Below are 267,812 nucleotides of genomic sequence, written 5' to 3'. Positions count from 1 at the left end.
GCAAGTAAAAGCAATAAATCGTTCCGATCCTTGTTCTACGCCCGCTAGTGGCTAGTTTGTAGAATATTTATACTAAGATCTGGATCAGTTATATCCGCAGGGGGGTTGGACACTGCTCCTTTCTTGTTACCTCGACTGTTAGAAAACTAATAAAGCACAGCATACCTGATCATGATCTCCGGTTGACGTGGCATGGCAGAAATAAAGGAAGGTTACCAAGGTTGATGATATGTGTCAATTTAAGTAAATATGGACGGATAATTCACATAGGAATATAGAAAAATGAAGCATGAACTATAGATATATATATAGATCAACATCGTCGAAATCGGGCTAATGGAAATAGGGGTGAGAGCCCAGCCGACGTACTAGTATTGGTGACAAAAAAATAATGTTTGGAAAGGAGACAGACTTTCTTAAACCCACGGGGAGGAAAATACAAATTGAGACCAAGCCAAAAACGAGATATTAGAGTCCAGAAAGAAAGAAAAAAAAAGACAAAACGCCGACGCTGAAATGCTATATGCGTGATTAGATGAGTAGGGAAGATTTATATATATTAATCCGTAGGAGGGGGATGATAGTCGTAAATTCGTAAACAGGGTCAACAAAATGGAGTGGTTTTAAGGGGCTAAAAGTATGCGAGGAGTGAAAAATCACAAAAGGAAAAAAGGAAACAAGGAAACACAAAACGAAAATCCGAGAACTCCACCGGTCCCCTTTAGTTACCACCTCTCCCCTGTTTCTTTCGCAAAACGGTGAGATAGAAAAGTTTGGAGAAAAGAGTAAAACCAAAAAAGAAAAGGCAAATGCTAGAGCTATGAAAAACAAGAGGACCAAAAGGATTCATTTCACATCATCCGATACACCAAATCCGATGCCAATTCTCCCAACGCATCCAGTAGATCCCTGAAACCCATTTGCATCATATCCATCGATTCCATACTAGCTGCCTCGGGCGTCGGGGGTTGGTAGCTTGCCAGCTCCCTCACCTTACACGCAGCATAGTGCGTGACCAACTTCCGCAGCTCGTTCTGCCTGTGCGCGTTCGGATCCGGGCTCGTCAGCGAGAAGACCGGGTCATCGCGCTTGGTTCTCGTGAATGTAAAGTGCAGCAACTGGATAACGGCGGCGGCACTGGTTGGGGAGAGATGGTCTGCTGTTTTCGTGGAGAGCGGGAAGGAGACGAGGTCTCGATGGAGTTTTTTTAGGGTGAGTTGGGCGAGGGTTGGGATTAGGAAGCGCGTGGCGAAGACGTATAGTTTGGCGTGGAAGAGGAGGTAGGGGGCTGGTTCGTTGCCGGAGACTGCGATGCCGTAGCCGGGGGTGTTTCGAGAGAGGGGCGAGGGAAGGGCCATACCGCCCGACGTGCGCTGGTGGTGGATGTATTGTAAGGAAGCGAATTCGCCCCACAAGCCTAGGCCACGGGATTTAGGGGAGATGAAGGAGCCCTGAAAGGCTGGACCAAGTTTGGGCATTTCAGGTTTCGGGGTTGCTTCGAAGTCGAACCAGTCGGGGGCGGCGGAGACAGCTTCTGATGGAGGGATGTGAGGTGTTGCTGCTGCTATTTCTTCGGGGTTCGTGGGCTCTGCTTCTTCTGCTCCTGCTTCTCCTGCCTCTTGTTGCGCCAGCTCGTTTTCATCCTTTTGATCCCCCGTCATTTGGGGTGGTGTTCTTGGAGGCGTCATGTTAGCTGCTGCACCCTCTTCAAGGTCCTGAGCTGCTTTTCCTCCTTTTTGCTTTTTCTTCCCCTTCTTCCCCTTCTTCCCCTTGCCAGAGTCCCCTGCTTGATTCCCGTCTTCATCTTGTTCTTCTACCTTATCTCCTCCTGCTGCTGCAACGCCTTCTCCTTCCCCTCCTCCTGCCGCAATATCCTGCGGTTCTTCTCCTGGCTGGGGTGTGACGGGCGGAGATGGTGCCGGAGGTCGAATAGCAGAAGCTAATGGCGGTGCCATTCCCGCATTCCCTTGGCTATCCCTGCGTCCAATGGGGGTGACTCTCGGATTGGGCACTGTGTAGTCTCCCGTATAGGCATACTCGCAGAAACCGACGAAGGTCTCGACATCTTCTTCCTCTAGGACTGCGATCCGGTGCCGCGATTCGCGCGTGTGGCCATTGTTCATTAACTCATCGAGGCGTTGGGAGACATGTTTGGCAAGGCCAGACTGGATGGTGAGTTTTGTATGATCTGGCCCAACGAGGAATGTGAAGGAAGGCGAATGAACAATGCTGTTGTGTCCAATGATGGAGAAGAGTGATGCGTCAGCGGGAAGTCTGTCATTGCAGAGTGGATTTATATGTTAAAGCCCGCTTGAGCGCGTGTAGTTGAGCTAATGCCACAAAAAGTGCAGAATTGATCGGAAGGGGTGCTAGAGAGAGCCTTATCACGGTATAGGTGTGTGTGTATATGACCCTTTTTTCAACATACCTATGAAAGTCTGGTAAGGGAGCTGTCATCTTGACATCAAAAAGTAGTAAAATATGTCCTGGCAAAAAATCGCACGCAATATTGTCGTTCGTAAAATACAAACTCCCCTTTCCTTTTGCGCTGTCAGGAAAAGGTGGGAAAAAATAAAAATAAAAATAAAAACGAAGAGAATTTATGTGAAAAGAAATCACGATGAGCAAGCAAAGGCTTGAGAGCCTTTATCCTGCACTCGCTATCAATAAATATATACAGCGAAGCAACGTCGCCTCTCCTCTGGTCGGCCCAACAACAACCACGCCTGCTTCCATAAATAAGGGGACAGCAGGCGTGATGTTAATTATGCCCGGTTCCCCTCGACAGTCTCATCGCTAGTTCATCGAAACACCTGCAGTCATCGCATCAGAGACAACGTCACAGGCATCCACCACAGTGCGTACGGGGAAGGCGTTGATAGACAGAGCGGAACCCGCTTGTGAAGCAGGGCAACCAGTTAACTCGCTGTCGTGGCAGGCTATCAAGTAGCCCCATCTGCGATAACTTAACTAACTTACCACTAAAATGAATGGTGCTCGGGTTCCCTCTTTGAAACTCCCAGGGAAAAAGAGGATAAGGGCGCCTGAGACCCCATTTTTAAGCGGTCAAAAGCCGCTCCGTTAGGTACATAGTTCTGCGGAAATGCAGGGCTCGCATTTTTGTGTGTGTGCCCGGCTTGAGATATGTGTTCACGCCTTCTTTTTCAGATCATTCGGGGCACTCATGTTGGTGGTGATGGTGATGCTTGGTCCGCCTTTGCGCTCAGGGCTGCTCGGGTCGCCATTCTCTCTCGCAGGCCTGACCCTTCCCAGCGGTGCAATTTGCTGCTCCACGACGTCATGAATAAGCGGCCAGCCAGTCGCTTGATGGGAGCCAGTTCTACCGCTGTTGTTTGGATCTAGCTACGTGGCGCGTTCGGCAGGAAGAACGAACGAATCCTCAAACAGCAGCCGCACCAGCTAGCTTAGCCATATGTGGGCTAAATACTGCAGTTGTTCCTAGTTGTTAGTGTAGTTCGTTGCTAGTGGGAAATGAATGGATGTTTATTTGGCTGACCTTGTGTAGGGTGATTGGGCTGCGGCGCTACATTCTGGGGAGTGAAGTTGCATCCTGGTGCTGTTAGTTGTTGATTGATGCCCGATTGCTGTCCTGTGGATGGGAACAAAGTGGATGCCCCACTTGGTTATTTAGGCCGGGCTCATGTCCGCTAAGGACGGTGTGCTTTTAACCTGCTGGTAGGGTAGGGTAGATATGCCGGCTCTATTTGAGATTCATCTTACAAATAGAAGCCAACCCCCTCGTAGATATTTTAAATGCAGAGTGTTCCGTCTCATAATAGTTGGCTCTGATGTTTGTGTTCCTACATATAAGGAGCCACGCTGAGAAAAATGGATACTTCGAGATTAGCAGAAAAAGCAAAACCGACCCCGTCAAGCAGCTCGAGGACCAGTTTACGGATGGAGCGGTGAAGGGTTCCAGATCCAGCACTAGCCGGTGATATATCATATCATTCTCTTGCAAATATGTGAGGACTAGACATAGCTTGGTGGTTTGTTCTAACAAGTCTTCATGTCAAAAAGGGGATAACCGCCACCGATGAACAGAGCTGAAATCATCCCTCAGGTTCTATTCAAATGGTATATGCATTAACATGGTAGATAGTTATCAGAACAACAAAAAGAAATAGAAACAGGTTTCCCGTAATCTGACTAATGTATCAATCTCAGGTTCTTTCCAGGCTCCCAGTCCCGCAACCCGTCTCGAATGTTATACCAAAATCTCAATCTCACACACTGCTTTCTTGCCTCCTCAATATCACCTTGATTAAACGCATTCCCCAGGCTTGTAACACATCCCTTAATCCTCTCCTCATTCTCGTCCTTCAATCGCGCAACGATAATCTCATCCTGTGCCTCCTCAATGATCTCCTGGACTTCAAGCGTCTGCATCAACGTCTCCATATCTTGAGGGTGATCCTTGGCACCATCTTCCGCTGTCACGTCGATGCCGTGCTGAGAGGCGAGAAGATACTGGGCACGGCTCAATGGATCAGAAAGAGCACGGTATGCTTCATTGATGCGAGCGGAGAGTGCTTCTGCACTCTGTTTCTTTGGGCCTGGCGGATACTTATCAGGATGTGCGCGGCCTTGAAGGCGCAGAAATTCCTGTCGGAGGTCGGGAACGGAGATGTCGAAGGGGCCCTTGGGTGGTGGGTTGGGAATGGTGTTGGGGAAGATGGAGTAGTGGGTAGAGATATCTGGGGGTTTGTTGATCAGAGAGTCAGCTTCACCTGTCGAGTTTTTCTCGGCATTCTGGGACGTAGGTGGCTCGGATATAGCGGAGGTGTTCGGGGGCGGATTGGACGCTGGGTTCGCATTGGCACCGGCTAATAGTCTGCGAGAGTCATGGAAATTCCGAATCGCGAGGGACGGTCGCCATGTCTTATGCTGACAGAATATGCATATATTGTTTCTGGCAGCTGGAAAAGAAGTATTGCGCGTTACAGAACGTGCTGGAGATGCCCCTATTCGCCGAAGGGCGGCGGCGGAGGAGAGGAGCGTCCTCGGCATATTCGCCCGACCCAGCAAGTGGCTGGTGGATAAACAGAGGGAGCTGACTGCCAATCTCTCGATCTCCTGTAGCAGCTCACTAAATTCCAGTGTGTCCTGTTCAAGTTTCTAACAGAGCAAACGGTTTGCGAAATCAACCCAGGAGATATGGGTTGGCGGAGTTGTGAGAATAGAGTCGCGGAGTTCCGTCACTTCTCCGCAAAATTTATTTATTTTATAACTAGAGGCCGCTTTAGTTACATAATCAGCGCCAAGACCCCCGCCCATCTCTCCGGCTAACAATGCCGACGACAACCAGTTATATACAATTATTCTTGTGTCCTTGCATCCTCTAACTTGATTCGCATTACGCTGCGTAGGTTTGACACCGGAGAGAAAGAAAATGGCTGAGAATGTGCCTTGCTTTCTGAAATAAAGCATCCGCCGACTCCGTTCCGACTTCCGTGAGGCTGTCAGAGAGTTCAATGACCCTGCATTTATCATACCGTTAGGGGCAGGTTCTCTCGGACGAACATCGACGAGGGTGTCTGATCATATATCGAGCCCACCTCACTACTTGCTGATCCTAGCATTATATTGAGTAGTGGTTCTCGGCTCTCAAACTCGTCTCACCGTTAGTTGCCCATCGCGCAAAGCGCGCGTCATGGCCTCTGTGTGACGACTCCAAACCCAAGATATACCACCCATTCCATCGGAGCCTCACTTTGTTGTTGGCGTCTTAGCTCAGTAACTTCACGAGCTGATATGTCTGGAGAAGAAAAGGAGAACGATAGCTCTAAGCCCGCTGGTCTAATAACTTATCATGCCGAAGATCTATCAACAAGATCTGTATGCTACGCTCCCGCTGATTGGTATTTAGCAGACTGGCAGAACGATGGACCCAAGAAGGGGTGGTACTTCGTCTACGGCGTTGTTGCCGACGAATATAAACTTGCAGCGGTCATAGGCGATGAAGAAACCCCCGTTCTTCACAGAGCCAAAGTTCTAGGATACAAGCTCATGTTGTGGGAGGCGCATCTTGCACTGACGGACGGATGCTCAACCGCAGAGGTACAAGGAAAGGCGTTCTATGTTGAATCGCCGTTACATGCTCGGAGACTACGGGGATACATGGTGGAAGTTTTGAAGGTGGAGCCATGTCGAATACACCTGGAGGATGCCGATGAAGGGGTAGTTGATGGCTACGCTTTTATATGGGACGGGCCGATGAATGGGCTCAGGAGTATCCCGGCGAACTAAGATGGTTCTGGGGTATGAATTTACAGGGATATACGGGAATAACTACTGAATCCTCTGGTGTTGCGTAAATGAGCTGTCCCGTTCAGCATGTTTCAGGCATGACAGTGGGAGTGTTTCATTTTGGGGTCGGTCCATTCTGCTGTGTTTGGCTTCGAGGACCATTTAGTGAATAAATAGGGTATAAATAAATCCGTAGAATTGTGGTCTTTGACTCGTTGTCTCTTTCTTTCTATCTCCTTGCCCTGTGTGGGAATGTAACAAGAGAAACACCCCTCTAAATACAAATACTAGTAATACCTAAGGAAACGCAAAATTACCTTGGTCTGATACGTCCCATTACAAGCAAAAGGGGCGAGACCTTGAAATATACGCATAGTAGACCAATAACGAACGATCGATACCATAAATACCCAGCGCCCGCCGCCAGAACTGCCCGCATCATCCTGGCCCGCAGACTCCCCCCTCGCCCACCACTGCCGCTTCGTCGTCCAGCTTCGAGATGCGGGCAGGGAAATTCAGAGCAGCAATCGACAGGGCAAAGGCTGTATATCTCAAGAAAAACCATTGGTATGTAACACTCCGACAAAGGACTCTAAGAAATTGCATATATCAAAAATCCTCCGTTCCAATGAGATAGAACTAGCTTGAGAAACGAATCTTACGTTCACATATTTATTATTCGTGTAGGTAGGTATTGAGCTCACTGACCAAAAAGTTTGCTTGTCGTAGTGACGATGATATTCCGCCCGTCGTCACCTCGTCGTGCTGGGACCGGCTCCCAGTTGAGATCCTGATCAGCATCTTCGGCCGTTGTCGATTGCAGGATGTGGTTAATTTGAGACTGGCCTCCCGAGCCTTCAACACCCTCATAGATGCCCACGAACAGGCCATATCGCGGGAATACCTACGATTGCGGAGGCATGGGAGTTTGCCATCGCCGATCAACGAATTAAAAGAATATACAAGAGAGCCGGAGGATGATGTGATTCTTCTTTCGGATCTGTTCCCGCCACCGAAGATTGAAAATCGCACCCAATATGCGTATTCGTTTAGGTACCTGTGGAGCTTGCGGAGGAGGCAGGAGGTGTGTTCGAAACTAGCACACTATCTCGCAGAGAGTGTGTTGGATAGATACTTGCGGGATCCTACTCATAAAGCAGCATTTACCTCCAAGAAAGACCTTCAGGTTTGCCATGAAGGCGGCACAGCGCAGTTGCAATTCAAGCTTACGCCCCTCATGTGAGTTATATAAAACACTCGATGATTTGCTCCCCCTCGTCATTACCCACCTGCCTCATTTTTTCACTATACTATTGTTGTAACTACATAACTAATAACAACTCCCCAAGGTTTTACACTCTCTTCTTCCTCGAAACTTACGCGCAGGCCCGCTACGAACTCCAATCCAAGCTCTATGCCACATATAAGGCCGGCCGACTCCCCGTCGCTATCCAGCCCATTGACCGCACTCTAATGTTCCGCAAACTTCAAGCCAAAATCGTCAGTAGCCCTCCATTCACCAACACCCCGACCCTCGTGTCCACCCACCATTGCATCCGCCTCCTTGTCACCTACCTCCGATTCGCCCTTTCCCCCGAGCCGCCCTTTCACATGCCCTGCGATCCGTGGATCAGCATGCTGCTCACCACTTCCGGCCTGGGCCGCATTGCCGAATTCTTCGCCGCTGAGAAGGGACGGGGCAATAACCAGCGCAGCATGCGGAAGGAGTTCATGCGGAATATGCAGGCGGATTGGGATGCCAGTAGGAACGATGAGCAGGCGTCTAAGGTATATGGGAGTGGGGAGGAAAGTAGGAGTCCGCCCAGTGTGCAGGAGATTTGGTTTGAGGCGGCGACGAATGAAATGAAGAACCGCGGGGTTCTGCCGCATAAGACAGAGGATTGGGTGTTGGTCAGGGAAGGGATGAAGATTAGTATTGGGTGTCAAAACTGTATAGGGGAGGAAGGGTGGCCAGCATGATTATTGCACTGTTTCCTTGCCTTGGTTCTTCTTATTTCTTTCACATTTTGAATCGGTCGCTTGGGAGTATGAGTAGATGGTTCCTTTTTTCTTTGCTATACAATGCGCCTATCGCCCGGGGCAAAACGTGTTCATGATCATGATATATGAATAATATTTAGGTTTAACTAGGCGTTAGCTAACTAGTTGGGTTTTGTTCCTTTTCATATGATCTGATATGTCATTCATTGATGGTGGTGTCAACGTTGAGACCGGTCGTTCAATGCTCTGAGCCTTAAATACCCCTGGTTTCCATCCTGATTTTGACAACTTCTCAATATTCTTTGAACCTGTTCCTGCTGCTACTCAGAAATTCTATCCCACTAGTGATCAACCGGTAGAGCTACCGTTACCACATTCTTCTTGCTACACGTCGAACCATTGCTTACATCCTTCACCGGTCTAAATTCTGTTTTTCTGTTTTTCTCCCCTTACGCTGTAAATGATTAAATATTAACAAAAAGGTAGACAATCCATGATCATCGCAGGCATTCAATAAAATAGTGATTGGCCGCACACACCAGACCCGAGCAACCGTTATCACCCATCCATGGATCCAACATGAGCCCTATACTGTCCTAGTCAATCCTTCCGGCCAAGCGAACATCCACCAAGCTTGTCCCCCCCCAACGGCGGCACAGCCCCCCATGAGGCTATTATACCGCAGTAGTTATATACCAGCAGCTGTTTTCCGAGTCACGGGGTTTGCGTCTGCTTAAATATTTACTGCCCAGTCGAGTTACAGGGTAAGATAGCTAGCATCATCGGATTGCGGCTTTATCAACCTGGCATTCGGGAGATATCACCTATGACGTCACCGACATTGCTGAGGCAGACTCAGGCAGACTCCGTGAGATTCTTGATACATCAAATAACTTTCAGGAGTTTCGAACCGAGCGCCAAGTGCTAATTATTGGGTTTGGTTGGTTATACGAAGACGCGAGGAGCACGATATATATATATCACTCCTTTATTTACGGGACTTGAATGCTCTCTCTTGCATCCAACATCCTTCTTCTCAGCTGCAGCGATATAAAACCCCAGCGGAGCCTATATGGGCAGTTTTAGTTATTGTCAGGCTGTCTTGATATACCTCTCAAACCGTCCTCGATAGATACGGCCAGCTCCACGATTGGAACTTGGGGATACTCGCAAAGCCTTGTCATTCGAGGCTTCTTAAACTACTAATTAATAAAGCTCCCCTGGAAATCATTATAAACATACATTGGGGAAACCGCAAGTTGAACACCCAGGCTTGCTCATTTCCTTGGTCGAGCGTGATTAGCAAAATATATTAGCTCCCGCGGGAATTTCGACTTAAATATCGAACAATTCTCACCAAGGAACGCTGCCAAAGTCAGTCAAAAACTATGCCCGCACTCCGTATTGTGCTTGACAGCGCCCCAGCTGTGTGGTCCCCCGGCTGCATTATTCAGGGAAAAGTCGTTCTAGATTCGTCGGAGGATGAAGCGGTATCAAAAATCACCATTCGGTTCTCTGGAAAGGAAAAGACCCTGAAGAAATCAGGGCAGAATTCCCAATACTTTAGCCAGGTCCAGTTCTTTTCCTACGCTCAGCAATTGTTCCGTAGCAATTACACCCTTTCCACCTCCAAAAAGTTTGAATGGCCGTTCCAGTTTGTCTTCCCACACAAGATGGAAATGACGAAGGATAATTTCTTCCGGGGTCCCAATGATCACTCTCTTCCTCCAACGTTTTACTACGAAACCCCGTTTTTCGCCTCATACACAGTAGATTGCCGAATACAATACAAGCTGTCTGCAGAGCTCGAGCGCCCTTCGTCATTCAGTTTGGTATCGGGATACCTTTCCGCAGAAAGGCGGTTACCCTTCATACCCCATCGATCAGAACAGTCACCAGCGGTAACGGTCCTATCCATCCCATTTCCCTGGAAAGTCTACAGCAAAAAGATCCTCCCAGAATTCGAAAACTACGAACCAACCATGAAAGAAAAAGTAGCCACCGCCTTCACCTCTCGAACCAAACTCCCCAGCTCAGCCTTCAAAATCTACACCCGCTTACCCAGCAAGGCAATCCTGGGCCAAACAATCCCCATCCTGCTCAGCGCAACCCACCTCCCAGACGAATCCACCACCAAAATCGTCCCCATCATCCGCCTCCGCAGTCTCAGACTAACCATCGAAATCCGCACAGCAATCTGTGCCTACTCGACCTTCAGCCGAACCGACGACGAGAGAGTGGACCAGACAACCGTCGTCGACCGCTCGAATCTTGACATCCCCCTGGAACCCCAGCCGTGCAACGTGTCCCAGCTTCTAAACATCATCTGCACACCGTCACTCCCGCCCAGCTTTGTGAGCAATATCGTTAGGCGTAGGTATGGTTTGGATTTGAAGATCATAGTGGAATGCGCTGGTTGCACGAAGACGATCCGGGCAAGCAGGCCGTCGTTTGAGGTTTTGTCATCGTCCTATTTGCAGTTACCCCTTGGCCCACCACCGTCGCTACCGTTGTTGTTTTCAGAGGTGGAGGCGGCAGCGGAGAGGGATGGGGTGGAGTTGCCGGCTTATAGACCTTGAGATCATTGAGTGAACATTGAACATTGAGGGTTTTGCTTACTTTGCCATTTTACTTTATTTTATATATACTTTTTTTTTTTTTTTTTTTTTTTTTTTTTTTTTTTTTTTTTTTTTTTTGAAGTCGACATTTTTGCTTTTGGTTTATTTTCTTGCACATATTCCAATTCCAACTAACGATGACGAACGATGTTAAGCTTAATGATTGCATTTGGCTAGGCGTATGGTTTGACTGCTATTGTTTGATTTTACATGTTATGATCTTTTTTTTATCTGGATACCCTCACTACGCTGTATACTCCGTATCGCGTTGCCTTTGTGGACACGAGTTACTCAACCCAAAAATTGCACTAAATGGCTTTGTTTCAAGGCCAATTTTTGTACATATGCTGTACATACGAACGCAAGAAACCAGGGTACTTTCCAAATAATTTCATATTGTCATGAACTAGCTAGCTCATTATGTGCAGTTTCTACGCAATCATAAACTATAACTATAGGGGGCTCGTTTTTCCTCGTTTGTTTCAGCACTCATCGATTTCGACCGTAGTATATCCCAGGTGATGTTTTCCTAGCCTAGAAATCTCAAGTATACAGAGCTATGGACTGTGTAATTGTTGAGATGGGTCAAAGGGTTCAGAGTCGCCGCCTATCGTCTTCGCTTTGCTTTTCCCGTGCGCAACCACCCCGTCCGTGACCTTTGATACCTCTCTGGTAGGTACGCGTGACGGTCACATGTGTCGACGAACCGCCTGCATTATGCGTCCAATAATAGTAAACAATGACCAAACATTGAACAGATCCATCGACGATTAAGGACCGGATGACTGGGTCCCTTGTAGTTGCGCGGGTTGAAATGGCTGTCGTGCAGGATGCGGAGTATTATCCCCCCCAACTCACTGGTACGGGATTGTATGAGTAGGATTCAAGGATGACTTGACTTAAGGTCAGTTCATTTCTGAGATCATCGTAAACTGGTAATCATCCATCAATGCCCCAGAGTTTCACCGTGCGATCGTGGCCGCAGCTTGCAATCCATTTCACATCATCGCTGATATCGACGCTAAGAACATTTCCAGAATGCCCGCTCAGGGACTTGACGAGTGACCAGTCATCCGCGCTGAACACGTTGACGTTCTTATCAAAGCCACTGGATACGAAGAACGTGCCAGATTTCTTTGGCTGTACTGGCTGCGAGGGTGGCGGCGGTGGTGATTGGCCATCTACTGGCGTGGAAGGGGTAGCCGGACTGTCGATTGCAACGGCATTCTTGTCTTGTAGTGGAACGGATGGGAGATGTGAAGCTGCTGATTCAGTTCCTTTATACCACCTGAGGTCCGAGACGACGCCGCGATGGGCCCCTACCCCGCCCGTGCAACGCACCTGTCTGATGTCCCAGCATTTGACCCAACCGTCACCTGAGCCAGAGAGCATACGATATCCGTCCGCACCCCAATCTAGACCGAATATTTCTCGGATATGCCCTTCCAGAATCATCACTGTTCGACCGGTACGTAAGTCCCAGATACGTCCATAACTATCCAGACCACCGCTGGCAAGCAGGGAGCCATCGGGATTAAATGCTAACGAGTAAACTTCTCGAGAGTGCCCTTCTTGCAGGAGAAGTTCTGTACTGGTTGCAACGTCCCAAAGTCGCCAAGTTGTATCGTAGGAAGCAGACGCAAGGTAGTCTCCCGAAGGATGAAATTCTACACGACAGACGCGTCCTGAGTGACCTGATAATGTCGTTAATGGGGTATCTTGAGTGAGAGACCAAAGATTGACGTTCCCTTCGCCTCCTCCAGATGCCATGTTAACAGAGGACTCCGATACATTAGATTCTGCTCTCGTGGCGCCTGGAAACCATGAAATTCCTCCAACTCGATCTGTATGGCCCCGCAATGTGGTCCTTTCTTCCAAATTTGGCACATTGAGAAGTTTGATTCCTCCTCCCCAGTTTCCTGCAGCTAGGATTTGGCCGTTTGGCGCAAAACGAGTAATGCTGACTGGACGCTCGCCCGCGATTTGAGACCCGTAAAGATCGAAGCTCTGTAACTTCTCTTTAATCGCTTTGCGATGCTTGATATGTGTCCGTAGTGGGATAGTGGATTCTTCCTTTTGCCGCTCAACTCTAGCTTTTGCCCGTGGTAGCGAATATCTAGCAATGTTCTGCCGCGCCTGGAGTAATTCTGGCACGCCCTCAGTATAAAATTCCTCCTCGCCTTCCTCCTCTTCCTCTTCGTCCTCCCCTCCCTCTTTCATAGATACATCCTCCCCTTCTTCGCCAGCAGTAGCTCCGGCAGCCTCCTTCTGCTCCTCAAGATCCGTTAATAGCTCACGTAAGCGGTCTCGTCTATCTGCTGCATCTTCGCCGAAGAGGGTGATGGGATGTCCAAGTTCGCGTAATCTGGCACGAACTCGGCTATCTTCGGTGGGAACTGCAATTGCAGCAGCTCTCCTGCGGCGGGAAAATTGCGAAAGGATAGCAGACGCTCTCTCGGGGGGAATGCCCGCAGCGGTAGCGGGCATATCATAGTCTCGATCCACAGCTAAGTTTCCGGAAAACAGTATATTAGTTCAATGTTGGTCACGAATCGGGAAGATAAAAGGAGGTACGGTATAATTGCTTTTCATTACTTACGGATATTATTTAGGTCAATCCCCATCTTCGTATCCTATGATTCAACAGACATGGCGCTGATAAGCTAGGGTAAGGAATGGGAAGAGCTGGACGGGCAGATCTTTTGTTCACAGGGATTCTTCTGGGAATATTTCCCTGCAGAATAGGAGGGGATATAAAAATAACAAAGTGTGGAACAATGGACCGGGTTCAGTATACCTCTGGGGCATCCTCGACGTATGCTCGCCGAGCGGGATGCATCTTGGAGTAACGGTTCCCGCAGAGGGGAGGGGTTAAAATTAAGGCTAGCTGGATTAAAAGCGTAGGTCGAAGGTGTGAGGCCGTCAGTATACGTAGCGAGTGTGTCTTCCCTACAAGAATGCTATCATGGCGGGATGGAGTTGGACGTTGAGCAGTTGCATGTCAGTAGGCACATATTCTTAAGAGGGAAGCTTCAACGGAGCCTCAAACACGTGACATCACCGCCAACTACCTAGATTTTGTAGGTTGTATTGATAGATCTATCTACAGGAACATAATATAGTGGTGGGTCACGTGATCTAGTGGAATCGCTAACCGCAACAGCTGTAAGGGCCAACACCCCCCCTCGAGATAACAAGAATCACATACAAAAACACTCAAACCACCAAGATAGTCTGTCAAAACCAAATACAAATGTAAAATTAAACATTCTCAACTTTTGTACCTGTAAGATCTAGCAAAATCATGAATTATATAAATATCACAGTGTCTAGAAGTTTAGTGAGTTCATTTATTATCATCTAAGTAGTGAGAATGTATTCTAAATCAATAACTCTCTGATTCAACTGTCAATATAAAAAATGAAAACATGTATCAATATGCTTGCTTCAGACTGTAATGACTGTCATCTTTATGAGATCTATGACACTTTTATTATCAGTGAGAATCTGTATCAGAGATATAGTAATAAAGTCAAGCTTAATTATAAGATTCTGAATTTATATTACTTCACAGACTGCCTCACTAAGAGTCATATATTCAGTCTTATTAAAACTTAGAGATATATAAGATTATTTCACTGAATATTATAAAATCAGATCATCTGTAAGCTTAAAAACATAGCTGAATGTTAATTTTCTATTATTATTCAAGAGACTGACTCAATCAGAATTCGAGTAGTTGAAGAGTAGGTAGAAATCATCAGAGAAATTGAGAATAATAAAAAGATCAGTAGAAATGAATCTCTCATACAGACTGTATCTGTAGAAAATACTCAGATTCATAATCTCTTTCAAATAATGTATAATATGTAATAGAGTTTTTCAATATTAAGATGTAGAATTAACATTTCATTGAGTGAGTAGTAAGATAGTATAAGTAATATCAGAATGTGTTTTAACTGCAAGATATTACAAGTAACTTATATTATATTAATATCACTGAATTATGAAATCAGTCTCTTTCTCAGATATAGAGAAATTATTAATACAGAATTCATTCTTTATTAATATTCTGATAACAGCTATATCATTAAAATAGAAATCTTTAACAAGATATTTAATATATTGATAATGTATTAAATCAATTCTCTTATTTAAATAATTGATTTTTATACTCAAATACTTGATTAACTGATATAGATTCTTGACTTTCAATTTCTCACTGAGTATACTCACTAGTCAATCAGCATTCTCAGAAGCTTCAGATATAATATTGAGATTATCAATATAGATTATTATATAGAGATAATATCTGAATATATAATATCAGAGTGTTGAATTATAAGTACTGACTATAAATTCAAGATCACTTAACAGAGCTGTTAAGTAATTATATCAGATCTTCATCACAGAGTTCAGACTGTATAGACTACTCTCAATTACATAGATAAGTGTTTTCAGTGAATCTGTCTTAAATTCAGTAAGTTATCTTATATAGATCTTCTTAATAAGATACTTATAAAAATATATCATTACTATATTCACTTAACAGAGTATTCAATCATGTAGTACTGCTATTGTAAAAAGAATATAATTAACAGTATCAGTGATGACAGAAGTGTAGATCTCTTCTCTAGAATTCTTCTTAAGTCAGTTATTATAAATCACTTAATATAATTTTCTAAGAATATCATCAGAATCAGTATTCAGATCTGTGAGTCTATCTTTCTTAAGAAACACTTAACAGTCTGAAGTAATTGATTCACTTCTCAGAATATCAGATCTAGAGATTAAACTTTATATATTATATCTCTTCAGATCAGTAATCTCATGTTATATAAACTTCTTTTAATAATCTTCTATTTTCTCTGACTGAGATATGGCATTCTTGTAGAACTTCAGAAGATTACTCATAATAAGACTCAGAGTATATATAGTCAGTGATTTCACAGGCTGTAATCATGTAAAATTCAGATCATCAATGTTAGAAGCATCTTCATTATCAATCAGATAAATATCAGATTTCAGTTCATCAGTGTCACGCTCCCGGCCGCGTCAAGACTCTGTTGTGATTTCACACGGCTCATTGCTTTCATGCAGATGATTTCATCCTGTCTGAACCAGTTTTCAATCACTCTATGATATTATTCAGATGTATCATAGAAAGATCTGATTGATGAATATGAGAACTTCACTTTTATACAAGGTCAGCAGATTACTCTTTCTTGATAATAAGACACTGCTGAGGTATCACTTCAGCTATTCTTGCTTATGAAATGAGAGAAGAGTATCTGTTCATTATCTATATAGAATAGCTAGATGCTGACTTCTTATTAAAGAAGTCAGTGATTTGTTTTTCTTCTACTGAAATATATATAAGAGTTACTGCATGTCTCATACAATCTTCTTAGTATACTAAGTATCATATCTGTGATATTCTCATAATAATCTTGTAGTCTACAAGCTCACTATTTAAGCAAGATAGTCAAGCTCACTTATACAGCTTCTTAAATAACTACTTCTATATAATACTACTGACTAGTCACTGCTTTGATTTCATTATATTACAATTCAAATCACTCAATCTGATTATACATTTGAATCAGTCAAGCTCTAACAGACTGATATGACCTCATGTATCTGTGCTGAGATCAACTCAATCTCACTCTCTGAAGAAAATACTACATTATTCTCTAGAGTGTATACATCTTTACTCTGACAGAAATCTGAGATTTCTGAACTCACTGCATATTTTAATATAAGCTCTTCAACTGCTCTATTATCACTGCAGCCTCTACACATCTACATCTATTATAAAGATAGAGAGATTAAGATCAGAGATTTTCTGAGATATAAGAGAAACATCTTATCTGAATTTCACAGCTTTATCTGTACTCTTGAATGAAAATTCTGCCTTAATCTGAGCCAGTATAATACTCATGAGATATAAGTAATATACACTGTTAACCTTCTTGAAGACATCTCTGCAACTACTTGAGTTATTAAGAAGAGAGAGCTTGAGTGTATTAATACTGTTATGACTTGAGAAGAATTCAAGAACTTTCTACTGAATTAAATCAAAGATCATTATAATTACAGCTTCACAGTAGTGCAGTGATTCAACTTATTATATCAATAAGATAATGAGAATTCTTTCAATTTCAATACAAGATTTGAAGAATATTGAGAGGAACTGACTGATAATTTGAATCAATTAAAAATGCAGCTTTATCTCATGAAGCTGACTTACAAGATGTGAACAATGATATTATAATATCAGAGTTTATCAATTAATTGCACTGAGCTTGTCAATCTGGCTTCTCAGATCTATTTAAATAATCAATTCTCTGAGAAAAAGATTAATAAGATCTCTTCTAAGTAATCAATGATAGAATTTAAATAGCATCATGACAGCTTCAGTGTGAAGAAAGTAAAGAAGAATTTCAAGTGTTCTGATTCTTCACTCACTGTAAAGAAATATTAAAAAAGATTTGATAAAGATCTCTGTTTCAACTGCAGAGCTGGTGATTACTATATCAGTGATTGTAAGAAGCTGAAGAAGAGAAGAAACTGAGAAGATATCTTCTTAAAGTTAACTTCTCTTCTGACAAATGTATCTGTAGAAGATAAAGAAGAGAAAGATAAGAATTGACAATTCTCATATCTTTGAGTTCATGTTATAATCACAATGCATACTCTGAATGAGAAGATATCAGTAAGATGTCTACTTGACTCTGAGATAGATATTAACTTTATATTCTATTTCTTTTCTTTGATGAAGAGTTGAAAGAAGATAGGTTCATCAGATCATATAAAATTTACAGATGAAATAAAATATCACTATTTTAACATAATTCAAGCAAAGTATGTGATCACAGACTCAGAAGAAATCTTCAAGAAGAGCAGTCTGCTTCTTCACACAGTTAATATCATAGATGAGAATGTCATTCTAGGTCTCTTATAATTGAGAGAAAACAATTCTCTCATTGACTGAGTTACTCAGGTGTGGCAGTATCACCTCACTGATGAAGAGACAGTAATAGAGAAATCTGAAGAGTTTCATTAGAAGAATCTTGAGAAAAAGATTGAGTTGATATACTGCATAGCAGATAATTGAGACTTGAAAACAGATGAAGAAGTTATCACTCTCACTGCAAGATTAGCAGCAGTATCTGTCATTGAAGATGAATATACATGATATCTCTTTACAGATTTTAAGAATGTCTTTTCAGAAAGAGAAGTAGTGAAGTTTTCTGATATCAAGATATAATATAAGATTCATCTTGAAGATGATGTAATGACATTGTACAGGCCTCTTTATAACTTATCTATAAAGAAGTTGAATGTTCTGTGCAAATATCTTGAAGAAGTACAATCAAAGAACTGAATATGTTCATCAAAGAGTTCAGCAGAGACATCTATACTCTTTGTGCTCAAGAAGAATGATAGACTATATCTATGTATAGACTACAGAGGCCTCAATAAGATGACAGTTAAAAATTGCTATTTATTATCATTAATTAATGAGATGATTAATCAATTATCTGAAGCAAAGATGTTCTTGAAGATTGATATATAAGATGTCTATCATAGAATCAGAGTTAATGAAGACAATGTTTGAAAAACAGCTTTTCATACTAAGTACAGCAATTTTGAATATCTTGTTTTATCTTTTGATCTTTGTAACACTTCAGTCATCTTTCAGATCTATATAAATGAGACACTGCAGAGTCTTGTTAATATCTTCTGTATAGTATACTTGAATGACATTCTAATCTTCTCAAAAATGAAGAAAGAACACAATATCCATGTTCAAGAAGTATTGAGTCACTTGAGACAGTATTAACTCTATATAAACACTGAAAAATGCTCATTCTACATACAGGAGATTGATTTCTTAGATTATATTATTGAGATGAATAGCATTTCAATGAACAGAAGCCAGGTCTCTGTCATTGAGAACTGACCGGTGTCATGAACATACTGCGAGATGCAGGTGTTTCTAGAATTTGTGAATTTCTACAGATGATTCATCTATACATATTCACAGATTACTGCTTCTCTTACAGATCTGTTAAAGAGAAGTGTGAAAGACAGAAAAACAGAACTGTTTACTCTCACTCAAGATACTGTGCAGGTGTTTGCAGAATTGAAACAAGCTTTTATAGATATTACAATACTGAATCACTTTAACTCTGACTTACTCAGTCAGTGTGAGACTGATATATCTGAGAATGAGATCTGTGAAATCTTTTCACAGTTGACACTGAAGACCTTTCAATGTTGAAAGAATCAGAGAATAATTATCTCTGAGAAAATAGACAATGAATTGTCTGTGAAAGAAGACTTTTTCACAGAGTTTATAAGACACTGTAAATGAAGACTAGTAATCTTCTTCTTCAAGAAGTTATCACTCATGCAGAGAAGATATGATACTCATAATCAGAAGATGTTAGTAATTATCAAATTCTTTAAGATCTGATGATATTATCTTCACAGTAGTAAGTACTCAGTGTAAGTTCTCACTGATTATGCAAATCTGTGTTACTTCTTAACAACAAAGAGCTTGACAGAATGTCAAGCCAGGTGAGCAGAGCTGCTTTCAGAGTATGATTTCTATATCTGATACTGTTCAGATCAGCTTAATCTCACTGACACACTGTCTAGACAGTTTGATTATAATATTATTGATATGAAGAAGAATTTTACAAAAGAATCTCTGTCATCACTGCAGAAGAAGCTGGCTACAGAGAATTGAAATTCTCTAAAGCTTGAGAATGGCGCTGAAGAGGCAGCTGTATAACTCAGTATAGAAGATAAAAGAGAATCTGAGTCTCTGTAAAGAACTGACACTGAAGATCATGAGCTTCTCATGTCACATCTTACAATTATTAAATTGATAAAGAATGAAACAGTCTACAATCTTTTAATCTGACTACTTTTGAAATTCATTGATAAATTACAGAAGAGAAATATCTCTACTACAGCTTAAATTCAGAAGTTAAAGAAGAAAGAGTCTGATTTGAACTTGAAAGAGACAGGTTCTGAGTGAGATGATGCTGCTAAGAAATCAAGTCACTGATAACTAGAAGAATGTGAACTTCTACTACTGAATGATTCAGTCATTGTCCCTTGTAATAGAGCAGTGTGTCAGAAGTTATTAAGAATTCATCATAATAATTCTCATACAGAGCACTTTGAGTTAGAGAAGACTGAGAAGCTTTTAAAACATAAATACACTTAAGATAAGCTTTAGACAGATGTTAAAGAGTATATTGAGACTTGTAATATCTGTTAAAGAATAAAGATTTCATGATATAAGTAATACAGTGAGTTAATATCACTGCCTGTTTCAAAGAGCTTATGACAGAATCTATTGATAAATTTCATAGTTGATCTGCTGAAGTTAACAAGAGTTAAAGAATATGACTCAATTTTAATTATTGTTAACTGCTTCATGAAGATGATCAGATATATTTCTACTTATAAAAAGATTAAAGTCTCTGAATTAACTGATCTGTTTTTAGATATTATCATTCATGATTACAGTGCTTCAAAATTATTGATAACAGATTAAGAATCTCTCTTTATTAGCAAGTACTAATTGACTTTTTGCTATTATCTTATAATAAGGCATCTTCTCAGTATCACATTTCATCTGCAGATTGATAATCAGATTAAACATCAGAATCAGACACTAGAACAGCATCTTTAAGTGTTCTGTTTATATTATCAGAATAATTGACTTAAACATCTTCTAACTGCTGAATTCATATATAACAATACAAAGAATATAATCTTAAAGATATCTTCTTTCTATGCTTATTATAAATATAATTCTTTGTTACTCAGTGACATTGCAGATAACATTTCAAAGAAAGAAATAGATAGTCAGAATGTCAGATAGATACAGAGAACAGAGTATCTCTCAGTATCAGAAGTAAAAGTGAGATTGAAACTTTTGAATAAAATCTATAAAAAGACAGTGAAAAGCATTCACTGCACTCAGAAGTAGTAGATAAAATACTATAATTGAAAATATCTTCTGATGAAGTTCTTGATAGAGAATTAAGTGCTACTTTCAGCAAAGAATATCAAGATAATGAGACTATGTAAGAAGCTCAGTGAGTAGTAGCTAGAATCTTTCTCAGTAACAAGAGTAATGAGTAAGCAGATATATGAGTTGAAATTACTCACAGAATTGAAATTAATTCATTCTATTTTTCACATTTTCTATTTAAAGCTCTATAAGTAACACTCTGAGATGAAGTCATCTCAGCTGAATAGTATTGAGATTGAGAGTAATACTGAATATCTTGTAAAGAAAATATTGAATAAGTGAACACATTACAGCAAGCTTCAATACTTTGAGAAATGAGAAGAATATTTATTATCAGAGAATTCATGAAAATTACTTAAGTATTTGAAAAATACTGAGAAAGAGATTGCAAACTATGAGATAATTAGTAGAGACTGTCTTATTATATATCAGAGATGTTAGATAAGAAATACTGCTTAAGACTTCTCATTTTTCTCAAAGAGTTTTTTAGAGATAATCTTACAGTGATGAGTTAGTATCTTGTAGACTCTGTAGCACTCTTCTTCTATTTTCTCTTAAAGGATTTTTTAGAAGTTAAATGAGACTATACAAGTGTAAAAATTCTGAAGCAGTTAGAGAAAAGAGATATTTGAAATCAATAAAAAGATTAATATTAATTAACTTATGAGCTGCTGCTAATCTAATGAGATTACAGCCTGCTGAAAAAGTAAAAAGAGAGAATCTCAGAATCTACTTATTAATAATTATATTCTCATTAAACTCATTCTTCACTATTAAAGTCTTCAGCATCAGTATCTTTGTCTGCTGAGAAGTTAGTACTACAGTGTTATAGAGAAGCATGCTGCAGAAGAGTATGAGAGATACTAAAAGTATCAACTTATTAACTTATAAAGTATCTCAGTTATCTGCTTCAACTGAAGTAAGATTCTCTTTAATCAGTGATTAATCTTCACAGTACTTTCAACAGCAGTGCTGACTGATCTCTTCTTAAGATCAGTTATTCTAAGATGTTTTTTCATCTTGAAGATTCATGCTTTTGTCTCTTTTTACAGATAAGTAAGAAGAATCTTCTCAGTTTTAATAAAATCTGTCAATACTTGAAGCTCTGAGACTCTCACTCTGTACTACTTAAGTATCTAGACTTCTTATCAGAACTGACATGACATCTTTCTGTAGAATAATACTTATAGAGAGATAGAAGTCATTGTTACAGATATAATAGAAATAATAAGAGTAAGAGAAGAGATAGATATATAAAATCCCTCTCTTCTTCAGATACTTAATACAGTGCAGACAAGTAGCAGTGCTGATCAGAGATTACACTGAAGCCTTCTTACAGAGAGAAGATGAAGAAATCACAGAACTCTGCAGACTTAACTCAGCAGTATTCTGAGTAGAGCTTGAGTGTGCTGTGAGAGAGAAACTACAGATTAAGCTTCTCAGAGTCACTATTTCTGAAATCAAGCTCTTTCTAAGTTCCTCTCTGAATGATCACACAGAGTCATATATCACTGTATTGACTGAGAGAAGAAGCAGTGTTACAACAGTAACAGAGAAGATGAGAAATGAACTGAATACAGACAAACTGATCAGCAGAAGAGATAACATCTCACTGCAAGGCACAGTGACTATCATCACAGTTATAAAAGAAGTAGAAGAAGAAGAAGATGTGATAATGAGAGTAATACTTCTACAGCTCATTAACACTGTCATCTCTGTCTTTAATCTGACTTTCTTGACAGTCACAGAGACCGTCATCACATCATGAAGACATTTACTCACTAAAAAATGTCAGAATAAGCTCTCTACTGTTCTTCAAGAATGATACTCTCATGCACTCACTATTACAGATGAGAGAGAAAAGAGAAAAATATGTTACAGAGAGAGAAGATCTTTTTGAAAAAAATTCTATTACTACTGTTAGCTTTGTCTCTAAAACACATCACTTTTGTAGAGAATTTCATATATAGAACAGAATATGTTGAAAGATCTACAAGTTACTTATTAACTATATTTTTCACATTCTAAATTAATATATAAGAAACTCACTTATCATGTGTTTAATTTAAATGAAGATGGAAAAAGAAAGATCTATACAGTCAGCAGAAGAACTCATCTATTTCTTTATATCACATACAACACACACACTGTTAAACAGTTGATAACTATTACTATATAACAAAGATAATTTCTAATCTAATAATCTTAAGAGTATAGAGACTATGCTCTTAAAGAGAAGAGTATTGTTATACTTCTAACTGTATCAAGACTCTGTTACAGTTTCACACAGCTCATTGCTTTCATGCAGATAATTTCATCTCATTTGAACCAGTTTTCAATCACTTTATAATATCATTCAAATATATCATAGAAAGATCTGATTGATGAATATAAGAACTCTACTTTTATACAAGATCAGCAGATTACTCTTTCTTGATAATGAGATGCTGCTGAGATATCACTCTGACTATTCTCACTTATGAAATGAGAGAAGAGTATTCACTCATTGTCTATATAGAATAGCTAGATGCTGACTTCTCATCAAAAAAGTCAGTGATTTATTTTTCTTCTACTGAAATATATACAAGAGTTACTGTGTGTCTCATATAATTTTCTTAGTATACTAAGTATCATATCTGTGATATTCTTGTAATAACCTTGTAGTCTATGAGCTCACTATTCAAGCAAGATAGTCAAGCTCACTCATACAGCTTCTTAAACAACTACTTCTATGTGACACTGCTGACTAGCCATTACTTCGGTTCCGCCACGTTACAATCAGTATTATTAATAGGTTTCACAGATGTAATAATCAGTTTTTCAGTAATCAGAAATCTTATATCACTACTGATAATAATCTTATCAGATTCAGAATGTTATAGATGATATATTAATATGTCACTGAATTCAATGATATGATAGAAATTGATACATGAAGAAAGCTTATCCGTGGGCTGCTGAGATTCATGCAAGTGAATAAAAACCTCTGTACTTAATCAGTGAAAATGCCTCACATTCAGCAGAGTATTTGTAAGTGCACATTAAGAAATCTTATATAAACTTAAAATCACAGAAGTCTCTGTAGTAGAGAGTCAAAATTTCAAGTTATAAAGAACTATAGATATGAGAGTATTATTAATTATTACAATCACTGTCTCTAGAACATCTGCTCAGAACTTCTTAGAGAGATTACTCTTCAAAAAAGCAGCTCTAACTTATTTCATAATAGTGTGAATCTCATATTCAGAAATGCTATTCTGATGTGATGAATATGATACTATTAATTCTTATTTAATATCATATAAATTCATAATTGTGTGCATATATGTGAATTGAAAAACACTATCAATATCAGTTCATAGAAAAGCAGGAACTGTATATCTGAGATTACTCATGAATCTGAGTCATAACTCAAAGTATTGAATAGTCTTATTCTTGAATTTTAAAAAATATACTCAATAGTAGCAGATCATATCACAGATGATAAGTATTCAGTATTTAATTCTCTGACAGAACTCTAAGAGGTGATCAGAGAGGTCTTTCAATATACATTTATTATCTACAAAGTCAATATAAACCTTCTCAATAAGTTGAATAAATCTAGATATCAGTGTTTTTAAATAATCTCATATCATATCTATCTTGACACATTTCTTGCAAAAGAATTTAGTCTTAGAATCTTTAATTGTGACTTCAGTATGAGAATTCTTGATCATAGTAATTATAGCATCAGTGTGAATGTGTCTGAGATTATAATATCAATTCAAAAGAGTCTTTAATATCTTTGATATCTGTATTCTTGCATCTGCAGAATCAATGTTATTAACAGTAGTAGTAGCAGTCACAGAAAGATCAACTTTTCAGTTAAAATTATACTCATATAACATTGTAATATACTTGACTGCCTTGTTCAGATAATTGAAATCCTTATTAAACTTCTACTTATCAATCTTATATATATTATTCTGAGTAATTTAAACTGTATGAAAAATAACACTGTTCAGAGCTCTGCAAATGAAAAATGAGAAAATAGTGAAAGATAATGTAAATCAGAATTCCTGATCTTCAAGCTTTATAAATGAGAGTAGATTAACTGTAATATTAGAAATATAGTGAACATTCTGCAAGTTAACATCATCACTCTCAATCTTCAAGATAATAGTTTCAATCTTCTTGATAAACTCAGTTCTCTCAGTGACAGAATCAACAGAGATGTTATCATTAAAAGATTTGATATTTGAAAAAGAATGAAGCTCACTCATCATATTCAGACTTACATATGTGTTCAAATATCAAGATCTAGAGAATGATTTTTCAGTGACTGTGAAAGAGAAATAGAACTCAATCTTTGTAATTACTGCATTTACTGCTGATTAAGAACTTATCAAGTCATTCTTCTTCTCTTTCTTCTTATTATTCTTCTTATCATTCTTCTTTTTCTTTTTATCAGAGTGTAAGATAAAACACCTGTCAACAGTATATTCATATCTTCTACAGTGAGTGCACTTTCATACAGATATGCTTTTATTCTCATCTTTGTTCTTATGTTTGTTCTTATCTTTATTCTTTTTCACAGTCACAGAATCAGCCTGAGGCTGCTTTTTTCACTTGATAATAATCTTCTTAAATGTACAATTGATCAGTTACTTCATTAAATTATTAATATCAATATTGACAATGAGTCTCTGATCAGTGAAGAAAAACTCATTCAAATATATCTTAATAAACAGTCTTTGATAATCTTGTAGATTATTGAGAAAAAGATTATGATATACATTCTCAGTGCTCTGACAGAGCTTCTTATAACAGATAATAAGATAGTGAAAACATCTCTGAAAAGTAAGATAATCATTCTCTCTGACTTGTAATTTTATCAATTTCTTAAAGATATTAACTCATTCTTCTGTCAGTAATATTGTATATTTAATATTAATCTTATCTCATAGAACTGCAGCATTGTCAGCTTTCAAGATTTTAATAGTGATTCAAACATTTTCAACAAGACTCAATAGCATACATCTATATAGAGACTTAGAACAGATTCTTCACTTCTCAGAGTTAATATAATGTGTAAAAGAGAATTCTTGTTAAGTTCTCAATAGAATGTCAGTTTCATCAATAACTTCTGTATCAGTTAATATATTAATACATCAGACTTTATAATTAGAGTTATTAAATATAATTACTGATTTGATATCTAGTGTATATTTGACTTTCTTCTAATATTTCTGCAACTCATCTCTCATAGTGTCTCTTTATACAGAGATAGATGTGATAAGATGTTAAGTGATTTCAGCTGCAGTTATTTGATTTCATAGCATTATCTGTATAAAATTCATAAGATTGTCTGTGATATAATAGATAGATTGATTCAGATCATCATTAAAAGTCAGTATTTCAGAGATAAAAGACAGTGAAGAATTCAAAGAATTGAAATAAACAGATTCTGTAGATAAATATTAACTCTGCTTTTCTTTATTCTAAAGCTTCTTCATCATCTCATTATCAAATTTCATACTCTGATAAAAACTGATCTCAGTCTTATCTTGCAAGTCAGAAGCCTTCTCATAATGAGTGATTATTCTATTAATGAGTTATCTAGTGAAGCATGTGATTCTGAGTCTTGAGCTGAACTCTGAAGTAACAGATATATCACTTATATCAAGATAACTCTGCTTCTTCTAGATATGTAAAAAAAAATAAAAAAAGTGATATTCTTCACAATGAAGAACATGCTTTCTTAAAAAAAATATAAAGTATATAAATCTGCTGATTAGCAGATTCAGAGAAAATGAAATATCTCTAATAAAGAGTGAGAGTCTTTTCAAAAAAGATGAACTATTCATATTAAAAAAATATTGATATAATATTCTAAAAAGAAAAACATATCATTCAGACTATAATCTGTAGAATAGTTAAAGATTGTATTGATAGATCTATCTATAGAAACATAATATAGTCATGAGTTATATAATCTAGTGAAATTGCTAACCGCAACAGCCGTAAGAGTCAATAGATTTCAAGATGTAACTACTCCGTACATTTATCTCAGCAAGCTCAGACACTTCTTCAGATATTTATTACTGTTTTAACACTGAATTAATGATTATATTATGAGCTAACCTCAAATAAGTAATAAGCTAACTCAAATAGTAAAATCAGGTTATATAAGTGATAATATCTTACAAAGTGTCTGAGAAGAAATAATTTCTGATTATTAATAACATAGAAACAATTTACTCAGTACTCTGAGTATGAAAGAGAATTTCAACTTAACTTCATAGATTCATTATTTCTGTATCATCTTAGAATCTTAGAATAATAATATTCTTATAATGTATCTGATTTTTATATTCATATCTCAAGTTCTTAGAATAGAAGTATCATCTTAAAGTTGATCAGTGTGTTTTTGAACACAGGAATTTTGATTCAATTTCTCATATAAAAAAAAGCTCTTAGAAATTCTGAGATTAAAAAATATGATCATTTTCAAGAGTATACATCTATCTTAAATATAGATTTTTTTGAAATATTAAAGAAATATTTCTATTCTTCATCTCTTTAGCTATAAGCTAAGATGATTTTCAAATCTCAAAAATATGTGAGTATATAGTAATAGAAAGTCAAAGTTGAAGAATCTGAAAAATCCTTGTAAATCTCAGGAATCTCCATTGAAGATGGAACCATTTCTTCTCAGATCCTCTGGTGAGGATTGCTCTGAGCACATGACTTGTATCAAAAGTAGGTTAGTGTCATGCCGGATTAGTTAATAATAATGCTGCAACCCGTTCAAACCGAGCCAGAGGGTCTGAGCCCGCTGAGATAACCGTACATAATACAATAATATAGAGGGAACCTTGAGTTCTTACTAAATCACGTCACATTATTATACTTGCTGGAGCTTGTGGCCTGAAGTTAAAAGGACTGGCATGGATTTATGCTGTATGATCCGATTCGTTATAGGCGTAACTAAACATATACAAAATATCCAACACCTCTGTACGCTTTTGAGCGAATATTGATTTGTTTACACAACAATATCACTTCTGAATACTAAAGGACCTAAATTCGAATAAAATGGGCAGATAATTACAATGCGATGATTCTAGAAAAATCGCGGGCTTAGCGCGCGAATTCGATTTTCCTTACACAAGATCGATGGCTAGAATGAAATAGCATATGGAGTTGATTATCGGTGTGATCCTCTTCTATGCCAACTCATCTGTGGGAGAGATTCTTTATTGCAAATACGACAACGGCTAGGATGACGTGGATATTGATCCCGCCAGAGACAGTTAAGAAACACTTCGAACGACTGAAGGCTTGGACCATTTACTTTATCCAATATCGTAACGCTGCGGAGGAGGCAAGTATGGATGGCTCATCCGTCAAGGATGCCCCAAAAATCCATCGGCCACCTGTCGTCAAACACTTCACCTTTCTATCCATTCCCAGCAGGAGTCATTGTACCGCATTTAAAGTATACTCCATCAAAATTTCGCTTGCCTTCGAGGGATGCCCATGCATGGGTGCCTTACTTTTGACGGTGGTGGTGCGGGCCTGTTCCGCTCACCACAATACCTACCATAACTCATTTATTGCTTGTCAAGAGCCTTACACCTTCGTAGAAAAGGGAAGCAATGACCTCGAAATAATAGGTAGTTATTAGATAGTATTTGTCAGGCCACATTTCTTGAATTTCAAAAACTTGCGAGTCCTTTAGCTTTAAATCACCACAGTAAGTGAGAATCCTCTGTTTCTCAGTGGAATCCCCATACTAACAATTCATAAGCAGTGGAGATTCGGTCATGAGTACTACTACCTCAGGTCTATCAGGTTTCTGCAAGAATCCACCCTGCCGACACGCAAATCATGAGCACGCTCAAAGGACTTGTTTAGCACAGGGATGTCGAAAAAAATGGAAACGTTGTCAGATCGAAAATCCGTATAGAATATGCAAGAAGTGCCCTGATCATCCCGCGGTTAAGGAAATGTTGGGCTGGAGTGAAGATTTAGATGAGTTGGGATGAAGGTGTGGTCTAATTAGCTGAAGGTATTGAATTATCTGTTTCCTCTACACTCATATCCTCCGTTTTATACCCCGAGGAGCCAGCTACATCAGAGTCTTCTTCGAACACCTGGAGTAATTCGTCGGTATTAACGTCACACTGATCAGCTTCTGGGCCTCGCATCTCTTTTAGCCACTGAAATATCGCTCGGGTTGGATGGATCCAGGAGTGGAGGTCATTGTTAGCGTTGTTTGATCGTGATTCTGAACGGGAAATCGGTATGTGAATAGAGGAATCAGGATATAGTCCATATGATATCGTATTTTCAGATAAATCCATATCCGTAAATCCTCTATCCTCTATCATCTCTTGAAGCCCTTCCCAAAACCAACTTTTATAGCGAAGATGATGTCCACAGGTTGCGTGACGCTGGACCGCAAAAGTACTTAGATCTAGTTTAGACTCACCCGGTGGCCTCCATGGTGACATTGGGGTTGGTATAAGATGACGTTCTGGTCCTCGTGCTGAAGTGATGAAAAGCAAAAACGCTTCTTCCGCCCGGGGAATCAGTGGTACTACTGATGCCACTTGAGCATTGGGTTCCTCTGAAAATCGGCAAAAGAATGATTGCGCTGTCTGAGTCCACCAGGATAATGATAGATTGGCCCTCCACATTCCAGAACCAGCCAGAATATGAATGAACTTTCTCGACAGAAGGGATGATATTGAAGCCCCCATCCATATGCCTCCAACCGTAGGCGAGCGAGTATACCCAGAAATTGCGGCTCTTTCATTCTCCGCGGGCCACTCGGCTAGGAGTTGGCTCAACCAAGCTCCGGACACATGGCAGTACGTTCCTGGATCATATAAGGCACTCCGTAGAATTGGAGCGATGCCAATGGCGCTGATGGTCATGAAGGAGGGGATATGAGGAAGGAAGCCGGCAAAAAGGGTATCGCCCGATATTCCGTGTCTCTGTTGTGCGATGTGGCGGGGCCTAGGAAGGGCTGCAGGTCTGGCGAATAGGCTGTGCGTCGGCAAGGCTAATGCCGCAAATAATGCCGCGATGCCCTGCAGGCGAAGGCCATAGGCTGCACAATAACGGGAGAGGAAGTTCAGCGCTTCGGCCGCGCTAGGAGGTGATTTGGTTTTCCTTGTTGTAACATACGGTGTCAGAATCGTAAACAGATCTTCGCTGCAAAGCTGGACATTCCATGGCGACAAGTACTCTTTGTCGTCATGTTGGACCGTGGCTCTCCAACCGTTACCATTTGCTAAAACAGCGGCCCACCATTCGGCTTCGATGGCACTACTCTGCATATCCATGAGGCCAGATTCCCTAGGATTCTCGTGGCGATTGATAATGCGAGCTGTGACACCGGTATATGTGAGGCTTCCGTATTGTGATTCTGCCCAAAATGCGGATAATATGAAAGCCCATGCGCATGTGAATGCGGCCAAATGGTTGTCACAAGATTGACAAGTTTGTACTATGTCAGAACTAGAAGAGCTCTGCAACCAAGAAAAACATCCATCCACTGTACATCTTGTTGGAGTTGAAACGCCAAGAAGAAGTTGTTCGGTCGACGTTGCGTCGCCCAAATCACAAGTATTTGATGCAGACTCAATATGCCATATCGCTCTGCCCTTGGCGTACAAGCGATTATGCTCTCCTTTGAATCCTTTTAATGCGGTCTTTGTATAACTTGGAACCTCGCGAAGAAATAGTTGGAATGCTGCTGGGTCAAAACCGCTCCGAGAAGTTGCAAACTGAAAGATAGTACTCCATAGTCTATGACTCCTCTTGAGGGTGAGCTCGGGCTCATCACCACATGGGTAAAACGCAAATAGATCGCATTCCATCGAGGGCCAAAGGAGACAGATGAGGGTTCGTATGTTGTACCAGAGTTACTCTGAGAAGAAAAGTGCATTTGGGCCTCTTTTCCCCAAACCCTCAGACTCAAGTGCTGAACCTGTTAGAGGATAACGTTGTCAATTATAATCTATCTAGGGTGAAACTATATATAACCTTGGAAGTTGGCCGGGGGTAAGTTGGGTGGCACGTGATTAGGGTAGGTGTAATCACCAACACCCCCCCGCGCTGACCTTTCTCAACATAGAGGATTGGAACGAAGAGGCTAGATGATTGTGAGTAAATATGGCATCGTCGCTATCTTCAGGAAAAGTATCAAACTCTTTTCCACCTTCCCTCAGTCCACACTCTACTTATCGTGCTGTCAAATTTCTACCAGAACCCTGCGTTATTCCTATTGAGAGTTCTTGGAATACAAGCGAACTAAATAATACAAACATGGAAAAGCATGTGTACGAGAGCTCTCCCGGCGACCGAGTAACAGATGCCATGCTAGATGAAGCTGCGGAACTCTTTAATAAGAACTACGGTATCTGGGGAAATAATTCACATAATCCAGGTAAGCATGATGCTATGTCCTTGTCGTTCTGTCTGACGTATTCTCAGGAAAACCTGTCAAGCTCAGTGCAAGTCGTCTGCGGAAACAATACCTACCCGATACCGCTACCACGACCTACGTCAAAGTGACCGTGAATGAGAATCTTGCTGGAAACGCATTCGCGTGTCGTTGGAAACATAGTGGAAAGAACATTTGTTGGATTACTCAGTTGGTTGTTGACCGTAACTACCGCGAACGTGGACTCGCGAGCGCCCTGTTGAGATTGATTCGTTTGGATACGGATGATATGTACGGCATCATGAGCTCTCATCCAGCTGCATGCATGGCAGCCGCATCATCTTATGGGAGTAAGCATTATCTTCCCGATGACAAGCAATACTTGATTCTAATTCTAAATAGTGGGTATTGAAAAGGTTTCTTTGAGCTTGATTAAAGGTAACGCCAAAGCAATCATGGAAACTTCACCTATACCTTATATTAAAGATGCAAGGTTGTGTGGCACCCTTTTTGATCCCGAAGATTCAACAGGACTCATCTGCGGGGTCAATACCGGATTCTTCGTTGATCACGAGGAACCGCTGGAGATATTGGAAATGGTTCGTCAAAGCTGGCAGTGGCCACTTGGGGATTTGCCGGATGGCCATGAATATCTCCTTATTTTGTCAGGCAGACATCGCCGATCGAGATCATCATCATCATCCAAATTCAAAGGTAGAGTGACCGAGAATATGTGATTGAACTTAAATTGGAGATAGTTTCGATTTATTCTTGAAATCATGACACTGTTCGAGGGTTGACTTAGTAAAACGGTTGTAGCCCCTTGCTCATCGTCGGATCTTCCGACCACCGCATTGAAGATTGTATCTGATCACATGCATCACGGAATAGATAAGTGCCAACGCCCGGAATCAGAAATTGAACCCGTTTTCTCCTAAGTACCTGCATTGCATTCTGAAAGCTTTCCACGCTCTTGGCAGTGTCTCCAAGCTTGTACCATGCGGCACAGAGGAAAAGATACACCACACCGCAGGTAAAAACTTCTTCCTCTGAGGGATTATAGTATCTATTCCACGTCAAGACATCTTCCCATCGTTTCCGTGCTTCTTCTGGTCCTCGGGAGAGACGCGCAAGCGCGATGAGCACCCTGACGTGCCCAAGCCGATCCACTATGTTCAGTTGCCGTAGGTTGCCATATACGGCTAGCAGCTCTCGGACCAGAAGCGCGGCATCCTCGCTACAGCCCTGTCTGATCCTGATTTCAACAAGGGAAAGGAGCAAGCGCCGGAACCCTCTCGATTTTTGACCGGATAGTGGTTTTGGCCGTTTTAAGTTGCGGTTCCACCATCTCCTCTGCCTCGAAAAGATAGGCGGTCCGGTCGGTTAAGTAGGCAAGCTCGCAGTAAAGATCGGCGAGAGACGATTGAACGAGGTAACGTTTGTATTTGGGCAGCCAAGGAGGCCTAGAGCAAGTTTGGAAGCAGATCTTCGATTCTTCAAATCGTCCCTTCCCGCGCATGATGCGGCCAACACAAAGGATATGGTCCCTGAGAAGGTGCTCCTGCTTCCCCGGAAGGCCCGCAATCTCTGCGTGCGCTTTATCGAATCGGAAACGACATACGTGATTAGTCGCCTATGATAGATACAGAGTTGCGAGGTCCTCTCGTGGTAACAGACCGCTAGGCCCAATATTCAAACCTATCGTGAATAACTTTATTACACGCTCGGAGCCCTCGACATCACCATTGAGTCTCATGATAACGCTCTGTTGGTAGGCGCTTTCCACCTGAAGCCGCAGAAACTGCTTAGCAGAATCAAGGATCCATCGTTGACTGGGTACAATTTTGAATGCTGTCAATAATGACTTAATGAAGTGGATTCGACTGACCATCGGGACATCATCCTGCGCAAAGTAGTTTGCCATGCTCTGTAATAACCCATTCGGATCCGTGTGAACTTCTTGGCCGCGGGAATAAATGTCTTGTGTGGCTGTGAGCCCAAGCGTACCCTGAGCATGCTCGGAAAATTTCCACTGGACACTTCACCCTGTTCTAAAAAGAGGTTTCTCCGGTGCCTAACTCTCCTGTTTTTGATAATATGATTAATCTGCGCCGTCTATGCGATTTCCCGTAACAGGTATGTTTTTGCCGATATGGTCTAAGACAGGATCTACACTGATGCACTTTGGAAGTCACTAGGAACGACATCTCGATTGAACTCGATTGAAGCAAAAGAGAATGAATGATACAGACAGTCAATTAACGGGATTGGAAACCAGGTGGAGAAGTTTCGGACGTATCTTCGCTTATACGATCGGTTAATATTTATGATGGCCCTTGCAACCCAAAAGTTAAATAAATTTCTCCACACCGGTTGACCAAACAACTAGCAAAAGTGTTTTGCCCAGTCAAAGTAGAAATGTGGGTCACCCCCAAATCCAGCGCTTTGCCTCAAAATAGCAGAGTTGAGAGTTGAAATCGCTAGAACTTATTATTGGAAACAGTCCCCAATTTCTTCCGACCATATCGTTACCGTTAGATACGGTCCAATACGCCTCTTATCAAACCTTCTATACGCTATCCTTGGTCCTTAAACCAAATTGGTGATAAAAACGTTCCTCCATGTTTTCTACGTTTCCTTGTCTTTCTCTCGGCTCTAGCGCTTGGATGGTGTTTTGAAGCAACACGTTTCTGAAAGGGAAAGTGGTAGGTACGAGTTCCATTGGGACAAAAGCAAGGATATCATGTAATCAACGTACATTACAATAGAATACAAGAGGCTGCAGAGATAAACTGAGAATAATTGAAAGTTGTTTCTTGATACCAAATGTACTTGGATCATTCTGTCACCATGTCGCCCCTCGCTCATTCTTCATGAACAGCATACCTCCTCCTCACACTAATGGTTTGGACAAGGGACAGTCTAACTCTGGATTCGTTAACACGAGTAAGACCTAATCCCTTTCTCTTTGCTCGTTCAATGCTTTGCTCACTCCAGCTCGATCGTTGACGTTTTTTATTGGCAGCTCATGGTGGAACTTGGTATTCAGAAAGCCTGAATGCGGTTTAGTATGATCAAAGCAACGAAAGTGAGTGACAATAAAGATGCTCTTAAACCAATTTTCAGCTTCAGAATCCGGCTGACTCTCTTGAGCATAGTAGGTAGTTGCGGTACAATTCTTATTTCTTTTGTTCGCGATTTTCCCATTCAATAAGCCGGGACCATGCCTCTCGACATACGGCTTTCAGTTTGTCTCCAGAGGAAGCACCTCGGATAACAAAGAGATCTTTCGACTGGATAAAATTCATACTCTTCGAGCTTATAGAAACCACATGTGTACTGATGCTCGTTCCCCGGGAGTCCTTTGTCACAGAAAGTTCATGTGTGTCGGTCACACGAATATGGTCGGGGGGAACAACAGTTGAATTTTCCATGGATGCGAGCTGTGATAGGTATTTTCGTTTAGCGTCAAGAGCCGCAGCAAAATATCCTCCTAGCAAATGCTAGTAGTCGTGAGATCTGAGTGTCTGGGCTCGTTAACCAAAAGTCTGACCAAGGTGAGTAGCGCTTCTTAGCCGGTTCAGAGTCGTTGGACGTTAGTGTAAGCTGAGAGGGCGGCTCTACAGACTGATATTGGCCGGACCTTGATAGATTAAAGGATGTTTGTGGACTTAAATCAGAGACCTGGTTAGGCACATTTCGGGGAATATCGAAGCTGTGCGGTGTTCATGAAGTGGTCGAATAAACTACCTCTTATGGCTCATATATAGTCGTTTCGCTATCGACTATCTGCGACTTGGGACCTGTTCACACCCCGTATATTTGTCGCTTCGCCATGGTCTTATCGATCCGCACCATTTTAGAGTGGATATCCTTGTTTTAATCTAGGAAGTTTGAACGAAGTTCTTGACCTTTAAAATATTAGCAGTTATTCAAGTGACAATAATGGTGACTAGGTGTGCGAAGAAGTACAGTCGTGCATGATCAACCCTGTAGGCTAACTTACATAGTTGAGCAGATAACTATGTGGGTGAGACTTGGTATTGATGTTTTGAAACATTAAAAACAGGCAGGGTTTTCGCAGAGATTGCTCTTCAAATATCTCCACAATTACAGGTCGGGGACCTTCCACAATCAAGAAGATTGGCGCATAGGGCCAGGTCTCTTCCTATTTCAGTGAGACTTACTGTCTACTCTTATCACATTTTTCAAATGAGATCATGATTTTTACTTCTCAATTTAAATTATTTTTATTGCTTTAAATGACTTTAAATCTCATTTGAGTATTATCAAAAAGTGTTACTTTTTAAAAAATTAAAAATAGTAACTTTATGTCAAGAATGAGACTAAATGAAATCAAATAAGATTGTTTTCTCATTTTTTTCAAGTCATGATTTCATTTTAAGATCTTATATATAGTTACTTTACATGTTTTTTTAATGACTAGTTTCAGTGAGATTTACATCAAGAAATGTATGAGATCAGATTAAATGAAATTAAATATGAAATTTATAATCTTAGCAGTCAGTCTAATTCAGTGAATCTGATAGTTAAAATCTATAAATTATTGAAGTTAAAATAAATTCTGTTGAGATAGATGTATTATTAATAACAATAAAAACAGTACTAGAAAATAAATTTTAAGACTTGTAAAAGTTTAAGTATGAATAAGAGAATATCTTCTTAATCATTTGAAATAAATTGTTTTTAGCATTTATAACTATTACAAGATAAGTAGCTCTGTAATTTCAGATTCTATAATTTTCAATAATATGTACTTCATCAAAGTTAGCACTTATATTATAAGCTCTAGATGTAATATTCTGTGTACAATTTTCTATTACAGCTGAATAAGTATTAATATCAATAGTAATATTTTATATACAATTCACTATTACAGCTGAATAAGAATTAATATTAATATTAGAATCTACTGACTCTGATGTAAATTCAGATGTTAAATTTAATATACGAAATTTAACATAAGAATATCTAGATATTTAATTTTTTATATTAGATAGTTAGCAGAGATTGCAAAGCTCAGTGATAAGTAGACTGATTAATAAGACTATGAATTTCATATTTAATCTCATTTAATCTGATCTTATATATTTCTTAGTATGAATCTCACTGAGACTAATTATTAAAAAAACAGCAAAGTGACTATTTATCAGATCTCAAAATGAGACTATAACTTAGAAAAAATAAGAAAGTAATTTTATTTGATTTTATTTAGTCTCATTCTTAATATAAAGTTACTATTTTTGAACATTTTAAGGTTTTTTTAGACTGTCTTTAATTTTTTAAAAAGTAATGATTTTTGATAATGCTTAAATGAGATTTAAAGTCATTTAAAGCAATAAAATAAATTTAAATTAAGAAGTAAAAATCATGATCTTATTTGAAAAATGTGATAAGAGTAGATAGTAAGTTTCACTGAAATAGTATAAGACTACTATCTAATCTTAAAACTGTGTAATGAAATTAATTAAATTAGTAATAAGATTATTAAATATTCTGATTCTGATCTTGAACACAGTTATATAGTCTGTCTAGTGATAAGCTTATCTGCGGTATTTTCTAAATAAAAGATGTTTTCTAGATAAGTAATTTAAACGCCAGTTGCATTATTTACAAGCTTTTAAATAGCGATTTTTAAAGAATGTCTTAATCTCTTATATTATATAGACTGAGAAGTAATAGAGATCTTAAGTTTTTAAGAAGATTTTATACATATTAACAGATTAGAAGAAGAATTTGTAGAAGTTAAAGAATTTAAAGATATTAATTTTTCAGATATAATAATATTAGTAGTATGAGTTATAATAGCTGCAGCAGCTTCAGTAGTAGTTTTTTCTGATATAGTTGAATAAACAGCTATTTTACTATTATATTCTGTAACTAGCAATCTCTCAAATACTTTAATACATGTAAAGATAATATTATCTATGCATTTTTATAATCTGAAGTCTTTTTTATTATAATAGATGTCTTCTATATAAAAATACAGTTTTCATGCAATGATATTTGTATAAAAATTCAGAATGTAAGCTATGTTAATAAGATTGATATTAAACTGCTTTTCTACTTCATTTATTATGATAGTTCTAACAGTTTCATAATCATTAACTTTAGTGCTGAAATCGTCTGTATAGACTTCTATGTTCACAGGTGTAAAGAATAGAAAATGTATTCAATTATTATATATATACTGTTTTATATCAGTATCAAAGATTCAGAAGTTTCAGAGATAGAAGTGAGAATTTAAAGAGTTTATTAATATTTTTCAGATCTGCTAATCAATAGATTAATAATTAACAGATTAAGAATTAATAGATTGAGAATCTGATTACTTCAGAATTATTTCTTTTAGAATTACTTCATCTATTATATCTATATTCATGAATAAATCTCTGAATATTATATAATTAATATATTTCTTCAATTCTTGATTCTTAAGAGTCTAATTAATATAAGTTCTTTTCTTTTCATTTTTCTTTCATTCAGATAACTTTCTTAATGAATTAAAATAGTAGTACTATCAGTGACAGGCTCTGCAGATACAGTTTTCAAATATCACTAGTAATGAGAATTACTGAGATCTTTTATAAAGAGTAGTAAAGTTCATAGATTTATCTTCTTTAAGAATACTCATTTCTCTATACTATTTCTTAAAGTTTTTAACTAACTCTATCAAAGATATGATATCTTTATTATATCAGATATTCTTAGCTTATACTTGTATATAATCTGTATTAATAGCTAGATTTACATTTAAGAAATCTTTCTTTAATTTAAACTATTTAGTTATATCTGTCTCTTTGATATTATCTTTAATAAGAGATCAGTCATTTAATCACTTCTCTATATCTCTGTTTTTCAGTGCTTTACAGAAATTATAATATCAGATTCTTATATTATTCTGATAGTTTATAGTTATGAAGAAGAGTTAATCTCTTAATAAATAGATAATTGCAGCATATATCACCTGTAGTGTATGCCAATCACGTATCGTACATGTAAAAAGGTAAATCTTGTCTTATTCTTCAAGATAGAGATGGGCGGACGCCTCTATATATATATATATACATGCTTGTTTGTTTATTGTGATTGACTTTTACAGAAGGAAGAAGCGGAAGTCTCAGAAAGAAAGAGATAGAAGTCTCAGAAAGAAAGAGACAGAAGCTTCAGAAAGAGACAGAAGCTTTAAGAAGTATAAGATAAAGAAATAAGAATAGAGCAGAAGAAGAAAGAAGCAGAAGTCTCAGAAAGAAAGAAGCAGAAGCTCTGAGAAGTAGTAAGAATGAATGTCACAGTTTCTTTGTCTGAAAAGAGACGGACGCCTGAAAATGAGATAATAGAAAAAAAAAGCTAAATCTAACTCATTTTTCAGATGCAGGTTAATATTCTCCTTGTGTGAGAAGTGAGTAAAGAAAGGAATTGAAACAATGAGACAATAATGACACAATGATAAAGAGTCTGAGATAACAAGGTAATAGATATCATAGAGAATCTTTGTCTTTCACAGATATTATACAGATACAATAAGATAATAATGAAACAATGACTATAAATGAGATAAAGAGTCTGAGACAACAAGGTGATAGAAATCATAAGAATGAATAAATAGATGAAAGATGAAGAACTGTAAAATTCAGAGTGAATGCAGATAAAAGAGAATAAGAGAATTAAAAATGATAAAGAAACAGATCTTCTGTCAGAAGACTGAGAGTGATGTGAGTGAATAATTCACAAGTATATAATATAATCAGTTATCTCTCTCTTCTTATTTTTCTTTTCTCTTTCTTATTATCTTTTCATCATCATTCTCATTATTATAAAAAATTTTCATTGAAATCTAGAGAACTTGTGACAATGAGTTCAAGAAAGATATTCAGAACATCAGATGTAAGAGAAGCAATTAATCAGATTGATTATCTCAACAGAGATAGCATAAGAAGAATATTAAAAAGGTTATTTCAGTCATTGAGTTAGAAAGAGTGTAATACTCTTCTTGAGACTGCAGAGAAGATAAATGAAATTGAAGAGTTAGAATCTCATTCTTCAATATCTAAGATAGTTTCAAGAAGTAATGAGAAAAAGACAGTTGCATTTTATTATCAGTCAGCTAGATTACATGATCAGAAAGCTGTGAATAAGTCAGTGAAGAAATCTGAGAGTGAAAGATCAAAAGATTCAGATATGACTACAGAGAAGTTTAAATGAAAGTTTATTACATTATTCATTAAGCTGAAGAAGTCATGATCTTCAAATATATATAAGTTCTCTGATGAAGATACAGATGCAGAGACAGTGACTGAAGATAAGATAAAGTCAGTAGCTTAGATAGAAGTGAAAGTGAAGTCAGCAGCAGAAGATATTTATAAGAAGAAAGATAAAGAGAAACTGAAGCTGACTGAAGCAGATAAACAGTAATGAAGAGATAGTCAGAAGCAATGTAGTATATTAGAGAATAATATATCAGAGAGAATGAGATAGAAGAGAGTTATTGAAAATGATCAGATATCTTAACTGTGAGATATAACTTATATACACTGTCTGCATTATGATGATAAAACCAATCTATGCTTTTAAAAGAATGAAAAGCCAGTCTGACTGAGTGTATTAATAATGTAAAATTCAACTGTAGAAGAACTTGTGAATACTATGTCAATTATTAAAAGACTCACAGAACATAGTGAGAAAATGTTATTTATAAACTGTAAATTTTTTATTCTGCTCAGTCAGTGATTAATTAAGCAGCTGAGACAAATACTCACACAATAAAAGTTACAGTGATGAATGATAAATGATGACTTAATTACTCTGAGAACAGTCAATTTCAAAGATTCAGTCAATCAGAATGTTATTATTCTTCAAACTCATAGAAAAGTAGCTTTCACATCTTGTCAGTCTTGTACAGTAAGTCACAGATGATTCAAAGAGTATAAAATTACTTCTTCAGATAATAACTGAACTTAGCAGAAGTATGATACTTACATTAACTATCAGTGAGATAATAAAAGTGCTCACTATTCTTTAAATTGTTGTAGCTGATACAGATTTGAAAAAAACACTGATAATCTGCTGTTTAAGAGAAGTGTACTGAGATTTGAGAAGACTGTGAGTGCAGACAGAGATGACACTATTGAAGATAGTAATATGAATAAAAATGATTTAATCTTTATCTCTGCTGAGAAGACACTCACTTTCTTGAAATAGAAGATCTTGAGTTCAGTCACTCTGAAACCTATCAAGCATGTCTGAATTAGTGAGAGAAATGCTAGTTCAACTTCTATTAGAGTGATTAAGAATATTAAGATAAATAGTAAACAGCAGTCATTAATTTTATCTTTCAGAGATCAGACTATTAACTGTATAATACAGAATCTAAAGATGTTGAGATAGTTATCTAATCTTAATAAATATAATCTGAATATCATGCAGATCACTTGAAAGAAGTTAGATAAGATCAGAGAATTTACTAATATAGTTTCAGTCACAGATAATATTATCAATGATAATTATTTCTTCAAGCTGTCTAGTAAGACACACTTCAGTAATTTTATAAATAACAGCCTGTCAGCAGATATTGTATTCTGAGACATATATCTTACTAAACAGAAGATAAAGCTGTAACATAAGCTTGAGAATAATTAATAAGAGACTTAAGATAAATATAATAGACAGAAGATCTCTGATTTTACTTTTCTATATTCTATTTTCTTCTTTTTTCTTTTTCTTCTGCAGTCAGTAATTAAAAATAGTGATAATAAATTTTCTTTTCTTCTTCTTCTCTTTTTTCTTATTACTTTTACTCATGACATTCTCTTTCTTACTTATCTCTCTTAGACTTAGACTGACCGTGTGACTGTGTCTGAGATCAGAATCAAACTTTACAGTTATTACATTATCTAAAAGTATTACTTCTGATTATAATTTGTATTTATTACATTAATTTCAAATTCTGTTATTTCAAATATTAAAGATCACAGATTCACTTTTCAAATAAAAATCTAGTCTTAGATAAAGAATATATTTGAATTCTTAGTCACATTTTCATTCTGATTTCATTATTGAAAATGACATTAAATGAAATCATGAAATCGCCAGCGTGACTCAGTTGGTAAGACTGGTAATCAAGGCTGCATATATTAGAGATGTGTGAGTTCGAATCTCACCGCTGGCATCTGCCACTTCTTACCCATGAAAGCTCTCATGTAATAGAGGCTGAGCCTAATTAGTAAGACTTGGTGCAGGGTAGAACTCTCTACTGCAAGTCAAGTCACTAGTTAAGCAAGATTCTGCAAACACTCATCAGAGCTAATATAAGATGTCAATGTCTCACTATTCTACTGTGCACCTATCAAGGTTCTAATGATATAGAGTCAAGCCTAATGTAGTGATTATACACTACTTAAGTGAGTCTCTAACTAGGGCTGTCATTGAAGCCTAGCTTCTCTCAAATACAGAGAATGATTTTGAAAACCACCTGACTAGCAGGCCTAGATGTGCATCTAGGCCCTAGGCAGAGCACTCTGATAGGCTAGAGCCTGCAAGCTCCCTGTCAAGCCCTAATACTGGCAGGGAGGACTGCAGTCATTGAGTCTATGATTAGTCTCTAACACAGGGTGAGGCTACAACGGCTGATTGATAGGCCTATGGGCATCTAATGAGGCCGAGATCAGCAACCGGAAGCTTGATGTGTACCAAGTGAGCGGTGACAGCCACTAACTAACATCCCTGGAAATTAGTGGCTGGCCCGAGAGGACGGACGCGGTGGTCGGTTAATTATAGAGGGTTAAATGTAATTAGCTTAAGGTGCATCCTGCGGGTGGCTAGCACCCGTAGAAATCTTGTTTAAACAAGTAGAATGAAAGCTGGCAGAAACAAAAGAAGAGTATACATTATTCAAGATTTGAGACAAAATCAAAGTGAAAATCTTATTCAATTAAATGTAAAAAGAAAATATTCTCATTTATAATTCAGCTGAAACTAGAACATGGTTATTTCAAATCTTATATACAAAGATTTAATGATAGATTTGATTCAACAGAGTGCTCATTCTGCAATGTGAATGAAAATTCTGAGTATATTGTAATGCATTATGCATTATATAATAGTCTCAGAGTCAGATTAAAGAAGAAGTATGATTTAAATTAATTAAATATAAGGTTCTTATTCTCAACTGAGACAGAAACTAAATACTTAATAGACTTTCTATCAGAAACTAGAGCAGCTATAAGAAAATGACTGAATTCAGAAGTATCTGAATATGAAGAGGTGAAAATTGACTAGATATAGTCTGTTAAAACAGCTATACATTATCTTTTAATAATTTTATTTTATTATAGTCTCTCTTTACTGTACTTGTTTTCTTCTGTTCTTTTCTCTATCTATTTAATATGTCTATCTTTAAGACTATGTTCTCTTTTCTTTTGTCATAATATTTTCAAATAATTTCAAACTATCAGAAGGTGTTGAAATACTGCAATTTATAAACAGTTTTTATATTCTGAGCTGGAATTTTCTGATTTTGTATATTTGAAATTAATAAATGTATAATAGTTGACTCTATAGATATAGAAAAAACTCTGAGAACTAAAGATTCTCAGATAGATGTCATAGTCTCTGACTGTATACATCTATAATTGAAGAATAATAATAATAATAATAAATCATGAAATTATTTCTCACTTACATAATATCATAACATAGTACTCATTTGTTGAAAATTCAATAGAGAGTGTTATTAAATATTATTACTTTTCTGAACACAGATTATAATCAATATCATTTTAATTAAAAAAATATATAAAATATAAAAAATAATAAAAAAACAAAAAACAAAACAACAAGAAAAAATCACAACAAAAAAAAAAGAGAAAGAAAAAAAGAAGAGAAAGAAAAAAAGAGAAAGAAAGAGAAAGAAAAAAAAATAAAAGAAAAAAAAAAATAAAAAATAAAAAAAAAAAAATTAAGATTACAAAGCTGCAGCATTTTTAAAATACTTACTTCTCAGAGTCTTTATAATATTCATTATCAACTGTGTATTTCTCACAGTGAGAGTAATACAGCTGTGATTAGACTGACTGACAGAATTATGAATTTCATATTTAATCTTATTTAATCTGATCTTATACATTTCTTAGCGTGAGTTTCACCAGAATCAAGTCTTAAAAAAATCTGAAAATGAATCATTTCTGAGAGAAATGATGTGAAAAATGATCAGATTTAATTCAAGAACAGTGAAATAAGAGTAATTTCTCAGAATAAACTATGAAAGATAATCATTCTTTTAAAATCAGAATGAGACTGAGACTGAAGATTAAAATCAGTCTCATTCAGTTCATTCAGTGATTGCTTATATAATCAGAATTTAGTAATAATTATTAATAATGCTTATGAAACAATTAAATACATTTTTATATAAGTTTATTCTTCACTTTCTTATGAAAACTACACTTCTCTGATATACTGTGATCAGAGATATTAAACTATCTGATAATTTCATATTTTACAATCATGAGTTTCTTAATTATTTCTTCTTATAATTGTTTCTGATGATAGTGATAAATATCTTGACTTGAGTTGAACTTTTACTTCATTTTCACCTCTATTAATGAAATTGTCAGAATATCACATATCATCAGTACAACAGTTAAATATGTACTCTTAACAATTTTTCATAACTCTAGAATTGATTTAATATATAAATTTGTTAAATTATCTTGAAGATAACAGTTAAATTCAGTTTTATAAGTATATAGTTTTGTCTGATTTTCAGTTGTAATCAATGTATGCAAGTTCTGTTTCAAAGTTAGTATTATAGTTCTATAAGATATGAAGTATTATCAAAGATTATTACTTACTAGAGAATTATATTTCACTGTCTTCATATCTTGAATATCTGCTCATTCAAATCTCTGATAGTTGATATTATAGTAGTCTTAAGTTAATTTAACATATGAGTCTCATTCCTTCTCTATTCAATCTTGAGAAGTGTAGATATTAACTTGATAAGAGAGATCTAGTAGAGCTACTACAGTATAGTACTCTGCAAAAGATTGTTCAGTTTTACTGTAGTAATATATCAGTTTATTTCTTACAGTAATAATAGCCTGTGTTATAGTATTATCTCAGACTGAATTTCTTTTTAAGTGATTCAACTGCTTCTTAAGATAAGTAAATAAACTGTTATACACTCATCAGACTGACTGCAGCATTAGTGTATAAGTGATTGAGACTGTCTTTATTATCTTATAAAACTGAAACAGTAAATCAATCACATATTTCAACTGAGTTCACTTCATATCAGAAAGTTTCAATATCTGAATCTTTTCTCAATCAGAGTATTACACTCAATGATTAATTATCTGATATAATTGAAGAGTTTAAACAGTTATTTTATATATTGAACTTCACTGTGTTCTAACATTCTGTATCATATTCAGTGATGTGACTGATTTGTTTATTTATTAAATATCATGAAATCATTATTATTATTTAGAGAAGAAACAAATTGTATTAGCAATGTTTTGAATCTGTGATATTTAAATTATTAGTCAATCTATTCAAAATTAATAGTAGTGTTATTAAAAAGTATTATTAAAAAGCAATATTAAAAAGTATTATTAAAAAACATTATCTTTTACAAAGTGAATATAAAAGTTACTTGAGTAATTACTTTCATCTCATTCTTATCTCAAGAATCAGTCATCTCATTATTCTTTATCTTAATATTAAGATTCTTTATCAGTGTTTATATCACAAGTTAAATCACATGAGTAATACAGAGAATATGATCTTATTTATCATTTCAGAAATACAAAGTCAATTTTTGCTTCAAGCTCTTCATCATAGTGTAGTTATTCACAGCATTATCAGTTATAATTGTAAGAAGACTGAGATTAATATTTTAATAGTCATTTTTAATCACAGTTATTAATATCTCTGCTATATAATCTCTAGTATGACTACTGATCAATGATTCAAATTCAATTAATATCTCTTTATAAGTTCAGTTCTCATCAATATAATAACATATAACTCTTATAAATGTAAGATTATTTGTACTAGTTCATGCATTCACTATGAGAGACACTCTTTGATGATTCTTCAACTCTGATTCTAGATATTGTATATTAACTTTATAGTATATCTTGAGATTGAACTGAAGACAGAATTGATATAAAATATAAAGATTTAAATTAAGCATTTGAAGAAGTGTTCAGAATTCAGAATTTTCAATTAATTGAAGAGAAAGATTCAGAGATATATATATATAAAGTAATTATTCATAGAAGTTATCAGATGAGAGTTGTAAAATCAGAGTACTGATATATAATTATTTTCACATAATTTTCTTCAAATTAGAAAGTTAGCATTATCAAAAATCATTATCTAGTAGAGTAATTTATCAGCTTAGTAGTAATTTTCTAATTATTTTTCTTTTATTATCTGCATTCTGATAACTTCAGATGTTAAGAAATTTCTTCAGAGCTATGATCAGTTCATGATAAATATTTCTGAATAAAGTTACAGTGATTACAGTAGAGAGATAACTCTTCAGTAATCTATAATACAATCTGTTAATAATTATTTCATAGTTCATCTCAGTATTTGTGTTGAGTTTTTCATAAATTTCATGATCTAGAATCAGATGTGAAGAATGAAGTAATTATTCATTATAATTAAAAGAGAGTATTCTATGTTGAATTGTAAATAATATAGACTTTGTAATTTACAGTAATTTCTTGAAGAGTTTGTGAATCTTCAATAGAAGTAAAAGAAGTGAAAGAAGTAAATTCAGAAGATATAATAATAATTTGAGAAAGATAATAATTTATTTTCAATAACTGATCACTGATGTGTGTAAGAAGAATTAATATAAGAGAAAATAATCTTGTTTCTTAACTTAGTTATAATTTTAGTACTAACTCAGTGTAAGAAATCCCGCTCCTCGCGGATTCTTTACCCCTATTCCTATCTCTCGTGTAATCAATAGGGCTAGCGGCCCTTGGCTACACACAACTATATAGACTGGAGTTCACGAATACTATTCACAACTCAGCTTGAATGCTATTATACATTTGATCTCTACATTTATCTTTCTATCATAAACACTTCTAGTAGTTAACAGTACATATCACATCAAGCTGCAAACACCTGAATAATCACCTGCAAGCACTTATTCTTACATTTCAAGCTCAGTCAGTCAGCAACTGCTCATTATGACTGAAAGAACTAGAAACTCGCATGCTTCAACCCCTGCGAACCCGACTGCAGGCACCCAGGAGCAGCCACCTGAATCATGGATAATCTCTGTGAAAGAAGTCTCAGAGGACTTATCAATCACTTATGAGACATCATTCTCTGCATCTGTGACAGAGAAACTCTTCAAACTCATGAATGAACCAATCTCAGTGAAGAACATCCTTGAGCATCTCCTGCAGAATCAAGCTATTTTTCTACAAGAAATGCTTACTGTCTGTAAACACTCTCAAACTGAGTCTCTAGACATGATCTCCAGAGACACCTGTGAATCAAAAAGAAACTTCCTCAAGTCACAATCACTTAAGATCATCTATCAAATCACAATCTATAAAAGCTTTTGCAAGTTTGCATTTGAAATTGACTCACAAGCCTGACTGTGTGACATGAAAGATGAAGAAGCTATCATCTACACAATGACAGGCCTCTATTACACTGAAGTCAAGGACTGGCTGAATCATCTAGAGAATGATCATGAGAGATTTCAATGATCTGTTCTCAAGATCTATCTAGAGAACAAGTTGAGAGACTCTGCAAGCTGGACAGAGAACATCTGAGCTGTGATCATCAATATTAGAAAAAGAGGCAAGAAATCTGATGAAGACTACTCACAGTGCTTCATGAAATTGTGACATGAATTGAGACCTGTGAAAACAGAGCCCTGAAACAAGACCTGAATGATAATATTCATGAAGAGACTGGATAAAGACATGCAGAACAAGCTCATTGAGCAAGACTCTAAGTTCTTGACTCTGAAGAAACTGATGACTCTCATTCATTACTTATGAATCACTGTGAGAGTCACAGACCTGCAGAGAGCAGATCATTGACTGATTCTGTGAGGGCCAGGACAACAGAGAACAGATTTGTCAGGAAAAGATAACAAGACACAGAGAGATTCATATCTGACTGCTGAGCAGAGAGAGAGAGCTTCACAAGCTCTTATAAACAGAGTGTACAACAGAGAGATTAAGAAAAAGAAACTCTGCTTCATCTGTTCTAAATCAGAACATCTCTGCACAAACTGTTCAGACAAACTAAAATAGGAATTTGAGAAGTTACAGACAGAGTCAGCAACAGCCTTCTTAAGGGCCTTAAAGCTGACATCTGAATCTGTTGCTTCTTCAATGAAAATGCTTGCTCATGAGAAGAGACTGCACTGTGATGCTGCTGCCCTGCAAGCATGGAAAGCATTGATGAACTCAGAATCTCAGATCACTGTGATGTTTCTAAAGCTTGTGAAGTGAATGAGCTGAAAGATGAAGACTGGGAACCTGCTCTTGCAACAAGCAGAATGTGAGAACTCAGACCTGAGAACTGAGAGACTTGCAAGGGTCATCTTTGAATTACAAGATCTCTCTGAAATCTGAAGAAGATTTGTGAAAACTGTGATTATCACAGACATCACAGATGACATGTATTTGAGACTTGCATGACTTCAAAGACACAATCTGCACATAGCTGTCTGTGAGTCAGGTTTATACTTCTGATCAGTGTTGACAGACTCACTCACAGAGGTAGAAGCAGTTGATGCTGCAGAGTTGATTAGAGAAGACAAGCTCATCTATATAATGACTTTGCAAGTGTCTGAGAATCTCACAGTCATGAAAACTGAGCTTCAGATATCAGAGAAATACTGAGATCTCACAGAGATGTTCAGCCCAGCTAAGGCAGCTGAGCTTTCTTCTCACTGCAAGAAGAATCTGGTAATAGATTTGATAGAAGGACAGAAACCCTTCTGAGAATCAATCTATAAGCTCTCTCATTATAAGACAGAGGTCTTGCAGACCTATATGAAGAAGAATCTGAAGAATGACTTCATCTGATCTTCACAGGCCTCTGTGGAAGCCTCTGTGATATTCATGAAGAAGAAGAATGAAGATCTCAGATTGTATGTAGACTATCACAATCTGAACTCTAAGATAATAAAGAGCTACTACTCTCTATCTCTGATTAAGAATGTGATCAACTGTCTCACAGAAGCTGTTATATTCACACAACTGAATGTGATTAATATATATACACAGCTGTGAATACAGTCTGAGAATAAATGAAAGACTGTCTTTAGAACTGCACTGAAATTATTTGAATATCTAGTGATGTCTTTTGATCTGACTAATACTCTCACAGTATTTCAGTCTTTTATCAATAAAATACTTCATGTATATCTGAATGTCTTCATGATAATATATCTGAATGATGTGGTAATGTACTTCATGAAGAAGAAAGAACACACTGAGCATGTGTGAAGCATGTTGAAGGCCTTAGATGAGGCAGAACTGTATGTTAAGCTTGTGAAGTGTAACTTCAGTGCTCATCAGATTAATTTCCTAGAATATGTAATCACTGCAGATGATATTCAGATGAAATCTTCACAGATTAAGACTATTCTATCATGACTGAAGTCAACTAGTATTCATGAGATTCAGATCTTTCTGAGCTTTGTGAATTTCTATAGATAGTTTATCTTTGCATTCACAAGAATCTCCTTGGCCCTTACAGACATGCTGAAGGATGAAAATAAGAAGAAGTCATCTCATAAACAGAGAATGAAAAGATTGTTGAGAAGAGAGAACTGTAAGAACTTTCTTATCTCAGAAGCTCACAGAGTCTTTACAAGATTGAAACAGATATTCACAGACACAGTGATGCTGTTCCACTTTGATCTCTTACTCTTAATCAGATTGAAGACAGATGTCTTCTTCTTTGTGATTTCAGAAATAGTCTTACAACTACAGTCAAATGAGAACTGAGTTTCAGTGATCTTTTTCTCATGAAAGATACAACCTGCAGAGATCAACTATAGTATTCATAATCAGAAGCTTCTTGTAATAGTGAAATTCTTCTGTCACTGACATCACTACTTTGAGAGCCTCATGACAGTGATTACTGTTAGAACTGATTATAATAGCTTGTGACAGTTTACTTCAATCAAGAAACTCTTGCAGTAGCAGGTTCACTGGGCTCAGAGACTGAGTGAGTTCTGATTCAAGATAGAGCATATCAAGAGAACTAAGAACTCAGTGAACAGACTCTCTCACAGGCCAGACTATGTTAAGAAGGCCAGGGTGACAGACACAGAGAGACTAGAGAAGGCAGAAAAGCTTCATGAGATGCTCAGACTGAGTGTTGCAAAGAGATTGACTGAAGAGTCTCTCAATCCTCTGTGAGAGAAGAAGGGAAAGAGAGAGAAGAAGCCTGTGTAACTACTTTCTGTAACACTGAGAGTCAACACTCTGAGAATCTCTGTGAGAATTCTTGAAGAGAGTATCTATAACCTGAAGAATTTGCAGGCTTTGAGAAGCACCACGGAAGACCTGGTGTAAGAGAAAACAGAGCACAAGTCTTCACAAGGTCTTCTATTCAGATTGTCTGAACTGTAACTGAAGAATGAATATACTCAGCATATTCAGAAACTGCTCACAGCAGGGATCAACTCTGCAGAAATAAAGAATTGAAGAGACTTAAATAACCTCTTGCAAAGAGAGAACTGAATTTATATGCCTGTGAATAAGTTTCTACACATAGAACTCATTAAAAGACATCATGACTCTTCTCTAGCAGGTCATTTTACAGACACTAGAACTCATGAGTTGCTTATAAGGAAATACTTCTGGCTGAAGATGTGAGAACTTATGAAGAAGATAGTGAATTCTTGTGCTATTTGTCAGGGTTCACAGGTAGTGCAGTTCAGGTTATATAAAGAACTCACTTCTCTACTCATCTCACAGGAACCTTGGGAACAGCTAGGAATGAATGCTCTTGTAAGCCTCTCTGAAAGCAAGAACATATATGATGCCTGCTTTGACAGTGTGCTGATGATAGTGAATCACTTTACTAAGATAACACACTTTATACTCACCTGTAAGAACTTGAAGTCAAAGAATTTGACTCATATCTTCATCTGCAATGTGATTCAGTTGCATGAATTACCTGCAAACATTGTCTCAGATAGAGAATCAATCTTCATAGAAGAGTTCTGATCTGATCTGATAACTATACTGAAGATCTTATGAGATCTAAGCACAGCTTTTCATCAACAGACAGATGATCAGACAGAACATCTGATGAGTATATTGAAACAGTATCTGTAATGCTTTGTCAATTATAATCAGAATGACTGAGTGCATTGATTATCACTTATGAAGTTCATATACAACAACTTAAAGCATGTCAGCACAGATAAAATCCTCTTTGAGATGCTCACTGAGACTCATCTGTGAATGATCTTGATGAACCCGTGAGAGTACACTATAGAGTGTGGTGATGCCTGTGAACAGGCTGAGAGAATTCAGAAGATTCAGGAGAAAGCCTGTGAATTCTTGAGAAAGACTTAAGAGTATCAGAAGAGATACTATAACTCTAAGCATATTGCAAAGAGTTTTAAGAAAGATGATAGAGTCTGACTGAGTCTAGAAAACATTATCATGTGAAGATCTAGTAAGAAGCTGAATCTCTTGTAGACAGAGTCTTGCAAGATTGTGAAGAAAGTTAGCTCATAGTTCTACAGATTGAAACTGTCACCTGAGTTGCAGATGTATAATGTTTTTCATATCTCTTTGCTCTGTGAATATAAGAAATTCTCAGAAGAGAACTCTATGACTCATCACTCTGTCTATAAAGCACTAGAGAGTGAAAGAGAATATCAGATTAAAGAAATTATTGACTCAGAGAAGTGAGATTGTGAGCTCTGATTCAAGGTTCAGTGATAAGAGTATTCTGATAAGATGAATGAGTTCACTTGAGAATCATCTGAGCAGATAAGACATCTGCAGAAGCTGAGACATGACTTTTATACTATGAATTCTGATAAGCCAGAATGATATGATCTTCACTAAGAATCTGATTATAATAAAGATATTAACACTGTTATTTATGAATCCTAGTCTACAAGATGATAAGTTTCTACTGAGATGAACAGTCTGCAGTGTACACAAGGAAAGAAGAAAACATGTTCTTATTAAAGCTAAAAAACAAGAAAATAAACAGGGCTGTGAATGCAATTTAGAGATCAATAAAGAAAAAATAAAGAAAACTCACACTCATATTATCAACATCTGTGACACTTAATCCTTTCACAACTACCAATTTCTCTCTTCAAAGAAGCAGAGAGCATTATATCTGCAGTACAGACAATTATTGTATTTGACACAAAGGCTGCCAGAAATGCACAGACTTCAGAGAAGCTGGATATCAGAGTGTGCACAGTTGTGACAGAGCCTTGAAGACTGGCCACCTGTACATGTGATCAGATATCTCTTATGAAGCTGTGTCTGCTCTCTCAGTTGTGCTGAAGTATTCAGCCTGGAAACAATGAGGATGCAGAGAGAGGGCTCATCTGTTCAGGTCAACTCCTGTCATGAATTCATGACATTTGCATTACCTTGATTACCTGGATTTTGCAGGTACCTGGGAACTTATCTCCCATTGACAATGAGATTGCAGAAATGCGCCGCGGTGCGAGGATCATTGGCAGGGAACCTAGGCATATTCATATATGCCTGGTCAGAGATTGTGTGGGCAGGGGGGGGGTGATCATAGGCCTGCGGGGCCGCAGGAGACACTGGCAACACTGAGAGCTTTGCAAGAACTCTCAGCTAGGGTCTGCAAGGAATTACTTGTGAGAAGACTTACAGCAAAGGGAGGGACTGCGCTGCTTGGAGCCAGGGGCTGGTCTGGGAGAGGGATGGGGTGGGCTGCTGGCCTGAAGATCAGGTGCAGTGACAGGGCTGGGGAGGATGGAGGCACAGTCATGGGCGGCAGTGTCCCTGCTTCACCAGCCGGCAAAAAGTGATCAGAGGAGTCATGGGGACGCTCATGAGAAGCTCAGCGACAGTCAGACATTGTTTGTGAAGATGTTGGAATTGAAAAATTTTTATTCTTGAGAAGTTCTTGAATCAATATGTGAATATTGTCAGAAACACTCTCTCTCTGTCATCTGAGTGAAAACACTTTGCAGATGAATGAGAATACTTATAGTTTGTGAAGATGAGAGCTGTTACAGAAAAAGAAAAAAGAAGATGAGATTCTGCAAACAGATCTGAGATATTTATACTACTCTAGAGAGGTTTACTTACACTGTGAATAATCTCACAGAACAGTCAGATCACTCTAGTAAACAAGAGTGATTATGAATCACAGGCCTGAATTCTTCTATGTGACTATAAAGAGTGATTGCAGACTGCAGATATCTTGATTCTACAATTCTATAGAGTTAGTAAAAGAATGGAAAATTTCTCACAATTCTACAGTATCAAAGAGCAATGATTTGTAAGAATGAATGAAAGATTAACTCACAAATATTTCTCTTTGATAAGAGTGATCTCACAGAGAGTGATTCACCTGCAAGATGAATCTGTGTGATGATCACACAAGAATCTTATGAAAATGATTGAGAGTCAACTGAAACCCTTCTGTATGAAAGATGCAAGATGAATCTGTGTGATAGTCAGAGAAGAATCTATAGATCACAAAGAATCTCACAGAACAAGGAACTGAGTGACAGACTCTTTTCTCTTCATAGTAACAAGGGATTTTTCCTCACTGAGATTTTTTATAGATATGAAGAGTTTTTAGTGAGTATCACTGCAGTGCTGAGCTGACTATGAAGTCACTTAGTGAAAGGCTTCACAGACAAAGTCTTAGAGAGGAGGGGATATGTAAGAAATCCTGCTTCTTACAGATTCTTTACCTCTATTTCTATCTCTCACATAATTAATAGGGCTAGCAGCTCTTGACTACACACAACTATATAGACTGAAGTTTGCAAATACTATTCACAACTCAGCTTGAATACTATTATACATTTAATCTCTACATTTATCTTTCTACTGTGAACACTTCTAGTAGTTAACAGTACATATCATATCAAGCTGCAAACACCCGAATAATCGCCTGCGAGCACTTATTCTTACACTCAGATTGAATATCATTAATGTATAAAAGTAAATAAACAATCTTGATTAATCTCTGTCATATTTCTTGAAATATATTAATATTATAAAAGAGAGTGTTATCAAATTGTATTATTAGATAATATCATTAAAAATATATTAATATTGTAAATATCAATATTGAAAAAATGTTAATACTTATATATTATAGTGATTTGTGAATCATGATAGTTAAATATATATATATATATATATCATTCCTGACTTTATTACAACTTGTACAATAATTTTTGAAAACTCAAAATCAATTTTAATTATTAATAATTAAAAACTTAAACTTATAACTAACTAATATAAAAAGAAAAAAATCTACTTCTTCTCTTTCTCATTCTTCTTATTATTCTTTATAATTCACTTCTCATTCTTCTTCTTCTTCTTCTTCTTCTTATCTGAAATAATAATCATCTTAAAATCTCTCTTTACTGTCTTCTCAGAGAAGGGTTTCTGCTGCTCTCTCTCAGTCAGGTCAATCTGTATCTCAAAATCCCGTATTTTCTGATCTGCTGCCTCAGGTTTCATCTCAGTGATAAGCAGATTGACATGCTCAGAGAGTAGAACTGTCTTCTCAATATTCTGAATCATGAAGTGCATTTAAGATATGAACAAGGCTTTAATTCTCTTCTTCTCTATCAGCTTCTGCTAATTAATTAGAGAATAGAAGTATTATCAAAAATTATTATCTCTTAATAAATAAAAAACTTATCAGTTTTAACTTCTTTATCTTCTACTTTAATACTCTCTCAATCTTCTTCTATTATTACTTATTTATAGTAATACTCTTCTTCTCTCTCTCTCTCTTTATCTTGAACTCAAATTATTCTCAGAACTTCTTCTGATCTCACTACTACTATATAAGACTCTTCACTATCTTCTTCTTCAATCTCTCATAGACAGTGTCATCTGCATTATTTCTATACTTAGTTCAGTCTAAATCTATCAGAAGTATTACTTAAAATTGTTATTATTCTACTCTTTTATAGAGTCTCTTCAAGGCATTATAATATGTCTTACAATCTGTCTCTTCTCACTTAAACATCTTCTTCTTCTCTCTCTTCAATCTGTGATGATGCTCACACGCTCTGATAGTCCGCAGAACCGCAGAATATTTGAAGAGAGATAATATAATTAATTTCAGTGAGTATTAAAGAGAGATGAAGATAGAAGAGACAGCTAGAAATAATATAATAATAATAGTGATAATGTTAATGATAATGATAATAATAATAATAATGATAATAATAATGATGATGATGATAATAATAATGAAAGAGAGAGTGTATTGAAATATATTACTGACTTATCAAATATAAAGAGATAAAGAAAATATTAACAGCTTTCAGAGATATACAGAAACAGCTACAGTGTTGTATAGTAATATTATCTTCATTTAATACATACAGTATTGATATTCTTTGTATACAGTTATTATATAATCTATATCAGAAATATATGTAGAAAACAGATCTTTATTACTAGAGAGAATAATTACAGTGATTCTCTATTTTCATATTATAAAGATAAGTTATTCTTATTTCTTTCTTCTTTCTTTTCTCTTCTTCTTCAACTCATCACTAAGTTCAAGCTGGTATGAAAACTATTAAAACACTCTTAGAAACTCTCAAATTGAAGAGTATAGACTAATCAAATTTTAAATACAGAAGAATTAAATTATATTCAATATTACTAATTATTCATTCTCTCTTAATAAAATTACAGTTAGACTGGCCGCCGGGATCATGAATTTCACATTTGATCTCATTTGATCTGGTCTCATACATTTCTTGGTGTGAATCCCGCTGGGACTGACTATCAAAAAAACAGATAAAGTGACTATATATCAGATCTTAAAATGAAACCATGACTTGAAAAAAATAAGAAAGTGATTTCATTTGGTCCCATTTAGTCCCATTCTTGGCATAAAGTTACTATTTTTAGACATTTTAAGGTTTTTTTTAGACTATTTTTAATTTTTTAAAAAGTAACACTTTTTGATAATGCTTAAATGAGATTTAAAGTCATTTAAAGCAATAAAAATAATTTAAAATGAGAAGTGGAAATCATGGTCTCATTTGGAAAATGTGACAAGAGTAGACAGTAAGTCTCACTGGGACAGTATGGAACTACTATCTAATGTTAAAAGTGTGTAATGGGATCAGTCGAATTGGTAATGAAACTATTAAAAAATCTAGTTCTGGTCTCAGACACGGTCACACAGTCAGTCTAATTACAGTTACATCTTCTCTTCTCTCTCTCTCAAATAAAACATAATCTGTGAAAAGTGAGTATTATATCAGATTATAATGATTAATACAGTCTCAGCATACAGAGCTGTATACACACAGTGTGTACTGAACTGAGAGACTGTGTGAGTTACAAACTGATGCCAGCATTTCAGAGAGAGTCATACAGTATGAGAAAGCTGCAAATCTTATTATTATTATTATTATTATTATTCTTTCATTATACTCATATGCAAGCGGAGCTTATGATGAGTCCTTGCGTGATGTTATATACAGGTCAAGTGTTGGTTATACAGGAGGAAATACAGGTGTTGAGACCATGTCAAGATAACAAGAACATAGGAAATACAAAGGAGTGACAATTAGATACATGTGATAATAACTTCCCAGCCCAGGAACATAGAGCGATTTTATTGAAGTGATTTATACACCTCTGTATTTATTAGAAACCTGAGATGCTTGAGTTCCGGATTTAATGTATTCTCTGCGGGTTTCGAACCCACACGCCTTGGTTTCCCACGCCAAGGCGCTACCAGGTGGCCGTATTAACCATTCGGCCACCGGAGCAGCTGCAAATCTTGATTACATATGCAGAGAGTGAATTATCACAGTAAGTGTATATATATTGTATAGAAGTAATACTTTTTAATAATACTCAGTCTCTGATATTATGAAAATAGAGTCTCTTCATGAGATTCATTTTTATCAGAAGTCAGAGAATCTTATATTTCTTAAGATTATCTTTACCTGTCTTATCTGTGAAATCAATGAGAGAAATCATTGATTTCAGTATTCTACTCTTGATATTATTCAAGTAACAGCAGAGTTCATTCTGACCACACTTTTTAAGTGTATGTTTTCTAAATATTCACATTTATACAGATATATACTGATTATTTATTAGATAATATTAAGATAATAACTCATTACAGCTATGTTACTCTCACTGTGAGAAATACATAGTTAATAATAGACATTGTAAAGACTCTGAGAAGTGAGTATTTTAAAGATACTGTGACTCTGTAATCTTAATTTTTTTTATTTTTATTTTTTATTTTTTTATTTTTCTTTTATTTTTTTTTCTTTTTATTTTTTTTATTCATTCTGATTTTTTCTTGTTTTTGTTTTATTTTTTGTTTTTTGTTTTTTTTTTATATTTTATATTTTTTTTATAATTAAAATTATATGAATTATAATCTGTATTTAGAAAAGTAATAATATTTAATAATACTCTCTATTGAATTTTCAACAAATGAGCACTATATTATGATATTATATAAGTGAGAAGTGATTTCATAGTCTTATTTAATATCATTCTCAATAATGAGATCAGAATGAAAATGTAACTAAGAATTTAAATATATTCTTTATTCAGAACTAGATTTTTATTTGAAAAGTGAATCTGAGATCTTTAATATTTAAAATAATGTGATTTGAAATTAATGTAATGAACACAAATCATGATCAGAAGTAATACTTTTAGATAATATAATAACTATAAAGTTTTATTCTGATCTCAGACACAGTTACACGATCAGTCTAGCTGTGATAAGTCATTGTCTTAACATTATCTAATAAATAATCAGTATATATCTATATAAATGTGAATAATTAGAAAATATACACTTAAAAAGTGTGATCAGAGTGAACTCTGCTGTTACTTGAATAACATTAAGAACAGAACACTGAAATTGATGATTTCTCTCATCAATTTCATGAATAAGACATGTGAAGATGATCTTGAGAAATATAAAATTCTCTGATTTCTGATAGAAACAGATCTCACAGAGAGACTCTATTTTCATCATATCAGAGACTGAGTGTTATCAAAAAGCATTACTTCAATATATATATACTTACTATGATAATTCACTCTCTGTATATATAACTGAGAATTACAGCTTTCTCACACTGCACAGCTCTTTCTGAGATGCTGCTGCTGATTCATAATTCATACAGTCTCTCAGTTCAGTACATACTGTGTATATACAGCTCTGTGTACTGAGACTGTGGTGATTATTATAGTCTGATGTGATACTCACTTTTCACAGGCCATGTTTCATTTAATTGAGAGAGAGAGAGAACATAACTGCTGTTTTATTTAAGAAGAAATAAGTAATTGAATCTGTAGAAGATAATTTGATTTCTTCTGTATTTAAAATTTAATTAGTCTATACTCTTCAATTTGAGGATTTCTGAGAGTGTTTTAATAGTTTTCATATTAGCTTGAAATTAGTGATTGATTAAAGAAGAGAAAAGAGAGAAGAAAGAAATAAGAATAACTTATCTTTATAATATAAAAACAGAGAATTACTGCAATCATTTATTCTAGTAACAAAGATTTGTTTTCTGCATGTATCTCTGATACAGATTATATAATAACTGTATATAAAGAATATCAACAGTGTATATATTGAATGAAGATAATATTACTATGCAACACTGTAGCTGTTTCTGTACATCACTGAAAACTGTTAATATTTTCTTTAAGTCTCTTTATATTTGATAAGTCAGTAATATATTTCAATACACTCTCTCTTTCATCATTATTATCATTATTATTATCATTATTATTATCACTATTATTATTATCATTATTATCATTATCATTATTATTATTACTATTATTATATCATTTCTGATTATCTCTTCTATCTTTATCTCTCTTCAATACTTATTAAAATCAATCATGTCATCTCTCTTCAAATATTCTGCGGTCCTGCGGATCATCAAGGCACGTGAGTGTCATCACAGATTGAAGAGAGAGAAGAAGAAAGTGTTTAAGCAAGAGAAGACAGATTATAAGACATATTATAATGCCTTGAAGAGGCTCTGTAAGAGAGTAGAATAATAACAATTTTAAGTAACACTTCTGACAGATTTAGACTGAACTAAGTATAGAAATAATGCAGATGACACTGCTTATAAGAGATTGAAGAAGAAGATAGTAAAGAGTCTTATACAGCAGCAGTAAGATCAGAAGAAGTTCTGAGAATAATTTAAGATTAAGATAAAGAGAGAGAGAGAGAAGAAGAGTGTTACTATAAATAAGTAATAGCAGAAGAAGATTAAGAGAATGTTAAAGTAGAAGATAAAGAAGTTAAAACTGATCAGTTTTTTATTTATTAAGAGATAATAATTTTTGATAATACTTCTATTCTCTAATTGATTAGTAGAAGCTGATAGAGAAGAAGAAAATTGAGATCTTGTTCAGATCTTCAATACACTTTATAATTCAGAATATTAAGAAGACAGTTCTACTCTCTGAGTATGTTAATCTACTTACTGCTGAGGTGAAACCTGAGACAGTAGATCAGAAAATGCAGGATTTTGAGATACAGGTTAATCTGACTAAGAGAGAGCAGTAGAAACCCTTCTCTGAGAAGGCAGTAAAGAGAGATTTTAAAATGATTATCATCTCAGATGAGAAGAAGAAGAAGAAGAAGAAGAATGAGAAATGAATTATAAAGAATGATAAGAAGAATAAAAAAGAGTAGAAAGATAATAAGTAGAAAAAGTTTTTTTCTTTTTATATTAATTAGTTATAAGTTCATAATTATTAATAATTGAAATTAATTTTGAGTTTTTAAAAATTATTGTACAAGTTGTAATCAAGTCAGGAATAATATATATATATATATATATATTTATAATGTATAAGTATCAACATTTTTTCAACATTGATATTTACAATTATTAATATATTTTTAATAATATTATCTGATAATATAATTTAGTAACACTCTCTTTCACAATATTAATATATTTCAAGAAATATAACAGAGATTAATCAAGATTATTTATTTACTTTTATATATTGATGATATTCAATCTGAGTTAGTACTAAAATTATAACTAAGCTAAGAAATAAGATTATTTTCTCTTATATTAATTCTTCTTACACACATCAGTGATCAGTTATTGAAAATAAATTATTATCTTTCTTAAATTATTATTATATCTTCTGAATTCACTTCTTTCATTTCTTTTACTTCTATTGAAGATTCATAAACTCTTCAAGAAATCACTGTAAATTACAAAGTCTATATTATTTACAATTTAACACAAAATACTCTCTTTTAATTATAATGAATAATCACTTCATTCTTCACATCTGATTTCAGGTCATCAAATTTATGAAAAACTCAACACAAATACTGAGATGAACTATGAAATAATTATTAATAGATTATATTATAGATTACTGAAGAGTCATCTCTTTACTACAATCACTGCAACTTTATTCAGAAATATTTATTATAAACTGATTATAACTCTGAAGAAATTTCTCAATATCTGAAGTTATCAGAATGCAGATAATAAAAGAAAAATAATCAGAAGATTACTACTGAGTTGATAAGTTACTCTATCAGATAATAATTTTTAATAACACTAACTTTCTAATTTAAAGAAAATTATATGAAAATGATTATATATCAGTACTCTGATTTCATAACTCTTATCTGATAACTTCTGTGAATAATTATTTTACATGTGTATATCTCTGAATTATTCTCTTTAATTAATTGAAAACTCTGAATTCTGAACACTTCTTCAAGTGTTTAATTTAAATCTTCATATTCTATATCAATTCTGTCTTCAGTTCAATCTCAAGATATACTATAAAGTTAATATTAGACTGGCCGCCGGGACCATAAATTTCACATTTGATCTCATTTGATCTGGTCCTATACATTTCTTGGCGTGAATCCCGCTGGGACTGACTATTAAAAAAACAGGTAAAGTGACTATATATCAGATCTTAAAATGAAACCATGACTTGAAAAAAATGAGAAAGTGGTTTCATTTGATCCCATTTAGTCCCATTCTTGACATAAAGTTACTATTTTTAGACATTTTAAGGTTTCTTTTAGACTATTTTTAATTTTTTAAAAAGTAACACTTTTTGATAACGCTCAAATGAGATTTAAAGTCATTTAAAGTAATAAAAATAATTTAAATTGAGAAGTGGAAATCATGATCTCATTTGAAAAATGTGACAAGAGTAGACAGTAAGTCTCACTGAGACAGTATGGAACTACTATCTAATGTTAAAACCGTGTAATGGGATCAGTCGAATTGGTAATGAGACTATCAAAAAATCTGATCCTGGTCCCAGACACGGTCACACGGTCAGTCTAGTTAATATATAACATCTAGAATCAGAGTTGAAGAATTATCAAAGAGTATCTCTCACAGTGAATGCATGAACTAGTATAAATAATCTTGTATTTATAAGAGTTATATGTTATTACATTGATGAGAACTGAACTTATTAATAGATATTAATTGAATTTGAATCATTAATCAGTAGTCATACTGAGAATTATATAACAGAGATATTAATGACTGTGATTAAAAATAACTATTAAAATATTAATCTCAGTCTTCTTATAATTATAACTGATAATACTTTAAATAACTACACTATGATGAAGAGCTTGAAGTAAAAATTGACTTTGCATTTTTAAAATGATAAACAAGGTCACATTCTCTGCATTGCTTATGTGATTCAACTTGTAGTGTAAACACTGATAAAGAATCTTAATATCAAGATAAAGAATAATGAGATGACTGATTCTTGAGATGAGAATGAGATGAAAGTGATTACTCAAGTAACTTTTGTATTCACTTTATAAAAGATAATGTTTTTTAATAATACTTTTTAATATTGTTTTTTAATAATGCTTTTTAATAATACTACTGTTAATTTTGAATAGATTGACTAATAATTTAAATATCACAGATTTGAAACATTGCTAATGCAATTTGTATCTTCTCTAAATAATAACAATAATTTCATAATATTCAATAAATAAACAAATCAGTCACATCACTGAATATGATATAGAATATTAGAACACAGTGAAGTTCAATATATAAGATAACTGTTCAGACTCTTTAATTATATCAGATAATTAATCATTGAGTGCAATACTCTGATTAAGAAAAGATTCAGATATTGAAACTTTCTGATATAAAGTGAACTCAGTTGAAATATGTGATTGATTTACTGTTTCAGTTTTATAAGATAATAAACACAGTCTTAATCACTTATACATCAATGCTGCAGTCAGTCTGATAAGTGTATAACAGTTTATTTACTCATCTTAAGAAGCAGTTAAATCACTCAAAAAGAAATTCAGTCTGAGATAATGCTATAGCACAGACTATTATTACTGTAAGAGATAAACTAGCATATTACTACAGCAAAACTGAACAATCTTTTGCAGAGTACTATGCTATAGCAGCTCTACTAGATCTCTTCTATCAAGTTAATATCTACACTTCTCAAGATTGAACAGAGAAGGAATGAGACTTATATATTAAATTAGTCTGAGACTACTACAATATCAACTATCAGAGATTTGAATGAGCAGATGTTTAAGATATGAAGACAGTGAAATACAATTTTCTAGTAAGTAATGATCTTTGATAACACTTCATATTTCATAGAACTATAATACTAACTTTGAAACAGAACTTGTATACATTGATTACAACTGAAAATCAGGCAAAACTACATGCTTGTAAAACTAAATTTGATCACTATCTTCAAGATAATCTGATGAATTTACATGTCAAATCAATTTTAGAGTTATGAAAAATTGTTAAGAGTACATATTCAACTGTTGCACTGATAATACATGATATTCTGACAATTTCATTAGCAGAGATGAGAATGAAGTGAAAGTTCAACTCAAGTCAAGATATTTATTACTATTATCAGAGACAATTATAAGAAGAAATAATTAAGAAACTCATGATTATAAAACATAGAATTATCAGACAGTTTAATACCTCTAATCACAGTATATCAGAGAAGTGTAGTTTTTATAAGAAAGTAGAGAATAAACTTACACAAGAATGTATTTAATTGTTTCATGAGTGTTATTAATAATTGTTATCAAATTCTGATTATATAAGCAATCACTGAATGAACTGAATGAGACTGATTTTAATCTTTAGTCTCAGTCTCATTCTGATTTTGAAAGAATGATTATCTTTCACAGTTTATTCTGAGAAATTACTTTCATTTCACTGTTCTTGAATTAAATCTGGTCATTTTTCACGCCATTTCTCTCAGAAATAGTCCATTTTCAGATTTTTTTTGAGGCTTGATCCTGGTGAGACTCACGTCAAGAAATGTATGAGACCAGACCAAATGAAATCAAATGTGAAATTCATGATCTCACCGGCCAGTCTAGATGCAGATGTATGAGTGACTGAGTTATTTATCAGTGCAGATGTATAAGTGACTGAGTTATTTATTAACGCAGATGTGTAAGTGATTGAGTTATTTATTGACACAGATGTGTGAATGTAATGTCTTCTGTCACTGTTCTGTATACTCTTGAGCTTGATAAGACAGTTATTTAATATCTGAAGCTGTGTGCAGAAACCTTCATAAGTTGAGTCTTTATTTATACTTATAAGAGTCTGTAAGAGTTTGAAAGTTAATGTCTTCTTAAGCATGCTAATCTTCATTCAATTCTCTCAAGATTGATTATCTGCTTCTAGAATCTTGATGTTGAAGTTAGAAATGAATGTTGTAAGAGAAGTGTTTCTCTATCAGATACTCTGTAATTAATCTAATGCTTTCTATTGTATGATAGTGTCTTGAAACAGAATATCAAGATGTCTTATAATATTATCAGATGTTTATAACACTGGTTCACATGCTTTCATTCATGAATAAAACTTCTGTTTCACATGATTCTTCAATTGTTCATTGATATATCAATCTTGATTGATTAATGATCTGATGAAATCTTCATCTATATTCAGTTTCATGAGCATTTCCATTCTTCATGATGAGTAGAGAGTGAGATTGAAAGTATTGAAATATATGAGAGTATCTAAGTGTTCTTTCAGCACTTTTATATTTAATTCTGTAGATGTTGAAATTGCATGAGTTTCTTGTTATAATAATTATTAAATCTCTTCATATTGATGTTGTTGAGTTGCATGCATATCAGCTATTTATTATTGTTGTAGTTTCAACATTGCTCAGAGTCACTGTGATACTGTATCTATACTCATGTTCAGAGGTTCTCTTATCTGTTCAGAAGATCTTTTCATACTTTTTCAGAAGCTTCTTTATATGCTTATTCTTCTGTATATTCTTTATCTTGATTTTCTTCACTTTCAGATCTTATATAACATACAGAATACTTTTAGATGAGGTCTTATAAATCATTCTCTTTACTTATTAATGTGTAAGCAGATTTAACTCTTCTATATCAGAGATATAAAATGTCCTTCTTATATCAGTTAATAGAATTATATGAACTGTTTTCTTTCTATCAGTTAACTGTATATAATATATATATCATTGAATCTGTGAATTGAACCTTTGAAATCAATTAAGTTTGAGAATAAGATTGTATTTCACATTCTGCAGCTCTCACACTTAAATATAACAAGATTATTCTTTAAAGTACAAGAAAACTCTTACTCTTACAGATAATATCAAATATCAGTTATCAGATAATCTTATACATCAGAAATTCTTCACTCAGCAGATTTCTTTCAGTCTTCAGATTATATAATTATTAATATATTATATAGAAGCTTCTGTATCTGCTAATACTTTTACAGTTATCTCTCAATTCTTATTCAAGTGTCTCTTATACATTAATATTTCAGATTTTAAGATATTGAAATAAGCATTCACTTCATTCTCATCTGTATCTCAGTCAGAAGTCTGCTTCTTCTTAATATTCACAGAATTCAGAGAGTCATCTAATACAGACATCTCTTTCACTTTGAAGACTTTTTATAGAATATCAGTGAGTGTCTCTGAACTCACTGATTCTGCTAGCTTTTTAACTCTCTTACTTCTCTTAACTGCACACACTGAGTGCAATCTTTTATATTATGATTTTAGCATTTACAGTTGAAGCAAGCTTGATACTCACAATATCAAGATTTTCACTCAGAGAATTTCTTTTTCAGAGAATTCAGTGCTTTAGCAATAGTATTCAGATCTAGATTTATCATATTCAGATATATAACTTATGTTGTAGAAGTCTGATTATCTGTTCTTCACTGAGATATACTTGATTGCAGTATTTTCTATTACAATTGACTCACTTATTCTCATATAATGAGAATATTGTATGCTTTCTTCATTATATCTAATTACAAGATTAAGCATTTTTATTTCACTCTCAACTTAAGTATAAGATCATAAATGAAGATCTATAAACAGAAAGATATTGAAAGCACTTCATTCAATATAAGATAGTGTAAACTGAAGTGTATGAAGTACAATATAAGATTACTCACTTATTTACACTCAGTGAAGTATTTATAACACTTATCTTATATATTTACTTTCTCAAAGTTGTGTAAGATTCATTTGAAAAACTTATTTCATATTTATAAGAATGAATATTGCTTCAGATCTGTGAGATTCATCTTTTCATCAGTTATTTATAATGACTTCACTTTTCTATATAGAAATACAGCAGATCTTAAGACTTGTTAAAATTCTGTCAGCTGTCTATCTGTGAGTTCATGTTTAATCTAATAATATAATTATATCTGACTTAGTCAGCTGATTACATTATTGTTTTTTCAGTTATTATTAAAGTTTAATAGCTTCAGCAGATCTTCTGACTTAATATATCTTATACTCAGATTCTCATCCTGCATAGCAGTCTCTAATAATGTGTATACTTCTGAAGAGATTATGAATAATTATAATAAGATCTTCAGATTCAGTATAGTTATCTATCTGTGTAAATATTTAATCTCTTACTGCAGGTCTAAGATCTGATTTTCTCTATTCTTATTAATAATAGTGATTGTGTCAATAAAGCTCTTCATAGTATGATTCAAAGATTGCTTAAGCCAGCGTACGTTTACAGGCGTACGCCGGCTTCTTATATATTGTAATATTATATGCTAAATTAATTAGCGGCCACTATGGCCTCTTTACACTCGTACGCTAGTAGTTTGGAAGCGGCTGTGTTATTATCTGACAGTTGTACATTCTTTCAAATCACATTCTCTCTCACCAGATTCAGTCACGCTCATGTGATCATATTATATGCTCTAGCTTCATGCAGATTAGCTTGTCACTAGCATTTCACAATTATGTAATCTATTTCTGATTCAGCTAGCATTCTGTGTACACTCTCACAAAGAAACTTTCACTATATTACATCACTTATTCACTAACTTTTTTCATTCTTTAATCATTTTCTTCATCATCATTGAATGTCATTATCATTCAAGATTTCTACTTCTTCTTCTATTCAACTCTTTCTATCTGTTTATCTATTACATTGTATGCATTTCTGGCAATGATCTCTCATTCTTATAACAAGTGTTATCATAGTGCTCATACTAAGCAGTTTGTTAGCAGTAAGTGTAACACATTGTAGAATATAATCAGAACTTGTTTATCTTCTAACAATTATCAGAATATATTATCATGAATAACACATCTTCTTTATCTTCTTATACACTCTCTTCATCTTCTTATACACTCTTAATCATTTCTCTTCTTAGCGGGTTTCTGATCATGTTTTCTGGCATGATTTTACATGAATACAGATGCTGATATGTTGTTTTTATTTATGTAAAATCTTTACACATTGACAGATTCACATTCACTGATGATAGTGAACTCAATATTGAATTATTAATTGAGAACTTGAAGAATATCATAATGAAGAAATTGCTTATATCATGTATAATCAGATCTTCTATGTCTCTCTCTGCTCTCTCTGTCACTGTCTTACAATCTTCTACATCTGCTTCTGTGTCTGATTCTCCTGCTTCTGCTACCTCTGTTTCTGTGACTCTCACTTCTGCTACTTCTGGTTTTATCATCTCTGCTTTCATTATCAGCTCTCTCTGTTTTAAGAAGATGTTGTATAGACTTAATGAATCACATCTCTCAGTATGTACACTCTCACTCTTCTTATCAATTCTCAGAACAATTTATTGCATGAAGACTGTATATAACATAACTATTTAAAGCTCAGTTATAAATACTGATTATTACATTCATTTTAAATATTTATAATGAGATAATTATTCATTCATATCAGAGAATCACTTCTCTCTTCAATAGTATTGAGATTGTAAGTCTTTTTCTTTTTCATCTTTTCTTTCTGATACTGATTTTTCTATTCTTAGAGAAAATCATTATAAGTTTTACTGTGTATAAAGTCATAGCATTCACAGATATCAAGAAGCTTTTCATAACTATTAAATTCAATATTACAGATACATTCACTCTGATAAATATCTTTAAAATAATTAACTTATATCAGTCTATTCTCTGATATTTGTCATTCAACTTCATGATGCAGATAAAGAATATCTGTGTTTTCAGAAATGAGAATATAAATATTGTACTCTTTTACACTTATAGATGTAAGACTCATACACCTTGTCTGAGATATTATTATAAGAATGAGTTATTCATACACTGTATTTTACTTTCTGTATTTCTCTGTATCTCTCTCTCTCTTTCTGAGAAGTATCATATGTGTTGTAATTATGTATACAACTCTAAGATCAGTAGATGTTCATTCAGTAACTGTTTTCATCTCTGATTTTGCAATTTTCATATACTAATAATAATTCTTAATTATTTCAGTGTCAGAGGTCATTCTGATCAAAGATGATAATACTGCTGAGATTATCTTCTCTTACTTTTAAGCTTCTTCTATCACTTTCTCTTTCTTCTCTGCAGTGAAGACTGTGTATACACTGAGTTATAAGTATTCAGCTCTGAGTGACTTCTGTTATTTATTCAGTTCTGCATCTTCTTCTTTTATTTCTTCTGTCTTTATTTCTTCTTTCTTGACTTCTGATTCTGTGAGTCTCACACTCTTCTTCAATTTCTCTATGTGTACATGTATGTATTTCTATATTAGCATTTCAGTCAATCTTGTGATAAATGACATTAATGTCATACACATAGTGATAGAGAAATTGAAGACATACACAGTATTATTACAAGAGCAGCTTGCAGCTCTTAAATCTCTTACAAATCTTGAGTTTTAAGATTTTCTTTATTTTTGATGTTTTTTGAGTGATGTGATGTTGAAAATAGATTAAACATATAGCATATGAAAATGAATAAAATGTGTATGATAATATTTATCTTTTACAGCTAACTCTTACAGTTAATAATCAATTCATTATTTCTTTTCTTACACTTTTTCTTTATCTGCTAGTCACTACTCTTACACAATCTCTATATAATACAGTGTTCAGTGACTAGATTCAGCAGCTTTTATCTTTTGTAATTCTGTCTTATATATTATACTATCTCTCTTTATCTGCTCAGATTACTACAGTGAATAGCTTATTAAAACTAATCTCATCTAATCTCTGAGTATCTTCAGAGATTGAGATAACTTGATCTCATGTATTCATGAATGTTTCAGATAGTTTATTCTCTGTAGTCTCTATAATTAAACTGATATAAATAGTTAAATTTAACTCTGAATCTCTTTTTCTTCTGCAATCTGATTCATATATAAGTCTATTACTCTGAGACTGCTCTTTACTGCATTACACTCACTATTTACAGTATATTATTATATGATCAGCTACAGTTTCATCACTTATTAAAGTATAATATTCATCTGATTTCTTCATTTCTTCTCATTCTTTTCTTATAATTGTGAAAAGATCAGAATAAGTGAGATCATCTGATTTATAAGTGTCTATAATTTCTCTTACTTTATAAGACTTTTCAATTATAAGTCTCTTCTTTTTCAATACTGATAATAGTGCTGCAGATGATTATAATCTGCTCAGATCTTATATCTTTACTTTCACAAGTTATGAATTATTGATTAAGTTATATAAGATCTGTCTCTCTGATTCTTTTAATATGTATATTCTCAGAGAATGTGATTTGAGTATTTTATATAACTCAAATCATCTAGGTTGAAACTTCTCAGAACTCTCATTATGTATAAGAACTTATGTTCTTATCTTGAGACTTGATTTCTTAACTAGTGAGTCTCATATTCTTTTTGATTGAATTGCTCAGTTCAGGAGTAACTTATTAGCTTTTGTATGTGTGTGACTGATCTCTTTCAATCTTGATTCTGTGTTCACAACTGTTGCATCCGCAACTGCTATTTCTACTGCATGTGCAACTGCTGTTTCTGCTGCATCCGCAACTGCTGTTTTCTCCTCCATCTTTTCCGAAGCATTCTCCGGGATGCGCGGATGCAATTCATACAACAGGTAGAATGGTGAACACTTGAAGACTGCATGCTGTCAAATCTGCATGATCAATAGTGTCTGTCTGAGATATTCATTTCATAGTCTTATAAGCTTGCTCACTAGATATTTCATCAGCATATTGCTCAAGATTTCATTCAAGTGTTTTATCTTCTCATTTATTCACAGATGATATGATGTTGTTCTACAATGTCTTGTCTGTAACTGACTTATAAAATGCCTCATCACTTCTTCTATAAGATTCACATCATTATCAGTTAGAATCTCACACAGCATCTCATAGTTAACATAGATCTCATTATATAGAAACTTCATCATCATCTTCTCTATCATCTCTGAAACTGCTTTTATAACTGATCAGTCAGTAGCATAATCAATAGCAGTAATTATTCATTAATTTTTATTTAGCATTTGCAGTAATATGTCTATAAGATTCATCTCTCATTATTTAAATAGTTATATTATACACTTTATCTGATGTTATACTTTCTCATATTCTAACTCTTTCTTAGATTTTTTCACAACCTGATAATTCAGGCACTTATGAGTATATATCTGAATATTCTCAGTCATGCTTGATCAGTATACTCTTGATTCAAGTACACTCATGAGTTCAGAGCTTTCTAAGTGACTGAATTCCTTGTATATGTGAGTTACTAAGTTATATTGAAATGAAGATTCTAGATAGAGAGCTTCTATGTATTCTAAATTATAATAAAGTATAATATCATTTTTCAATTTTCTCAGCTTGAAGTTCAGAAGTATCTCTTCTACTACTTTCATAAGATACTTGTTATTTAACATCTTATTATTCTTCAAGTGAGAGATTATAATATTCACTCATTCTGATTCCTTACATTCTCTCAGTGTGTTTAATGCAAATATTTCTTATATCTGATTCACAGAATTCTCACTCATGAAATCAGATCTATAACTAATTGTATTAGATATTACAGTATCTGATGTGGCGGGCTGCGCCCGATCAATCATATAGACTATTCCATTACACTCCATAGATTCTTTCATTCCCGATCGCCGATCCGCGGCCGCTACGAACGCGCGTAGCATACACTCCGATTCTCAGCCACTTTCAATCACTGATCCGCAGCCGCTACAAACACGCGTAGCGTACACTCTGATTCTCAGTCATTTCTGATCATCAATTCTCAGCTGCTATGAATGCATGTATATTCTTCCATCTCAAAGCTCCATCACATACATCATCACATACACATATAAATATTCACCTTAATTACTGATTCTCACACTTTCTCTTTCTTTTCTTCTCTAACATTTTTATCTTTGTTATATAAGATTTATAATATTATACTGATCTATTCAGCACAGGCCTCTTACACTATAAAAACATTCATTATCTTCTTATTAGAAAACAATTATTCACACATTATCTTCTCATCAGAAATGATTACTTATTGAGAGATATTCAAATATGTAACAACATGTAAGAAACAGTCACACAGTTAAGCAGACACTGAGTTCTCAGATAGAAGCTTGCTCATCAGTTACTCTGACTTCATAATAAGATCTTATAAGAGAATATCAGTGAAAGATCTGAGTGTTCTGACACTCAGATGTATAAGAATACAATTACACTTCTTCAGATTTCACAGATATCATACATCTGATAATTAATATAATCATGTCTAACAATAATATGAAACTCTCAAATATAAGCATAGATATAGTGTCACAGTGGCTCTGAGTAATGTTGAAACTACAATAATAATAAATAGCTGATATACATGCAACTCAATAACATCAATATGAAGAGATTTAACAATTATCACAACAAGAAACTCATGCAATTTCAACATCTACAGAATTGAATATAAAAGTACTGAAAGAATGCTTAGATACTTCTGTATATTTCAATACTTCTGATCTCACTCTCTACTTATTATGAAGAATGAAAATGCTTATGAAACTGAGTGTAGATGAAGATTTCATCAGTTCATTAATCAATCAAGATTGATATATCAATGAATAATTGAAGAATCACATGAAACAGAAGTTTCATTCATGAATGAAAGCATGTGAATCAGTGTTACAAATGCCTGATAATATTATGAAATATCTTAATATTCTGTTCTGAGACACTGTTATACAACAGAAAGTATTAGATTGATTACAGAGTATCTGACAGAGAAACACTTCTCTTACAACATTTATTTCTGACTTCAATATCAAGATTCTAGAAGCAGATAATCAGTCTTAAGAGAATCAAATGAAGATCAGCATACTCAAGAAGACATTAACTTTTAAACTCTTACAGACTCTTGTAAGTGCAGATAAAGACTCAACTTATAAAGACTTCTGCACACAGCTCTGAACAATGAATGATCATCTTATCAAGCTCAAGAATATACAGAATCATGGCAGAAGATGTTACACTTCAGTAACTTATAAACTTGTGCTGAGGAATAACAATGATACAGATGCTATGAATTGAGTAGACTTGAATGTTTATATATAAGCAAGAGTCTTCACTATCTGAACAGGCTTTTGAGTCTCTGAGATCACTTCTGAAGAAGCTGCTGATTGACATCAACATAGAGTATATATTAACTGTAACTAATCAGAACACATTGCTTTTAACTGCTGATTAATCTATGTGTCTTCATATTCAAGAGAAGAATCAGTGCCTTCTTGTTCAAAGAATGAATCAGTATCTGTCTGTGTCAATCACATTGCATTAGAGAAAGATTCAGAGAATAACTATGAGAATGTCTCAGTGAAACAGAGAAAAGATTAGCTTCTGTTCAAATTCACAAACAGAAGCTTGAAGAGATTAAATGACAATGATTTGAAGAGAAGATGACAATAAATACAATTCTTGTATTCACTGTAATTAATAACATGTATAATATGAAGGTCATGATAGACAGTGATCTATACTACTATACAATGATAAAATCTTTAGTTATAAGACATTATAACCTTCAGTGTATTCCTCTATCAAAACCCTGACTTCTTGCAGAATTTGATGATTCAAAAGACATTTGTATCTGTTACATAGTGAAGCTGACTATAGATGTAGAAGAACATTAATATGAAGATGCCTACACATATGAAGTTAATAATCTTGATTATAATCTTATGTTAGAACTTGCCTGACTATCTGAACAAGACATCTTATTATTATTATTATTATTATTCTTCCATTATACTCATATGCAAGCGGAGCTTATGATGAGTCCTTGCATGATGTTAAATACAGGTCAAGTGTTGGTTATACAGGAGGAAATACAGGTGTTGAGACCACGCCAAGATAACAAGAACATAGGAAAATACAGAGAAGTGACAATTAGATACATGCAATAATAACTTCCCAGCCCAGGAACATAGAGTGATTCATTGAAGCGATTTGTACACCTCTGTATTTATTAGAAACCTGAGGTGCTTGAGTTCCGGATTTAATGTATTCTCTGCGGGTTTCGAACCCACGCGCCTTGGTTTCCCACGCCAAGGCGCTACCAGGTGGCCGCATTAATCATTCGGCCACCGGGGCAAGGCATCTTATTGAATGCTTGAAACAGAAGCTTGATATTCTCTAATAATGATAGGGTTCATGAAGATGACATTCACAAGATCATGAACCTGACACAGATCTCTGTCAATGCATATGAAATACTCTGAAAAAGAAGTCATTACTAAAACCACTGACAGAGTCACTGATAGTAAGATCATGTGTCAATCTATTCTGCCAGTCTGGCTGATATTAAAAAGGCTCTAGAAAAGTTATCCTGTATTATAATAACAGATTCTTGTACAAAACTCTCTTAATAATATTATGAATATCTAGATGTCTTCTGACAAGACAATATTATAAACATATCTCTCTTATGAGATTCTGAAGTGAATTACAGTATCAAGTTAGAGAAAAAGAATGATAAGAATTCTAAACTGTCATAGAGCTCTCTTTATAACATGTTCTGAGATGAACTTCTTCTTCTTTGAAAGACACTCAATGATCTGTTAAATAAAGAATTCATATGTGTTAGCAACTCTTTCATCACAGCCTCTATTCTCTTTGCAAAGAAATCAGATGAAGAACTCTGATTCTGTGTGAACTACTGAGGTCTGAACAGATTGATAAAGAAAGATCAATATCTCTTATCTCTTATCAATGAAACTCTAGCATGGATTAAGTGAGCTTAATAATTTATAAAACTAGATGTCATTGCTGCATTTCATAAGATTTGTATTACTGAAGAAGATGAATGACTTATAGCATTTTAAACACATTATAACCTCTTTGAATGAATAGTCACATTCTTTGAACTGACTAATGCTCTCAGTACATTTCAGAAGTATATCAACTGAGTACTCTGAGATTTTCTTGATAAGTTTGTATCTGCTTATCTAGATGATATTCTCATCTTCACTGATGAATTCAGAAAAGAATATCAAGAATATATACAAAAGATATTACAATGACTATGAGAAGCAGAACTACTGATAGATATTGATAAGTGTGATTTTAAAGTCAAGAGTATCAAGTATCTGAGTTTTATTATAAAAGCTGATAAGAGGATTTGAATGAATTCTGAGAAAGTCTCTGTCATTCTTGAATGAGAAGCTTCATGTACTGTGAAAGATGTATGAAGCTTCATCAGATTTGCTAACTTCTATCAGTGATTTATATGAAACTTCTCAGATATTATGAGATCACTTACAGATCTCACTAAGAAAGACTCAGTATTTCAATGATCAGTGAACACTGAAGCTGTATTTACACAGATGAAGAAGATGTTCATTAATACTTCTCTACTGATAACATTTGATTCTAATCACAAGACAGTTGTTGAAGCTGATTTCTCTAACTATGTAATAGAAGAAGTGATATTGTAATATAATGATGAAGATATTCTACAATCATATGTCTTCATGTCTAAGAAACTGAGTCTCACTGAATGCAATTATAAGATCTATGACAAGAAACTTCTTACAATTATACACTGTTTAGAAGAATGAGACTCTGAACTCTGAAGTATCTTCAAATTTGAGATAGTCATAGATTATAAGAATCTCAAATACTTTATAACTATCTGTAAACTTACTGAATGACAGATATAATAATCTGAGTTTCTAAGTCACTTTCATTTTATAATACACTATCATTCTGACAGTCAGAACTCAATGACAGATGCTCTCTCACAATGAGAGTAAGATATGTTATCTAATATAACAGATACTCACTGAATGAACTGAGAGCACTGACTCTTGAATCTGAAGATATTAATTGATCAAGATAGAATGACTCACAGCATTATATATGCTTCTTTAATTAGAACTGATATTAATATCTTCACTTTCTCTACACTGAATGAACTATGATATACAGCAGCTCAGACTGATGAACTTCTTCAGATTCTTACTGAAGCAGTATGTTAAGAAGTACTCTGATTTCTCTCAGAACTATGTATCAGAACTGATATCTCAGAATGCTTAATTAATGACAATAATACTCTATGATTCTGTGAATGACACTGAGTCTCTCACTCTGAACTCTTATACACTCAGATAATGCAAGAGATACATGATTCATGTATAATCAGTTATTCAGGCTGTGAACAACTGTATAGAATAATCTTCTGAGAATTCTACTGATCTGAGATATTAAACAGTATCAGATGCTTTATTCAAAACTGCAATTACTATTCTTCTATTATCTTATAAAAGAACTGTAGAAAAGATCTACTGAAATCACTTAATATCTCTGATAGAATCTGATGAGATGTAGTAATTGACTTTATTATTAATTTATCTGAGAGTAAGAGCTGCAGAAACATCCTGGTTATTATTAACTGACTAAGTAAGAATGTAATATTGAAATCTTGTAACAAGATAAACACTGAACAAGTCACTGAAGCCTTCTTACAGAGTTCATTCTATCAGATGCATGAATTACTGAGATTGATAGTATTAAATCAGAGCTGTCAATTTATAAGTACTCTCTGAACAAGAATCTATCAAGTTCTCAAGATTATACACTGTCTGTTAACTGTCTATCATTCTGAGACTAATAATGCATTGAAACAGATAATTCAGACTGTAAAGAATTATCTTTATAAGTTCTGTAATTACTTATAAGATGATTGACATAATCTTCTTCTATATACAGAGATCACTATCAACAGTTGAGATGCTGTTTTAACAGATGTAAGTCTGTTCTTTCTTACACACAGATACTACATGAAAGTGTTGAATCTTCTAGAGATCACACAGTGCACACTGAACCTCTACAGTCTGATTCAGATTGCTGATAATATAGTAATAAAGCTTTGAAACATCTATGACTGAGCAGAGGCCTTCATGATAATTATGAAACAAGATTAAGAAGATCAAATTAATATCTGACAAGATCTCACAGAGCAGTATAAGATAGAAGACCTTGTATAATTGAATCTCAAGAATATATGAATCACATATTCATCTCATATACTAGACTATCATCACATCAGATATAAAGTGATAGAAGTTCTAGATAGTCATAACTATTATCTTGATATATTATCAGAGATTTATAATATATTCTATATAAGCTTGCTTCACTGTGCTGTCACTGATCTGTTCTCTTCTCAGCTGACTTCTGACTGACAGCTGCCAGGCATCATAGAAGAAGATAATAAGCTTGAGTGAGAGATTGAAGATATTCTTGATAAGAGATTTCACAGCTGTGACTGACAATATCTGATGAAATGAGTCAGCTACAATCAACTGATCTGAACTCTGAGTTCTGTATTATCTGAAACAGCAGCTCTTGATCAATGAAAACTGCTTCTGAAAAGAAGGGACTAATGTGACAGACTGCACCTGATCAATTATATAGACTATTTCATTACACTTCATAGATTCTTTCATTCTCAATCACTGATTCATGGCTGCTATGAACATGCATAGTATACACTTCAATTCTCAGTCACTTCTGATCACTGATTCACAGCTGCTACAAATGCGCATAGCATACACTCTGATTCTCAGTCATTCCTGATCACTGATCCTTGGCTGCTATGAACACGCGTATATTCTTTCACCCCGAAGCTCCATCACATACATCATCACATACACATATAAATATTCATCTCAATCACTAATTCTCGCACTTTCTCTTTCTTTTCTTCTCTAATGTTTTTATCTTTGTTATATAAGACCTATAATATTATACCGATCTATTCGGCGCAGGCCTCTTACATCTGATTTCTTTCAGTATTTAATATAAAGATTATATACTTAAAACTCTGAGATTCAACATGCTAAGTATTTGAAAGATTTTATCATTAATTATAGATAGATAAGACTTTCATGATTCATAATCACTGTTATTATATACTTATTATCAATATATCTATCTTATAACATCAGTGTGTGCTTAATCACTAGTAATTTCTTTTCATACACTGAGTAATTGAGCTCAGTGCTCAATAGTTTTCTATTATTATATATTATCAAGTGTAGCTTGTCATTCTTACTCATCTGTAGAAGAGCATCTTTAATAGCTCATTCAGATGCATTCATCTCAATGTAGAAAGATTTATTACAATCTAATTAAATAAGTACTAGAGATATTATTACACATTCTCTCAGTATGAGAAAAGCCTCTTCATACATAGTATTTCAGATAATTGAATGAAACTTCTTCTTTCACAGATTTGTATTTATTTCTCTTAAGAGATCTGAGAGTGTGTGGTTCGGAAGAACGTACGACCGTCGGATAATACCGCGGCCGCTTCTGAACTACTAGCGTACGCGTACAAGTGTAAAGGGGTCATAGCATACACTAATTAATTTAGCATACAAGATTACAATATAAGAAGCCGGCATACACCTGTAATTGTATACTGACTTAAGCAATCTTTGAATCACATCTGATAGCATGTCTAAAAACTGGTGAGAAGCACAGGCTTCTTCAGAGTGTGATAATTCTGTCTACAAAGTAATTCATAGTTATCATATCAGTGTGGTTCTAGAACATCTCAAAAGATAGCATATGAAGAGTGATGAGTGAAAAAGCATTCAATTGATGCTGCTTCACTTGTTAGGGGAAAACTCCACACTCAGGTGAATGCCATGTATGAGACGCGAACAGATGAGATGTGAGAAAAAAGGAATGAAAGCAGTGAATCAGATTCAAAGGAGACTGCTCTTCACTTAAAGAGATAAAAGAGAGAGGTGGCCATCACCAGAGTTGTACAATGATAACAGAAATCATATAATAATATAGTGATAGAACAATATAATAATAGACATTGTATAATTAATCAGAAATCACTGAAATGAATATCTTCTCTAGCTGATATGAATAACACTCTTCTCTGCTACCTGAATCAGAAGGTATGCAGAACCTCTCAGAGGGTTTACTCAAAGCAGTAAGAAAAGCAGTCAAGATCACTGAACTGGAATTGAAGCTCTGTATGCATACAAGAATTCTAAACAAGATTGAGGCCTTGTGTACACAGTGGCAGGCTGAGGTGAAAGTCAAACAACAATTGATATTCACTGCAGATCAAGTATTCACTATAAAGAGCTTCACTGATGCAATCATCATCATTAATAAGAATAGAGAAAACCAGATCTTAGACCTGCAGCAGAAGATTGAATGTTTACACAGACAGATAACTACACTGAATCTGAAGATTTCATCATAATTGTTCACAATCTCTTCAGAAGTGTACACATCATCAGAGACTGCTGCATAGAATGAGAATTTGAGCATGAAATACATCAAGTTAGAAGATCTGTCAGAGCTATCAAGCTTCAATAATGACTGAAAAAATGATACTGTAATCAGCTGGCTAAGTTAGATGCAATCATATTATCAGATTGAATATGAACTCACAGACAGACAGTTAATGAAATTTTAACAAGTCTTAAGATCTGCTGTGTTTCTACACAGAAAAGCAAAGTCATTATGAATAACTGATAAAAAGATGAATCTCATAGATCTGAAGTGATATTCATTCTTATAAACATGAAATGAGTTTTTCAAATGAATCTTACACAACTTTGAGAAAGTGAATATATAAGACAAGTATTACAAATACTTCACTGAGTGTAGACAAGTGAGCAATCTTATATTATACTTCACACACTTCAGTTTATACTATCTCACATTGAATGAAGAGCTTTCAACATCTTTCTATTTACAGATCTTCATTCATGATCTTACACTCAAGTTGAGAGTGAAATGAAAATGCTTAACCTCATAGCCAGGCACAGTGAAGAAAGCATACAATATCCTCATTGTATGAGAACAAGTGAGTCAATTGTGACAGAAAATACTGCAATTGAGTATGTCTCAGCAGAGAATGAATAATCAGACTTCTATGATACAAGTCACACACTCAGATACAATGAATCTAGATCTGAATGTCATTGCTAAAGCACTGAATTCTCTGAAAAAGAGATTCTCTGAGTGAAAATCTTGATATTATAAGCATCAAGCTTGTTTTAACTGCAGATGTCAAAATCATGATGTAAAAGATTGCACTCAATATACACAGTCAAAAAACTAGCAGAATCAGTGAGCTTAGAGACACTCACTGATATTCTATGAAAAGTCTTCAAAGTGAAAGAGATGTCTGTGTTAGATGATTCTCTGAATTCTGTGAATGTAAAGAAGAAGCAGGCTTCTGAATAAGATATGAATGAGAATGATGAAGTGAATACTCATCTCAATATCTTGAGGCCTGAAATGTTAATGTATAGAGGGCACTTGAGTAAGAATCAAGAGATGGCTGTAAAAGTGTTAGCAGACACAGAAGCTTCTATGCAATATATTAATAATCATATAATCTGAAGATTGAAAGAGGTCTGCTGAGTGAAGAATTCTCAATACATAAGATTACTGAATAACTAATATTTGATATCATCTGCAAGAGTAAGAGTTCTCTTGCACTTCAAAGAATGATCTTGCTATATTTAAGTGTGAGAGCTGCAGAATGTGAAATATAATCTTATTCTCAGACTCAATTGATTTCAAAGGTTCAATCTGCAGATTCAATGATATACATATCATATGCAGTTAACTGATAGAAAGAAAATGATTCATATAATTCTATCAACTGATATGAGAAGAACATTCCATGTCCCTGATATAGAAGGATTAAATCTGCTTATACATTAACAAGCAAAGAGAATGATTCACAAGACCTCATTCAAAAGCATTCTGTATGTCATACAGGACCCGGAAGTGAAGAAAACCAAGATAAAGAATATACAGAAGAAAAGTGTATGAAAAAGCTTCTGAAGAAGCATAAGAAGGTCTTCTGAACAGATCTTTCACTGGAATTGTCACTGGAATGAGGATTCATACATGAGATTAACATGAGAGATGCAAAATCAGTCAATCAGAACATATACTCTCTGTCACAAACACATCTTGAAGAACAGAAGTGTCAGATCATCAACCTTCTAGAACATGATCTCATATGACTCTCATCAAGTGTGTGAGGCTTTCCAGTTCTATTTGTGAAAAAGGTGAGTGAAGAGTGATGAATATGTATCAATTATCAAGCACTTAACAAGCTTATGATCAAGAATGAATATTCACTGTCACAGATTCAACAACAGTTGAATACAGTTAGAAATACTTGATATCTATTGAAGATTGATCTTCTCTCAGAATACTGACAGATTTATATAGACAAACTGTCAGTTCTGTGAACTATGTTTAATACACAATGAAGAAAGTTCAAATTTCTAGCAATGTCATTTAATCTGATAAATATGCCTGTCATCTTTCAAATGATGATGAATATGATTCTTTATAAACAGAATGAAACCTTATGCCTTGTATATCTTGATGACATTCTAGTCTTTTCAAACTTATACAATGAATATCTGAAGCATCTCAATGAAGTGCTTACAACTCTGACAGAGTATAAGCTCTATATTAAATCAATTAAGTATGTGTTTGAAATGAAAGAGTTGAAGTTCATGAGACATGTAGTGAGTGATGACTGTATACATCTCATTCTGGAGAAATTGAATGTTATAGTGAATTGGCCGCGGCTGAGAAATGTACATCATGTATGACAGTTTCTTGAGTTGATCTCATATTACTGCAGATTTATCAAGGATTTCACATGAATATCTGCACCACTCTTGAATCTCTTAAGAGAAATGAATGCAAATCTGTGAAAGAAGAAGTTTCATTCAATCATCTGAAATACTGCATGTGAAGAGGCTTTTCTCACACTGAGAGAATATGTAACAACATTCTCAGTACTTATTCAATCAGATTGTAATAAACCTTTCTATATCAAGACAGATACATCTGAATAAGCTATCAGAGATACTCTTCTACAGATGAGCAAGAATGGCAAGCTGCACTCAGTGATGTATGATGGTAGAAAACTATCAGATACTGAGCTCAATTACTCAGTGCATGAAAAGAAATTGCTAGTAATTAAGCACATACTGGTGTTATGAAATAGATATATTGACAATGAGCATATAATAACAGTGATCACAGATTATGAAAGCCTTGTCTATCTATAATCAATGATAAAATCTTTCAAACACTTAGTATATTGAATCTCAGAGTTTCAAGTGTACAATCTTCATATTAAATACTGAAAAGAATTGAACACAGTGATATCTGATGCAATCAGTTGCAGATCTGATTTCATGAGTGAGAGTTCTGTGAATCAGGTACAAGAAACATTCATGTTAAATACACTGAGAAGATGCAAGGAATCAGAATGAGTGAACATCATAATCTCTCACTTAAAGAATGATAAGATGTTGAATGACAAGTGTCTTGTGAAAGTAGTAGAAGAGATGCTTCTGAACTTTAAGCTGAGAAAATTGAAAAACAATGTTATGCTTTACTACAATCTAGAATATATAGAAGCTCTCTATCTAGAATCTTCATTTTAATATGACTTGATAGCTCACATGCACAAGGAATTCAGTCACTTAGAAAGTTCTGAACTCATGAGTGTACTTGAATCAAGAGTGTACTGGTCAAGCATGACTGAGAATATTCAGGTGTACACTCATGAGTGCCTGAATTACCAGGTCATGAAAGAATCTAAGAAAGGGTTAGAATGTGAGAAAGTGCAACATCAGGTGAAGTGTATGATATAACTGTTTAAATGATGAGAGATGAACCTCATAGACATATTACTGCAAATGTCAAATGAAAATTAATGAATAATCACTGCTATTGATTATGCTACTGACTGGCCAGTTGTGAAAGCAGTTTCAGAGGCAATAGAGAAGATGATGACAAAGTTTCTACATGATGAGATCTATGTCAACTATGAAATGCCACGCGAGATTTTAACTGATAACAGTGTGAATCTCATAGAAGGAGCAGTGAGGCATTTTATGAGCCAGTTACAGACAAGACATTGTAGAACAATGTTATATCATCCGCGGATGAATGGAAAGATGAAACACTTGAATGAAATCTTGAGCAACATGCTGACAAAATATCTAGTGAGCAAGCCTATGAGACTATGAAATGAATATCTCAGACAGGCGCTATTGATCACACAGATTCAACAGCATGCAGTCTTCAAGCATTCATCATTCTATCTGTTGTATGAATTGCATCTGCGCATTTCAGAGAATGCTTCAGAAAAGGTAAGAGAGGAAGCAGTTGCAGACACAGCAGAAACAGCAGTTGCAGACACAACAGTCACAGATGTGAAACTAAGATTGAAAGAGATCAGTCATGCATGTGCAAAAGCTAATGAGTTACTTCTGAACTGAGCAATTCAATTGAAAAGAATATGAGACTCACTTGTTAAGAAATTGAGTCTCAAGATAGAAATATGAGTTCTCATATGTAATAAGAGTTCTGAGAAGTTTCAATCTAGATGATTTGAGTCATATAAAATACTCAAATCACATTCTCTGAGAATGTACACATTGAAAGAATCAGAGAGACAGATCTTATACAACTTAATCAATGATTCATGACTTGTGAAAGCAAAGATGCAAGACCTGAGTGAATTATAATTATTCACAGCACTATTATCAGTGTTGAAAAAGAAGAGACTTACAATTGAAAAGTCTCACAAAGTAAGAGAAATCATAGACACTTACAAATCAGATAATCTCACTTATTTCAATCTTTTCATAATTATAAGAAAAGAATGAGAAGCAATGAAGAAATCAGATGAATGTCATACTTCAATAAGTAATGAGACTGTAGCTGATTGTATAATAACACACTGCAGACAGCAGGTGCAACACAGTAAAGAGCAGTCTCAGAGTGACAGACTTGTATATGAGTCAGATTGCAGAAGAAAAAGAAATTCAGAGTTGAATTCAACTGTTTACACTAGTTCAATTATGAAGATCACAGAGAATGAACTATCTGAAACACTCACAGATATGTGAGATCAAGTCATCTCAATCTCTGAGAACACTCAGAGGTCAGATGAGGTTAGTTTTGATAAGCTATTTACTATAGTGATCTGAGCAGGTGAAGAGAGACAGTATAATACATGAGACAGAATCATAAAAAGTTGAAAGCTGCCAAACCTAGTCACTGAATGCTGTATTATATAGAGGTTATGTAAGAGTAGTGACTAGCAGATAAAGAAAAAGTGTAAGAAAAGAAAAGAGATAATGAATTGATTATCAACTGTAAGAGTCAGCTGTAAAAGACAAATGTTATCATACACACTTCATTCATTTTCATATGTCACACATTTAATCTATTTCCAATGCCACATCATCTGAAAAACATCAAAAACAAAGGAAATCTCAAAACTTGAGATCTGCAAGAGATTCAAGAGTTACAAGCTGCTCTTGTAACAATGCTGTGCATGTCTCTGATTCCTCTACCACTCTGTGTACAATATTAATGTCATTGATCACAAGATTGACTGAAATGCTAATATAGAAATACACATGTGTACATGTAGAGAAATTGAAGAAGAGCGTGAGACCTGCAGAATCAGAAGTCAGGGCAGAGAAGATAAAGATGAAAGAAACAGAAGAAGAAGGAGATGCAGAACTAGATGAATGACAGAAGTCACTCAGAGCTGAACACTTATAATCTGATATGCACATAATCTTCCCCGCAGAGAAGGGAGAGAAAGTGACAGAAGAAGCTTGAGAGTGAGAGAGAGTAGTCTCAGTGATGTTATCATCTTTGATCAGAATGACCTCTGACACTGAAGTAACTAAAAACTATTATTAGTGTATGAAAATTGTAAAATTAGAGATGAGAACAGTTACTGAATGAACACCTGCTGACCTTAGAGTTGTACATGTAATTACAACACACATAAGGCTCCTCAGAAAGAGAGAGAGAGATATGAAGAAATGCAGAAAGCAGAACACAGTGTGTGAACAGCTCATTCTCATAATAACATCTCAGATAAGGTGTACAAGTCTCACACCTGTGAGTGTAAAAGAGTACAATATCTGTGTTCCTGTTTCTGAAAACATGAATATCTTTTACCTGCATCATAAAGTCAGATGACAGATATCAGAGAATAGACTGATACAGATCTATCATTCTGAAGAAATTCATCAGAGTGAATATTTCTACAATATTAAACTTTACAGTTGTAAAAAGCTTCTTGATATCTGTGAACATCACAACTTCATGCATAGCAAAACTCATAATAATTTCCTCTAAGAATAGAAAAATCAGTATCAGATTAAAAAGATGAAAAGAAAAAGACTTATAATCTTGATACTGTTGAGAAGAGAGATGATTCTCTGATATGAATGAATAATTATCTTATCACAAATATTTAAAATGAATGTAATAATCAGTGTCTGTGACTGAGCTTCAGATAGTTATGTTATATACAGTCTTTATACAATAAATTGTTCTGAGAGTTAGTAAGAAGAGTGAGAGTGTACATGCTGAGAGACATGATTTATTAAGTCTACACAATATCTTCTTGAATTGAGAAGAGCTGGTAATAAAAGCAGAGACAGTAAAACCAGAAGTGGCAGAAGTGAGAGTCACAGGAACAGAGGTAGTGAGAGCAGGAGAATCAGACACAGAGACAGATGTAGAAGATTGAGAGAAAGTGGCAGAAAAAGAAACAGAGAAGAAAGAAAGAAACATGAAAGACTCAGTCACACATGACATGAACAATTTCTTCATTATCACATTCTTCAAGTTCTTGATCAATGATTTAACATTGAGTTCACTATTATCAGTGAATGCAGATCTGTCAATGTGTGATGATTCTATGTGAATAAAAACAAACATATCAGCATCTGTGTTCATATAAAATTGTGTCAGAAAATATGATCAGAAACTCACTGAGAAGAGAAATGATTGAGAGTGTATGAGAAGATGTATCATCATTCATAATAATATGTTGTTCTGACAATTGTTAGAAGATAAACAAGTTTTAATCATATTTCATAATGTGTTACACTTACTGCTAACAAACTGCTCAGTATGAGCACTATAATGATACTTGTTATGAGAATGAGAGGTCATTGTCAGAAACACATACAATGTAATAGATGAACAGATGAAAAGAGTTGAATAGAAGAAGAGATAGAAATCTTGAATAAGATAGTAATATTCAATGATGATAATGATGAAGAAGATGATTGAAGAATGAGAAAAGTTAGTGAATGAGTGATGTAATATAGTGGAAGTTTCTTTGTAAGAGTGTACACAGAATGCTAGCTGAATCAGGAATAGGTCATACAATTGTAAAATGCTAGTAATGAGCTAATCCGCATGAAGCTAGGGTGTACAACATGGTCATGTGAGTGTGACTGAATCTGGTGGAGAAGGATGTGGTTCAGAAGAACATATGACTGTCGGATAATACTGCGGCCGCTTCCGAACTACTAGTGTATGTGTATGAGTGTAAAGAGGCCATAGTGTACGCTAATTAATTTAGTGTACAAGATTACAATATAAGAAGCCGGCGTACGCCTGTAATCGTACGCTGGCTTAAGCAACCTTTGAATCACAAGTGATGCAGATATTCATGTAAAATTCTTGATAAATCTACAGTAGTATGAGATTAACTCAAGAAACTGTTATATATAATATACATTTCTCAGCCGCAGTTAATTTACTATAATATTCAATTTCTTCAGAATGAGATGTATACAGTTATTACTTACTACATATTCTATGAACTTCAACTCTTTCATTTCAAACACACACTTGATTAATTTAATATAGAGCTTATACTCTGTCAGAGTTATAAGTACTTTATCAAGATACTTCAGATATTCATTATATGAGTTTGAAAAGACTAGAATGTCATTAAGATATACAAAACATGAGGTTTTATTCTGTTTATAAAGAATTATATTCATCATCATTTAAAAGATGACAGGCACATTTGTCAGACTGAATGATATTGTCAGGAATTTGAACTTCTCTCATTATATATTAAATGCAGTTCACAGAACTGACAGTTCATCTACACAGATCTATCAGTATTCTGAGAGATGATTGATCTTCAATAGATATCAGGCATTTTCAATCATATTCAACTATTGTTGAATCTGTGATAGTGAATATTCATTCTTGATTATAAGCTTGTTAAGTGCTTAATAATCAATATATATTCACTACTCTTCACTCATCTTTTTCATGAATAGAATTGAAAAGCCTCACATACTTGATAAGAGTTATATAAGATCATATTCTAGAAGGTCTGTGATCTGACACTTCTGTTCTTCAAGATATATTTGTGACAGAGAATACACATTCTGATTGACTGATTTTGCATTCTCTGTGTCAATCTCATGTACAAATCCTCATTTCAGTGACAATTCTGATGAAAGATCTGTTCAGAAGATCTTTTCATACTTCTTTAAAAGCTTTTTCATACACTTATTCTTCTGCATATCTTTTATCTTAGTTTTCTTCACTTCTAGATTTCATATAACATACTGAATGCTTTCAGATGAGATCTTATAAATTATTCTCTTTACTTATTAATGTGTAAGCAGATTTAATTCTTCTATATCAGAGATGTGAAATGTTCTTCTCATATCAGTTAATAGAATTGTATGAATCATTTTCTTTCTATTAGTTAACTGTATATGATATGTATATCATTGAATCTGTAGATTGAACCTTTGAAATCAATTAAGTTTAAGAATAAGATTATATTTCACATTCTGCAGCTCTTACACTCAAATATAGCAAGATCATTCTCTGAAGTACAAGAGAACTCTTACTCTTACAGATAATATCAAATATCAGTTATTAAATAATCTTATATATCAAGAATTCTTCACTCAGTGAATCTCTTTCAGTCTTCAAATTATATAATTATTAATATATTGTATAGAAGCTTCTGTGTCTGTTAACACTTTTGCAGTCATCTCTCAATTCTTACTCAAGTGCCTCTTATACATTAACATTTCAGATCTTAAGGTATTGAGATGAGTGTTCACTTCATCATTCTCACTTATATCTTATTCAGAAGTCTGCTTCTTCTTTACATTCACAGAATTTAGAGAGTCATCTAATACAGATATCTCTTTCACTTTGAAGACTTTTCATAGAATATCAGCAAGTGTCTCTGAGCTCACTGATTCTGCTAGTTTTTTAACTCTCTTACTTCTTTTAACTGTGTATACTGAGTGCAATCTTTTACATCATGATTTTAATATCTGCAGTTGAAGCAAGCTCAATGCTTATAATATCAAGGTTTTCACTCAGAGAATCTCTTTTTCAGAGAATTCAGTGCTTTAGTAATAGTATTCAGATCTAGATTTATCATATTCAGATGTATAACTTATGTTATAGAAGTCTGATTACTCATTCTCTGCTGATAATTACAGTATTTTCTATTGTAATTGACTCACTTGTTTCTGTATAATGAGAATATTGTATACTTTCTTCACTATATCTGACTGTGAGATTAAGCATTTTTATTTCACTCTTAACTCAGATGTAAGATCATGAATAAAGATCTGTAAACAGAAAGATGTTGAAAGCTCTTCATTTAATATGAGATAGTATAAGCTGAAGTATATAAAGTATGATATAAGATCACTCACTTATCTACACTTAGTAAAGTATTTATAACACTTATCTTATATATTCACTTTCTCAAAGTTATATAAGATTTATTTGAAAAACTCATTTCATATTTATAAGAATGAATATTACTTCAGATCTGTGAGATTCATCTTTTCATCAGTTATTTATAATAACTTTACTTTTTCATGTAGAAATGCAGCAGATCTTAAGACTTATTAAAATTTTATTAACTATCTGTCTGTGAGTTCATATTCAATCTGATAATATAATCATATCTGACTTAGTTAGCTGATTGCAGCATTATTTTTTCAGTCATTATTAAAGCTTAATAACTTCAGCAGATCTTCTGACTTGATATATTTCATACTTAGATTCTCATTCTGTGCAGCAGTCTTCAATAATATGTATACTTCTGAAGAGGTTGTAAATAATCATGATAAGATCTTCAAATTCAGTATAGTTATCTATCTGTATAAACATTTAATCTCTCACTACAGATCTAAGATCTGATTTTCTCTATTCTTATTAATAATGATGATTGTATCAGTGAAGCTCTTCATAGTGAATGCTTGATTCACAGTGAATATTAATTGTTATTTAACTTCTGTCTCAGTCTGTCACTGTATATACAAGGTCTTGATCTTATTTAGAATCCTCATACATATACAGAGCTTCAATTTCAGTTCAGTGATTTCAGCTGCTTTTCTTACTACTTTAAGTAAACTCTCTGAGAGATTCTGTATATCTTTCAGTTCAGGTAGCAGAGAAGAGTATTGTTTATATCAGTTAGAGAAGATATTCATTTCAGTGATTTCTTATTAATTATACAATGTCTATCATTATATAATTTCTATTATCATTATATGACTTCAGTGATAGTCACTCTCTCTTTTATCTCTTTAAGTGAAGAGTGATCTTCTTTGAATCTAGTTCATTACTCTCATTTCTTTTCTCACATCTCATTCATTTACATATGTGACATTTGTCTGAGTATGAAGTTTTCTCTCAATAAGTAAAGCAGTATTAATCAGATGCTCTTTCACTTATCACTCTTTATACACTATCTTTTTAAGACATTCTAGAATCATACTGACATGATAACTATAAATCACTTCATAGACAGAATTATCACACTCTGAAGAAGTCTGCACTTCTCACCAGTTTTTAGACATGCTATCAGATGTGATTCAAAGATTGCTTAAGTCAGTGTATATTTACAGGTGTACGCCGGCTTCTTATATATTGTAATATTATATGCTAAATTAATTAGCAGCTGCTATGACCTCTTTACACTCGTACGCTAGTAGTTCGGAAGCGGCCGCGTTATTATTCAACAGTTGTACATTCTTCCGAATCATAATAGTGAATACTTGATCTGCAGTGAATGTCAATTGTTGTTTAACTTTCATCTCAGTCTGTCACTGTGTATACAAGGTCTTGATCTTGTTTAGAATTCTTATACATATACAGAGCTTTGATTTCAGTTCAGCAGTTTCAGCTGCTTTTCTTACTACTTTGAGTAAACTCTCTGAGAGATTCTGCATATCTTTCAGTTCAGATAGCAGAGAAGAGTATTATTTATATTAATTAAAGAAGATATTCATTTCAGTGATTTCTCATTAATTGTATAATATCTATTATTATATCACTGTATTATTATATTACTATATCATTATATAATTTCTATTATTATTATATAACTCTGATGATAATCACTCTTCTCTTTTATTCTTCTTTTAAGTAGAGAGTGAACTTCTTTAAATCTTATTTATTACTTTTATTCTCTCTCTTATATCTTATCTGTTCATGTATCATACATAGCATTTATCTGAGTGTGAAGTTTTTCCTCTATAAGCAAAGTAGTATCAATCAGATGCTCTTCTACTCATTACTTTTTATATACTATCTTTTGAGATATTCTAGAATCACACTAGTATGATAACTATAAATTACTTTGTAAATGAAATTATCATACTCTGAAGAAGTCTGCACTTCTTATTAATTTTTAGACATGCTATCAGATGTGATTCAAAGATTGCTTAAGTCAGTATATAATTACAGATATACACTGACTTCTTATATATTATACATTAAATTAATTAGTGGCCGCTATGGCCCCTTTACATTTGTAAGTAAGTTCGGAAGCGGCCGCGTTATTATCCGATGATTGTACGTTCTTCCGAACCACATAAGTATACTAATCTTTATTTGATTTTTTCAAGATTGATCACCTGCTTCTAAAATCTTGATGTTGAAGTCAGAAATAAATGTTGTAAGAGAAGTGTTTCTCTATTAAGTACTCTATAATTAATCTAACACTTTCTGTTGCATGACAGTGTCTCAGAACAGAATATCAAGATATTTGATAATATTATCAGATATTTGCAATGCTGATTTACATACTTTTATTTATAAATGAAACTTCTGTTTTATATAATTCTTCAATCATTTATTGATATATCAATCTTGATTGATTAATAAACTGATGACATCTCTATCTATACTCAGTTTTATAAGCATTTTCATTCTTTATAATGAGTAGAGAGTAAGATCAGAAGTATTAAAATATACAGAAGTATTTAAGCATTCTTTCAACACTTTTATATTTAATTCTGTAGATATTGAAATTGCATGAGTTTCTTATTATAATAATTGTTTAATCTCTTCATATTAGCATTGTTGAGTTGCATGCATATCAGCTATTTATTATTATTGTAATTTCAACATTGCTCAGAGCTACTGTGATATCACATCTATACTCACATTCAAGAGTTTCATATTATTGTTAGACATGATTATATTAATTATCAGATGTGTAATTATATGAATATCTCATATATCTAAGATTAGAACTCTCAGGTCTTTTACTGATATTCTCTTTATAAGATCTTATTACAGAGTTAGAATAACTGATAAGCAAGCTTCTATCTGAGAACTCAGTGTTTACTTAACTGTTTAACTGTTTCTCTATTTCTTACACATTGTTACATGTTCAGATATCTCAGTGAATAATCATTTCTAATAAGAAGATAATGAATATTTTTCTAGTGTAAGAGACCTACACTGAATAGATTGATATTATATTAATAGGTCTTATATAACAAAGAGAAAAACATTAAAGAAGAAAAAGAAAGAGAAAGTGCAAGAATCAGTGATCAAAGTGAATATTTATACATATATGTGATAATGTATACAGTGAAGCTTCAGAGCGGAAGAATCTATATGCATTTATAGCAGCTGAGAATCAGCAATTGAGAATGACTGAGAATCGGAGTGTACGTGTTTGAGAATGAAGCAGTTGAAATCTGTGAAGTGTAACGGAATATAATTGATCAGGCGCAGCCTGCCACACCTGTATCTAATCTGTTCAAACTCTCATTTTTTAAGTTATCTGAGTAAACCAGAATACAGTCTTTTATATTGATTATAGAGATCTTCTTCAAATACTGTTTATATTCTCTCTCTTTAGAGAGTTCACTTCTTTATAAGTTTATAAGAGATTTTAGCTTTTCTCTTCAGAGAGATATCTTCTCATAATCAATTTTCTCAATATTTAATGAAGAAAATTGATTTTTAATCAGTGAATATAGTCTGTACAGTTAAGAGAGCATTTTCTTTGAAGAATTATTCTTATTTCAATTAAGAAATCTATTTCAATTCAGTTCATTTTCTAAAGTTCTTAAATTAATATATAGATATTGTTAGAAACACACTCTCTCTATTATCTGAATGAAAACACTTCATGAATAAATAAGAATATTCACAGTTTATAAGAATGAAAGCTATTATAGAAAAAGAGAAAAAAAGATAAGATTCTGCAGACAGATCAGAGATATTTATACTACTTTAAAGAGATTTATTTACACTATATATAATTCTGTGAAACATTCAGATCACTATAGTAAATAAAGAATGATTATAAATTACAGATCTGAATCTTTCTATATAACTATAAAAAGTGATTATAGACTATAAATATCTTAATTCTATAATTTTACAGAGTTAATAAAAGAATGAAAAATTTCTTACAACTCTACAGTATTAAAGAATGATGATTTATAAGAATAAGTAAAAGATTAACTTATAAATACTTCTCTTCAATAAGAATAATTTTATAGAAAGTAATTTATCTGTGAGATAAATCTATATAACAGTCACATATGAATTTTATAAAAAAATAATTGAAGATTAACTAAAACTTCTTAAATTAAAAGATATGAAATAAATCTGTGTAATAATTATATAAGAATTTTATGAAAATAAGTAAGAGTTAACTGAAACTCTTCTATATAAAAGATATAAGATGAATATATATAATAGTTAGAGAAAGATTTATAAACTATAAAAAAATCTTATAAAATAAGAAACTAAGTAACAGACTCTTTTCTCTTAATAATAATAAGAAATTTTTCCTCACTGAGATTTTTTATAAATATAAAGAGTTTTTAATAAGTATTACTACAGTACTGAATCTGATTCTATGAAATCACTTAGTGAAAGACTTTATAAATGAAGTCTTAGAGAGAAAGAAGTATATAAGAAATCTCACTTCTTATAGATTTTTTATCTCTATTTCTATCTTTTATATAATTAATAGAGTTAGTAGCTCTTGACTATATATAACTATATAGACTGAAGTTTATAACTACTATTTATAACTCAGCTTAAATACTATTATATATTTAATCTCTATATTTTATCTTTCTACTATGAATACTTTTAGTAGTTAATAGTACATATCATGTCAAGCTGCAAATATCTGAATAATCACCTGCAAGTACTTATTCTTACGTCAACTTATACAGATACTGAATTTTATTATTTTTATATATTAAAAAGTTAGTAGTTAATAGTTATAATATTATTAATCTTTTTAAATATCTGATTAAAATTAGAGTTATAGAGTGTTTTCAGAATCTATAGTTTCTCTTTATTAAAAAATATTAACAGTGCTTATAATATTAACACAGATAATAACTGAGATTTAAAAAGCAGAGATTTCTGAAGAAATTTTTGAAAATGTAACTATATTAATAAGAGTTTTATAAAAAAAGAATAAGTAAATACAAGTCTTGATACAGATAATAACAACATTATAAAAATAGAAAAAAGTATAAGTTATAAAGAAGTTAAACAGTGATAAAATTTATTAAGAATATTTACATTCTGCAGAAAATAAAAAATTATAGTAGTAAGATTTACTGTTATCTTCAATAATTTTTCTTAAAGCTTTATTATCTGTTTAATTTACAGTTAGAGCACGCTGACTTTTCATTTATGAAAAAGAGAAACATTCAGCTGTTTATATAGACAATTTAAAAATGCAAGATAAAACTATAAAATTTTCAGTCTATCTTACTCAAACAATCTTCACAAATCTAGCTGGGAAAAAGAATGCCTTGCCTGATAATCAGCTAAAATCAGCTGTAACTGCAAGCAGGACTTGCACAGCTGCATAATGCAGTTCAGCATCATGAGACACATAGGCAATGTAACTCTCTATTTATCATCACTCTGCTCTTGACCTCTTCTCTTTCCCTTCTTCATCTGCCACCAGTAGAAGTTTACCACTAGCAAGGCTGCACTGTTTGACCAATGTTGCATGAAGACTAAGAATATAGTGGAGACACTTGAAACCCAGAGTCTGGCATCCTTTTTCCAGTGGGAGTCCAACTGACACCCGCCAGGGTCTCAGATTGCACAGAATCTGCCTAAAAAAACGCATTCACTCGTGGTTGCCCGGTTTAGCCAGCGCCATCGCCCAGCTCGGAGACCACCGGGGATGACCGCAAGACTACCGAGATTGCCCCGTGGGAGAAATGTCAGCTGGACCATGCCCCCTTTCGAATTTTCCCAGAATGGATCCAGTCTTGTGAGACATCCAATACGATCAACAGTTCCCAAGTCAAATGCATTGGGGGCCCTGCGCCGCCGCGATTGAAAGTCCCGCAGATAACGAGATGAGGCAATTTTGCTATTGGTCCAAGGGAACAACCAAAAAATTGTTGGCCCCAGCACGGCTCTCAACGAGAATGGTCCAGCCGCCCAGCTGGAATATCGGACTCCAGGTGTTGGAATATCCCACCGCAAAAGGCGACGCAAGAGACCTGAATCAAGCGCGTATCGAGCTAAGAGGTAGGAAAAAGAAACAAAGGAAGGAAAAATTAAGATAGAGGAAGTGACCGTGGCCCCGTCCCTAGAGTTGAATAAGAAAGAGGGACGCAATATACCATGCCAGGATAGAGGGAGAGGAGTTGCGCAGTGCAGGCTGCAGGAAGGAAATAGAGATGTAACACTATGCTTGTCCTTTGTTGGGGCGCAGGTAAAGATACAAGAGACACGGATAGAACGTCAAAAGTTGAGAAGTACGGGAGAGGAGAAAGTGGAAAGGAAAAAGGAATTGCGTGCGAGATGGGAGGTCGAGGTGGTGTTTATATAGATCAACGGCGATGGTGTCGACATTTTGATGGGGTCGCCGAGCAGGTCACGCCAAACCTAAAGTAGACACGCTACGCCTAAAGGAGCAGCGCTAGACCGAACACGGCGAGAGGCCACGCCCGAAGAGGCATGGCAGCGCGGCGACGCGGACCCACTCGCTAGCTGGGAGTTTATTGTATTTTATTTTATAATTGAATCTATATTTTAATCAATTTTAACTATATTATAATAATTTTGAATTATATTATAATATAAGTCTTGATATTTTATAGATTACAAATTAAAAAGTAAAAATAATGAATATTCATTGAGATATTAACATTTAAAGTTGATTGTAATTGATTTACAATGGTGAGCGTTGGGTGGAAACGACGTTATTGTACCTTGGGATCAGGACTAACTTTTCCACAAGTTTCCAATCATGCGGTCACACGGACACCGGCTGGTCTACTAGGTACCTAGGTAACTTCCGAGTGAATTTAACTATCACATGATTCTATAATGTATCCAAACTATGAAGATCTAAACTACTTTCAGACTAGCGTATTCAGATCACATGACAATGGATGCGAACCTTGGAATTTATGGTTCAGCAACTGGAACCAAGGGCGGAGCTGCGGGATAGAATGCAAGGTGGAAGGAAGCTTTCCTGGCCCGTTGGTGGCCCGCAGGTAGATTTGGGGGCGAGCTGTCCTCCGTAATAGATAAATATGGAAAACATTCGCATCACGAAACTCGCCTGTTGTGCTCCAGCCACGACTCCACAAGACCGCTCTAATTGTGCCACCAGAATCTATGCTTGTGTTGGTCGCATTGAGCTATTTTACCTCTTTAATTCACTTTCCTCAAAAATATAAAAAGACTTGCGCGGCTTCATCTCTCCTGTTGGATGTGATCGTTCCTCCAGTCCATTTCTAATCCAGTCGCGTTCCCAACACCTTTCTCTCAGGTCCAGAGCTCATTGATTTTTTTGCCGTTGAATACTACTTCTGTGCCCGATCCTAGATTGAGAAAATGAAGGAGATCATCTCGAGTTCCCCTCCTTGCCTTTCTGACCAGAAAGGGTACAATCTTCAGCGCATTTCGAAGGACGTTATCCCGTCGTGGGGCCGGCGCAGCGATGTCCCTCCACTTCGAAGTGCATTGTCTCTTGCGATAATGCTGGCATGTCCTGCTGCCATTGTCTTCTGGTACGTGACACTACAGCATTTCGACGGCTCCCTATTGTCGGCCACGGTGGCCCTCCGAAACGAAGGGTTCATTTATTTTTACCGCGAATACTGTCCGATCCCCAATTTGCCAACTACTCTTGTCTACGGAGCTTGGGTCCTCTTTCAAGCGCTGCTCTACAGCTTTCTCCCGGGATCTACGCATGAAGGACAGCCTACTCCTGCTGGAAACATTCTCAAGTACAAAATCAACGGGTTGTTGGCTGCCGTTGTAACTACGTTGCTATTTGGCGCGATTAGCCTGTGGGGTGGTACTTCTGCTTCATCATTTGTCGCCGCCAATTGGGGCGCGTTTCTCGCCATATTTAATATCTACGGATTGTTTCTCACCCTGGCTTTCTACATTAAAGCCCACATCTCGCCGTCCCATCCGGAGGACAGGAAGTTCAGCGGTTAGAACATTCATCTTTTTTGACTACGTTAGGGATTGCCTGGCTTACATTTCCATAGGATCTCCGTTGTATGATATATATATGGGGATTGAGCTGAATCCGCGACTGGGCCAATCATGGGATATGAAGCTTTTTCACAACGGCCGTCCTGGTATCATTGGCTGGATATTGATGTGAGATATGCAAAATATTTTCTGGCTATATATTCAATGAGCTAACAACATTATTAGTGACATGTCCTTCACTGCTCTCCAATTTTGTCGACACGGATACATTACGAACTCAATTCTTATTGCGGATATCCTTCACCTGACTTATATTATGGACTTCTTTTTCAATGAGGACTGGTATGTTTTCCATGAGGGAGAGAGTTTCCCTATACCCGCTAAAAACAGAAACGCATCTAGGTATCTGAAAACCATAGATATGGCCCATGACCATGTCGGATTTTATCTGGCTTGGGGCTCTGCAGCATGGCTTCCTACGATCTACACCTTACAACCCCAATTCTTAGCAATTAACCCAGTTTCTCTCTCCCCGATTGCTGCAGCCACGATTTTGACAGCTGGGTTTGGTGGATATGTCCTATTTCGGTCCGCAAATCACCAAAAACACCTCGTGCGTGATACCCAAGGCAAATGTTTGATATGGGGGAAAGCGCCAGAGTATATCCAAGGCGAGTATAAAACCGCAGATGGATCGAGGCACAAATCTATTATTCTATGCTCTGGTACGTTCAAGCATCCTCCCAGTGCTTCCACTTGTAATAATTGTGAATTTTATCACTGACACGGGCCATTTGCGCACTGCTTTTTCGTGACAGGATGGTGGGGAGTTGTCCGTCATGCGAACTACCTGGGAGATCTAATCTTGTCCTACGCAATGTGTGCTACCTGCGGGTTCACTCACCTGCTCCCTTGGACTTACGCCATATTCATGACAACGATTCTCGTCCACCGATGCTATCGAGATGAGGAGCGATGCGCCAAGAAGTACGGGAAGACCTGGGGTGAATACTGCGGGAAAGTCAGATGGAGAATCATCCCTGGCGTCTTTTAAGAGCTATCCAGTCGCCGAATATTTTCTTTCGTTTGCTTCCTTTTCAACTCAAGCCGGAATAATAGCGCGATTCGAACTTATTTTATTAGTAGACTCAGATCTACCCTGTCGTTCCTAAGCGACTTTGAAGGGATATCGGCTGTTGGAAAGAGTAAGGGCCGCCTGAAAGACTATGCATGAGCGAGACAAGGTGTGGAAAACGAAATTAATAACTAATGTATCAGAAACCTCGATGATCAAACCTGGTCATGAGATCCATAGATACTTGAAACTATGTAAGAAACTAGACAGAAATCAGAAACAGATGAAACAGCTAATTGTGCCATGACAACTGACAACAGAGTAAAATACATACCTGAAATGGAACACTTCTCTACTTCATATCTCTATCTCTATGGTGTTTTCGTGTAACTGCAGCAAAGGTCATCGGTCAGCCAACATGTAGCCGACTACAAGTCCGAGGCCTATGAGGAGAGCACTTGCCAGCGGAAGCACGCCTGCAGAGTAATCGAATCGCAATGTCTCTCCCGACTGTGTTTATCGGCGAGAGGCAGTCATGAGATCACGTAATTGCGAAATTGCATTTCCGCAGAGGGTGAAGTTGCTGATCACTATTGATTGTAGTGATAGGATATATATATGGCAATGTTTGAAGTGACAGCAGACTTTAAAGCCCAGTCAAACTTCGCGCACAAGGTTATTATTATCGCTCATAGTCACAGCCACAAACATCGACAATATCATGCCGCACCTTGCGAAGCACATAACTTGAATGTCAGGTTCCCGGATCTCCTCTGTTGTAGATTTCAAGGGGGGGGTGAGGTGTCGGATCCTAGGTCGTCTGGCCGATGTATTGTTCAACAGACAGACTGGGATCCTGAAGCTCTCATGTTAGCGAAGTGGTGTCTTCCATCCATTGCATTGTGGTCAGCGCTATACTCCGCTCGATAATGATATTGGGACTCGCTGTTCCATTTTAAAATGCCATATTCTCAGAGGTTCCAACTTGAAGGATGAACTGGGTTGTTGTAATTGGCGCCAAACTAGCGCGTCTACAACCAACAAGCAAGCGCGCTTATTTAACCAGGTTCAGCCAGGATTCTACTTTACGGTGGCTGAATTTAGAGGTACTGTTGTAATTCAAATCGTTTAAATATATCATATGCAGTTTTTATGAAGACTCTTTGAAATTTATGTATCTGAAATGCTAATTGGTCAAGCAAGGAATTGAGATTTCATGGTTTTCGGCGGCTGGGTCGGATAACTTTAATCTCGGCTTCAATTTTTTCAATAATAAAGCGCTTCTCAACCAACAATATTCCGTATCTCATACCAACATTTGTTATGCCTGCACTTTTTTTTATAATTTCCCCTTAAAGCCACACAAGCACATGTGTTTCACCTGTGTTGAACTCCAGAGCTTGTCCCCAATGCCCTCGCGGGTCTTACCTGCGCAGGAGGGCAGAGAGCTCAGTACATCGGATGGGCACGGCGATAGCCGCCGGAACCTGCAGGCTACGGAGCCTGGGGCCAATGCAGCTGTGGAGGAACGTGGTGGGATCCGGTCGGTCCGTGTTGTCTGGGCTGGCTTCCTCTCGAGCGAGGCTTCGACCCCCGTGCGCATATCCAGTTACACGCGTGAGGAGCACAACGTCGAAAAGGTCGTTCCACTCGAGCCCTCCCTCTCTATCCGAACGTCGCATATCGTATCGCATTGCCGCGTCCGCCTCCGGGAAAGGTCAAAAACTCTCTCCTGCGAAAAATGTCATTAGCTTTAACCCGGAGGAGCAAGCCGCTCTTGGCTTGCAGACCGGGACAACTGCTTTGGCTCGGAAAATGTCCCGGTTTGATAGTGGAGAGGATGCCTTCTTTGTGAGCAAGGTGAATGATGAACCCAGCGCTGTCGCTTTTGGCGTGGCAGATGGTGTAGGAGGTTGGTCCGAATCTGGAGTGGACCCGGCAGATTTCTCTCATGCTCTTTGCAGCAACATGGCCCAAGCCGCGTTGGAGTGGAATTCAAAATTAGAAAAAGTGAGGCCTAGGGCTCTAATGCAGGCCGGTTATGAGAGATGCAAAGCAGATCAGTCTATTTTTGCGGGTGGAAGTACCGCTAGCATCGGCATTGCCCATAATGATGGCAGGGTGGAACTTGCGAAGTATGTATACATCCTCCTGTTCTTTACATGACGAAAACTTAAGGGCTTGCAATACTAACAACGACAATTTCGTTCAGTCTCGGAGATTCAGGGTCAATTCTTTGCCGACTTGCAGCCATTCATCATTACTCCGTTCCTCAAACGCACGATTTCAATACTCCGTACCAGCTCACCTTGGTCCCACCAATCATGCGAATCCAATCGTCAATATTCGGGGGTCGAGTCTTCGAGGACCTCCCCCACCACGCGAGCGTAACCAATTTGAAAATGCAACATGGTGACGTGCTCATTCTTGCCACCGACGGGGTCCTAGACAACCTTTTCAACCAAGACATTTTAAATAGCATAACAGACCAAATGATAACCGCTGGCGCTTGGAATGTTACTTCGGAGTCGGGGATTCGCGTTGCCGCTGATCTCGATAAATTCACTCATGAAGGCGGCCTTATCCCAGAGCCCAGGGTCTCGTCCACCTTGGCGAACGATCCCCAATCTCAGCAACCAAGATCTAACGCTCAAACACGGCACCTTCCCTTACAAAGCCTCCTCGCTCTTACAGTCGTTCGGCAGGCCAAAGTTGCCAGCATGGATCGTCACAGGGACGGACCCTTTGCGAAACAGGCCCAGAGATATTATCCATGGGATAGATGGAGAGGTGGTAAAATCGATGATATCTGCGTAATTGTCGTTGTTGCGGTGGAGGAAGGGAGAGCAGAATCATGACAAAAATTCCAACTCGACCTCCATGCCGGCGCGGAGAGTAAAATTTGAAAAGAGGACGGTTCATGAAGTGTAGATTTGAGACGCCCCGTTGGTCGCCATATCCATACAGCAACGGAGCCAGATTGAAGAGAAAAAGCAAAAGGACACCAATCAATCTTCAGGACGATTTCCGTTTTCATTCCCCGAATACTTTCAAAAGTCTTTGTCAACAGAACTGTTTTGGCACGTACAATAAATAACGGCGAAAAAAAGGAGGTGCCAACTCATATGCTCCGGATTTCCAGCCTAACAACCCCATATCTATGCATGCTTCGGCATCCTCGCACTTGTTGAATCAATTTTGGATGCCACTCACAAACCAATATTTTCTACTGCTACATGCGGCTATGCCTGATTATATATCCCCTATAGACGTGTACATAAGCGACATATTCTGTACATATTCACATGTTTTGAATGTCAAATGACCATAGCAGACTGCTATGAGAGGTTATTAACTAGATTTCTTTAATTACGTATTCTGTTAGATTATTAACGGTCTATCTTGTTATAGTTAGCAGTTATATAGCGATACTATAAATTTTCTGTGAGAGCTTCAGATCTCAGGTTTGAATATAGTAGTAGCCCCCCATTAATTTTCAGTTGTAGTAGTTGTAGTTGTAGAGATATCTTGAATATCTATAAATCTCGTAATATAATGATAAAGTAAAAAACGATCTAGATTGGCTTGATTGATTGATTTGATTTGATTATATCATATACCGATCCAGCCCCCCCGGGGCAAGGATTTGAACTAACGGTTTTTCTCTCAAATACTGGTGAATTATTTAAGCGCACCAGAGCGCTGTGTACTGCACAAGCCGTAATTCTGCCTGCCTACAAATTTTTTTCTGGCTTCCCCTGAACGAACGTATTATAACACGAATGTAACACTGTTATTATGGGAATCTCGTCATTTATATATCTAATCTACTGAGGGCTGAGCTGGCAACCTGCTAGAGCAATGTGGGAAGCCAATTCCAGGAGCCATGTATTCATGTGGTTTTGCATACCCAGTAACCTTGGAATAGGAGGGAGGTGTCATAGGTTTATAATCGCGATCAGAATCTCGCAATCTTCCATTGTTCCTGCTTAATATTCGTCTCGTCTGATCCTTGATTTTAGGGAAAATACGATTGCAAAAGAGCCTTGTACTGTCCCTTTTACAGCATGGCCAATGGCATCTGAAGTTATGGCGCCCTAGATATAGCCATACTTCAGAAGGTCAAGTGCACTAGGCCGTAGTTCTAGAACAGGATTGAGTGCGACGTGCGCTGTCTCGATATCCTTTTCCGGAATATTCTTGTCAAAGAGTTTTACTACCCAGTGATCATGCTCGGTCCTTGTTTCATCCTTTGGCGGCAGCAATTGCCGCGTAACAGGATTCGAGTTATAATACTCAATCGCGTGAAGGCTGAACTCTTGTGCCATGGCCGCCTAGATAACATTCTCCTTGTCTGTCAATGTTCCCTCGACCTCCAAAGAGTCAAACATCCCGGGTTTCTTGAAATTGATGTGGGCTTGAAGCAGGTGCAGGTACTGTGTAAGATGTGTTAAGCATCATCTACTGCAAGAGGTGTCTTGAGTATGAAAGAAGTTACTATGCCCCAGGGCCATATATCTGTTGCAGTTGTTCAGGGTTTGTTGAAGTACATCTCAGGACTATGGTAAGTGATTGCGGATATGGATGGGCCTTGAGAGGGCGGCCAAGCTGGTCCTTAGTTGGCCATTCGCAGCAGCGAGCTGGACAGCCATGTAGCGACAACATACCCGTCCCAAGATTAGCAATCTTTGTTACCAAACGTTCACCGGAGCCTGGGGACTTGTTATCGAACCCATTGACTAGGACGTTCTCCATCTTCAAGTCTGGCACAGAGTGTCTATTCAATGTTAAGTCCCGTTCTCGGCAACAAACCTGTATAAACGATATTCTTGTGGTGTATAGTCCCAGTCCAATTGCGATAGATCTTGCGCTCCACAACGATTTCTCGAACGCCTCGAGAACCATGGTCTGAGGCTCCACATCAGAAGGAGGCGGGACAACATCGACCATCCGACGGATGTAGCCAGATTTATACAACAGCTCCTACATTTCCATCTCCCTACGGGGGCGTCTTCATCGTCCGGCTGCTTGAGGACAAACTGGCGCATTGGGTCGTTCTCCTTTGAGCGCGCTCCAGACATTGCACCGTTTACCTTCGCGCTGAATGAGCGGATCAAGCAAAACATAGGTATGGCAGCGTTTACCAACCAGCTTCGAGCCTCGGGTTAACACACAGAGAGGGGACGACATGATATCGTAAACGTCTTGTAGATGAGTTTAAGCGATTGAGCTATCACGCACTGTTTCTCCTTTCGTGACAGGAGAACGAATTCGCAGAGCCGAGCATTACAGAGGGAGCTCCATCTTGCGCAGTAATTACTCGGAAGGGCCTTGACCAATTTGGTTGCGATGAGGTCGCTCGCTCAAGACCAGATTAGACATAGCCTAGGTGCCTAGGTAGGTGAGGTGGTGTGTGCATATTTAAGGCTCGTCCCGCAGGTCAGCTCACGCCCCATTATTCTCACAGGTTGCAAGCATCCCGACTGGCTTCATTTTTTTCTCCTCTCACTGTCACTCTGTGCCCTAATTCGATAAAAAATAGGAGCCGGCGGCTATGCGGGTCTATTTTTTTGTTTGAGGCAAAGTAGTCGACACCCCAGCAAGCAGATCATGGCACGGATGTCAATTGTTAGCCGCCTGTCCCCTTGATACTACTCTACTGCAGGACGGGATCCTTAACGCAAATCCGACACAAAAACCCTTGACGGAGATGCCTACCACCAGTCGCTTTCTACTCGCATTGTATCAATCACAAATTGTCTCGAGTAGCCGCCTGAATTTTAGTTTTTGAGGCGTTCTGACTCTTTGGTTGCCAGGGGCATCAAACAGTCATGCGCCTGGCTCACAGCCTGGCGGGCATCATGGGGGGGGAGAGCTCAGCTATATATACTCGATCAAATACCCAGTCTTGTTCAGTTTCTCATTCTCCCCTTCAATAAAATCGGTGCACTGTGTACTGACGCTGCCAATTCCCCCTTAATTTGCTTTCCATTCAATCTTCTATTCTCGAGCCTTGCTCTTTCAACCTTCATTGAAACTATCCGTATTTCCTGACGGTCACTACGGCCAATAAGGACACTGGACTTCGCGTTTTGCGGAAACTGAAATCGTGGGATCCCCTGTACCTTCATATGGAGCAAGGAGGCGGAGCCTGGCATCGTCCCGGCGTTTTCGATGAGTCGTACTTCAGCGAAGGTGTTGGAAAACGTATTGATGACGAGTTCCAGAAGCACAGTACTCAAGTCGAAGAGAAATACGGGAGCTCTATTGGGATGGCTATCATTGAGTAAGGATTCCGAGACAGGACGCAACAGCTTCATGGTCACTTTCGTCAGGGACGACTTCCACGAGAGCGGAAATGATAAGGAGAGCCCTCTGGGGTCACCTACCAAGTCAAGGATGGCAAACATTTAACCCGGCGCCATGTCGCTGGGAGGCCGGAGGAGCAGAAAGAGGTAAGAAAAGAGGTGAGAGATTATTTGCTTGGTCTCATGATTCCGTACTGATGATATTGCAGAGTGATAAGAAGTAGCGAAGCTTGTACCGCCGAGGATATCAAGGCGTGCCTCTCTCAGTAAGCCAGCTCGACCGTCAAGATGGGACATAAGTGGGATTGCCTTGTTTTTTGTCTCTCTGCTATCTCCCTGCCACAAGGGGTCCAATTGAAAATCAAAAAAAAGGTACGTTATAGCATACCGCGGAACGCCCATTGAAATAAATGAGCCCAAGGAATTAATATCAAATGGACTATGGACGCATAATAGCAGGAAAGTATATAAGTAGGCTGGGTAGGTTTGGTAGCCAACTTGACAGGGGGAAAGACTGTCCGACTGTGCGAGAACGAATCCACAGACACAATATATAAATTTATACTAAAGGTTTAAAAGGACCAAAAGGACCAAAAGAAAAAGAAAAAGAAAAAGAAAAAAGTCAAGAAGGAAAATTATTCAAATAGGCTGCTTTCGGCCAAAGCCGACATGGCTTCTGAAAATATTACAATGAATCTCACCGACAACGACTTCAGTTGAGAATTTTAGACCTGCTCAGTTCGGAATTCAGAGTGGAGTTCCTCCCTTCTTTGCACCGGGGAACGTATCCAGCAACACATCCCAAATAGGCTTGCCGCCCTTGGTTAGATCAGCCAGCGCAGGGCAGTCGAGATCAAGGAGGGGAACATTGAGGGTCTCGGTTAGGAGCTTTAGAGGGGCTTCGAGTGTGGTGATGGTGCTAGATAGAGAGTTTGGAGCGAAGGCTTTGACGATCTGAAGCAGGAAGCAGATGAGATTGTTGCCCTCGAAAACGTGGCCGATGTTGGCGATGCCTGTTGTGAGATTTCCCAGGTCAAGGCCGGCAAAAGAGTCGATTTTACCCAGGTTACCGCCAATGCTGCAACGGGAAGATATTTGTTAGTATATGAGCTCCCTGTAAACCCTTACTTAGGTATGTTCATACGCCCCTGGAATGGAAGCCAAGGGTGGTTCAAAAAACTCACCTTGCCAATTCGGGATATTTAAGTACCCAGTCAATGATATCAAGATTGAACTGGATTAAACCGAAGTCAACTGGCGTGCGATACCAGTTTTCTGGAATCTTTTCCCAGCCTTCCTTGTACTCGAGACAGTCCTCTTCGCCATAAATACCGTAAAAGCTCTTGATAATGTTTTTTGCTGTGATCAACCTCTTTAGCATTGCCGCTGTCCACCGAATACTGGGAGACCTTCACTCACTCAAAGTACCCTGAGGGTTTTCGCGGGAATGGTTCCTGAATAGTCGACCAGGGAAAATATACCCAGCGTTGCGGTTGATCAAACCGGTAACAGGGCCATAGTAGAAATAGGGGTTCTCAAATTTGCTTTCTTGGAATCTGTCCGCTGCACGTCGTGCCATGATATCCATGTTATAATCTCCGACTGGGTGCTCTCGAGACATGTTGTACCAAGCCATAAACTTATCCATTCGGAGGGTATGGGCGTTTCCTGTGGAATATAGATCATCCCGCGTATTGGAAGAGTCTGATTCGATCATGTTGTGAGACCCGATAAGCCCTTGCGGGGTGCCTGGGACGAATTGTCAACAACACTGATAATAAGATGCCGGGAGCTACTTCCACTCATACCAATCAATCCAAGAATATCGTGCAGAATATTTTCAGACTGGTTAGTCGGCCCTCCAATGCTGAATCCCGGAGTCAGGGAGATTGGGTTCCCAACCCACACTGTTCCCAAGACTCCAAGAATAGTCGCAAGGTCGATGCCCATTCCATATACTACATGTAGAGGTCATATTAATCAAAACTCAAGACGCCGTAAGGTGCGGTAGTTGGTGGCTAGCTCTCACCGTCGTTGATAGCAAAGATAACTTGCGCTGTCTGTTGGCCCCCGTTAGATTCCACAGTGAGCTAGATAGGGTAGCTTTAAAGTACAGTTGTGACTCCGTTATGTGGGATATATCCATGGTTTGCCAAGGCGTTCAAACCCGGGCAAGGACCTCGCTGGGCACCAGCTTCGAAGTTTGGTGGAACGAAAGCATGTTTTCCAGTAACTATGTTCAACGTTAGCTTAATATCACAGCTAGATAAGCCAATTGTCCATCTTACCCTCGATGGGCTTCTTCATCGTATCGACAAAGAGTCGCTTTTCCCGCTTGTGCTTAAGCTCAGCTTGGAGCAGCGAGTACGGACATCCTTTTTGGGACTGCTCTGCATTGAATCTAGCAATGTTTTCTGCAGACGGGAAGGCATTGACGAGCACATCCAACCCCAGGAGGGGAAGGGCAAAGGAGAGAATTGAAAGCTTCATGAGAAATAAAAGGGCGACGGTTCCAAGAAAAAGAGAAAATAAATATGAAAACGAATGATTGGAATTTAATATCTGCCTAGGTAAACCACCATTCGGGGTCTGGAAAAGGAGTGGACAAGCTCCAACAACCAAAGATCTAGAAAATGAGTGACAGAACGAAGCACCTCTGCGGTTATACAAAAGCTCACTTCATGGAGAGAAAATGCGAACGGATGGATATCTACTAGGTAGGATCGATATCCGGATGACATAAGTTGAAAGAAGAAGCGGGAGTAAAAGTCTCCGAAGAATATTATTCCTGCATAGTGCTAATCCGGCATATGTGAGTGGCTTCATCCCATGTCGCGAAGCCTGCTGGGACCTCTCATGCCACGACAGAGGGCTGGGGTGGAAAACTCGACAGCATCAAAATCGAGATCGACGCAGTACAAATTTCTTTTGTCGCGCCCAGACAAGGGATCCCAGACAAGGGATGGTTGGAGAACTACGCTGCGTAAGGTAAAGTCAGAATAGCCTGTTTCAAGCCTTGTAGGCATTTTCTGGGATAGAACCATGAAGTGGAACGAACCCACATGGTTCAAAAATAACCTTAACAAAGGGAGAGAGAGTACGATGTGCAGAATTCCATTCCATCTTGGACTAGCTGTGGGCTAAGTGCCCTAAAAGTGCCAAGGAGCGGCTCATGAGGTCGAAAACTGGAGAAGCATTGCCAGCTCCTCGCTATCTCCCAGCACGCTGGGCCGTCCTGGTTTTGTCGCTGTTGCAATTGATTGCGGTGTTGAGACCACGGAATGTTGGAATAGTTAGGGGTTCGATGTAGCGACGCTGGTGGTTGGTTGGCGAGTTGAGTAATTAATCACGTGGTGCTTCTTGCCCTACCTAGGTAGTTATCTAGCTAACTAACTAAACTACTGTATCTAACCTCCTTATTTTCTGTTAGCGCTCGAACAATGGACAGGACACAGCCAAACGTGCCTCCAAGAATTATCTCCGACAAGCCCAGCAAGCTTCCTGTTAGAATTTAACTTTCATACGAACCTACGGGATAACTCATCTTCTTCCCAGTACATAATCTTATAGTGAGTGTTGCTATCTGACAAGCCTTGCGAGCAGCAAGCGACTCTCTTCTACCGAATTCTCTTGGCTTGTTTGCCCTAGGGCAACACAGCTTCTCATCATGTCTCCGCCGGCCCTCAATCTGGGATTTCATGTTTGACCTGTGAGAGGAGTTACTGGAGCCTTTTGGCTTTCAGCCTTTCTTTGGTCAATGATCAGCATCAGTGGCTTACGCTGCGTACACAAAAGTTTGTTTGTCATAGCTGCGTTCCTTCTTGGGGGTTGTTCTCTGGACCTATGAGCATGGCCTCGATGAGAGGATTCCTTGACAACAGCCGAGGACGACTTCCCGTAGTTAGCCCTGGCTGATTCTTCGGGAGGTGGAGTGCGGAATCCCCGTCAGGAGCTGACGCCCGCGTCGGGCCTGAGGGAGGTCCATCAATATTTTTTTTGAAGTCACAATTCCTCCTTCTTGATCCTTGCGCGCCGTGAGGAACAATTCGCTATCAAGCCTCAAAATCGCCGGCGTGCGTAGATATTCTTTAGAACAGGATTTCCCATTTTCATTCATTATTGCTGGCCTCGTTCTTATTTTATTTCCTGACTTTGGCACCTCTGACTGTTGAAGTCATCTGGCTCGCGCTTCGCCTACTCTTCACTTTCCGTTGAATTTGTCCTTGGCTTTCTCTCAGTTTCTCCCACATGCGCGGTGATTGGGTATCACGGCGCCTCTATGGTACTTAGACCGTGGATAAGTGGATATGAAGGGTTTGAACATCTTCTTGACGGGGTTTGCAGCCCTTGTTTCAGCAGCGCAAGCAGAGAGGATATATGTACCTGAATGCACGGTAGGGTGTATAACCTGAGGAATAAGTATAAAACATTGCTAATTGTATTCAGATCGAGTGTACGAAACTGGCAATATCTGAACTATGCGCGCCAACTGACGTGAAGTGTTTGGATACCTGCACAAACCACCAGCTGGATGCTAAGATCGCACCATGCGTGGAACGGACATGTACAGTTAGAGAATCGTTGAGTAGGTGGTGGCTTCTATTCCATGATCGCTATCCACGGCTACTGATGTGATGCAGCAACGAAGAGGATCTCTGATTTAAAATGCGGACGCCCAATCCGGGACCGTACTAAGTTGATATCGGTTACGGGTGTGGTTGGGGGAGGCCTCGCGCTGTTGGCCTTCAGTTTGCGGATGATGGCAAGGTTGCCTTTTTTCAACGGTGGGCCATTTGGCATGGACGATGCGATGATAATAATAGCGATGGTTAGATCCCTATGATGACTATGGCCTTCGGTTTGAGTGGTGATTGCTAACTAAATATTAGATGTTCACAGTCCCCTTCACCGTGTTCTCAGTATTTAGTGAGTATCACTATTCTTGACCCTGACCACACAGGAAAATATAGCTAACAATCAATTTAAAATAGTCGCAAATGCTGGCCTTGGGAAAGACATATGGCATGTTGATTTCGACGACATCACAAAAGTTCTTTACGTGAGTAACCCCGCGTGCCTTTCTCGGGGGTCTTCGTCCGACTGACCAAGGCTTAGATATACTTTTGGGATGAGTGGATTTATTTTTCAGCTCTCACCGCGACAAAGATATCCCTCCACTTCTTCTATCTTCGAATATTCCCAAAAAAAAGTTTCAGGATAGCCATCTATGTCGTCATGGGCCTGACACTGGCATACGGGTTCGTCTTCATCATCGTGTCGGTGTTCCAATGCTCACCGATAAAACTTGCCTGGCTCCGGTGGGATGGCACTACCCCGGGCCACTGCAATAATATCAACCTGCAGGGCTGGACAAGCGCGGCGTTTAATATTGTCTTGGACCTACTTACTCTAGTTCTTCCCTTAAGGGAGTTATCGAAAATGGACCTTTGGCGCAGGAAGAAGATCCACATATGCATCATGTTCAGCGTCGGTTCTTTGTATGTTGATGTTTCCTTTTCCAGCTCTATCTTCTTGCAACAGAGAAGGCTAACAGTAAAACTTGATAGCGTCACTATCGTCAGCATTCTCCGCCTCCATACTCTTCTTGAATTTGCCAAATCGCACAATTTCACTTGTGAGTTTACCCTTTTAATTTCATGTCCACGATTTAAGACTAAACCAGTTTTCAGGGGACTACGTCGAAATGGGATATTGGAGTACAATTGAAATCCATGTGGGCATAATCTGCGCATGCATGCCAGCAATGCGATCCCTCCTCCGAAGACTATTTCCCAGCTTCTTCTCCTACACTCAGCATCAGAAATCTGGCACGTTCGGTAATAGCTCATCGCATGAAGAGTCCGCAATACGCAACTCGCAACGAACGCCTCAAAAGCCCGGGTTTCACGATTCGGACTCATTGCCTCTGGTCGATGTCTATAATGCTCGACTCCAGTACAGCTACTTCAATCCTAAGTAGGATCCGGCTGCCAGTCTATCTGGTTGCTCCGCCTGTTTGCCGAAATATAATTCTGCCTATCTTTTTAAGCCATGCCGTGTTCCATTCTATTTCTGTCGCTACCGTTTTAGACTTGTGATAATCGCCCTTTCGTTTTCTCATCTACTTATTGATCTTGAAGATCCCTGATACTAAATTTACGCTCGCTAGAGTCATACAGTGGGCAAGACCCATTGTTCTTTCGTTTCTCTCTCAATCTTCCCATTTTCCCTATTTGTATGATTTGCTAGGCTTTTCAGTTGAGAGTAATATTATTGGAGGCACAGAAAAGGGGGCTTTCATTCCTGCAGAATATCCTGGTTCAACCACTTCAAAAAAAATACACATAAGCATCCTGCGTAATCACATTTAAACGCTACCAACAAAGGGGAACATGGCTCTAAGTGGAGCCTCCGTTTCCACTATTCCCTCCCACACGGCACACGGCTTGGGGTTGCTCGTTCGGAGCCTCCGAGGCAGGTTGGACGAGACGAAGTTAAGCATTTGTCCCATTTTGGAATCATGGTCAACGGACCATTGTGTACTCTCACCACAGCTAAAATACGGTCTCGCGACAATAATCAATTATCGCCTCCTCTCATACTCCCTATGACATATAGTTATATACTCTAACTAGTAAAATTGAAGTTTGCGCAGTATACGGGAAAATTCAAAGCATTTTCCAGCCGCAATCTTAGCATATTCAGCCTTTACCCGAGCCGAAGCTCCCCCAACTCCGGAGGCAAGTATGAACATGAGAGTTTGAACTAACTTATGATCATGCAAAGTGACTGGCTGGGGCCGTGGTACCTTGTTATTGTGCTAATCCCACCCACCGTGCTGGAGCATTTAGCGCTTACTCCATGGATATTGTGCAGCTTAGTTTTGATACCTGGCAGATGATCGGCATGCAAGCTCTTTTTTAAGGTTCCGACCAGACCTCAACGCCCAAGCGGGAAATCCCTAGCAGCCCTGGCAGGCATTTTACCAAAATAACAGTTCGTCAGATAGGCATAGTGGAGCCAAAAGTTTCGCGTGGCAGAACAGAACGAATAATTGCGATTCGAGTATTGTTTCAAAGGCAGAAAAGGCTCCCTCTTGGTTTTTTTTCTTGGGTATTGCCTTGCTGTTATTGGGCCCAACTCGATCCTCAGCATTCTAGAAGACTTCCTGAACATCGCTGCGAAACCTACAGACTGACAACCATACCTCCAACACTCCGCAAAACGCACTTGGCGGGGACATTTTCTCCGTCGAGTCCGAAGTTAGGATCGACAACTGCCATGCGACGGATTTCCTTAGTCGTGACTAGCTACCAATGGCGCATTAGAGAGCCTCTGAAGGGGTGTTGTGAAGGGCGCCGAAGATGAGCTCCATTTCCATGATGCCCATTCAGGATTGAGAAACGGCTGAGTTTGAACGGTCGACGACGGTTCGTAACAGTCATACAAATATAACCGGTTCGTCTGAGCGAAATCGCAAAATCGCAAAATCGCAATTTGTGTGGAGACTACCGGCAGCGAAACCTGGTCAAGCGCCTGGCCCTCCTGCTTCCAACCCTATGATTATTCTAGGCATCATCGCACTCAACGCGAGAGGTTGGTATTGGGTTGGAGTTAAGGGTACGCAAAGGTAGATACAGCCTTGAGAAATATTGGACAATCATCATCATCATCATCATCATCAGTATCAGTATCAGTATGAGATCTTTTATACGCTGCGTAACTCCGTGTCCCCTTCATCGGATTGTTTCTCTCACCGATGCTAGAGCTGACGCCGAATGTTTTTCCGGCCGAAGTAACTAACATGAGGCCTATCCTGTAGAACTCCGGGTGGTGTCGTCCTGCTGTTTACTCCGCCCATCCCACCACCTGAACGAGCGAACGGGACCAGGGTCAAAAATGCGATCGTCAGGGGATGTTGCATTCATGTTGAACTCAATTCCACCCGCTCCGTCATCTGTTAAGAATAGGTTAGCACCAGGATATCGAGCAGGGGATTCATGAGTGTCCCAGGGCCAGCTACCTCTGAGCCGTGCCGAGGGGTGAAGATCTATATCATGCAGAACACTTTCATACCACATCTGAGTGTAGCCTATCCCAACTCTGGAAGGCTGCTGGGAAACCAAACTGAGCCGCCAGCAGCTGGGTTCACCCCGGCGCCTGATGAGAAAGTCCCCTGCGAGCGGGACGCGGACGCCGGGAGCGCCATCCACTGCGGGAAAAAAATAAATAAATAAATAAATAAATAAAAAAGCACCCCACCCCATTAGCATGTGTAAGTTGGCCGATGGAGGGTGAGATCATTACTAACATAGTCTGTTGCAATGGATAATACTCATAGCATCCACCTATCTCCACCAATATCCGTAGCTCCAGCTCTAACTCCAGACTCCACGGAGCCTTTTATGCTCAACGTTAAGTCCTGCTCTTCACGGGAGCTCAAGAGAAAGGGGGATTGGAAAGAGTTTGAGTTCTCCGTGTCGGGCAGCCCAGTCAGTCTGTTGCTACCTTGATCACTTGTTCCTCCGCGTATCGTCTCTCGTTTCTATTTCTCTTTTCTCTTTGTTCCTTTGCTTCGTCTTCGGGCATTTGCAACTTGAACATTTCGCCTTCTGTGAGGCTGCGTTTCTTGTAGCCGGCGGCGATTTGCAAAGATATTTCACTTACATTCGGCCAAGCCTCTTGACGATATGCTCCCTGGACAGGGCCTTATCTTGCTCGCTCTCGTCGCTTCTGACGTGCTGGCTGCGACGTAAGTGTCAGGAGTTGGTTCAGACGAAGTTATTAAAAAATGTGACATCTACTGACACTTCTAGCAGCGTTCACGGAAAGCATCACAACCACCTTAATGGTGTCTATGACAAACATCAATCGTCCAATACCACAGACGAATATGAATATGTCATTGTCGGATCTGGCCCAGGAGGGGGCCCTCTCGCATCTAGACTTGCCATTGCAGGGCACAAAGTGCTTCTGATAGAAGCTGGCGATGACCAGGGCGATTCTATCGTGTATCAGACCCCAGCTCTTCATTTGCAATCAACAGAATATGAGCCAATGCGCTGGGACTACTGGGTTAACCATTACCCCGACCTCGAACGCCAAAAGAAGGACTCCAAATTTACCTACAGGAAATCTGATGGCCAATTTCATGTCGGAGCGACTCCACCCGCAGATGCCGAACCTTTGGGGATTCTATATCCAAGAGCCGGAACTTTGGGAGGTTGCGCCTCCCACAACGCATTGATTAGTGTTTATCCCCACAAGAGTGACTGGCTTAACATCCAGACCATCACTGATGACGATTCCTGGGCCCCGGAGAAGATGCGAAAACTCTTTCAGCGTCTGGAACGCTCGCGATATATGCCTAATGGTCTTCTCGGCCACGGCTTCGAAGGCTGGTTCGAAACCAGCCTAACAGACTTGGGCCTCGTTTTGCAGGATCTCAAACTTATCTCCCTGGTCGTTGCGATTGGCACTGCCATGGGCAAAAGTGTCGGCAAAGTGATCTCAACCGTCGCTGGCTTGGCGGAGGTTTTGCTTTCTGATATCAACGTCGACACCCCGCTCCGTGACTCCACTGAGGCCGTATACCAGGTCCCCATCGCGGTCAATATTCCGGAGTATAAACGGAATGGTCCTCGCGAATTCATCCTCCAAACCGCCAATGCAGTCAACGAAGATGGGTCGAGGAAATACCATCTGGACATTGCCCTCAATACCCTTGTAACCAATGTTCGATTCGATAACTCTGGCCCTGCACCGAGAGCCGTTGGTGTAGATTTCCTCAAGGGACAAAGTCTCTACTCAGCTGACCCTCGTGCTTCTGGCGCTAAGGAAGGAATCCCAGGCATCGCCACCGCTACCAGAGAAGTGATTCTCTCTGCCGGAGCATTTAATACGCCTCAATTACTGAAACTCAGTGGCATCGGGCCCAAGGATGAGCTGAAGAAATTCGACATCCCAGTCCTCGTCGACCTCCCCGGAGTTGGCCAGAATCTCCAGGACCGCTACGAGATGGGTCTTGTTGCAGAGACCGAAACCGATTTCCTCCTTACCTCCAAATGTACTTTCTTGACCACCGATCCAGACCCATGCCTTGAGCAGTACTTGACCGGCCACTTGGCTCTTGGAAAAGGAACTTACACCACCAACGGCCTTGCTGTCGCAGTGGTCAAACGTTCCTCTGCTGCAAGCGGTGATCCCGATCTCCTTATATCTGGCGCCCCAGCCTTCTTCCCCGGCTACTATCCCGGCTACTCCGTTAAAGGCCTTTCCGACGCTCGTCACTGGACCTGGATCCCGCTCAAAGCACACACGCGCAACAATGCTGGCACTGTCAAGCTGCGCTCCAAGGATCCCCGCGACATGCCCGAGATCAACTTCAACTACTTCGACGCTGGCGTCACGACAGACGATGCTGACGAGAAGGATCTACAGGCCGTTGTTGAGGGGATGGAGCTGTCGCGAGAGATCTTCAAGAACGTCGTGCCCATCCAGGGCAGCTTCAAGGAAGTCTGGCCTGGTACTGAGCGAGCCAATGACACCGAGAGCCTCAAGGAGTTCATCAAGAACGAAGCGTGGGGCCACCATGCCTCGTGCACGTGTCCTATTGGTGCCGACGATGATCCGATGGCTGTGTTGGATTCCAAGTTCCGCGTCCGTGGCGTTGAGGGTCTGCGTGTTGTTGATGCCTCTGTCTTCCCCAAGATACCTGGCTTCTACATTGCCGTGCCAATCTATCTGATCAGCGAGAAGGCTGCAGATGTCATTCTTGAGGCTACAACGGACTAAAGATAAACATAAAAATTCATATAAAAAAATAAGGGTAGTCAACCAGGTTGTCATTTTATGCCTTCCCGCCATAATAACGGAGTCACCGTACATTAGGAACCTGTCTGCACTGTACATTGATTTTTGTATTCTCTATATATATTTCCTTCTAATTTAGCCACTACTATTTTCTTCCTTTCTCCTTTGCTGAGCGATGTGTGCCCTTCAATTTGAGCATAATAATCTGCATATAAGAGCCACGACTTATATTATTCAACCTGTTCAACCACACAGATTCATTGAGTGAGATACGAGTAAGTTTACGATGATGGCTCAATCCTTTCAAACGTTATTCTCGTAGAAGTGTTGGGTTTCTTAGATGAAGGCGTCAACACCTGAAGGTTCCTAGCTGTATATGCCATTAGATAAATTAACGGACTATGCTTCACCGACGTATAAGAGATTTCGTTGTTAGAGATGATTAAGGAGTTGCTGTAGGCTACTGGGGCAAAAGAGCTCAATCACCACCAGCGCCTGCTGGTAGAAGGGCCGACCAACCGCGGGACCCCCAACACCCCCCCTCGGACCAGCTACCACAGAGTACAGTACTTCCCCTCAGTGGCTCCCTTCAGTGGCCTCCCCACAATGGCTCCTTTTAATAATGGACTGGACCACTCAGTCCTAGGGCTCAAAGGGACTTCTAGGGCACACTCCTGGGATGTCTCTTGGCACTGTTAAAATGTCCAGGGTATTTGTTAGGAATTTTTAAGTCCATTCTGGGATTGAACCCATGCATGTTGACCACAGCGGGGCTCACGCTTAACGGTCTCATAACCTGTAGGCTACTGGGGCAAAAGAGCTCAATCACCACCAGCGCCTGCTGGTAGAAGGGCCGACCAACCGCGGGACCCCCAACAGTTGCCACTGATCCCCGCCAAGATTTATATCTTAGTCATCCATTACCAACCCAGCTCCTCACTTAACTAACCTACCTACATAGTCTCATTCAGCTATGTATCAACTATCTCTCACGTACTCACTCTAGCATATTGGCTGAAGGCCCTAGGAACCCCTTTGCGTTTAATGAAACTAAATATGGAGCCTCACTCTCTGCTTCTGACGACGGGATGCCTTCAAATCTGCTCACAAGCCTTCTGCTCTGGCTTTTCCCACATCGCCTTTGCTGCCTGCCCCCCTCCATGGCAAAGACGATCTCAGATCTACGACAATGCCTCCCTATACACCGCACCTATCTCAGGTTCCACATGTACTATTATGCCTCTAATAGTTGGGTGATATCGATCTTTTGTTGTACAGCCAAGAGTAGAATTGGATTTGTATCCAATGTGGTTTCCTTTTGATTGCCATTGGTGGCGCCCCAGAGGTCAGCGAGGTGTGCAACTTCCTTCGCAATGAATGGCTGGGCTCAACAATGGTATTTTTCCATTATATTTGCCCTTCTCAGGCATCAGATGGCATGTACCTTTTCTTTTCTTTATTATGCTATACATGATACCATGAGAAGTTATCTGCATCCTCTTTTATCTGGTTTTTATTGTCATATTTTAGGCAAGTGACTCGGAGCCCAGAGACCAATCCTAACATCGGATATCCCTTCATGAATAATGGCTTCCGCGATGCTTTGAATGATATCTCTTGAAACATCTCATATCGTCTCATCGTGGTGAGGTTTTGCGGATTCCTCGTCGGTTTCTTTTCTTCTTTTTAACGGCGTATGGACTCCACCTCAGATCGCTACCCTTTTGACTACTTATTACCTCCTGTTTTGGTTTCTGGATCTCGCGATCCAACATCTGTGCACGTTTTATTCTATTCTGTTTGCGCCTCTTTGACCATATCTACAATCCAGGGCATGGGGATCGGGACTTTTTTGGAACCATTGGTGGTTATTACACTGCTTGTGGGGGGAACATGGATCAACCGATCATCTGAGATATCCCGTCCATTTACCCACGATACAACAAGGCCTAGTTCGGTTACAAGTGATGAATTCACGGATAAAACAGTTGGCAGCGTTGAGGATGGGTTATCAACGACTACCAGTACACACGATGGATCGATGTCAACCCACTTGTACTGTTCCTTATCTCCATCTTTGCTTCTAGATCAAGAACCGCCATGGAGAACTCGCCAGATTTGGTTGTGGTCATGGAAGAGAGAGGTTATGACGCCAAATACAGCTAAATATCGGAATCGATGTTTCAGCAGATTTCTTCGGAGATTCCCGTTTTTAGTGGAATGTTGGTACTGGACATTGGTGTATTGGGTACGTCACCTTTTGTGCTAGAGTTTACAGAACACATGAAACTATGCCTAAATTCATATGCTGACATTATATATAGACATATCAACTTGCGCGAGCCTTCACCGCGGTCACTCTTCAAGATGCAACAGTGGACATCGCACGAAAGCATGCATTACAACTCATAAAGCTAGAGGAAAGTCTCCACATATTCTGGGAGCTACATATACAACATTATTTCCTCCACCACCCGATACTACTGACTTGTACTAATTGGCTCTACTCTTTTATTCATATACCTGGAACGATTGCTTTCCTTGTTTGGCTTTACTACTGCAGCATCACGAGAAATCGACCTGCAGACCGTTATTCCATGAAGCTCGAGGGTTATCAAAGCAATGTCCTTACAGGTTCAGAGCTCTATCAAGCTCGCAGGCGGACTCTAGCATTTTGTAACCTGCTTGCATTTGTGGTATTCACGCTGTGGCCGTGCATGCCACCTCGGCTTCTTAGCGATCGATCAGTCACTGGGTTGGTTGGTGAGTTTTCAAGGAGCTATGGATTTGTTGATACAGTTCACGGGGTTGGTGGTGCAAGCAGTGTTTGGACGCAGAACAAATTTTGTAATCAATTTGGTCAGTGTCAAGATCTACAGCCTTCCATATGTGTGGAGTCTCTTGCTCACCCTTTGTTCCTCTACTTACTTTTAGCCGCCATGCCATCTCTACATTTTGGATATTCGCTGATGATCGGAATCACTATAACAACCATTCCGCTTCCTTCTGAGCACACTCGATCCCGAGCCTTACTACCACATTTTCTCAACTTTTCTCTCCCTGGCCTCGCCTCCAAAATCCGCCCCCTAGCTTGGGAGCGCATCGTAGCTATTGTTGTCGGGATTACGTACCCGTTTACCATTCTCGTTGCGATAGTGGCAACCGCTAACCATTTCATTCTCGATGCGTTTGCCGGCGCGATTATCTGCGGGTTAGCATGGTGGGGAAATTCTGTCCTTTTAAACCTCCTTCCGTTGGAGGATTATCTTTTTTGGATATTGAAGATTCACAAGCCAGAGCAAGGGTCTCACTGTCTACGCCCTTCGCTAGTTTTTGATGATTGTGATGGAGACCACGTCAAAGATGCTATGAATTACCAAATTACGCACAAGTCCCTTTTTTGACTTTTTCATTACGCTTTTTTGTTTTTATTGGTTATTCGCTCATTGGTTATTATATCCATGCGACTAGATATACCATTCGCCGCCTGTGGATGTTTCACTCTTGTTATTTTTGTCAGGTTCAGCAGATTTCCTGGTGGGTGAGAATTTGTTGGTCAGGACCTGATACTGTATCATTATCAGAAGCCCCAACAGCAACTTCTCCCCATGTTAATGTTGTCATCTGAAAATCCGACCATGCTGCCCTGTTTCTGTGATTCTTTTTCTGTATGCCTGGCTGATGTATAGTATTTCTTGTTAGTCCTAGGATATGATGCCACCCTTTTCATTGTTCTTCTCTCAATTGACGTGTTTGCTCCACTGTCTGGAAACGAAATGACTGCCACAGAGCACCGCTTGTTCTATACAGGTTTGGTTATCTTTTAATCATGTCAGCTAGGTGCGTGATGCGCACAGTTCGGGGATTTCTTGTGTGTCTTGGAAAAAGAAGGGGGAAAAAAAACATCAAAACCTAAAAAGTTCAACGGCTCGTTTTCTCCTGTGAGAGTTTTTTTCCTACGGCAGAAATTCCTCCCCCACCACCTCCTGGCGCCTGCTGCTTGCTGCCCGGTGCTCAAATTCGTACCCGGATACGACCTGATTGATTTCCCTTGAGGTACCCCACACTGGCAGGGGTCGGGATCTGGTATGGCAAGCCTCTCTCGAGCACCAAGCAAGGCAAGAGGATGGATGGATGGATGGACAGTTCGCGGGAAGGAGGTGGATGTAACTTGGTGATCCTTTTCGCTTCTGCTTGGTTTGGCTATGTAGGTTTTATTTTTATTTTTATTTTTTTCAAAGTCTTGATACCCTCCACGTTGCTAGGATGAAGAATGAGCGGGAAAGGAGAAATGAGGATGGGAAGAGAAATGGAGGAAGAAGGGAAGGGAAGGGAAGATGTGGAATAAATTCCAAATGTCTTGTCATCTTTGAGTTAAGGCTACCTTGGTAAGGTCGGTCGGTGGTAGAAGACGTTCATGGGTGAGGGAGTTTCTTTCCCAGCTGGCTGCTAGTAGTCTTTGTCTGCACCATTTTTCATTCAGCGAACAAAAATCGGGCGGCGTGCTCCATGCGCGTATTCGCACGTCCTGTTCTGGAAAATGCCACGGCCAAATCGTAGTAACCAAACTACAAGCAGCTTGTATTTTTTCGATTCAGACGAACGAAGAGCTCAGACGGTTGTTAGATATGTTTTTGATAACTCTGGTTTGAGTCTGTTATTTTGTTTTATTTATTTCTTATTTATTTATTAAATGAAACACTTATTGTATCTGAAGCGGATTTTAAAAGAGCTACTCTTGCAACTCCAGAAATGACGTTTTAAGAACTGGCTAAATAAAATGAATAGACAAGTACATAATAGATAGAGTAAATAAATCAAACAAGTTCTCTCTCTCTCTCTATATCTATATATATATGAGCGGTAAAACGGGAACGAACACAGCATTCAGAGCTCTCAGATCATGGATGGGAGGGAAGGGAAGGGAGGGTAAGCGATGGCTTGACCATTAAATAAAGCGGGCTGATGCTGCTCTATTTCCTCCTCGCATCATCATCATCATCATCATCATCCCTTCATTCCCTCTCCTATCTCACTCAACTCCGTGATCTGTTACTACGTACTCTACTACGGGTTCTTCCAGCTGGTGGCCTGCTTGGATAAAAAGAAGACCAGGTCTTTTTTTCTACGATAATTCCAGGATTCCTCTACAGTTACCTACTATATACTTCTGTGGTTGCATCTATATATATACCCCTCCGTGAGCAAGCAAAAAATCTAAAGAGGGGAGGAGATATTGATCATATATCTCTCTGCCTGCCTGACTTTCTACTGGATTTATTGCTTTTTGTTTCTGTTGTTGCTTTACTGTTGGTTTTTATTTTTATTTTTTTTTTTTGGTCGAAAGGAAAGGTTCAAACGGGGCTGTATTGAACACAGCAACCCTTTTACTTCATTGTACTTGAGATTTTTCTATTCATTTACTATTTTTGAAAGTTTGAAAGAGCTTGGGGATTTTCCTAGCAGTGACGAGAAAGATAAAAAAAAAGAGGGAAGAAACCGAAGCTGTGAAGGTGAAGAAGCCCCTCCATTTATTATTATCCCCCCTTCGTTGTGGTTGTGAATCACTCCAATCCAGGGCAGATAAAGGGAGAAGAAGCCCTCTCTGGAATTCGAACAATACCCTCATACGAATTACTTAGCCAAGGCTAAATAGAGAGCAGAGCAGACTGCTGTCTCATCTCTGAGATCTATCTATATCTATATATCTATCTTTCTGTCGTTGTGGTGGTTTCTTCTTCTTCTTCTTCTGCTGGTCGCCCCCCGAGTCTTGCCGCAGCGCCCTTTCCACACACGCGTTTCTTGTCTCACGCCACGATCTTCACGCACCCAAGGAATCATAATATTTATTATCCACCGCCAACTCCCAACGCCAAACACACAACTCTCTCGCCCTCAACTCCCTCCACCCATTAACCCGCCCAATCCACCCCGTCGACCACCCCTTCGCCTGGCCATCATCGCCTTTCTTCTCACGCCCTACGCCAGCTCTCCTATTCTTTTGTTCTCCATCTGCTCTGTTTTCTCTCTACCATGGCAGAGGATGCAAACCCCGCCGCATCCCGAGGCGACTCGGTCCCCGAGACTACGCCATCAGCAAACGCTGCTCCCAATACTCCTGGGTCTCCACGCCCTGAGAAAGATGAGCAGGCCGATGTAAAAAAGCCTGAAGACGCGTCGGCCGGTAAGCGCTCCTGCTTCATCCTCCTGCCCCTTCCCTACGTTGTATTCCGCCAACCCCCCTATTATTCCCTTTTGTTGGAGAGACGGAGTACCCTCTTTCTTTACCTCTTCTGCTGACCTGTCGCTGTCGACGTGCAAGGAACAGATGCTGCGGCTTCTGAAAAACCCGAACCCGCTGCTACGGACGCCTCAACAGACGCTGCCAAGCCTGGGTCAGCCGCTGAAACACAAGAGCAAAAGACGGACGACAGTGCTGCTCCGGCGGAAGAGACTGCTGAAACCGCTTCTCCCACCGCAGATCGCGCCAACGGGACACCCGCTGCGTCTAAAAAATCGAGTGCCGCAAAACGCAAGTCAACCGGGGGCGACACCAAGGGGAAGAAATTGAACAGGAAGAAGTCTTCTGCTCGAATTACACACCTCGATGCCAAACCTGGAGAATACTACATAGCTCGTCTGAAAAGCTACGCTCCCTGGCCATCGATAATCTGTGATGAGGAGATGCTACCGCCCTCACTTTTGTCGACGCGTCCGGTTACTACGAAGCAGCAGGATGGCACGTACAGGGAAGCTTACAGTGATGGGGGCAAACGGGTGCACGAGCGCACGTTTCCCATTATGTTCTTGTACACTAATGAATTGTGAGTGGAGTTCTTTTCCTTTTTTTGGCCTTTTTCCCCAATGTCCCTCAGCTGGAATTAATGCGCTGGGCTCTTCCAACCCCCCCCCCCCCACCCCTTCCGCATGGTATGATTACTGGATTAGAAAATATCGGAAGTACGAGCTAAGAGAAATTGATATGTTTTCAGCGCCTGGATTCCAAACACAGACCTCACACCCCTCGACCCAGAGTCCTGCAAAGATGTAAATGAGAAGGGAAAAACGAAGAACCTGATTGAAGCCTACCACGTAGCTGCCGAGAACCATGATCTTCAATACTTTAAAGATATGCTTGCCGACCATCAGCGGGCATTGGAGCAGGACCAAGAGGAACGTGAAGCTCGCGCGGCAGCAAAGGCAGCGAAGCAAGAGAAGAAAAAGCGGAAGAGCATGGATGTAGCTGATGAGCACGAAGACGAGGCAGCAGAGACAGGAGCTGAGAAACGAAAGACCACGAAGAAACGGAAGAAGGATGGTGAGAGCGAAGCTGAGAGCGACAAGGTAAGCAGATGTCCCCGAAATTTTGTGGAGTTACGATTTCTCGATCGCATACCTTCGGGCGCGGCATTTTGGGTGGTGCTTTGAGTGCTTTGATGGAAAGGACAGGTGGCTAATGGGGATTCGTTTTGTTTTTGGTCGCACACAACACAGCCCGCAAAGACCCCGAAAACTGCCACTAAACTTAAGTTGACCACGCCCAAGACTCCCGCGACCGGTGAGCCAGGCAAGAAAACTGCAGCCAAACCAGCTAAAACGAAGGCCACCAGTGCCAAAAAGAGCAAAAAGGAAACAAAGGCAACAAGTGATGAAGATGCTACTGAAGCTCCAAAGGAAGCTGAGGTTGAGAAGCCGATTGATCCACAGGAAGCGAAGCTGAAGAAGGAGAAAGAAGGTAAAACATTTTATCTATCATCATCCATTGCCCCGGTTTAATTTTTGCTCTACGATATTATTTTCTACATCAGTTCCAACACATTTGCAGCACCAAAGAGCTGTGCTGACCTGATTCCCAACAGTTCTCTATCTTCGCCACAAACTCCAAAAAGGGTTCCTCACACGTGACCAGGCTCCCAAAGAAGAGGAAATGGCGTCAATGTCTAACTTCATCCAGAAACTGGAATCATATGTCGACCTTGAGGTCAGCATCATCCGCACAACCAAGATCAACAAAGTGTTGAAGGCCATTATCAAATTGAACTCGATCCCCAAGGACGAGGAATTCAATTTCCGCGGCCGCTCCATAAACATCCTGAACAAATGGAAGACCCTGCTAGATTCTGATATCCCCCCGCCAAAGGAGAAGGAAGAACAGGAGCCTGAGCCTAAACCAAAGGCAAATGGCCACAACCAGGTCAATGGGCGGAAGGCGGAAGAGGTGACTGAAGGGGATGATGAGGCTGCTGGTGGTACTACTTCCACTCCCCGAGCGGATGAAGATGAGCCTATGCCAGATGTCCCAGCGGAAGTAGGGGCCAAGGCCCATGGTGAGAGGTCAGGTTCGTCTCCTGCTGAAGGGGAAGCGGAGGCTGTGGAGGCTTGAGGCATAATTTGTTACCTGATTTCTGGAGCTTTCGCCTGCCCATTTCATTTTTCCTCTAAATTTTATTTTATTATATATTTTATTTTCTTGTGTCTAGTTTCGTTTGTTGTTTACCTTTTGCCTCGTTTGTGCGTGTGCTTTTGAAGTAAGAAGTCCGAGTTTGAGTGAGTGAAACCCGGTTTTCACGAGGTTTTCACTTTATTTTATTATTATTACGTTTTCATTCCTCTTTCTTCCTCTGTTATTATTATATTTCTCATTTTTTCCAACTTCCCTCGCCATCCGATAACATCAAGGATGTACAGGTGTATTTTCTGGACAGGTTATGTGACTCCGTCTAGTTGGGCAGTGCGAGGGAGATGGGTCATGGATTATATGGAATGCTCCATGACAGATATAGGAAGACGGTTTGGGGGTAAGTTGTTTTCAAAAAGCAACCATCAGTCAGGATTATGTATGGGAGATTTCTTCATGCGCCTGTCCAACGGGTGTGATGGGGCAAAATGTGACCGCCAGACCAACGAGAAAACGAAGTCAGCAAGGATGAAAGAAGGGAAAGAGAAGTGGATAATAAAAAGTAGCTCCGGGGTTAGGGGCAAGGGAAAGGCATTTTGCTTGTTTGCCAGTTTGCTTGGTTGGTTGGTTGCGATGGGATGGTGTGTTTTGAGAAAAGAAAAAAAAAATTTGTTTTTGCATTAGCAAAAAAGGTAAAGCGAAAGCAAAATTGAAAGTAAAACAAAAAAGAAAAAAGAAAAAAAAAATTTTAATAATAATAGGTTGCATTTGAAAAGAAGTAAGCTTGATTAATATAGGTGAGGAGGCAAGAGAAAAAATATTAGGTGTGTTCGTCTTTTTATTTTATTTTACTTTGCTGTCTCTTTTTTCTCTTTCTTTTTATATATATTTTTATCTTCAACAATTTCCTGTTTCCTGTTTCATTTTCTTTGTTTTTTCTTCCCCCCCCCCTCCTTTTTTTGCAACCAAAAAAATACCCTTCAACTGAAATGGAACTGGGATAATATGGCGGTGGTTTTTGTACGGCATTTTGGGCTTTCTACTTTTTCCTCTATTGTTTTTGTCTCCTCTCTTATTTATCTCTTTTCCCCTTCATTATTAACTCTTGAATTACATCCTCACTTTCTGAAGTTATATCTGTGTACAGTCGCTGTGCCCCCTTTCTTTTCTTTTCTTTTTTTGGTTTATCTTGTGATTTAACTATTTTCATCAATTCTGAAAACGCGTTTTTTGTTGCCTATTGTCCTACGCAAGCCATCAAAGGAACAAATACCGATTGATCTATTATGGCCTCATAGTTGATTTTACTATGGCTCCTTCTGGCAGTTTTCCCCCGGTCAAAAGACAGGTAAATTTCTTGTCTATGTGTGAATAAACCCTAAGAGAGAACCACGAGTTGGCAGATCAGACAATTGTTTTGAAAATATCATAAGAAATTGTAGTCTTGTCTTGCGACACTGACTCCCCTCCCTCACCCCCCTCTAATTAATTATATGTAGGAGGAAACAATGATGTCCCCCTAAATTGTCCCAACTTGCATAGATTTCCCCATTGTTCATGATCAGGAGGATACCTGGCCACGGACCCGTAGGGCTATTTGTAGAGGTATTAAGCCGGTTCACGGTCATCGCCAGAGATAACTGCGGTGGAGCTCAACTGAGATGCTTAGGTGGGCGGCTTCGATTGAGGGATCAAATTGAATCACTGGCGTATTACTTGTTAGTACTTGGGTACCGGTACCTTCGTAGATAGGTTACTAACAAGTCATGGATGTTCACCCTTGCACCCCCATGGCGGATGATTCGAAGATCACACAAAGTATAGGTGGAGGAAATGTGGGAATGGCTGACTTGATAGCTGGCATTCTAGACCGATGGTATCAGAGCGGAAATATTATACATTAAGTGATGAAGAGCGTGAAGCCGAGAGACAAAACGAGTCGAGGAAGAAGTTTTAAGGGGTTGTCAAGCTTGATATATATAGGAAGGCTTCAACCAGCAGCCCCAAGCTTTGTTCTGGTTCCTTCCATATCAGTTCCTGTGGAGATACATCCCATGGGCCAGGAAGGTGCCATGGCCATATCGCGCGCACCTGCCATCTCTCGCATATCTTTTTCATCCCACGCGAAAGAACCAGACGTCGACACGTGAAGATATTGATAAGACCCGGATGGCCTTCCTTTCTTTTTGTTGAACCCGGACTTGCGGTGCACGGCGGTGGGTGCTAAATGCCAGCCAGGCCGTATACTGTCCTCGCGCTTTGAGCGCATGTCACGGAGGTATGTTGTGTCAATGCGGATCGGCCGGAAGGGGCAGATTATTTCGGTCCAAACCTGTTAGTCGCTGCAGTGTGATCCGTGCGATGTACCATACAGGGGTATATATCTAATAAAGTATTGGTATGAATACGTCTCCTATGGAGTCGCCCAGCGCACATGAGGAGCTCTGCGAGGGGATAGGGCACAGGCGGCAGTGAGCCCCCCTGCTTCATCGGAAACGAGTTAATCAGGCAATCTTCCGCCCAACATTTCCTATTCCTCTGCCAACAACGCTAATGATCACGTCCCCTGAGTCATTTTCTCCAGGTGCGTCCCTAATTCCCCACCCAGGAGTACCGAATTTATTTAGGTCCCTGGCGAACTGGACCATGGACTCATCCGCGATGACATCCCTTCCCACTTGCAGTCTTCCTACGTCTTCAGAGCCCATCGCCATCAGCGTTATCATCGTTGGAGCCGCAGCCTTCGAGACACATCCACCCACTGAGACGGACTCTAGGAGTTGGTACGCACACCGTTTCCCGATATCTTCTGGGGGTTCCCCACCGGTGGGTAACGAGGCCACATCAGCGGAAAATAAACAACCCGTGGAGGACTCAGCGACTAAAGACAGCCCAAACCCAAGGCCCATCTTCTTTTTGTTAGAAGGGTTATCTCTGGTCGGTGCAGCGACTAAAGGCGCCGAAGAGACGTCTGAAAACACATAGGTATCGGGGCAAAGGGGGTTCAGGATGCCTCTCGCAACTTCAATCATCCTGGCGTTATGAGATCCAGATACGCCTACAGCATATGCCACACCACGTATTTTCTTTATTCTACCGGGGTTTAGCAAGTGTAGCGTCTTCGGAAGTCGAACCTGGTGACCGAACACCAGCTGAACCTCTCCTCCTCCACCTTTTCCATTGGGGCCGGGATTTGACCGTTTCAACACACGCAGCTCGATATTGTTGAAAATGCCAAATTGAGAAAATAACGGAAGAATAGCAGTCCGCACACTATCGACAGACATATCGCCGGTTGGGGTGGAGGAGGTAATGACACCAGGACCGGTGAAGAGGATATTAAACTGTGCTTTGGAGAATGGCGCAAGGAGGCACATTGGTAATAAGAAATAACTAATGCCGCGAACACAGTTGGAAGGGATCTCATGCTTTATCACACCCCCGCTTGCACCAGACCCGGGTGCGCTCCCTGTTATAAGCCCCGGTTTGTAGAGAACGATGGTTCCAGTGTAGGAAATTTCCATGTGTGAGCCATTGGTAACAGCTTCGAGGAGTCGTAGAAATGAAATCTCATGGGGAGCAAGCCCCGTATGGATGGGATCGGACGGCCGGATTTGAGATATATGAACCGGACGCCCAGTGAGGGTCGAGAGAACAAGGCGGAGTGCAAGCTGGCGATGGGAGGTGAACCGCAGAGGGGGTTGCGGAGTAGCCATGGTTTGTGTAAATTGGAGACTGGACCGAATAGCTGTTATCGGGGCATGAGAAGGAAATTGTCTGAGAGTATATATATAAATATTCAATTATCGAAAACCTGCTCGCTCCTGAAATCGATCTTGTTCACATCCACAGGAGCCAATATCAAAATCCTGGCGTTGCGTTTTTGACAGTTCAAAAAAATATATAAAAATATGGGTGGATAAACATTTATCCGAATTCTGACGGGACCGGTATGGAGTGTATGCGTAATACCGAACCTTATCCTTATGGCATACAAATAGCACCCTTCAACCGCTGTAACTAGCGTATTTCCATGACACCGCGGGGAGACAAACCTCCGAATTTCATAGATATAACAGAGTTGGATCTGGAAAAGCAGCAACAGAAATTTGACATGGCCAAAAACTGCCTTTGACTCAGTGCGAATTGCATCTCTGTCTCCTGGAACTGAGATCTCACTGCCCGTACATAAATCGAAATCGATCGCCAACTCCTGACCTATTCCACTCCTTTCTTTACAACAACCCAACCCTCCGTTTGCCCGCATCGGACATTGCGGGGGATCCGCACTCCAAGCTACCAGCTACAATGCTCCCGCCAGCGCTCAACCTGCCGCAATGGTAACCCATCCCACTATACATATTTAAATACATGCACATGCCCCGCCCAATAAGAAAGAAGACAAAAAGAGGAAAAAAGAAAAACAAAAAAAAAAAAAAAAAAAAAAACCAAGAAGAAAGAAGAGAAGACAAGCAGCAAGCGCCATTCCACCCACACACTTCATTTTTAACTAACCCCCCTCATCTCATCTCACAGGCTCTCCCAAAACGCCCACCTCCTCCAACCCCCCGTGAACAACTACTGCGTCTACCACCCTTCCTCCCCCGCCACCGAGGGCTACACCGTAATGGTCGTCGGCGGCCCCAACGCGCGCACAGACTACCACATCAACAGCACGCCCGAATTCTTCTACCAGCACCGCGGCGCCATGCTCCTCAAAACCGTCGACACAACCACCGCCCCGCCGACCTTCCGCGACATCCCCATCCACGAAGGCTCCCTGTTCCTCCTGCCGGCAAACACGCCGCACTGCCCCGTGCGCTTCGCGGACACGGTGGGTATTGTCGTCGAGATGCCGAGGGCGGCCGGGGCGGAGGATGTCATGCGGTGGTACTGTGGCGGGTGCAAGGGGGTGGTTTGGGAAAAGAGGTTTGTGTGTACGGACCTGGGCACGCAGGTTAAGGAGGTTGTGGAGGAGTTTGCGGCGGATGAGGGGAAGAGGACATGTGGGGGCTGTGGGAAGGTGGCGGCTGTAAGGTATGCGGAGGGGGAGGTGGTGCAGCCGGGGAGGTTTCCGGAGTGAACGACGGGGGGATTGGGGTTACGGAGATAGGTAGGTTTGGGAAGAAAAGGGGGGGGGGGGGAGGTGGTTGTCAAGATTTATCAGATCAGCCGGCTGATTGATATTTTCGTTGGTTATGATGGGCCGTGAAATCGAAGTTGAAGTCCCAAGTCTATGAATTTCTATTGCTATACCCCGTTCCGCAACTTTTTGAACTTTACTAAACTTATCTGTAAGTTGTGTTTATTTCCATTATTATGTTGGAAAGGCAACACACTTTTGGACTTTATAATCTTGGAATGTTCCGTCCGACCTAAGAATCACTCGTTAGGAGGAATACATCATGGGAGAAAGGCGGCAGCAACGAGTAAATAGTAGTTAAAGAAGAACCTTAGATGGAATGAATTGGATAGCTTTCGCACTGATGCTGTAAAGTTGGGATATACCATTGGAGCTAGGTCGGGATGCCCGAGAACGTAACTTGGGAGAAGACGGCTGATGCTTAGTCCAACACTAAGATATATTCCGAAGGTTTGGTATGTGATAGGACATGAAAGAGCCGAAGGGTTGTTGGGGAAAGCTAGCGATGGGCTGGTATTATATATACAAATATATAGAAAATAGGGCAAGGAATTACAACAGATTGTATAGAACAAAAAAGGAAAGATAATAGAAAAATAATGAGAAGGGAGAGGAAAAAATGAAATAGAAAGATAGAAGAACAGAGAATAGTGGTTTGGGGTTGTAGATGTAGAATTCATTGAGGGTTGATGGTGAGAAGGAGGGGCGGGCCATAAAAAAAAGGTACAGGAATAAGAAGTGCAATAATTAGTCACTGTCAGTTGAAATACATCAATCAGCATTAAATGGCCACAAGCATAAAAAAAATATAAAAAAAAAAAAAAAAAAAAAAAAAAAAAAAAAAAAAGCGGCAGAAGATGAAAGCACCGAAAGGCCTCCGAGTCAGGGAGATAAGAAGGGAGGGTTCGATTCCACAACGATACAAAAAAACAAAAAGGGAAATTACTCTGCAATAAATTCCGCACTGGACCATGGATGACATTTCGCGAAAATGGGAGAAGACACGAGACGACAGGAAAAAGGGAGGATGGGGATATATAAAACCCGTAGTATCCCATCACACTCCTCAGCACGGCGAGCTCATGACCTGAATACTCCAAGCCGCTCACTTAATTCATTTAGGCATCGATTCCCGTTTAGGGATCTCAGAATGGAAGCCAAAAAAATCTAATCCTCAAACGGACAATCGATACTCTCATGCCCATCCCGTTCGCAGAGCGCACACCACTTCGACTCATCAATGACGCCGGACGCCTTCCCCGCAACCGGCGACATAGACGCCGTCAGCCCGCTAATACCCTTCAGTCCCTCCAGCACTACATCGCGCCCCGTCCGCTGAGAGCTGGGGCTTCCGCCAGCGTTGAGGTTATTATTATTGGTATTGTTGTATCCATTTGTCGTTGTCATTGTTCTTAAGTTATTTTGTTGGTAGGGTTGATGATGGCTATTGCCGCTGAAACTGTTGTAGGTATTATTGTTGTCGTAATTGCTGTTGCTATTGCTATTATTATTGGTGGTGTTGTTGCCGGTATTTGCAACTGACTTACCCGCCGCGTTCGCATTCGCGGCAGCGGAACCAAACATATTCGTGCAGGTCAGGATATCATGGCCGCTCGTTTCGCAGATCTCACACCAGAGCGCGCCGCCCTCATCTGTGCTTGAGGAGCGCGAGTCGGATTCCTGCATGCTCTCGAGGTGCTGCTGGTGGCGGACGGGTTCGTTGCGGTGCGGTGGGGAGAAGTGGGGGTATTGGCTATGGCCATTGCTGTTTCTGGCGGGTGGGGAGGTGGTGTCGTGCCAGTCATTAGGGACGACGGTGCGATCGGAGAGGGTGTGGGTGTGGTTGGGCCCACCCATGCCGCTGCCCGTGCCAGCGCTGTTATGTCGCTGTTGTTTGAGTGGTGAGGTGGTTATGGTACCGCTGCGGTTGCGGCTGGGACGGTTCTGGTCGAGCTCGCGCTCCAGTTCTTCGATGCGGTAAGATTTGCGCTCCGTAAGGCTTTCAAGCTCCTCGATGCGACGCTCCAGTCTAGCGACGCGGTCAGCGTCCTGGTGGTCTCCGTTATTGGCAGATCCACCATTCATCTGCGCGAGGCCGGGAGGTTCGCCCCTGCTGAGGGAATGGATGATGGCTTTTAGGCCGCGTATTTCATCATCCTTTTGGTCTAGGTCCTTGGAACTGGCATACCCATCGCCCCCGGCTCCTTTATATGAGGAAGATGGTTTCTCCCTCTCCTGCTTCAACTCTAGCCTAGTTCTCTCAACCTCACCCCTGAGGAACTCCACTTCTCCTCTTGCCTCCGCCTCACCCCTGCGAGCGTCTTCAAGACCTTCCTCAAGTTCTGAAACCAGTTCCTCCAACTGTTTAAGCTGCCTTGCAACGGTTTCAACATCCTCACTACGATCTTGTAGTTCCCTATTAGCCTGCATCAACTCTTCTAGTCTTCTCTCGTAGACCCTCTCAGTCTCCGATGCGGCCACTTCCAGAGTATCCAGGGTGCTACGAAAGTCTGCGCGGTGGCTATCGAATTCCGCCGTGAGAGCCGCAATCTTCTCGTTTTTCTCGCGGAGTTGTGCCCGCACTTGTAGCGCATCCAGACCCTCTAGCTCTGTAATACTCTTTTGAAATTCCGCGAGAGTCAACGCCTGTTCTTCCAGCTGCTTATCACGATCTCGCAATTGTTTCTCTAGAAATTTGATCCTATCCACGGACTCACTATCGTCAAACGCGGGTGTTCTTATGTCATGCCGCCTTACTGAGCCGGGGGTGTTAATGCCGCTTTCTACGCTAATTCTGGATGACGGGCGGCTGGGTGGACGGGTAGTCTTGAGCGGCGTTCGAGGAACGCCTCCATGGGCAGAAGTGCTCCTGGAAAACGCGGACGGTGTTCGTAGAGCGGTCAGGTTCAATTTCGGTGGAGGGGCCCGCGGGGATTCAGGTCGTGGGAGGGATGGGCGTCTGAACTTGGGTCTGTTTACAGACAGCGGGCCAGGGCCTGCGCCTGGGCCGACAGATTTGCTAAAGGGGGGCTTGGAGGGCGTGGGCGGTGTGCTGCCCATGGATGCAGTTCGTTTGGAGACATATCTGTTATTATTCATGGGCACGAAGATGCCGGAGCCTGGCTGGGAGGTGGTGAAGTAGCTCCGGCCTTCGACGTCGCCGTTATTCTTCCCTCTCCCGGCGTGTTCTGGGGCCAGCTCAACACCAGCAAAGCGGCCAGGTTTGCCGGCGACGGGGCCTAGGAATTTGACAGTGCCGTACATGCCCCCTGGCACGTTCACCAGGTCTCCGACCTGGATGTCGTCAAGGGGCGCCATAATCGTGTCGTGATATTTGTTTGTGTAAATAAAAGCTCCGGTGGAGCAAATAACTAGTTAAAGAGGGCAGGGATGGGGTGGTTTAAGAGAGCCGTAGCAGCATGTCAGGCGTAGGGTTGAAAGAGAGAGAGAGAGAGAGAAAGTAACAATCAAGAAAGATAAGAGAATGAAAGAAGAGGGTCGGAATGATACGTAGACGGCGGTGTTGAAGGAGAGAGAGAGAGAGTCATTCGAGGGGAGAGAAGAAGATGAAGATGAAGATGAAGATGAAGATGAAGATGAAGATGAAGATGATGATGATGATGATGATAATGAAGATGATGAAGAAATGAGGGAGGAAGCCGTGTTGATTGGGTGATGGTTTGAAGACGTAGTTAACGATATAAGTAAATAAATAAATATTTAATAGTTTCTTTTCCTATCCTATTTATTTATATATAACTATTTAATGCATAAATACATCTCGGGAGTCGACTATAGAGATAGAGAGGAACAACTCAATTCAATAATGTATATTTATTAATATTTATATAATAAATAGTATAAATATTTAACTATAGATATAGAAGACACCAGATCAGATCTCGTCCATCTAAATATTTCATTTCCCCTTAAATACTTAACCTATTTATTCTCCATTGATTCCAACTGGCCGTTAGTTAACTTATTTATTTAAATATTTAGCTCAGCGCGCATATAAATATATCATAATAAATATCGTATTTAAATATATTTGCACCTCAGCCTCAAAACGAAGCATCCAACCCCCTTCACAACATCTGAGTAAATATCACCGGGCAAACAGATCAGCTCATTCGCAACCAACTCTGCTTCATGATTAATCGATCTAAATATCTCTAATTCCTCTACGTGCCAGTTGTTCTCAATTCTCTTTGTTTGACCGTGGAGCCCGTTCCGCCATCGTCATTACACCTGCATACCGATCTATCTAACATCCATCGACGCCCTCGCGTTTCTTACACTCCTCATATCCACTTCGCTTCATAGCCAATCGCAGTCATGTCGCAATACTTCTTCGATCTTCTCTACACCTTCACAGACTGCATGTGCTGTTTCCCCAACTCCCCGCAGCTCAAAATTAACAACAGGAGTTTCAAGCTGTTGCGGTTGCTAGGAGAGGTGTGTAACTGCTATATATATTATGTAGATGGGATAAGATTAGATGATGAAGATAGTGGGAACTTCAAAAGACCGACAAAAACTAATCCCACTTATTCATTCAGGGCGGCTTCTCCTACGTCTACCTCGTTCAGGACAAAAACACCGCAGAGCTCTTCGCCCTCAAAAAGATCCGCTGCCCCTTCGGCCAGGAATCCGTCTCCCAAGCCCTCAAAGAAGTTGAAGCATACACCCTCTTCTCCCCAAATAGATACATCATCCACTCCATCGACTACTGTGTCTCCACCGAATCCGGCTCTAAATTCCGCGCCGATGGCGGTGACCCAGGCTCCAAGACCGTCTACATTCTTCTCCCGTACTACCAGCGCGGCAACCTGCAAGATGCCATCAATGCTAATCTGGTCAACCACACCTCGTTCCCGGAGAAGAAGCTGATGACCTTCATGCTCGGCGTGGCCAAGGCGCTCAAGGCGATGCATCAATATCGCGTCAGAGGTGGTGCGGGTGCGGTGAAGAAAGCGAAGATGGTTAGGAATGAGGCAGACGCTGCGGATGCGGACGCGGCGGCATCTCGTGGACGGCCTGCAAGAAGAAACACTCGTCGCGATAGCGATGACACGGAACACGAGCCGTTGATGGATGGGGAGGTTACCATTAGCCAGGAAGGGGTGGATGAGGGTGGTTTCCGCCCATATGCGCACAGAGATATAAAGCCAGGTATTTTTTATTTCAACCAATGCGCTTTTTTTTTTTTTTTTTTTTTTGGCTACAATACAGAATTTAATAAATAGAAAACAAACAAATAAATCAAAAAACTAACAATTCCCACAAAAACCAGGAAACATCATGATTGACGACGACGGCCTAACCCCCATCGTCATGGACCTAGGCTCCCTCGCACCAAGCCCCATCGCCATTACCTCCCGCTCTCTCGCCCTCGCCGTCCAAGATACAGCCGCCGAGCACTCCACAATGCCCTACCGTGCCCCAGAACTCTTCGACGTGAAAACCGGCTCCATCATCGATACCAAGGTCGACATCTGGTCGCTAGGCTGCACCATATATGCCTGTCTGGTGGGTAAAAGCCCCTTCGAGGCCCGTAGTGACGAGACCGGTGGTAGTTTGAGTATGTGTGTGTTGGGTGGGGACTGGAGGTTTCCGGATGAGGACCAAGACCAAGGGCCGAAGGGGAAGGGGAAAGGGGTTGTGGGCGTTGGCGCTGGCGCTGGCGCTGGGGAAAGCGAAGGGGAAGGGAGTGCTTCTGCTGCTGCTGCTACGGGCGGTTCACCGGGTAAAAAAGGGGGGATTAGCGAGGCGTCAAAGGAGGTGGTGAGGAGGTGTTTGCAGGTTGAGCCGGCGGATCGACCGGATGTTGATGAGTTGATTGAGCTTTTGAAGGCGACTATTGAGGAGTTGCCGGATGATGACTGAGGTGGTTGTTGTGTTGGGGTTATTTTTGCGTTTTGAGTCTTTTATGTCCTTCTTCTCGTTTTGGTCTCCCCCAATGAAGGAAGGGTTGTTGTTATTTTGGCTCTGGTGCTCCTTTTTCCTTTCCTTTTTCTGAAGCGAAACCTTTCTGGGGAATTTTCACGAGTTCATGTTCTTTTGCTTGATCATTTTAGGGAGATCTTCTTGATGTCTTTTTGGCCTGTTATGTTTTCCCGCTGTTTTCTTTCTTTCTTTTTCTTCCTTTCTCTTTCTTTCTTTCTTTTTTTTATTTTTTTATCCAAAGCTTTTGGGACCGGTTATGTACTAGATGTACGCTCCAACGATTATTTTACCTTCTTTCCCTCCCTGTCTATCTGCATTGCTTGTTCATCCTCTATTTCTTTCTTTCTCTCTCATCCCTCTTGTCTATAGATGTTCACATGTATATCTACTCTCGTAATGTTCTCCTGGACGTCGCGGATATTAGACAGGCAACCATCTAAAGCCCCGCAAAGCGGGACAAAATAACTATTTCTTTATAATTTAGAAGGGACAAGTAAGATGCAGCGGATTGTAGCTTGGAACGAATTTTATCGTAATATCATCATGTAGCATAAATTTGACTTTCTAGTTTCTTAAGATATGTCGTCTGAGTTTATGGATGGGTTCTCCCAGACCCCCCTTTGTCCTTTCTTGAGAAGAGATTTCTTTCATTGACGCATTTAAAAAGCCCCCCGCGAAAACAGCGGAATCCAAACACCATCCTCGTTAAAATAACCCCATGCCAAATCACAAAACTGAGCCCCTACTCCGTCACCGTCAACGTCGCCATATTTCTCACAATCGCTCCCTCCTTCCTCGCCGGAAACCCATCAGACCCATCCTTATCCAACAACAGCGGCAACCCAACATGTTTATTAATCCAATTAAGCACTGTCCGATACCAAACAAGCGAATTCTCAGGCTTAAGCACCCAATGGTTCTCATCAGGGAACATCAAGAACGCACTCGGCACGCCTCGCATCTGCAACACGTTGAATGCCGCCAACCCTTCCGCGATCGTGAGGCGGTAATCCAGCTCGTTATGGATGATTAGGTGCGGCGTCTCCCACTTATCCAGGTGCAGCGAGGGGTCCCAACGGTCCCAGTTCTCGGGGACCTGCCAGTATACGCCCTTCAGATCCCGGATGGGGAAGTACAGCTCTTCGGCCGCGAGGGAGAATTTCGTGCTGAAGATCCCGTCGTGGGTGACTAGGGCTTTGAATTTGCGGCCTAGGTCGTGGCCCTGGATCCAGTTCACCATGAAGCCGCCGTAGGAGGCGCCTAGGGCGACGGCGCGGGCGGTGTCGACGTAGTGGAGTTCCTTTTCGATGTAGTCGAAGCCGCGGGCGATGTCTTCGTATGGTTTGCCGCCCCACTCGTTCTGGATAGCGTCTGTAAATGCCTGGCCGTACCCGGTGCTGCCTGTAGGGTTGGGCGTGATTACTACGTAGCCCTGCTCTGCGAAAACGGCAGGGTTCCAGCGGGTGTTCCATTGGTCGTTCCATGCGCCCTGCGGGCCACCATGGATGAGGTAGCAGAGGGGATATTTCTTTTTCGGGTCGAAGTTAGAGGGTTTGATTACCCATGCGTGAATGGGGTGGTCATCTGCCCCTTTCCACCAGATATCAGAGACTTGTTCGGAGGAGAGGCCCAGGGACGCGCCGTGTCGTGAACCTGAGCAGATAAGTTTGGGTTTTTGGTCTGGCTTCGACAACTCGAGTACTGAGAATGCACTGTTTTCCACGAAGCTCGTGCTGGTTATGAATAGCTTGCTGGATGCTGGTGCGACGCTGGTCACGTATCCGGAATGGGTCAGTTTGGACAGGTGGCTTGTAGAGACCTTGGTGTAGTCAGTCAATGGAAGCCTGAACACGGTCCCGCAACCGGTGTCTTCAACCCGGACAAATAGTTCTGAATCGTTCTCACCCCATGTAAGTGAGCTTGGGCTCAGGTTCCATGAGCCAGAGCCATCTGTATTTGCAAAAATCTCAAGGGATTGAGGCTGTTCAGCCCGCCAGTCAAAAACACCAGGGACAAGAATGATCCTGTTTTTATCCGATTCATATCCGTCTTCTCTCATAGCTAGAATTGCGAGTGTTTTGGACACCGGGGATATAACTGGAGATGTTATCGCCCCTTTCAAGCGATCGAGGGAGAGTGCTTTGGCGGATATTGGTACCGCTTGCGTCCAGGACCCTGCATCCATGTTGCAAATGAAAACAACACATTTGGTGTGCAGGGCCTGATTTAAATTCGGATCCTTGGCCACAAACACAATACCATGCGGACAGAGATCGAAATGATCTGTTCCACCAAAAGGCGGAATCGGTGATTCTATCTCGGGCCAACCGATAAACTTGAAGAGGTTTTTCAACTCTGACAATTTGTACCTGGACTGCTTATCCTCGGCCGACGAGGAAGTCTTTTGTAACGTCCCGAGCCAAATTGCATTTTTCTGCGGTGTAATATACTCGTCCCAATGCCTGACGAACAGCGATGTATACAATTTCCCTGAGCTAAGGGGCTTTTGCGCAGTGGATGGATTATATATCGACCCATCTGGATTGGCCTTCCCAGAAACCGCGAGACCCACGAGCCCAGGGGAGAGAGTAGTGAGTTTCAGATTCGACACAGGAGCGGATACCGTCCCTGCAACATATGGATCTTCCTTGCGCTGGCCACATCCGACAATGAAATTGGTGCTTCCCTTCTCCCCGTCCTGCAGCCAGACGAGCTTGTCGCCGTCACCCAACCATTGCGGAGATCCGTGGTAGGAATTTGTCAAGAGAAGGGAGCTGCCAGTTGCAACATCGAGGACTCGAAGTTCTGAGGTTGTCGCGTGGGTCTCGAACGAGTATACTGTCTGCGTGTAGGCCAGCAAAGTACCTGATGCATTTGGGATGGCAGCGGAGCGGCGAGGAGCGCTCAGCATTACCCTGTGAGCAGAACCCATGTTAGCTTCAGGATGGAGAGAATATCATTGTTTCTTTCGTATACTACAGCTCTAGCTATGGACCTGGGGGAAATAATTACTCTGGCGTAAACTTCAGCGCACGAATAGTCATGATGCTATATCACGGCAGCAGAACCGGTCTAGATAGATACGAACGATGTTTTTAGGTTATTGTTGCTTATACGACCCGGAAAGAGGATAGCCGTGCGTCTGGAAAGCTTTTGATTAATAGGATTGTTTGCAATGAACGCTGAACTTGAAGCTGTTGGAGCAAAGCCTTTGTTTCCTAGAATCCCAGGTGAGTTCCCAAGTCTCGCTGCTCTTCTTCGGATCACGGGCATTCCCCCTGTTCTGACAACGGATGGCGCGGGACCTTCTGAGCTTGCTTGTACAGTTGTTAATTCTATGTAACCCCGCGTTGCGCCTGCTTAGTGATACAGCTGCTATTATTAGTTAACCTCAGCACATTTAACATTCCAAGGCTCGAAAAAATATAAAATACAACGTAAATCTAACTTTAATAAGAGAACCCTCCAGATGTAGAGATCATGTTTGTCTATCTTATATAAAGTTATAGGAACTGAGCAGTTTGCAACTTCAGGCTCATTTCAATTCAATCGACAAATTCTGATCCAAACAAAATCATTTTAAATTTTTTCTCAAAATGGAAACCGTAGCAAAGCCGTTTTTAGTAGACAAATCCATACATTACATACACAGTACACTCCGTACAGTCTAAACAAAAGGGCGGAGAAAATGAAAATCAACTTTCGGAGGTTAAATTTTTAAAAAAATAACAAAACGACATTGCCTACTCCGATCCTTCATCCTCATCCTCATCCTCATCCTCATCTTCATCCATTCCTTCCGCAGCCGTTATCTTGAAGGACGGATCTTGGTCAACACCCACATAGCTATCGCTCATCAAGAACAGCGTTAGCTCATGCTCACCAGGCGTCGGAACAATGTACTCCAGTTTGAGCTGCAATTTCTTTCCAATTGTGACCCGTTTGGTGGCCAGGAGGCTATTTGTCTTTTCTTCGCCCACTACCAGCCACCAATTCTCCATCTTCTTGCCCGGATAGAACGGAGCAGACACGGTAGTATCAACTTCTTCGTCTTCCTCAACATCCCTCTCAATCCTGATATCGATATAAGCGGGCTCGCCAGCGGTGATGTTTTCTTCGTCTAGAACAGTAAAGTCGAGATCAATGTTGGGATACTTGTTATTCGTAAACTCTGCCGCCTGTGCTAGCTGCTTGTTGTCAAGACCCAAGCGTTTGACGAGAGTTGCATAATCCTTGTTCTCCGATGGGTCCATGGCTTCCATGAACTCGAAGATGTCCTTGATTCTACGGGTGTAAAGGTGGTTAGTAGCTGCGAATACAAGTATTACCAAGGGAAGGAGGAACATACTGGAACTCATTGGCCACCATGATGACCTCGGGGCCGAAATGAGGAATTTGCTTCAATGGACTATCCCGGTCCCACATAGCTTGAACAACCATCTGTGACATTTCCATCGCATTCATCGCGTTCAAGTGGCCCTCGGATGACAGAACATCCACACAAGCACTCAGGAGGTTCAACACTTTGCCCACAATCATTTCTTGATCTTTGCCAAGATCGATCGGAAGCTGCATGCGCGAGAAATGTGCCTGCAAAAGGACGAATGCCTTGAAATGTGGTGAGTCGTAGACTGGCTGCGACATCTTGACTGGTACCCTATCATACACGCGACGGAGAATATGCTCTTCGTGGCGTCGAACCTGGATCATTTCAAACTCAGTAGCAGATGTCACGATTTCAAGAATGCCCTTCAGCTTGGTTCTGGCTGTTAGAGAAAGCAAGAACGTTTGCATGGTGATGAACGAAATGTTGTAGTATGCAGCAATCATTGCAGCATTTAGTGGTGAGAGTGTATCATCCTCCTCGTCCAGGTCGATGATCTTGGCTTCAGAGAGCTCCTTAAGGGTGTTCTCAACCAACTCTGAGAGGAACGTACTTAAGCCTTCGTGGCTCACATCAGTTAGGCCGTAGTAGCTAGGATTTGCGAGGAGACGGCGATAGAAATAGGTGTATGTCATCCAATCAACAGCATCTTGTGTAGATGCAATAGTTCGAGTGCTGATCTCGGTGACAAACGCATCGTGAAGGTATATCTGCAAATGGCTCTCTATTGGTAGTGCTTCATTTAGGAATTTCTTGTAGTAGTCGCGCTTGACGGCGGGAACCATAAGCACGCCCCTTCCACTTTTGTCCTCAAGAGGGCGGGAAGCTTTCCCGAACATTTGGAGTATCTCACTGATAGGATAGTCGATATATCGATGCTCTCGGCCATCAAAGAATTGGGTATTCATGATAATAACGAGATGTGCATTGAAATTGATCTCCCAACAAACATCCCTAGAGGCTAGCATAACTTGTATCGCACCGATTTTGAAGAGATGTGTCACAATGCGCTTGTCGCTGTTGCTGAGAGCCTCATGGTAATAGCCAATTCCGTGTGATATAGATTCTGCCAGTGCTTGCTCGTCGATTCGCTTTAGCAGGGGGGAAATCTCTTCAACGTCGGCATGTAAGAATCTGTCCTCATCATCTGCGGCAATGCAAGCAGCCAGCAAATCTAAAGCAGTTGAGCGTGTCTGTTTTCGCGTAGGTACAAACACTAGCGCCGGTTTATCAGGAGAAAGCTGCAGTATCGATGCAAAGACAGGTTTTGCCATGGCAAGCATGAGAGATGGGAAATGAGGGATCGTGTAGGACTGAATGTGCAGCTCTAATGGAACAGGGCGTACGTGGGGGCTAAAATTGTAAATAGTATGCTTTTTAGCTCCTAGCCATTCCCCAATGTCCCGGGCATTGGACAGAGGGACACTCAGCCCAATCATCCGGAGGTCTTTTTCAGTCTGAAGGGCAATATAATGCATCCGCGAAACAACAACCTCATAGATGTAGCCACCCTGACCACCAAGCATGTGCAGCTCATCGGCGATAAAGAGCTCAACGGCTTGTACATTCTTGCGGCGCTGCCACTGCCGTGAGAGGACATCCCACTGAATGGGCGTAGCAAGTACTAGGTCGGCTTGCTCGAGAATTTTCAAATCTGCAGTGGTTTCTCCTGTGAGTTTCAGAATGTTCTTCCCACCGTTGAGATTGCCTAATCGGGTTTGCCAATCGGTCACACGATAGTCGATCAATTCTTGGAAGGGAGCAATATAAACTGATTTGCCAGGGTTGGGTTTTAACCAATGATGAAGTAGAGCAAACTCCGCACAGACTGTTTTCCCACTCCCGGTAGGGGCTCCTAGGAAAACATTGTCATCCGTGTCGAACAATGATTTAAAAGTCTGTGTCTGCACCTTGTTAAAATGGTCCCAGGAAGGATAAAGCGTTTGGTACTCAGGTCGTTTAAGAGCTTTGACTGGTACCCGCTGCATATCCAACAATGGCGTATGAGCAGGAAAACGCTCTGGTAGAATAAGCTTCTGGAATGAAACAGGTATCTTCGTCTCCGAATGCATCCATCGATCCGAAACGAGTGAAATAAAGTAATTCGGCGGCATTGGTTCTGTTATTGGTACAGTGAACTCGACTAAATGCTCATTCATTTCTGAAACTGCAAACTCTTTGCGAAGGATAAATTGGTCGTGGAAAAGGATATCTTCGCCATCACAATCCTCCACAATAATCCAGAAGCTTTCTACGGCACCATGAAGATCATCATCCCAGGTGAAATTAGGCGTGATGGTGAGTTCCACACGTAGCATTGACCGCGTCATTGGTTGAACTTGGGCTTGCACCTCGAGGCGCGGGAACTTCTGGACGAGGCCGCAAACTAATTGACCTGACTTAGAACTGCCCAGTAACTCTCCCATGCGAGGGGGATCCAGATCAAAATATGTTGACCAAGGAACATCAATCCTTTCGGACTTTTGCAAGATTTCGCGGGGGCACGACGGAAACTGACGAAGAGGGGACATGGTTGGCCACATGCGCTTTTCTGCCATTTTGCAGAGGTTGAGGGCAGTTTTGGCGACAGAGGCCCAGCCTTTTCTTAGCGTAATTTCGAAAATTGCTCGAAGAATACGACCCGCAGATTGGGTGACATATACCATATCTGCCATTAACGCTAGCCCTTCTAGCTTCAAACGAGATATGTAAGCCTGCAAGAGGACATTGATTTTTGCGTGAGGTTCCTCAATGCCTTCCTTCACTGGAATTGGGACACGACCAAGTAACTTCGCTAGCTCTAGCTTTTCATCCTGTCGAACCGGAATGTATTTGAACTCGTCGCTGAGTGCAAATATACGGAACAGCTCGATTGTGGACACCATAGGTTGAAGGTGGTAGTTATATGTACTCATAGAACTATGCGTGATATAATAATGCGAAGCGATACGGCCAAGTTCGGTAGATTGGAGTCTTCCGGTTTTTTTCTCATATTTGACAAGGTTAGCCTTTTCGAGTACTGTTGCTGCAGAGTGGATGAGATCTACGCGTCGTTGTTCGAGAGCTTCATCGTTTTCGTAATCCGTGCCAACACTGTAGAGACCAGGGGATCGAAGCATTCGGACGAATAAGTAAGTGTAACCGAGCCAGTCCACTCCCTCGTCACGATTGCGTACATTTCCAAGCACAATCTCAGCGTTTAGATTATCCGCAAGCTTGCTCATCAGCTGGCTTTCGATAGGAAGTTGCTGGTTCAGCAAAGATAGGTAATATTGCATTTCGGTCTGGGACGTAATGATGATACCCTCTCCAAACGTATCGTATTGCGGTCGGCCGGCACGGCCAAGCATTTGAAGCACATCCTGGGGACTTAACTCAACCCAGCTGCCTTTCTCCGGCGAGTACACTTGTGTACCTTTGATAATGACTGTATGGGCTGGAAGATTGACACCCCACGCAAGGGTAGCAGTACAGACGAGAACTTGCAAACTGCCATCCGCGAATAGCTCTTGAACGGAGGTACGATCAGCCAAACTCATTCCGGCATGATGTATACCGAAACCGTATGGCATAAGGTCTTTTAATGCAGGGTCGTTGACCGCATCAGCTTCTTCCGTGAGAATAGCCCGGCTGGCTGCGTCACTTCTCAAAATTTGTCCAATAGTTTCCATCTCAACAGCCTTGTCTCGAATGTACCGGGCTGTCTTTGCCGTTTCTTTTCTCGAGTGGACAAAAATTAGCATTTGATTCTTATTTGTACCAACTTGCTCAAGAACTTTCGTATAGCAAACATCATTCATAGTTTTCAGCTGTTTAATGGCCTTTTTATCGGTCACACCAATAAATTCTTGCTTCAGTGGACACGGTCTGTATGAACCATCGAAGTGGAAAAGGGCATTGATAGGATCAACGCGCAGGAAGCTGCCCACGTCACGATAGTTAGGGAGCGTAGCACTCAGACCAATCAGTCGCACTGGGTCGCCTGTTTGTTCAATTTTACGTATTGTCCTGCTCACTATACTTTCTAAGACGGGCCCTCGGTCATCATGGAGCAAGTGGATTTCATCGATGATAATAAGTCGTACAAGGCGGGTATAGCTGGTATCGGTCGCTTTTCTCGTGATAACATCCCATTTCTCAGGCGTGGTCACTATAATCTGGGTATCAGCTATTTGTTGTTTGGTAAGTTGCCGGTCACCAGTAAGTTCCGAGACGCGAATACCGTAGGGCTTTAGCCTTTCGCCGAAATTCCCTACTTGCTCCTGAACAAGCGCTTTCAAAGGTGCGATGTAGACAATTTTGAAGTCATCTAACATGATCTCGCCAGTGTCAGGATTGCGATTTTTCCCAATTTCACGTAGTATTGCAAGCATGGCGACATTGGTTTTCCCAGAGCCTGTTGGGGCACAAACGAGCATGTTCCCATCATCTTTGAAGGCCGTTGGGAAGCACTTTGTTTGGATGCGGTTGAGCTTTTGGGAGTTCCTAAATCCGGGACGTGCCCAATCTGGAAGATCTGAAATGGGAATAAGACGTTCACCTGGGTCCCTCTTTGGCTTCGGAGCTGGGACGTGAATTTCTTCATATCCTTTAAAGGTTCGTTTTGTTGAACCTTGTGGCAATTTGACATTGGGGTTAGTCATAAGGTGATTTCCTTGATCAAACACAAGATTATCGAGGTTGATGAGCTTTTTTGGCTGGAGTCCGCCCGTTAGAACACCATCTTTTGGCTTAGATTCAGCTTGGTCTGGTTTGGGCCCGGGAATATCAATGTCCATTAGGTCAACCTTCATCCTTTTCCCAGGTCGGTCGGCCGCTGCTTCCCGAGACGACTTGCCATGTAATTCATCCAAAATGTCACGGTGACCGGCCTCAATCATTTCTTTCTCAAGTGTGGTTTTGGCCTCGGCATCCTCCGCTGTCCGCCTCCATTTGGTCACCCAGACAATTCTATCCCGATTCATAATGAGCTTTCCTACTAGCTCTGGGTAGTCGTAATCAAAAAGTTCCATCAGGTCATTTTCGACATCACGTAGCTGCCTTTCATTTCCATCTTCTGACTTTTCCCCCATCATCCGCAAAGCCTCTTGAGTCTTTTCTTGCTGTATATGTGCGTCGTTGTAAATCGATCCAATCTCTCGCTGGAGCCAATACGCATCAATTTCACGAATTGGGACGAGGTTCGAGCGACTCTTGGTTTTGTCATCACGAGATGCTTCCACGGCGCCATCGATTACTATTTCTTCATCGGGTGTGCCCGCCTCATCATTTTCAGCAGCGGCACCGCCAGCGGTTGCAACCTCTTCTAAACCGGGTTGATCCTCTTCGTCAGACATGTCCTCGTCGGAAGGCTCGTCCGCATCTCGAACCTCGCGAGCCATATTATCTTCATCTTCGTCCGATTCATCGAAAACCACAGCTACACCTTGCCTCTCATCTAATTCCTCCCCACCCTGTATACCATCTGCGCCGTTTTCCATATTTTCGTCTTCATCTTGCGCATCGTAATCTGTGATTTTCTTCCCTAGGTTGACAAGCTCATTAAACTCTTTCGCTCCCATAGTACTTCCAAGTAGGTCATCAATCTCTTTTTTTTTGTCGAAGTCCTTCATATTTTCATCTTTTAAGAGCTCTAGTACAGCATCTGCAGCACTTCGAATAACCTCGTGAGACACGTCTCCTAGATGGTTTGAAGTCATCGTAAGGATTAAATCATAAGTTGCTCTTGTCGCAGGAGTTCTCGGTCGATATTTTAGGCCTTCGATGAGCGCGTCTGCTGCCGACAAGATACCCACGCCCCTCAGCTGTGCCTGTTCTCCTCGCTTTCGTTTTCGTTGCTCTCGTTGCAAAACATCTTCGCCTTCTCGAATCGCACCTCGTTCGATATTCTTAGGGGCCACTGGAGCCTTCCTGATTTTTGTAGCATCCGCACCTGAGGCCCGCGTGCCCATGTCCTTGATATTAATGCGACCGGCGAGAGACTCCGGGTCGCCCGTAACCTCATCTGTGCGGCGAGTTACAAAACGACGGTCCGCCTGGAGAACCAGGTTGGACATCGCCGAGTACTTGTACTGCGACACATTATTTGGATCCGCCATCTTGACTGCCGTACCAGAATATTGTCAAGAGCTGTTTCGCGCTGGTTGACCGTAGCGTAGATGCAGTCGAAAGGTAGAAGTCTATGAAAACCCTGCAGACAAAGACAGGAATAAAGATAATTCAGGAGCCTGGCCTCATTGCTTGAAATAGCACGCGAAATTCAGGCTCAAGAATGCTTGATTCGCAGGCGCTATGGGTTGTAAAAAAGGGACAGAATCCAGCAAGAGAAAATGCTATTTGTTGAAGCCTGAAGACGTCGAAGTTGAAGCTTTGATGCTCACGGCCGAAAAGGGACTAGCGCCTATTTAACATCTAGCCGGTGCTCTGCTCAAGGCGCGTCAACCCAACCACGACGCCAAAATATAAATTCCGAGATAAACCAGGGGAAGCGGATGCAACGACACAGCCTGGTTTGTGGATATGGTGGATAATGTCAATTTACCTATCTCGTGGACGGCAGCTGAAACGCCCTCTACTGTCAATTTCTTTGCATTGCTGCCCTGCCCGCAATGCTCCCCTTTCGCGCCGCGGAGTGCTTCCCTTGGAGCTCAATCGCGGCGCAAAGAGAAAATCTACAGCCAAACTTAAGGATCTTCCTCAAGGGCGTTTGGAACCAATAGAACCGTATGCTCCTCTCGTTAACGATGCTCCTCAGTATCCGACGGTGATACAAGGCGCAAAAAACAATATGCTGAAGTTTAAGAACTGTGTACTGCTCACGAGGGTGGGAAACTTCTACGAAGTACGGATATCCTTTTCACTTGACTTGTCGATGAACTAGTAGTGACATACCCTTTCTCATTGCAGCTCTATTTCGAACAAGCGGAGGAATACGCCACGCTGTTGAATTTGAAACTTGCCCAGAAGAAGACAAACGCTGGAGCCGTGCCTATGGCTGGCTTTCCCTTTTTCCAGCTCGACCGATTCCTTAAAATCCTCGTTCAAGACCTTAACAAATATGTTGCCATCAGTGAGGAATTTGCCAATAATGTTGTTGGTAAAGCGAAGTCCGGGGGTTTGCAGTTCGACCGTAAAGTCTCTCGAATTGTCACTCCGGGAACATTGATAGACGAGAAGTTTATGGATCCTTACGAGAACAACTTTCTACTCTCAGTATATATGCCCACAACTCTCCCAGAAGAAACGGAAACATCATCGCCTGAACAGCATTCTTCTATGTCGGGCACTCAGCTCATTGGCCTCTCTTGGTTAGATTTATCCACTGGCGACTTCTTTACCCAACAGACGAAAGCGCAGATGTTACCGTCTGCTCTAGCTAGGATTGGTGCTAGGGAGATAGTCATAGACCAGAATGTCGGGCCAAAAATAAGACAAGAACTACAAGCTATTGTCGGACAAGACCAGCAGCATCTGATAACGTCATTTAGCTGTCCAAATGAGATGAGGACTTTAGCAGAGTGGGGTTCCATTTTTGAGTCTCCGATACCTCTTGAGGTAGCTTCCATGTTCACTATGGAAGAAACAGCGGCCTGCAATATATTGTTGGAATATGTCCAAGTTCAAACGCAGGGAGTGAAGATGAAACTCCAAGCGCCCCGCCGTAGGCATTTAGATGAGTCCATGACTATTGACCGTAATAGCCTAAGAGGGCTTGAGATTTTAGAAACTGCTCGAGACGGGCTTGGAAAAGGAAGCCTTCTCCATGCTGTGCGGCGTACTGCGACAAAAAGTGGAGCTCGATTGCTCAGGGACCGGCTGAGTACGGATTTACTGTCTATTTTATTTTTATTTTTGGTTCCTCGTGCTTGCATTCGGGATCACGATAGGCTAACACTGCTCTCCAGCTTCACCTTCCGCTTCATTACACGTTATCAATGAGCGACTTGATTTAGTATCCAAGTTCCTTGAGGATGAAGATCTACGCCAAAACATCATACTCCTCCTTAAACGTAGTTTCGATGCTCAACGACTAGTTCAAAAGTTCTCATTAGGCCGAGGGGATCCGGACGACCTACTTTGCCTGTCAAAAGCAATCCAAGCGTCGCAGGAAATAAAATCAGTTTTACTCCGGCATATCAATCAGTATGCTAATAAGCCTTCTGATCTGACTAGCAGTTTACGCTCCATGCTGGACCGTTTAAATCTCGATGGCCCCGAAACTCTTTCACAGAGGATACTGGCGGCGATAGACGAAGAGGGCCTTCTCCAAAAGCAAAGAATCGAAGACGATGCCGCTGCAGACGCTGCGGCTCTCGCTCAGGAAGTGATTTTAAATGAAGGGTCGTCAGAAGACCTAGAAGCCATGCCTAAGCCGGTCAGAACCCAACGAGCCGGTAGGCAAAAGGATTCGAACGGCACTGAGCAGGCAGATCGGACCACATGGATCATGCGCCGGGGGGCAACTAAGAATTTGCAAAAGCTACATGATGCTCTTGATCTCCTTCTAGCGGACAAGTCCGAACTAACAAAGACGTTGCGAGAGACCGCTGGGACTGAGAATTTAAGTCTCAAGTGGACACCTGGGCTTGGCCACATTGTTCACATGAAGGGAGTAAAAGCATCGCAACAGTCAGTTGAAGCGTTGGGAGCAACGCGAACAGTCTCTTCATCAAAATCAACACGCTCCTTTTATCTAAGTTCCTGGTCACAATTGGGAAGCAGAATTGACGATGCAAAGTTCCACATACTGTCCGAGGAGCAGCGCATCTTCGAAGAGTTACGCGAAGCGGTGATTTTGAATCTTGTGAAGTTACGCCGAAATGCTGCTGTCTTGGATGAACTCGATGTTGCGTGTTCGTTCGCCAGCCTTGCTGAAGAACAGCAGATGGTTCGTCCTGTAGTCAACAATAGCAGAAGTCACAAAATAGTAGGCGGGAGACATCCGACAGTTAAACTTGGGCTGGAAGAACAAGGGCGTCCCTTCGTTAGCAATGACTGTTTTATCGGGGAACAGGAACGGATATGGCTCATAACGGGGCCGAATATGGGTGGAAAAAGCACATTTTTGCGCCAAAATGCTCTGATTACCATCCTTGCACAGGTTGGATCTTTCGTACCGGCGGAGCATGCAGAGATCGGTATTGTGGACCAGATATTCAGCCGCATTGGTGCTGCAGATGATCTCTTCCGGGACCAGTCAACATTTATGGTGGAGATGCTGGAAGCAGCGACGATTTTGAAAAACTCTACATCACGCTCCTTTGTGATTATGGATGAAGTTGGGCGAGGGACAACGCCTGAGGATGGAACAGCCGTGGGGTTTGCTTGTCTACACCACCTCCATAACGTCACTCAATGCCGTACTCTATTCGCTACCCACTTCCATGTGCTGGCGGACATGACCGCTCAATTTGAGCATTTGGGTCGATACTGCACGGACATAAATGAGGACCCTTCGGGGTCTTTTTCATTTGTCCACAGACTGAGAAGGGGTGTGAATCGAGAGTCTCATGCTCTAAAGGTCGCACGGCTAGCGGGTCTCCCAGAGAGTGCCATTGCCGTTGCAAAGGATGTGTTGTGCAAGCTATCACATGGCAGAAGTTTTGAACCTAATGAGGCGGTCTCTTCTCCTGACAGAGCTACTCGGGGCGGCTCCTGATGTTTTATTATACCATTTTTTTTTATCTCAGATCATAATATGCCTTTTAATCATCTGATTCCCCCTCGTGAAAATACTCAATCATATTAGCAATTTGATTCCCCACGAGCCGAAAATTAACGAAGTGTACATATACTGAAATTTCCGCTCATAACTTAGCCACCTCATCCTCATACTCCTCCATCTCCCTTATATCCACATCCACATCTACATCAACAACAATCCCCTCATCAAACGCAACCTCCTGACAATCATCCTCCGCAACCCCATTCGCAAACTGCACCACTACGAAGTCCACCCGACGTCTCCCCACCACTACCATTGGCGCATGCCAAGTGGCAGCCCCATACGTCACCGCTTGACCACCATGCGCAATGAACGCTTTCATATTCCGTAGATCCGGCGGGTCGCGAATGAGAACCTGCTCCTTGCCACCCTGAGCATTGACAACCGTAGCTTGCGCCGTCTGCCCGTGTAGTGACGGTGCGACGATGATGAGGTAACTGGGCACGGGATTGTCATTGCCGCCACCGTCGTTCTTATTGCGCGCTCCCGTAGATAAAGCATTGTTCTCATTATCGGGCCGTTTTCTGTCCACCCCAGATGGTACGCCCAGCGGAATAAACGTCTGCGTAGTAAACGGATGTCGCTCCAGAATCCTTACATCGAAGAGTCCACCGGCAGGCTTTCGTCCCCGGCCCCCTCCTCTCCTCAATGCCCGCGGGAAACACGAGAACATACTCATGCGCGGCTCCCCGTTGCTCCTCTTCCCCTGGCCCTCAGCGCTTGTACATTGGTCGTAATTATTCTGGAATACGGAGATCGGGCTGTATTTCAATGCGGTAGATTGGTTGGCGAGGATTGGAGTAGGGGTATTGGATGGATTTGGATCAGCATCGGGGAGAGAGGAGAGAGAAGAAGCAGGGGGTGCGCGGGTGAGGGTTGCTGGTAACGGGCTAGATATGGCAGTGCCAAACGGATGGAAGGAAAGTAGGGTGAGAGGGGAGGGATGTATGGTCATATTTGATGTAGGGAGAATCGGCGGAGGCATTGTCGATGGTATAGGTATATGAGTTAAGTGTATGATATGTGCAAATTGTCGTTTATTGTTGGGAGTAGGAGCTTTTCATGTCCCTACAGCAGACAAAAGGCGGAGGTTGCCGCCGAGTTGCAAGGGCTCAGGCTGTGGCTGGCGGTGACGTAGTTATTTTTCACTTCGTTAACTAACTACTCCGTACGGAGTAGTTATAAGCTTGTTTGGCTGGTTTGCCTGGAGAGAAGCTCCCCATGGTTTGCCGAGGCATAAAACAACAGGTAAACAACAACTTACGGAGTACAAGATCCATACCATAGTTAACATCTCCAATGTTCTTTCAACTGAATCAAATACAAAGCGTTGCTGGACATGGCATATAATGTTCAAATTACAAGCCAATTGATTTTCGGAAGTGAGATAGCTATCCTATTCATACTTGGGTACCATCCATGCGATCTTGTCTCGTCTCAAGCAATGTGGGCGCATTTGTAGACACCGAGTACTATCCATTTATGTATATGTATATTCCCCAATCCCACTACTATAAGTAGTAGTATTTATCCTCTCGCTATTCATCCTGAATCTTTGCTACCACCTTATTCGCTTTTCCGGCACCCTTTTGCTGATACTGATGCGCCTCAAGTGCATCTTCAAAACCGCCCTTACCCACCAAATCATATGGGGGAGGGAATAATTGACCCCCTTGTTCAAATAATGCCACAAATACTGGAATATACTCAGCAATCCTCTCATTGATATGTTCTGCAGATGGCCGTCCAATCTGCCCTAGCTCAACAAGTTTTGTTTTGCCCCCTTCGAAGTCGGCGATCCCACTCCTAGAAATGCGGTCAGTTCGGAGCTTTAAAGAAACTAAAAAAAAAAAAAAAAAAAAAAAAAAAAAAAAAAAAAAAGAAAATTCAAGAAGTTTGCATGAAACAGTTCTCTATAGCGGTACAAACTCACCATGTGTTTGTCGAGCAGAACAACTTTGGACCCTCTTTGGGAAGCCTTTTAAACAGCTCTTTCGCGAACGCATCGCCCGATGCCGCAGCGTCAAAGACTCGATGTACCTTGCCTTTGGTAATATTAAGGACATCTTTGACCTGCTCCTCTATTGGCTTCTTATAGTCAAACACGGCTGTAGCGCCTTGTCTTTTAATGAGCTACGATGTGGAGTTAACATCATTGTACGATGCCGTGAATATATTTGGGCGGAATATATACGAACTGGAACAGAGCTTGCAGAACACGACGCCATCACCTTATATCCACAAATATTAAAGAGCTACTGTCACCGTCAGCATAGCAATCGAGTGATCTTGAAGGGCGGTCTGGGAAGGATAATATGTACCTGAACCGCGAATTTTCCAACAGAGCTGGCGCCACCTTGAACAATAGCCCATCCGTCCTTTTTTTCAGGTGCGTATTTAGCTTCAAGAACTTCCTGCAAATTTGGCAGTTCCACGTCAAGGCAGTCGAATACTGATAAACCCGCAGTCTACTCTTAAAGTGAGCTTTCATTCGCACATCACGGTACCTGCATTTCATGATGTCTGAGGAAGGAATAGACTAAACACACATACCTCCAGACCAGCACCTATCGTGGCAGCTTCCACAAGAGAAATGTTCTTCGGCTTCGGAATCGTGACTTTGGCATCCATCAATAGCTATATTGCACAGCGCAAGAAGACTACATATTAGTTAGGTGATCGGAAATGGCAATCACCATTCCAAAAACGAAGCCCCGCCAGTTCCGAGCCATGGGTTGAATACGGTAGTGCTCAGTTGGGATACGGTGCGGAGATACTGACATATTCCTGCCCACTATTATATCCCGGATTGCCCAGGCGTGTGCTTCCACAAACATAATCGCCAACTTTAAACATTGAGGCAGCGTTTTCGCCTACTTTTACCACGACGCCTCCAACATCGACTCCAAGACCGAGTGGCCATTCCTGAACGAGCACGCCTAATGATCGCATCAATCCGTCTCTAAATGTAGTAGTTCTGCGTCAGGCCCCGGCTGAGAGGGAGAGAATCATTCTGCCTCAGGAATACCATGCGAAAAAGAAAAAGAAGGCAAACAAAACACAGGGTCGAGAGATAGGGAGTACAGTAATAAGAACCCGATAGATTCTAATGAGATAATAATTAAAGAACAATGAAGACACGCTAGCGCTCGCTATTACACGAACAAAGGCGCTTGTCCGTCCTCCCCCACTCAAGAGGTGAGCAACCTCTGCGCAGGGCGATAAATAAACAAATGAAGAAATAACAAAGGAAAGCCGCCGTGGATAATTTCAATATCTCTAATGAAAGTTCAAGCTTCTAAGGAAAAGTACTACAAACACTGGATTCAAGGCCATATAGATTGATTTGACCAGTATTTGGTCAGCCGATGGCTCAGGAACATCAAGATTGTCCACGATTTTGAAAGGCTCGCCGGCCTTCTCACAAATGATGCCTTTCATGGTTTTCCTTCGATATGAGTTTGGCGAGCTGTTGGTGGAGGTATTGAAAGACGTGGGGGGTCTGATGAGATGATGGGGAGGGGTAACGTAGATATAGATAGATGCCAAGAGCAAATGAAGCGGGGTGGGAGTATACAACAATAAGTTCTGGTAAACGCAAGAGGTATTTATGGACAGTGCAAGTTAGGTTTATTTTGAAAAAACCTTTTGAGACTTTTCCGATTTGTCAGGAGGGGGCATAAATGCCATCAATCATACTGTATACTCCGTCTTTCGGATGATTGCCTGGTCTCGGCTTTTATTTAGGCAACGCCGGTCTCGTATCGCCGATAGAGCAACCGCCAGGGAGCGGAAGAAGCTCGAAACTTGGAAGCTGGTATAAAAATCCTCTGTCCGTGAGTTGCGCTCTTTGGATTTTGACTTCAGGCTAGAGGTGAATCAAGCTGCCTAGAATCCCTCGGAGGCATCCGGCATTCGTTCTTGTTTTGCCAGCATCCCCTCCCCTAGGATAAACTCAGGAGCGGGAAGAAACACAGGCTAAATTTGGTTGGCTGCTTTGTTCTCTTTTTCTTTTTCTTTTTTTCCCGCGTATTAAGATTTAAATGGCTCGTCTTTCTCGAAACATCTGTAAAGAAATGTGGATTCTCAATGCTGGAACCTCGAAGTGATCATGAGTACCAAGAGGTACAACTACGACATTCTTAAATACGCATGTCTCGTTAAATTGACATGATTGAAAGCAACTTATGCTTGAACTTGGCTCTAATCCATGATGTAGTATATGTTACATTAACCAGGAATTAACAAAGAAAAGAGGGAATCAATGAAATAAAGATGAAGAAGGGTACGAAAATGGATAAAGATACAAGGAAACGTTTCCGTGAAAATGGCCTGCCCTGAATTCTAGGAATTTCATAAGCGCCGATAGAGTGATCGCTCCAGCAGCCAATGTATGCTAGATTGCTCATCAACTGATAGCGGCGGGAGGTTTAGGGAGAAGGAGTGCGGAATGATGCTGAAAAGGTCAATTGCCCGCCGTAGTCATAGGTTGTCAATAGATTCTCTAGGATTATAAAACCATGTTCGATCCAAAATGAAATCCCTCCATATACGCCGGTTGATGATTACCCCGAACGCATTCTATAATGCCTCATTTGTTGTGCAATAACAGCGTTCTTAGCGAATCCCAATGGTCCGAGTCCGCGTATCTGGTTCATGGTTAGCCATTTTGTTCATATACTTTAGAATTTAGAATAAAGTATGCGCTTCAGAGTGACGCTAGGTTTTGCTTGACATACATGTACGTCATGCTACTTCGTAGGCTTGATTGAATAGCTGCTGGGTACCAACGGAATAGGTACATGACGAAAGCCCAGCTTAGACTGGCAAAGGCCGGCCACGCGTTGGCATATATTTTATTCCTGGCTTCAGGTGTTATCAGGTGCGACAACCCGTGTGTTCCGGGCTCAACGGCTATTTTTGCCATTGCGAGCACTACACGCGCAAAAACGTATATAACAATCTAAATTGACGTATGTTAGGTTTACTCCGGAGTTTCTTTAGGTTAGATATGTTAATAGATTGGGTAAAATGCTGACCTGTTTGCTGACGCTCCCCGGGGACTTGCCAAAAACGAGATACCCTCCCAGCAGTCCAGCCACGAAAGTATCATATGGGCCCTCCTTACCCCATCCACTTGGCCCTAAATATCTAAGGGCGAGCATGGTAGATTTGTAGATGACTGCGAATAATGAAAGGTTCCGTGCATGTTGCCTCGTAGCTTTGAAAACAAGCCATGTTTTCTCTCGTATACTGGAAAGGGTAATACGATCTGAGTAAACAAGATGATGACATGAAAGAGTAAAGTTGGAGGTTAGGATGGGTGTTAGGCGGTTTATAAATACCTTCCCGAACGGAAAAGAAATATCATCCTACGGGTGTAAAGCAAGAGTTAGCATTCTGAGCTAAGTTAAGAACCATCATATGAAGTATATAAACAATAACTGTGCCGGTCATTGACTTACACCAAGGCATGGGGAAATCGAATCTTGGCACCGTAGACGGCTCCATTGCGAGCGCCTTTGAGGACTGCGAGGAATGGCGCGAGGTCAGGGTCTAAGGCAACTTTATTCAGTTTTTCCTGTAGCGGTCTGTTAATGTAATTGGTTTAGGCGGTCGGTGGAAATCGAAGCGCGTACAATGAGGGAATCCATGGTTTCTCCCTGATCCTCTCAAGCTCCTAAGGCGGGCGAGTAGGTATAATTCGGCTCTCAGCCTCTCTCATGTGCTGGCTGTGCAAATGAATAGTATGTCTCCAATCACGAATGTGTACATGTGGTAGTATGATAGTAAGTAAGTTGACGTTTTCCGGAGAGCGGTTTTAAAAGAAAATCGCGGAAAAGGGTTTGGATGAGGGAAAGGGTTAAAAATCGCGGGTTCACCACATGCCTTTTTGTCCCGCAGCCCTCGGCATGTGATGGCCTTAGCCGACAAGCGCGCACCGACGTCACTGCACACACGTGACCTCCGCGCTTATTCGGGCCGAAAATCAGAACCAGCGACCCGTAGCCTCCTTTTAAGGTTATTCCATCTGCCGCGTTGAGAGACTCTGCCAGCGGATCGATACGATTCCGGCCCTATCAGCAAATAACGGTAGATATGCGGAAACGGCTTACCCAGGAGCAAAAGCACGCCGTGACCGCTGCATTGTTCCGCCAGGAGCCCTATCCCGATATTGCTGCCGCCCACGGCATATCAGAACGACGGCTGCGGGGAATTGCCAGCTGCCTGCGAACATGGGGAACCACACATCCACCAAGGACTAAGCCAATGGGGAGACCAAAAACAATCACGGATGAGATTCAAAAGGTAGGCTATACTACGAACGCTCGCCCTGCTTCTCCGAACATACTATCACTCATTGCTAAATACTAATGACGTCCATGAACCTAGGGTCTAGGTGATTTTGTCAATGCACGGCCCCTTGCTAGCATTGAGGATATGCAATCTTATATACAAAACACCTTCAGTATAAAGTGCAGTTATCGGTCAGTTTCACGTCGTTTGAAGGATATAGGATATACCCGCACCATCATCCAGCGGGGCAATCGTTCCTTGGAAAAGAACAACATACCACTGCTATCTGACACGAATAAATTGCGAATTCAGAATGATCCAGCTGCTCCAGAACTTTTAAATAAGCCCAAGGTTCTATACGCGTGGATACTGAAGCCTTCGAAGCCGAGCCAAAAGCGCTTGAAGGCCGCTGCGCAGGGGAATAATGGACAGCCTTCTGGGGAGGTTTCGGATTACGCGGGAAATGAAGAAAGCCTTGACAGCTTGTTTGATGGGGAGGATTCCGTTACTGATCCGATGCCAATAACAACGCTTCCTTAACAAGCTATCCCACCAACTTCCTCCTGGTAGATATTATATTGAACAGGCCTGTTGACGTACCCAGCGTCGCATAGCAATATCCCTTTGGCACACCCATTCGTCCGGCTTACATTTTGTTTTCGTTTCCACTTTCTCAGCGGGATCTGTAAATATATACACTTTTCTTAATATCATATATTGGAGAATAGAAAAAGGGGTTATGTATTTATATAACTGTTCATCCCTTCAATATATAATCGCTGAATAATAAAACTTTTTATAAATAATGTTACTTTCACACCGCACATTTTGCAAAAATGCCGTTTTAAAACCAGCCAGGCCCAGATATAGAACGCCATGCTAACGCATAATTAAAAAGAATAAGGAAAACCACGGATCCCATTACTTGCCTAAACCCACTTTCGCCTTTTTCCTATTATCGTCTTCAACTACCTCATCCACATCCATCATATCCACATCCTCATCATCGTCATCAACACCGGCTCTCCGTTTCAACCCTTTCATCTTCCTTGTTTGCAAACCAGTAAGATCCTGGCGACCAAGATGGACCCGACCAATCTTATCACCAATAGCATCCATACCGATATTCTTTTTCGTCTTGGCCTCCTCATTCGGTCTCTTCCCTTGTTTCATAGCTTCCTTCATGACATCCTGGTCCGCCTCTCGTACTCTCCCAATTCTGAAATCAAACTTCGGCCCAACTTCATCCAGCTCCACACGCGGAAGTTTTTGTCCACTTTTCTTCGTCCGAATCTTATACCACCTCAAATGAATAACGGGCCGAGTTCCTTCCACAGGTTCCTCCGCCGTAACCGAAAGTAAATACTGCAAACCTTCCACATCGATCTTATCCGTTTCCTCCCCCTTAAACATATCCAAAATCATACTCTTCAGCATCCCATAAACAGGCGACGTGGCGTCCTCCCACGCACTGCCCGCAAATAGCATCATCGGCTTCATCCCAACTCCAATATCCAGCTTCATCTTCTTCATCTCCTCCTTCTCCATCTCATTTCCCTGGTCCCCATGACTGCTCAGCAACAGCATCTCGCACATATCCAGCACCTTGGAGTTATAGATGCGCACTAGCGTCACGCAATTGGGACGCTTCTTATTGCTGCTGCCGAAGACAACGATGCCGCATTCATTTTTCCCAGCGAGGAATTCTATACCCTCTACACTCTCGAATGGGTGAATGTTTTCGTTTTTCTTACGGAAAAGGACTGAATGAGGTTTCGTGAGGGCGTGGAAGGTTTTGAGGACGTGGTTCAGAGGTTGGGGACATTTTGGGCCGTGGAGTAGTAGGGTGCGTTTGACCGGCTCGATGAGTTGCGGTTCCCGCGCCTTGAGGATACGTGCAGTGCGCGGGTTTTTTGGTTTTCTATGAAGGTATCGTGTTAGCTTTGCTGGGTAAATAAATTGTTTTGGTTGTCGTTGGTCCTTTTTCGGTAGTAATGAAGAACAGATACGTTTCTGTGCGCAGGAATAATAACCACAACAATTGGAGGAATACGTACACTTCTCTAAGCATTTTGAGAATCAAGATACATGTATGTGCCTAAATATCCGTCCCCTGGGTTTTGCAGAAGTTGAGATCTCTCCGAGAGCAGGTCGGAGAGCTAGCCTAGAGTTCGCAAAATATTAATTATGCTTTTGATGCCAAGAAGTCTTCATATTTAGCTTTTAAAGAGATTTTGGTTAGCGCGGAAAAGAACCAGATAACGGCGGCTAGCAAGCAAACAATGCAAACCTCGGTGTACCACATCTCTCAAGTTGCTCGTTCGATATAGTAGACTGCCTAACATTCGTACGTGCTTATGGTTTCGATTCCGAGCCTCCTCTACGAAGGTCTGATCATCTTTGAGCTACAATATCCATGAGAATGAAAATGGGTAATAATACACAAGGAGAATCGGAACCAATCAAGATTCCAGAAGGACAGGCTTGTTACTGGGAATGAGATCACACAACTAGATTGGCACGATACGGAAACAAACCGGCCAATTTACGAAAGAAGAGGAGACACACGGAAATTGTGGCGCCGCACCATGAGTTTCAGCTCTTGGTTGTTGAAACTGCGATCCCTTTCCGAGCTCAGGAATATAGTGGGGGGGTTCCCAGGCCACCTAACCTATGGCCGCGGTCCAGTTAAAGCATCCCTAAGCTAGCCGCTAAAGTTTGCCCGGCCTTAGCGGCGCTTCACAATGCATAGTCATACAGGACAGATAAGGATATGAGACTCACAAAGCATCCATGAACCAATCCATGGAATTGTGTCCACCGGTTTTCGTTGACACCGTTTCCCACCATACATCCCTTACAAAAGAATTTATTGCATGAATTGCGGGGGTTTTAACCGCAAGTCCCAGCCAACAACGTTCGCGTAAAGAACCATCACTCAGCTTGTCCGACGAGAGATCACATAATTCTCGTGGATGGCAGCTTAATACCTTGAATTCTCTTTCAATGGTTATAGGTATGACCATGCAATAGGGATCTAGCTGGGCCAGTGTTAGGGAGCATATATCTTCACGGCTGAGGTTTTCGAGCTGAGACAACCCCTGTTTGAGACCTCAAGAGCCTCAATGCGTTATTGCTACATCTCCCAACGATGATACAACCGACTGCATGGCAGAGTATCTCTTCCTCAGACAACTCATGATAGTCTAGGCCATCATGATACCGTTGATATATGACCATTGACCGTTTACGAATCTGAAAGCCAGGTTGAACGGCGAACCACTGCCTTCAAGAAATTGGCTGGCAGTCTGGCTTAATTTCCTCTCCCTCTCTCAGAAGGAAACCCTCTCTATCTCTCTCTGTAACTACGATTAACCTGGTGTTGGCCGCCAAATGAAGTTTTTCCTCATGTCTATCCTTTTTGTTTGAACTTCGCAAATAGTGCTTCCATTAGTTGTATTTCGATTTGTCGTTCGTTGCCGTCGCCATCGGCTGTTATATCTCTTTCCGACCCAGACTGGGATAGCAGTCAATTTTCCGTTCAATATACTCAAGTTCTCAGACTGCTATGAAAGTTGGCTTGTGGATTACTGCTGTTTAAATTTGTCTACTCACTCCAGCGGTACGGTGGGTTGGAGCCGGAGCTCAACACCTTCAAGGCCGTGAGGTTCCTAGGACCTGCGAAAAGAAAATGAAAAGACTCTTCAACAGGGTGTGCCTTCTGCTCGTATTGGTTGGGATATCAGGAGTATGTTCTGCAATGTGGCCTCACAACAGGATGCAACTAATAGAGTCTACTTATAGGGGTTAACAAACGCAAGAATACTAGGCCCGAGAGAACACCAGAAATTCTCCCAGCAGGTAGAATTCTTAAGCCAAAAATGCGCTATGATTTTTTTCGTTCTAACTCTGTTCTAGGGAAAGGATCTTCAATCAAACAATTTATTACGCTCTCGGTCATCAAATGTATTTGTAAAACCCCCTTCAATGAATCGTGACGAAGCTGACAATCGTAGGGCCACATAATCGGTGCCGCTGGCGTTGCGGTACCTCCAACCCATAACAGCGTAACATTTAATGAGGGTGGCATCGTTATCAATGTTATAAATTCGGGGGACAGCCCCAACGTTCACGGACAAGACCAAGGGCACGCCTCACTGTTTCCCCCAGCACGTTCTCTTGCAAATTCTCCAGAGCTAGTAGCATTCGAATCCCCCTCTCGCACTACACTCCTGACACAGTCTGTCGGGCAATCCCCATCATCAATATCTCCGGAGCTTGCAGCAGAGCCGTCAGGCAATGCTTCAATACGGTTTCCACCTGCTCCTCGAAACCAAACAGCGCCATTTGCGATTCCGACTACACAAGTACAGCAGTCTGATATTGCTGCGGATGCCTGTGATTGCCAGTGTCTTTGTCCGTTTCACTTTTTCAGCATTCCTGCTATGAATTTGGCATCAACAGTCGATATGGGAGATGTACCACCACCGACAACGCTCGCCACTATCGTTTCTCCATCTGTTCCAGGGGATCAAGTTTCCAGCACCGCAGCTGCAGCGCCATTTTTCCCTCCGGCCAATAGTATAGCAACCTCTAGCTCGGTCTCTCCGACGATTCCAGACCTTCAAGCCTCGAGCGTACCAGCAGTGCCCATACCCCCTCTAGCTCTACCGAAACCGTCAGAGGACAGTATCATAACCGCGACTGATACATTTATATCCTCAGTGAGAGATGCGACTAGGAGTGCTGTTGAGTTTGTAACGCCAAACGAGCCAGTGCCTGCGCCACCGAGAGAGACAGCGGTGACAAATACAGAGGTCACTCAACCAATAACGACAGAAACGGATGTGACGCAGCCAGTGGAAACGGAAGTTGAACCAACGCCGAATGTTGCCGTATCCCCAGAGGACCCAGCAACCATAACGGACGCAGACTTCACACAACAAGCAACAGAGAATGCGGACGTGAGCGCTACCGCAGTTGATGCACCCGCAGAAACAGATGCAGATTCCACTCAGATGGGGATAACACAAGCGCCAACGGAAACGGCGGCACCAGAGGTGGATCCAGTGGCAGCGGAGAGGTTTGACATCAGCACAATGTCACTTCATAGCGTGTTAACATTGAGACTTGGGGGATAGTATGGATAGTGTTCAAGGGGAAGTTGACTATAGAGCCGAAACCAATAGCATGTTCAATCGGCATTATTGGGAGGACCAGGCAGGTCTTGCGCTTTTCTTTCCATATTTTTTTCCCTTTTTTTTAAGGTGTTCGTTGAAATTGTATACCTACTATCTGGTAGTTGGGTTAATATCTTCCTACTTTTTAATGCTGTGGATCATGATCTACTTCCATTTATATATTGTAGCCCTTCCGCTTTTTATTTCATTACATTATTAAATTTTGCTTTGCCGCACCGTCGGTTTAACCCAGTTCTATGTAGGATTCCGATATCCATTCAAGTTATACATGTCTATCCGGTAGTTTACAATACCATATTAACAGCAACGCCAAACCCCTAAGAATGTAAGAAAGAAAATGAGAAAGAAAAAAAATACAAGCAGGTCATTATGTTTTATCCTGCATCAGGCATCGGGGACGCTGTCGAATTATCATTAGAACCCGACCCCTGAAGCTTTGCCCGCTTGGCCCTTCGTTTCAGCTCACGTTTCGACAACGGCGCCTGGGATTCAGCATTCGACTCAGTCTCGGTATCAGCCTTCCTCTTCACCCCACTCCTATCCCCTTCATCCTTCCTACCCCTATTCTTATTCTTGTTACCATTTTTATCCTTCGTTTCCCTGACCTCCTTCACTGGCTTCTCTCCTCCATACACCACATCCACAATCCCCCTCCAGCTCCTCCGCTTCATCCCCGCCAACGCCACAACCTTCCTCGCCTCATCACACAGTGCCTCCTTCCCTCTTTCCTGCGTAAGCCCCCACACACAGGCCAAATTGATCACATCAAAGGGCGCCCGCACCCCCAACGCCCTCTTCGCCTCGCTCGAGATAATAATCCCCCGCCCACGCGTCGCGCGTATCAACGACGCGGCATTCCCAATCAGATTCCTGCGCGCCTCCGCGCCACTACCCGTTACGCCGGGGCCGTAGCAGATCTCCAAGCGGACGCCGCGCGCGATGGCAGCTGCGAGGGTTTTGAATTTGAAGTGGAAAGGGAGGCGGGAGGAGAGGTCAAGGGAAATTATGTCACAATCCAGACTGTTACAGGCGAGCGTGAGGCACTTTTCATTGAGGGGTCGTAGGGCGATGAGGGAGTATTGTTGTGCGAGAGGGGTGAGCCGCTGGTTTTGGGAGGGGTCAGAGACGTTGACGGTTATGCGGGTGAGGAGGGTGAGGGATTTGGGGGGGTTGGCGGGGAGAGGGGGCGGAGAGAGGTCTGCCGGGAGTTTTCCAGAGACGGATTGGGAGAGGGCTATGGTTGTGTAGCCGACTGTATTGTCCCGAGAAAGGCGAGGGGGTTAGCATGGCGGGTTGCTGATTGTAGAGCATATGCGCGGAAGGGAGTGAGTAAACTTACGTTCGGAGAGGAAAGCAAGGGTGTTAGGTATTTCAGAGTCGTTGGGCGCGTAAGGAACATTCAGATCGTAGAACATGATGGCTGCACCTTGCGATCCAGCCCGCCCTGCTCCCTATTATCGCGGTCTAGTCATTGATGTTTAGCAAGAAGAATCTACGTTAACTGGTTAACTATTTATTTAACCAACATAATCAAGCATATTTCCACGTGACTATCAAGCTCCCCGCAAACGTCCAGCAAAGGGAAAGGAAATTCTTCGGATCTTGGATCTTGGCTTGGTCCATTGAAGAAGGATAGAAGGAAAAAACTAATTTACATGTTCATTAGATCATAACCATACCCATGGGGCCTGTCGAGCACTAGCGAATCGCAAATTGCTCCACACAACATTATTTATTACTTCTCCCTGAACATTGAGACCATTGCAGGAACATCGGAGAGCAAAACGGTCCATTGTCAAAATAAGAAGTGAGAGGCGGGCGTCGGCACAGAATTCTTAAACATATGCAGCTTTCTTATGGCCGAGCGCGCGCCGCACCCTAGGGACCCAGCGTCCGTCAGATATTGCAAGCCAAAGGACAGGCAGGAGATGTATACCATCAGAAAAAGATATCGATCTTCTAGTTGAGGGTTAGGGAGTTCACAGGCATGATTCATTCTGTCTTAACAAAAACATCCATGCAGGGCGCGGGAAACCAATCGAGCCAATCAAGCCCCAACCCTTTGAAAGGTTGAAGCCAGCGTCAGAGTTAGCGACTCCAGGGCATCTTCCAGGGCTGGATTGCGCTGAGAAGAAGCAAGTCTGACTCGAAGTAGCCAATCGGATCACTAACTTACCGGATCAGACGTCGGCAATGCTTCATTATATATTAATAACACGAAATACAAACAGATCATTCTTTCTTGTCTTGACCTTTAGAACTGATAGAATGATGAGTTAACTATGAGAGTGTCTCATACGCTGCTTCCTGTGTTAGAAATCTTTCAACCTGTAAATTCCATATAATGTTCGGATTTTATTCAAGAATAAGATTCATTTCTCGTGTCCCTCAAATAACAAAATGGAGAGAAACTGGGAGAGGAAGGAAAGTAGATGAAATGTATCTCAGCCGCCTCGCATGTCTATGGTCGCCGAAACAAGGGCCATTTTCCATGGGATAGGCTCCGTAATTTTCTCAGATCCCCGGGGTCAAAGAGATACTACTTCTTTCCGCGTGGTTAAACTAGCAGCGCGTCCAAGAATTATTGTTTCGAGGTTGGATTGAGGTTTCTACCCCGAATGTATAACAAATCAAGGGATTTGTACAGCATTGGCCCTTCTACTGTGCCGACAGTGGGTTTAGGTAATTGTGGTTACTACCGCACCATTTGTACTGCCCTGATCGATAGAAGATTCAATTCTAGCATGTACTGTAGCTCCATCTATCTATCGCCCAGCAAAGCTTAGCTTTGGTTAAACCTCTAGTTAACCCCACATGATATATCTATTTACTACATATCAGCACAAAGTGTAGTTATAGTACATTACTCTAAGTTTCACTTACCACTGAGACAATTCCATATTTATGTAGGCTTTCCCGAGCTTCCAGGTGCAGCTCTCCTGGCGCTAGAATTCATTTTCGTAGAGGATTTATGCGAATGGGGAACAGCAAAAGACAAAAAGGATGTATGTCCCTGTCCCTGTCCTTGTTATGTTTATGTTGTTGTTGTTGGTCTTTGGCTGCAAGGTTCCGATGTTCAACGCTAATTCCCTTTTGATCTAGCTAGTTACCTACATGGTCCGTGCCCTCCGCGGGGTTTCTGCACCGTCATGTGACCTCGCGGCCTGAGCTCTTGTCGGTCGGTTGGGTCCGATGCCATTTTGCTGCTTCCTTTGCATATCTCGTTAATATTCTCTCTTGACTCCCTTTAGCTGCGGCGTCGGGCAACGCTTGTGCCCTGTTCGCATACAGCCTGCTACTTTACCTCTCCTGTTTTGTGTGTTTCTTGTTTATCTTGCCCGTTTGTGCCATTTTCACAAAATCGATCTGTGCGGCGGCGTTTCTTGGGATAGAGGGAGGTAAACCGGCATCATGGCGCGAGTCTATGCAGATGTGAATCAGCAAATGCCCAAGTCCTATTGGGACTATGACAGTGTAAACATATCCTGGGGTGTGTTGGAGAACTATGAGGTTGTGAGGAAAATTGGTATGTCCAATCCAAAGAAAAATCGCTGGTGCGCGGGGTCTGTGGTCGGCAGACTACGGAAAATGGGGAATGCTTCTTTCAGCAGTATAAATATATATATATATATATATATATATATATGCATGTATATATGGCACGCGGCTAACGTTGGGATTTTGCCTATTGAATAGGGCGCGGGAAATACTCGGAGGTTTTCGAGGGGATAAATGTGGTAAATTACCAAAAATGCGTCATCAAAGTGCTAAAGCCGGTGAAGAAGAAGAAGATCAAGAGAGAGATCAAGATCCTGCAGAATCTGTCTGGTGGGCCCAATGTCATACCTCTATTAGATGTCGTCCGCGACAGCCAGAGCAAAACCCCTAGCTTGGTTTTCGAATACGTCAACAACACCGACTTTCGAACGTTATACCCTCGATTTGTCGATTACGACGTGAGGTACTATATCTTTGAGCTATTGAAGGCTCTGGACTTTTGCCACAGCAAGGGCATAATGCATCGAGATGTGAAGCCCCACAACGTCATGATAGATCACGAACGTCGAAAAGTATGTCTCAGTTTCTGTCCCCCATGTCTCGATGAAATACCTCAATCCGTTATGCTAATTTCTTCCTTCCGTGATGCAGCTTCGGCTCATAGACTGGGGTTTGGCTGAGTTCTACCATCAGGGAATGGAATATAATGTCCGCGTCGCATCGAGATATTTCAAAGGACCCGAACTGCTCGTAGATTTTCAGGAATACGATTATTCGCTCGACATGTGGTCATTAGGGGCTATGTTTGCGTCGATGATATTCCGAAAAGAGCCTTTCTTCCATGGCAACAGCAACTCAGACCAATTGGTCAAAATCGCAAAAGTCTTGGGTACCGATGAGCTATTCGAATACCTCGACAAGTATGACATAGAGCTTGATCCTCAGTACGACGAAATTCTTTCGCGCTTCCCCAAAAAGAGCTGGCATTCTTTTGTCAATGCCGAAAATCAGAGATTTGTCAGCCCTGAAGCTATAGATTTCCTGGATAAATTGCTCAGATATGACCACGCTGTAAGAAGTATTTTTTTTTTTTTTTTTTTTTTATTATGTTTTTGAACCTCATGATATTCTCTCGCCATTTGAAGACCAAGGTGAGCTAACCATTTAATCCAGGATCGGCTCACTGCCCAAGAGGCCATGGCACACCCTTACTTCGCTCCTGTCCGAGCTGCCGCAACCCAAGCCCTCCAGAATAGCGGAACTCCTACTCACGCTTGATTCATCTCTCAGTGACTGGCCCGGATGCCCATTCATTCAACATTTTCCGTTACTATTTTTAAAGCCTGTATCTGGCTTCCGATTTTCATATTACGCATCTCTCTCACCTTATTCTCGTACGAAAGAAACCTGTCCTGGAAAGTGGAGCATTTAGCAATAGGTTTATGGCACGTCGTGACGTTACTTACGGACCTTCCAACATGACCATTCAAGGAGTATATGATGAAGAATTACTTTACGAACATTGTCATCTTGAATTTGTTGCATTCTTTCGCCTCTTTTCCTTTACCTTCTTCCTTTTTTATTCAAGTGGGTCTGTTGGATGCCTTTGCCATTTTTTATTCTTCTTCCTTATTTTTCGTTCCGGTTTCCTTTCGCCTTTTAATGTATAACGCGTAGAGAATCAATATGGTTTATTTTATCTCTATCATCCTTTCCCGTCTGACGTATTCTTTTGTAGCCTGTTTCATTCATTAAGAGTTAGCAGGTCATATACTCCGTAGATTTTGTCCACTATAAGACCCTGTGCACGTGACTCAACCAGACTTTTGACTCATCCTAAAAATCATCTGGAGTCCGCAGAAAAACAGTTCAGGAACCAGTAAACTTCTGTGAGTAACGATCGCTCATACTTTAACCATAATCATTTTGGTCCCTCAGAGTGATCGCTAATTAACTCACTGATCAACGTAGTGAATGTTGCCCTTGCGAGAGAAGGAGACAAAGGCGACAGCTCAACTTGGAAACCCCGGCACTACCCCTCTTGAAGCTCCAAGATACTTTTCCGACGAATAGTGACTCCGCGCTTTGCGCGATGGGCAATTGCTCCAACAACAAGACCAAGACCAAGACAAAATCCAAGATTATTTAGCATGGCGTCGAATCCAGCACAAAATACGCCTGGTAAGCGCTCCATGAGTGATTAAAGAAAATCTTCTCGTTTGAGAGTCAACAGAAACTGATTGTCAGGGCGTTTCCCATTTCACTCTCTAGCTCCGCAGCAAGCAGCCAACCCTACCCCTCCAGCCGAAAATGAAACCGTGAAAAGCGTGGCCATTGGAGCCCCGGGGGCCCAAAAGGAGAAATCTGAAAGAGAACGTATGTCATCCTGTTCATCAAATATGTTGCTCTTCAGCTTTTGGTTGCGGGGGTTTGTGAAGCGCATCTCGTTGCGGGGTACATTACTCGTGGAAAGGATAGAAGGTATGTATGGCTAACAGATATTTTGACACATAGTCGAGAAGGAACGGAAAAAGGCGGAGAAGATGAAGAAATTCGCTGAAAAGAAGGCCAAATCTGGCTCCGCCACTCCAACCGCTGCGCCCAAAACGTCTGAGAAGAAACCCAAAGTCGAGAAGGAGAAGAATGCCGACGCATATGATCCCCATACGATCGAGTCTGGGAGGTACGAGTGGTGGGAGAAGCAAGGCTTTTTCAAACCGGAGTTTGGACCGGATGGAAATGTCAAGGAAAAGGGGAAATTCGTCATTCCCATCCCGCCGCCAAACGTTACAGGGGACCTACATATGGGTCACGGTTTGACCAATGCTCTTCAGGATACGATGATCCGCTGGCAGCGGATGAAGGGAAAGACCGTCCTTTGGCTTCCAGGCTACGACCATGCTGGAATATCGACCCAGAGCGTTGTGGAGAAAATTCTGTGGAAGACTGAAGGCAAGAGCCGCCACGATGTGGGAAGGGAGGCTATGACTAACATGATCTGGGACTGGACGCACAAGTATCATGATAGCATTACCACGACCCTGAAAAGGCTAGGAGGTTCCTTCGATTGGACTAGGGAGGCCTTTACTATGGATGAGAACCTGTCTGCTGCAGTGACGGAGACGTTCGTTCGCCTGCATGAGGAAGGGACTATATACCGCGCAAACCGCCTCGTCAACTGGTGTGTGGCCTTGAATACCTCGCTGTCTAACCTTGAGGTGGAAAATAAAGAGCTTGAGGGCCGCACGTTACTCGATGTCCCAGGATATCAGAGGAAGGTGGAGTTTGGTGTCTTGACCCATTTCTTGTACCCGATTGATGGCACGGATGAAACCATCCAGGTTGCAACCACTCGTCCAGAAACCATGCTTGGTGATACTGGGATTGCAGTCCATCCTGATGACAAACGATATCAAAAATACGTAGGCAAATTCGCGAAGCATCCTTTCCTGGATCGATTGCTTCCAATTTTTGCTGACAACCAGGTCGACCCTGAATTCGGTACTGGTGCTGTCAAAATCACCCCGGCCCATGACTTCAACGATTTTATCCGCGGAAAAGATAATAAGCTGGAGTTCATTTCCATTATGAATGACGACGGTACTTTCAATGCCAACGCTGGCCCCTTTGCAGGTGTGAAGCGATTTGACGCAAGATATAAGGTCATTGAAGCACTGAAGGAAAAGGGCCTGTACGTTAAATGGGAGAATAACCCAATGAAGGTACCCATGTGTGCCAAGTCCAACGATGTCATTGAACCGATTTTGAAACCACAGTGGTGGATGAGCATGAAGGATCTCACTGGTCCCGCAATCAAGGCTGTCGAAAGTGGAGAAATAATAATTCGCCCCGAAACCGCCGAGAAGAGCTATTTCCGCTGGATGAATAACATTAATGACTGGTGTCTATCCCGCCAACTTTGGTGGGGTCACCAAGCCCCTGCTTACTTCGTCCAGCTTGAAGGTGAGCATGGCGATGACAGCGACGGCAATCTTTGGGTAGTTGGCCGCACGGAGGTTGAGGCGCAGCAGAAAGCTGAGGCCAAATTCGTTGGGAAAAAATTCACGCTCAAGAGGGATCCTGACGTACTAGATACATGGTTTTCCTCTGGTCTCTGGCCTTTTTCCACCCTGGGTTGGCCCAAGAATACCCCTGATTTTGAGAGGTTGTACCCTACCTCTGTGCTCGAGACTGGTTGGGATATTCTCTTCTTCTGGGTTGCTAGGATGATCATGCTTGGTCTCAAGATGACGGGCAAGGTTCCATTTACCGAAGTGTACTGCCACTCGTTAATTCGAGACTCTGAGGGAAGGAAAATGTCCAAGTCGCTGGGTAACGTGGTAAATCCTATCGATGTTATCGAGGGCATTGAGTTGCAAGTCCTACATGACAAACTGAAGCACGGCAATCTGGCCGAGAAAGAGATCGCTGCGGCCACGAGATATCAAAAGAAGGCGTTCCCCAAGGGTATTCCTGAGTGTGGAACTGATGCTCTTCGATTTGCACTTGTCTCTTATACCACCGGCGGTAAGTTATATTTGCACCACCTTATACTATTACACTAAAAATGACCCTCTAACGTTTTCTTCTACACTTTTAGGCGGTGATATCAATTTTGATATCCAGGTCATCCACGGCTACCGTAGATTCTGCAACAAGATCTATCAAGCTACGAGATACGTTCTCGGTAAGCTAGGCGAAGATTTCAAACCCCAGGCCACTCCCTCCAAAACCGGCAAAGAATCGCTCTCCGAACGCTGGATCCTTCACAAATTCAATAGCGCCGCTAAACTCGCCAACGAGAACCTGGAAAGCCGTGATTTCTCTGTCGCAGCCTCAGTCCTCTACCAATACTGGTATAGCCAGCTTTGTGACGTCTTTATCGAAAATTCTAAATCCCTTCTCCAAGCCGACGTCCCTGCTGAAGTCCAACAGTCTGCCAAGGAGACTCTGTATACCGCTCTCGAGGGCGCATTAACCCTGATTCACCCCATCATGCCATTCGTCACCGAAGAGCTCTGGCAACGTCTCCCCCGCCGCCCTAATGACGATACGCCGTCGATCATGAAAGCAGCGTACCCGGAATACAACCCAGCATTCGACGACGTTGCCGCTGAAACAGCCTACGAGCTCATCCTCGCCACGTCCAAGACAATCCGTAGTATCCTTTCCGAGTACGAGCTCAAGACCAAGAGCGACATCAAAATCCAAACCTACGACGCGACAAGCTACAAGACCGTCTCCGATGAAGTGCACCTCATAAAGTCCCTAGGTGGCAAGTATGTAGGCGAGATTGCTGTTCTCGATCCGGAGAGTCAGACTCCCCCTCCCGGCTGTGTGCTCTCTGTCGTGAGTGCGCAGGCTGCTGTTTACCTCCAGGTCTCTGATGAAGTGCGTTTGGAGCAAGAGGAGAAGGCCAAGGTGAGTCTTGCTAAGGCTCAGGAGGCAGTTAAGAGGCAGTTGGGGATTATGGGGTCAGCTGGGTGGAAGGAGAAGGTCAAGCCAGAAGTTAGAGCGTTGGAAGAGAAAAAGTTGCGGGATGCGGAGATTGAGGCGGCGAGACTTGAGGAGCATATTAAGGGGTTGGAGAAGCTGAAGATTTGAAGATTTGATGTTTACGGACTTTATTTTGATATACGGGTTCTTTTTGTTGGCTTTTTGGTGGATGGATGACGATGGTGCGACACAGTGACATAAAGGTATAAAGAAAGAAAGACGTAGTGTTTGGTAAAATCATATATTGCTTGCTGATTTTCTTCTCTACATCGCTACACCTTATAGGTTGCTGTCTTTATTGTGGTTTCTCTATATGTCGATACATCCAGATTTGCTCTCAGTATACTGCAGCGGCTGTGTATTGTGCCTGGAATATGATATGATCCTCAACTAACTTAATGTATGAAGTACTGTATGCACATGTCCTTGCATTAGCGTACTCTATAAGCTACATCATGCGTGCGTCAAGGTGGAAGGAGTATTCATCCTTTTTGAGCCCCACTCTATATATCCTCACATCATCAACCAACAGACTACATGTATCTAGTTTCCTTTACTCTTCAAACGCCAGAAAGTTGCCATGAATTATCCCCACCCTCTTTCAATCAGCATGTTCCATCTTCACACAAATGTGCGGGGTTATTTTTAGTATGCGCGTCATTATGTGCGTTTAGATAGCTGGGAAGCTATGTAGGGGTAGTTAGGTTATGTGCCAGCAAAAAGAAAAAAGAAAAAAAAATCATGAATGTTTACACCCCGGCCACCACTTTCTTGTCGACTCTAAACTTTGAGCAAGAGCTTTCAATGAAGGCTGCCAATGCAAAGCAGTTTTTTCCGCGTGATTATAACCTGGCTACACAGTCAGGAACTCCCGAGATGTCTTGCTTTGGGATTCCTTGGAAGTTCCGCCTCTGGATGATACCGTAGAGTAAGCTTTCCGGAATTAAATGTGAAGCCTACTACTACTATCTGTTCAGGACACTCGATCACATGCGGCATATAGAAATCATGTTGCATGAGAAAGGCGGGGAGGACGCCGAGTCAAGCGGATGCCAGTATTCTAAATAAAGGGTATAAACTTGGAATATTACAACGAATGCCTGATTCAGCATCCTTACTCTATACTAGCCAGCTATCAGAACTTATTCTAATACTCGCAAGAAGTAAGAGGATATTCAAAGTTATTTATGTATTTAACGTAGCAAGAAGCCACAGCGGGAAAAAGCAATTAGGTCTTGGAAGGTCACATGACATACTTGGTTTTGTTCTGCTATTCCAAGCCCGAGCGAGGGGACACACGATGCGCCAACCCTGGAAGCTGGACCTAGAAGTAAGCTCGATCCCGGGAAGAGTTCGTAGTTCGGGCCCGAATTGGAGTCGAGTTAGTTAGTGAAGGGACCGGCTGGAGATTCTTTTTGCCTGTGGGGTGGGAGCAAAGCGCAAAGCCAACTTTGGTGGACACTCCACCACCACCACCACCACCACCACCAACAACAACAACAACAGCAACAATCTTGCAACTGTTTTGCAACACGCTAAAGAAAGCTACCATCTAGTATCATTCAAGTCAGGAATGGCCTTCATGCCATGCAGAAGCTCAGAACAAAATGCTTTGTTATCAAACTAAGAAATTCGGTTTCCTGACACGCAGGAAGGAGTACAATGTACAGTACATACATTTACATGTACATGTACATGTACATGTACCTCCCTTGCACCTTTCCATTTACCCGGCTAGTTAGATACTATTCAACCAGGAAATATATGGGTAGTGTTAAAAGTTAATATACTCATCTTTTCCCTTTCCCCGGGGCGTTGACTCTGCTTCGTTTAAATACCCTACTATTGTTTCTGCTGCATGCTCAGGGTTACCTCGTCGTGCATTCAGCGTTGCAATAATGGTTTTTGTATAACCTTTCTCAAGAACCATTACACTGCAGGCCATGCTCCCCATATGAGACAATTGAGCTATCAAAATTAGCTAAACTTGTCATACGGGTTTACATTGTCAAAGAACTCTGCTGGAGCTCTGTTCTTCTATTTTCTATTTTCTATTTTCTTTCCTCTTATTATTTCTTTTCTTGCCTCTTAACGGCCCATGAATTCTGCTATGGTCGATCATCTGCTACATCTTATCATTCGTTAACAAGGGAGAAATTAAAGAGGACAAGTGAACAAAGCTGGCTTTTTTGCCTTGTTCTGCTATCTTTGAGTGCCGACATTGTCATACTCCATTTTTCTACCGCTGCGAAACTCATTACGGGATGGCACTATTTTAATTTGCCCTCCGGACTCGCTCTCTTGAATGAGAGTCACGAAGAGTTGTTACAGATTTGACAGAGGTATATCCTTTTTGTTAGAGCTGTCCTTTTCATTCATGGTCAACATTGCCATCCCGTTATCCCTTCTACACACTCCTCACCATGTAAAACACCCTACGGGGTTCTGAAACGGCCTCAGAATACCCTCTGCTTGCCCATTTTAAACTACGGTTGTTTTTAATCCAGTGACTCATTGATTTAAGAGACTAACCTCCTGCAGCATTCACATTCCATCCTCCTTGCGGTTCCCCTCTCATTATCCTAGATATCTTCTTGCGAATTGCTCTCAATATTCTTGACCCGACTTAACTTATAGACACTGGGGCATAGAACTAGCTAGGTTCACTCTTTAAGAGTAAGTTTAACACCATATACAGAACAATTTGTACTTTCCCTACTAAAAAGCAAATCCAATTAGTTTCACTCTGTTTTACAATGTGCCGTTGGTCGACAGCCCTGTATACCTGCGGCCACCGCTCCCCGCCCGTGCGTGTGGAAGAAGAGACATGCGAAGACAGCGCAAATTGTACTTATGACGGCTCAGATGCAACTTTCAAAGTCTCATACAAGTGCCGGCTTTGCGATCCATGGGAGGGCCCCCCATCACAATATCCACCTGCAGCAGCACCAGTTGCACCATCACAAGCACCAGCACCAGGACAGGCACCGGCTATGGCAACAGCTCCAAAGTCAACAACTACAACAAGAACAAAATCAAGATCAGTAGCAAAAACCCCATCGCCGCGGAGGTCATCGAAACGGAGAAGAAGAATAGGGAAAGCGATCAAAAGGGGATTCAAGAAAACGGCCATATGCATCTGCCAAAGAAAATAAACTGGGAAGAAAGGAGGGTTGGAATATTAGGAGAACAAGCTCGCTCACGGGAAATAAAACCTTGCATGGCTGTTGAACAGCCAGTTCCAGGAGGGACTGTTTTCGATAAAAAACTATAACCACGGCCCCCTCGATTGTCCATTTTTTGAAATGCAAAACGGAAAGGGCGTTTTACGGCTGCACAACACAATAATAATAAACAATACGGGAGTTTTGATGATATGGATTTAAATTTCTACGGGGTTGGGATCTGAGAGGAGGACTATAATAGCAGTGTTTACAGTTGACCCGCACAACGCCCTGGAAGATCAAGTGCTTCAAGCCATTTACTGGGATTGGGAGATATCATCCATGTGCTTTTGTCCTTTAGATGCAGACTGCGATTTAATTTCCTCGTCTTTACTTAGTCCACCGTTTGTCTGCGTGGTAATCTGCAAATTCTGGAAGGAGTAGGAGTAGGGGGGGGGGGGGGGGGGATGATGATGGGTGGGTGGGTTGTTCACACAGCAAGCTCAAGGCGCCAGGATAAGTTAATTTTGGCAAGCCAGTTCTAATCATGCATGCATGCATGCATGGACTCTGGTGCTCTGGTGTTTTGTGAAAGGCGTTGTCTATGGACTTGTGTTTTTTTTTCCTTTTTCAGGGGGGTTCCTTTCTTCGCTTATTTTCCATCTTGCTACTGTGCATTGAATGTATCAAAATTGTCTTTTAGTCCATTTCATTGGGCAGAGGGTCGCTGGTGGCATTGTGATATTTTTTCCCCCGTTTTTCTTTTAATGGTTTCATTTAAGTGTGGCATTTCCTCTTTTCTTTATCCGATTAAGTCTGGTTGTCTGGGTTGACCGGGGGTGTACAGTACTGTGGAATATTCAAGCAGTTGACATCCTTTTATATCACTTCCTAAAGTTTGATTAGTTATGAATTTATTTACAAAATTTGCCCTATCTGCTGGTAAGAAGAGATCAGTCAATACATAGGTCCGAAACTGACACCGTCTCAGTGCACGACGGACAAATGAAATAAAAACTCCCATGAAAAAAAAAGACCATTCATGAGGTGCAAAACGTAATATTGAGCAGCAAACAGAAATGGCAGACATTACGCATTACGATAAAACGTGAGGATTTGAAGGTCATTCAGGGCGCATTTCGTCAAGGAGCGTAAAAAGTTGAAAGAGAAAAAAAAAAGAAGAGAAAAAGAAGAGTGAAAGAGGTTGACGTTTGCCAATAATGGATGGAAACAACATCATAAAGATATTCACACGAAAAGAAGAGCACAGACAAAAAAATATAAAAATAAAAATAAAAAAAGGGAGAGACGTCAGAAATTAAATAAAAAGGAGAAACAAAGAAAACGGCCGCTTCATTTCCGGTTCAGAAACGAATTGACGATATGGAAAGAAAGAGAAGAATAAATGAGACAGGGGACGGAAAACAAAGGCAAATAGAGAGAGGCAAAATGTAATGTACCACAAGGGCATCATTGCTTTTTAAAAGAAAGCCCCTCCTACTTTCTTCCCCCTACACCCCTTCGAGCATTAACCCCTTCTCGCTCATTCGCCTCCGCAGCCAATCTCCTCCAGTACTCCAATCCAGCATGGAACGCAACGCTAGGCCGTTGATACCCAACCTCCACAACCGGTCCTGTGGGCCCGTAATTCCGCGCCTGTGAAGAAGTAGGTTGTAGAGACGTGGAGTGTGAAAATCGCCCACGATTCGGTATCTCACCCAGCTTTGTGCTACCAGACGACACTGACATTGAGGACGCCACTGCTGGGCATCCTCCAGCTCCTGCCCTCCCACGTGGTGGTTGCAGGTTTTGTGACAGGGGCACAAGAGGGGAGAGTGGTGGCATGTCCTTCCGAAGCACTCTTGAAATAGAAGGTGCTGCTGCTGCTGCCGTTCTTCTATTATCAGTACTTATGACCGTTGTGCGGATGGAGGAAGGTAGCTGTTGTCCCCGGTGGTCCCGCCCGCTGAATTGGAAGTCTCCCTCGTTATTTGGGGATCTCCTGTGTTGCTGGAGATGTGCAAAAGCCGGGTGGCCCTGATTATGCTCCATGTCGCATTGCTTTATCATATTTGGCAGCTTTTTTGGAGCTTGCTGTGCTGGGTGCTGGCTTGTAACCGCTGTTGTTGCCAGTGATATGGAGGACCCCTTTCTCGACCGAATCCACATTCCCCTGAACGCCTGGTTGCTGGACGCTATATTCGAAGCTGGTTTCGGCGGTGATCCTGCTACGTTCTTTTTGACTTGGGTTGTCGTCGTTGTGGGCCGTCTCGCAGCGCTTTGGGGTCGACATTTGTCTTCGGCTTTACTACTCTTCCCTGACCTCTGTCGGGACAACGATCTACTGCGTTGTCTCTCTTTCTGTCCCGCAGGTATCATTGCTGATTTAGGCGCTGGGGTGGATGCGCTTATGAGGCGCTGTCGGAGTTCATCGAGAGCAGTTATTGCATCTGCCGCCGCAGAATCGGAGAGAGAAAGTAAAGACCGTCGATCAACAGTTCCTGCACAGTTGTATCCCTGTCCATCACTGGACAGACACGATGCTATAAGTTTCATCAAACCAGCGTTCAGTATTAATAATGTATGGGCAAGAGAGCCGTGAGCAAGCTCTAGGCAAAATTAGATGTTAGCATATGAAAACTGACAATAACTTCAGATATATACCGATCAGAAAAACAAAAATGGAATTATGTACCATCTCCCTTTTTGAAGCGTTCCCCTAATCTTTGCACGCTTTGATCATACTCCCTCTTGATTTCAGCAGGTCCCCTTTCCAATGATGCCTGGATTCGCAGATCATCGATATCTTCGCTTCGAACGGGAACCGCCGCATCATTTGTATTCCTTCGCTTTTTCTTTCGGGAGCCGTGGGTTCTTAGATTTCGCTTGGATTTATCCGTTCCCGTTCTTTTGAGATCCTTCTTTTGCTGGACGCGATTGAAGAGGTCCCTCCCATTCCCAAAGGCAGCCAGGATCGAAGTCACAACCGTGGATATGTCCATATTTGTGATGTTGTATCCTCTTCGTTGGATATCCCCTATATATTTATATCCCTCCACCGCGCGAGGTCGGTCGACGAAGTAAAGTAGAAAGCGGAATTCCGCAGGAAGAATATAAACATCAGTTTAAGAAACGAGAGTCAGAGCCACCACTCGACGGACAAGGAATAGCAAGTGATGCCAAAACCAACCTTCCTACACATAGGAAAGGAGAAGGCAAAGGAAAAGCAATGGGGAGCAATTGGCTCTTCAAACAGGGCTACAAATCCACGGCTCTCAGAAATTGGAAGCTGTCGAGGAGAAAAGCGAACAACCACGGGGCAAATTCCATTGAAGCAGAGTCGTTGGAACGAAGCCTTACTCCCTCCCTCCACAGCCCTCTAGCGGCCTTCGTGTTAAATAGAGTCTGGCGCTTCGAGCATGGTGGTCTCCTCCTCCTCACCCCTGCCGTGCCGTGCTTAAGTGCGCGCGCTGGTGCTGCAGCCCAGTCCAGTTAGATTCTGCAGGCCACGACTGTCTTCCCATGACCCGACGCCACGTTCCGCGAGCAGTCGGCCAGTCAGGATCAAAAAGAGCCGTTTGGCGAACGGATTTTTTGAGGCGATCCGACCCATACCTATTTGAAGGGAACGCTCGCACACCCTCGGCTTGTTGGAAGAAGTTAAACCGGAATATGTTCCAAGTGGTCGGTTATCCTCTTTCCTTGTGATCTTGTGCGTTGCAAGATTAAAGGATAGTTCGTGGATGATTGTGGGGGAAAAGGTAGCTAGAATGTTGAATATTATGCGAAGATGAGTGGTTGGTGTGTGGATGTGTGGATGTTTCTTGTCTGCTTCCCTTCCAATGAGCAGCCGTTGAACATGTTTCCTCTCACCATTTGTGCCGCAGAAGATAGCTTTCATCTCGACTCAGAAGAGTTACTTATTATTTATTTAGGCGACTTGTAAAACCCGCTAGAGTCGGGCGCAAACCCATCTGCGTGTAAATATTTCAGTCGGGTCGAAAATGCCTAGTTAGTTCCCTTTCAAAAAAAAAAAAAAAAAAAAAAAAAAAAAAAAAAAAAAAAAAAAAAAGAAGAAGAAGAAGAAGAAGAAGAGAGACACTGTACACTGTAACTCACATCATTGCAGAAAACATTTCCAACCCATTCACAGGCCTCCGGTACCTACGTTAATGCTTTAATGCTCTCTGCCCTCGCGCATCCATCCCTCTCCACCGCAGAAATAGACAAGGAACTGATGAATAAATCTTTCCCCGGAATCTTGGTGACGGCCCTGTTGGCTCTTACTTATGAAACATAAGAACTAATACCTTTTTTTTGAGGAAAGTTTTCCGATGTATGGGGAACATACATACTTGCAGTAAATATGTAACTAACTATATGAGGCATGCAATCAGGTTCCAGCGATTGATGCCCCGACAAACACCAACCCCGAAGACAAATAAGGGGAGGCTTGTATATTCGGAGAAAGAACTCAAAGAGCTCCCTACACAAAAATATGTCTGTCTATGTATGTATATCGGTGGAAGAATCAAGGCTCGATGAGATTCCTACTATGATCCCCCATGTCTGTCTGCATTCCCCTCATTCTATCCGCCACACCTCTCCTCGTTTCCTTTTAAATAAAAACAGGTTGCCAGTTGAACATAAAGAAATATATAATAAGAAAACCAGTAATGGCAGGGAGTAAAATAATAATTGACAACACATTGGCATGAACTTCAGGTAAAAGATGTATATGGACTGGTGAAATGAAGAACCCCCACTGAGACCCCGCTGGCAAGAAAAAGAAAAGCAAAGGCCCTGTTTTTGTTCATTTAGATATCAAATAAATAAATAGTAATGAAACATGAAACATGAAACATGAACACACTCACACACACACACACTCACACATACACATACGAAATTATAGACAGGGAATTTGAATTAAAAGAAATTGTGGAATCCACCACATCCCATATACGATTAGCCAGTAAATAACTGACGCAAAATAGGGGAACGGAAAAATACAAAACTAATCCGTCACCTTAAACACCTCACCTGCTCCTTTTCCCATTTTCCCCGCGGCATCATCACCACCACCACCACCACCCTGAACAATAAGAACCCTCAACTCCCCATCCATCCAATCCACCGTACTAACCTTGCCCAGCGCAACCATCCACTCCGCATCCGTCTGCACATCCACCAGCCCTTCCTCCAACCATACTTTGACGGGTAAAGTCGGCTCCTCAACAAGGGCCGCAGCAGCCTGCTGCGCGTGCAGGGACTGGTGGCCGTTCTGATGCTGTTGCTGGAACTGGATGTGGTGCTCGCGTGCCTTTTGGAGCAGGCTGGCTAGATCAGGGCACTGGTCGGCGGAAATGTCGAGGCGGGGGATGAGGCGTTTGGTGCCCTTGGTGCTGGGGTTAGTGGTGTTGATGTGGATGGTTATTTGGTGGGCTGGGATTTGCGGGGCCGTTGTGGTGGTCGTTGTTGAGGTCGCGGGTGATGTTGAGGGTGGTGAGGGTTGTTGCTGTTGTTGCTGTTGTTGTTGCTGTTGCTGGTTGAGGATCGTATCACGGATGAGATGGGTCACGTCGCGAGTTATTCCCGTCGCACTGTCGGTAGAAGAGTTAGCAAAGGTCCTTACCATGTCTTATAGGTGTAGTAGAAATCATAAGGGGTAACAGTAACAAAAAAAAAAACAGAAGTATAGAAACTCACAAGTAATTCCTCGCCGCCAAATCTTCCGTCTGTAACGGGCCACCCGCACTTCCCATCCCCACCCTCCATCCAGCCTGCGACACACTATCCGACGAAACAATATGATTGATAGTACATTCCTCACAATCTCTACTACAATCTGAGGCATTTCCCGAGTGGTAAATCTGATAATGGCTGTCAATCGCAGCAACAAGACCCCACCAATCCGCCTGTTGCAGACCGGATATGGAACCCAGGTTATCCAACCGGTAATCTATATTGTAATTATCATAGGACCGCGCGATCGACTCCCAATCAGTTGGATACCCTTCAGTTAACAGGTCCAGTAACCCCAGCTCCATCTCCGAACCGCCATGGTGTTGCTGCTGTTGCTGCTGTTGATGCTGCTGCTGCTGCTGTGACGCGAACCCACGTTCCGGCGTGAGAGTCGAAATGCCCTCCCCCATCTGCCTCCTCTTCTTCTTTTCCTCCGCACCCGCCCCACCCTTCCTCGTCTCAATCGCATACTGCCTCTGCCGCTCATTCGTAACCATCCGCCGAAGCAACGGCATAACGAGCGAAATAATCCTCTGCTCATCCCTCGGCCAAACCAACGGCGGCCTTGACTCCACGCCAACACCCAACCCCATCCCCATTCCGACCCCCATCATCCCAGCTCCACCACCACCACCAGCAGTACCAGAACCATGACCCCCCATCCCAACCCCAACCCCTTCCCCAAAAAACCGCTCCCCATTCCCCTCCCTATCCAAAAACTCCCTCACACAATTCCACAGCCGTAGCTTAACCATCTCCGTATCCCCCTTCCCCCTCTGACCCACACAATCGCGTCTCTCCGGATGTGCCGGGTCAAGCATATATGCCTTCGCCGCGGCCTGCAGGTGCAAGAAGTTCTCCGGCGACAGGCCCAGCGAGGAGAACATCTTCGACATGGGCGGGCGCGTGTATTTCTTGCTGGTGGCGGAGGGTTGGCGGAAGAGGGCGGCGGCGGAATGGACCCCCGCTGCGCGCGCGTCAGATAACGCTTGTTGCGGTGGTAGCTCGCGGATATCGAGACCGTGGCTGTGGCCGTGGCCGCCTCCGTTCCGATTTCCGTCCGTGATCATGTGGTGGTCGTCCTCGGTTCCTGCACCGGCACCAGTAGCACCAGCAGCACCACTGTTCGCAACAGCAGCAGAGCCATCATCATACTCCCCCTCCGCCGCCACGCCACCAGTCATAGCCGGATCGACATTGGCAGCAGTAGTTCCCGCCCGCTTCCGTTTCCTAGGCAGGGCCGTCTCGACCCTACCAACATTCGCATGGCGCATCTGTCTCGTCGCCGCCGCAGCAGTAGCAGCTGCGGCAGTAGTTGTCGACACACCAACCACAGACCCATTCCCATGTCCCGTTCCATGCCCTGCCCCCGCCCCCGTCCCAGCAGACATCCCGCTAAAATGCACCTGCCCATTCCCCGTCGGGTCGCCCACGAACCCATCATCCAAATGTAACGCCCCACCCGCGCCACCAGCCACAGCATTGGAGCCCGGATACCCGTCGAGATGGTTCTGCAGCGCGCGCCCATGGCCCATCATGCTCGCATCTCCGTCCTCATTCTGCGCCCAGCTGACATCTTGTCCCGCGGCGGCAGTGGCGGCCTCTACAAGGCCTGCCAGGTGATTATCGGCAGCATAGCCGGCAGCGGCACTGGCGGCGACGGCTAGGCTGTGTTGTTGCTGTTGCTGCTGTGCGCTGTTAGAGAGGTGGTGATGGGGGGGTGGGAAGTCGGGGTTCGAGGGTTGGGATTGTTGTGGTTGTTGCTGTTGCTGTTGCTGTTGCTGATGCTGATGCTGAGAGGTTGAAGTCATATCTGGAAGCCTTTCGAGTATACAATTATTTTTGCAGCGCGTAAAGCGGGGAAGATGGGATAAGATAGCTAGAGCTATAGACAGCAGCAGATGAGGTTACTTTATTCTAAAAAGTACATTTTAGTCAAAAGATACCGTGGCTCCGCGACGGTTGCGGAGAAGGAATAGAACTCACCTGGTTATATTGTTAACCGCACAACCCAAATTCGCAACGTCCGTGGCCCCGTTCAACAAGCCTCACAAGAGCTCAAAATCTTCCCAAAGCGCATTGCAGGCGCAAAAAGTGTAATTCAGTTATCTATTCTTCCCTCTCCTACGTACCCCCAGTTTATGTATGTATATACCTCCAAACCGAATCCGTTTAGTTTGAGTTATTCAATTGGAATATCAAAAACTGCAACTCCCACGATCTTTTTCCGTGTCGAGCGGGGAGGCGTCAAAGCAAATTCGAACAGTGGCGAGATGGGCCAAACGCGTAAAATAATAATTTTTTATTTTTTTTAAATAAAGGAAAGCTCTGATCAATGAAGCCGTGAGCAGCTTTCCCGCGATATATAGATCGATAATACAACGTTTGGTGATAGACGGTTTGAGATGTTTGTCGTGTTTGAATTGATTGCAGGCGCGGGAAAAAATGGGAAGAATCCAGTGAAGTAGTTACGGCTAGGCTTCTTTGGGCATTCACGTGGCACCTTATGTAAAATGTTAGTCATTGAAACGGGGATTTGTTAAAGCTTATTATTAATCAATATCAATCTTCTGTTGGGGGTCCCGCGGTTGGTCGGCCCTTCTACCAGCAGTGCGCTGGTGGTGATTGAGCTCTTTTGCCCCAGTAGCCTACATCTTCAACAGCAGGAGTGAGTAACAGTAGAGTAGTATAAGTATGAATAACAATAACAATAATCAGTGATAATAATACAATAAAATCAAGTTAAAAATCAAAGCCAATCTAATATAACAAGCTCATGAAACAAAAGATATTATCAACAGAAGAAAAGCGGACAAGATAATTAGTAACTAAATGTAAAAGATTCAAGAATAAAAAAGAGGCTGTTTGTTTCACCTCAATCAACCCATGAACGCCTGAATGTACAGATTATCAAATATAAAAAATTACAAAAAATAAAATTAGTATGATCATGAAATGTAGCCCAAAAACACTGTACATACAGAGTACAGTACTTCATAAATGAGACCGAACCCAAGAGCACGGCGCCCTAACATGAACCTCCTCCATCAAATGACAAATGGAGACAATATCCAATAACTAAATAAGTCCCGGGGGCTAAACAAAGCCAACCAATGCTTTCCAGGCCTAGGGGAACACCTGGCCAAATGTCTATTTTCATTTCACATCACAACTCCCCGTTCTCCATCCCTTCCACCTCAAAAACGTTCGTTTTATAAAATATGAACGCGGTGGTTGATCCTCAACTCAGCTCAATCCTTTCCTTCGGACTTCTGCTGGATCCGAGTTTGATCATCCCTCTGGCTTTCGTGCGGTTGGAGAGATATGATCTGGCTGTACGGTGTACGCCGGATCCTGCCCTAGGGAGAGAGCAGGTCGAATCATGAGATGAGAGGAGGATAGTCAAAAAAGAAAAGCCGAAGCAAAAAGGAAAAGCAAAGGAATTGGACAAGGGTCATTTGAAACCAAAACACAACAAATGGGCAAAAAAACAAAAAACCAGTTTTGTGTATTTAACATCACATCCAACATTTTTACCCCGCCAAATTTGAATTTTATACCGTCGATTTGCGCCGTGATTTTGATACTTTTTTACCGGACTTTTTCCTTTCTCTTTTTTTCGTTTATTTCCCCCTGTTTCGCAAGTTTTTTTAAAACCCATCCCCCTCCTTCCACACTCTTCCAGCCTCCTCAGCACGTATTCGCGGATCTTTCCCCCGTTCCTTCGCCTGCTCAACCATCTTTGCCAACTCCTGCTTCTTGTCCTCTATCTCACGCTCCAGAACCTCATCTCTCCCGGGCTCAGGCTTCTCCAGTTTCTGAATCTCCTCGTCCGACAAGCCTTTCTCGATCGCCTCCTGAATCTCCTTACTTAACTCCTTCCATTTAAATAGTTCCCACTCCTTGGCACGTCTCTGGCGAGCGAGGTCAAAATATTCATCCAGTCCCTTAGCGCCACCAAAACATACGCCGAACCCGTCGCAGTAACACGCATGCTGCGCGGGACAGAAGACGTTCTTGCCCGTGAACACAACCTGCCAGAGATACTCCCACACGCGGCCGGAGATATAATTTTGCAGTTCCGTGCGCAGGATCCAATCGCGGTAGAAAACGTATCTAGATCTCGGGATGGCGCGCGCGCGCTCGCGGGAGACTGCGAATTGGGCGCAGCAGGCCTGCGACAGGACCGTGGGGACTTCCGCAAAGGGGAAAAGCTCACTCCACGCTTTCGCAAGGATTGCTTCCTCCGGCTTGCTGGGGTCCGCTTCTTCTTTTTCTGGGTGTATCCAGTCCGGGCAGCCGGGGACCCAGTTACAGCGCAGATTCATGTATCCGTCACGCATGACGCGTTCGCTGCTTAGCCTATTGATTAGTTCGGCGGCTTTGAAGTCTAACGGCTCTTCGTTGTGCCAGCTATTGCCGTGGGAATGCATGAATATCATGATGTCTGGGAGGTTGTCGTAGTGGTCGATGAGGTAGGTGAGGTAGACCATTGCTTCATTGCCCTTGTTGGCGGGCGGGTGGAGAGTTGCGGAAGGATCATCGACGACGTAAACGAACTGTTGCACATGCTGGACCTGGGAGGAGATCCAGCTGACGTCTTCCTTTTGTAGACGGGGGATGATCAAGGCTCTTGAGTAGTGGGAGCCGGGTGGTTTGGGAACTCCTGGGTTCAATATTAGAGTTACTGCGATATGGGTGATGTTGAAGTAGCGACGACTCTTCTTGTTGTTAGGAAGCGGGAGAACCAACCGGGGGAGAAGTGTGAGAAGTATCCCCGAGTGGGAGCTTTTTCTTCGGATGCATGTTCGATCAATGGGCCGGCGAAATTCCTGTGGTTTCTGGCGACGTGCCTATACCAGCTCAGAGTGACTAGGAAGGCAAGGATGGTGAGGAGAGCGAAAGGCCGCCGCACGAGGGCCAAAGGTCGTGAGTACATTATCGGATTGATTCATCCGTGGATATATATACCTCTATATATGGGGTTTGGGCGTCGTCACTTGTTTTGGATGACGATTATCGATTGACTATCTGGTTTCAAACACGCGGGATCCAGTGCCCCTTGCAGTGCCTCTTGTTTCCTTTATATTCGAACTTTCGAACTGCTTTGATCCCTTACCCCCGGTTTAGAATCGGAAGCCCAGGTAGGCAGGGGTTCGGTCTACTCTAGAAAGTGATTGAGCTAAAGTTAGTTAGGGGGGAAGGGTGGGATGTTGAGATGGAGGAACGATCAGCAAGGAGAAGGCATTCTGCCAGATACGAGGCGACCAGAACATTAAATGAAGCGCCGTCCAGCAGAATAACAGGACGAATAGCGGGAAATATTGTCTGTTGCATTTAAAACCATATATTAAAGAATAATAAGTATTATGTGGAAGCGAAGAGAACAAGACAACGGTGGGAGACGCTGAAGTGGGTTTAGCCGCATCCAGAGAGGCGAGGGCAAATTCCATGCGCATCGCAGTCCTGAGAGTGGAAGAAAGGGAATTTAAAAAATAAAAAAATTTAAAAAAATAAAAAAGAAAGGAAAGGAAAGGGGAAAGAAAGAGCAAAAGGAACCAAAGAAAGGGAAAAGAGGGAAAAGAACGTCCCCCCTGGCAGTAACGAGTGATGAGTGCTGTGCAACCAGGCAGAGGGGAAATATACGTAGAGGATATATATAGATAGAACACCGTGTACAGTACAGCGGACGCGCCAGTGTTCTCCGGTAAAGCCGAGTTTGCAAATATGGAAACGCATGAATCGTTCCCTTAGGTGGAATAACTCTGGTACGGTACGTACGCCTGTGTTAATATGTATGTAGTAACTGAGGTTGTTTGTTGCTCTCACAAGGGTTCTTTCTTGTCCATGCGAGAGCAACTCTGATGATGGCCATGGCTCATATATGTCATATATGGTTCGTCCTGATGAAAAGGAAAAGGTTGTATGTATTCTTTGTGCAGCCAAACCACTCCGTACATAAATAAACAAACAAATAACTACGAAGTAAGACAGATAAAAGAAAAGATCCAAGGATAGTAGCAGTCTGCATGCTCGGCCTGCCTGGGGTGGAGTTGGCGTAGCGGCGATCAACGCCTCAATCACTCTCACATTCCAGCCCGAGGTTGCGATTTTCATGACGTCGGGCAGGCATAGTAGCATCCAATGGAGAGTACTCGTACTCTTTTCTTTCTCCTTCAGCGTTCGGATATAAGGGCAATGCAGGTATCAGTACATCCGTGAATTCCAGCCGGGGAACCGTCGTGGCTTGACAGCTGAGCAGAGGCCATCTAGGATAGAAGGGTCAGCTTGGGAAGTAATATCTGTAAGCCGTGAAACAGGTGAATATGTAGGTAAGGACGAAAGGATTCTGCATCTAACATGCACTAGACGATTATTGCTCTTCTTCTTCTTCTTCTTCTTGAGATAGCCAATTAGCGGGGATGCGAAGACGATGCCTCGCTTCCTGCAACAAAGTAAAAGCCGTTGTCTATATGGGATTTAAGCGATTACAGGCAAACTACCATAGGTATAGTGCTTCTCCTCCGCAGTTCTGGATAGTTATGAATGTAGTTAGCCATGCAGATGTAGCAATTATAATAATTACTTAGATAACTAATGTTTGTGTGAGTGTATGAAATCAGAACCAGTTCATGGCTAGTAGCATCTCATTTGGCTCTCATAAGGCCACAAGCTATCATCTATCATAATAACATTAGATATCCCCCTCCACCGTCAGAATATCCAACAGATTAAAGTATACCCATTCCAGTTTATAATACATCAAGATCTGATTTTACAAGGACCTTCGGATAGTGCAATTTTAATAATTGCACTATGGTTATTAAAACCCACCTTGTAATGTATGTACTTGGCAGCTAGGTGATAGATATAGGATTTTATAATAAGCAACGAAAATGACAGAACCTATTTAGTTAGCGGGCACTAAAATGATGTCATACACTAAATAAGTCCCCCTAATAATAGGGCTGAAGTTGCCACAGCCAGTCAGTCCAGTCCAGTTCCATGGGTAACTAGCGGACGCCACCAATCCTCCTAATAATAAGCTTAAATTAGGCGCTAGCGTCCGTTGCCCACGCGCTTGGTCTGGACGTCGATATATCAAAAACAGCAGCATACTGGCTCCAGAGCAGGTCAAGGTTATTGACACACGAGACCCCAGCTGAATCTTGTTACTTTATTTGTTGATATTGAGAAGTCCCTCCTGCGCGGTGGTTAGTAGAGGCTGTGGAAAAAAAAAATATATATCTCCACGGGATATTCATTCATTTTCCGTGATTGAAGCTGTGTTTTTAATTACAAGGTTGTTGTATGATAATGACGATGATGCTAGCAGTCTGCCGGAGCAAGTGAGAGAAAGACATCGAATAGAGAATTGGAAGGGAAAAGGGTCCAGGTCAAGGTTGGAAGAAATTACTCGGGGGGAGAATCTGGTCAGAAGGCTATCTATCTCTGTCCTCCGTGGCCTATTCGGGAACGCGAAAAATGCTACCACAGTTAGGCCTGTAACTCATTTACTTCGATTGGTTGGGCGAATCTAGAATATTAGACCTAGGTTTGGGTAATGAAGTTCCGTCGACGTAAAGAAGCCCTATCACGGACAGGGGATGTAAATCACGCGCGGGAGCAGACTCGACGTGGTATCCCCCTCCCTGCCTCTAAAAGGATCTGAGCAAATAAAAAGAAGAAAGTGAGAAAGGAGTATAGAGGGGGCTTGGAATAAGAAAGAAACAAAGTAGGAGGGCGGTTCGAGATGTCAGTGATGATAGTCGCCAAACACAGGCAACTCACCCTCGACACCCATGGAGAAAAAGAAAAGAAAAAGGAAAAAAAATATCTCCCAACAACTCAGGCTGGAAAATTAACTCCGTGTGAATAAAAAAAGTATTCCCGATTCCCGACGGGGTGAAGTAAAGAATCTCTCAAAAAGGACAAAACAGGACTGGCTAACCCATCCACGGATAATGGATAACCCCATATATATATATATACTTTCAATAACAAAAAGTCATGTCTGTCGCTGATGATTACCAAGGCAAATATCGTCGTCATCGGGGGAGGGGTTGAGGCTGAGGTTGAGGAATTTGTACTGTACAAGGAACTTGTAGGAGCATGCAAAGTTCCACTCCCCACATCGCCATCACAGCTTCCTCTCTGCCCGTGTCCTAGAGACTATTTGGTGATGAAGAGTTTTAACCCGATTTAACTCATTGTCATGATTTGGTCCCCCCCGAGTAGGGGGGGGAACGGGGGGGAGGCCGAAGAACCTACATACATACATAGTACATACAATTATTTTCTACCCCTGCTGCCATTTTTTGATAAACGGCTGTGGTGTGGTGGAGGGGCAAAGCGGAACAGATGCCTACGATAAAAGGAACGTGGATATCTTAAAAAAAAAAAAAAAAAATCTCAGACGTCTTCAATGATAAATGGGGGGTGATTTTACACAGTCGTAGATTTTCTTCTTCCATATAATGTCCGTTAAACACAAGAGGACAATCTAGAAATACAAGCATCAAAAGCGAGTGGTATGATCAACAGGGCTGGGCTGTCTTGTTCGATCATCGAAAGGGCTGATGGAAAACGACGAAAAGAAAACTGCAAAAAGAAAAGACGAGACAAAAAAAAAGATGCAATCTGCAGACCATAATATCCTTCGTTGAAGAGAATCCAGAAAACAAAAACCCAGGAGTGAAAAAATTGATGTAATTACATGAATTGTGAAGATATAATTGATGCCCATTTTCTTTTCCTCTCCTTTTCCCCCTATCCTCTGCCGTGAGACGAAGTTGCTGTGGCTTGCCCACAGCTTAGTCTACCTACCACACGGGTGTTGTCATGAAATTTTTCGTCTTATCAAGCACTGTCTTCTACGTAATCTTCTACTGTGGTTGCGCGGGATTTGCCTTTAGACGACGATTGATCTGACGGTGCTGGTTCCACGTCATTGTTTTCTTCTCCATCCAGCCCTGTTGGTGTATCTTCAGGCGCTGCCACTACAGGCTTACTAATTGTCCCGTTCGATACTGTTGAACTCCAGTCTGGAATGGGAGGGGCATGTTCTGCAGAGGGGCGATTAGTCCTAGAACTAGTCTGCACCGGTTCAGCCTGTGATCCGTGACTTGGCGCAGAGAATGCCAATGTAGGGTTTGGAGAGGATGAATCCAGGCTAGACCGTTGAACATCCAAAGGTTCATGGTTGAGAGAAGCTGCGCTGTTAGTTGATTCGTTCGTGGGGGGTGACGAAGTGTTTGGTGTTTGGGAAAATAGTTGAGTACTAGGCATTGACGATGAGTGTGAGGGCAATGGAGGTTCCATAGAATGGGTGGTGGAGGTTTGAGTGGATGATGGTCCAGGATGATTAGCCTGCTGTAGAGGTAACAATGTCCAACCTCGGGGCAGGATAAGCCCTTCGGGGAGACGACTGTCCCCCGAGCCCAGCGCAGGGACTTGTGGATGGGATGTGAACTGTCTTTGGCTGCCAGTCGCAGGAATATGTGATGATGCCATAGCAGTAGGAGTAATAGCTGGCGCAGTTGCAGCCTGTGGTTGTGGTTGCGGTTGTGGTTGTGTATGCTGGTTCGTCATGCTGGCTTGAGTAGCGCGAAGTCTGGCTAATTCAGCTTGTAACAAACGCACCACTTGCAATTGTTCAGCCGTAGCCCGCAAATTGTCAATCGCCTGGGAAATATGATGCTCAACATGCTGGAGATGGGCCTGCGTGTGTTGGAAGTTGAATTGCGTGTTTGATGCGGTTGGCTGTACGTTGTTGTGCTGGGCTGGAAGCGGCTGTTGGGCAGGCGGTCGCCCAAAGCCAAATCCAAAGCCGATTTGCTGCGGTCCAGCTGGCTGGCGGTTTGCATTAGCTCCTGGCTGAACAGGTGGCGCTTGGCCATCGTGGATCTGTTGTGCAAGGTTCTGGAACAAATCTCCACGGCCAGCTCCAAACCCGACGCGAATAGGCCCGAAATTGAACATCCACGCTCTTGGTCGAGCTTCTCCAGGTTGACCATCGGCTGCCCCGAAAGTCTGGTTTGCTCCCGCACCCTGAGCTTGATTAGCCATTCCACCGGGACCTCCAGGGGCAACCCCTGGAGCAGCAACGAAATCCTGACGTATTCGAGCTGAGGCAACAGGCCGTCGACATGTTGGACAGATTTGTTGGCGCTCTAGCCAGCTACGCAGGCATGCAAAATGGAGTATATGGCCGCAAGGGAGTTTCTTTGCCCTTAATCGATCCGAAATGGGACCAGAAGGTCTGGCTGGGGGTGCGTTCCCATTTGGAGCGGCTGCCGGTTGCCAAGGTTCCATCTCTTCGCGACAAATAATACATACATCCCCTGCCGCGATTTCTTCCGCAGTTGCATCCGGGTAGCGTTGGTGCATATCCCTTGTAGCATTGCGGTAACGAAGGAAGTCAACCACCCGCTTCCCAAATGACCTCATTGTAAGCACAACATCTCGAATAATGTGGATCGGTAATCCGTAGAAGGTGAAAAGGATCGCGAAGAAAGACATATAGACAACAAGTTTTACAAAGTCTATATGTTTAATCAGCTTGCGTAATCTTATCACGGGGGAATCAAACAGTAATGATTATAATTATACTCACCAGTTACGATATTGAGATAAAATACCCATCGGCCCTTTTCCTCCCAGCCAGGAACATCAAGCTCCATTTCATCAATATCATCCTCATTTGGTAAATTATTTAGAGGTTCCTGTGACCCAGAGTTTGACTGTTGCTGGATTGCTTCTGCTCTCGCTGCTCGAATCTCCGCTCTTCGTTCCTCCATCTTCGCCTGTCGCTGTTGTCTAGTGATATAAATCTCCCAGAGGGAGATACCGTACCTCGCCGCGGTCGACGTCGAGAGGATTGATAGGATCGCAAACTCGAATCCAAACATCACCATCATGTCAGGTCGAGCCTTGCGGAGTACTGTCTTCACGGCATATTCGAGCATAAGGGTGTTGAATACTACGGCCAAAATCAGGGAAACTGCTAGTCGCGTATGGAAAAGGCGGGGGTTTTGCGGCGGCTGCTGCTCAAGTATTTCCACTCGACCCTCTCCAATCCATCCCCAAATTTTACCAACAAGAAGGCAGACGAACATGACCAGAAACCAGGCTCCCATCTCGCCACGAAATATGGTCATCGCGAGGCATGTTTCCGTCACCGCAAACCAAGCTTTTTCATATAGTTGCTCCGTTTCGACTGGTCGGAGGGGTCCATATAGCAATCTCTGAAGTCCATATAGCACGAATCCGACGATCAAGAGGCAGAAGTTCGTTAGTATCTAAGTTTAGCTATTATTAGTCGGTTTATCTACTTTGAGCATTAACTCGAACGATCGTACACATACCATGAGGTTCGCGTTGCTCTGGGACAGATAGACGCAGGCGGAATAAAAGTTTGCTCTCTGGTGTAAGGCCTTAAGGATCACGCCAGCAGCCAGAGCCGTCGAGGCCTAGGCGATAGTTAGAATCAGCTTCGTATATACTTTCATTAGATATCATACCCCAGCATAAGCTGCCAACCTCATGGCGGCGGACGCAGTTCCCTCGGCTAAGGCGTGTAAGAAAAAGAAAGGGGGTATCAAAGGAAAACAGCGGCTTATGAAAACATAGTTAAAGCGGATGGAAAAAGAAACCAGTGTGGGTGTTCTGTTTGCCCACTGCTGGGTGACTTGAAAAGTGGTAAAGTGGTCGTTGCAAGAGTGACGAACTTCAAGCCAGCTAGCATCATCAACGCGGTGATGGGGAGATCCGCCGGATGGGCTGGGGCAAAGGATGGGCCAATCAGAGTGCTATGTTTGGGTTTGGTTACTAAGCTTGGTCACGTGGAAATCATTGCCCGGAGATGTGCAGCACTTATGCTATTAATACCGTTTATTTACCTTTGTCGGGGTGTTAAGAGATTTGAAGCGAAATGCGAGGAAATTCGTGCTCCTTTGAGAAGATCATTTCGCAAAAAACAACGTGAGTTTCATACTGAAAACAGATATCTATAAAACTGAGCTCCGCGGGTTAGCCTCGACCTCTTTGTCAGTCATGTGATGCGCTAAGTCATAATAAGCTAGCCCGAGTTTGCGGCAAATGCCCTACAGGCTACGTAGCCTTGAAGTCAAAATAATGGTCTGATATCATGTTCTATAACATTAACTCGGTAACCTCCCCACGCTGCGGGTTTAGTCACAACATTGGCCCCTCCAATATGATAATTGAGGTATTTCCTGCTGTTCCCGGAATACTACAATGCTTCCTGCAGCTCTAGCCAAAGTTTTCAGTACTAACTCCCCTGGATCTAATAGGGACGTGACAGCTCCGGCAATACCACGCCATAATGTTTACCGCTACTAAATTGCAGACGGCAACCTACCTCTTAGGTGTTTGCCTGTTTTCGATCTCCTTCCTCGTCTTTTTGAACTCGTCGATATCCTTCGTAGTCACAGATCTAATTAATCTCCCAACCGGTGAAGGTGATGCTGTTGGTACGCTCGGCTTCGCGGATGAGCTGTTGGCCCTAGTGGCTTGTCCCGTATGGGGAATGTTATCGGATCGGATCGGGGTCAGATACGTGAGTTGGAAGTATCCATTGGATTACCATTTGGGTAAACTCTGACATTATATGTCAAGGTATGTACGGTAGGCTACCTGATTATCGCTCTGGCACTGGCCCTGTTTGTGCAGGCCAAAAATGTATACCCAGAGCTTCTACTAGGCAGGCTTTTGTTTAGCCTTGGTGGGTCGGCAGTAACCACTATGGTAACTGCTGTCCTTCCGGCTATAACTGCAAGCAAGAGCTCCTTGAATGGCACCTCCGCAAATTCAGATCAGAGTTCTGAAATAATTACGCCCACTTCCCCTCAGCCAGATGAATCCCAAAGGATATATGGCCATCTGCATCGACCGTCTAACGGTTCAGAGTTGACGATAACCCCCGTGCTTTACCAGGCGACATTGCCTGATTCAAAAACGCGTGAAAGGCGGGCAGCAAAGGGTTCAACGTCACATCTAGCTGGCATCGTTGGCATGCTTACAGGTTCTGGCGCCGTCGTTGCGTTGCTGGTTTTCCTGCCCCTTCCGGCGTGGTTTGAGAAATCAGGGCGGTCTCCTGCTCAATCAATCAAATTGAGCTACTACATAGTTGCTTTGCTCTCTCTTTCTGTTTCCGCAGTTTGTTTCATTGGCCTACGAAATCTACCTGATGATCAGTACACAGGATGGAAGTCACTATTCAGGGCCCCTAGAGCCCATACTTCAGATGGACCACAACCCACCACAGCAATGACGTCGAACTCACCTCTATCGTCATTATTTCCTAAATCATACCTATCACAATTCAGTGCATCATTCCTTCTCGGCTTTAAACAGCCGGGAATAGGGCTCGCATATTTGGGCGGATTTGTCGCCCGAGCCTCAACCGTTGGCATCTCCCTATTCATTCCTCTATATGTCAACCAACATTTCAGGCGCTCAGGTCTTTGTGATGAAAGCCACCCCAGTAACAAGAGCCACGTACTTGAAACCGACCTGGGTGAGATCAAACAGTCGTGTCCGAAAGCCTACATTGTTGCTTCAATATTGACGGGTGTTGCACAACTCATCGCCTTGTGCTTCGCACCAGTCTTTGGCTATTTCTCAGCAAAATCTAAACGACACAATGTCCCGCTCCTTTCCGCTGCTCTGACTGGAATTATTGGCTATATTTTCCTTACCCTCCTACCAGCTCCTCAGATATCTGGGCCGGGGGGAAGCCCAGTGATATTCGTCGCCATGGCCCTGGTCGGGATTAGCCAGATTGGGTCTATCGTCTGCAGCCTCGCAGGCCTCAGTACTCATGTTCTTGGACCGGACCATTACCAAGATACAGCATCGTGCCACCATGACTCGGATGGACGACGAACAAATGCAGCCGACTATGCTACCCTAGAGGACTGCCCAGGCGCCAGAGACAATTTTTCAGATGAGAGCGCCGCCCTTCTTCCAAAACCTATGTCATCAGCAGCAAACTCCAACAATCTGGTTCACCTCAAGGGTTCCGTTGCTGGAATGTATTCGCTGTATGGGGGGGCAGGTATTCTCCTCCTTACAAAAATTGGAGGTCTCCTCTCAGATAAAGTGTCTCCGAAGTCGCCATTCTACATCCTTGCCGGCTTCAATGGGCTTCTTTTAGTAGCTGGTGTAGTAATCAGCGTGCTGCAGAGGTGGAATTACGGGAAAGTTGTATAAGTTGCCTTTGTGTTATTTTATTTTATTTTATTTATTTATTATTTTATTTTATTTTTTTTTTTTGCCAGAAAGCGGGTACCCCCTTCCATCCTTGCCTGAATGAGTTCATTCTCCCCAACTTTTCTCTCGGCTAGGCAACGTATCTATTTGGGTTATAGGCCTGAGATAAAATAAAACCATGTGTATTTACACTTCAGTTTCCGGTGTTCGTTCCTCAGCTTCAACTGAGGGCTTCATTCCAACCGTTTCAGCAACGTGTAGTGTAGGAGAAGGGAGGTTACATGGAAAGAGCCTTCAGTCTACCTTAGACATGATAGGCAGGGATGTTAGGGATTCTATCGCCTGTGCACCGTAGCAGATGAAGATGTTTTCGAGCATAGAGACTTCAATTTACGGGGTAAACAGCAGATATGGAACACCATATCTAGGTTTTGGTTTCAGAAAGGTAAAGACACGAGAAGAGCGAGGAGGCAAGAATCAAACGGAACAAGAAATGACATGAAACCAAAAGTCAATGATGAAAGGAAGCAAGAAGGGTGGAAATTGCAAAGACTAGTTAACCTTACCAGCCGAAGTTATTGTGATCTATCGACTAAGCTATTGAATTGAAACGAGACACAACCAAGCAAAAGTTGGCCTGTTGTCTCTCAACATTTTATGAAGGGTGTCAAATGTATAACGGCAATGTGCAGGAAGGAAATTGATGTGAAACTGGTTATGAAACGCATTTTTATTCCTATGAACAGCTGAGCTGCTCTTGGTTCACAATATTTGGGTCAGTTGAAGGGTTTATTTTTGGGTCGGGAGCTGTAACTAGGTATGTAGATGTACATGTATGTCCGACGTTACTGTAAACCAGGCAATCAGATGCTCCCAGGAAGGGATTTGTATGAATATTTTGTGCGTTTCTGCAACGGGTATTTGTACATGTGCAGTGCATACACGTCAAAGAATGAAAAGCTTTTCATGTCATGCGAAGTAAATATATGTATGTATATGTACTGTACATTGATGTACCCGCGTAGACAAAGGTGAAGTGCGTATGCACAACTATTTTTTCGCAAAGAAACGCTCGAGCATAAACCCACAGGCTTGCAGTTTGGCACGTCCAGGAAGGCAGAGCTACAGAGAACAGGTGCATGATAAACAAAGGGGGGAGAAGGTAAGCTCCCATTGACGACCTCCCTAAAAACTGGACATGCCCGGATAGGCACAATAATAATAAAAGATAATTCATGATTGAAATGTGGTAAACTAGTTCCCTCGCTTAGCCCGGCAAAAAAATGCTTCCAGTACAAAAAATTTATAGTTGGGGTTCAAGAAAGAAGAAATGGCAATATTCTCCGAGCTACATTATAGTTCATGGTCCAGCCTTTCTGCCGTTTGATCTTGGCTCTTCATTCTGCGGCGGTTTCTTCACCCTCAGACAATCCCTAGCACGAAGCCATGCCTTCCATCTGCTCCTTCAATAGAAAAAGCAAAACGAGGCGTGGAAAAGGACCAGAAGAAAGGCGGGAAAGGAAGGTGTTCTCGAAGCACGGACGAAGGTCCTCCCCTCTCGGTTTTACCTTCTCGAAAGTTCTGCAGCTGCAGGTAGGGTTCCGGCGTCCATGTCCGTGCCTACAGCAATACGCTGTATATGTTGCGTCAAGAGCTGCATTGCAGCGTGCCTAAAGGCGGGCCCTAGCCGATCCTGATCTTGGATTATTCTTTTCTTTTCTTTTTATCCAGCCTCATCGTGTTATTGGCGGTCATGGGGGACAACAGTGTGGGATTGGCTCGGCAATTTGCAGCATATTGCACTAGCGTGATGTAAGGTTGTCAATTTTTCATCCCTTTCTTCCTGCTAGGCGTTTTAATTTCTGACCTATCAATAAACCTGCCATGCAGAGATCGTTAGATTTGTACGGGGACCCTATCGGGCTCTATCGTCCCAAGCTTTCCTGTTGCTCTGCAGGGACAAAAGGGTCAAATTTTAACCCCAACTTTCAAAAATATCACCAAAAGAGAGGGAAAAACAAGAAAAGTAAAGAAAAGAAAATTTTTAAAAATCAGAAAAACTACTAGATAAGGCAATGACTAATAGCTGAAACTCGTTTTATATTGCTGGACAACGAAAGAAGGGTGGGGTAATGGCCACGTTCAGGGCTGGTCCCCATGCATGACTATATTGAGAAAGGTGATAGGACCGGTGGTGATCAGGACGAGCGGGAAGAGCAGGAAGAGCACGGAGGCAATGAATGATCTAGATCATACAGGAACCGAAAGTTAAATATTCCCAAGCCTCTAAGCATCCGCTTTGCATAAAAAGGCAATCGGGAATAAAGAAGAAAAGAAAAAGAAAAGAAAAACGTGAGGCAACGGCGGCAGTCAATTAATCGGCACAGCCACAGATTGCCACGAGCAAACTTTGAGGTGGAAGCAGCCCTGGAAGCATTTGAAGGTAGCTAGCGCTCCTTAATGCTGCACTGGGACATACTCGGACACATGAAATAGCTGAAATAGAGTGTATTCTTCGACGACATAAGAGTTGAACATTCCAGTGCATTGCAGGTCCATGCCTGCAACATCTGCTGCTAAATGTTAGAGTGGTAAGTGTTTTCAAGAAATCCTTACAAGAATCCGCCTGCAAGGAAACCTGCGTTCGAAGAGGATTGGAGCCAAAACGTGGCTTTTCTCTCGACCATTGAGAGCATGGCGGGTGTGCAATGAAAGATGTGACAACACAATCGACAAGGCTTAGGGCGCTCAGATCGCAGGGCGCCAAGTTTGTCAGGAATGCAACCAGTCATATCATAGGAAGTCCCTACTTCACTCATGACATGCCAGATTATCATTGAAACTGAAGAACACGTTTGCGGCTTCTCCAAAACATAAGGAAAACATGACGTTAGCCTTCACTGATGCGTTAGATTCTAATAATAATGCAACCCGCAATGCGCGGAAGTTACACTCAAAGGAAAGCGGGAGGTTGCTAGAAACAGATGACAGCTAATGTTGACGTATCGAAGGGCATGTTCCTCGAAAATTCTAGAGTGTTGCCAGTTGCGATGGCTTGCAGTTAAGATCATCGAATACCAACAAAAGTTGGTGATAGGCATGCGCAAGGGACCGTTACCTTGGGCAATGCATGTAAGGAGCCTTCAACTATCAGTTTTTGGAATGGGAAAGCCTTTATTTTGGCGAGGAAATCGGGTAGATCCATACACATGTTGTTTGCTTCCCTAACCAATTTTAAAAGCAATATTAAGCTCTATTGCAACCCGGGGAATGTTGGACCAGTGATTATGGACACTCAACGGCTTTCCACGCTTCGAATATTGGTCCATGCCGTCTCAGCTGCAAGTGCCACATACCACAACAAGGGAGGTTGCGAGGAAAGTTTTATCGGTGAAAATAGTTGTAAATTCTCCGCGATGGACTTCATAAATCCGAAATAATTTAACGAAGTCACCATCACCTAGAAAACTAAAATATATTTCTCAAATTCATTATCTTTGCTAAATTTTCACAGCACTTGGATATTGATTTCGGTGTTTCATTCTGGGAACTAAGAGTCAAACACAGCTTGAATCGAACGTAAACGAAGGAGGTAGTCTTCGGTGCTTCCAGGTAAGCTTCTATTGTACATCGAACATTTCATATTCAAACGCAGCTGAATGCCTAACGTGTCAATATTAGAATATTTCCACTGGAGGGAGTGCTCAGAATTCGTACCCGTAGCTCGCTAGAATCCCTATTATAAAATTTTAGCTAGCTTCACATCAATTTCTCGAAAATCTCGAAGATTCGCGTTGGTCCATCCAACAAAGAAGCATTACAACAACTGCCCGAGTTGACTCTGTTCAAATTCTTCTAGTCCTCTCTGGTAGAGGACAGGAGTTTCATCGGCTTGCACCATATCGTTCCAGGTGGCTTGGCGCTGGAGAGCATAGCAATCTCCTCCCAACAGCTGTTGTGGAGATATGGCTTTGTCCCGGCGACGGGCCCATCGAGATATATCCATTGCTCACGACCAACTCCCTATACCTAGAAGATCTGCGACATCAAACTTTTCGGCGACACAAAGCGCGTGGTGCGGAAAAGTTGTTTCACAAGATCTCGAGCCGCAAGCAAACTATGGCCATCCCGAGCAATTTTTTAACCCGAGTGGCAAATTTGAAACTTTGAATTCAAGTTATGCGATATCCACCAACGTCAGATTCACCGAAAGTAAATATGATGACAGAGACTCCGTTAGGCTGCAGACACAACAACGACACAGAGGCCCTCAAAATGTTGAATTTCGTTTTGATAGCCTCCCGGGACCAAACATCACAACCGATACGAACACTGGATGGGCGAGCCTAGCGGGATCTGGGCCAGTCAGCGAACCCGCCCCGGCTTTCTCTGCAACGGTACCGCGTAACGGCCAGAGACAGAGTAATTCGACAGTGCCAACGGTACCGCAACCCCTAATTCGATCCAACCTTGGATGTACTCCGTCCGGTTCGATCTACCCTGCTATGGAGACTCCTGGAGGGCAGCATTATATCCCAAGGGTACAGACCCAAATACATGAGTTCAAAAACTGCAACAGTAGTTGGGAAGGGGATAGGAAGGATGAGAACATGTCTGCGGATGGTGGGTCTCATCAACATGGATACATCTACCCAGGATGGGCCGAGCCCATGACTAGAATGCCATATATGCCCATATCACGCACCTCGGATACAAACACCGAATCAGCATATCCTACCACCATTGAATGTCTAGAACAAACGGGCAACAGAGGATATGTCCCAGATTTCACAGCAGAAACAACAAACGGGTGGTGGCATGGAGCGCAAAACTTTATCCAACAACCGCAACGATGGTCTAATGGGGTAAACAAAGATTTCTCTGCGTCGTTGATCACCCAGACCAGTCTGCCAATCGCACAGAGTGACTGGAATGAGCTGCACACAACCCCTCTAGGCAACCAATGCAGCCCAGAATCTTCGTTCTCTTCATGCTTTACTCCAGACACACTTCACGAGCCGGTAAATTTCGATTCTCTAAGTTTCCACGATATGAACATGGCGATGGAATATTTTGATCAAAATCCCGGACGTGAAAGGCTCACCGAATGGCAAGGCCATTTGACAGGCGATGAGCCCTTTGAGCCAAACGAGATCCCAGCCATAAAGCAACCAGGGAGGCCCCGAAAGATGAAGCGATGTGAGGCCCAGAGAACAGCAAGCATCGGCACCCAGCGTGCCAGTGAAAAAGATGAATTTCTGATCCAGTGCAAACGCGCAGGAATGCCGTATAAGGAAATTAAAGAAAAGGGAAACTTCTTCGAGGCAGAGTCAACGCTAAGAGGACGGTTTAGAACACTAACTAAGCGAAAAGAGCAGCGGGTAAGGAAGCCAGGATGGCAGGAAAAGGATGTGAGTAAATTGTTCTGTCGATATGTATTTCCCAATGTACGATTCCACTAACAAGGATATGTTCCTGATGACAGGTGCGACTGCTTTGTGAAGCCGTGCGGAAATACGCTAATCCGATACAAGATGGCGTAGGAGAGGACATCAAGGATCCTAAAATATCATGGAAGCAAGTGGGGGAATATATCTCGAAAAACGGCGGCTCGTACCATTTCGGCAATGCCACGTGTAAGAAGAAATGGTCACAGATCCAACAAGATATTATAACACTACGGCCAGAACATCAGTTCGGTTGATCGCAGAACAGAAGTTATATCTGGGGAGGAGAAAGCCGTATACGCACCGTAATAAATACCTTAATATATCCATTTATATATAATCGAGTAAATAAATTTCATCTTAATTAGCATTAAATGTAGGCTGAGCCTATAGTAGCCTCGTTATTTCGTTTCCCGGTAACAGCGGTCAAATATAATAGCTGTTCATAATCCCAATAGATTGGTATTAAATAGCGGTTCAATTTGTCTTCAATTTGTAGTCTGTTGAAATTCGGTATAATAGCGTATGTCAGTCGCATACAGAACGCATTCGGAGAGCCTTCTATGCATGTGTCAACACCTAGACACAAATGGATCTGGAAACCCAATTGCTTCCAACACAGATTCCAAGGAATCAGGCTGATCTCTCAGCACATCCCATTCAACGGCTGCTTTCACCATCAATGTCCCCGCTAAAATAGTCCCGTTGAGTTTAACCAGACCTGCTTCTAGGGTTTCGTTTCGATGTTTAGGGTCTATTGGTAGGCATGTAAACTCGCTCTTTCGAGGGCATATCATCATTCGAGATGTAGTCATGGCTAAATTATAGCTAATAGCAGCCGGTCCGTCGGTTTTCAAATTCATCGGATCCACGGCATTTAATTGAGAGACCGGGGACTGTTGCGCAACCTTCACAGCCATCCTGTATAATTGCAGGTATAAATTATGTAGCTCTTCCGCGGATGGCTCTGCTGGTAGATTGACAGCATAGCAGGCAAATGGCAAGCCAAAAGAGCTCGGATGATCGAAGTTCTTAGCTGCGGAGGAAGAATTTCCATCAATTAATGGCTTCCACGTTTCATCATTGGGCTGGGCTATTCTTTCCACAGGTAAAAACTGTATATGCCTGTGGGGTTGACTAGCACCACTGTGTTCCCCGGAGTTGAAAAATGCAAATAGGCGTTTCGATCCGGGTGGACCTTCATGCTTCTGCCATGCTTTTAGGCATTGAAATGTTGCTTGGAGGTCTTCTTTCTCGAGCAGATCGGACTGCGGCTTATAACCTTTGGTCGCAAGTATAAAGTGATCCGAGATAACGGGGAATTTATTCAGAACCAATATGTAGGACGGATCAGGCTGTGGAAACTGAGCAATGAGAAGATCTTCCGGGGGGTCGTGGAATGGATCTCGCTTTATGTCGGACGGTATATGTTCAAGTGCTTGGGGTGGGTTATTGATCGGCTTTTTTGCGAGAGCGGGACAGTATCTAAGTTGGAACTGGTATGATACCGAGGATTAATGAGCTTGCCAAAGACCTAGAATGTACATCAATCGGGAAACCAATCTGGAAAGGGTACAATGGCTTACTGGTGTATTTGAGGCCGATATTGTCGTGACCTCTGTCTGTGAGACAACAAGAGCCCCAGACTGCTTGGCCGCAGTGAACCGTCTCGCGACGAGCGCTGAGAGGTTCTCTGTGATTCCAGATAGCATGTCGTGCATTGATGGGGAACACGTACTAATGCTACGGACAGTGCAATCTTGATACGTGCTAATGGTGTTCAGATAAATGAAGCTATCGAGTCGTGTTATTTGCAGAAGACGCGGCTCCGAGATTGAGGTCGCGAGTTCTTGGCGCAAATCGACAACCAACAGAATCAGGGACTGCACAACATGGCCAACTACACCTACAATCTCCATTGTTGATTAATCGCATATCTTTATTTCTTGTTTCCAAGAGAGAGAGGACAGTTGTATTCATAATCCTCATTAAACCATGCTTTTATTCAATCACCTCTATGCAGTTAGCAACGCCAATATTCGGGTGTCCAACAGCTTTCAAAGATATAAATCACGGACGGAGTCAGTAATTGCCTAAAGTCAACCCTGCAGGAACCATTTCCCTCTCCTATTAATTCAGCGGGATAAAGTGAAAGATAATGTTCAATTTGATTCCCAGTGTTGGTAGACCCACATACCCCCAAAATCAGTTACTTGCTGCTAATAGGTCTCTAGGCAATTCAACAGTGCAAGCAATTCAGCAATTCAGTAGACACCCGCCTCTACTCTACGCATACTTAATGGTATCATAGAAAACGATGATGTCTATCGATGCTCATCGATCATATCATGAGACAGTCAATATCCCCCGGAAGGAGCACCATACTGTTTCTATTTTTAGAGGGCGGTTGTTAATAGCAACGGTGATCATCAGCATGCTATGCACAGTTAAGAGGCTTAGCATCGACGCTTATGAGAATGACCCTTATGCTATGGGGCAGGTCGTTTTATCCCTTCTGATGTTCACAGTATATCAATGATAAGGACATGGTAGAAACCATTCCAAATTCTGCCTCTGGTTGGAGGATTACCCAAAGGATCAGCCCTATGGTTAGCACATTACCAATCGACTTTCAACCATCAGGCCGCATTGCCGCATCCAGAAATAGACTCTAACTAATTTTCCTTCAGATCGTCACCGTTTGCAAGGCGGGGAAATACAGGCCATTGTCTTTTAAGCTTGGGCAGTCCAAATACTCTGACGCTAGGCCATGCAAGCGCAGGATACCGAGCAAATCTAAGCCATACCGTTGTTATCAGCCGGCTCTCGTGCTCGGCACGTCGCTCCAGAGCGCTATCGTGTCCAGAAAAGGGGCTCTCCTTAGAAATCACATCTTCATTCTTCTTTGAGCTGCCCGTCGTTGGCCTTCACCATGCCAGGGACTCACCATGTCATCTACGTCCAGGTATTGCAGAAAATATGCATAGCAAGCACTGACATCTGGACTGCTGATCACAAAAATCTCCGCAACTTCCCAATTCGGCCGCGATTTAATTAGACAGTACGGAACGGAAATCAAACTATCGGATTAAATGCCCCTTCTTGTCTCTCTTGCCCGGAAAGAAATAAGCACTTGGTATAGTTTGACCTTTATCATACGGATTGAACAACCCATGGTCCACGGCCCATGGCCTAGCCATCCAGCTAATTTCAACCCCAGCGTCCAAATCGCGGACAGAGCATCTTAACTGAACCGATGATCGCCTACTATTTTTTTTGTTGAGAAACCTGTGGTGACCTTTCAACCTGTAAGCCATGCGAAATTTCATCCATGAGACATCGGGTCCGTTCGTCGTCGCACATACAGGGCGCATTTACGCGCATACTCCCTCTAGCCGGCCCCAATGTTAGCCCTACTGCATCCCTGAGATTTTCGCTAGTGTTCTGTCTCTATTTGGGCCTCGTCTCACCTTTTCCACTTGCCGCCGGTGATGAAGCCCCTAAAACCCCTCCCCGGGCCCCCAAACCTCACCTGGCTGCACCAGTGTCAACCTCCTTGTTGAAGTAACCGAGCGCCCCGGGGGAACTGTCATACCGTTAAGCCCTAGGATCGTGCGACGGATGGAGTTTCTTTCCGGCAAATACCCGCACCAGAATTACTCCCACACCCCTCCGCTGCAGAGGTATATTGCATCACAAGTAGACCTGATTCTCTTATTCTCTGGCTCGCTTCTTCTCAATCATCATTGAATAAGCCCCTTCCATCCATACCCCTCTGGAGCGATGATGCCTCGGAAAGTTCCTGAGTGCAACCTGTTTATGATCGCTTGTACACCCCGAGTGATGGAAGGCATTTCCTTCAACTCCCCCAGTCACAGGACCAACACGAAACCAGCACCTTTTGTTGCCAAATTTCCTTCGAGGAAACCAGACTCTCGAAAACGAGGCATGGCATTCCTAGCATATTGGTCTAGAAAAAGTGCCAGATCTCTATTTCCCAATCCAGAAATCTACAAATATCAATACAGCCCAAACCGAAATTCTGGGAAACAAAGATTATCCCGTCATATGCTCACTGATAGGTTCAGTACAATATTCTTAAACCTTCACAGCACAGGGGGATTGTGACCATTAGGAGCTGAAAGATGAGGGCTCACTCACTTGGAAAGCACCAAACGCTAATTCCTCGTTTCAGTTCACCCGTTCCGAGAATAGGGTACGTACTGGATACCATGGGCGTGCTTCCCAGATTCCTTGATCTTGTTTTCTTCAGGAGGGTGATCTGCTGAGCCCGTTTACCATTCATTGTTCGTCATCGCCGCTTCGATCGACCCCTCGACCCCTTGTTGCTACCGTCGAGTCTTGCAACTTGATTTGTCTCTAGGGTCCTTTCTTGTGGCTGCTATGTGGATTGGCAAGGCAGACAGGCAATGGAGATCCTCAAAATTGCCTACGAAGAATTTATTTTCTGCCGTGTTCGTTCGTTGCAAGGTCTTGCGATCTATGCGGCTGAAAATGGGTTGCTGTACGTTACCGCGTATCCTTGATTAGGGCCTAATTGGAATGTACTGTACATACATGCACAGTACAAAATGCTTTGCAAATTTCTTCGGAGAAGCCCGAATGGGCGGGCAGGCCGATGATGACGGGAAACCGACGGACGGCAAACAACATTAAGCCACAGTCGGGTTCGGAAGTTGCTATCCACACAAGTTCGCGATGGGATTAACTTATTACTTTGCATTTCTTGAGTCATCTTTGCCATCCTTTCAATGAGAACTACTGTACTTTACAATGAAGTCGCTTCATTGCAAAAAGAAACAATGCAAATCTCAAACTCGCCAAAACTAATCTGTAAACGAAGGGAGAGATACCCCCAGAACCGCGTTTCCGGGCCTTTTTCCCAACCTCCTTCCTTTCCCTTTCGCGCAAAACACATGTCAACACTTCACCAAGACTACAAAAGGGGCCAAGATAGATAACCATTATATGCATGTATGTAACGCCTAGCCAAACGCCAACGCGTACCGGTGCCCGTATCATCCGTACCATCATCATGGAGGCCATGCAATACCGTTGGTATGATGTATATATGTGTATATATGTATATCCAGCAGAAAACGGCGGGGCTCTATTCCTGTTATTTTTGAGTGTACACCTATTTACTACATTACATGTACGGTACTTCCCGCACACATTCATTTCTTAGTATTAGTATGTATATAGTGAGTCTTTCAAACTACGGGATGGATTCCAACGTGACACTCTCGGCCCATTTGACGTCCAGCCCTAAAGGGGGGAGATGGGGGGGAGGAAATGATGTGCAAGGGTTTGCCCGGTTATGCAAGATGCAAAATGATGCAAGCATACATACATACATACATGCATGAATGGCAGTGTGTGTGTGTGTGTGTGGGTTGGGGTGAGTGTTGGTGGTGGTGCAGACCGGCAAGCAAAACGGCAGACCGCAAGATCAAGCGGGCAGCGGGGAGCTCTATATGGTGATTCGGAGGTGAGTCGGTTTCAACAGTGAAGGGGAGAGGTCAGATCCCCGATCCCAGAAGTGGCGGTGTTTCTTTTTTGAAGTTATCTGGTTGGCTGGCAAGACTCGGCGGGTTCGGCGGGTTCGGCTTTGAATTTACAGTTCCATTGGAAGAAGTGATAGAACAATTGTCTAGATCAACGTTGTCCTATGATAACCTATGATGATTGCCAGGCCAGGGCTAATAATGAAGAAAGGTATTCGTAGAAGAACTGGATGAAAAACATTGGACGGTTGCTACACCGAACCGATGTTTTCCTCACCGTCATTTCCTCCCCACAACAACAGCAGCACCAGCAGCAAACAAGCGGCGTGACAATGTCATTGTAAAGCGTGCATATTGCATATGCAATATCTAACAGTAAGATTCATAAACGGCATTATTGATTACTGTCTCCGCTCTTCTTCGTCTCGTTCTTCGCCTTTTTCGGGCGCACAACAACAGTGCATTCATTGATCGCATAACTTTATCCCAACAAACTGTAGTTAACTAAGCACAAAATATTAAATAATAAATGCACCCCGCTCCAAGCAATCATTCCGCAGATCAAAACACCGCAGTTCGAGTTAAATAGTTGTTAACTTACATAGTTTACCCCGACAACAACACCGCCCAACTTCGGCGAAGTTGTCAAAAAGTCTTTTCTAGAATAGAGGGCTTTGTCATTACAACCAGACGTGTCCACCTCTTTCCTTTTCGTTCCTTATGGCTAACTGGTTGGAGTTTATTATTCGTAAGTAGTACTCTGTAGTAGTTATACCTAGGTAAGATTTATTTATTTATTTATTTATTTTTTTTAAAAAAAGGGTCCATTGACATCTAACTAACTACGACTACGGAGCACGCTGCACCGAACCTCGCTGGAACTAACAAAAAAACACAATTGCAATTCAACCACGGAAGTCTTCCGCTGCTGGTGAATAATCAATAATCAAAAAAAAAAAAAAAAAAAAAAAAAAAAAGGGAAGAAGGGAAGAAGCTAACCTTTGATCCCAATCCCAGCGCTCGCTTCCCGCGAATCCTGCCCGGCGCGATGGATCGCGACATCAAACGCTGGTTTGAACCTTTTTTTCTTCAGTCATCGTCGAAAACTGAACTACGGAGCAGTTACGCAGTTAGTTTTACCCAACCATCGCATCGGGCTTGGGTTCGAGCAGGGGATAGATTCATCATCTCCAGAGTAGTAGCTCCATCGGCCTTCTGTCTACTTACGGTCCCAGGGCCGGTTAGGTCGGGCGGCAGACGTTCGTTCTCAAGAAGGATTTTTAGTTCTATAACGGAACATGTAGTTACAGCGTTATGTATGTACGTTAAAAGTCTCCTTTTCACACTACTCCGTACAATATGATGAAATAGAAAGTCTTGAGTATCAATCGCCCCTTTACACGCCCCTTTTCCGCGTCATCGCTAGGAGTGTCCTCTCAACACTTTCTAGGGGGGAATCCCCCCGGCCCCCAACATCTCTACAGAATTAGATTAATAAACAAGGCGGTGCGTGTGTGGGCAGGTTTGGCAGGCTCCATCCGCAGCGCTTTATTATTAGCCGGCACGTTTCACAACGGTCAGGGAGGAATATGGCTATCAGAAGCCCGGATTAATAGGAACCTCTCGTGAGCGTTCTTCCCATGTTCGAACCCTCCCCCCCCCCCAACAGATTCCCCGAGCCAATAATAATAATGAGATGTTTGAGAGAGAGAGAGAGGGGGGGGGGAACAAGAAGCACGCGCGTTTTACTATCTACATAATATAGCATAGGTAGTTACGGAGTATGTAAGAGGGAATTAAGCGCGGAAGAAGGACTAACTTCGGCACGCCGGCGGCCACACATCACAACCACTCTGCCGCATAAAAAGGCGGGAGAACGTAGGTGAAGAAAATCGTAATTGATTCCTTCGTCTCATCATCCCATTTTGATTGACCGAGAGCTCCTATCTATCTTCACAGAAAATGAAGGAAGAGCCAGTTACATAGTTAAGCGAGGTTTCTGCCAATGGTGAAGATTGTTGATGCTGGACTTCTACTAGTAAGGATATATTTCTCCGACAAATTCCCCCCACCCGGCCCCTTCCAAGGTTCTTCTTCTTATCCATTTTTCGTGGGTTAATATAGTAATAGTTAAAAAGTAAAATGAAATTGGCAAAAGCTAGATTCGGGGGAAATAAATAAATTACAATAGAAAATAAAAAATAAAATAACAATAAGCCGGCGTGAATAATGGCAAGGCAGTTACATGTACTGTACAATGTGCAAATAATAAATGTCCGCCGGTAAGGTTACGTAGCCCTATGGGTAGTTAACTAAGGGGTACGTGCATAGGGCTGAGCCAGCCAAGAAGAAAAAACGAACCCCCAACCTTCTTCCATGTTGGATTGAATGCAAAAGGGCGGAATCCTGCAGCGGACAAAGGCGACATACATGTGCTCTCTTCTTCTTCTTCTTCTTCTTCTTCTTCTTCTTCTTCTTCTTCTTATTATTATTATTATGTATGACGCAGGTCTAACAGCCAGCTACAGCCACTGTTGAACCATAATTAATTTTTGACGGATGGGCTTTTTTGATATGAAACTCTTTGATGTAACGCTACCTTTTCTATTTATTTATTTTCTATTTATTTTATTTTATTTTTTGAATTATTTTTGTCTGCTATTTTGTCCCTTGGGATGGAGGTGTCAAAACAACACAACACGAAATTATTAAGAACTATCAAATGTAGAGGACGGCTTGCACAATTGATGACGACCAACATTGCATGCACGATGCCAAAGAAAAGGAGGAGGGGAGGGGGAGGGATGCGCTCTATGAGTGCATGGTTATTTAGTAGTAATTCACATGAAGAAGCAAGCCCCTAATCAGCCCTATGATCATTTGAAAAGAGCCGCGAAGGATTGAAAAGACCAGACCTCAGTTCCGCGTATGGATAGCAGAATAACCTGAAGGATCACAGGCTGGCTAGGCTAAGTTAAAAAAAAGGCGTTGAGAAATGAAAGGAGAGATAACTTGGGAGATCAAAGAAGGCGTTTTGTTGAAACAAGGTCGATAGAATCCCCGGAGCATGAGCCTGCCTGGCATTGTCTGTCAGCATTGTTGGTGTTGACCGAAAAGGAGGGACGCTCGCTGTTTTAGACAATCTCTCATCTCATCTCTCTTGTCTCCCAGGGGTGGCTTCGTGTTTTTATTTCCCGTGCACAGGAAACTATTGTTATTAGTGTCAACCCAAGAATGACTTTTTTTTTTTTTTTTTTTTTTTTTGGCCCGCTTCATACATAATAATCTACACATACTAGTACGAGATGGTCGACCCGGAGCGGCCGATAGAATCCCGCACTAGGGGCGCCACGCCATGCCACGAACTCCAACAGGCCCCAGCCCATTTCATGGAAAACAAACCTTGGGAGATCGTCTCCTCCCCCAAGCCCTCAAGGGGTGCCAAGGTGCCACCCTTCCTTAGGCCGGACTAGAATTCTTTTTGAATGATGCACCAAGCCAACCAGGCCAACCAGGAGCTCTCCCTAGGCCAAGAAACCATCAAGATCCCCGTCGTCGGTGGTTCGGAGGGGGGAACTACAACCCTTGCACGGTGCCCTTGTTGCTTGTTGCTAACTATTATTAATGCTAAGTTGCTCGCCCGGAAGAATAATCCGTCTGGCAGGTTCCACTCTGATCGTTGTCTGTTTGTCTGTTGTCTTGTTAGTAATAATGTTACTGTACATTACATACAGTACATACACAGCGTAGTTGCTTGGGCTTGGCGCAGGGATTAGGGTTACTTTCCCAATTCGATAGGGCGAGGGAGCGGTCAGGCGGCTGCGGCCAATCAGCGCGAACCCGGCCTCACCAAAACAGCTGCGACGCTAAACCGGATCGGGGTGCGGACAGGGGGGTTCAGGGTGAAAAGGCGGGAAACGGGAAAGGGGAAAGGGGAAAGGGGAAAGGGAAATTTCAACTTCCTTCCACGTCGAAGAAGAAACTGACTCGGACGATAAGTTATGCGCATGTTTGTTTGTTGTTGTCGTGGGAGGGTCCTGGAGCCTGTCGTCGATTCTAACGAACTATGATGATGATGTCCAACCTTGAGATCCACCCGGCTGGTTAAGGGGGGTTATTCATAATTATGAAAAAGTCAAAAGCCGAGAACAAGCATCAACAAACAGGATACACCAACCACCCGTCACATGTTGATATGGTCTTGGAAGTAAGCACCAGGCACACCACTCCACTGCAGGGCGTTCGTTCTCCTCTCCCACTCCCACTCCCAATCCCCCCCCCCCCCCTTTGGCGTGTATGGATGCATGCATGCTCTCTTCGCTTCGCTCGCATGCAAAATCCCCACACGGGAGCGCCGAACCATTGGGGCCACTTTGCGATAGACAAGAGTCCCCCGGTCAATAATCCTCTGTCTATGATACAGAACCAGCAATAATAATCATAACAATAATGATGATTTTGGAAAAAACCGAACGCTGTACGTAGCAGGTCACAGGCCGGTCGAAGCAGGTTGATCACTTCAACTTCTTTCTCTGCCAGCATTCATCGGTATTCGCCAATTACAAATGCTATAGGAAAATTACCGACCGACCAGGAGATCTGGATCCAGTTAGATATTATTGAAGATCGTGAGCCTTTTATTGGAGCCACTATTATTTATAATTCTTATCGCTGCACGCGACACAAATGGAACACGTCTCGGAATTTTTAGTATTGAGCCTTGGCGGGAATAAGCCAATGGGATGCGTTGGTGAACTTGAGCCTCAGGGATTTGTTGTCCAGAAGTTGGAGGTGGCGATATTGTATTCTATTATTTTATTTTTCATACAGAGGAACAAGACAATCAAATAACGTTGGTGATAAGCATGAATCCCGATTTAACCTATTGTGGGGCATTGCTTTCTGTCAACGTTCTCGCGTCGCTGTCGTGGTCGCTAATTAATATGTCTCCTAGAAATGATCCACATGCGAAATATTTGTAATTTTCTTAATATTTGATCATATTTTCTCTAGCAAAAGTCAACAATAATCCTTCAGGTTCTTTATTTAATAATTATTATTCAAGGCCATTCTCTTTTTCTCTTTGCCCACTACCACGACTACACACTACCACTTCCAATTGATACTTGCCAGCAACGTTCACTGACGTTTACCCAACAGACCCGTATCTTGGGTTAGCTCACGGAAGCGATCTCGATTAGGCGCATGCCCGTACCTTTTGAGGCTGCTATTTTAAGGTATCTACTGTGTAGGTACGATCCTAAACCTTAAAAAAACATGAAATGGTAAAATATAAATTACGAATGTCTGAATTTCATTTTGCAAAAAAAAAAAAAAAAAAAAAAAAAAAAAAAAAAAACCAAGTATTTCCCACCTCTCGTATAAAAAAAGCCCCAGCCACACATGGCGTAAAATAGCGTAGTTACAAGCCATAATCCCGTAAAGACATTAGATTCCATTCCACGCGGATTGGCCAGAACTGGGGAATGAAAATCATTATTTCAAAAGGAACCATCGATCAGAGAGCACGAACCTCAGTAAAAAACCTGTAAAAAGTGCCTCCGGAAACCATTTTCGTCCTAGCAGCTCTGGTGTGATCTGCAGAGGAAACGGTTTTGAGTGGTGGTGATTTTTTTGATAGATTCTATCCCCAATACACCTACCTACCTATAACACTTTAAGGAAAGGATGGATGGTTATAAATCGTCCACGAGCTTCCTGCATACCACGGGGTATTGTATATACTCAATTTGGCTAACGTATGTAGTTATGCTTTGTAGGACAAAAAAATAAAATAAATAAAATAAAAATAAAAAGAAGGCTCGTAGAAATGATTCAAATAATCCATCCATTAATCAAACACTATCAAAATAGAACTAGAGCCCAGGGTAGGGGCGGCCGGCCATCTATCCATCCAGTTCATCATGCTCATAGATACAAACCCTCATTCGCTCGCGAGAAACGATGATAGAATTATTATTGCATATTGACTCCCCCCCCCCCCCCCCCGGGCCCCCATCTCATTTACATTGCCACGTTTTCCATGGTCTCACCGCAGAGAGCCGGATTATTCCTTTTTCCAACCATCACTCGCTTCCCACCGGCGGGCGAAATCTGAAATCTGGTAGTGAGTCCTGTAGTGTAGTTACAACGTCCGTCCGCAGAGAAGGGGGGAAGGAAGAAGGTGGTATTTGCTATTATGCTTTGGGCTTTGGGCATATGTAGGGGGGTCGACCGAGACTGAACTGTTAGTTACGCTTTAAGCCAACAAGAAGATCTCATTTGATGTTCTGTTTTTCGTTTTGCGGGCATTGGGGCGAGTTTATTTTTCTATTTTTATATTTTGGGGGCAACTTTAGCGTTACTTCGTCTGCCGTCCGTTCAGAGGGCATCTCATCTCATTGGCTTCAATATTGCTAATCCAGGCTGCATATAGGCCCAAATAAACACAGCCCAGACAAGAGAATAGTTATAATTATTCTTGTTTTGGTTTGTTTTTAGAGCGGGTTTCCTTGTGATGTTCCCCTCCTCTTGACTACATGCTTTGGAGATATGTAGATAGGTACTGTATGTTATTTATCCCTCATTCACTTAATCACAATCTTAAAAAGCACCTATCTGGTTACGTCCGTAAGGAAGAGTTTTCGGTTCGTCCGTCAGCAAGCGGAAGAAGGTGTCGGGGGAGGAGAAGACGGGAGGTGAAGGGTCTTGGCTCTTTTCCTTCCCCAGATTTCCGACAATATTTTGCCAAGAGGAAACTAATTATCAGTCATGTAATCTGTAATGTGTCGGAAGAAAAGGGAGACCATCTTTGAGTAATAATAATAGAAGGATGCAAGCTAGAAAGGAAGAAAGAAAAGGTAACTTACAGTTGGTTGGTTTGGTTGGTTGCACTGCATCCAGGATAATTATATTACTCCCACATGGCGGCGCGGGGAAGTACAGCATTCGTTCTGACTATCATCGCCATTATCACTCGTATTTTGTTTTGACGGTTTACCTGAAGCGTTTTCCATTTTTCTGCTTCTCGGATCACAGGATTCGAGTTGACTCATTGGTATTCCCTATTTTGTAACTTTTCCATGTTGTGTCAAGATTTAATAATAATAATGAACTCTTGAGATCAAGCATGGTTGATTTCAGATGAACCTTTTCGTTATAATCATTGGAAATATTCTCTGATACCGTAAGTTACATACAATATTTGCATGAAACCCCGAGAAGAAATCAGGAAATACTCCTGTGCAAACATTGGGTAACTAGTTGTGCTGAACAGATTCAAATGAGAGGATATTAATAGCAGCGCAACCTTTCAGAAATCTCTAAAATAATACAGTTAACAACATTGGAACCCATTCCTGCAAGGGGGAGACGGGGATGCAATCAGGATCTATCTATCCACCAAGAACCAAACAATCAAACACACTGGCTTCACCCACGCAGGTTTCTCTAAACGGGTCAATCTCGGCAATCTCAGTTTTCAGGAATGTAGTATACGGCGGCTCCATTTCCACACAAGGGGATAAATGCCAGGCAGACGAAGGAATGATGGAAAGGAGGGGGAGGAGAGGGAGGGCTTCGGCGTGTGGCGATTTGAAGGTGATACGCAACTTCGTGTGTTTCAAGCTAAATAAAGAACGAGCTACGTTTTATATTTATTATTCATTTCCCGGATCTTTCCTCGTATATTTAATAATGCACGCCGGAAACTCATAGGGTACATTACATAGACGACAGACATCATAGAACAGGAGGACGGCGACAACTTCTCAAACAATAATAATGAATGATTCTTTGAAGCTCCGAGAGTCCCTCCGGCTCCAGATATGTAAGAGCGAATGCACCAAATCGACCGATCAATCGAGGCCCCTCTAATTTTACCCCCGGTTCATGCGATATGCTTTGTGCTCGTGGCGTGTTGTATCACCTTAATGTTGGTTATCGAGTGTAGGGGTTTGGGGTGGGACGGGAGAGAAAAGAGGAGAGGGGTAGAGAAAGAGAGACAAGAAAAACGTGGTTCTTGATAGGGCGGGAATGCATGATTCGCCATGTGTTTCTTGTTGTTGGAAATGTTGCATTCGCATAGGGTTTTGTGTTACACACCTCTTTTTTTTTTTTTTTTACGGCGGCGTAGTTTTGATTCTTTTTTTTGGGGTTTTTTTTTCCCCCCTTTTTGGAATTTCTAATTTTATTCCTTCTCATACGGAAGCATAGAGAAGACAAGAGAGGGGTGGCCCCAAGCCAATATGATTTAGACTATTTCTGCCGAGAATGCACTTTTGCTTTGTTACACCAGAACCTCAGAAATACACATGGCAAATGACTGATGACCATTGTCATGGCATCACATAGCATAGCACAGCATAGCACAGCATAGCATAGTATAGCATGAGAAAAGACCTTTTCTTAACTCTGACAGATTTTTAAAAGTGGGTCTCAGAAGTGTTGTTGGGTGAAAATTGACATGCTCTCATTTAATTGTCCCATGGCAAAGCGATCCATAGAAAATGATCTGCTGCGCAGTCATCTGGCACCAGGTATATAAATGTATATAAATGAGACCTTGAGACCTGCATACCTCCCCTCTCTGTTGAGTAATGTAATGTATGTGGCACATGGTGTTAAAAAAGTCAGAAACTGAGATGAAAGACCTGCCTTTTTTTTTTTTTCCTAGAAAGCGTATAATCTATCAAATCACAAAAATAAATGAAAAAAGTGAGACGTTATTTTTTACCATTGTATGCATGAGATGCATGGAATATTGAGATATAATTGAATTATTCTTCTTTCAGTGTAAAACAATGAAGTCAATTGCATTCTTTGTTTCAATTGACATGAACAAGTTCCTTCCTTCCTCAACCACAGCATTTCCTCAAAACAATGCTGTGTTTCAATATATTTTACTACCATGGCTATGACTTCTATGAGTGCATGAAACTAATAAGCCTTCTCTCGGGTGAAGGAAAGGAAATCACTGCCACATGAAGGAGACAGATATCACGTTGCATATGAAGAGAATACAACCAATAAAACACAATGATTTTGTTTTGAGAGCTGTAAAATAAAACAAGCCATAAATAATAGTTTAAGTTCATGAGGCGGTGCAGAAATAAAGCCACACTGACTACGGAGTTACAAGAGTACAAGAGTAGTACCAACTCTGGAGACGACTACGCTCACTGTGGCGCCCAATCAGAAGGCCTTGAACCCCTGAAATTTCCCATATCTCGGTTGCTTGTTTAGCGCGATCTGTGTTAGGGCCAGGAGAGTTGTGGCTCATGCTCGAAGCTTAAAAATGTGGCTTTTCTCGTCATGCTCTGCATCATTATTATTACATATTACATTTTTCATTAGTTAATATAGACCAAAACAGAGCGCGTGGGATTCGATATATGAGATAACAGCAAAACTAACAGAGTAAAAATGATGAGAGAAATTTAGAGGAATACTCTTTACCGGTTGTGATAGTATCTTTTTCCAAGGGAATTTTCCCGAGCTATCCCGATCGTAACATCGTACAGATACGTTGTGTGGCTTTGCATATTTCTTCCCATACATTCCTACTGGGCATTATTATTAGCTTGGAGTGGCAATTCTTTTTCCTTTGCGTGAAAAAACACAACCAGCTAACTATTATTTAATTGGTTGGGTAGTCTAGCTGCATGCACACAGCCACACGCACCGAGATTATGTAATGCAGGCTTGCAGCCACAGGCGAGGAGAATGACAACTACTCCGTATAAATGATAGTTAACTCAGTACGCTGCGTATGGTACTGTATTTCATAGGGCTGAATGCTACTGTGTAAAAGCGAGGTTACAAGGGCTGAGCGGTTGATAGCTTTTTTTGATACACTGGCATTGGGAAACAGAGTAAGTAACTACTTGAAGAAACATTTCGAGCTTCAGAAGGGGGTCTGGAGGTTTGTATGGTTGGTTGCAAGAGCGAAGTGGGAACATCATATACCTATGAGAGTGAGTCTGCTCAACTTTGCTATTCTGATTTCTATTTATGCCCTTTTTTTTATTTTTATTTTTATATTTTTATATTTTTATATTTTTATTTTTGGTGTATCTTCCCCGTTGTAGGATTGCACGAGTTAGAGCCCCGCTGAAGGATTGAAAGTTGTGGAGACGGGATTTTTTGCTGTTGACTTTGGCAGCTTAGAGAGCTTTGCCCCTGAATCATTTGAACATTAGAACACGTTACGGAGTAGGCGATGGAATCACTAGTATACATATTGGCAGAGATAAAAATATATCGACCATTCATCTTCATTGTTCTATATTTAAATTCAATATTATTAATAAGTTAACAACATAGTTACATCAATTATTAATAATAATGGAGAGAAAGCAGTTTGCTGTTTGCTTGCTTGGTAAGTCCACTGAAGAATAACAGGTAAAAAATATGGAAAGCGGAGAACACATATTTTGTAAAATATCCACTGCCGCTTCATTTTGGGGGCAGGAAATCCCTTGCTTAGCCTATGGATTCCTCTAATAAATGTTTAAATATAAATGATCATCCAGGGCTTCTACAGAGAAAAGGGGGTTTGAACCCATCTTCCCAAGGTGAGAGAGCAGGAAGCCAAGAGTCGCTGTTTTGAAAACCCGGAGTTCGGAGGGATGCTTTGTATGTACTCCCACCAGCGATTCAATTCTGCAGTATAACAAAACGCAACGTCGATCAGGCGCAGGTTGGTTCGAAACAGAGCAACAGTGTCATCGAGCTGTGAACTGAGTCCTGAAGCGGGCAGTCCAAAATAGGGAAGTAGGATGGATATTGGGGCCTTGCGGGCAAGCTGCGAATCATAGTCCATGAACCTGCCACATCATATCAATAGTAGTTAATAATAATAGGGTTCATCGGGAAGGGAACACAAATCAATCCCGCCAATTTGCGGGTTGCAGTTCAGCCTTACGCGGATAGACGATCGCACAGAGATAGGATAGAGAGCACATGTTGAGCATTGTCCAATCTTGCATGGGCGTCGCATCGAGTTTTGCATACCGCAACAATGAGGGCTGCGGGTGGTTGAAGCTGGGGTCTGCCCTATGACGAAGAACGGTGAGAAATGGGATCGAAGTTCACACCCCGATGATTCACACGGGAGGGTGGGTGCATATATGCATAAACTGGATTTATTATTACATGCATTGCGCATGTATGCACATTATAGGACTGTTGCATATAACTGAACGATTTTCGAGTTTCAATTCTAACAAGGGATATTGTTGACGGGAAATACCTGAATACCATACCATGCCTTTGTTGTTTTTGCTGCTGCCGATGCTTCTTCTTCCTTTACAACCCTCGCAAACATTCAACCCCCTTACGTGGGACGAGAAGAAACGACGTGCAGTAAGTTACGCTGCGTAACTACGTCTTGTCAAGTAATCGTAGGGGGGGGGGTTTCTGCCTGGCTTGGTCTCTCCTCTCCGCAGGGAAAAATGGACAGACAAAAGACTCGGGTCTCAGCAGGATCATGATGCCTCCACCTGAATAACCCAAAAGGGATTCCATGTCAGCATTTCTCCTTCCCCTTCTGGCCCTCTTGTAATTATTATGAATGTGTACGGAGTACGGCCCCCGATCCCTTTTAGTAGGCTGAATTCAACCCGACGTAGCCAATTGAGGCGTGTTTCAACAGCCGGGGGACCAACCACGCCGTATTTTTAATTTTAGCGGGTTCCAACGGCGTAATGCGAGAGAGCGTATTTTTTTATTTTTGCAGTTCTCGAGTCCTGTTGAAAATACGCATGTTTGTACCGCACATGTAACTTCGGCGGAGCCTGCGACCTGCGCTAGCAGAGTAGCAGCATCCACACTCGCAGAACCCAGATCAGAACACAGACACAGACACACACACACACGCACACGCACACGCACACAAGCAGACACAAGCAGACAGACACAAGCAGACAGTGGCAGACACCGTACCATACCACGCTAGGCCATCACATCTCCACTGCCGGGGCCCAGTGAGCACATCCCAGCCCTGGGACTTAGCGTGGCTGCGCACTCACTGCCGATGATATGATGATGCAGAGAGGAGGGGGGGGAGGAGCAGTTAGCAGCAGCAGTAGTGGCAGTCTGGTAGATCAAAGCCAGCAAAAAGATCACTACCGTACTGTACATTACATATCTGGTGCAGAAGGGTGGAGCGTGGTCGTGCTGCTTGGGCTATTGGGCTCCTTACTGGGCCTATTATTATGACTGCTGCGACATAGCGTGGGCAGCGGAGGGTTTTGCTGTTGCGCCTCGCTCGGGGGGTGGGTTCTGGGTTCTGGGTTCTTGGGTTCTGGGTTCTTGGAGTCTGGAGTCTGGAGTCTGGAGTCGAGTCGGTGCTGGGTTGCGTGGTGCTGGCTCATGTTCCTCGCTGTCCCTGTAGGGCAAACAAATCAAGAGCCCCGATATGACCCCTTCGCTGCCGCTCGCTCTCGGCTCTGCACGCCGCTGCTGGCTTTTATAAAAACTACTCGTCGTCCACCCTCTCTTCCTGGCTTGTTTGAATTTTTTTTTTTATATATCCCCCTCCCCCCTCCCTTTTGTTTCATTTACTGGTATTATTGTTTTACTTTCCTCTCCTTCCCTCCTTTTATTTATTCATCTTTCTCCTCCTGACCACACTTCTGTTCTCCATTGTGTTGTTTGTGTGGATGGATCTTCCCCTTCCTCTGCCTTCGGCCGACTACTAGAAGCAAAGAAAAAGTCACAGGGAAACATACAAGAAAAACAAATAGAAAAACAGGAAAGGAAAAGGAAAAGAGAAAGAAAAGAAAAGAAAATAAAATAAATCGAACGGAAAACCCCCCAGACCCAAAAATAAATAGAGCTCGCCTTTCCCGCCATTTGCCACCGCGAGATCTCCTCGAGTTCGATCGAGTCGGTCTAGGACAGACCAACAAGAAGGCATTCGTGCATAGGGAGAGAAAATCGATCGATAACCACCACTCCCTCTCCCTCTCTTTCTCCCCCAATCTGCCTCTTTACCCGCCCCGATATCCTTTGCCCGTCCTGTCCTGTTCATACCACGAGATCCTGCGGTCTCATTGGCTGCGCCCTCCCGGTCCTAGCACGCCCGCCAAATCTCTAGCCCTGGCTGCTTTCCAGCACCCTCGTCCACTCCTTTGCCAGTGCTCGTGTTGTTTACTCGGCTTTTGTGCCCTCGTTTCCGCCAGTTCCCCAGGGGCAAAATCCTCCTCACGAACTCCCTTTTTTGTGTGCACAAAGAGGACTGGTTCTCCTTCCGCCAACTGTCCTGCCCTATTTTAACTACATCGGACCGACCCGTGGACCAAATCCCCCCTCCCCTTTCCGTGTTTTTTTGTGCTTGGCGCCAGCTGCAGACAGACATTACAACCCAACCACCATTCCAACCGCGAAGAAACCGCTGAAACAAAAATTTCACGCTGGGAAAAAAATAAAAATAAAAAATAGTCTTGCTTCCCGTTCTGACTGGTACGATGATTCGCGGCTCATAACCCTTTCTTTTCTTTTTCCTCGTCCAATATTTTGGTTGCTTTTTCTGCCGCTGATCGAATTTGGATATGAACCAATCCAGTCAGCTGACTTCGCTCTATATAAAATAGCCCAAATACTATTCGCCTGATGCTCTGCTGACATTGGCTCCCGTTCCATACTTTTTTTGGATGAACAATTTGATCTACCGCAGAAACGACGCCAGAAAAACTTTGTTCCTAGAGGCTGTGCTTTCCCCCCCTTCTTTTTCCATTCTATCTGGCTCTGTGGTTGAGCAAAAAGTGTGGTTCCGCCCTCTCCCCTTCCAACGGCCCGACAATGCTAGCGCTGGAGCGTTCTCATCACGAGCAATCCTATCTTCAGCAACTCTCGATGGATCCTTCTATGCATGATCCTTTTGGTTCGCTAAATATCGACGGTTACAATCATCTTGGTTTCAACCCGTTTCCCGTAGGCACGGCCTCTTTCATAGCAACTCCTTCGTTTTTGGTAGAGGCCCCCCAACACTTGTACGGCAACAACATCAGTAGCGAACAGCACGACAACCAAAAATACGACTCCTATGCACATCACCCTTCTGCTTCTCCCTCCATAGCTACCACCCTCTCCTCCGACCTCAGCGCATCTACAAGCTCATCCGTATCTGGTCCTTCGTTACCAAGCACCTCATCGTCCACTATCGGCTCTCCGTACCAGGACAGCTGGATCGACATGAACAGCGCTTCGGGGCTTGGACCCGCCACAGTGGGTAGCGATGGCTACCCGCAGGAATACGTCAGTGCTGGCATGGAAGCTGATATGATGTTTGCGCATGAAAAGCTCCCAGATAGCTTCGTGGGTGAGTGTCACAATGCTTTTTCTTCTGTCCAACCTTCGCAGGCGCCCAAACTGCCTAGACAAATTGCTCAGCATGTAAACATCTCTTCTGTATCTGCATCCGCATCTTCTCCAGTAGTAGATGGCCATTTTGGTGCACTCTCTTTCTCTGGTTTCACATGGCAACACTCAGATGTTGCATCTATGGCTAGCAAAAATCAACCAATTCAATCCATGTCTCCTCCTACGAGCACTGCTCCTCTGGCAGGCGGGAGATCACAGCGCAAAGGTTCAACCAGCGGAACTAGCACACGCAGGAGTGCACTGGCCTCCCCGGTGGCCCGATCTCTGAGTGGCAATTCTCCAGCTATGTATTCGCCAGAGATGCCCAGCAGAAAGCGGTCGTTGACCCAAGACTCATGCGTAACAACCCTTGAAGCGAGGAAGATGTCCACTGCAGAGGCTAGGATGAAACATCGAGATAGCCTACATTCTCCAAAGAGGAGCCCTAAGCCTCCAGGGTCTAGGAATAGGGAGCCATTTGAAAACTCTTTCTTTAAACAGAGTAGCGGAAATTTTGTGCCGCCGCTCGAGTCATCTTGTTGGTGTTTTGACTTTCCTACTTGATATCCCGTGCAGTGCCTGCTTTTTGAATGTTTCATTTATTGCCGCTTTGCCTTTTCTTTCATTTCCTTATGATACCCAACACTGTGATCGTGATACATTGCGTGTTTTGCTGTCTTTTTTGTTCCGGTTTCCTTAACTCTACATATTTGAGATACCATCTTCTCGTCACAATGCGCTCTCTACAGTTACTAATTTACCATTTGGCTTGCATAGACCCGTCATTGATCCAGCCAATGCAACAACAAAGCAGTTACCCGCCTCCGACTGCATCATACGCAGAGGAAATCCAATATGCTTTTACACGATCACCCCTTTTTCATTCGACATCTCCCGCCGCATCACCTTTACCACAATCCCAAACATTACACCCCCAACAACACCCTCGATCCGCTCTCCCCTCCCCGTACCTAACGCAATCATTCACTCCTCGGCCGCTTTCATTTGCTGGAAGAAGGTCGTCCATATCCTCCGAAAACTCGCGACGGTCGCAACGCAGTCCCCTGGCGGGTAGTGTTGACTACGAAGAGAAAGGGAAGGAGAAGGGTCGCTGCCCCCACCCGGATTGTGGGCGGGTGTTCAAAGACCTAAAGGCGCATATGCTTACCCATCAATCAGAGCGACCAGAAAAGTGTCCGATAGTAACCTGCGAATATCACCTGAAGGGATTCAGTAGGAAATACGATAAGAATAGGCACACATTGACACATTACAAAGGGACGATGGTGTGCGGCTTTTGCCCCGGTTCCGGGTCTGCTGCTGAGAAAAGCTTTAACCGGGCGGATGTGTTCAAGCGACATCTGACTTCTGTGCATGGCGTGGAGCAGACCGCGCCCAATAGCCGCAAGAAAACCCCTCCCACGTCAAATCGAAAGGCTGCCACTTACTGTCACGATGCCACAGGCAAATGCTCGACGTGCTCGTCGACGTTCAGCAACGCACAGGAGTTCTATGAACATTTGGATGACTGTGTTCTGCGCGTAGTCCAACAGGAAGAGCCCAGCGAAGCCATTAATCTCAAGCGATTGACAGAAGTGGCTTCCGACGATGCTGTGCGGCAAACCATGGAGAAACACATGCTTGTCGACACGACCAATGACGTGATAACGAACCATAACCAAACAGACGACCATGATGATGATACGAACGACTCTAACGATAATAATAACTCAAACACCAGAAACCCCGCGGCCGGCAAAGGCTCTCTAAAATCATCCGCCTCATCCACCTCCACCTCCAGCACAAACACAAACACCACCCCTTCCTCCTCCTCAAACACCCTCTCCAAACCCCCCTCCACCACCCACACAACCGCCGGCATAACAAAACCCCGCCCCACCTCCTCCCGCCGCCGCAACAACCGCAACAACTACCCCCCATCCTGGGGCTGCGCGACCAACAAAATGAAAATGAAAAAGCGTGTCCTGTGCCTCTACGACGGCCAGCGCCGCCTCTGGAAAGATGAGATGATGCTCGATAACGAATTCGAGGTCCGGTTGAAGTTACTCGGTGGCGCCAATGACGACAACGGCACAGGCCGTGACGCATATGTCACGGATTTGGACGTGGAGACACTGAAGCGCGCCGACGCAGTGCATGGAGCTACGGAGGAGGAGAGAGGCCCCTGGGATGGAGATATGGGTGGCAGCGCGGGTCTCGTGGGGCTCATGGGCCCTGCTGCCGTGCCGTTGATGAGACACATGCCCGAGGGTGGGATGGTCGATGAGGTTAACATTGATGAGCTGATGGCGTGAGCTGGGAAGGGGGGGACTGTGATTTTAAATATGTTTTTCATTTTATACTTTCCCTGTGCACCTGGGGTGAGAGGGATGTAAAATGTCCTTTGTGATATTGGGCTTTTTTTTTCCGCTTGATATATATTTTATTTTATTCCCCTTCTTCGTCTCCGATCTATTATTATTATTATTATTATTTTTCTGGCTTCATTGGTTTTTGCTTTTTGTGTAATGCCCCTAGGCGGGGGTGACAAGGCTCCGCCGCAGAGCAGTTAAATTTCTTCAGAAGCTTTGAGACTTTTGACTCAATTTCTCTGTCTGAGATAATAGAATTCACTGATACACTTCTAATAAAATCTCTTTATTTCTCCGAGAGAGAATACGAAATGAAAGTTAAGAGTCATGGAATCACCAGCCCCGTATTAAATAAGCCAAACCGTATAATCACGTGATTAAATGATAGCTGCGATAAACCTCCGCACTCCGCAGCCCGACACAAGGACAAGCTAAACAAGATATAAATCCAACTACAGACGGTTTTAAAACGGCTCATGTGCAATTGACTGCACCCGCCTTGTTTTCGTCATTTCCCCACGAGCTTGGTGAGTAACACATTTTGCCCGTATCCTTCATAATTTTCCAGACATCTTGGAAAACTTTTCGGAACTATAAAACTGACCGCAGCGGGGGGTTGTTGCCTGCCCAGTTCAAGTTTCTGTAGAGCTTCTACACAACGCCTTCTTACGGTTTTCGCTTGCGTTTTCCATTACAAAACCTAACGAACTACGAATAAGGAAATAGAAAAAAAAAAAAAAGTCGACTACCTGCTCCCTCTGTTTGTCAAGATCCTGCCACCAGAGAGAAACGGAAGGGAACGAATCGAATCGAATCGAAATAAATAAGAAACAGGGGGCCCGGATTGAGAGAGAGAGAGAGAGAGAGAAGTGAGTGAGCGGGGTCCTATCATACACTAGAAGCGCGGGGATTTATCTGGAGGGAGATATTCGCCGGGGAACACTTGCGAACGAGGAGGTGTGGGGGGATGCAATAAATCCAAATATACCATATACCATACGTTGGGCACATTCCTCGCTGGGCGAACACACAAAGTCGGCATATATTCCAACCTCCTTTCCTTTTCCTTCTTTATTCCCCTTTCCCGCGCCCCGGTTCGCGACTAGAATGGACTCGCTCGCTAGTCCGGCACCGTTTGCGGCGGGCGCAGATGTTGAGATGAACATGGGTCTTGGGGAGGGTAATGGTAGTGGTAATCGGAAGGGTATTCCTGGTGAGACGGGCGGTAAGGCGAAGGGTGTGAGGGTTGACGGTATGTTATTTTCTTTTTCCTAGTTTCTTTTGAAGGCGCTGTGTGGGAGTGTGGTGGGTGAGGTGGGGGGATGATGGGTGGAAATGAATTGATGAATCGATGGCTAAAGGAAAGGAGTATTGATTATTTTTCTTGCGCAGAGCCGCCGAAATTCGATCTGGAGTCATATATTAGTAACTACAGTGGTATGTTTTTTACTCTGCATTCTGGGGTATTGGGCTCGTTTTTATTGTTTTTGTTTTTTTTCTAACCGTATTGTACGTACAGGGAGAACGAAATTTGCCAGACTCTACCTGATCGGAGCCTGCTCAACGTTTCTCTCTGTTGAGGCTTTGAAGATGGCAGTTGCAGACGCGAAAGGCGGGAAGGATGTGAATTCTTATACCGATGCTGTTGAAGCGTTGGCTCGCGTAGCTCCGCAAGACCCGGAAGCTAAACTTGATGCTGCATGGGTTGATCATACATCTAAAGTAGTGAAGGCTGAGACAGATCGGTTGGAACATGAGCTCAAGGGATATAAGAATAACTTGATTAAGGAGAGCATTCGGGTGAGTGAATCTTGTCATCTTTCACGGTCAAATATAGCCGCCATTCTAGGACATTCGCTTATTCATTGTTGATAACAGATGGGCAATGAGGATCTTGGCCACCATTATCATCGCATTGGGGACCTCCCAAACGCTTCCAAAGCCTACTCTCGGATGAGAGAATACTGCACAACGACGTCTCACATCGCGTCTATGCTTTTCAAAAACATCAACGTCGCTATTGACCGCGGCGACTGGCTAGGTGTCCAATCTAGCGTGCAGCGTCTACGCAATCTACAATTCAAGCCAGAAGACGAAGCAAAAAGCAAAGCCAAAATGTTCGCTGCACTGGGCCTATCCCAGCTCGCCTCATCTGCCTACCACTCAGCAGCAATAAACTTCCTCTCCACAGATCCAGTCATAGCGGACAACTACAAAGAGGTAATCTCAGCCAACGACATCGCCGTATATGGCGGCCTCTGCGCACTCGCGTCCATGGATCGTGCGGACCTGCAGACCCACGTCTTGGAGAACAAATCCTTCCGCAACTTCCTCGAACTGGAACCCCACATCCGCCGCGCCATCTCCTTCTTCTGCGCCTCAAAGTTCCGGCTCTGCCTGGACATCCTCGAAGCCTACCGTGCCGACTACCTCCTAGACATCCATCTCCAGAAGCACGTGCCAGTGCTTTACTCCTGCATCCGCACCAAGGCTATGCAGCAGTACATCATCCCCTACAGCCGGGTGACGCTCGATGCGATGGTTACAGTGTTCTCGCCAGGCCAGGCTGCGTCAATCAAACCCAATGGCGGCACCATCGATCTAAAGTCGCCGTTTATCGTTGAATTGATCGATATGATCCAGAAGGGAACGCTCGATGCACGTGTTGACGTCGAGAAGGGCGTGCTTGTCACGACGCAGACGAATACAAGAGAAAATGTGCAAGCAGCTGTGATCCAGAATGTCAAGGAGTATGTCAATACGGCGCACATTCAGCTGCTGCGGATGAATATTTTGCATGCAGGCTTGGAAGTTCCCGCGGTTGGCATTGAAGGGGATGGTGGGCGTGGGGGTGGCGGTATGCGTACCAGGGCTGCTGTGGCGGAGGCGGCGATGAGAAAGGGTTTGTCGCTGGGGAAAGCGTCGAAGGGACGTAAAGGCAAAGGTTGATTTTTTTGCGGTGCGGAACGATACTGGATTTGTCAAGTTATGAATGTCTATACTTTGAAAGCCTCTATGGGTATCAGAGGCGTTGTTGATATGATGGGTATGCCTGATGTATTACGAGTCTGACTTTGTTTTCTTCGGATGATAGAGCGCTCAGCGAAGAAATGAAGAAACATACATGTTTAATGTTTATTTGAACTCTTGTATCAACCATGATATGTCCACAAATCGACCTAGTTTAATAATATATCCACACGACATTATATGTTGCCAGTCAAATCTAATCATTGTATATCACACCCATAACATATCCCCCATGCACTCTACCCGCACCCCCTCACCCCCTCACCCCCTCACCCTCTCACAACTTCGCCCCCTTCCCTACAATCTCCACATCCCGAAACGGCACCCCTAGAAACAGCCACATAAAATGAAACCGATCACTGCCAAAGAACGGCTCAGCCTTCCCCTCCGCATTCGTCACCCAATACCACGGCGCGCCAAACGCGCCCCGGTCCAGCGCCTCCTTCGTCCGGTCCGTCAGCGCCTGCTTCCCCTCAGGGCTCTGCGCAGCTTTCATGATGGCCTCGATTTGCGCGTCGCTGTACTTCTCCTCGTGGAGCAGGGCGATCACGTTCTCAGGCTTGCTGAGATCGATTTGCCGGTAGAACATGTAGGTCCAGTAGAGGAGGAAGGTTTTCTCGAAGCGGTCGCGCGGGTAGTTGGCTTTGATATAGGTAGCGACGCGTTGGGGCTGGTGGTGGGTGGGTGATTTAGTGAATGGTTCAGGGGATGTCTTTCTTTTGGGGAGGTGGGAGGGGGTGTTGAATTTACTAGAATTGTAAGAGGCGGGAAGAATGGTGGAGGAACTATGGGTTTGACTTTGAAATAATTGGCGGCCCGTTTACCGTCATATTTGCTGTATTTTGCCTTGACGGGGTTTGTCCAGGGGGGTGTATTGCCTGAGATGAGGAATTAATTAGATTGTTAGCTCGCTGCTTGTGGTTTCATGTATGTACGACTTGGGGATTTGTCCATACCTGAGCCAGCATTGATTCCACCCAAGAAAACTGGAAATATGCTAAGATGCGGATGAAATTAAATTAACAATTGATCCAAAATGCATCGCGAACTGGTCTTGATGCATATATATCATTGCTCAAACGTGTCAATACATACTCGATCTCTATGCCATAGGATTCTAGCACCTCGCGGTTCCTGAGCAGGTGCAGGAAAGCGAAGTAAGAATACAGAGAGGCTATGGTCGTGATAATGCTGTCAGCACGAGTGTACCTGGTATTGAGGAGGAAGCGGAGGACTCACAGCAGTCGAAATATGCTTCTATCTTTCCGCCCATGGTGTTAGATTAAGCTTGCAGCTGTTAGAATTGAACTCAGGTGTTTGTCCCTTCGAGATGGATTACAACAACGAGAGCTAAAAATAACTGTATGAATACATACAGCTGAGCGCAAGGGACGATAGAAACAGCTTATCTGAATTATCTATTAAACAATGGAGAAGGTTTAGTTATTCGTCGCAAAAAAGATGCCGAGGTGCGGCAAGCTTTCGGCATCTTTTGGATTACTAATGACAATTTGCCGGAGACAGAGCCGAGCTTTTTCTGTCCAGCATCTACGCAGCAGATGATAGCTTTCGGGGCATTAGTATTGAGGCAAGGTATGGCCCGTATCATGAATTAATAATATCAACTTGTTTTCACTTTGAACTAGCTTAATTGATGGACTAAGACAAAATACAACGGGCCGTTAGCTCTCCATATCTTTCTCGTCCATCCTTCCTCGGGCGTTTTCTGTAATTCATCAAATAACCATGGCAACTATCAAACCAGTGGCATTGGTGATTGGAGCGTCTCGCGGGATTGGACGTCAAATTGCTATAGACCTGGCAAAGGACGGTTATGCTGGTTCGTACAGCTCTAGCTCCCAAGTCTATATATCTACAAACATATCATGCACATGTATCATGGACAGCATTGGCTAATTAGACAGACAATACACAGTGGTTGTATCCGCAAAAACAACTTCGGACGCCAGCAAAACCACCCCTTTCCCGCCCGATCCCAACTCCCCACAATCGACCATCAACACCGTAGAGCGGGAGATCCGGGAAGCGGGCGGTGAAGCCATCGCACTGGCAGTGGACACCAGAGACGTCGACGCCATCAAACGTCTCGTCAAACAGACTGTTGATACCTACGGTAAACTGGATGTCCTGGTTTACAACTCCGGGGCCATCTGGTGGTCATCTGTTGAGAATACGCCTGTCAAACGGTTCCAGCTGATGCAACAAGTTAACCCTGAAGGACTGTACGCTAGTGTGCAGGCGGCATTACCTTATTTTGGGAAGAATGGGTGGAAGGGTAGGATTGTTGTTGTGTCGCCTCCGATTTATTCGAGGTTTTTCAGAGGGAAGACGGCGTATGCCATGGGTAAGTTATACTTATTGCTTGCTTTGCGAGCTTTGAGTTGTTGGGTGGGCCCTCGGGAGCGGCGTGGTTCTGATGAAGATTGAATCTTTTGGTATTTGCAGATGGAGTTTAACATATTCTTTTAGGCAAGGTCGGAATGAGCGTCCTAACCAAGGGGCTGGCGATGGATTTCGTTCGCCAGGGGCGGAAGGATATGGCCATTACCAGTATATGGCCTGCTGTAGTATGCTTCAGGCCCAATCCACCGCTATACATCCTTTTTATAACCAGAAACTTTAGTCCATCGAATCCGCTGCAACCAAAAGATCGACAGACAAGGAGCCCTCACTCGCAAAAGATTTGCGAAAACCCGTATGATAATATCCTCCCTTCACTACTAATACCCCAAAATGAAAAAGCGAGCAGAAAACTAACTCCAAAACCTCTCTATCCAAAAAAAGTCAATATTCTCGGCCGCTATCCTCGGCATACTCCATGCCCCTACATCCGCGGTAAACGGCCTCCTAACTCTAGACGAAGACTTCCTTCGGGAATACTGCAACGTATCGGATTTCTCTGAATATGACGTCGTGCCAGGTTCGAATCCAAGGCGAATCATGCCCGCAAAATTACCTGTTCTGGAAGTTGCGGAGCAGGACGATGAGGGCCGGAGAGTTGATAGTACGGCTCTGAGAATTGCGGAAGGGAAGTCGAGGCTGTGATTTGATTTGTTTGAATTTGTGGCTTATGACAGAGCTATCTATCTGTATAATCATTCTTGCCCTTTTAACCAGCCAATTTTCCCTCCGGAGGAGGTGGTAGTTGGGTGGTGATTAGTTGGACTATGGTTATCAGCATGGAGACCTAATATGTGCAACTGGTGGGTAAGAAGATAAATCAGTCGAGTTTGTGGCGCTCGTCATTGCCACGGACGTACGTGTACCTCCCTGGCGTTTTGCAGCTGTTCTCCGGTTGGGGGGGAAATCGATAGAACCCATGGAATACAAATTTTGCTCAAAGGAATATGATTTCATTAATTTCTTATGGCAATCATGCAGCCCCTGCGCGCAGATGCTAATTAATGATCCAACGTATTGTCATCAGAAACAGAAGTTGTCATAGGACTGAGCTGGAACATGGCGTATGTATCCGTCCCAGTTACCTCTCTATCCTCCCTATCACTATTTGGTTTTCCCACTTTCAGTGCAACGGAATCCAACACTCTGTCAACCAATAACGCTGCAAATCACATCAGAGAATATTAGCCCCGTTGCAGTGGTCCGGTTATTATAGGAGGCGAGGAGCACGGGTATTCATGCAAGATGAGATGGGCGAGCAACTCACCTATGAGTAGCGCCAACGTGAACGTAAAAATAATCAGTGGGCTTGTCATATAACTGTAGATTAGACGGAAATTCGCCACCATTGCGACCATGCCTAGCAGTATAATTCCCAGCAGAACACGAGTTGTAATAGCCACCCATGCGTATATTTTTCCAGCATGGCGCTGTGTAAGAAAGACAAAAGCGGCGAGTATGAACATAGCAAACGACGCGACGACAAAATAGTATATATACACAAACCCAAGCAGCCGTAAGTACAACATCAACAGCTTCTCGCTCTCCACCACGTCAACTGGTAGCGTTATTCCCATGCTTGAGAAGAGGCTCGTTGTCACGTTTCCCATCAGGTCGTGCGAGCGTTGATGTGTGAGCGACCCTGGGCCATTAAACGATGGACACAATTGGGGGCTATTTCGGAGATCCTGCAAGATAGATTGTATACAGCGCCGCTCTTCAAGACCACCCCTGGTATAGTCAATGTCCATGTCCAAAATTGTGCTGTTGAGTAGGTCGATAGCAAAATGAGGGTCTGGTCTTGGCGGCTCGCATGCAAAGAGAATGCTATCGCTCAAATGTCTGAGTTTCAGGGAAATGTCTAGAGTCAGGGCCAGAATTTGGGACCCCTCTGAGAGAAGGACAAGCATAACGTGAAATGGAAAATGTAGCTGCGTCCAGATCTGTTGGTTGGTTATTCCGTATTTCACACGAGGCGAAATATCGAAGTATGATTGCCATAAAAGGTACTAAATAGGCATATTAATCACACTGTTAAGTCTGCCTATCCTGGGAAGGAGTCTTACTACTCCAGTAGTCACGCCAAGTATATGAACAAAGGACCATTTCGACCAGCCAGAAGAACCAACTGTCTGATTGACGAGTCTGGTTACGGAGATAACGCCTTCCCCAATAATGATAAGCGTCAGAAGGCCCATCCGAACGTTGAGATGGGTATTTTCAAATCCAATTCCGGGCGTGCGACTGGATACTGACATCACAACAAGGGTTTCGATTGCGAATATCAAGAACCAAGAAGTCCACACATATTCTCCTCTGGTGTCCGTGTTGTTGTTAAAAACGAAGTAAAGCTGAGCAATGAGTTAACGTGTTGTTCTCCTCCGGAATAGTTGTACCGTGAGAAACTCACCCCGGTGTATGTAGCCCCAGTTCCGATGAAAACCACAACTATCCACAGTAACCTCTTGGAAGCCAGTTGCATTGTACGATATAAAAATATTGCAGCTATTGAATATTCGACACTTAATAACAGGCGACTGGAGGCTAAAAGGATGCTCAGCGAACGAAATGCCCAGACGTTCTCATCACGGACTTGCGTAGCGAAGCCGGCGCCAGTTGAAGCAAACCCAACCATAGTCGCAAGCTGGAGTGCTTTGCAAATCCTCTCAAATATAGAATCCTGTGCAAAACGAATGTCGAACAGAGCCACCTGAAGCCAGGTAAACCAGATGATACTGAGGAAGCCAACGTAAGACCACAACGCTGAAATAACAAAATCAGTATCAGCACGATTCTCCTGGTTTTGTATTGACACACGAAAATCCTAACCTTCCAGATTATTTATTTCATGAGTGGCGGTGAATGTAGACAGGTTTGCAACGAAAAAAAGGTCAAAGAATAATTCAATAGGGGTAGAATCGGTATGATGGTTAAGACGTGGATGCTCTTCATCGGTCTGGTCCAGGGGTGATGCGATCCATGGAACGCAACGACGTGGTTTTCTGACAGACGGGTTAACAAGACTTAACAACTCAGCATACATCAAAGCACGGAGCCTACCCCTTTCTTGTAGTCAGGTGGATTGGTAGAGAGTCGCGACTAAATGTTAGAAATAAAGGGCGACCCATGATGATACGCCCAAAATAACAATAAAAGTCGAATTAATCCCTCAAGGTTGAATAATATATAGGACAATGCAAGATTGCATTCCCTGTGAGGTTTGTTCTTTTACCTCGACAGGAGAAGCGGCTCACCCAGTTGGTGGAAGGCACGTATGTCGTACCGAGCCGCCATGTCATCCTTGTATCAGGCTGTAGCAAGAGCAATGGGCGACGCCAAGGAAAAGTCATTCTAGGCAATTGATATTTCACACTCAGTCAGAAGCTTCGTCTTCAGACGGTAGTTCAGAGCGTCCTCCTAGGTTTTCCAGCCCTCTATCACCCTGGACATCAGTCCCCGGAATGAGACTTTTATCGCCCGGATTGAGACCTGCCTCAGCTCTGAGCCTCTCGTAGTTTTCCCCGGCCTCCTTCAGCAACGTTTGGATCTCTACCTCTCTGGTCGATATCTCAACCTTCTCCTTTCGAAGCTCCTCCATCCTCAGAACGAGCTGGACCTTTGAGTTTTCCATCGTGCTGAGGGAATTCCTGAGCCGGGCCAAACTGTCTGCGAGGCGTGGCAGCGGAGTGATTTTAGGTGGCGTTTTCGGTCGTAAAGGAAGGCTCTCGTGAGTGCGACGCAGACCTTCCATTCCTGCGCGAGTTTGAGCCGCTTCATAGGCTGCTCTGCGCTCGGCTTCAGAGTCATCCGCCTCGGAAGACTCTTGCGCCTCGTCAATCAGTTCTTTCATCTCCGCTCGCTCTCGCCGTTGCTTTTCGCGTTCTGCTTTCCTGCCTATAGCTATTTTGCCATCTTCTACATATTCATCGAACCCTTCCGCGAAATCTTCGTCGTCCCGAACAAGCCTTGTTTCTACTTTCTCCTTCTTTCGCGAGAACGACCAGTCATCGTCAGCCGTATCATCTAGAGAGATGAAATCTTGTTCATGGTCTTCGCCCCGTTGCATGGCAAGGCGAGCACGCCTTTCCTTCTTCTCGCGTATCTCAGCATCAGTGGGGATGGTGGACGGCTTTGACACCTGCACAATCTCTCCAAACTTTGCGGCGATATCTAATTGCCTTTCTTTTTCGTCCTCACTAGTAGGTATCGAGCCCGACTGCTTCGGGGTGGATGGGGTGGAATTACGAAGCTCCTTCAGGTATTCTTTATTGTAGGTCGGGCGATCTTCTTCTGGACCAACCCGGAGAGGTATACTTTCAGACGGCCCTGACGGTGCCCAAGCCCGCTGAAGCCCGCTTTTCTCTTTAATGTGTTTCCTAGCTCCAATTCTCTTGGGAGTGATGACTTCGCCTTCGGTCATCTCCTCATCACCGGCCATAGAAGTCCCTCCGGGTCCAAACGAAAGGCGCAATTTTGATTTTTGTTTCGGCTTCGTATTCGGTCTCCGGACGACTGGCTCTGTATCTTCTTAAAGTCAGCGTTTAACCCCGCGGACCTTTTAATGCAGACATGAAATATAAATTGGAGAGTACAGACCTTGTTCGCTGCCATTCTGCGCATTATCGTCTTCGTCCGTACCCACCTTGCGAGCTTTGCGACGATTAGCAAAAAGAGAGCTCATGTTTCCTCCTACCAACTAGGCAAAACCCAAAGAAATACAAAAAAAAACGCGGTTGTTCGGGAAGAGAGCTCTCTTCGTCCAATAGTTCTGCCCCCCGTCCAAACGAACAAGCTCTGGCGTCAGTTTATTTAGTAGTGTTCGGCAAATTGTTGTTCCGGCGCTGCTCCGGCGCTTGCTTCAACTTTCTGGAGCTCGCAAACCGCACCAGTTCGAGCGGCCATCTTAAACTACAATCCAGAACTTCTTCCAAAATGCCTCAAGCACAGCCAGAGTTAAAGAAGGTAAGTCCAGAAAACGCTCCTCTTGGTATTAACCTCCCATGGAATACTGACGACTAATCCGCGTGTGTTGACATTTAGTATATGGAAAAGCGGTTGTTCGTTCAACTCAACGGCAACCGCAAAGTCATTGGAATTCTGCGCGGTTACGATGTACGCGCTTCAACCCCCCACTCCTCGCGTGCCTCAGTTATCTCTCTCTATTCGGGATATTTATTTGGCTCTTTATCTTGAAGTCGCGTACACAAAATGCGCTAGTTAATCTAATGTTGGAATACAATGCAGGTGTTCATGAACATCGTCCTGGACGAAGCCGTCGAAGAAAAGAACGGAGGCGAAAAAGTGCGTCTAGGCATGGTGGTATGTGTACATATTGATCTCTTGTGGTTAACCCTTTAGTATGAACTACACTGACCTGGTCGCAATTTTCTGTCCATTAGGTCATTCGCGGAAACTCAGTCGTTATGCTCGAGGTTTGTTTCCCCGCCTTTGCGTCGTTGCTAGAAGGTGTAATGCAAGCAGATAGCTGACAATACCCCGTTTTCCGTCACCTATAGGCGCTCGAGAGAATCGGTGATCGATGATACCCGGTAGCTGTGCCTCAAGGGAAATCCTGGCGTGTTAATGAGTACAAGAAAATGGGCTGGTGGTTCCTATTTACCCCAATTTATGTCTTCTTTTATTGCGATGGCTGAGAAGCGTTTCAATGTTTGTTTCGACTTTTGTTCTAGGAGTTCGAGGGGAAAAAATGAAAAGAAATTAAATATACTTTGAATAACGGAAATCCGATCCAGCGCCAGCAGGATTATGGGCTGGCTGCAAAATAAATGTCGATTAATAAAAAATTGGCTCGAGTAAATGTAAAATACATCACGTATACTTGTACGTTGACGTTAAATAAAATAGCCCTAGTCGGCCTTTTTTTTCTCTTCTTTCTCAAGAGATACCGTGCAATTCACATCGGTAATGCCAGCCTCATGTCATGTTTCCTCACGGCTGTAGCCTTCGTTCCCTAAAAAATGAAACAAATACATGTGAAAGAAGAAAACAATTCCCCACAAACACCCCAACGCGACGAAAATAACCGCTGACATAGTAAACCCTGCCATGAGTAGCCAATATAAAACTCAAGAAGCAAAACAGAATAGGGGGAAAGAAAAGGCCTTAACATCAGGGAGGTGGCATGGATGAGCGCGCTGGTCTGAACTTCAATTTCAATTTCGGCATCGTTGATGGAGGGGTTGCTTGGGAGTTTGCGGGGGATGACGTTAAAGAGAGCTTCGGAACTTTCAGGGTGAGTTTATGGCTGAGCGGCGGAGGAGCACCCTCCTCGCGTTTCCTCTTCAGTGTACCATTGGGAGCCGGTGCGGCGGCACCTCCATTAGCCACTAGGGCAGTACGGAAACGGCCTCCCTTGAAAAATCGGAGTTTGCCCTATTTTTTTTTTCGTTGGGTTAATTATCATATTTCCTGATGATACAATCGACTGATACAATACAACGTTAGTTAAAGGGCAATGGGATGATCTTACATGTCCCCGATTTTCCAATTTCCAGTACCGAGGATATTTCAGAACGACCATCTTTTCATTGATGGGGGTGTATAAGACACTACAGATGTCGACGAAATCGCATAGTTCCGCTAAACCCACGGTGGGAGAATTGCACGCTGCCCATAGGGCTTCCTTTAATGCCGCGTTACCTTCCAGCTCATGCTTCAACGCCTCCAACGCACCGGGGACCGTTTGTCTACGGGCAAGATTAGCTTGGCGAACCTCAGTAGTTGATTCCTGTTCGATGATTAAGCTGTTGTTAGGTTCCGGTTGTTGTTCGACATTACGCTCGCCGAAGGCAATGGGAGCAAGTCCTCGACCGAAGGCGACATGCAGATTGTGTCGGATCCAGGGTGATAGGTCCGTAGACATCACATAAACGAACCACGTGAGCAGCTCAGGTTTCTGGAAGATGTCGAAGTCGATCAATATGTTGAAAGCATCCAAACGAAGCATTTCATAGGTGCCAGCTCTTGTGTATTGAAGGAACTGCATAAGATCCAAGTCGATAACGTTAGCCTGCATGAATCGTCGCTGGCATTCAATTGCAGTTCTTGAGTAGATGTTCTGGAAGGAAGTTGTCCATTCGTCCATTCGCCTATAACGGTCAATCTCAGCAATGCAATCCCGGTCCAGTTGTTGTTCTGCTTGTCGTTCTAATTCCTTTTCCACATCAAAATCCATATCAACGCTGCCAGGTTCGGTTTCCTTTCGCCCGAGCAAAGCTTCACAAATGGATTTCATGAGTGCAGCAATATAGTAACAATCCGAAAGCTATTCATCATATCAGTAATCAATTATCATAGCCCAAGGCAAGATAGCGACAATATACCTCATTGTTCGAATTGTCATTAAACTTTAATTTATCATAGAGAAACCGTTTAACCCTCATAGGCGTCTTGCCGGTATTGTCTCGAACTTGTGCAATGGCTTGGGGTATAGTCAGTTGGAGAATATAAGCTGCCCGGTCCGAGAAGTCGTTGGAGCGAGTCATGGGTGAGCCTGGTAAGCAGAAAAGCTCTTGGAATGCGGTTTCCAAATGGTACAGTCCAATCCAGTCAACTTCATCTTTAGCATGTTTTACAAGTGCCTTGGCAGCGGCCGCTCGAATACCGTAGAAATACCGTCGATCCATAAGAGTACGCACGAAAATAGTCGATATTAGAGGATGTTCGCGCTGGGCGGCCATGTATTGGATTGACTGCAAAGAGGATGTTAACAAATCTCTTGGAGATAATGGGTAACAAACGTAAATACCTCAAGCTGGGCGACGATGTCTCTATCTTGTTGCAGCTGAGATAGGTACATATAGCCTGGCATTGTGAGTGACATTTTACATATCCACTCGAAATCAGCATCCATTCGAATCCACTCGTAAGACTCCTGGCCCATTCGGTCTTCGTCTTCTTTACTCCATTCAACAAGCTTCCATTTTTGAATCTCCTCCTCGGATTGCAGCACATCCCCAAGGCAATATAGCAAGACATCGTCTTGGAGTTCGGCATTTGGGTCCATACCAGATGTGGCAGCTGCACGCTCTTTCTGCCGTTTATTGCGCTTAAGGCGTTTGTATTTGGTGTTGTATGGGATGTCGAACTTGGTGACACCCTCTTTGATTTCAACGATATGTTCATAGGGCGTTCCATCCGCTTCGTGTATTCGAATAGTCATGGAGCCTGTGAATACATGCTGCACCGGGCCGGCATAGATGTTCTTTATTTCTTCTTTAACTTCTCTCATAAATGTTGATTTTTCTAAATCTCGGACCGTTGCCTGTTCGGATTGAACTTGCCGAATCATCATTTCAACCACCAGCTTCTTTTTATTGAACCGTTGAGTGGCTAGGAACCGCGGACAACCAGCACCATATACCCATTGCTGGAAAAAAGAGTCGAGTTTTGTGTGTCCTAATCTTTCGCACGTTCTTTGGAAAAAGGATGTTGTCAGAGCACCGTTGGGAAGGTCGCCCATTCTCGCATTCAGAAAAATCCGAGAAATGATTCGGGAGATGGTAGCCTTTCCACTAGCTTTCGATAGCCTTCGCTCCAGGATGTAAAGAACTAGTGGTGCTTTTAAAGCTATGAAATCAATCTCCGAAGGGTCTATTCGCAACAGGGCACCCATATCGGATATGGGAGGTCGCGAGATGTCACGGTCGCAAACTTTATCCGACATCTGCTTCAGTCGATACCTGTATTCGTTATTTCCGCACAGCTTTTTCATAAATGTGTCCGTGATGTAATAAGAAATACCCAGTATAGCCCATGTATCTGTTGGATCTTTCGGAATAATACTAACCCCAATCCATTGAGAGGCTAAAGCGTGTACCAGACACCTGGTGGATTCATAGATTGGGTCGATTATGTCCTCCGGAAAGAGAACGCGGTTACTACAAATCGATAGTGCAGCCGTTGCAAATGCGGAAGAAGGGAGATCATCGACAAAACACATTTTATAGCTGGAAAACGGATATGACCCATAACTAAGGGAAAGAAAGTCGATTGCTTTGGCCATTGGTAAACAAGTATTCCTAACTTCGTCCGCCCGTCCTGGGAGACAAAACGCATGGACCGGGATAGCATTCCTTCCGAGCTGGTCATCCTCGTCGCTCTCGCGGTATTCTGAGAGATTAACATACTCGAAAGGCCCAACAGCAAAACCAATTTGCTGTGCGGATACAGGGCTGGTGCAGGAAAATGACACGGTCTTCTTTGCAGGGTCCTTAGTATCCATTATTTCATCGGTTAAATCCCCGGAACACGTCACAACCATATCTAGCGACTCATCGTCCGAAGATATGCCTGGTTTCCTCAGTGATGCATTCCACCCCTTCGCTGTTCCATTTATCGCCTGAGACTCACGCCCTTTGGGATAAAGCGCATCCCCCAGTGTCCGGGGACATCGTATCGATATATCCCACGTGCACCGTGACGACATATCCTCAACGCAGGGAAACAAGCAGCAGCCACTAATTGGGTCGAACGCATTGATTGTGAAGACGTGCGGGTAACGGCGATCGCGACTGTTAATCCCGACAAATTGTATACCATCCCTTGGGCGATTGATTGTGAATTCCGCATATACTGTCAACATCGTATATCTTGGTAACGAGGTCTCAGCGGCTTTTGAGCCAGGCTGGCCGTCTGCTGCATCATCTGTGCTCCCGCTAGCCCGGAGCGCAAGTTGGGTTTGGGCCTCTGCAGAAAATGGATCCAACTCATCAATTCGCACAGACTTCGGGATTGTCACGATTAACTCGGGCTCTGGAGGAGCTTTGAGGAGGGGTTCCAACTTCTTGGACAGTTTCTGGTGTTGATGGACGCCGTATAACCGGAAGGACTCGTATGGGTCTGCATATTTTGTGGTCGGCGCCTTTCCGCTAACATTCAAACGTTTTAATTCTCCTTGGCGGAAATTCAGGCGGAGGGCCTTGAGTTCCTTGTAGTGTGGCTGAATAGTTATCTCTGTTTTCCCCTTCAAACTCTGGTTCACAAAATCAATATCAAGCTCGACCTTCTGGTGAACAACTGAGTAGCCTAATCCAGCGCCGGCAGGCCCCGGTGTTTCCACCACGCCTGGCATTGTAGGCTTCAGTCAAAGGTGGCGCTGGTCGCGCAGGGGGCGTATCGCAGCCTCATAGCCAGCTTCAGGAAACTGATATGGCTGATCTGCGATGAAACGAAGCGTAGTTTGTTCTGGTGCGGGTTACCGCCAGCTGTAGCTGGTGGTGATGCTGCTGAATTTGGGAGCTAAAAGCGGGCGGGCATCGTTCTGCGGCAAAGAGGGTGCAATATAACAGCTATAGCACCAAAACCGGGTGCGTAGTGACAGTTAATTGAGGTTGCGGTGAAGGCGCAGGAGCCTGAGAGTGAGTGTGATTTGGAGATATCTTTGAAGCGCCGTTCTTGCGCGGCGCAACGGCCCAAGCAGGGATGTCACGTGGGCTTCAACGGCTCCTGGTTGAACGTATTTGATCTATCCCCTTTCCCTCTTCCCAAGTCGAACTACTTTATATCCCCGTGTCCTACCCTGTGACACTGCTTCTGCTTGTGTAGGACAGTTATCGTCTTGGGCCTATTCCTTCCATTTCATTGATATCAGCAATGCCCTAGGTGAACTTTTCTGAGACACCTTCTCTTCGCCCAATAACCCTCGCTCTCTGCGACTGCAATGGACTTCCTCAAGAGAATTGCTGGTAAGTTTATCAGCTCTCGTGTCCCTTTAGCTCGAAACGGGTTGAACTAATTACCATAACTCTTCTCCGTAGATGCCCAAGAGTCGCTGTCCGAAGATGCGTTATCACATCTGAAAACCTACAAGTACTCCAGCGTCGACAAGTCCTTCATATCCAGATATATACTGAAGCATTACGTACGGCTATCCCAATATACATGATGTCCTATTGGTTTCCTGCATACCTAGACTGATGAACTCCAATGACAGTGGAATGCCTTCGTCGAACTCCTGCCGCTATGGCTCGCGCCAAATATGGTCACGCTAATCGGCTTTATGTTCATCATTGGAAACTTAATACTTCTGGAGATAACTGTTCCGGATCTTGTCGGGCCGGTATGCGCTTCCTCCTCGATATTGCATGAGCCACGGCCATCTTCAATGCTAATTTGATTATTTACAATATAGGCTCCCTCATGGGTATATTACAGTTTCGCGATGGGGGTATGGATGTAAGATATTTCCTCAACGGACCCTTTGTCCACTATAATGCTATATAGGCTCTTACTCCTCCCTAGGTACTCAACGATGGATAACGTCGACGGGAAACAGGCGAGGAGAACGGGTACATCTAGCGGACTGGGAGAATTATTTGAGTGCGTTTTCCCAGCCCGGCATTTGGTATCCGCAATATCTAACTTGAACCGCCAGCCACGGGATTGACTCCTTAAACTGCACTTTAGCCAGTCTTCTACAAGTTGCGGCAATGGGCCAGGGCTCGACAAAAATCGGAGCCTTCACCACGCTGCTTCCCTGTCTCCCTATGTTTTTCTCGACCTGGGAGACCTATCACACCCACACTTTATACCTTGGATATATTAATGGCCCAACTGAGGGATTAATTATTGGAGTTTTAATGATGATAGCGGCTGGTTATTACGGACCTCATATTTACTCAGCGCGGGTGGCAGATACTTTGGGTTACCCAAGCTTGTTCGGAAATTGGACCTACCAGGAGCTCTTCGTATTTGTTCTGGGCTTCTCGTTTTTGACCGCCCACTTTCCCGCATGCGTTTACAATGTGATACGAGTCCGTAAACGCCACAAACTCCCTATCCTACCCATCTTCTTGGAATGGATACCTGCCATCGTCGCATCTGCATCCGCCGTGTCCTGGCTGTATTCGCCCTACTCGTCGCTTTTGAGTGACAACAGGCTCGTTCTTTTCGCAGTAACGATGTGTTTTGTGATCGGGCGCATGACAACCAAAATAATTCTAGCTCATTTGACCCGGCAGCCATTTCCGTACTGGACAATACTTATAACTCCTCTTATTGGCGGTACCATACTGGGGAACCTCCCCAGATTTGGATTTCCTCAGATCAGCCCGTGGCTAGAGCTGCTTTATTTGCGGGCATATCTGGTGTTTGCCTTTGTCACCTACATGCATTGGGCCTACTTTGTCGTCAACCGAATCACAACCTACTTGGGTATACATTGTTTGACGATCAAACAGGACAAGACGAAGGCTAGGGAGCAAGCTTACCGCCAATTCGGAGAAGGCAGGGTCGATGCGGTAAATATGAGGCCGGATCCATTTGCTGACTCCAGAGTCAAGGCCAATTAGAGAGGATGTTGGCCGCCACAGAGCACGCAAACAATCGGCCCACATCCTGACTACTACAATGTGTCAGGTCAAACCAAATTCAACCGTGTCGAGTGTGATCCAACACTGCCTGTCTCGACAAGGATTCAAAGAAAATCTGAAGAGATATGACTGATGAGATATAGGCAAGAATCACGCAGGTGCTCGACATGCGCACATTCTAAAAAAATACCCCTATCAAACCAAAAAGCCACCATAACGCATTCATGACCTTTACAACCCTTTACAACTCTATACAACTCGTACACCGAATCAACTGGCGTTGAAATAGAGAAACCGGACCTCGGTAAATACATATATATATCGTGATTTCAGGCATCACAAGCTGTGTATAAATTTTGTTCTTCGCAATTGCATTCTTGTCAAAGATAGATGGATGTCTCTAGCTGTTATGGTTTTAGAAATATTTAATACCCTTTTGATATTTCCCAATAACCATTAGCTAGACCTGTAGTTATTGCCCCGGAGAACGTTTTTGGAGTTTGATTGTGCTCCATTATTCGAAGATCTCAAGGGCCAAATAACATGCGTACCTCGGCCGGCTGAAAGGAGCCGCACCAGTGGCTCATGTGGACTACATGCTGGATGCTGGGCAACATTTCTACGTAAACAAACATTCCATTCTACACTTGTTAAATATGTTGTCCCTGTAGATTTGTGCATCTGTTTACATCTGTATCTAGATAAAAAGTCCCCTTATGAATATCACTGCGGACTTATCCGTGTTGACCTTGGAACCGTCCTTCACACATGATTGCAAATATACAATCACTTCTCTCCCTAATGCTGGCAAGGGCAATAAAGCTGCTTGTTGAGCCATTAGTGGGTCAATACATGAAATTTATCCATCGTATATTGACTCCTCTCATGCCCCATACAGCTATGTAGAACATATATTATCTAGATCTTAGTTATATTTAGTCATAAAAACCACCAACTACCCGATAATAGAATTCACACCCTAACCCATGTGTGTACTATACGTGTACATATATATATATATAGCCATAGACCTAGAACAAAAACTGCTGTTTCCCTCTATGTGTCTTCCCCATCGAACAGCCACTTTTGCCATTGATTTCACCACAAGAAAAGCCGTGTTTAAAGAATGCTACCCTTCTACACTGATTGGAGCGCTTCCCTGAATTTTTTTCTAGGAGCCAACACCGCGCTCTTTATCACAGCTTTGCCGATTGTTTACTCTGTCGGGAGTCGATATTTCAGGGGCCGGAATCAAACTCTTCCAACACCATCATCGCCGGCACCGTTGTCGCCTACACCGTCGTTGCCTATTAAGCTGCCGTATTTCGCTCCAGATATTCCACATCCTCTTACGGAAAACACGGAGATAGAGAATGCCACTCTTCTAGTCAAGCACAACGGGTATAAGGTTGTTCAAGTTGGTACTGAGTTTGTTGTCAAATTCGGGGCGGCGAGTCAGGTTGACCTCCTTGAGGGCGTGAATATGGCTCTTTGTCCAGCAAGCAACCAAGGTTAAGATCCCACGAGTTTATGCACTTTACAATGACCCTGAGTCGTTGACAAACTATATCATTATGGAATTTATTGAAGGCAACTCCCTAGACACTCAGTGGGCACACTTCACCAATTGCCAGAAGTGTGAAGTTGCTACAACACTCAGACAATACTTTGATGAACTACGCAACTCCCCTCACCAGGGTTCTTTGGTAGTATTGGATAAAAACATCTCCTTCATGGTATTTTCTGGACTCCACAACCTTCACCTTCCATCAATGGCCCTTTCGACTCTGAAGCTACACTGAATGAGGCTCTGGCTTTGAAATATATTGGAGAGTCTGAGCATCGTACCACCTACAATACTGATTTCTATCGTCGATCGCTATCGCATGTTTTCCGCGGCCATGTGCCGAAATTCACGCATGGAGACTTCCAGCGCAAGAACATTATGATTAAACAACTGCCCAATAACGCCAATAATAGCAAATATGAGGTGACTATCATAGACTGGGAAACAGCTGGATGGTACCCCAGCTACTAGGAATATTCCCTAGCAATGTGTGCGAGCAGATGGGATGATGATTGGGATGAATGGGTTGCCAAAATTCTACAACCCTTCGACGCCGAGTTCCCTTGGTTGAACATGTTGTATCTTGATTTATGGTCTCAATTTAATCAACATCAATGTCTTTTTCTGCTTTTCAAAATCAAGATGATACAATACTACCTGCTGAAGAGAAGTCCTTCTCAGCACTTTCTGTACAGTCCACCCAGCAAGGCCTTGCTCAACAGCGACCTGTGGAAATAGAGGGTTCCACTCCAGTAGCTTCAATAATGATGGCCGCTGCAGAACTTGAGCGTTGGTCAGCGCTTCTATAACCTTAGCAGTCCACTCTTGGCACCGGCGGAGAGGTTCATCGGGATACAGTATCTTCGGTCCATGGAATTGCTTCTTTGGCGGTAGCATATTCTGGCAGATAGTTATCATGTGTCACACTACGGAGTACTGATGTGCTCTTTGCTTACTAACGAAATCAATGCATCAGGCTTCCTTATGGTTTTGTCCTCGAAAGACATTCCATTTTGAATGTCACCTTTCACATGGAACAGGCAGCCGGTTTCAGGACCATCCTCACTAGTTTCGACGAATATTGTGTGATGGTTACGGGGGGCGCCGAGATTAGCAACACGATAGACTGCGTACGACATGCTTCGACTGAGAGGTAACCTAGAGACAAGGCGCATCAATTAGCCAACATAAACCATCTATAAGAGGAAGAAATGAAGATTCAGATGAGTGTTGCGAACCTAACTTTCTCAGACATATGTGGTTGGCGAAGGCCCAGAGAGGGATATATCTAATACTATGAAAACAAATTGGAGGAAGAATGAAATTTATTTCAATCTTTAGGGTGGAAGAAAGATTTTATACACATCATGCATCCTTCATTGCCCCATTTCAACTTTCCTGAGGAAGGAATGTTGTCTGATATTCGCAGACGCCATGAGAGCCAGTCATTCTACGCAAAATCCTCAAGTTCCGCTCAATCTCGCTGTCATGGCGTCTGGCCTTTTTTCTCTCCAGGGATGAGCCAACTGGACAGGTCGTACCTTTAGCGTAGCACGGTCTAGGCACAAGTATCAAGAAGAGAAAATGCGCGACCAAAATCGAAGCGAACTAAAACCCAAGTCATTGTGGTGCGCCTCATGTTGGATGATAATGCAAACTGGGCCCCTGAAATTAATTAGTAGCAAAACACTGCAAAAGATCCAAATATCCGTTTCTCTAGAATCATTCAAATACACATCTTTCATATCTTTATTATTAAGTGTGTCAATATGTCATCTCAACTCAGTGAATTTACTATTAATGAGATTGTATATCTTCTCAAGAATGTTTATATACCTACTGAAATTACCCAGAGTATTGATTATTATCTGATCACTATATTGAATTCAATGAAATCTTTACTGTTTGAAACTATTAGAAAATCTCATTCAATATATAATATAAAATTAAAGATTACACTGAATATTTGTCAGGATTGAAGATTTTTTTTGAAATATATTCAACTGTATATTATGATGAGACTGTCTGAGACGTGCGTCCAGGTGCATATTGCAAAAAGGATATAATCATGCCTAAGATAGGGGATGTTAGCCGAGGTTAGTTCTCCTGTGTGTATTCCAGCCCCTCTTCCTCCAGTGTTAACTGGTGGTGATTGAGCTCTTGTGCCCCAGTAGCTGACAAGGGGGGCGTACGCCCTCTGCTATATACGACGAATCCAGAGTCGCGATTGGGCGCCTTGTCTCTGGTGATCCCAAGAAACTTTCTGGAAGGAAGGTAAATAAAAGACAGATCTGGGGTGCAAGGGCCAGGTTATCAGGAAGGCAGAACTTGTCCCTGAAGCAGAACGGGACAAACCTGAAGGACCACTTGCCGGATTTCCGAGTCTCACGGTGGGTAAGAACGTCGTCGTGTTAGACAGCTCATACCATTGTCGGGCGTGTGATAGAGGGGAACATGAAAAAGCTTATGGGTCAACTAGTCGATGAAGATTGTGACATTATTGATAAAGTGGGAAGTGTCATTGGAAAAGCTGAGCGCTGGGAGCAAGAACAAAGGAAATGGGACATCAATCCAATGTCTGGGTGTAAAGTAAACAAAGAGGGAGAAGTGTGAGATGCAGAGGGCAACCTGATTGGAAAATTGACGGAGGGCAACCTGAATACCCTCTTTGGGATTTTTTTTGCCGCCACCGGGCCGACCTGTGTTTAAGATAAAAAAGGGGTTTTTTTCCCCCCCCCCCCCCCCCCAGGATTTCAGAGGACCATTAGTCAATGTAGCCCCCTTTACTGACAAAACACACACATATAGCACATGGAGAGAGCGGATAGAACAAATGTCAAGCCCCGAATCGAAGAAGGCAGTAGCCACCTTCAAGAATGCAACGGCACCCTCCGCTTGCTCGATCCAGACGGGCAGATGATAGCAGCCAAGGCGAAATCAAAGTCCGCACAGCGCGAAGCATCGCCAGAGGAACACCAGCTAGCGGATCTCCTGAAGGAACTCACGTCGACCGTCGCCACGACCATTGACAATGCACGGAAGCGGATTGCCGATATGCCCCACGCAAAGAAAAGGCTCAACCCGCTCTGGGCTCTGCTGAGCGAACCTCTCTTCCAGATCATTACTGCGGTTAACCTCCTCCTGACTGGTGTTCTTGGCTTGGTGGGCAGACTGCTCAATGGACTTGGACCTAGTGGCTGGTGAATGGACTCCTCGGCGGATTGGGTATCAATAAGCTTCTTGGTGAGTTGGGTCTGGGGTCTGTCACGGACGCTCTGAACCTTGGTGGTGACAAGAAGACGTAACAAGCGCTTTGAAAATGTGACCATGAGTCTTGTCTTTTTAGCAGTCTGTTATGTCCTCTGTACGTGTACATTTCGAGCTTCAATTCTGGTTTCCCTTGTTTGCGTTTGAGAAAAAATTGTAATTGTAAATATGTTTCTTCTGCTCATTTTGATATTTATGGGTTGCATTAATTGCAAGCCTCAAACATCTTACTTCATCGCGATCAATAAATAAGATTTCAGCTTGACCTGTGTCGTCAGAGGCTGGGGGATTCAAATCATCGAATTGATTTAATATGAGTAATAAAATAACAGACCTTTAATAGAAGAGTAAGTCACAGCAGTTTTGAACTTCTTCATGCCTCTGTTCAAGCTCAATGCACAGAAACTCAGCACTTCAATAGATGTGGTCGCTCCGACGCGGACACAACAGACATTGTTTTTAGTCTGTAGCAAAAATGAGGTTGATTCAAGAGGTTCATGATCAGTCAATTTGACTCCAACCAGCGAGTTTCTGTTTATGAAGCCAGGACACAGAACATATCATTGAGCTGTCGTTCTGAGAAGCGTGATAAGAAGGTTCTGAGGTATAACAGCACATATATATACGCTAGTTAACTACCTATTTTGGGTATAGTCAGCCCTTCTCGACCCCCAGGGGTCTGTTCGGTAATGACGTCATCAAATATTAACTAACTAGTTAGTTATTCTTCTCTCTTCATATGAACTTACTGAATATGATCCTAAGCACTCAATGATCTTATAGCCTATTTTCTATTGATTTCTTCCTTTCTCCCACCCTCTACACAGCAGGAATACCCCTCTCCCTTCCGCACCTCAATTCCCACATCGAAGCCCAATTCATCTCACCTGTTCAAAATGTCATAGTTAGGGGAGAAACTACCCCCTTTCAACGAGCTGCTTTACAGACAGAAAGTACCTGCTCGTGAACTCCCCACTACCCACCACCCAACCAGGGACGAGACCCCAATTCTGGTGTGATATGTTCCTGCGAAGCGAAAATCCTGACTGGTTTTAACACCTTGTCGAAGTGCAAAAAGCCATCCAGCATTGATGACTTGAGAGATCGGACTGAAGATTTCCTTAGCTGCATATGATCTTGTGCCTGGAGGGTAGACGGCCACACCTAGACAAGTTGTGACTCTTCATTCACCTATTTATTAATTAATTAAAGGATGCGATAAGTCGTACTTATCCATAGCCATACATACATACAAAATATAAAAAGGGACAGGGTACGACGGATGAGCGAGGAGAGGGAGGTGGGTTAATTAATTAGTTGACAAGGTGGAATAACAAAAACAAGTAAGTAGTATATGAAACGTTGCAAACCATTTGCTAGAAATGAATAAACAAAGGGGGTAGGTAGGTTACTTCAAGAAGGCTCGAAACCAGCAACAACGCAGCGCTTGGAAAAACAGAAAATAAAACATAAATTAGCACGCTGGAAGGAAAAAAGCGGACCACAAAAATATACGCCGCATGTGTAGTGATGTGGGGAGGTTGATATGTACGAAATGTACTTTCCGACTTTCCGAACAGAGTAAAGGAAGATAGGGGAGAGGAGAAGGGAACCATGGTATTGATTCGTGATAAAAAAGTCGAAGTTTCTTTCCTGCTTGTCTTCCATTTTCTTTAATCCCCCGGAACGAATCAATCCCTCTCTCTGGGCCTCCCCCCCACTTTCTTTCTTTTCTTTTTTTTTTTTTTTTTTTTCTCAGTTTACATCAACACCGAAAACCCCACGAGGAACCCAGCCACCACAACACCAACAGCATACACCTGCCCAACCTGCAGCGCAACGCTAAGTCCTGCAGCGCCACTGCCGGGCCTCGTAGCCGAATCCTCACCTAGGCCCGTATAGACGACATCATTGGTAGCGGTGCCAGTGGCGTCACCTGTGCTGGTGGCCGAGGGGGTGGTGGTGACGCGTCTGGGGCTCTGGGCGCCACAGGGGTTGTCTTCGCGACAGGAGGTTTGGCATCCGGAGTTGCCGTTGCAGTTGCGGACGCATTGGCTGTTGATTTCTGTACATATATAGTAGGGGAGTGTCTGGGAGAATTCAGAGGCATTGGGGGAGAGGCCGGAGCTGCAGACGCAGGAGAAGGTGAGGGTTTCCTGTGGTTTTGGTGGGTTAGTTTGTTGTTAGGGGGAAGAGAGAGGGGGGTTATGTTTTGGTACTGATGATAGTGTGAGAGACAGAATAATTGGTAAAAGGGGTCTCATACCGGGTCACAGTCGTTTGACTTGGGTTCACCATTTGTTCCCCTTTCTTGCAAGCAGATCAATGGGCAGGAGGAAACCTGGTCGAGGCACCACGCACCTGTATTGTAATATGAAATGTTAGATAGGGGTTTGTTTCACAAAATTGGCAGGCGGTTTGCTGCATAATTTTTGGGTTTTGTTTCAATAAAATGAACTCACTTCTTGTAGAGACGGGAATGGTCATGGGATCAATGGTCTGCGAGTTAACGACGCCAGAGATGGAGGAGAGAGCGAGGAGGATAGTGGGGAACAGCATATTTGCGTGTGTATGGGAATTTAATGGAGATTGCTGTAGATAGAGAGCTATGTAGGACAGAAATGACGAGCAGACGGAAGAAAGAGATAGTATTAAAAGCTATATACGACAGAACGAGAGACACGACGAAGAAGAAGAAGAAGAAGAAGATCAAGCGAGTGACAATTGGAAGGGAGAGACAGCAGAGACAAAGAAAGAGGAGAGAAAGAGAGAGCAGAGAGAAGGGAATAATAGTAACAGAAGAACTCCACAGCGGCAAAAAGTCATCAAGCAACATCGACAGCCTGCTGCACCCACCAAAAAGCACTAGACCCGCTCCAGCCAGTGAGTGTGCTGCGAATCTTGCTGTTGGGAGATCTGGCTGGTTTCGACGTGTCGAGCTAGACAGCGGCCGTTTTAGTAGAGCTTGGATGGATTCTGCAGGCCATTATCCCTCCTATCCTATTTATTCATCTGCATCGTCGTTCATAGCCATCGTGCTGTTTTGGCTATACCATCAAAATAATGGATGGCCATTCGCAGAACAGCCATATTTTTTAGCAGTGCATAAGATAATGCTCCTGGGAACCAAGGTTGCATCATCAATACCACAGCAGGGCAGACAAAGGCAGCAACAGTGGAGGACATCCAAGACACACAGCAACCTGTCCATGCGGAGTTGGGGGGGTCGAGAAGTGTTGCCCCCAGCGCAGAAGTGGTTCCCATGATGAAACGATGTCTCACAGCTTGCTTGATCTTCTGAGTCTAGCTGCAGCAACGGACCAGCTTGGCCGGGAGCTAGCTAGCTTGGACTCTTTTGAGGATCTTGAAGAAGTCAAGATTTAATATTATTGAGCTTGGAAAGGCGGCGATCGGAAGCCCTAAGCCGAGGTCCCAGCTAGTTACGGGAGCCTATAGGCTGCTGCTGTAAACAAGCCTGTAACGTAACGTAACAGCTCTTTTAATTCACCTCTCTAGATCGTTGCCCCTTCGGACTCATTTTAAGTGGCCTTTTTTGTTCGTGTGATGTTGCTTTTGCACGAAGCACTCATAACCAGACCCCTTCAAGCTGGCGCGTGCATCCCGACTCCTGAGGCCCCAATACCTATAACACTGTCTATAAAACCCGCTGTGCGGCCTGGTGCTGTACAGCGGGTTCTCAGTGTCTCTCTGTCTATAGTAAATACAATTATCCTACTCCCATCTTTCAGACTGTATTCTGTTTCCTCCCTAAGCACTTTGTTTACAATGGGTATTCTCCCGCGCAAAGCTCCAGTTAAAATGAGGCCTGGATACTGGATGGATATGATCAGCAAACCATCACAGCCAGTGAAGCCGGAGTTTGAAGAGTCTACCAAGCGTAGTTACCTTGGAAGTTACGAACAAGAATTTCGAGAAGTACTCCTACCTGATCCTAATTTCTTCATGGGAAGTTTGCTCATTATTACCAGGTTTGTGCAATGTCTGCAACCGGCCGATCCACGTTACTGGTTTGAGAATTTGACCATGAATGTTATCGAATACTATCTACGCTGGTATCTCGAAGGCCACAATGTTCGATCTTTGCTGGGCTTTCAGGTCAAAGTTCGATACTGGTGAATGTCCTATTGTTCTGAGCGAAACCGTGGCTCCTTTCCTTACGATCTCAAGCGTCAAACTAAGAGTGTATGTGTTCAGAACCTTGTACTTGTTGGAGCTAGGTTTACCATGATTGAAGTTGATCTGCGGAATGCTTAAGGAATATGATCTTACAGAGACAATCAAATTCCAACCATGTGTTAATGTGGATGATCTCCTCTATCATCTGCATTCTCTCTTGCCAGTTTGAAGGTCTTTTACATAACAAACCGGCAGAGAAGCCAACATGCAACACTGCAGAAGATGATGACTGCTACCAGTGCACATCCTGGGACCCTTGTTTGTAACACTGGTTACTGCAGAAAGGAAAAGGATGCACTTCGCTGGGGAGATATCGAGCTCTTCATGGTTATGGATCCCGAACGCCCTACCTGCAAGGTTCTTCTCATGCACGTAAAGCACCGACTCAACAAGGGCAAGAGGAACAATGGCAGAGCGTAGGTGCAATGATACTCTCCATCAACCTTCAGTGACTAACCCGTATCATACAGTCCGAGGTATATCTATATCGAGCGGAATGACAATCTGGGACTCTATGTGATCCAAGACATCCTAGAGTATGTGTTAGAGGACCAAGTCTTTGCCAGTGAATTTATTCAAGAGCCCCGAGACATCTGGTGCTACACCGATATACCAGCGCATCGGAAGAGTGTTCCCATTCATATCAAGGCGGAAAAGCATCATATACCAATATTTCGACGTGCGGCTCGAAATGGAAAAGGGAAGTGGATTACACATCCCACAGGGCCTCTGACATATGCACAACTCGCAGAAGATCATCATCGAGAGTGTAGAGCTGCAGGCGCTAAAGATACAGGTTCGCTGTACTTATGATGGAGAAAAGAAGCTGCCGCTGCATTCATTAGTAAGACCCATACCAACCATTTCTGTAAACTTGACCCCAGGGCCACGTACTCAGATCATGGGCCAGGCTAAGAGCAGCATTTTCATGGCATACCCCAATGAGTTGGTGAACTGTGACACCCAGTCTGTTTTTTTGGGAACCCCAACCAGAGACACCCTGATTGCCGTTTCTACCAACTCTAGCCTCACTCATGATCCATCTGCGCCATAGAGCCTGACTCGCGAACAACTGCAGTGTGTCGAGAATGATATAGAGTTAATGAAGTTAGAAAATACTCATGTGGCCTTTTGGGAGGATCTGATTTTGGAGTATGGCAAGATCAGCAAGGTGACAGACCCGGCCAAATGTGACAGATATTGACAACTTGGCAATGGTGCGAGCTGAATGCAAGAAGCTCCAGAGTCAGGTCGATAAAGAGGCATACAAACAATTTTTTGACAATGTGGGTAACGCCATCATTGAGAATAACTATCACGGACAGGCCACCACATTTGAACCCGATACCTCTTCTCTCTTGTTCGAGTGAAAAGCTCTGGCCGCCCTTGACTTTAAGAACCGAGATGTCAGCATCGTTCCTGATGAGGAGTGTGTGGAAGATCGCATGCTGTCTCTTGAGCTTCGTCTCGCTCTGAACCGCCTCACTGTGCCCAGGCACCTGGCCCGGAGAGTTAAACCGGAGGTCCCAGCCCAAGATATTTTGTCTGACTTCCCAACTCAGGCTCCTACTAGTTTAGAGTGCCCTGAGTGCCTGGGTGACGACAGGTATCCCGAAGCACGGGAGTTCAGCTATTGCAACATGTATGTCCTGCGAGACCCCTGGAGACGCAGCATGTGGAACGGATGGACTTTTCCGAACCGGTCACCTGCGGCTGTCCAAATTGCGTAGCACTTTTGGCTACTCCAATGCAGTATTACCACCATGTTACGACGGTACATGGAACTAAACTCCGAAAAAGTGGATGGGCACCTAAAATTAAAGCCCAGTTGGCCTTCAATGCCTCTTTGCTCAGCACAGCTGATGCAGGCATCAATTCATCTGGATAATGAAGGGAATTGAAGCGGAGAGAGTTAAGTTTGAACTTACACTCGAGAGCACAGTAAAAGGCATTGTACTCCGTGATGCTTCTTCCATGGTAGTATTAGGGATTTCCAAATTTAGTGTCACCAATGCCGTCATTGGGCCTAGGAGGCGGCATCACGAGGGGTTCAAGCGGGTAGGCCCGCTGCATAGGTTGCCCGTAACATTCGGGGTAGGCTTCAACAGGTTGAGGGTACCCAGGGTATGCGGGCTGGGGTCCCGGCGGCAGAGCGCTGTGGGTAAGGAGCGTGTTTATCTACATGGTGGAATCCCCTGATAGATCTGGTAGATCTGGTAGACGTTGTCTATCAGTCATACCAATCTATCATCATTTTTCTTATTATTTTCCCTCCTTTCTCTTCCATGCTCCTTAGTCCACCGAAAAATAGGGCTTCACATCTAGCTAAAAACCCTCAAAAAGTTGTCTGTTATGGCCAAGCCGAAGAGAAAATATATTGTTCAGCCTATCTAAAGATGCCAAAATACAATACAGTAAAAGTGAGAAAAGAAAGAAAGACGTAATGAAGAAGCGAGTCAGAGCTTCTATAAGAGTTGAACATAGCAATGAGTAGACTAGCTGATTCGCGGCACTGCAAAGTGTGAATGCAACAGCAAACTGAAAACAGCGGTGTCTCTACCACAGCCTATTAGTGACATTTGAGTCAAATGAGTATTTTTGATGTTTTTTATACTAGTGTTACTATGTACATGCATCAATCATATTCAATTTGTAATCAAACAGAGCTTATTAATTAAAAATTTACAGAGTACTCTGTGTTGACCCTTACGGCCGTTGCGGTTAGCAATCTCACTAGATCATGTGACCCACCACTATATTATGTTCCTGTAGATAGATCTATCAATACAATCTTCAACTATTTCACAGATTATAGTCTGAATGACATGTTTTTCTTTTTAAAATGTTGTACCAACATTTTTGACACAGATAGTTCATCTTTTTTGAAAAGACTCTTACTCTTTATTAGAGATATTTCATTTTCTCTGAATCTGTCAGTCAGCAGATTCATATCTTTATATTTTTAAGAAAGTGTGTTCTTCATTGTGAAGAATATCACTTTTTTATTTTTTTATATATCTAGAAGAAGCAGAGTTATCTCAATATAAGTGATACATCTGTTACTTCAGAGTTCAGCTCAAGACTCAGAATCACATACTTCACTAGATAACTTATTAATAGAATGATCACTCATTATAAGAAAGCTTCTGACTTGCAAGATAAAACTAAGATCAGTTTTCATCAGAGTATGAAATTTGATAATAATAAGATAATAAAGAAACTTCAGAATAAAGAAAAGCAGAGTTAACATCTATCTGCAGAATCTGTTTATTTCAATTCTTCAAATTCTTCACTGTTTCTCATTTCTGAAATACTAACTTTTAATAATGATCTGAATCAATCTATCTATTACACTGCAGGCAATCTTATGAATCTTATACAGATAATACTACAGAATTAGATAACTGTAACTGAAATCACTTAACATCTTACTACATCTGTCTCTACACAAAGAGACACTATGAGAGATGAGTTATAAGAATATCAGAAGAAAGTTAAATATACACTAAATATTAAATCAGTGATCACATTTGATAACTCTAATTATAAAGTCTGATATATTAATATATTAGCTGATATGAAAGTTATTAATGAAACTGATATTCTATTAAGAACTCAATGAGAATTCTCTTTTATATATCATATTAATTCTGAGAAGTGAAGAATTTGTTTTAAGTCTCTATATAGATGTATACTATTGAGTCTTGTTGAAAATGTTTAAATCACTATTAAAATCTTGAAAGCTGATAATACTGCAGCTCTGTGAGATAAGATTAATATTAAATATATAATATCACTGATAGAAGAATGAGTTAATATCTTTAAGAAATTGATAAAATTATAAGTTAAGAAAAATGATTATCTTACTTTTCAGAGATATTTTCACTATCTTATTACTTATTATAAGAAGCTCTGTCAGAGTACTGAGAATGTATATTATGATCTTTTTCTCAACAATCTACAAGATTATCAAAGACTGTTTATCAAGATATATTTGAATAAGTTTTTCTTCACTAGTCAGAGACTCATTGTCAACATTGATATCAATGATTTGATGAAGTAACTGATTAATTATACATTTAAGAAGATCATCACTGAGTAGAAAAAGCAGTCTCAGACTGATTCTGTGACTGTGAAGAAGAACAAGAACAAAGATAAGAATAAAGATAAGAATAAAGATAAGAATAAAAGCATATCTGTATGAAAGTGCACTTACTGCAGAAGATATGAATATACTGTTGACAGATGTTTCATCTTACACTCTGATAAAAAAGAAAAAGAAGGATGATAAGAAGAAAGAGAAGAAGAATGACTTGATAAGTTCTCAATCAGCAGCAAATGCAGTAATTACAAAGATTGAGTTCTATTTCTCTTTCACAGTCATCAGAAAATCATTCTCTAGATCTTGATATTTGAACACATGTGTAAGCCTGAATATGACAGATGAGCTTCATTCTTTTTCAAATATCAAATCTTTTAATAATAACATCTCTGTTAATTCTGCCACTGAGAGAACTGAGTTTGTCAAGAAGATTAAAACTGTCATCTTGAAGATTGAGAGTGATGATATTAACTTGCAGAATGTTCACTATATCTCTAATATTACAGTTAACCTGCTCTCATTTATAAAGCTTGAAGATCAGAGATTTCAATTTACATTGTCTTTCACTATTCTCTCATTTTTCATTTGCAGAGCCCTGAATAGCATTATTTTTCATACAGTTCAGACTGCTCAGAACAACATATATAAGATTAATAAATGAGAGTTCAATGAGAATCTCAATCATTCAAACAAGACAGTCAAGTATATTACAATGTCACATGAGTACAATTTTGACTGAAAAGTTAATCTTTCTGTGACTGCTGTCACTACTGTTAATAATATCAATTCTGCAGACATGAGAACACAGACATTAAAGATATCAAAGACTCTTTTGAATTAATATTATAATCTCAGTCACATTCACACTGATGCTATAATTACTATGGCTAAGAATTCTCATACTGAAGTCATAATTAAAGATTCTAAGACTAAGTTCTTTTGTGAGAAATGTGTCAAGACAGGTATGACATGAGATTATTTGAAAACACTGATATCTAGATCTATTTAACTCATTGAGAAGATTTATATTGATCTTACAGATGATGAATATATATTGAAAGATCTCTCTGATCACTTCTTAGAGTCTCATCAGAAAATCAGATACTGAATGCTTATTATCTGTGACATAACTTGCTATTATTGAGTATATTTTTTAAAGTTCAAGAATGAGACTGTTCAATACTTTGAGTTGTGGCTCAGATTCATGAATAATCTTGAGTATACAGTTCCTGCTTTTCTATGAACTGATATTGATGATGTTTTCCAATTCACACATATGCACACAATTATGAATTCATATGATATTAAATGAGAATTAACAGCACTACATTTATCACATCAGAATGATGTTTCTGAATGTGAAATCTGCACTATTATGAGACAGATTAGAGCTGCTCTTTTAAAAGATAATCTCTCTAAGAAGTTCTGAACAGATGTTCTAGAGACAGTGATTGTAATAATCAATAATACTCTTATATCTAGACTGACCATGTGACCGTGTCTGAGACCAGAATCAAACTTTACAGTTGTTACATTGTCTAAAAGCATTACTTCTGATCATGATTTGTATTCATCACATTGATTTCAAATCTCATTATTTCAAATATTAAAGATCTCAGATTCACTTTTCAAATAAAAATCTAGTCTCAGATAAAGAATATATTTGAATTCTTAGTCACATTTTCATTCTGATCTCATTATTGAAAATGGCACTAAATGAGACTATGAAATCATTTCTCACTTACATAATATCATAACATAGTACTCATTTGTTGAAAATTTAACAGAGAGTGTTATTAAATATCATTACTTTTCTGAACACAGATCATAATTAATATCATTTTAATTAAAAAAAAAATGTAAAATACAAAAAATAACAAAAAAATAAAAAACAAAACAACAAGAAAAAATCACAATAAAAAAAAAAAAAAGAGAAAGAAAAAAAGAAGAGAAAGAAAAATTAAAAAAAAAAAGAAAAGAAAAAGAAAAAAACAAAAAATAAAAACAAAAAAAAATCAAGATCACAGAGTCACAGCATTCTTAAAATACTTACTTCTCAGAGTCTTTACAATGTTCATTATCAATCATGTATTTCTCACAGTGAGAGTAACACAGCTGTGATAAGTTATTATCTTAACATCATCTAATAAATATTCAGTATATATCTATATAAATGTGATTAATTAGAAATATACACTTAAAAGTGTGGCCAGAATGAACTCTGCTGCTACTTGAATGACATCAAGAACAGAATGCTGAAATTGATAATTCTTCTCATCAATTTCACAGACAAGACATGCAAAGATGATCTTGAGAAATATAAGATTCTCTGACTTCTGATAGAAATGAATCTTACAGAGAGACTCTATTTTCATCATATCAGAGACTGAGTGTTATTAAAAAGCATTACTTCAATACACATGCACTTACTATGATAATTCACTCTCTACACATGTGGCTGAGAGTTGCAGCTTTCTCACATCACACAGCTCTCTCTGAGATGCTGCTGCTGGTTTGCAACTTATACAGTCTTTCAGTTCAGCATGTGCTGCGCATATGCAGCTCTGTGTGCTGAGGCTGTGTTGATTATTATGACCTGATGTGATACTCGCTTTTCACAGGCCATGTTTCATTTGATTGAAGAAGAGAGAGGGATGCAACTGCTGTTTTATTTGAGAGAGAATGAATAATTGAATCTGTAGAAGATAATTTGATTTCTTCTGTATTTGAAATTTGATTAGTCTATACTCTTCAATTTAAGAGTTTCTGAGAGTGTTTTAATAGTTTTCATACCAGCTTGAAATTAGTGATTGATTAAAGAAGAGAAAAGAGAGAAGAAAGAAATAAGAATAACTTATCTTTATAATATGAAAACAGAGAATTGCTGCAATCATTTACTCTAGCAACAAAGATCTGTTTTCTGCATGTATCTCTGATACAGATTATATAATAACTGCATACAAAGAATATCAACAGTGCATGTATTAAATGAAGATAATGTTGCTATACAATACTGTAGCTGTTTCTGTATATTACTGAAAGCTGTTAATATTTTCTTTAAGTCTCTTTATATTTGATAAGTCAGTAATATATTTCAATACACTCTCTCTTTTATCATTATTATCATCATCATCATCATCATCATCATTATCATTATTATCATCATTATTATTATTATCATCACTATCATCATTATTATTATTATTATCATTATTATCATCATTATTATCATTATTATTACTATTATTATATCATTTCTAGTCATCTCTTCTGCCTTCACTTCTCTTCAACACTCACTGAAATTAATCATGTTATTTCTCTTCAAATATTCTGCAGTTCTGCAGATCATCAAGGCGCGTGAGTGCTATCACAGATTGAAGAGAGAGGAGAAGAAGGTGTTTAAGTAAGAGAAGACAGATTACAAGACATGTTATAATGCCTTGAAGAGACTCTGTAAGAGAGCAGAATGATAATGATTTTAAGTAACACTTCTGATAGATTTAGACTGAACTAAGTATAGAAATAATGCAGATGACACTATCTGTGAGAGATTGAAGAAGAAGATAGTGAAGAGCCTCATACAGCAGTGATAAGATCAGAAGAAGTCTCAAGAATAATTTAAGATCAAGATAAAGAGAGAGAGAGAGAAGAAGAGTATTACTATAAATAAGCAGTGATAGAAGAAGATTAAGAGAGTATTGAAGCAGAAGATAAAGAAGTCAAAACTGATAAGTTTTTTATTTATTAAGAGATAATGATTTTTGATAATACTTCTGTTCTCTAATTGATTAGCAGGAGCTGACAGAGAAGAAGGGGATTGAGGCCTTGTTCAGATCTCAAATGCACTTCATGATTCAGAACATTGAGAAGACAGCTCTACTCTCTGAGCATGTCAATCTGCTTACTGCTGAGATGGAACCTGAGACAGCAGACCAGAAAATGCGGGATTTTGAGACACAGGTTGACCTGGCTGAGAGGAAGCAGTGAAAACCCTTCTCTGAGAAGGCAGTGAAGAGAGATTTTGAGATGATTATCATCTCAGATAAGAAGGAGAAGAAGAAGAAGAAGAATGAGAAGTGAATTATGAAGAATGATAAGAAGAATGAGAAAGAGAAGAAAGATAATGAGTAGAAAAAGTTTTTTTCTTTTTATATTAGTTAGTTTAGTTGTAAGTTCATAATTATTAATAATTGAAATTAATTTTGAGTTTTTAAAAATTATTGTACAAGTTGTAATCAAGTCAGGAACAATATATATATATATATATATATTTAACTATCATGATTCACAAATCACTATAATGTATAAGTATCAACATTTTTTCAACATTGATATTCACAATATTAATATATTTTTAATAATATTATCTGATAATGTAATTTAGTAACACTCTCTTTCACAATATTAATATATTTCAAGAAATATGATAGAGATTAATCAAGATTGTTTATTTACTTTTATACATCAATGATATTCAATCTGAGTTAGTACTAAAATTATAACTAAGCTAAGAAATAAGATTATTTTCTCTTATATTAATTCTTCTTACACACATCAGTGATCAGTTATTGAAAATAAATTATTATCTTTCTTAAATTATTATTATATTTTCTGAATTCACTTCTTTTACTTCTATTGAAGATTCACAAACTCTTCAAGAAATCACTGTGAATCACAAAGTCTATGTTGTTTATAATTCAACACAGAATGCTCTCTTTCAATCATAATGAATAATCACTTTATTCTTCACATCTGATTTCAGGCCATGAAATTTATGAAAAACTCAACACAAATATCAAGATGAACTATGAAATAATTATCAACAGATTGCATTGCAGATTACTGAAGAGTTATCTCTCTGCTATAATCACTGCAACTTCATTCAGAAACATTCATCATAAACTGATTATAGTTCTGAAGAAATTTCCTGACATCTGAAGTCATCAGAATGCAGACAATAAAAGAAAAACAATCAGAAAATTACTACTGAGCTGATAAGTTACTCTACCAGGCAATGATTTTTGATAATGCTAACTTTCTAATTTGAAGAAAATTATACAAAAATGATCCTGTATCAGTACTCTGATTTCACAACTCTCATCTGATAACTTCTGTGAATAATTACTTCATATATATATATCTCTGAATCTTTCTCTTCAATCAATTGAAAACCCCGAATTCTGAACACTTCTTCAAATACTTAATTCAAATCTTCATATTTCACATCAATTCTGTCTTTGATCTAATCTCAAGACACACTACAAAGTCAATATACAACATCTAGAATCAGAGTTGAAGAATTATCAAAGAGTGTCTCTCACAGTGAATGCATGAACTAGTATAAACAATCTTACATTTATAAGAGTTACATATTATTACATTGATGAGAACTGAACTTATTAAGAGACATTAATTGAATTTGAATCATTGATCAGTAGTCATACTGAGAATTATATAACAGAGATATTAATAACTGTGATTAAAAATGACTATTGAGATATTAGTCCCAGTCTTCTTATAATTACAACTGACAATACTGTGAATAACTACACTATAATGAAGAGCTTGAAGCAAAAATTGACTTTGCATTTCTGAAATAATAAACAAGGTTATATCTTCTGCATTACTCATGTGATTTAACTTGTGATACAAACACTGATAAAGAATCTTAACATTGAGATGAAGAATAATGAGATGACTGGTTCTTGAGATGAGAATGAGATGAAAGTAATTACTCAAGTAACTTTTGCATTTACTTTGCAAAAGATAATGTTTTTTAATAACACTTTTTAATATTGCTTTTTAATAACACTTTTTGATAACACTACTGTTAATTTTGAATAGATTGACTAATAATTTAAATATCATAGATTCAAAACATTGCTAATGCAATTTATACCTCTTCTAAATAATAACAATGATTTCATGATATTTAATAAACAAATAAATCAGTCACATCACTGAATATGATACAGAATGTTAGAACACAGTGAAGTTCAATATATAAGATAACTGTTCAGACTCTTCAATTATGTCAGATGATTGATCATTGAGTGCAATACTCTGATTGAGAAAAGATTCAGATATTAAAACTTTCTGATATGAAGTGAACTCAGTTGAAATATATGATTGATTTATTATTTCAGTTTTATAAGATAACAAAGACAGTCTCAATCACTTGTACATCAATGCTGCAGTCAGTCTGATGAGTATATAACAGTTTATTTACTCATCTTAAGAAGCAGTTGAATCACTTAAAAAGAAATTCAGTCTGAGATGATACTATAGTGCAGGCTATTATTGCTGTAAGAGATAAACTAGCATATTACTACAGTAAAATGAAACAATCTTTTACAGAGTACTATGCTGTAGCAGCTCTACTAGATCTCTCTCATTGAGTTAATATCTACACTTCTCAAGATTGAACAGAGAAGAAATGAGACTCATATGTCAAATTAGCCTGAGACTACTATAATATCAACTATCAGAGATTTGAACAAGCAGATGTTTGAGATGTGAAGACAGTGAAATACAATTCTCTAGTAAGTAATGATCTTTGATAACACTTCATATTACATAGAACTATAATACTAACTTTGAAACAGAACTTATATACATTGATTGCAACTGAAAATCAGGCAAAACTACATGCTTGTAAAACTGAATTTGACTGCTATCTTCAAGATTATTCAATGAATTTACACATCAAATCAATTCTAGAGTTATGAAAAATTATTGAGAGTACATATTCAACTGTTACACTGAGCCCCGGTGGCCGAATGGTTAATGCGGCCACCCGGTAGCACCTTGGCGTGGGAAACCAAGGCGCGTGGGTTCGAAACCCGCAGGGGATACATTAAATCCAGAACCCAAGCACCTCAGGTTCCTAATAAATACAGAGGTGTACAAATCGCTTCAATAAAATCGCTCTATGTTCCTGGGCTGGGAAGTTATTATCACATGTATCTAATTGTCACTCCTTTGTATTTTTCTATGTTCTTATTATCTTGGCGTGGTCTCAACACCTGTATTTCCTCCTGTATAACCAACACTTGACCTGTATTTAACATCACGCAAGGACTCATCATAAGCTCCGCTTGCATATGAGTATAATGGAAGAATAATAATAATAATAATAATAACTGTTACACTGATAATATATGATATTCTGACAATTTCATTGACAGAGATAAGAATGAAGTGAAAGTTCAACTCAAGTTAAGATATTTATCACTATCACTGAGAACAATTATAAGAAGAAATAATCAAGAAACTCATGATTGTAAAATATGAAATTATCAGACAGTTTAATATCTCTGATCACAGTATATCAGAGAAGTGTAGTTTTCATAAGAAAGTGAAGAATAAACTTACACAAGAATGTATTTAGTTGTTTTATAAGTGTTATCAATAATTGTTATCAAATTCTGATTATATAAGCAATCACTGAATGAACTGAATGAGACTGATTTTGATCTTCAGTTTCAGTCTCATTCTGATTTTGAAAGAATGATCATCTTTCACAGTTTATTCTGGAAAATTACTTTCATTTCACTGTTCTTGAATTAAATCTGGTCATTTTTCACATCATTTCTCTCAGAAATGGTCCATTTTCAGATTTTTTTGAGGCTTGGTCCTGGTGGGACTCACATCAAGAAATGTATGAGACCAGACCAAATGAGATCAAATGTGAAATTCATGATCTCGGCGGCCAGTCTACTTATATCTACAGTTCTTTACAACTTGAAATTTTGACCCTCTACTGCAGAGACTTCTGTGATTTCAAGTTCACATAAGATTTCTTAATGTGCACTTATGAATATCTCACTGAATGTGAGGCATTTTCACTGATTAAGTGCAGAGGTTTTTGTTCACTTGTATAAATCTCAGTGACCTGTGAATAAGCTTTCTTCATGTGCTGATTTCTATCATATCATTGAATTCAGTGGCATATCAATATATCATCTATAACATTCTGAATCTGACAAGATTATTGTCAGTAGTGATGTGAGGTTTCTGATTGCTGAAAAACCAGTTATTACATCTATGAAATTCATTAATCATGTTATTGAACTGATTGTCACATCTGTGACTCTCACTAATAATGCTGGTGAACTGAAACCTGATATTCATCTGATTGATGATGAAGATACTTCTGATATTGATGATCCGAATTCCACATGATTGCAGCCTGCGAAATCGCTGGCTACATATACTCTGAGCTCTATTACAGGTAACCTTCTGAAGTTCTACAAGAATGCCACATCTCGGCCAGAGAGAATAGAAGATTATTGAAAGAAGTTCATGTAATGTGAGATTACTGATCTGAAGAGATACAATACATAAAGTTTAATTTCTAGATCTGATGTTCTGAGGAATGAACTGATTGCTTCAGACTGTTAAGTATTTCTTAAGAAAGATAGACCTGTGAATCTGAATATCAATTCTGATGATATTCTTAGAAAATTATGTTGAGTGATTTATAATAACTGACTTAAGAAGAATTCTAGAGAAGAGATCTACACTTCTGTCATCACTGATACTGTTAATCATATTCTTTTTATAATAGCAGTACTACACAGTTGAACACTCTGTTAAGTGAATATAGTAATAGCATATCTTCATGAGCATCTCACTAAGAAGATCTATATGAGACAACTCACTGAATTTGAGACAGATTCATTGAAGACACTTGTCTGTGCAGTTAAGAGTAGTCTATACAGTCTGAACTCTGTGATAAAGATCTGATATGATTACTTAACAGCTCTATTGAGCAATCTTGAATTTACAGTCAGTGCTCATGATTCAGCACTCTGATATTATACATTCAGATATCATCTCTATATGATGATCTATGTTAACAATCTCAACATCATATTCAAAGCTTCTGAGAATGCTGATTAACTAGTGAGTATACTCAGTGAGAAATTGAAAGTCAAGAATCTATACCAGTCAACTAAGTATTTGAGTATGAAGATCAATTATTCAGATAAGAAAATTGATTTAACATATTATCAATATATTAAATATCTTATTGAAGATTTCTATCTTGATAATGCAGCTGTTGTCAGAATACTGATAAAGAATGAATTCTGCATTGATGATTTCTCTATATCTGAGAAAGAGACTGATTTCACAATTCAGTGATATTAACATGATATGAGTTGCTTGCAATATCTTGCAGTTAAAACACATTCTGATATCACTTGTACTGCCTTACTACTCACTCAACAGAACATTGATTCAACATCTCAATATTGAAAGACTCTATTACATGTTATACATTATTTGAAAGAGATCATGAATCTGAGTATTTTCTATGAACACAGTCTGTATAAGAAGTCTGTTTCTACTGATCTTTTCATTATCTCTGATTTCTCTGATGATTTCTACCTACTCTTTGACCACTCAGATTCTGATTGAGCTGGCCCCTTGAATAGTGATAGAAAATCAACATCTGACTACATTTTTAAGCTTGCAGACAGTCTGATTTCATGGTATTCAGTGAAGTAATCTTGTGTATCTCTAAGTTTCAATGAGGCTGAATATATGACTCTTAGTGAGGTGGTCCATGAGACAACATGAATTCAGAATCTTATGATTGAGCTTGATTTCATCACTACATCTCTGATACAGATTCTCACTGATAATAAGAGTGTCATAGATCTCACAAAGATGACAGTCATTACAGTCTGAAGTAAACACATTGACACATGTTTTCATTTTTTGTGTTGACAGTTGAATCAGAGAGTCATTGATTTAGAATACATTCTCATCACTCAGATAACAGTGAATGAACTCACTAAATCTCTAAACACTGTGACATTTGCACAATTCATGATTTTGCTAGATCTTACAGGTATAAAAGTTGAGAATGTTTAATTTTACATTTGTATTTGATTTTGACAGACTATCTTGATAATTTGGGTGTTTTTTTGTATGTGATTCTTATTATCTCAAGAGGAGGTGTTGGCTCTTATAGCTGTTGCGGTTAGCGATCCCACTAGATCACGTGACCCATTACTATATTATGTTCCTGTAGATAGATCTATCAATACAATCTTTAACTATTCCACACTCTGTTCTCTGTACAGAGCTGTAAAAAAATAAACTTTGTAAGTAATTATATATTTTAAAATAACCTAGTTAACTTTATTAATTCATGAAAATGTACTTGAAGTAGTTGATTATTATTATGAAAAGCTAGCTGCTATATAATTTTTTATAAAGAGTGTGTAATTACTGATTATATAAATCAGTGACTACAGTAAGTATGTATAAGAATAAATACTTACAGATAATTATTCAGAGATTTGCAGCTTAATATAATATATACTGATAATTATTAAAAGTAGTCAGAGTAAAAAGATAAATATAAAAATTAAATATATAATAGTATTTATATGATTCAAAGGTTGCTTGAGTCAGCGTATAATTACAGACATACGCTGGCTTCTTATATACTGTACGCTAAATTAATTGGTGGCCGCTATGACCTCTTTACATTTGTAAGCAAGTTCAGAAGCAGCCGTGTTATTATTCAGCAGTCATATATTCTGTAGAATAGTTGAAGGTTGTATTGATAGATCTATCTATAAGAACATAATATAGTGATGAGTCATGTGATCTAGTGAGATCACTAACTGCAACAACTGTAACAGTCAACACTCTCTCTTGAGATAATAAGAATTACATACAAAAACACTCAAATCATCAAGATAGTCTGTCAAAATCAAATACAAATGTAAAATTAAACATTTTCAACTTTTATATCTGTAAGATCTAGCAAAATCATGAATTATATAAATATCACAGTATCTAGAGTAGACTGGCCGCTGAGATCATGAATTTCACATTTAGTCTCATTTAATCTGATCTCATACATTTCTTGATATGAGTCTCATCAGAATCAAGCCTTAAAAAAATCTGAAAATGAATCATTTCTGAGAGAAATGATGTGAAAAATGATCAGATTTAATTCAAGAACAGTGAAATAAAAGCAATTTCTTAGAATAAACTGTGAAAGATAATCATTCTTTTAAAATCAGAATAAGACTGAGACTGAAGATTAAATTCAGTCTTATTCAGTTTATTCAGTGATTACTTATATAATCAGAATTTAGTAATAATTATTGATAACACTTATGAAATAACTAAATACATTTTTATATAAGTTTATTCTTTACTTTCTTATAAAAACTACACTTCTCTGATATACTGTAATCAGAGATATTAAACTGTCTGATAATTTCATATTTTATAATTATAAGTTTCTTGATTATTTCTTCTTATAATTGTCTCTGATAATAGTGATAAATATCTCAGCTTAAGTTAAACTTTCACTTCATTCTCATCTCTGTTAATGAAATTATCAGAATATCATATATTATCAGTGTAATAGTTAAATATATACTCTTAATAATTTTCTATAACTCTAGAATTAATTTAATATGTAAATTTATTAAATTATCTTAAAGATAGCAGTTAAATTCAGTTTTATAAGTATATAGTTTTATCTGATTTTCAGTGATAATCAATATATATAAGTTCTGTTTCAAAGTTAGTATTATAGTTCTATATAATATGAAGTGTTATTAAAGATTATTACTTATTAGAGAATTATATTTCACTGTTTTTACATCTTTAATATCTGCTTATTCAAATCTCTGATAGTTGATATTATAATAGTCTTGAGTTAATTTAATATACAAGTCTCATTTCTTCTCTATTTAATCTTGAGAAGTGTAGATATTAACTTAATACAAGAAATCTAGTAGAGCTGTTATAGTATAATACTCTGTAAAAGATTATTCAGTTTTACTGTAGTAATATACTAGTTTATTTCTTACAGTAATAATAGTCTGTACTATAGTATTATCTCAGACTGAATTTCTTTTTAAGTGATTTAACTACTTCTTAAGATAAGTAAATAAACTATTATACATTTATCAGACTGACTACAGTATTAATGTATAAGTGATTAAGACTGTCTTTATTATCTTATAAAACTGAAACAGTAAATTAATTATATATTTCAACTAAGTTCACTTTATATTAGAAAGTTTTAATATCTGAATCTTTTTCTAATTAAAGTGTTATACTCAATAATTAATTATCTGATACAATCAAAGAGTCTGAATAGTTATCTTATATATTAAACTTTATCATATTCTAATATTCTGTATCATATTCAGTAATGTGACTGATTTATTTATTTATTAAATATTATAAAATCATTATTATTATTTAGAGAAGATATAAATTATATTAGCAATGTTTTAAATCTGTGATATTTAAATTATTAGTCAATCTATTCAAAATTAACAGTAGTATTATTAAAAAATATTATCTTTTATAAAGTGAATATAAAAGTTACTTAAGTAATCACTTCTATCTCATTCTCATTTTAAGAATCAGTTATCTTATTATTCTTCATCTTAATATTAAAATTCTTTATCAGTGTTTGTATTATAAGTTGAATTATATAAATAATACAGAAAATATAATCTTATTTATTATTTTAAAAATGCAAAGTTAATTTTTACTTCAAACTATTTATCATAGTATAGTTATTCACAGTATTATCAGTTATAATTATAAGAAGACTGAGACTAATATCTTAATAGTTATTTTTAATCACAGTTATTAATATCTCTGTTATATAATTCTCAGTATAACTACTGATCAATAATTTAAATTCAATTAATATCTCTTAATAAGTTCAGTTCTTATCAATGTAATAACATGTAACTCTTATAAATATAAGATTATTTATACTAGTTTATACATTCACTGTAAGAGATACTCTTCAATGATTTTTTAACTCTGATTCTAGATATTGTATATTGACTTTATAGTGTATTTCAAGATTGAACTGAAGATAGAATTGATGTGAAATATGAAGATTTAAATTAAGTATTTAAAAAAGTGTTCAGAATTCAGAGTTTTTAATTAATTGAAGAGAAAGATTCAGAGATATATATATATAAAGTAATTATTCACAGAAGTTATCAGATAAGAGTTATGAAATCAGAGTACTGATACATAATTATTTTTATATAATTTTCTTCAAATTAGAAAGTTAGTATTATTAAAAATTATTATCTAGTAGAGTAACTTATCAGCTCAGTAGTAATTTTCTAATTATTTTTCTTTTATTATCTGCATTTTAATGACTTCAGATATTAGAAAATTTCTTCAAAGCTATAATTAGTTTATAATGAATGTTTCTAAATGAAGTTATAGTAATTATAGTAGAGAGATAACTCTTCAGTAATCTATAATATAATCTATTAATAATTATTTTATAGTTCATCTCAGTATTTATATTAAGTTTTTCATAAATTTTATAATCTGAAATTAGATGTGAAGAATGAAGTGATTATTTATTATAATTAAAAGAGAGTATTCTGTGTTAAATTATAAATAATATAGACTTTGTAATTCACAGTGATTTCTTGAAGAGTTTATAAATCTTCAATAGAAGTAAAAGAAGTGAAAGAAGTGAATTCAGAAGATATAATAATAATTTAAGAAAGATAATAATTTATTTTCAATAACTAATCACTGATGTGTGTAAGAAGAATTAATATAAGAGAAAATAATCTTCTTTCTTAGCTTAGTTATAATTTTAGTACTAACTCAGATTAAATATCATCAATGTATAAAAGTAAATAAATAATCTTGATTAATCTCTGTCATATTTCTTGAAATCTATTAATATTATGAAAGAGAGTGTTATCAAATTACATTATCAGATGATATTATTAAAAATATATTAATATTATAAATATCAATATTGAAAAAATGTTATTATTATTATTATTATTATTATTATTCTTCCATTATACTCATATGCAAGCGGAGCTTATGATGAGTCCTTGCGTGATGTTAAATACAGATCAAGTGTTGATTATACAGGAGGAAATACAGGTGTTGAGACCACGCCAAGATAACAAGAACATAGAAAAATACAAAGAAGTGACAATTAGATACATGTGATAATAACTTCCCAGCCCAGGAACATAGAGTGATTTTATTGAAGTGATTTGTACACCTCTGTATTTATTAGAAACCTGAGGTGCTTGGGTTCCGGATTTAATGTATCCCCTGCGGGTTTCGAACCCACGCGCCTTGGTTTCCCACGCCAAGGCGCTACCGGGTGGCCGCATTAACCATTCGGCCACCGGGGCTTGAAAAAATGTTGATACTTATACATTATAGTGATATGATAGTTGAATATATATATATATATTATTTCTGATATTGATAATTGATTACAACTTGTACAATAATTTATAAAAACTTAAAATTAATTTCAATTATTAACTAATAGTTATAAACTTATAACTAATTAATATAAAAAGAAAAAAACTTTTTCTACTCATTATCTTTCTTCTCTTTCTTATTTTTCTTATCATTCTTCATAATTCATTTCTCATTCTTATTCTTCTTCTTCTTCTTCTTATCTGAGATAATAATTATCTCAAAATCTCTCTCTGCTATCTTCTCAGAGAAGAGTTCTTACTGCTTCTTCTCAGTTAGATTAATCTGTATCTTAAAATTCTGCATTTTCTGATCTGCTGTCTCAGATTTCATCTCAGTGATAAGCAGATTAACATGCTCAGAGAGCAGAGCTGTCTTCTTAATATTCTAAATTATGAAGTGCATTCAAGATCTGAACAAGGTCTCAATTCTCTTCTTCTCTGTCAGCTTCTGCTAATTAATTAGAGAACAGAAGTGTTACTAAAAATTATTATCTCTTAATAAAAAACTTATCAGTTTTGACTTCTTTATCTCTTACTTTAATATCTTCTTAATCTTCTTCTACTGCTGCTTATTTACAGTAATACTCTTCTTCTTTCTCTCTCTCTTTATCTTGATCTCAAATCATTCTCAGAACTTCTTCTAATCTTATCACTACTATATAAGACTCTTCACTGTCTTCTTTTTCAATCTCTCATAGACAGTGCTATTCATATTATTTCTATACTTAGTTCAGTCTAAATCTATCAGAAGTGTTACTTAAAATTATTATTATTCTACTCTTTTATAGAGTCTCTTCAAGATATTATAACATGTCTTGTAATCTGTCTTCTTGTGTTTAAATATCTTCTTCTTCTCTCTCTTCAATCTGTGACAGTGCTCACGCGCCTTAATAGTCTGCAGAATCGCAGAATATTTGAAGAGAAATGATATAATTAGTTTTAATAAGTGTTGAGAGAAAGATGAAGGCAGGTAATGACATGATAATAATAATAATAATGATAATAATAATGATAATGATGATGATAATGATGATGATGATGATGATAATGATAATAATGAAAGAAGAAGTGCATCAGAATATATTATTGACTTATCAAACATAAAGAGACAAAGAAACTATTAACAGCTTTCAGAGATATACAGAAACAGCTACAGTATTACATAGCAATATTATCTTCATTTAATACATGCACTATTGATATTCTTTGTATACATTTATCATATAATCTATATCAGAGATACATGCAGAAAACAGATCTTTATTACTAGAAAGAATAATTGCAGCAATTCTCTGTTTTTATATTATAAAGATAAGTTATTCTCATTTCTTTCTTCTCTCTTTTCTCTTCTTCTTCAACTCATAACTAAGTTCAAGCTGATATGAAAACTATTAAAACACTTATAGAAACTCTCAAATTGAAAAGTATAGATTAATCAAATTTTAAATACAGATGAATTAAATTATATTCAATAATACTAATTATTCATTCTCTTCTTAATAAAACAATAGTTGTGTCTTCTTTCTTCTTCTCAAACAAAACATAATCTGTGAAAAGTGAGTATCACATCAGACTATAATGATCAACACAGTCTCAGTACACAGAACTGTATACATACAGTATATACTGAACTGAGAGACTGTATAAATTACAAACTAACAGCAGCATTTCAGAGAGAGCTGTGCAGTGTGAGAAAGCTACAACTCTCAGTCACATGTGTAGAGAGTGAATCACTGCAGTAAGTATATATACATTGTATGAAAGTAACACTTTTTAATAACACTCAGTCTTTGATATCATGAAAATAGAGTCTCTTCATGAGATTCATTTTTATCAGAAGTCAGAGAATCTTATATTTCTCAAGATCATCTTCACATGTCTTATTCATGAAATCAATGAGAGAAATAATCAATTTCAGCATTCTGTTCTTAATACTATTTAAGTAGCAGCAGAGTTCACTCTGATCACACTTTTTAAGTGTATATTTTCTAATTATTCACATTTATACAGATATATACTGATTATTTATTAGATGATATTAAGATAATAACTCATTACAGCTGTGTTATTCTCACTGTGAGAAATATATAATTGATAATGAATATTATAAAGACTCTGAGAAGTAAGTATTTTAAGAATACTGCAGCTCTGTAATCTTAATTTTTTTTATTTTTTTATTTTTCTTTTCTTTTTTTTTCTTTCTCTTTTGTTTTTTGTTTTTTGTTTTTTTTTATATTTTATATTTTTTTCATAATTAAAATTATATGAATTATAATCTGTGTTTAGAAAAGTAATGATATTTGATAATACTCTCTGTTGAATTTTCAACAAATGAGTACTATGTTATGATATTATGTAAGTGAGAAATGATTTCATAGTTTTATTTAATATCATTCTCAATAATGAGATCAGAATGAAAATGTGACTAAGAATTCAAATATATTCTTTATCTGAGACTAGATTTTTATTTGAAAAGTGAATCTGAAATCTTTAATATTTGAAATAACATGATTTGAGATCAATGTGATGAACACAAATCATGACCAGAAGTAATGCTTTTAGACAATGTGATAACTATAAAGTTTGATCCTGGTCTCAGACACGGTCACACGGTCAGTCTAATCACAGATATGATACTCTCTGCTTCTTTGAAGAAGAAAATTAATAGTTATGTGAAGATTGAATGTTACAGATATTAAGAGTGTGAGTATGAGTTTTCTTTATTTTTTCTTTATTAATCTCTTAACATTTGAAATAACATGATTTGAGATCAATGTGATGAACACAAATCATGATCAGAAGTAATGCTTTTAGACAATGTAATAACTGTAAAGTTTGATTCTGATCTCAGACACGGTCACACAGTCAGTCTAATCTAAAGATTTAATGAGTTCATTTACTACTATCTGAGTAGTGAGAATATATTCTAAATTAATAATTCTCTAATTCAACTGTTAACATAAAAAATGAAAATGTATATTAATATACTTACTTTAGACTATAATGACTGTCATCTTTATAAGATTTATAATATTCTTATTATCAGTGAGAATCTGTATTGAAGATGTAGTAATGAAGTCAAGCTTAATTATAAAACTTCAGATTTATATTACTTTGCAGACTGTCTTACTAAGAGTTATATATTCAGTCTCATTGAAACTTAGAGATATACAAGATTGTTTCACTGAATATCATGAAATCAGACTATCTGCAAGCTTAAAAATATAGCTGAATATTGATTTTCTATCATTATTTAAGAAGCTGACTTAACCAGAATCTGAGTAGCTGAAGAGTAGATAGAAATTATTGAGAAAATCAGAAAGAACAGAGAGATCAGTGAGAATAGTAGAAACAGACTTCTCATACAGATTATGTCTATAGAAAATGCTCCGATTTATGATTTCTTTCAAATAATATATAATGTATAATAGAGTCTTTCAATATTAAGATGTTGAATTAATGTTCTATTAAGTAAGTAGTGAGACAGTGTGAGTGATATCAGTAGACTGATTACTGAGATTATAAATTTCATATTTGATCTCATTTGATCTGATCTCATACATTTCTTGACATGAATCCCGCTGGAACTGACTATCAAAAAAACATGTAAAGTGACTATATATCAGATCTTAAAATGAAATCATGACTTGAAAAAAATAAGAAAGTGATTTCATTTGATCTCATTTAATCTCATTCTTGATATAAAGTTACTATTTTTAGACATTTTAAGGTTTTTTTTAGACTATTTTTAATTTTTTAAAAAGTAACACTTTTTAATAACACTCAAATGAGATTTAAGGTCATTTAAAGTAATAAAAATAATTTAAATTGAGAAGTGAAAATCATGATCTTATTTGAAAAATGTGATAAGAGTAGACAGTAAGTCTCACTGAGACAGTATGAAACTACTATCTAATGTTAAAACTGTGTAATAAGATCAGTTGAATTAGTAATGAGTAGACTGACTGTGTGACCGTGTCTGAGATCAGGACCAGATTTTTTGATAGTTTCATTACCAATTTAACTGATCTCATTACACGGTTTTAACATTAGATAGTAGTCTCATACTGTCTCAGTGAGACTTACTGTCTACTCTTATCATATTTTTCAAATGAGATAATAATTTTCACTTCTCAATTTAAATTATTTTTATTGCTTTAAATGACTTTAAATCTCATTTGAGTGTTATCAAAAAGTGTTACTTTTTAAAAAATTAAAAATAGTCTAAAAAAAACCTTAAAATGTCTAAAAATAGTTACTTTATGTCAAGAATGAGACTAAATGAGATTAAATGAGATCACTTTCTCATTTTTTTCAAGTTATGATTTCATTTTAAGATCTGATATATAGTCACTTTACATGTTT

The 267,812-nt window shown here is 41.1% G+C and overlaps 68 protein-coding genes, 1 non-coding gene and 2 pseudogenes across 76 annotated transcripts in view; 38 read left to right on the top strand and 33 right to left on the bottom strand.

The window, feature by feature from the left end:
• Positions 1 to 325, top strand: part of BDCG_08069 (cytoskeleton assembly control protein Sla1) — a 5,798-nt gene extending 5,473 nt beyond the window's left edge. The window contains exon 5 of the mRNA XM_045423837.1: positions 1 to 325. This exon is cut by the window's left edge and continues 842 nt beyond it. The gene's annotated coding sequence lies outside the window, so the exon portion shown is untranslated.
• A 526-nt stretch (positions 326 to 851) lies between these two features.
• On the bottom strand, positions 852 to 2,457 carry BDCG_08068 (uncharacterized protein; the record flags this gene model as incomplete). The annotated part of the gene is made up of 2 exons (XM_045423836.1): positions 852 to 2,274; positions 2,429 to 2,457. 2 exons carry the CDS (start codon positions 2,455 to 2,457, stop codon positions 852 to 854), a joined length of 1,452 nt encoding a protein of 483 aa, XP_045272692.1.
• Positions 2,458 to 3,841: 1,384 nt separating this feature from the next.
• BDCG_08067 (DnaJ domain-containing protein) lies at positions 3,842 to 5,278 on the bottom strand. The gene has a single exon (XM_045423835.1). It carries the CDS (start codon positions 5,029 to 5,031, stop codon positions 4,171 to 4,173), a length of 861 nt encoding a protein of 286 aa, XP_045272691.1. The 5' UTR covers positions 5,032 to 5,278; the 3' UTR covers positions 3,842 to 4,170.
• BDCG_08066 (uncharacterized protein) lies at positions 5,263 to 6,601 on the top strand. The gene has a single exon (XM_045423834.1). It carries the CDS (start codon positions 5,776 to 5,778, stop codon positions 6,268 to 6,270), a length of 495 nt encoding a protein of 164 aa, XP_045272690.1. The 5' UTR covers positions 5,263 to 5,775; the 3' UTR covers positions 6,271 to 6,601.
• A 168-nt stretch (positions 6,602 to 6,769) lies between these two features.
• BDCG_08065 (F-box domain-containing protein) lies at positions 6,770 to 8,250 on the top strand (the record flags this gene model as incomplete). The annotated part of the gene is made up of 3 exons (XM_045423833.1): positions 6,770 to 6,837; positions 7,000 to 7,509; positions 7,620 to 8,250. 3 exons carry the CDS (start codon positions 6,770 to 6,772, stop codon positions 8,248 to 8,250), a joined length of 1,209 nt encoding a protein of 402 aa, XP_045272689.1.
• Positions 8,251 to 9,659: 1,409 nt separating this feature from the next.
• Positions 9,660 to 10,850, top strand: BDCG_08064 (uncharacterized protein; the record flags this gene model as incomplete). The annotated part of the gene is made up of 1 exon (XM_045423832.1): positions 9,660 to 10,850. One exon carries the CDS (start codon positions 9,660 to 9,662, stop codon positions 10,848 to 10,850), a length of 1,191 nt encoding a protein of 396 aa, XP_045272688.1.
• A 113-nt stretch (positions 10,851 to 10,963) lies between these two features.
• On the bottom strand, positions 10,964 to 13,930 carry BDCG_08063 (serine/threonine-protein kinase PRP4). Its single transcript, XM_045423831.1, has 3 exons — positions 13,687 to 13,930; positions 13,489 to 13,522; positions 10,964 to 13,396 (listed from the first exon to the last, which is right to left on the bottom strand). The coding sequence occupies exons 1-3, from the start codon at positions 13,726 to 13,728 to the stop codon at positions 11,829 to 11,831; spliced, it is 1,644 nt and encodes a 547-aa protein (XP_045272687.1). The 5' UTR covers positions 13,729 to 13,930; the 3' UTR covers positions 10,964 to 11,828.
• A 13,916-nt stretch (positions 13,931 to 27,846) lies between these two features.
• On the bottom strand, positions 27,847 to 31,128 carry BDCG_08062 (uncharacterized protein). Its single transcript, XM_045423830.1, has one exon. It carries the CDS (start codon positions 30,819 to 30,821, stop codon positions 28,989 to 28,991), a length of 1,833 nt encoding a protein of 610 aa, XP_045272686.1. The 5' UTR covers positions 30,822 to 31,128; the 3' UTR covers positions 27,847 to 28,988.
• On the top strand, positions 31,042 to 35,415 carry BDCG_08061 (uncharacterized protein). The gene is made up of 7 exons (XM_045423829.1): positions 31,042 to 31,390; positions 31,438 to 31,737; positions 31,790 to 33,523; positions 33,586 to 33,807; positions 33,891 to 34,333; positions 34,413 to 34,475; positions 34,546 to 35,415. The coding sequence occupies exons 1-3, from the start codon at positions 31,117 to 31,119 to the stop codon at positions 32,122 to 32,124; spliced, it is 909 nt and encodes a 302-aa protein (XP_045272685.1). The 5' UTR covers positions 31,042 to 31,116; the 3' UTR covers positions 32,125 to 33,523; positions 33,586 to 33,807; positions 33,891 to 34,333; positions 34,413 to 34,475; positions 34,546 to 35,415.
• On the bottom strand, positions 32,189 to 33,311 carry BDCG_08060 (uncharacterized protein; the record flags this gene model as incomplete). The annotated part of the gene is made up of 3 exons (XM_045423828.1): positions 32,189 to 32,642; positions 32,695 to 32,983; positions 33,065 to 33,311. 3 exons carry the CDS (start codon positions 33,309 to 33,311, stop codon positions 32,189 to 32,191), a joined length of 990 nt encoding a protein of 329 aa, XP_045272684.1.
• A 6,080-nt stretch (positions 35,416 to 41,495) lies between the features above and the next one.
• BDCG_17727 lies at positions 41,496 to 41,576 on the top strand. The gene has a single exon. It is a non-coding gene; the product is annotated as a tRNA-Leu (tRNA).
• A 5,044-nt stretch (positions 41,577 to 46,620) lies between these two features.
• Positions 46,621 to 47,037, top strand: BDCG_08059 (uncharacterized protein; the record flags this gene model as incomplete). The annotated part of the gene is made up of 1 exon (XM_045423827.1): positions 46,621 to 47,037. One exon carries the CDS (start codon positions 46,621 to 46,623, stop codon positions 47,035 to 47,037), a length of 417 nt encoding a protein of 138 aa, XP_045272683.1.
• Positions 47,038 to 52,157: 5,120 nt separating this feature from the next.
• On the top strand, positions 52,158 to 52,454 carry BDCG_17726 (uncharacterized protein; the record flags this gene model as incomplete). Its single annotated transcript, XM_045426802.1, has 1 exon — positions 52,158 to 52,454. The coding sequence occupies one exon, from the start codon at positions 52,158 to 52,160 to the stop codon at positions 52,452 to 52,454; it is 297 nt and encodes a 98-aa protein (XP_045282407.1).
• A 1,510-nt stretch (positions 52,455 to 53,964) lies between these two features.
• On the bottom strand, positions 53,965 to 54,204 carry BDCG_08058 (uncharacterized protein; the record flags this gene model as incomplete). Its single annotated transcript, XM_045423826.1, has 1 exon — positions 53,965 to 54,204. One exon carries the CDS (start codon positions 54,202 to 54,204, stop codon positions 53,965 to 53,967), a length of 240 nt encoding a protein of 79 aa, XP_045272682.1.
• Positions 54,205 to 94,126: 39,922 nt separating this feature from the next.
• Positions 94,127 to 96,961, top strand: BDCG_08056 (7-dehydrosterol-delta 7-reductase). The gene is made up of 5 exons (XM_045423825.1): positions 94,127 to 95,119; positions 95,178 to 95,292; positions 95,350 to 95,466; positions 95,527 to 95,849; positions 95,943 to 96,961. Exons 1-5 carry the CDS (start codon positions 94,513 to 94,515, stop codon positions 96,176 to 96,178), a joined length of 1,398 nt encoding a protein of 465 aa, XP_045272681.1. The 5' UTR covers positions 94,127 to 94,512; the 3' UTR covers positions 96,179 to 96,961.
• Positions 96,962 to 97,228: 267 nt separating this feature from the next.
• BDCG_08055 (type 2C protein phosphatase PTC7) lies at positions 97,229 to 99,779 on the top strand. Its single transcript, XM_045423824.1, has 2 exons — positions 97,229 to 98,334; positions 98,412 to 99,779. Exons 1-2 carry the CDS (start codon positions 97,661 to 97,663, stop codon positions 99,055 to 99,057), a joined length of 1,320 nt encoding a protein of 439 aa, XP_045272680.1. The 5' UTR covers positions 97,229 to 97,660; the 3' UTR covers positions 99,058 to 99,779.
• Positions 99,780 to 100,296: 517 nt separating this feature from the next.
• Positions 100,297 to 100,542, bottom strand: BDCG_17725 (uncharacterized protein; the record flags this gene model as incomplete). The annotated part of the gene is made up of 1 exon (XM_045426801.1): positions 100,297 to 100,542. The coding sequence occupies exon 1, from the start codon at positions 100,525 to 100,527 to the stop codon at positions 100,297 to 100,299; it is 231 nt and encodes a 76-aa protein (XP_045282406.1). The 5' UTR covers positions 100,528 to 100,542.
• Positions 100,543 to 100,582: 40 nt separating this feature from the next.
• Positions 100,583 to 101,389, bottom strand: BDCG_17724 (uncharacterized protein; the record flags this gene model as incomplete). Its single annotated transcript, XM_045426800.1, has 3 exons — positions 100,583 to 100,635; positions 100,867 to 101,182; positions 101,240 to 101,389. The coding sequence occupies 3 exons, from the start codon at positions 101,387 to 101,389 to the stop codon at positions 100,583 to 100,585; spliced, it is 519 nt and encodes a 172-aa protein (XP_045282405.1).
• A 722-nt stretch (positions 101,390 to 102,111) lies between these two features.
• BDCG_17723 (uncharacterized protein) lies at positions 102,112 to 102,519 on the bottom strand (the record flags this gene model as incomplete). Its single annotated transcript, XM_045426799.1, has 1 exon — positions 102,112 to 102,519. The coding sequence occupies one exon, from the start codon at positions 102,517 to 102,519 to the stop codon at positions 102,112 to 102,114; it is 408 nt and encodes a 135-aa protein (XP_045282404.1).
• Positions 102,520 to 103,254: 735 nt separating this feature from the next.
• On the bottom strand, positions 103,255 to 104,997 carry BDCG_08053 (oxidase; the record flags this gene model as incomplete). The annotated part of the gene is made up of 7 exons (XM_045423823.1): positions 103,255 to 103,585; positions 103,692 to 103,866; positions 103,927 to 104,256; positions 104,316 to 104,465; positions 104,537 to 104,567; positions 104,622 to 104,740; positions 104,796 to 104,997. 7 exons carry the CDS (start codon positions 104,995 to 104,997, stop codon positions 103,255 to 103,257), a joined length of 1,338 nt encoding a protein of 445 aa, XP_045272679.1.
• A 332-nt stretch (positions 104,998 to 105,329) lies between these two features.
• BDCG_17722 (uncharacterized protein) lies at positions 105,330 to 105,630 on the bottom strand (the record flags this gene model as incomplete). The annotated part of the gene is made up of 2 exons (XM_045426798.1): positions 105,330 to 105,486; positions 105,566 to 105,630. 2 exons carry the CDS (start codon positions 105,628 to 105,630, stop codon positions 105,330 to 105,332), a joined length of 222 nt encoding a protein of 73 aa, XP_045282403.1.
• A 105-nt stretch (positions 105,631 to 105,735) lies between these two features.
• BDCG_08052 (CFEM domain-containing protein) lies at positions 105,736 to 109,168 on the top strand. The gene is made up of 9 exons (XM_045423822.1): positions 105,736 to 105,845; positions 105,938 to 106,901; positions 106,954 to 107,092; positions 107,148 to 107,335; positions 107,397 to 107,433; positions 107,499 to 107,566; positions 107,623 to 108,005; positions 108,075 to 108,142; positions 108,198 to 109,168. The coding sequence occupies exons 2-9, from the start codon at positions 106,815 to 106,817 to the stop codon at positions 108,485 to 108,487; spliced, it is 1,260 nt and encodes a 419-aa protein (XP_045272678.1). The 5' UTR covers positions 105,736 to 105,845; positions 105,938 to 106,814; the 3' UTR covers positions 108,488 to 109,168.
• Positions 109,169 to 109,191: 23 nt separating this feature from the next.
• Positions 109,192 to 113,742, top strand: BDCG_08051 (choline dehydrogenase). The gene is made up of 3 exons (XM_045423821.1): positions 109,192 to 110,137; positions 110,330 to 111,259; positions 111,327 to 113,742. Exons 2-3 carry the CDS (start codon positions 111,198 to 111,200, stop codon positions 113,299 to 113,301), a joined length of 2,037 nt encoding a protein of 678 aa, XP_045272677.1. The 5' UTR covers positions 109,192 to 110,137; positions 110,330 to 111,197; the 3' UTR covers positions 113,302 to 113,742.
• Positions 110,319 to 110,607, bottom strand: BDCG_17721 (uncharacterized protein; the record flags this gene model as incomplete). The annotated part of the gene is made up of 1 exon (XM_045426797.1): positions 110,319 to 110,607. Exon 1 carries the CDS (start codon positions 110,586 to 110,588, stop codon positions 110,319 to 110,321), a length of 270 nt encoding a protein of 89 aa, XP_045282402.1. The 5' UTR covers positions 110,589 to 110,607.
• Positions 113,743 to 114,302: 560 nt separating the features above from the next.
• Positions 114,303 to 118,028, top strand: BDCG_08050. Of its 2 annotated transcripts, XM_045423820.1 has the most exons (3): positions 114,303 to 115,567; positions 115,644 to 116,178; positions 116,254 to 118,028. In XM_045423820.1, exons 1-3 carry the CDS (start codon positions 115,016 to 115,018, stop codon positions 116,721 to 116,723), a joined length of 1,557 nt encoding a protein of 518 aa, XP_045282400.1. In that variant the 5' UTR covers positions 114,303 to 115,015; the 3' UTR covers positions 116,724 to 118,028. The 2 variants fall into 2 exon arrangements, with proteins under 2 accessions (XP_045282400.1, XP_045282401.1); XM_045423819.1 differs by having other exon boundaries at positions 115,644 to 117,944.
• A 153-nt stretch (positions 118,029 to 118,181) lies between these two features.
• On the top strand, positions 118,182 to 123,481 carry BDCG_08049. 2 transcript variants are annotated; one of them, XM_045423818.1, is made up of 5 exons: positions 118,182 to 119,503; positions 119,648 to 120,143; positions 120,312 to 120,663; positions 120,814 to 121,054; positions 121,179 to 123,481. In XM_045423818.1, exons 1-5 carry the CDS (start codon positions 119,353 to 119,355, stop codon positions 121,700 to 121,702), a joined length of 1,764 nt encoding a protein of 587 aa, XP_045282399.1. In that variant the 5' UTR covers positions 118,182 to 119,352; the 3' UTR covers positions 121,703 to 123,481. The 2 variants fall into 2 exon arrangements, with proteins under 2 accessions (XP_045282399.1, XP_045272676.1); XM_045423817.1 differs by having other exon boundaries at positions 118,307 to 119,503; positions 119,642 to 120,143; positions 121,179 to 123,249.
• Positions 122,484 to 125,600, bottom strand: BDCG_08048 (18S rRNA biogenesis protein RCL1). Its single transcript, XM_045423816.1, has 2 exons — positions 123,479 to 125,600; positions 122,484 to 123,421 (listed from the first exon to the last, which is right to left on the bottom strand). The coding sequence occupies exon 1, from the start codon at positions 125,431 to 125,433 to the stop codon at positions 124,222 to 124,224; it is 1,212 nt and encodes a 403-aa protein (XP_045272675.1). The 5' UTR covers positions 125,434 to 125,600; the 3' UTR covers positions 122,484 to 123,421; positions 123,479 to 124,221.
• A 109-nt stretch (positions 125,601 to 125,709) lies between these two features.
• BDCG_08046 (Noc1p protein) lies at positions 125,710 to 130,686 on the bottom strand. Its single transcript, XM_045423814.1, has 3 exons — positions 127,170 to 130,686; positions 127,057 to 127,092; positions 125,710 to 126,999 (listed from the first exon to the last, which is right to left on the bottom strand). The coding sequence occupies exon 1, from the start codon at positions 130,176 to 130,178 to the stop codon at positions 128,028 to 128,030; it is 2,151 nt and encodes a 716-aa protein (XP_045272673.1). The 5' UTR covers positions 130,179 to 130,686; the 3' UTR covers positions 125,710 to 126,999; positions 127,057 to 127,092; positions 127,170 to 128,027.
• Positions 125,762 to 127,507, top strand: BDCG_08047 (3-hydroxyanthranilate 3,4-dioxygenase 1). Its single transcript, XM_045423815.1, has 2 exons — positions 125,762 to 126,057; positions 126,254 to 127,507. Exons 1-2 carry the CDS (start codon positions 126,026 to 126,028, stop codon positions 126,798 to 126,800), a joined length of 579 nt encoding a protein of 192 aa, XP_045272674.1. The 5' UTR covers positions 125,762 to 126,025; the 3' UTR covers positions 126,801 to 127,507.
• Positions 130,687 to 130,771: 85 nt separating the features above from the next.
• On the top strand, positions 130,772 to 133,455 carry BDCG_08045. 2 transcript variants are annotated; one of them, XM_045423813.1, is made up of 4 exons: positions 130,773 to 130,961; positions 131,056 to 131,318; positions 131,423 to 132,035; positions 132,157 to 133,426. In XM_045423813.1, the coding sequence occupies exons 2-4, from the start codon at positions 131,199 to 131,201 to the stop codon at positions 132,747 to 132,749; spliced, it is 1,326 nt and encodes a 441-aa protein (XP_045282398.1). In that variant the 5' UTR covers positions 130,773 to 130,961; positions 131,056 to 131,198; the 3' UTR covers positions 132,750 to 133,426. The 2 variants fall into 2 exon arrangements, with proteins under 2 accessions (XP_045272672.1, XP_045282398.1); XM_045423812.1 differs by having other exon boundaries at positions 130,772 to 131,318; positions 132,157 to 133,455.
• BDCG_08044 (oligopeptidase) lies at positions 131,884 to 136,198 on the bottom strand. The gene is made up of 2 exons (XM_045423811.1): positions 135,822 to 136,198; positions 131,884 to 135,724 (listed from the first exon to the last, which is right to left on the bottom strand). The coding sequence occupies exons 1-2, from the start codon at positions 135,851 to 135,853 to the stop codon at positions 133,552 to 133,554; spliced, it is 2,205 nt and encodes a 734-aa protein (XP_045272671.1). The 5' UTR covers positions 135,854 to 136,198; the 3' UTR covers positions 131,884 to 133,551.
• Positions 136,199 to 136,245: 47 nt separating this feature from the next.
• On the bottom strand, positions 136,246 to 143,539 carry BDCG_08043 (pre-mRNA splicing helicase). Its single transcript, XM_045423810.1, has 2 exons — positions 137,158 to 143,539; positions 136,246 to 137,093 (listed from the first exon to the last, which is right to left on the bottom strand). Exons 1-2 carry the CDS (start codon positions 143,289 to 143,291, stop codon positions 136,553 to 136,555), a joined length of 6,675 nt encoding a protein of 2,224 aa, XP_045272670.1. The 5' UTR covers positions 143,292 to 143,539; the 3' UTR covers positions 136,246 to 136,552.
• Positions 143,540 to 143,642: 103 nt separating this feature from the next.
• On the top strand, positions 143,643 to 148,799 carry BDCG_08042 (DNA mismatch repair protein Msh1). The gene is made up of 3 exons (XM_045423809.1): positions 143,643 to 144,034; positions 144,100 to 145,012; positions 145,098 to 148,799. The coding sequence occupies exons 1-3, from the start codon at positions 143,723 to 143,725 to the stop codon at positions 146,849 to 146,851; spliced, it is 2,979 nt and encodes a 992-aa protein (XP_045272669.1). The 5' UTR covers positions 143,643 to 143,722; the 3' UTR covers positions 146,852 to 148,799.
• Positions 144,997 to 148,132, bottom strand: BDCG_08041 (ureidoglycolate hydrolase). The gene has a single exon (XM_045423808.1). The coding sequence runs from the start codon at positions 147,900 to 147,902 to the stop codon at positions 147,000 to 147,002; it is 903 nt and encodes a 300-aa protein (XP_045272668.1). The 5' UTR covers positions 147,903 to 148,132; the 3' UTR covers positions 144,997 to 146,999.
• Positions 148,456 to 150,358, bottom strand: BDCG_08040 (uncharacterized protein; the record flags this gene model as incomplete). The annotated part of the gene is made up of 7 exons (XM_045423807.1): positions 148,456 to 148,723; positions 148,851 to 149,050; positions 149,116 to 149,172; positions 149,239 to 149,385; positions 149,471 to 149,554; positions 149,699 to 149,879; positions 150,237 to 150,358. 7 exons carry the CDS (start codon positions 150,356 to 150,358, stop codon positions 148,456 to 148,458), a joined length of 1,059 nt encoding a protein of 352 aa, XP_045272667.1.
• A 547-nt stretch (positions 150,359 to 150,905) lies between these two features.
• Positions 150,906 to 152,813, bottom strand: BDCG_08039 (peroxisomal membrane protein). Its single transcript, XM_045423806.1, has 6 exons — positions 152,557 to 152,813; positions 152,383 to 152,498; positions 152,263 to 152,289; positions 151,957 to 152,170; positions 151,657 to 151,880; positions 150,906 to 151,566 (listed from the first exon to the last, which is right to left on the bottom strand). The coding sequence occupies exons 1-6, from the start codon at positions 152,569 to 152,571 to the stop codon at positions 151,509 to 151,511; spliced, it is 654 nt and encodes a 217-aa protein (XP_045272666.1). The 5' UTR covers positions 152,572 to 152,813; the 3' UTR covers positions 150,906 to 151,508.
• An 87-nt stretch (positions 152,814 to 152,900) lies between these two features.
• BDCG_08038 (uncharacterized protein) lies at positions 152,901 to 155,329 on the top strand. Its single transcript, XM_045423805.1, has 2 exons — positions 152,901 to 153,226; positions 153,311 to 155,329. The coding sequence occupies exons 1-2, from the start codon at positions 153,017 to 153,019 to the stop codon at positions 153,752 to 153,754; spliced, it is 654 nt and encodes a 217-aa protein (XP_045272665.1). The 5' UTR covers positions 152,901 to 153,016; the 3' UTR covers positions 153,755 to 155,329.
• On the bottom strand, positions 153,907 to 155,751 carry BDCG_08037 (valyl-tRNA synthetase). The gene is made up of 3 exons (XM_045423804.1): positions 155,505 to 155,751; positions 155,272 to 155,434; positions 153,907 to 155,135 (listed from the first exon to the last, which is right to left on the bottom strand). The coding sequence occupies exons 2-3, from the start codon at positions 155,283 to 155,285 to the stop codon at positions 154,136 to 154,138; spliced, it is 1,014 nt and encodes a 337-aa protein (XP_045272664.1). The 5' UTR covers positions 155,286 to 155,434; positions 155,505 to 155,751; the 3' UTR covers positions 153,907 to 154,135.
• On the top strand, positions 155,576 to 158,810 carry BDCG_08036 (uncharacterized protein). Its single transcript, XM_045423803.1, has 4 exons — positions 155,576 to 156,962; positions 157,019 to 157,075; positions 157,133 to 157,180; positions 157,231 to 158,810. The coding sequence occupies exons 1-4, from the start codon at positions 156,906 to 156,908 to the stop codon at positions 158,353 to 158,355; spliced, it is 1,287 nt and encodes a 428-aa protein (XP_045272663.1). The 5' UTR covers positions 155,576 to 156,905; the 3' UTR covers positions 158,356 to 158,810.
• On the bottom strand, positions 158,435 to 161,422 carry BDCG_08035 (ribonuclease P/MRP protein subunit RPP1). The gene is made up of 3 exons (XM_045423802.1): positions 161,299 to 161,422; positions 159,755 to 161,238; positions 158,435 to 159,667 (listed from the first exon to the last, which is right to left on the bottom strand). Exons 2-3 carry the CDS (start codon positions 159,828 to 159,830, stop codon positions 158,790 to 158,792), a joined length of 954 nt encoding a protein of 317 aa, XP_045272662.1. The 5' UTR covers positions 159,831 to 161,238; positions 161,299 to 161,422; the 3' UTR covers positions 158,435 to 158,789.
• Positions 161,423 to 161,531: 109 nt separating this feature from the next.
• BDCG_08034 (CMGC/CK2 protein kinase) lies at positions 161,532 to 163,786 on the top strand. The gene is made up of 4 exons (XM_045423801.1): positions 161,532 to 161,941; positions 162,112 to 162,485; positions 162,565 to 162,984; positions 163,087 to 163,786. The coding sequence occupies exons 1-4, from the start codon at positions 161,827 to 161,829 to the stop codon at positions 163,189 to 163,191; spliced, it is 1,014 nt and encodes a 337-aa protein (XP_045272661.1). The 5' UTR covers positions 161,532 to 161,826; the 3' UTR covers positions 163,192 to 163,786.
• A 13-nt stretch (positions 163,787 to 163,799) lies between these two features.
• On the top strand, positions 163,800 to 168,624 carry BDCG_08033 (valyl-tRNA synthetase). The gene is made up of 4 exons (XM_045423800.1): positions 163,800 to 164,094; positions 164,185 to 164,289; positions 164,428 to 166,440; positions 166,514 to 168,624. The coding sequence occupies exons 1-4, from the start codon at positions 164,064 to 164,066 to the stop codon at positions 167,515 to 167,517; spliced, it is 3,153 nt and encodes a 1,050-aa protein (XP_045272660.1). The 5' UTR covers positions 163,800 to 164,063; the 3' UTR covers positions 167,518 to 168,624.
• Positions 168,625 to 170,317: 1,693 nt separating this feature from the next.
• On the top strand, positions 170,318 to 170,683 carry BDCG_08032 (uncharacterized protein; the record flags this gene model as incomplete). Its single annotated transcript, XM_045423799.1, has 1 exon — positions 170,318 to 170,683. The coding sequence occupies one exon, from the start codon at positions 170,318 to 170,320 to the stop codon at positions 170,681 to 170,683; it is 366 nt and encodes a 121-aa protein (XP_045272659.1).
• Positions 170,684 to 171,288: 605 nt separating this feature from the next.
• On the bottom strand, positions 171,289 to 174,914 carry BDCG_08031 (uncharacterized protein). Its single transcript, XM_045423798.1, has 3 exons — positions 174,693 to 174,914; positions 173,269 to 174,581; positions 171,289 to 173,182 (listed from the first exon to the last, which is right to left on the bottom strand). The coding sequence occupies exons 2-3, from the start codon at positions 173,573 to 173,575 to the stop codon at positions 172,071 to 172,073; spliced, it is 1,419 nt and encodes a 472-aa protein (XP_045272658.1). The 5' UTR covers positions 173,576 to 174,581; positions 174,693 to 174,914; the 3' UTR covers positions 171,289 to 172,070.
• On the top strand, positions 173,768 to 174,544 carry BDCG_17720 (uncharacterized protein). The gene has a single exon (XM_045426796.1). The coding sequence runs from the start codon at positions 173,803 to 173,805 to the stop codon at positions 174,067 to 174,069; it is 267 nt and encodes an 88-aa protein (XP_045272657.1). The 5' UTR covers positions 173,768 to 173,802; the 3' UTR covers positions 174,070 to 174,544.
• Positions 174,915 to 175,025: 111 nt separating the features above from the next.
• BDCG_08029 (uncharacterized protein) lies at positions 175,026 to 178,857 on the bottom strand. Its single transcript, XM_045423797.1, has 3 exons — positions 178,305 to 178,857; positions 176,283 to 178,235; positions 175,026 to 176,176 (listed from the first exon to the last, which is right to left on the bottom strand). Exons 2-3 carry the CDS (start codon positions 178,127 to 178,129, stop codon positions 175,591 to 175,593), a joined length of 2,433 nt encoding a protein of 810 aa, XP_045272656.1. The 5' UTR covers positions 178,130 to 178,235; positions 178,305 to 178,857; the 3' UTR covers positions 175,026 to 175,590.
• Positions 178,858 to 178,968: 111 nt separating this feature from the next.
• BDCG_08028 (uncharacterized protein) lies at positions 178,969 to 183,173 on the bottom strand. The gene is made up of 2 exons (XM_045423796.1): positions 181,071 to 183,173; positions 178,969 to 180,984 (listed from the first exon to the last, which is right to left on the bottom strand). The coding sequence occupies exons 1-2, from the start codon at positions 181,255 to 181,257 to the stop codon at positions 179,969 to 179,971; spliced, it is 1,203 nt and encodes a 400-aa protein (XP_045272655.1). The 5' UTR covers positions 181,258 to 183,173; the 3' UTR covers positions 178,969 to 179,968.
• Positions 183,174 to 184,332: 1,159 nt separating this feature from the next.
• BDCG_08026 (RING finger protein) lies at positions 184,333 to 188,246 on the bottom strand. The gene is made up of 4 exons (XM_045423795.1): positions 187,841 to 188,246; positions 187,685 to 187,789; positions 186,934 to 187,618; positions 184,333 to 186,862 (listed from the first exon to the last, which is right to left on the bottom strand). The coding sequence occupies exons 1-4, from the start codon at positions 187,862 to 187,864 to the stop codon at positions 185,178 to 185,180; spliced, it is 2,499 nt and encodes an 832-aa protein (XP_045272654.1). The 5' UTR covers positions 187,865 to 188,246; the 3' UTR covers positions 184,333 to 185,177.
• Positions 188,246 to 191,513, top strand: BDCG_08025 (MFS transporter). The gene is made up of 4 exons (XM_045423794.1): positions 188,246 to 188,300; positions 188,429 to 188,547; positions 188,633 to 188,898; positions 188,958 to 191,513. Exons 3-4 carry the CDS (start codon positions 188,665 to 188,667, stop codon positions 190,551 to 190,553), a joined length of 1,830 nt encoding a protein of 609 aa, XP_045272653.1. The 5' UTR covers positions 188,246 to 188,300; positions 188,429 to 188,547; positions 188,633 to 188,664; the 3' UTR covers positions 190,554 to 191,513.
• On the bottom strand, positions 190,742 to 197,919 carry BDCG_08023 (the record flags this gene model as incomplete). Of its 2 annotated transcripts, XM_045423792.1 has the most annotated exons (4): positions 191,329 to 193,694; positions 193,761 to 196,230; positions 196,305 to 197,496; positions 197,587 to 197,919. In XM_045423792.1, 2 exons carry the CDS (start codon positions 197,917 to 197,919, stop codon positions 196,573 to 196,575), a joined length of 1,257 nt encoding a protein of 418 aa, XP_045282397.1. In that variant the 3' UTR covers positions 191,329 to 193,694; positions 193,761 to 196,230; positions 196,305 to 196,572. The 2 variants fall into 2 exon arrangements, with proteins under 2 accessions (XP_045272651.1, XP_045282397.1); XM_045423791.1 differs by having other exon boundaries at positions 190,742 to 196,230.
• BDCG_08024 (uncharacterized protein) lies at positions 194,276 to 196,358 on the top strand. Its single transcript, XM_045423793.1, has 2 exons — positions 194,276 to 195,964; positions 196,039 to 196,358. The coding sequence occupies exons 1-2, from the start codon at positions 194,519 to 194,521 to the stop codon at positions 196,255 to 196,257; spliced, it is 1,665 nt and encodes a 554-aa protein (XP_045272652.1). The 5' UTR covers positions 194,276 to 194,518; the 3' UTR covers positions 196,258 to 196,358.
• A 401-nt stretch (positions 197,920 to 198,320) lies between the features above and the next one.
• Positions 198,321 to 198,713, top strand: BDCG_08022 (uncharacterized protein; the record flags this gene model as incomplete). Its single annotated transcript, XM_045423790.1, has 2 exons — positions 198,321 to 198,500; positions 198,529 to 198,713. 2 exons carry the CDS (start codon positions 198,321 to 198,323, stop codon positions 198,673 to 198,675), a joined length of 327 nt encoding a protein of 108 aa, XP_045272650.1. The 3' UTR covers positions 198,676 to 198,713.
• Positions 198,714 to 205,654: 6,941 nt separating this feature from the next.
• Positions 205,655 to 205,963, top strand: BDCG_08020 (uncharacterized protein; the record flags this gene model as incomplete). Its single annotated transcript, XM_045423789.1, has 1 exon — positions 205,655 to 205,963. One exon carries the CDS (start codon positions 205,655 to 205,657, stop codon positions 205,961 to 205,963), a length of 309 nt encoding a protein of 102 aa, XP_045282396.1.
• A 2,731-nt stretch (positions 205,964 to 208,694) lies between these two features.
• Positions 208,695 to 210,625, top strand: BDCG_17719 (uncharacterized protein). Its single transcript, XM_045426795.1, has 2 exons — positions 208,695 to 208,714; positions 208,805 to 210,625. The coding sequence occupies exon 2, from the start codon at positions 208,906 to 208,908 to the stop codon at positions 209,242 to 209,244; it is 339 nt and encodes a 112-aa protein (XP_045272649.1). The 5' UTR covers positions 208,695 to 208,714; positions 208,805 to 208,905; the 3' UTR covers positions 209,245 to 210,625.
• Positions 210,626 to 213,272: 2,647 nt separating this feature from the next.
• BDCG_08017 lies at positions 213,273 to 218,656 on the top strand. 2 transcript variants are annotated; one of them, XM_045423787.1, is made up of 3 exons: positions 213,273 to 214,992; positions 215,124 to 215,851; positions 216,670 to 218,656. In XM_045423787.1, the coding sequence occupies exons 2-3, from the start codon at positions 215,332 to 215,334 to the stop codon at positions 218,205 to 218,207; spliced, it is 2,058 nt and encodes a 685-aa protein (XP_045282394.1). In that variant the 5' UTR covers positions 213,273 to 214,992; positions 215,124 to 215,331; the 3' UTR covers positions 218,208 to 218,656. The 2 variants fall into 2 exon arrangements, with proteins under 2 accessions (XP_045282394.1, XP_045282395.1); XM_045423786.1 differs by having other exon boundaries at positions 213,362 to 214,992; positions 215,124 to 216,430; positions 216,670 to 218,586.
• On the bottom strand, positions 213,669 to 213,902 carry BDCG_08018 (uncharacterized protein; the record flags this gene model as incomplete). Its single annotated transcript, XM_045423788.1, has 1 exon — positions 213,669 to 213,902. One exon carries the CDS (start codon positions 213,900 to 213,902, stop codon positions 213,669 to 213,671), a length of 234 nt encoding a protein of 77 aa, XP_045272648.1.
• Positions 218,657 to 218,699: 43 nt separating the features above from the next.
• On the top strand, positions 218,700 to 221,512 carry BDCG_08016 (COP9 signalosome subunit 1). The gene is made up of 5 exons (XM_045423785.1): positions 218,700 to 218,791; positions 218,896 to 219,516; positions 219,657 to 219,701; positions 219,784 to 220,064; positions 220,143 to 221,512. Exons 2-5 carry the CDS (start codon positions 219,372 to 219,374, stop codon positions 221,211 to 221,213), a joined length of 1,542 nt encoding a protein of 513 aa, XP_045272647.1. The 5' UTR covers positions 218,700 to 218,791; positions 218,896 to 219,371; the 3' UTR covers positions 221,214 to 221,512.
• On the bottom strand, positions 221,258 to 222,797 carry BDCG_08015 (DSBA family oxidoreductase). The gene is made up of 5 exons (XM_045423784.1): positions 222,534 to 222,797; positions 222,390 to 222,468; positions 222,251 to 222,291; positions 222,045 to 222,172; positions 221,258 to 221,964 (listed from the first exon to the last, which is right to left on the bottom strand). The coding sequence occupies exons 1-5, from the start codon at positions 222,565 to 222,567 to the stop codon at positions 221,572 to 221,574; spliced, it is 675 nt and encodes a 224-aa protein (XP_045272646.1). The 5' UTR covers positions 222,568 to 222,797; the 3' UTR covers positions 221,258 to 221,571.
• A 50-nt stretch (positions 222,798 to 222,847) lies between these two features.
• On the top strand, positions 222,848 to 224,868 carry BDCG_08014 (oxidoreductase). Its single transcript, XM_045423783.1, has 5 exons — positions 222,848 to 223,134; positions 223,231 to 223,659; positions 223,785 to 223,882; positions 223,939 to 224,010; positions 224,100 to 224,868. Exons 1-5 carry the CDS (start codon positions 223,041 to 223,043, stop codon positions 224,358 to 224,360), a joined length of 954 nt encoding a protein of 317 aa, XP_045272645.1. The 5' UTR covers positions 222,848 to 223,040; the 3' UTR covers positions 224,361 to 224,868.
• On the bottom strand, positions 224,717 to 228,396 carry BDCG_17718 (uncharacterized protein; the record flags this gene model as incomplete). Its single annotated transcript, XM_045426794.1, has 7 exons — positions 224,717 to 224,877; positions 224,983 to 225,724; positions 225,782 to 226,066; positions 226,126 to 226,478; positions 226,545 to 226,717; positions 227,114 to 228,233; positions 228,312 to 228,396. The coding sequence occupies 7 exons, from the start codon at positions 228,394 to 228,396 to the stop codon at positions 224,717 to 224,719; spliced, it is 2,919 nt and encodes a 972-aa protein (XP_045282393.1).
• BDCG_08011 (small nuclear ribonucleoprotein G) lies at positions 228,371 to 229,711 on the top strand. The gene is made up of 5 exons (XM_045423782.1): positions 228,371 to 228,677; positions 228,756 to 228,827; positions 228,960 to 229,034; positions 229,115 to 229,147; positions 229,232 to 229,711. The coding sequence occupies exons 1-5, from the start codon at positions 228,648 to 228,650 to the stop codon at positions 229,256 to 229,258; spliced, it is 237 nt and encodes a 78-aa protein (XP_045272644.1). The 5' UTR covers positions 228,371 to 228,647; the 3' UTR covers positions 229,259 to 229,711.
• Positions 229,214 to 234,708, bottom strand: BDCG_08010 (transcription initiation factor TFIID subunit 2). Its single transcript, XM_045423781.1, has 5 exons — positions 234,476 to 234,708; positions 231,484 to 234,418; positions 231,059 to 231,427; positions 230,206 to 231,000; positions 229,214 to 230,108 (listed from the first exon to the last, which is right to left on the bottom strand). Exons 2-5 carry the CDS (start codon positions 233,806 to 233,808, stop codon positions 229,845 to 229,847), a joined length of 3,753 nt encoding a protein of 1,250 aa, XP_045272643.1. The 5' UTR covers positions 233,809 to 234,418; positions 234,476 to 234,708; the 3' UTR covers positions 229,214 to 229,844.
• Positions 234,225 to 236,956, top strand: BDCG_08009 (sn-1,2-diacylglycerol cholinephosphotransferase). The gene is made up of 6 exons (XM_045423780.1): positions 234,225 to 234,421; positions 234,494 to 234,597; positions 234,670 to 234,795; positions 234,868 to 234,911; positions 234,978 to 235,055; positions 235,111 to 236,956. Exons 1-6 carry the CDS (start codon positions 234,397 to 234,399, stop codon positions 236,024 to 236,026), a joined length of 1,293 nt encoding a protein of 430 aa, XP_045272642.1. The 5' UTR covers positions 234,225 to 234,396; the 3' UTR covers positions 236,027 to 236,956.
• A 217-nt stretch (positions 236,957 to 237,173) lies between these two features.
• BDCG_08008 (phosphotransferase enzyme family protein) lies at positions 237,174 to 238,085 on the top strand (the record flags this gene model as incomplete). The annotated part of the gene is made up of 3 exons (XM_045423779.1): positions 237,174 to 237,468; positions 237,551 to 237,745; positions 237,841 to 238,085. The coding sequence occupies 3 exons, from the start codon at positions 237,174 to 237,176 to the stop codon at positions 238,083 to 238,085; spliced, it is 735 nt and encodes a 244-aa protein (XP_045272641.1).
• Positions 237,876 to 238,980, bottom strand: BDCG_08007 (uncharacterized protein). The gene is made up of 3 exons (XM_045423778.1): positions 238,853 to 238,980; positions 238,571 to 238,772; positions 237,876 to 238,514 (listed from the first exon to the last, which is right to left on the bottom strand). The coding sequence occupies exons 1-3, from the start codon at positions 238,867 to 238,869 to the stop codon at positions 238,203 to 238,205; spliced, it is 531 nt and encodes a 176-aa protein (XP_045272640.1). The 5' UTR covers positions 238,870 to 238,980; the 3' UTR covers positions 237,876 to 238,202.
• Positions 238,981 to 240,286: 1,306 nt separating this feature from the next.
• On the bottom strand, positions 240,287 to 244,279 carry BDCG_08005 (uncharacterized protein). The gene is made up of 3 exons (XM_045423776.1): positions 243,344 to 244,279; positions 243,148 to 243,242; positions 240,287 to 243,037 (listed from the first exon to the last, which is right to left on the bottom strand). Exons 1-3 carry the CDS (start codon positions 243,438 to 243,440, stop codon positions 242,642 to 242,644), a joined length of 588 nt encoding a protein of 195 aa, XP_045272638.1. The 5' UTR covers positions 243,441 to 244,279; the 3' UTR covers positions 240,287 to 242,641.
• Positions 240,426 to 240,818, top strand: BDCG_08006 (uncharacterized protein; the record flags this gene model as incomplete). The annotated part of the gene is made up of 1 exon (XM_045423777.1): positions 240,426 to 240,818. One exon carries the CDS (start codon positions 240,426 to 240,428, stop codon positions 240,816 to 240,818), a length of 393 nt encoding a protein of 130 aa, XP_045272639.1.
• Positions 244,280 to 244,667: 388 nt separating the features above from the next.
• On the top strand, positions 244,668 to 247,277 carry BDCG_08004 (FluG domain-containing protein; the record flags this gene model as incomplete). The annotated part of the gene is made up of 6 exons (XM_045423775.1): positions 244,668 to 245,014; positions 245,243 to 245,494; positions 245,549 to 245,874; positions 246,453 to 246,720; positions 246,832 to 246,852; positions 246,947 to 247,277. 6 exons carry the CDS (start codon positions 244,668 to 244,670, stop codon positions 247,275 to 247,277), a joined length of 1,545 nt encoding a protein of 514 aa, XP_045272637.1.
• A 5,211-nt stretch (positions 247,278 to 252,488) lies between these two features.
• BDCG_17717 (uncharacterized protein) lies at positions 252,489 to 253,167 on the top strand (the record flags this gene model as incomplete). The annotated part of the gene is made up of 2 exons (XM_045426793.1): positions 252,489 to 252,583; positions 253,014 to 253,167. 2 exons carry the CDS (start codon positions 252,489 to 252,491, stop codon positions 253,165 to 253,167), a joined length of 249 nt encoding a protein of 82 aa, XP_045282392.1.
• A 2,778-nt stretch (positions 253,168 to 255,945) lies between these two features.
• BDCG_17716 lies at positions 255,946 to 256,034 on the top strand (annotated as a pseudogene). Its single transcript has one exon. The product of its transcript is annotated as a tRNA-OTHER (tRNA).
• A 7,249-nt stretch (positions 256,035 to 263,283) lies between these two features.
• BDCG_17715 lies at positions 263,284 to 263,372 on the bottom strand (annotated as a pseudogene). The gene has a single exon. The product of its transcript is annotated as a tRNA-OTHER (tRNA).
• Between the last annotated feature and the right edge of the window lie 4,440 nt (positions 263,373 to 267,812).

The sequence above is a fragment of the Blastomyces dermatitidis genome (genome assembly GCF_000003525.1).
Source record: "Blastomyces dermatitidis ER-3 genomic scaffold supercont1.10, whole genome shotgun sequence".
Classification (NCBI taxonomy): domain Eukaryota; kingdom Fungi; phylum Ascomycota; class Eurotiomycetes; order Onygenales; family Ajellomycetaceae; genus Blastomyces; species Blastomyces dermatitidis.
The sequence above is the reverse complement of the archived record's forward strand: the minus strand, read 5'-3'. Positions and strand labels throughout refer to the sequence as shown.

What these genes read in the sequence shown, in the direction of transcription:
- BDCG_08067 (XM_045423835.1), bottom strand. Translation starts at nt 5,031, where the DNA reads ATGCCGAGGACGCTCCTCTCCTCCGCCGCCGCCCTTCGGCGAATAGGG.
- BDCG_08066 (XM_045423834.1), top strand. Translation starts at nt 5,776, where the DNA reads ATGTCTGGAGAAGAAAAGGAGAACGATAGCTCTAAGCCCGCTGGTCTA.
- BDCG_08063 (XM_045423831.1), bottom strand. Translation starts at nt 13,728, where the DNA reads ATGCATCCCGCTCGGCGAGCATACGTCGAGGATGCCCCAGAG. An exon ending in ACGTCGAGGATGCCCCAGAG is followed by an intron (nt 13,523 to 13,686) that starts GTATACTGAACC and finishes GTTGAATCATAG; the next exon opens with GATACGAAGATGGGGATTGA. An exon ending in GATTGACCTAAATAATATCC is followed by an intron (nt 13,397 to 13,488) that starts GTAAGTAATGAA and finishes CCGGAAACTTAG; the next exon opens with CTGTGGATCGAGACTATGAT.
- BDCG_08062 (XM_045423830.1), bottom strand. Translation starts at nt 30,821, where the DNA reads ATGGAATGCGATCTATTTGCGTTTTACCCATGTGGTGATGAGCCCGAG.
- BDCG_08061 (XM_045423829.1), top strand. Translation starts at nt 31,117, where the DNA reads ATGGCATCGTCGCTATCTTCAGGAAAAGTATCAAACTCTTTTCCACCT. An exon ending in AAATAATTCACATAATCCAG is followed by an intron (nt 31,391 to 31,437) that starts GTAAGCATGATG and finishes ACGTATTCTCAG; the next exon opens with GAAAACCTGTCAAGCTCAGT. An exon ending in AGCCGCATCATCTTATGGGA is followed by an intron (nt 31,738 to 31,789) that starts GTAAGCATTATC and finishes AATTCTAAATAG; the next exon opens with TGGGTATTGAAAAGGTTTCT.
- BDCG_08056 (XM_045423825.1), top strand. Translation starts at nt 94,513, where the DNA reads ATGAAGGAGATCATCTCGAGTTCCCCTCCTTGCCTTTCTGACCAGAAA. An exon ending in ATCATTGGCTGGATATTGAT is followed by an intron (nt 95,293 to 95,349) that starts GTGAGATATGCA and finishes CAACATTATTAG; the next exon opens with TGACATGTCCTTCACTGCTC. An exon ending in TTCTTTTTCAATGAGGACTG is followed by an intron (nt 95,467 to 95,526) that starts GTATGTTTTCCA and finishes AAACGCATCTAG; the next exon opens with GTATCTGAAAACCATAGATA.
- BDCG_08055 (XM_045423824.1), top strand. Translation starts at nt 97,661, where the DNA reads ATGGGCACGGCGATAGCCGCCGGAACCTGCAGGCTACGGAGCCTGGGG. An exon ending in GGCAGGGTGGAACTTGCGAA is followed by an intron (nt 98,335 to 98,411) that starts GTATGTATACAT and finishes AATTTCGTTCAG; the next exon opens with TCTCGGAGATTCAGGGTCAA.
- BDCG_08052 (XM_045423822.1), top strand. Translation starts at nt 106,815, where the DNA reads ATGAAGGGTTTGAACATCTTCTTGACGGGGTTTGCAGCCCTTGTTTCA. An exon ending in ACATCACAAAAGTTCTTTAC is followed by an intron (nt 107,567 to 107,622) that starts GTGAGTAACCCC and finishes ACCAAGGCTTAG; the next exon opens with ATATACTTTTGGGATGAGTG. An exon ending in ATGTTCAGCGTCGGTTCTTT is followed by an intron (nt 108,006 to 108,074) that starts GTATGTTGATGT and finishes AAAACTTGATAG; the next exon opens with CGTCACTATCGTCAGCATTC.
- BDCG_08051 (XM_045423821.1), top strand. Translation starts at nt 111,198, where the DNA reads ATGCTCCCTGGACAGGGCCTTATCTTGCTCGCTCTCGTCGCTTCTGAC. An exon ending in TCTGACGTGCTGGCTGCGAC is followed by an intron (nt 111,260 to 111,326) that starts GTAAGTGTCAGG and finishes CACTTCTAGCAG; the next exon opens with CGTTCACGGAAAGCATCACA.
- BDCG_08050 (XM_045423819.1), top strand. Translation starts at nt 115,016, where the DNA reads ATGGACTCCACCTCAGATCGCTACCCTTTTGACTACTTATTACCTCCT. An exon ending in ACTGGACATTGGTGTATTGG is followed by an intron (nt 115,568 to 115,643) that starts GTACGTCACCTT and finishes CATTATATATAG; the next exon opens with ACATATCAACTTGCGCGAGC.
- BDCG_08049 (XM_045423817.1), top strand. Translation starts at nt 119,353, where the DNA reads ATGGCAGAGGATGCAAACCCCGCCGCATCCCGAGGCGACTCGGTCCCC. An exon ending in TTCTTGTACACTAATGAATT is followed by an intron (nt 120,144 to 120,311) that starts GTGAGTGGAGTT and finishes ATATGTTTTCAG; the next exon opens with CGCCTGGATTCCAAACACAG. An exon ending in GCGAAGCTGAGAGCGACAAG is followed by an intron (nt 120,664 to 120,813) that starts GTAAGCAGATGT and finishes CACACAACACAG; the next exon opens with CCCGCAAAGACCCCGAAAAC.
- BDCG_08048 (XM_045423816.1), bottom strand. Translation starts at nt 125,433, where the DNA reads ATGGCTACTCCGCAACCCCCTCTGCGGTTCACCTCCCATCGCCAGCTT.
- BDCG_08047 (XM_045423815.1), top strand. Translation starts at nt 126,026, where the DNA reads ATGCTCCCGCCAGCGCTCAACCTGCCGCAATG. An exon ending in GCGCTCAACCTGCCGCAATG is followed by an intron (nt 126,058 to 126,253) that starts GTAACCCATCCC and finishes CTCATCTCACAG; the next exon opens with GCTCTCCCAAAACGCCCACC.
- BDCG_08046 (XM_045423814.1), bottom strand. Translation starts at nt 130,178, where the DNA reads ATGGCGCCCCTTGACGACATCCAGGTCGGAGACCTGGTGAACGTGCCA.
- BDCG_08045 (XM_045423812.1), top strand. Translation starts at nt 131,199, where the DNA reads ATGTCGCAATACTTCTTCGATCTTCTCTACACCTTCACAGACTGCATG. An exon ending in TGTTGCGGTTGCTAGGAGAG is followed by an intron (nt 131,319 to 131,422) that starts GTGTGTAACTGC and finishes TTATTCATTCAG; the next exon opens with GGCGGCTTCTCCTACGTCTA. An exon ending in GCACAGAGATATAAAGCCAG is followed by an intron (nt 132,036 to 132,156) that starts GTATTTTTTATT and finishes CACAAAAACCAG; the next exon opens with GAAACATCATGATTGACGAC.
- BDCG_08044 (XM_045423811.1), bottom strand. Translation starts at nt 135,853, where the DNA reads ATGACTATTCGTGCGCTGAAGTTTACGCCAGA. An exon ending in GCGCTGAAGTTTACGCCAGA is followed by an intron (nt 135,725 to 135,821) that starts GTAATTATTTCC and finishes TTCTGCTCACAG; the next exon opens with GGTAATGCTGAGCGCTCCTC.
- BDCG_08043 (XM_045423810.1), bottom strand. Translation starts at nt 143,291, where the DNA reads ATGGCGGATCCAAATAATGTGTCGCAGTACAAGTACTCGGCGATGTCC. An exon ending in ATGGTGGCCAATGAGTTCCA is followed by an intron (nt 137,094 to 137,157) that starts GTATGTTCCTCC and finishes TTACACCCGTAG; the next exon opens with AATCAAGGACATCTTCGAGT.
- BDCG_08042 (XM_045423809.1), top strand. Translation starts at nt 143,723, where the DNA reads ATGTCAATTTACCTATCTCGTGGACGGCAGCTGAAACGCCCTCTACTG. An exon ending in GGGTGGGAAACTTCTACGAA is followed by an intron (nt 144,035 to 144,099) that starts GTACGGATATCC and finishes TTCTCATTGCAG; the next exon opens with CTCTATTTCGAACAAGCGGA. An exon ending in ATTGCTCAGGGACCGGCTGA is followed by an intron (nt 145,013 to 145,097) that starts GTACGGATTTAC and finishes ACTGCTCTCCAG; the next exon opens with CTTCACCTTCCGCTTCATTA.
- BDCG_08041 (XM_045423808.1), bottom strand. Translation starts at nt 147,902, where the DNA reads ATGCCTCCGCCGATTCTCCCTACATCAAATATGACCATACATCCCTCC.
- BDCG_08039 (XM_045423806.1), bottom strand. An exon ending in CGGGGAGCGTCAGCAAACAG is followed by an intron (nt 151,881 to 151,956) that starts GTCAGCATTTTA and finishes ACGTCAATTTAG; the next exon opens with ATTGTTATATACGTTTTTGC. An exon ending in CGAAGTAGCATGACGTACAT is followed by an intron (nt 151,567 to 151,656) that starts GTATGTCAAGCA and finishes ACCATGAACCAG; the next exon opens with ATACGCGGACTCGGACCATT.
- BDCG_08038 (XM_045423805.1), top strand. Translation starts at nt 153,017, where the DNA reads ATGCGGAAACGGCTTACCCAGGAGCAAAAGCACGCCGTGACCGCTGCA. An exon ending in TCACGGATGAGATTCAAAAG is followed by an intron (nt 153,227 to 153,310) that starts GTAGGCTATACT and finishes CCATGAACCTAG; the next exon opens with GGTCTAGGTGATTTTGTCAA.
- BDCG_08036 (XM_045423803.1), top strand. Translation starts at nt 156,906, where the DNA reads ATGAAAAGACTCTTCAACAGGGTGTGCCTTCTGCTCGTATTGGTTGGG. An exon ending in TATTGGTTGGGATATCAGGA is followed by an intron (nt 156,963 to 157,018) that starts GTATGTTCTGCA and finishes GTCTACTTATAG; the next exon opens with GGGTTAACAAACGCAAGAAT. An exon ending in TACGCTCTCGGTCATCAAAT is followed by an intron (nt 157,181 to 157,230) that starts GTATTTGTAAAA and finishes TGACAATCGTAG; the next exon opens with GGCCACATAATCGGTGCCGC.
- BDCG_08035 (XM_045423802.1), bottom strand. Translation starts at nt 159,830, where the DNA reads ATGTTCTACGATCTGAATGTTCCTTACGCGCCCAACGACTCTGAAATA. An exon ending in CCTTGCTTTCCTCTCCGAAC is followed by an intron (nt 159,668 to 159,754) that starts GTAAGTTTACTC and finishes GGGACAATACAG; the next exon opens with TCGGCTACACAACCATAGCC.
- BDCG_08034 (XM_045423801.1), top strand. Translation starts at nt 161,827, where the DNA reads ATGGCGCGAGTCTATGCAGATGTGAATCAGCAAATGCCCAAGTCCTAT. An exon ending in TGAGGTTGTGAGGAAAATTG is followed by an intron (nt 161,942 to 162,111) that starts GTATGTCCAATC and finishes CCTATTGAATAG; the next exon opens with GGCGCGGGAAATACTCGGAG. An exon ending in TGCTCAGATATGACCACGCT is followed by an intron (nt 162,985 to 163,086) that starts GTAAGAAGTATT and finishes CATTTAATCCAG; the next exon opens with GATCGGCTCACTGCCCAAGA.
- BDCG_08033 (XM_045423800.1), top strand. Translation starts at nt 164,064, where the DNA reads ATGGCGTCGAATCCAGCACAAAATACGCCTG. An exon ending in TCCAGCACAAAATACGCCTG is followed by an intron (nt 164,095 to 164,184) that starts GTAAGCGCTCCA and finishes TTCACTCTCTAG; the next exon opens with CTCCGCAGCAAGCAGCCAAC. An exon ending in TGTCTCTTATACCACCGGCG is followed by an intron (nt 166,441 to 166,513) that starts GTAAGTTATATT and finishes CTACACTTTTAG; the next exon opens with GCGGTGATATCAATTTTGAT.
- BDCG_08031 (XM_045423798.1), bottom strand. Translation starts at nt 173,575, where the DNA reads ATGGACATATCCACGGTTGTGACTTCGATCCTGGCTGCCTTTGGGAAT. An exon ending in ACGCTTCAAAAAGGGAGATG is followed by an intron (nt 173,183 to 173,268) that starts GTACATAATTCC and finishes AATTTTGCCTAG; the next exon opens with AGCTTGCTCACGGCTCTCTT.
- BDCG_17720 (XM_045426796.1), top strand. Translation starts at nt 173,803, where the DNA reads ATGGGGAGCAATTGGCTCTTCAAACAGGGCTACAAATCCACGGCTCTC.
- BDCG_08029 (XM_045423797.1), bottom strand. Translation starts at nt 178,129, where the DNA reads ATGACTTCAACCTCTCAGCATCAGCATCAGCAACAGCAACAGCAACAG. An exon ending in TTGGCGGCGAGGAATTACTT is followed by an intron (nt 176,177 to 176,282) that starts GTGAGTTTCTAT and finishes TTCTACCGACAG; the next exon opens with TGCGACGGGAATAACTCGCG.
- BDCG_08028 (XM_045423796.1), bottom strand. Translation starts at nt 181,257, where the DNA reads ATGTACTCACGACCTTTGGCCCTCGTGCGGCGGCCTTTCGCTCTCCTC. An exon ending in CTTCTCACACTTCTCCCCCG is followed by an intron (nt 180,985 to 181,070) that starts GTTGGTTCTCCC and finishes TATTGAACCCAG; the next exon opens with GAGTTCCCAAACCACCCGGC.
- BDCG_08026 (XM_045423795.1), bottom strand. Translation starts at nt 187,864, where the DNA reads ATGAGGTTGGCAGCTTATGCTGGG. An exon ending in GGTTGGCAGCTTATGCTGGG is followed by an intron (nt 187,790 to 187,840) that starts GTATGATATCTA and finishes ACTATCGCCTAG; the next exon opens with GCCTCGACGGCTCTGGCTGC. An exon ending in AGAGCAACGCGAACCTCATG is followed by an intron (nt 187,619 to 187,684) that starts GTATGTGTACGA and finishes AGCTAAACTTAG; the next exon opens with ATACTAACGAACTTCTGCCT.
- BDCG_08025 (XM_045423794.1), top strand. Translation starts at nt 188,665, where the DNA reads ATGTTTACCGCTACTAAATTGCAGACGGCAACCTACCTCTTAGGTGTT. An exon ending in ATCGGATCGGGGTCAGATAC is followed by an intron (nt 188,899 to 188,957) that starts GTGAGTTGGAAG and finishes TTATATGTCAAG; the next exon opens with GTATGTACGGTAGGCTACCT.
- BDCG_08024 (XM_045423793.1), top strand. Translation starts at nt 194,519, where the DNA reads ATGGCTTTGTCCCGGCGACGGGCCCATCGAGATATATCCATTGCTCAC. An exon ending in CAGGATGGCAGGAAAAGGAT is followed by an intron (nt 195,965 to 196,038) that starts GTGAGTAAATTG and finishes TCCTGATGACAG; the next exon opens with GTGCGACTGCTTTGTGAAGC.
- BDCG_17719 (XM_045426795.1), top strand. Translation starts at nt 208,906, where the DNA reads ATGCAATCAGGATCTATCTATCCACCAAGAACCAAACAATCAAACACA.
- BDCG_08017 (XM_045423786.1), top strand. Translation starts at nt 215,332, where the DNA reads ATGCTAGCGCTGGAGCGTTCTCATCACGAGCAATCCTATCTTCAGCAA. An exon ending in GCCGCCGCTCGAGTCATCTT is followed by an intron (nt 216,431 to 216,669) that starts GTTGGTGTTTTG and finishes TGGCTTGCATAG; the next exon opens with ACCCGTCATTGATCCAGCCA.
- BDCG_08016 (XM_045423785.1), top strand. Translation starts at nt 219,372, where the DNA reads ATGGACTCGCTCGCTAGTCCGGCACCGTTTGCGGCGGGCGCAGATGTT. An exon ending in ATATATTAGTAACTACAGTG is followed by an intron (nt 219,702 to 219,783) that starts GTATGTTTTTTA and finishes TTGTACGTACAG; the next exon opens with GGAGAACGAAATTTGCCAGA. An exon ending in TGATTAAGGAGAGCATTCGG is followed by an intron (nt 220,065 to 220,142) that starts GTGAGTGAATCT and finishes TGTTGATAACAG; the next exon opens with ATGGGCAATGAGGATCTTGG.
- BDCG_08015 (XM_045423784.1), bottom strand. Translation starts at nt 222,567, where the DNA reads ATGGGCGGAAAGATAGAAGCATATTTCGACTGCT. An exon ending in TCCTATGGCATAGAGATCGA is followed by an intron (nt 222,292 to 222,389) that starts GTATGTATTGAC and finishes TCCGCATCTTAG; the next exon opens with CATATTTCCAGTTTTCTTGG. An exon ending in TCCCGCCTCTTACAATTCTA is followed by an intron (nt 221,965 to 222,044) that starts GTAAATTCAACA and finishes ACCCACCACCAG; the next exon opens with CCCCAACGCGTCGCTACCTA.
- BDCG_08014 (XM_045423783.1), top strand. Translation starts at nt 223,041, where the DNA reads ATGGCAACTATCAAACCAGTGGCATTGGTGATTGGAGCGTCTCGCGGG. An exon ending in GGCAAAGGACGGTTATGCTG is followed by an intron (nt 223,135 to 223,230) that starts GTTCGTACAGCT and finishes GACAATACACAG; the next exon opens with TGGTTGTATCCGCAAAAACA. An exon ending in CCAGTATATGGCCTGCTGTA is followed by an intron (nt 223,883 to 223,938) that starts GTATGCTTCAGG and finishes CAGAAACTTTAG; the next exon opens with TCCATCGAATCCGCTGCAAC.
- BDCG_08011 (XM_045423782.1), top strand. Translation starts at nt 228,648, where the DNA reads ATGCCTCAAGCACAGCCAGAGTTAAAGAAG. An exon ending in GAATTCTGCGCGGTTACGAT is followed by an intron (nt 228,828 to 228,959) that starts GTACGCGCTTCA and finishes AATACAATGCAG; the next exon opens with GTGTTCATGAACATCGTCCT. An exon ending in ACTCAGTCGTTATGCTCGAG is followed by an intron (nt 229,148 to 229,231) that starts GTTTGTTTCCCC and finishes CGTCACCTATAG; the next exon opens with GCGCTCGAGAGAATCGGTGA.
- BDCG_08010 (XM_045423781.1), bottom strand. Translation starts at nt 233,808, where the DNA reads ATGCCAGGCGTGGTGGAAACACCGGGGCCTGCCGGCGCTGGATTAGGC. An exon ending in ATGACAATTCGAACAATGAG is followed by an intron (nt 231,001 to 231,058) that starts GTATATTGTCGC and finishes TATGATGAATAG; the next exon opens with CTTTCGGATTGTTACTATAT. An exon ending in AATTGGAAAATCGGGGACAT is followed by an intron (nt 230,109 to 230,205) that starts GTAAGATCATCC and finishes AAAAAAAAATAG; the next exon opens with GGCAAACTCCGATTTTTCAA.
- BDCG_08009 (XM_045423780.1), top strand. Translation starts at nt 234,397, where the DNA reads ATGGACTTCCTCAAGAGAATTGCTG. An exon ending in TTCCGGATCTTGTCGGGCCG is followed by an intron (nt 234,796 to 234,867) that starts GTATGCGCTTCC and finishes TTTACAATATAG; the next exon opens with GCTCCCTCATGGGTATATTA. An exon ending in GGACTGGGAGAATTATTTGA is followed by an intron (nt 235,056 to 235,110) that starts GTGCGTTTTCCC and finishes TTGAACCGCCAG; the next exon opens with CCACGGGATTGACTCCTTAA.
- BDCG_08007 (XM_045423778.1), bottom strand. An exon ending in CTGATGCATTGATTTCGTTA is followed by an intron (nt 238,515 to 238,570) that starts GTAAGCAAAGAG and finishes ACTATCTGCCAG; the next exon opens with AATATGCTACCGCCAAAGAA.
- BDCG_08005 (XM_045423776.1), bottom strand. Translation starts at nt 243,440, where the DNA reads ATGCTGTTCCCCACTATCCTCCTCGCTCTCTCCTCCATCTCTGGCGTC. An exon ending in CATTCCCGTCTCTACAAGAA is followed by an intron (nt 243,243 to 243,343) that starts GTGAGTTCATTT and finishes ATTACAATACAG; the next exon opens with GTGCGTGGTGCCTCGACCAG. An exon ending in AGTCAAACGACTGTGACCCG is followed by an intron (nt 243,038 to 243,147) that starts GTATGAGACCCC and finishes CCAAAACCACAG; the next exon opens with GAAACCCTCACCTTCTCCTG.